Here is a 288358-nt window from a genome sequence, read left to right on the forward strand (position 1 = left end):
TTTTGTAATTAGTTCTGATTAATCATGATGAATGAGCCTTAGCAGTTTGAATGCCATGTTTGATAAGTACTGTCTTACCAGCATGACGTATTACCTCACCAGGGCATTTCCATTTCCTATGACCATCCCTACTACATATCCTGAATTGATCTCTGTCTCAGATGGTCATATATGATGCCTCAGTGCACACTGAATTTTCTTTGAAACTTCAGCCTTAATGAAAGCCTGTCTCCCTGCATGTAAAGCATTCAAATGTACAAAAAAAATTGGAACTAATTGTAGTTTTTTTTCTAGCACAGAAGGACTATCATACAGAACAGAAGGAAATTTGGGATTTCACCCTTTGACTAATTGATAGAGACCCTAACCCTCCAACGATCTGGAGTGAATTCTTTGCATGAACCTCCCATGCCAGGGTGTTGGCAACTGGCAGTCTGGTTGATCAGAAGATATTGCACAACATTTCATTGATCGCCACATGATTCTTTTCACAAAGTCTACTGCTGAAAGAAATTTCATTTGTGGCATTCATGACCATGATGTTCATATTTTCACACATTTCTCTGAACTTGTCATTGGCAAATTCCCCTCCATTATCAATCAGAAACTTCGCTGGTGTTCCAAGTATGGTACCTAGCCATTTCGCCATGATTTTATCAATAATAACGCATTTGCCCTTACTAAGTATATTACGACCGAGGCAGGAGGAGTGCACTGTTTATTTAAGTCCCACTTCTCCACAGATCACACATATATCTAAATTTTCCCACCTATTGATATAGTCAATCATATAGTCTATTTTTCTTGAATAAAACACACCAACCAGGTTTCTTTACTATACGACAAAATTATCAGTTTATTATAAACCAAGCCCTAACCAATAGTGAAGTAAAACATACACACAAATTGAAATATTAAAGCCCTTCATTTATCCTAGCCCTCACACACTCACACATACATACACACCAATTAATCGGGAAAAAATAAAAAGGATTTTTGTTTACAGCTGTGACAAAGAAATAGAAGGAATAATAAAAAAAAACTTAGGCTGAGAAGAAGGTATGGAAAGATGTCCTTTCTTTTGGTTATGCATCCCAAATGCATGTCAATGGCTGTTACTGGGATCATCCCAGAACAATTAGTCAAAGGGTGAAATCCCAAATTGCCTTCTGTTCTGTATGATAGTCCTTCTGTGCTAGAAAAAAACTACAATTAGTTCCAATTTTTTTTGTACATTTGAATGCTTTACATGCAGTTCTTTTTAGGTGATGTTGATGATCAGTTTTGGTAGGCTTTCCAAGATATTCAGGGACAGAGGCTCCAAATAGGTCTTACAGCAGGAATGCAGCAACAGAGGTTTCAGTTCCCACACATATGATGCAAAGGTTCCTTCAAACATTCAAGGTTTCTTCAAATACAGGAAGGAACAGGAAACTGACACACTGGAAATGCAGGGTTTTTTCCAAGAAAGATAAACTGGGTCTTCTTCTGTTGCAGACAAAACACCAACTGGCTTTTTTAACAGTTGAAATTGAAACTGAAAACATTCCCGAAGTCAAGTCTCCGGACGTCCAGAAATCTTGGCCTGTCAATCCTTTGTCACCATCTCTCCAAGTCAAAAACAACCCCTGCTGGGTTATTTGAAAACAGGTGCCTTCCAATAACTGTTCCCAGTTCAAACTCAGTTCAAACCTTCTGGTGACCTTTTTTAAAGAAAAAACACCCAAAGTACCAGCATCTGTGGAATCCTTTTCAGTTTTAAAACACAAATTCTCAAAATTTAACAAAAAAAGGAAACAATCATAACAAGTATTGGATTGTGGGGGGTTTCAAGCGGTGGATTGTGGGGGATCTCAAAGGCACCCTGGAGCATTGCCACCCCCCAGTCTACTGCCAGGTGCCACCTCCAGGCAGCTTCCATGCTCCCAATGCTGCAGCAAAATAGCATGCCAGCCAGCAGTGCAAAATTACACGTTTTTGTACCTGCCCCCACATAGAACGAAAATCTTGCCCTTGCATTGACCCTCACTACATAGTGAATCAAGATAACATTTTAACCAATTTGTCCCACATACTATTGCAGTACAAGCACTATCAAGTACTGCACAGTTAAAGGAGTCTGCGACTAACACATTCATCACATGACTAAAACTGCTTGTGACCAGTATACCTTGCTCAGATTCAACATTATTTTCATCCTCTTTCTCAGAGTTCTCTTCATCATGTATTATTTCAAGAATCCTACCTCTTTGCTTTGGGCAATTCACCATATAATAATACATTGAGTCACAACTGAAGGACCTATTTACTGTTTCTTTTGCATTCCTGGGATTCATTCATCTGTTATTGCTGTTCCAATTTTGTCCTCTGCTGTAATAGCCAGATCTACTAAAGGTGTTTTCACCCTCATTCCGCTTGTTTTTAACCCCTTCCATTGTAATGACACCTGCATCCAGTATCTGGGCTATTTCAAAATCTGTAATCATTGAATCTTTTATTCTCTGTGTCATAACAGAATGCATCATTTATTTCAGGAAAGCTGAAGGAAATATTTCCCCATTAATTTTTTAAGGTAACAGACATCTGGTCTAGCAAGGTCTCCTTTGAGCCAGTTGCCTGTCCATATGAGACATCTTAGTGCAATCCAGTAATTTAAACATTAGTACCGATCTAAAGATTCCCAACTTGAATTTTATCAATGTTTTATGCAACCTGTTAAAGTCCATGATGTACACTTCAGTGGAATAAGCATCTGTTTTCTGAAATCTTTCAAATTCTGACCTTGCTTCTTAGGCATTTAACAGATCATCTTGCTTGTAAATTTCATCCAAGAACTATAATAGAAGGTCCAAACCTTCATTACTATCCAAATGACAGCCATCCAGCTCACAAAATACATTACTTCTGATTTTATTTCTTCCGAGAAGTGACAACGCCAAGGCCATACCTTGTTTCCTCTTTGGAAGGGACATAACCCGTGCCCACATATCCAATTCATTCTTCCATTTGTCATTTGTTTAGACTCTGAGAATATCAGAAGGTAATCATACCCTGATAATTAACACTTGCTTTCTGCCATTTTCTACAATGGCCACTAGGATTCTAGTTTTTTTCTCTGAAAATCTTTTTCTTAGTTTCCAGCCTTCACCTCTAGGCAACCATCCTCTGCAATCATGTTATAATCTGGAAAGCCAGATGGTGAAGGATAGAACTAGAGCCAATATTTATACATGTTTATCAGCATTTATTTATAGGGATACACATTGCCAGCATGCACCTCCTCATCCAATAACCATAGTCTGCTTCTTTTTATAGGGGCACAAGTGACTCTCCATATGTATGCTTTGCACGACCGCTTGTTGCACTGCATGGTCCCTTTAAGATTGACGTGTGGTGGCACATGCACACATCTTAAAGGGAACATTGCTTGTGCACAGCCTGTTTGTTCCCTGTGCAGCACATTCCCAATTACCATGCAGCTTCACACCTGTGCAGCTTAGAAGGAACATTGTGCAATACTCCGGGTATGGTCTCACCAGATCTTTGTACAATTGTAGCAAGACTTCCTTACTCTTATATTCCAATCCCCTTGCAATAAAGGCCAACCATTTGTCTTCCAATTGCTTGCCATATCTGCATGTTACTTTCCATGTTTCATGTACAAGGGTAATCAAATCCTTCTGAACACCAACATTCAACAGTTCATTATCATTTAAAAAATCTCAATTTTTCTAATCTTCCTATCAAAGTAAATGACCTCACATTTCCCCAAATTATAATCTACATAACTCCTTTGTGTGCACTCCCTTAACCTGTTTACATCTCCTGTCAGACTTTTGAGGGGAATTTTAGGTTTTTGCCTCACCAGGAACTGGAAGGGCTAGGAAATCTGGAAGCCTTGGTCTCCCCACACACTATGGATTTTTAACTCCACACCTTACATCTGATTTTACTGACAGGTTCCCCACCTGCTAGTCACCCTGATTGACAGGTTTGACTTCCAGTTGGGCAGGGAACGCTGGAGAAGAGGCTGCAGGACCAGATAGTCCAATCTCTGATCCCGGGAGAGGGTGGAATCAATTCCTAACCCCAGGAGAGGGAGGGAGGTAGGTGTGCTCTGATTCCTGACCCTGGGGAGGGGGGTGGTTGTGGTCCGATCCTGGCTCTCAGGATGGGGGCGGGGATGTCCGATTCCTAGTGCGAGGAGGGGGTGGTCTGGTCCCTGATGCTGTGTAGGGTGAGGTGTGGCCCGATCTATGATCTCTGTCCCCATGGGGTGGGACATTGGTGCTGGGGGGCAGAGTAGCTTGAACCATGACCCTGTGGGGGCTTGTGATCTGATCCTTGACTCCTGTGGACTGGGGGTGGTCTGATCCCTGACCATAGAGGGGTGAGGTGGGGGTGTCCGATCTCTGACCCTGGGAGGGGGAATGGGGGGGGTTTGATCCCTGTGATCCCTTAAACCTAGTGGTGGTGTGGTCCGATCCTTGAACCCAGGGTGGGGGTGTGGTCTGATCTCTGAGCCCAGTGGGTTCCAATTGCTCGGTGGGGCTGTGTTGTTGTATGGAGGGGTTTTGTTCTGACGGTTGTGGGGGAAGCTTGAAGGGCCGAGAGCAAAGCAGGTTGAAATCCGAGACTTGCAGCCTCGAACCTGCGTCCTGGGAGTGGGTTGGCTGCTCATCCCTTATCCTACCTAAGTAAAAGTCAGAGATCGCAGGTAGCAGTTGGCTTCCTGACAGGCGTCATTTGGCCATGTAATCCCCACCTCCCCCCTCCCGTCCACAAGCCACAACCAATCCAATCCACTCCTGTGTGAGAAATCCCCCCTTTGTGTCCTCACAGCTTTTATTCCCACCTAGCTTTGTACCACTGCTAACCCAAAAATGATTCTATTATTTCTACTCTCTGTTTTCTGTCCTTTAACTAATCCTCAAACCATGCTAATATGGTATCCCCAATCCTATGAGCTCTTATCTTGCGTCACCTCATCAAATACATTTTGAATACCCAAATATGCTTCATCCACTAGCTCCCTTTATCTGCCCTGCTGGCTACGTCCTCAAAAATAGATTTGTCAAACAGGATTTCCATTTCATAAAATCATGCTGACTCTGCCTAATCATATTATGATTTTTTTAAGTACACTGAGAGTGCATGACACTGATTTCCTGAAATGGCATCCCTTACATTGCAAAAAATTCACCAAAAATAAAGAACTTTCAAACCTACTTATCCCAGATCATCAAAAATACAGTTCTATTTTCTTGATTAATCAGAGTGACTGAGATGCTGATGGATTGTCCTTGAGGTCTTGTTTTTAACACTGAAATTTGGGAATTGGATGTGGCCCAAGTTTCTTCACTTTTTATCTGGGACACAGGACAGAATCTCTGATGGGATCACAGTGTCTCCCGTCTGCAAGTCTAACCACCGGTACTGCCTGTCTGCATGTCTGCAGTGCAGTAAGTGTGGCGGCCACACAGGAAGGACAGGGCTGTAATGGATGGCACTGAGATCTTGGTTCTCTCCGAGGCTTTGTGTAGTTCAAAAAAAGAAATTATTTATCATCGGTTTTATATCTTTGAATGGAGCAGGTTGCAAATTAAACCCTCCCTCAAGTTTACATGAAGAATGATGAAGCATCAGCTGTTCCCAATCCCTATTATTCAGCCAAGCCATTTCCTCATTTAGTCTTCAGGGAGAAGTGACAAGTGAAAATGTAACACATCAGTCACTCTAGTTCAAGTGTAAATTGAAGCATTATGGCGCATCAGAAATTCTGCTGTAACTGGGCCATTAACCATCTGTAGGTCTTTATTAACTTCTCTATTTTTTTCCACTTGCCCCCTTTTCTCCTGAAGCTGATTCCCTGCCAGGGTGGGTGTAGTTCCAAGTATACTGAACACCTTCTGGTACCCTCACCAAGCATCCTTTCTTGCTGTGTGAACCAAGACAGTAAGTGTTAGCAGCTTCTTCGTCCATTTAGGGAATCACATTCAAGGCCCATCTTGCCCTCACCCAACCTACACACAAAGATATGCACTCTCTAGCATATGTCAGTGATCAGTGATCAAAGGCAGGGAGCAGGGTGAATTTTTCATTCATTCAATTGATATCCCCAGCAGAGAGAAAAGCTAATTCAATACCCACCGTCAATCAAAATAAAATCACTGAAATATTAGTAAGTTTCAATAGGTACCCTCTTGTGTTGCTTGTCTAGAAACACACTGTCTGCACTAGATGATACCATATATTGGACTCATTTAATCCTGTGAATTAGACGAATTTTAAGGGTCATGGCAGGTGGGGACTGATTTCATTGATCACCTGGTGAAGGAACCTAACAGACTGGATAATTTGTATCTATTAAATCGCTCCATTAAAACCGAAATATACCCTGCTAGGCGATCAACTCAGAGAAAATATTTTTACAAATGTGGCTGTAAGGGAGATGGGTTTGAAGAGAGAATTTTGGAGGCACTTAATTAGCCACTCAAAATATTTTAATCAGTTCTATTTACTCCCAGTGTATCAGGAGATTGCTCCAAACTGAAATCTCCATCTCTACCCCGGCCTCAGGTTATCTGTTGCTGAAACCCTCATCCATATCTTTGTTACCTCTAGGCTTCACTATTCCAATGTTCCCTTGGCTGGCCATTCATTTTGCACCTACATAAACTTTAGCCTATTCAAAACTCTGCTCTCTGTATTCTAACTTGCTCCAAGTCCCATTCACCCGTTATCCCTGTCCTCTCTGATCTACATTGGCTACCAGTCTGTCAGTGCCTCAATTTCAAAATTCTCCTCCTTGTTTTCAAATTCCTCCATTGTCTCACCTCTCACTTGTTCTGAAACCTCCTCCAGCCCTACAACCCTCTGAGATCTCTGCGCTTTTCCAATTCTGGCCTCTTGCGCATCCCAATTTTTATCATTCCACCATTGGCAACAATGCCTTCAGTTGCCTAAGCCCCAAGGTAAGGAATTCCCTCCTTAAACCTTTCTGCCTCTCTACCTCTCCCTCCTCCTTTAAGATATTCCTTTAAATCTATGCTTTGACCAAGCTTTTGGTCACCTGCCCTTAACCAGGATTGATTTTCTGGGGTCTTGTTGGCCTTGTCCCAATCTTCAGTCAGCGTCAGTATTATTAGACTGTTTTTCTCCAAAAACAAGGATAGGTCAGCGTATTCCTTCTTTATATCGCTCCAATATTTATTATCTACACTGCTAGCACTGGGCACATTGATGAGGAAGTTATTTAGTGTTCCTCAAGAAGTTGTAAAGTTCATGTCGGGTGGTGAGCCATGCCATTTTGCCAGCGGCGTGAAAGGTGGCAGATGGCCTGCCTCCCTAGAGTCCCATTTGAGCCACTTAATTGGCCAACTAAGGGCCTCTTCCCATCTCCATTGTGTTCAGTGGTGGGGGTGTCTCCACCACATGGAGAAACTGCCAGGTAAACCCTGTCGGCCTTCCAGCATGTTCCGGGGGGGCGGTGGTGGCAGCTTATTTTTGTACATTCTTTGGTCCAAGAAAGGGCCCCCTGGTAGCAATGGCCTCCCCTTGGCATTGGCGCCACCTGCCCTCAACGACCACCCACCTGACTGGCCACGGCACCCCCGACCCTACTTACCTTACTTAGAGGGCGCATGTCCATTAATGTGTCCTCATTCTCCAGCTGCAGCCCCAAGAGTGGGCACTGGTCACAGTGCTCCTGGTCGCACTGCTAACGCTGCTGAGCTACCATCCCTCTGATTGGGCCAGCAGCTCTTGGGTTGGGCTGTCAACCTTAATTGGACAGCAGCCCCAGAGGCAGACGCTTAATTGGTTGCTGCCCATAAAATGCGGCCCCAGGACTCGCTGCCCGCTGAAGTTGGCTCGCCCTCCGTTTTTGGCCCCAACAACAGCACCCCGCCTCTTCGGAGAAATCCAGCCTATGATCCTATCTCAGAAAGTAATCAGGACGGGTGAAAAAAACCTAGAAGCTGAGCGTATCCTCTGACAGACATTAGAAAAAGAATCTGAGGTTGCACCAAGCAGGGAATTCAAGTAAAAACTTCAGTCCCTAGAGGCTAAGAGACAACAGGAGAAGAAGTGGTGAAAGAAAGCATGTGAAGTTAGAAGAGATGTCAGACGGAAGAGGTAGATTCCTTGCTTGTTTGAAAAACATTATTTAAGCTATTAAAGACAATTATTGACATTTGATTTTCAGGGGGGCTCCCAACATGTTTAGAAATTCTGTTTTTCAGGTAAACCTGTACAATTTATGATTGGCATGTAAATCTCAATCATTTTCTCCACTGTACTCTCACCTGATGCTGCTTCTCCGAGAGAAAATAGTTACAACTCTTCTAATCAGTGTTATTCCCTGAAATATCTGGACAGCAAGGAGCCTACTCAGTTCATCAACAGATTAGATTACATTTTAAATCCACACCTCAGAGAAGGCCGATAGTCACCTTGAAAAATGGTGCTGTATGTTAATTTCATTGTCTGTACCTTTTGTAAATGACTAAATTAGTGCAGGTAGGCATTGCAGAAAATCATCTCTGTTGGAAATTTCCGGTCCTCTTTTTATTTCAAAAGGTTCAAGAATTGGCTTTCCAGGCACCCCCTCCTAGAAAAAAGTATGGGTGTGTGGCTAATCGATGAGAACAAAACCAGCCCGAGCTCTGCTGCCTCCGTGCTTCAATAGTCTACTAGAACTCACTGCCTGGACTTACTCATAATAATGGTCACCTGGTAGCCTGGTGCCCATGCAGATATTCGCCTGTATGAGTCATTGTCTTCCGGCGATAACGGCAAGGAACTATATTGGTGAGGAAAAAATATTTTGGGAGGTTATTTTTTTCTCCCTATTTTTCCTTCTTTATCCTTTTTCAATAAACTTCAGATATTCTCTGACACACCCCATTCTCCGGCCTAGGAATTTCTCACATGACATCAGCATTCTGTATATTTCTCAATTTTCTCCAATTGAATGAGAGTAATCTCCCACCTGCCCTGCCACACATGGTACCCCACAACCCAGAGGCCAACAGATCAGCAGCTCCCAGTTCTATATCAATACCATTCAGTTACTCTGAGGCGTGTGTGTGTGTGTGTGACTGTCATTGTGTGATTCAGTTTCGCATGCAGTGAGAAAGCACCTGTTCTGCTCATCCCATCCCAGCTAATCTCTGAGATTCAGAACTTATTGGCCAAACTAAGTCCGGTCCCTGCGCTAACAACATGCCATTCAGGGCTGCAGTTTTTGAAGGTTCAGAAAACAATCTTATAGTAAATATGGAAAGATTTTGCTGCCTGATAGCTGGGAGCAGCTAGTTTGTTGCCCTCTGGGTTGTGGGGAATGATGTATGGCAGGGCTGGCGGGAGATTACTCTCATTCAATTGGGGGACATTCAGCATCAGAAATATAAAGAATACTGATGTCATGCGAGAAACCGAGTGCACACTCAGCCAGCTGATATCCAGGCCTTAAAAATATCCTTTGCTTATAAATTGACTTGCAGGGCCACTACAAGCTCTGCAACGGCTGGTGCTGTAATAAATGAGCATAGGATTAAGGATAGGGCTATAACAGAGTAGCGCCATTTTGTGCTCTGCACTTAGTCATAGAGTCATAAAGTTATACAGCACAGAAACAGGCCCTTCGGCCCATCATGTCTGTGCCGGCCATACAGCACCCAACTATTCTAATCCCATATTTCTGCACTTGGCCCATAGCCTTGTATGATATGGCATTTCAAGTGCTCATTTAAATACTTCTTAAATGTTATGAGGGTTCCTGCCTCCACCACCTCTTCAGGCAGTGCGTTCCAGGTTCCAACCATCCTCTGGGTGAAAGTATTTTTCCTCAAATCTCCCCAAACCTCCTGCCCCTTACCCTAAATCTATGCCCCCTCGTTCTTGACCTCTCTGCTAAGTGAAAAAGTTTCTTCCTATCTAAGCTATCAATGCCCGTCATAATCTTGTACACCTCAATCAGGTCCCCCCTCAGCCTTCTCTGCTCCAAGGAAAATAACCCTAGCCTTTTCAGTCTCTCTTCATAGCTGAAATGCTCCAGCCCAGGCAACATCCTGGTGAATCTCCTCTGCACCCTCTCCAGTGCAATCACATCCTTCCTATAGTGTGGTGACCAGAACTGTATACAGTACTCCAGCTGTGGCCTAACTAATGTTTTATATAGCTCCATCATAACCTCCCTGCTCTTATATTCTACGCCTCGGCTAATAAAGGCATGTATCCCATATGCCTTCCTAATCACCTTATCTACCTGTGCTGCTACCTTCAGTGATCTATGAACAAGTACACCAAGGTCCTTCTGACGTTCTGTACTTCCTAGGTTCCCTTGCTTTGTTAGTCCCCCCAAAATGCATTACCTCACACTTTTCAGGATTAAATTCCATTTGTCCCTGCTCCGCCCATCTTACCAGCCCATCTATATCTCCCTGTAATCTAAGGATTTCCTCCTCACTATTTAAAGCACCACCAATTTTCATGTCATCTGCAAACTTACTGATCATACTTCCTATATTCATGTCTAAATAATTAATGTACATTACAAACAGCAAGGGTCCCAGCACCGATCCCTGTGGTACACCATTGGTCACAGGCTTCTAATCGCAAAAAAAGCCCTCGACTATTACCCTCCGCCTCCTGCCACTAAGCCAATTTTGGATCCAATTTGCCAAATTGCCCTGTATCCCATGGGCTCTTACCTTCTTAACCAATCTCCCATGCGGGACCTTATCAAAAGCCTTACTGAAGTCCATGTAGACTACATCAACTGCTTTACCCTCAGCGAAACGTCTAGTCACCTCCTCGAAAAATTCAGTTAGACACGATCTGCTGCTGACAAAGCCATGCTGACTATCCCTGATAATCCCTGCCTCTCCAAGTGGAGATTAATCCTATCCCTCAGAATTTTTTCCAATATTTTCCCAACCACTGATGTTAGACTCTCCGGCCTGTAATTACCTGGTTTATCCCTGCTACCTTTCTTGAATAATGGTACCACATTCGCTGTCCTCCAGTCCTCTGCTATCTCCTCCCTTGCCTCACATAACACCCTGGGGTACATCTCATCTGGGCCTGATGATTTATCCACTTTTAAGCTCACTAAAACAGCTAATAATTCCTCCCTTTCAATGCTAATATGTTCAAATATATCATAATCCCCCTCCCTGATCTCTACACCTACATCGTCCTTCTCCATAGTGAACACAGATGAAAAGTAATTATTTAAAACCTCACCTATGTCCTCCGGCTCCACACAAAGATTGCCACGTTGGTCCCTAATGGGTCCTACTCTTTCCCTGGTTATCCTCTTACCCTTAATGTACTTATAAAATGCCTTGGAATTTTCCTTTATCTTGCCTGCCAGTGTTTTTTCATGTCCCCTCTTCGCTCTTCTAATTACTTTTTTAAGTGCCACCCTACACTTTCTATACTCCTCTAGTGCCTGCGCTGTTTTCAGCGCTTGGGATCTGCCGTAAGCCTCCTTTTTTTTCCTGATCCAATCCTCTATATCCCTTGACATCCAGGGTTCCCTGGGCCTGTTAGTCCTACCCTGCACCTTAACGGGTACATGTTGGCTCTGAACTCTCACAATTTCCTCTTTGAATGACTCCCACTGGTCTGATGTAGACTTTCCTACAAGTAGCTGCTCCCAGTCCACTTTGGCCAGATTCTGTTTTATCAAATTGAAATTGGCCTTCCCCCAATTCAATACTTTTATTTCTGGTCCATCTTGTGTTGTCAGCAGAGCCTCACATTTTTGCCTATGATGTAATGGGATCTGTTTGGACTATTAGGATATAATATTACAACAATTATCAGAATGCTACAATGGATTCCTTCTTGTAATTATCATACCATCATCAGAAATAGAAGCAGGAGTAGACTATTCGGGCCCCCCGAGCCCGCTCCGCCATTCAATAAGATCATGGCTGATCTGATTGTGGCCTTAACTCCACTTTCCTGGATGCTCCCCCAACCCCACCGCACGCACCCCCCCCAATAACCCTTGACTCCCTTGTAGATCAAAAATCTGACTAACTCAGCCTTGAATATAGTCAATCACTCAGCATCCACTGTTCTCTGGGGAAGAGAATTGCGAAGATTAATGACAATCTGAGAGAAGAAATTCCTCCTCATTTCCGTCTTAAATGGCTGACCCCTTATTTTGAAACAGTGCCCCCTAGTTCTAGTTTCCTCCATGAGGAGAAACATCTTCTCAGCATCTATCCTGTCAAGCCCCCTCAGAATCTTATATGTTTCAATAAGATCACCTCTCATTCTTCTAAACTCCAATGAGTATCGGCCCAACCTGATCAAACTTTCCCTATAAGACAACCCCTTCATCCCAGGAATCAGCCTAGTGAACCTTCTCTGAACCTCTTCCAATGCATGTATGTCCCTCCTTAAGAATGGAGACCAAAACTGTCTAGAGTACTCTAGGTGCAGTCTCATCAATGCCCTGTACTATTATAGCAAGACTTCCCTACTTCTATACTCCATCCCCTTTGCAATAAATGCCAACATTCTATTTGCCTTCCTAATTACTTGCTGTACCTGCATGCTAACTTTTTGTGATTCATGTACAAGGACACTCAGATCCTTCTGGATGGTAGCATTCTGCTGTCTCTCTCCATTTAAATAATATTCTGCTTTTCTATTCTTCCTGCCAAAGTGGATAACCTCACATGTTCCCACATTATACTCCACGTGCCAAAGTTGTGCCCATTCACTTATCCTATCTATATCTCAGTGCAGTGATTTTGTGTCCTCCTCACAACTTGCTTTCGTACCTATCTTTGTATTGTCTGCAAATTTGACAATATAGTCAGTCCCTTTTTCCAAGTCATTAAAATAGATTGTAAATAGTTGAGGCCCCAACACTGATCCCTGTGGCACTCCACTAGTTATAGTTTACTGACCTGAAAATGTCCCATTTATCCTGACTCAGTTAGCCAATCCTCTATTCATGCTAATATATTACCCCCAACACCATGAGCTCTTATCTTTTGTAGTAACCTTTTATGTGGCACCTTATTGAACACCTTTTGGAAATCAAATACACTAATCAACTGGTTCCCCTTTATCCAGCCTGTTTGTTCCATCCTCAGAGAACTTTAATAAATTTGTCAAACATGATTTCCCTTTCATAAAACCATGTTGACTCTGTCTGATAGCATTATGATTTTCTAAATGTCCTGCGACTACTTCCTGAATAATGGATTCCAGCAATTTCCCAATGACAGACCCTTGTAAATTGATTATTTCATTTGTGACTGAAGTGATACTGTGTACATTTTTTTAAGAATCTTTTGTAACTGTCTCTCTGCTTATCTCCCACGCTCATATTGTTTATCTCTCTTCTCTGTCTTCTTGCTTGTCTTTCATTCTTTCTGTCACATTCTCTTTTTATCTCCATATGCCTCTCACACACATTTCTATTTCACTCTGTTAATTAGAATTTAACGGAATGAACCTGGGGCGGGTTCTACAAAGGTCCCACATGGGCCCAAAGGCAAAACTGTATGCCATTCTTGCAGGTTTCTAATGCTCTCCCTTTCCTTCTGTTTCCCACAGAGACCAGCTCCAGTACATACGCTGAGGTGTATAGAGGAAGGTTATCAACCTGTAACTGCAAGGTGATTGTCTCTTCACCTCAATGTGCTGCTCATCAGTTCGAAGTACCAGTGAGTGGAGTGAGTTGAATGTACAGTAATTGGCTGGTGTGTTGAGCATGTTTTGAGGAAATGGCAAGTGAAAGTGAGAGTTGTTGCAGGAGTCCTAGTGAATGAAGACGTAGTTGAGATACTGGATAGGCTAAAAATTGATAAAGAGGAGGTATTAGAAAGGCTGGTTGTACTTAAAGTTGTTAAGTCACCAGGACCTGATGGGATGCATCTGAGGATACTGAGGGAAGTAAGGGTGGAAATTGAGGAGGTGCCAGCCATAATCTTCCAATTCTTCTTAGGTGCTGCCAGAGGGCTGGAGAATTGCAAATGTTACATCTTTGTTCAAAAAAGGGTGTAAAGATAAGCCTAGCAACTACAGTTTAACCTCGGTGGTCGGAAAGCTTTTAGAAATGATAATCTGGGACAAAATTAACAGTCACATGGACAAGTGTGGATTAATTAAGGAAAGCCAGCTTGGATTTGTTAAAGGCAAATCCTGTTTAATCAACTTGATTGAGTTTTTTTGATGAAGTAACAGAGAATAGTTGATGAGGGTAATGCAGTTAATGTGGTCTGTATGGACTTCCAAAAGGCATTTGCTAAAGTGCCACATAATAGGCTTGCCAGCAAAGTTGAAGCCCATGGAATAAAAGGGATAGTGACAGCATGGATACCATGTTGGCTGAGTGACAGGAAACAAATAATAGTGTTGAACGATTGTTTTCTTGGACTGGAGGAAGGTATACCATGGGTTCCCCAGAGCTCAGTACTAGGACCACTGCTTTTCTTGATATATATTGTTGACTTAGAATTGGGTGTACAGGGCACAATTTCAAAATTTGCAGATGACACAAAACTTGGAAGTATTGTGAGCTGTGAAGTCAATAGTGATAGACTTCAAAAGGACATAGACAGGCTGCTGGAATGCAGAGAAGTGTAAAGGATATATTTTGGTAGGATCTGGAGTGCACTGCCTGAGAACGTGGTGGATGCAGATTCAATCGTGGCTTGTAAAAGGTAATTGGATAAGCACCAGAAGGGAAAAGAAATGCAGGGCTATGAGGAAAGGGCGGGAAATGGGACTTGATAAATTGCTCTTACAGAGAGCAGGCACGGACCTTATGGGCTGAATGAACCATAGAACCATCAAAATGTTATGGCACAGAAGGAAGCCACTTAGCCCGTTGTGTCTGCGCTGGCCGAAAAATCTAGCCATCCAATCTAATGCCACCTTCCAGCAGCTGGTCCATAGTATTGCACTTCAGGTGCATGTCCAGGTACCTTTTAAATGAGTTGAGGGTTTCTGCCTCCACCACCTTTCCTGGCAGTGAATTCCAGACATGCACCACCCTCTGGGGGGAAAGATTTTCCTCATGTCACCTCTAATCCTTCTACCAATAGCCTTAAATCTGTGCCCCCTGGTAACTGACCTCTCTGCCAGAGGAAACAGGTCCTTCCTGGCCCCTTTCTGTGCTGTAACCATTCTATGATTCTATGATTATACATATATAAAAATAAAGAGATTGTAAATCCTCAACCCCAACCTCAAATCCAGGACACAAGTTGGATAGAGAGCCCCCAATAGAGGTACAACTCCTGGCAAGACTGGGAAACTGCAGGCTCCTGCCTCAAATGTGCTTGGTTGGAAATTATGTTTGTGGAGGTGGAACCAGGGGAAGGTTTTCCTTTGCCAGGAATTTACTCTGCCTCGGCCTCCCTACAGCACAATGTCTTAGTTGTCGTGATGCACCTGGTGGACAGGTCTATCAAGGCGCTGAAGTGAGGCCCACCAGGGGCTGGAAGACCCCAGAAATAGGTATTCCTGTCCCAAAAAAGAATTTTAAGGTTGAATTTCCATGGTGGGCTATCCTGTTCCTTCAATGTAATTTTGGCACATTGCCACGGAATCCTGGCATAAACTTATTTCAGTTTATTTTATCTGTGTTCTAAGATCCATACTGAGAAACTAAAAGTTTCAACAAGAAACCTTATTGTATTAATTTAACACTCTCTGTAACCTGTGAGATGCCTGGTGGAACTCAATGGGTTGTTCTCAAATCATGGCTGGAGGCTTTTACTGTAGCAAAACCATTTATCAGAAAAGTATAGCACAGCAGTTATAAAGTCAACAGATTACAAAATACTGCACTCACTGATTACTGCAACAATTCTCATTAATGTTATGAATGCACTGAATAATTGGTACATTTCAGAGCAATTACAGAGCTTCAAGTAGACACTTCATAACTCAGCATCTATTCCACTCATTTATGATACTTTGTACAATTGAATATTTTACGAGTGATCCTCAGGCCTGCTCCAGCCAAGGTGAAATGCTAGAAACTGGCAGTCATATTGGCTGCATGGTAACTTCACATTGCAGCAGATGCTGAGTTTGATGAAGCTCATGTTTTTGCAGCCCTTTGATGGATCATTATTAATCTTTTTGAAAAGCTGACAACCACAACGATGACCTGGTAACGTGATCATGACTCTAAATATGTGATGGGATTGTGTAAAATTAATTTACTGAGTGCAACGCCCCTTTAAGAGCTGCCCTAACTATCTGATTACTTTTCCCCATTCTGAGTCCAGTTATGAAGAGCATTTATCCCCAGGGCTACTTTATCACAACTTGCAGTCAATCAAAAAAAAAGGTTGCTGACTTCCACATATATTTGGGTTGTGGGACTCCTTACCTTCATCTATCTTTTCTTCCTCCCAAAGTCTACAAACTTTTAAAACCCAAGCTTGGTGTCACCCAATTGTACATTTTGTCCTACTCTTTCCAACCTCGCTGGTGTACTGCACTATGGACCCTGGCCCTCCAATCAGGCTTCTGAATTGAAAAGTCATGAAAGAGAGTATAATGCATGCTACTAGTGTCATGGGTTTGGGCTGCAGCTGGGAGGTGTTGCTCAGATATATTTGTTCAGCCCGTCTGTGTTTTGCAAAAGGAATTTTTTTTAACATCAATCATTACAAAGTCCACTGAAACCATGTCCAAATTAGTGCAGTAACATGCTGTAAAACATTAACAAGCATCGCTGCATCCACAATTCTGTATACTCTGAATACTTGATCTCATCCAGCAAGAGCTGCAGAAGAAAACCCAGATACTGCCCCATAGAATGGAATGGGAACCATCCAAAGTACTTTTCCTGTATCTTCCTTCCATTTATGGTCGCTGGTAATGAGCCTACTTTGAGAAAAGATGTTTAGATAAAGACTGAGTGACCACATTTACTCAGTACCCTCTGTGAGGAAGGAGAAATCTTCTTTTCCAAACACTTCAGTCATAATAATAAGCATGAGTGCGAATGCTTAACATGTTCATTGGTAATTCCTCTTCCTGCTATTTTAGTCCCGATATTAACGTGTTTAGTTTAAAGGCAAAGTGCATTCAATTTCTAACAGGAAGGACAATAGAAGCAATAAAATGGGAATATCATCACTCCAAATTACCCTGCGATTCCCACACCATCCTGGCATGGACATAAATTGCCTTTCCTTCATCATTGCTAGTTCAATATCCTGGAATTCTCTACCTAACACCATTGTGGGAGAATTATCACGACAAGGACTGCAATAATTCAAGAATATCTACCACCACCTTCTCAGGAAAATTTCCTTTTGTAAATTATGTATAGGCTACAACCTAATCCCATTACAATGGCAACACTCACTTTCATGCTAGAGATGGGTAATAAATGGGGCCTTGCCAGTGTTTCTTACATCCCACGACCAAACAATAAAAATAATCTATTAACCCAAAATGTAATTTCTAGTTTCCATTGTAAAATCTTTGTGCTCCAAACTTCAAAGTTGGTAGGGTGATGGCTATGCCAGTGAATCTGTTATATTCGTGTCAATTGCGCAGCTGTGGGTGTGATGAGGACCTGCATGACACTATCTCAATTTCAGTATTTAAAGGGTCGATCCAAAGATGAAATTTGGAGGAGTTAGAAATTTGCACAAAGAAAGGTGTTAAAATGGATGGTCAAGAGCTGCCTGTGGATTTAATGACACCTTGCGTGATCTGCTGCTGGAGCCAGTCAGGAATAGGACAGAGATACTCTTCTCCAGCAATTGAAGGAAGAAACCTGCTGCTACCACAAACAAGGCATGGCTGGAGGTGATCCAAGAGGTCAGCAGCAGGAGCATTGTGCCATGCTTCTGAAATCGCTTTAATGATTTAACCAGATCAGGTAAGGTGAGTACAATTGAACATTCACCTACATCCTGCTGTATGCATCACCCTAACCCCTCACACCACCTTCATAATAACATAAGAGCATAGGAAATAGGAGCAGGAGTAGACCTGCTCTGCCATTCAATATGACATTGGCTGATCTTCTGCCTCAACTCCACTTTCACTGCTCCCTATATCCCTTGATTCCATTAGAGACCAAAAATTTATCTCAGCCTTGAATATATTCAATGATGGAGCATTCACTCTGGAGTAGAGAATTCCAAAGATTCACAACCCTCTGCGTGAAGCAATTTCTCCTCATCCCAGATCTAAATGATTGATCCCTTGTCCTGAGACTGTGCCCCTGTGCTTCAGATTCTCCAGCCAGAGGAAACAACCTTTCAATGTCTACCCTGTCAAGCTCTTTCAGAATTTTATTTTTATTTAGAGATACAGCACTGAAACAGGCCCTTCAGCCCACTGAGTCTGTGCCGACCATTAACCACCCATTTATAGTAATCCTACACTAATCCCATGTTCTTACCACATCCTCACCTGTCCCTATATTCCCCTACCACCTACCTATACTAGGGGCAATTTATAATGGCCAAGAATCTTGTATGTTTCAATGACATTACCCCTCAGTCTTCTAAATTCCAGAGAGTATAGCCCTATTTTACTCAGCCTCTCATCAGAGGACAACTCTCTCTTCCAGGAACCAATCTAGTGAACCTACGCTCTACAGCCTCCAAGGCAAGTATATCCTTCCTTAGATATGAAGACTAAAACTGCACAGTGTACTCCAGGTGTGGTATCACCAAAGTCCTGTGCAATTGTAGCAAGACTCCCTCATTCTTATATTCCAATCCCTTTGCAATAAAGGCCAACATGCCACTTGCCTTCTTAATTGTTTGTTGTACCTGTATGCTAACTTTGCGTGTTCCTTGTATGAATACACTCAACTCTCTCTGAACATCAACATTTAAAATTTTCACACCTTTAAAAAATTATTCTCAGCCTACGCCATCACACCCCACCTGACACCCACTGACTTTGCACGCCCACCCATCCGTCTCTTTCCATGCACCACCTCACATCCCTATCTTTCCATCCACTGCTGCCATTCACCCTAATCCTTATGCGATTTCATGCTTCTCCCTGATAATTACCCTTACCAAATGCAACGATCAGGTCAGTGCATGCCATTACACTCACTCATAGGTCTATTCTTTCCTTCTTTGCAGCAGGAGAGCACAGAGCAGTAGGAAGAGGGAGAAAACTGAAGGTGGTCCTCTGCAGATCTCACTGCTAACAATTGCAGAGGAGGAGGCACTATTTTGGCACCCCTGCCTTCGGAGATGGGGAGATGGGAACCTCCCAGCTACCTGGTGATACAATGGCCAGAATTTTACCGGGCTTGTAAGTGCAGAGTAGGAGTTGGGGGGTGGGGGTGGGGGCTGAAAAATTAGGTCAGGAAGTTCGACATCATGACATCACTTCCGAATTTTAAGAGCAGCAGGAAAGATGGAGGGCAGACTTCTGAATTCGATGGTGGCGGGACATCAATTGAGGGAGTTAACAAAGCAATTAGCTTGAATTTAAAGGCAATTGACTGGAATTTATGATGCATTTTGTATCTAGTGAATGGCACACAGGATTCCCGAGCCTTCAGAACCCCGACCGGTTAAAGGTGGCGGCAAGGAGGCGAGTCTTCAGTGCTGCCTCTGCCAGCCAGCCATACTGAAAGGCACTGTGTGTTGGAAGGGGAAGAGTGTGAAATGGAAACCATTGACGGACAGCAGCAGATGGCCTTTGAAAGTGCCTTTCCGAGGGTTGGGGGGGTGCATTCTGCAAGGGACACAGAGGGGCAGTGACACTTGCTCCAAAGGAAGTAGCAAGGGGAAGGTTTTGGGGGAAGTGGACTACAAAGAAAGCGCAAGAGAAGGAGAGAGACCACTGGGCATGGGACTGATCCTAAATTTTGTGGATCTCATTGAGGAAGAGGAGCAGTGCAGAGAGAGGGAGGACCAAGCACTGGCAGGGCCACAGCAGGTATGGCTAGAGCAGGAAGAGGGCCAGCCTCTGGATGGGCATGCCAGAAAAGTGCACAAAGGGACACGCCAACAACCTCCTGTGCGAAGAAGGGCCTATCCCAGGGATAGGGTCTACATGTACAGGACTCAACTATCTGCTGATGTCTGAGCGGCAGTGTCAGTGCAGACTGAGGCTTTCCAGGGAAGCAGTTACTGTAGTGTAAGGGTTTGAAAGGGTTAATGTCTGGGATAGTGTGAGTAACACCTCCCACTATGATGATGAAAGAGATCACATGAAAGAGAGACCTGAAGGAGAAGAAGCAGCATGGCATCAGAGGAGTTAGACATAGTTAAGTGAAGTTGTATATAGTTCTTTAATATGTAATAAACTAGCTATTGTTGAAACTTACTGAAGACTTTGTAATCTCTCCTAGCTATACTAACCAAACATATAACATAGTGAACAGTGGCGGATCTTGCCATGCAACATCCAGAAAATTTTGAAAAAAAAGGTTGGAAAGTCAGACCTGAAAAATTGACACCAAAACTGCAGAAGTTGAGAAGAGGCTGTGAGGAGCTCCAGAGCTGTTAGTGGATGAAGTGGAGGCACAAGAGTCAGTGAGTCAACTTGCAGAGGCATTCAGGCTGCACCACAGAGGCGTGGTGGTCTTGAGAATAAACCCCGGTCCAACGATCACAGGCTTCAAGTTGGAGAAACAGGTAACGCTCGAGAATCTGATAAGCCACCCTTAAAAAGGCTAGAAAATTGTTTTAATGGCGTACTAGGCAGGCAGCACCGGGAAAACCAAATCTCTAGCACGGGCGGATTCCAGGTCATGCTATGGCTGCCTCACGGTTGCCATGTGCAAAGAAATAAAAGTGGTTGCAAATATTTGATACTCCAGGGGAAGGGAGTGAAGAGATTATTGAAATAATGCTGCAAAGCTGTGGTCAAGAAATAAATATCTAGTCCAGCAGATAGAATTCCCAGGGAAAGTCAGTGCAAGGCTGAGCAGTGCCAGAACACTTCCAATACTGGTGGACGGGAGCTGTCCACCGACTGAAAAGTCAGTGGTGATCCCGCCTCCGCAGGGCTTTGGTATTACAGTCCCCTGGCCCTTAATTGGTCTTCGGAAGGACTTGCACCTCATTGAGGCAGGAAGTCCCGCCTAATGGAGCTGCTGGCCAATCAGCGGGCTGGCAGCCCTTAGTCCCAGCAGCGCCATCGGGAGCCAAAGCCACTGCTGGGACTGCAACCCAGCTTCCGTATGAAGAGGAAGGATGGCTCTGGAAAAAGGTACGTTTTGGGGACCTCGCCAGGGATGATCATTTGGGCCCAGTCAAGGCAAAGTGGGATCGATTGGGAGTGTGGGGGAGCATGTTGGGCATTGGGGGTGGTTGGGGCAAAGGGAGCGGCCCTCCAGATCAGGTACAGGGTGCCTGATCAGGAGGGCCCCCAACCCCCAGGCCATCAGAAAGCCACCTACTTTTGTCAGGCGGATTTTCTCAGGCCTCGGCTGCCCGCTTGCCAACTGTAAAATCCCTGTGGCCACTTAAGGGCCTTGATTGGCCTGGGGCAGGCGGGCCATTTCCCGCCGCTGACACCCCATGTAAAAAGGCGGCAGAGGCGGGAGTGGGTTGGGAAGGGCCCCCCTAGCCTCCCACTCCATTTTACGCCCCCACCCCCATCCCCGCCGTCACCAGCCCGCTTTTTGCGGGGGGCGTAAAATTCCGGCCATTGGGTCAGGAAACCTCCAATGGCCATACAGTTCTTTAAGCACATGACTGTAAAGAAGCACCAGAAAATAAGGTACACTTGAGAGGGAAAGTGCAAGATGCCATGAAACTCTGCCAATGCTGTGACGCCAAATAGACCCATAGGTGCGAACAGTGTCCTGCAAACATAGCAGAATGCTTTCACTGCAAGAAAGTTGGCCATTTTGGGAAGATGTGCCAAAGTAAAACCTTTACTTTCACAGGTTCTATAGCAAAAGCCTTCACCCATAGAGCTATTAATAAAGTTGAACAATCTCTATCAGAACAGAAATCAGAAAACTTCATTGGTGAGATTAATGACCCTAATCATATATTCTGGAATGCATATATGTCAACGGCCATATCACCAACTTTAAACTAGACACTGGACCATGTGTAACAGTTTTATCAGACAACGAACTGTGGTTATCAACGCATTGCCTTCAACCAATAGAAACTCAGTTACACAGTCCAGGATAGATTGAACTGAAAGTCAAGGGAAGGCTACAGGCAACACTCCAGTACAAGGGAAAGCAGGTATTGGAAACACTGCATGTTCTACAGAATCAAGAATTTTCTCTTTTAAGTAGAAGAGTTTGTATAGACCTTAATCTTATCAGGAAAGTAGAAGATGTTAAGCAGCAAGTATCCAGGAGTGACTTCCACAATGTCTTTCCGAAATTTTTTACTGGTCTCAGAAGACTTAAGACTGAATATAGTATTACTTTGCAGAAAGATGCTAGACATGTAAGTCTTTTCACGTCAAGGAAGATACCACACTCACTAATGAAACAAGTCTAACTTCAGCTAGAAGAGATGACCAGGAGAGAAGTCATTTCTCCTGTCATTAAGCCTACAGGGTGGTGCTCTGGAATGGTTCCAGTTCCGAAACCTAATGGTACTCTTTGCATTTGTGTAGACTTAACTCAACTTAATAAGGCTGTGGCAAGAGAAATGCATCTGAGGTCCCCATTAGACAAAAGTTTGGCAAAGTTATCCAAAAGGTTCACAAAGCTGGACACAAATAGTGGCTTTTGGCAAGTCCCGTTGGATGAGAAGTCAAGGTTATTGACAACCTTCATTACTCCATTCGGAAGACTTTGTTTTAATCGTTTACCATTTGGTATGACATCAGCACCAGAAATATTCCAAATGACTACGTCGGACATTCTACAGGGCCTTAAAGGAGTTATATGTTTTATGGACGGCATCTTGGTCCATGGTGAATCTGTCGAAGAACATGACCTGAGGGTTAGAGCAGTTTTGAATCGTCTACAAGAAGGCGGCCTGACACTTAATGAGAAGCGTGAATTCTAGAAAACGTCTATTCATTTCCTAGGCGTATTATTGGTAGACGGGTATAATGGCAGACCCGCAAAAGACGAGAACCATTAGTGAATTCCCAATTCCTTCTTCTTTCCAAGATCCTCAACGATTCCTTGGAATGGTTAATCAGTTGGCAAAATTTCTGCCCAATCTAGCACAAGTTACTGAACCCTTAAGACAACTATTAAGAAAAGCTCAAGCATGGTTTTGAAATTCACATCAGAGCAGGCATCTCAAAGGATCAAGGAAATGCTGATTTCACCAGATATCTTTGCACATTATAACCCCTCACTACCAACTACATTTGCAGCAGAGGCTTCACCTACAGGAATAGGGGCAGTCCTTTTCCAAAAATAGCCAGATGGATGTCACAGACTGATTTATTATATGTCTTGAGCATTGTCTGAGACTGAGACGAGGTGTGCTTCCATAGAGAAAAAAGCTCTCGCAGTCACGTGGGTTTGCGAAAAGTTCTCAGATTATATAATTAGCTTAAAGATCATCATAGGGACATACCACAAACCCCTAGTTTCCTTATTTGATGAAAAGGAACTCATTAGAATGCTTCTGAGAATCCAGAGATTCTGGTGGAGGCTAATGAGAGTCACCTATGAAATGGTATCTGTACAGGGCAAGCTGCAAACAACAGCAGATACATTGTCCAGAGTTAATGTTGACCATCCTATACAACAGGATGTTAACTTAATTAGTGAGATTGAGTCATATTCTCAGTTCCCTGCATCACATCCGTCAATATTACACACAAGGTTGGCTGCAGCAGTGTCCCAGTGTTATGGTGATGAAAATCTTCTTTGAGTACAGAAAGCACTTTACTATTGTGGATGATTTGCTGGCATATGATGAGAGACTGGTGATTCCAGTCTCACTCTGGGCAGACAACTTGGAAAAAAATACAGCAGGGCCACATGGGTATCACAAAATGCAGAGCATGGAAACCCCTTATCTTGACCCAATTTCCAATCAGACCGTGGGAGCATCTGGGGATGGATCTATTCATGTTTAATGGGAAATCCTACCTGATTGTCATCGATCATATTTGTACACAATGACTACTGAGACAGTCATTCGAGCATTTAGAGAGAACTTTGCAACACATGGCATACCTGACCAGACTGTTTTTGATAATGGCTCACAATATGCAAATGACTACTTCACGCACTTCGTGGAAAACTATGGATTTGTGCATCAACAAGTTCCCCTAGATATCCTCAATTTAATGGTGAAGCTGAATGAGGAGTCAGAACAATCAGAATGTAGATTTTTAAATAGCACTCCTGAACTACAGATCTACTCCATTGCTATGAGGATTAGCACGACCAGAATTGTTGATGGGAAGGAAGCTTCCTACCCAAAAAAATGACTTCCAGAGCTACAAGTCCAGGATTATCAGAGTGTTCAAGAAAGAGAAAAGTCTTATTGAAAACAGCAAGCTTATAACTATAACAGGAGATATCATATCAGGAACTTACCAAAGTAGATGGAAGGAGAAAAGGTATGGATATGAGACCAAGGCAGAGAAGGAGTAATTGTCCAGAGAGATGAGAATCAACAGAGATCTTATTTAGTACATATTTCAGAAGGTACTATAAGAAGAAACAGGAGAAATCTTATTTCTATTTGTCAAAGATGTCAATCAATCATGCATTTGGACGAACCAGATGTTGAAGCTGAAATTCAGAAAACACCAGATATTACAAACTTCAATGAAGGCCGTCCAAGTCAAGAAGCAAGAGTTCAGAGGAAAACTAGTGATTTTCTGAGTCTGACAACAACACGATCAGGGAGAGTTGTGAAGCCTCCTGACAGATTGAATCTGTGATGTCACTTGTGGGGAGATGGGGTTATATGTAAAAGTAAAAATGAATGTCTAAAAATATGTATGGACAAAGACTTGGGGGGAGATGGTGTAAGGGTTTGAAAGGGTTAATGTCTGGGACAGTGTGAGTAATACCTCCCACTAGGATGATGTAAAGGATCACATGAGAGAGAGACTTGAAGGAGAAGAAGCAGCATGGCATCAGAGGAGTTAGACATTGTTAAGTGAAGTTGTATATAGTTCTTTAATATGTAATAAACTAGTTATTGTTAAAACTTAGCAAATACTCAGTAATCTCTCCTAGCTATACAAACCAAACATAAAACAGTCACTGATTTATGTGTCACGCTGCAGGACGAGCTGAGACCCATGGGGTTTTGTGGACACCCAATGCCAGCATCCCTGACGATCACCGTGGCTTTCAACTTCCACACCTCTGCTCTTTCCAGGGATCCAGTTGGAAAAAGTGTGAGATTTCCCAGGCTGCAGCCCATTGCTGCATCAAGGAGGTGACCGATGCCCTATTCAAAAGGACCGTCAACTATGCGCGCCACCGAACTGACCCTAACATTCAGGCAGTGAGGTCCATTGGGTTCAGGGCCATTGCTGGATTCCCCTAGGTGCATGGGGTCATCAACTGCACGCATGTGGCTATCAGGGCTCCCACAGACCAGCCAGTGGCCTTCACCATCAGGAAGGGCTTCCATTCCATCAATGTACAACTGCTCTGCAACCAGCGAAAGCGTATTCTTCAGATGTGTGCCCGCTTCCTGACAAGCATACATGATGGCTACATACTCAGGCAGTCCCAGGTGCCACAGCTTTTCCGGTCTTCTCTGCAGGGATGGATTCTCGGAGATAAGGGTTATCCATTGAAGACATGGATACTCACGCCTGTGAGGAACCCTCAGACTGCAGAGGGACAACACCTGCCACGGGTTCACCTGAGCGACCACTGAGCAGGCCACTGGACTGTTGAAAATGAGATTCAGGCGGTTAGACCCATCCAGTGGAGCCTTGCAGTATGCTCCAGCGAGGGTCTTGCCTATTGTGGTGGTCTGCCTTGCTCTGCACAATCTAGCACTGCTGAGTGGGGGGAGGCCTTGCATAATGAGACAGCGTTGATTGTCACTCCTCATCCAATGAGGAGGATGTGGAGGAGACTGCTGAGTAGGCAGCATAGGATGAGGAACCCCTTGTACCAGAAGCAAGAGGAAATGAGGAGCACACAAAGGGAGGCTCGGGACGATCTCATACATACCTGTTTCTTGTGACCGTGATGCTCTTTCACTATCAATGTAATAAAGACTTACCTCAATGTGGACCTGCTGTCGCCTTCTTCATCTCGCACTGCATCTCTCAGCACCCAGGTCCACAGTGGCACTGTCAAAGCTGAGGAGCTGACCAAACGCTGTCTACCACAACACTAACCGCCATTGAGGGAGAAAGGATGTAGAAGACATCTGACAAGGCAGCAAGAAATGCAGAGATGACTAAGTCTTGCATTTATTAATTGGTAGTACAGAATAAAGCCTTAACATGTGCAATGTCTAAACAACCGTGAATCCCAAGTGCATCTAGGTGCTCTTCTTAACGTGCTTACATGTGCTCTTATGAGGTGCGATCCCTGTGCTGGCAGCTGAGGTGGAGGCAGGCTGCAGATTGGGCTACCCCATGGCCTGGGATGACATTGGTGGCCAACCTCTGTCTGCCTGAGGCCTGGAGGGTCCTGGCATGCTGAGGGGCTCCTGCACAGGTGCAGGAACCTCCTCTGTCATCGCGGCTACACGGGGCACTGGGGTCACTGCCAAAGGGGCGCTGGAGCCACTGTCTGCACTTGGAGGGACCTGAGAGGAGCCCTCAGATGCAGAAGGCAGCCTCTCATCCTCCCTTGCAAGGCACTCGTTCCTCCCAGCTCACCTAAGAAGGTAGGGCACCTGGTGGAGACTCCAGGCTCCTCGATCCCTCTTGCTTTGCCACTGCTACATAGAGCTCACGGACAAGGCAATGGTATGCAGGTCTGTGGGCACCCCTGACATCCACTGACACGTCTGCTGCATCTGGCTGTCCATAAGGATTATTAATCTCTCGATGGAAGAAGCCATGCCTGCATGTGCTTGAGCCATAGCAGCACTCATGGCCTAGCAGGACTCTGCCATCACCTGCGCATGGGTGCACACAGCTTCTAGAAGCTCCGCCAGATGTTTCCTTACCACTCACTGTAGCTCCAGCAGATGCCATGTTGCTGATGACTCAAGAGGCACGTCATAAGCCTGGGGCTCAGCATAGGCCTGGCCTCCCACATTCCTCCAAGTGTGAGTGGCCTTGGCTGTCACAGCCTCCGTCAGCTGCTCGAGCACATCTGTGCTGTGCTCACCAGCTTGTGACCCTAGATCTAATCGCAAATGCATACCCACTGACATGGGAATATCTGCCCTGCTGAAGGGCATGGTTCACTAATGTGATGGTTCACCCTCTGAGGATCCCTCCTCCTGAGAGGTAGATGGATGGCCCCTGCTCTCTGCAGTTGACGCTGTTCAGAAATACCGTGACCTGCAGGAGAGCACACAAATATTTAGGGGTTAAGGTCTTTACATCTTGTCATTCCAATGATGCCTGATGTGGAACCCCATGTGTGTAGTGGTAGCGACATGGACGCTATGCCTCATGCATCACCCAGATGCACCGTTTTGGCCCTGCACCCGTTCATGCACTCTCTTGGGTTGGCACTCCTGTTTTGCCATCAGCAATCGCAGGGCTGCCCTGCGACCCAGCCAGTTCCAGTGCCTCCTTCTCTGCCGGAGTCAGAACATCGATATCTAGGAGGCCCCCACCAGTCTTGGCCTGTTCTTTATTCTTGTGTGCCTACTTCTCCTGCAAGCAGAAGGTTTAACACAGTTAGCTTCCCCACTAAGACTAACACAACAATTATGCTGGTGGCAGCCCTTTGGCCCATGATGGAGTCTCATGAAGGTCTCCTCCATACGTCCGCTCTGCAGGGACGTGGCAGGGGTCAGAAAGACAAATGACTGCCTCTTGCTTACATACTGCCATGCATCTGAAAGGATATGCTGCTGCCTGGCTGGGTGGTCACTCCCTCCCCATCTAGCACACCATCTCATACAAGCCCCAAAGAGGAGAACAGTATGGAAAACTCACCCTGGCCGAGCGAAGGAGGTCATTGACCAATTTGTGGCACTGCACTTGGGGTGCTCCCATGGCTGCTGACCTCCTCTGCAATCTCCATCCAGGCTTGCTTGGTCAGGTGGGCCGGTCTCTTGTTGCCATTCTTGGGGAAGAGGATCTCCTGCCCTGCCATTGCAGCCTGGCGGAGCACCTGCAGGGAGGCATTGCTAAAATGTGGGCCCACCCACTGTCTTCCCTCTGCCATAGTGGCAGCAGGCTCCTGGCCAGCTTTTAGGGTTTTGTGTCCTGTTGCAGGGCTCTTCACTTTGATGGAGGGCTCTTCAACAATGCTGCTGAGGCAATTGCTAACAGCAAGGCAACACTGCATGCAGGGCTGGTAGCCCTTTCGAAATGGTGCCAGCACCTGCCTTTGAGTCAGTTGACAGTGTCATTGGCACCTTGGTGCCCACCCCCGCTCGTTAATTGAACAGGTCTGCACCTCCAGGTAGTTATTTAGCTGGCTGCCATGTGACCACTTCTGCTGCTGCCACGGGACCTGTGACTTTCAAACAAAATCAGCCCAATTAAAATCAGTGACCTCACATGTCATACAACACTCAGTCATGTTAACTTCATTTCAATAGCAAGTAAAATATGATAATTTTCCTAATGATAAGTTGTCACATTCTTACCTTGCCAGTAATAATCCACATCTTTTACTATGACAAAGCCTTCAGGCATGCAGCTGGAGTCTGTGGACCTCGCATACAACGATTCCTCAGAGGAGCTGATTCTTTCTGAGCATGCGCCATCACACGACTCATGATGACCATGAGCCAGGGCAGATACTCGCACTTAAATAGGATCAAGTGGACAAATAGTTGGGTTTTCACCGGGCGATTCAAATTTTGCAAGTGAACAAGAGCAGATGGTGGAGATAGGGAAAGCAGTGGAGAGTCTGCATTGGACAGTGCTGACCTCTCCAAACTCTGCTCAACTGCTGTGCCCTGGGGCTGTCGATGAAAAGGAGAACCATTGAGGAGCAGCAAACAATGTGCGATGTACTGACAGACCTTCCAAGAACATTGATTGCAGAGAGAATGGAGGAGCCCACCTCAAACAAGAGTGGGTTGATGTCACAGGACATTGAGATGATGTGTTGTTGCATGGACAGAGTGACCAATTGAGTGTCAAGGAAGCTCAGCCTCTTGCTTATAGACCCTGTGTCACTAGTAGTGCCTCCTGCAAGATTCACACCTCTGCTGCTGCCCTCGCTACTGCTCCGCGCTATGCTGCAGTCCTCTCTGCTGTTGCCCTCTCTGCTGCTCCACACTCTGCATCTCTGTGCTCTGCTGCTGCCCTCTCTGTGTCTCAGTGCTCTGCTGCTGCCCTCTCTGTGTCTCCTTGCTCTGCTGCTGCCCTCTCTGTGTCTCCTTGCTCTGCTGCTGCACTCTCTACAGCTCCTCTCTGCTGCCGCCCTCTCTACTGCTCCACACTCTACTGGTGCTCTCTCTGCTGTCTCTGCATCGCTGTGCTGGTGATGCTTCTGGCCATATTTCTCCTCATCTGAGGTCCAATCTAAGGCAGCGAAGATGACACCCATCCTGATATAATTCAGAAAACCTCTGAAATGTAGAAAGTCAGCTCTCGGGTAAAGTACTGTGAATAAACCCTTTCCTACTAGTAGGTGAGGAAGCAGCTGTGACTGCTGAGTAGTTGTTGCAGTATTTCTATGAGTTTTAATCAATCCCCTCAATTGCCATTCTGCTCTCAATTTGCCTTCACTAGTGAGTTTCAAGAAGCCTGGAAAACCCGGGTATGTGCCATTAAATTTAAAAGTGTGTTGAAATATCGCTCCAGTTGATTAATTAGCATATGTTAATAGGCATCCCACCTCTTCTGAGGGGCTTGCATGCAAACTGCCTCGAGCGCCTCAGTTAAATGTGGAAGTTGGTGGGTTGGAGATGGCTTCCTGATGCACTGACATTTTTGCCACTTTTAACCGACACCTAAACCCACGTGTTTTTCCAGATTAAAATCCACCGCTCCCCACCCCCCGCCACCAACTCCAGACACCTGAGTGAAATTCCCAATTAATGTCAACCTAATGCTACAGACCTAGATTAACAACAGCTAAATGCATTTTGCATATGAACCTCGCATCTGAGAGAGATTTTCATTCTATGAGGGCAGGTTGGTTTTAAGCTCAGCATCCAGACGAGAAATGGTAGTATTTTACTCTCTGTGACACCCAAATGCACAGATTTAATGGCCCTGATATTTACACGGAGGTGGGGAGGTTGCAGGAAGGCTGTTTAGCTGTCAGGAAACCCAGAAAAACTGATTTCCCTCAGATCCTGCTGAATTTAATGGCAGGACCTGATCGTCACTTTTGGAATCCATTTCCTGGCCGCAACAAACCAGATTGAGAGGCTGTCTGGCTATGAGGTGGGTAGACTTATGGCACCAGGTTGTTGCAGTGACAAGGAGAGAGCAATCGTGTGTTGGGTTGGTGGTGGGTTGGGTTGGGGGTGGTGGTGGGGGGCACAGAAATTGCAGGTCAGGTAGCACATTGATGGTGAGGAGCAAAACAGTGTGGAGGTGCATGGAGGTGATCGCAGACCAGGGAGGACATTGGGAGTGCACCAGATTGTGGGGAAGAGTAGGAGGGTGGGGTAGCAAGGGTCCAATTGCTTGGGAAATTAACAAGGTAGCTTGGTGGACCAGGGAGAAGCAGTCCTGACTCTCTTGGCCCACAAGTAGTATTCTAAAGGCACTTATTGTCCCATCCAGCAGTCGTAATCTCCCTACAACCATGGGATTTCCTGAGCCTTGGGCAACCTGGCCAGCCAAAGTTAAAGCTGGAAGATAGATAAAATCTTAGGCATGCAGTTTCATTAAAATTTCTAACTGAGCTATCTGCCTCCTGAGCATGGGTTGTTTGAGCATCCTCCCCCCCAACTCCAAGCCCATCCTGCCTCCATTAAAACTGGAGCTGGGTGGGTTCAAGGTGGGTTGGGTTCAGGTTTGAAATATTTTACATGTTAACTTCCCACCTGACCCAAACTCACCCATTTAATTCAAATTAGATTCACATTAATTTCAGAAGCCTGGTATTCCACATCAAAGTAATGCTATAAGCATTTGTTTAAAAATATCAAGAATTAAAGGCCATAGTGGAAGATATTGATGTGAATGAAGAGAGTAGAAGAAAAGGCATGGTAAATCTTGAAGTGGTTATTAGGTGATGCCAGGTATGCCAACTGGTTATTTGGGCAGTGTTGTCTCATGGACTCAGACTGGCTATAGTGTCCCAGTCTCCAGTTTCTCCTTTCATTCCCATTGCTGCACAATGCTCTTAGCCCTGTCGCAGTAGTTGCTATGACTACTCTGGTTGATTGCTTGCCTTGAATATGGCAGTGCTACCTCATTCTCAGTGGAAGTGAGTGTTTTATATGATTTTCTAATAAAGAGGAAGCAGTGGGAAATATATATTATTCCTGGAAGTATTTTAGTAATTCATGCTGTGTTATATGTAATAACAAGTCACAAAGACTGCGGTCCAGACAGGCCTACAAGTCATGGGATTTGGTTAACATTGTAACCACGCTCATGATTTATGATGTCATCTGAATCCATCCATTGTGCGATTGAATTTGAACTCATTCACGGTCATCTACTGCTTTATATCAGCAGTAAATCACTTTCATGTTTGATCCACACATAACAATTAAAGAAAGATTCAGGCTTCACCAACTGAAAGCTCTTCCAACATTCTGACACTAATTTGTTTTTATCATTTTATCTACAGCATGGAAGAGTTTTGAAACACTGAGCAGGGAACAGATACATATCACCATGGAAGGGACATTTGCACACTTTTGGCACTGGATGTGAGCCTTTTAACTCTTTCATCACCTTCTCTTCTCTTTGGCCTCCTTGTCTCGAGAGACAATGGGTAAGCGCCTGGAGGTGGTCAGTGGTTTGTGAAACAGCGCCTGGAGTGGCTATAAAGGCCAATTCTAGAGTGACAGACTCTTCCACAGGTGCTGCAGATAACATTGGTTGTCGGGGCTGTTACACAGTTGGCTCTTCCCTTGCGCTTCTGTTTCATCACCACTGCCGACTATATTTGTTTGCGTGGTTTTGGAAGCCCAGGGGATGCCAATGAGTATGTTTGTTTGACAACCCACTTCTAGGTTTGATGCCGAAAACTTCACCAATGATTGAATTTTCTCAGATCCATGATATGACCCCATCAGTCTTTAAGTCAGAGCTTTTGATTGTTGCAAAAGTAGCTTTCATGATTGGTTTTCTGTTGATTAAAGCATGCTTTACCTAAGCTTGTTCCCATTTTCCCAACAGTTCAGCAGATCCAAGAGAAAGAAGAAACAAAGATTAAAAACATAATTACAGGTGGGGTGGATTGTAAAATTAAATAAAAGAAATAGGACAGGTGGCGAATGGGAAAGAGAGAGAATTGAGAAAAATTGAGTGAGCAGAATTAACATTTTTTTCTTTACTTAAAATTAAGTTTTGAATGTATAATTTAGTTGCATAGGGTTAGAGCCACTTTTCAGATAATTGAGTTCTTACAGGGTACAGACTGACAGTTGTATCATCCATGTGACCATAATAACTACCATCTGAAAATGTTACCACAAAACTGGAGTTATACTGCAAAATATGTACGGACCTGAATATGCACCGGTGCAGGGAACCTAATCATTGATGAGGGGAATTTACGATCGGTGGACAGGTGAAGTTCCCGACTGGCAGCATGTATTTGGAGAATGGCATCCATTATCACTCCTGCAGCACCCCGCTGGGATCCCTCTGCCATGGTTCACTTGGAGTTCACAGAATCACAAGAATCATAGAATTGTTACAGCACAGGAGGCCATTCAGCCCACCGTGTCTACACCGACTCTCCGAGTGAGCAATTCACTTAGTGCCATTCCCCTGCCTTCTCCCCATAATTCTGCACATTCTTCCTTTTCAGGTAGCTATCTAATTCCCTTTTGAATGCTTCGATTGAACCTGCCTCCACCACACTCTGTCGCAGTGTATTCCAGATCCCAACCACTCGCTGTATGAAAATGTTTTTCCTTATGTCGCCATTGCATCTTTTGCCAATTACCCTAAATCTGTGCTCTCTTGTTCTTGATCCTTTCACGAGTGGGAACAGTTTCTCCTGATCCACTCTCCAGACTCTCATGATTTTGAATAGCTCTATCAAATCTCCTCTCAGCCTTCTCTTCTCCAAGGAAAACAGTCCCAACTTCTCCAATCTATTTTCGTAAATGGAGTTCCTTATCCCCGGAACCATTCTTGTGAATCTTCTCCGCACTCTCTCCAATGCCTTCACATCATTCCTCAAATTCAGCACCCAGAACTACACGCAAAACTCCAGCTGAGGCCGAACTAGTGTCTTATACAAGTTCAACATAACCTCCTTGCTTTTGTACTCTATGTCCCTATTAATGAAGCCTAGGATATTGTATGCTTTATTGACCGCATTCTCAACCTGTCCTGCCACCTTCAATGACTTATGCACATATACATTCCGGTCCCTCTGTTCCTGCACCCCCTTTAGACTTGTACCCTTTATTTTATATTGCCTCTCCATTTTCTTCCTACCAAAATGAATCATAGAGTCATAGAGAGATACAGCACTGAAACAGGCCTTTTGGCCCACCGAATCTACTCTGACCAACAACCATCCATTTATGCTAATCCTACATTAATCCCATATTCCCTACCAAATCCCCACCATTCTCCTACCACCTACCTACACTAGGGGCAATTTACAATGGCCAATTTATCTATCAACCTGCAAGTCTTTGGCTGTGGGAGGAAACCGGAGCACCCGGCAGAAACCCACGTGGTCACAGGGAGAACTTGCAAACTCCGCACAGGCAGTACCCAGAACCGAACCCGGGTCGCTGGAGCTGTGAGGCTGCGGTGCTAACCACTGTGCCTCAAAGTTCACAATGCTTCTAAGTTTCATATCATCTGCAAATTTTGAAATTGAGCCCCGTACACCAAGGTCTAAGTCTTTAATATATATCATGAAGAGCAAGGATCCCAACACTGACACCTGGGGAACTCCACTACTTACCTTCCTCTAGCCTGAAAAACATCCATTAGCCACCACTCTCTGTTTCCTGTCACTCAGCCAGTTTCATATCCATGTTGTTACTGTCTCTTTTATTCCATGAGCTATAACTTTGCTCACAAGTCTGTTGTGTGGCACTGTGTCAAATGCCTTTTGGAAGTCCATGTGCATCATATCAACAGCATTGCCCTCATCAACCCTCTGTAGACCCAGTAAAAATACATACAGTAAAAACATAAGAACTTAGTGGAAACAAAGGGCTAGTTACACATAATTACACAATGTGTCGAAACATAGGGGAGTTGGGTAGAAAGGGGAACAGCAACGATGGTAGCAGACTCAGTGTCCTTGCACATACGAGATAAAGGTGTCACTATGGACACGAGATACGATTAGACTCACAGTAGACAATGGGAAACTGTGAAGAAATGAACCAGGTTCTCACCTGGAATAAGGAATTATCATTATGTCATTATACCAAATCCCTGTGAGTAAGTAAGATGGGAGGGTCTTGGAAACAAGATTTAACCCCTGACTGAAACTGGGGAAGGCACGAGAACCCCGGGGAAGAACACTCGAGAAGATACATTGAGCCAATGGTTCAGAGAACAGAAGAGCAGCCGCAAGTCTGAGACTGATCACCTCGTGCCTTGACGGGTAGTATACTGTGCAAGTAGTGAGAGCTAGTATTTGATAACTTAGTGTGTGAATAAAATATTGATATACCTTTCACCAATCAGCTTGTATGGATTCTTTAAGAGTAAGTGCAGATTAAGCACAACACCTCTCAGTTACCCCTTCAAAAAACTCCAGCAAGTTAGTTATACACAATTTTCCCTTAACAAATCCATGCAGGCTTTCCTTAATTAACCAGCATTTGTCCATGTGATGTCATGAGTTTCTTTGTGTTATCTTAAGCAACACAATGAGGTACATGGATTCCAGGTCCTTGAAGACCTTTAGAACATTCATGAACAGCTAAACTAGTATGTTCACTACAGAGCGAACTATATCCAAAACCTTTATCCATGCAGTTGCTATGCAGAGTGACTATGGCTTCTAGTCACATGACTACATCCTGGTACTTAGCTCATTAACATGGTGAATTTCTTAAAGAGACATCACTCTTAAAGCGATCATACAACATCCCCTTTCTTTCCAAAGATAAGTCTCGTACGCTACAAGTAAAAATACATAAAATTGGACAACATCGAAATTATTTATGCAGGGATAGAGATTATGAAATTTATGAACGCAGAAGCTTAAAAGTCCATATATCACTCCAGTGGTTTGACAACTCTTCCAGATCTTGCTTTGGTATAACATTCTGGGGATGTGGATTTCACCCTTGGTTGTTTTTGGTTTGCAGACATGTTGTCAATGTGTTGGTTGTTGTCCTGTTATTGCATCACTGCATGTCAGTCATGCACCATCTTCATTCTCCCTTGTTTTTCGAGCAGTGTCTGCTGCATCTCGGAGTTTTTGTATCTAAGCTGTTTCTGTTTTTCCTGAGGTCTCTCCCTCTCTGCATTCAGTTTCTGTTGCTCTGCTTTCAGACTGCTAAGATACTCTGTTTCTTTTCTCAGGATGACCATTTTTGAGGCCTTGTCATTCTTGGAAAGTTCCAGCACCTCATCTCGAACAGCCAACAGACAATGCTTCAACTCATTCCTCCTCTGCCTCTCCAGGACATTGTGTGTCCTTTGTCTCTCCTCAGCCTCTGCATTTGAAGGCCTGGAGCTCAAAGTCGAGGACTTGTGGGGGGAGGAGTACTTGTCCTCATGGAGGTACCTGTCCATTCTGGCTTGATTTGGTGCTGGCAATTCTCTAGAGAGCAGAGGTGAGAGCATGGCATAGCTATGGTGCTGCTGGATTTCCAGACTGCACCATTTGATGCTGGCCAGAGTCTGATAGTGGGTTCCGGTCCTTGGAGATTTTCCTTGGCAATGCTCCCCACTGCCAGCCTTTGCTTTTCAATGGTTACAACCTCAATCTCTTCTTCTCAGTCGGTGGAGCGTGAAGGCACACTACCTGTTGACAAAGAACTTTCACCATCTGAATTTGGATCTTTATTCCCTTGGTGTGATATCTCTGAGAAGGGGCTAATACTCTCCAAACGAGAACCACTGAGATCCTGGAAGGACTGTGACTCAATCTCAGACATCAGGGGGCTGGACTCAGGGAGTGCTTCTTCTCTGAGGTGCAGTACGGCATTACCTTTGAAATCTCCTATGGCGTCGAACCTGTCCGGGTACATTTGTTGTAAGTCCTGGACTGACTCCATGCGGATACCCCTTGTTGCTTCTGCTGTAATGGGTACCTTGGTGATCTCGTGGATAATCACGATGTTCAGGTCCTTACACACTGGTAGTCTTGCCACTGCTGGTCTGCTCGTGTCTACCAGGTAAAATATTTGTGGATTCCATGCCGACTTGCCACAGCTGCATTGCATTGTTAGTGTGCCACTGCAATGGATGGGTGACCCATTGTATGCAGTTAACTTTGCAGTTGCCGGTTGTATCATTAATTTCCAATGACCCTGGTACATATCCTTCAGGATACAGATTGGTAGGATATTTGCACTAGCTCCTGTGTCGATCTTAGTCCTGAGTGTGTGTTTGCCAACTGTCTTTGGGCATATGGTGTTAATAGTAGTGAAAGCTTCCAGTTGTTTGACTTCATTAACACAATGTGTCAGATTCACAATGTGAAATGCCTGCTCATCTTCTGGCTGAGAATTGCTCCACTCTGAGGCTTGTCTCAGGTCTATTTCACAGTGGACTTCGTGTATCAGCTTGCATTTATGCAAGTCTCTGGAGCTCTCCTTGCTGCTATTGTCATGTTGCTGCACCTGCCTTCTGTTTGTTTGTGTCCTATTTTGACTTCTGGCTGCCTCTTTGGAGCCAAATTTCTTGCATAGGCAGGCCCAGTGTCCTTTTGAACCACATGCCTTGCACAGATCTTGAAATACAGGATAACTTTGCAGTGAGTGGGACAAACTGCACTTACCATACAACATGCTTGCATTTTGTGACCTGGTTACAGTGCCGATACTGTCGGCTGCAACTAGTGCTTGCAGATGCTGTTGTCCAGCTACAATGGCTTTGTATTTCCTGCCATCTTCCTGCAGTGCATCAATGCTGTGACCTTCCTTTTTCCCCAAGAGGTCTTTTTGAAACACTTCAATAGGTGTTGAGACAACCAGCTCTATTATTCCCTCCGATAGCTCAGTTTCTGAAAAAGCACATTCATTGCCCTTCTACTGATGAACTGATCTATTTATTCTTGTGGCTGTTGGCTGTAGGACATCAATTCCAGGTGATGAATACTAAAATTCGCTCTTACCCGAAGCTGATCTTCTAGCACTTTCCATATCTTTGCAGGATCTTTCTGGTCCTCTTCAGAGAAGCCAGAGGTATTGATTCAGTATAATCCCTTATTTCCAACTGCTATCAGTAGTTTCAAACCCTGCTTCTCTGGTTCTGTAACTGCTTAGTATATGAAGCATAACTGCAGGCTTTGTTTAAAAAGGTTGAACTCAGTTAGGATATCAATGGCTTTCCAGTTCATGCTGGGGAATTTGATACCATGCTTCTGCTGTTCTTTTTCTTTCTGCTCTGTATTTATCTTTGTTCAGCTCCGTGTGTGCTTTCAGTACTGTACTTATTATGGTTTTTCTATTTATGGCTTAAAACTTGTTTTATTAACTCTGCGCTGTTACCTCTTTAAGAAATTCTTTTTCCCAGACTACATGCTTTAATGGAATGTAAAAGGTGCTTGACAGTGTTCTCTGTTTTTTCTCTTTCAGCATTTTGCTAATAGGTTTGCACAGCAGTTCAATAGGCAGTTCAAGGGTTTTCTCCTTTGCCTTTTTTGCTAGATTTTATTTATCTACTTCACACTTGATTGGTTTCATAATTTTTTCAGCTTGACTGCTTTAATGGAGACTCTGCATTGTTCAGGGGTTTTCCGTGCTTTTCTTTCACATCGAACTTTTTTTTTAGTTTGCGCGCTTTTCAGGGCTTTCCCCTTTTTTTCTCTCACTCACATGGAGCCTTTAGAAAATGAATTTTTAAAAAACTCTTTAAAGGCTTTTCTTTTAACCGGGATTTATCGATCGTCGCCACAATGACTCACCCGATCACTTGCTTTTCAGCGACACTTTCGTTCTATAGAGCTTTGTCAGCCTTCTAAGGTGTGTAGCTTTCTTTCACTCTTTTCAGGTACTTGTTTCAAAGTGTCTTCACTTGTTTGCTGTTTTACCCGTGGTGATCAAGCTTATATCTTTGCTTTTCACCACCGCTGCCACCATATTCACGAGTTTCTTTGCATTACCTTAAGTAACACAATAAGGTGCGTGAATTCCAGTTCCTTGAAGATCTCTAGAAGGTATATTAACAGCTAAACTAGTACATAGAATGCAGAGCAAACTATATACAGAACCTTTGTCCAGGGTGTTGCTACATCCTGGTACTTAGCTCATTGGCAGAATGAATTCGTAAGGGAAATCACTCTTAAAGTGATCACACAGCATGTGATTATTAATTTTGTCCCGAATTATTGTTTCTATACGTTTCCCCACCACCGAAGTTAAACTGACTGGCCTGTAGTTGCTGGGCTTATTTTTACATCCTTTTTGAACAAACGTGCAACATTTGCAATTCTCCAGTCCTCTGGCACCACCCCTGATTCTAAGGAAGACTGGAAAAGTATGGCCAATGCCTCCACAATTTCCACTGCCACTTGCCTCAGTATGCTTGGATGCATCTCATACAGTCTTGGTGCTTTATCAGCTTTAAGTATAGACAGCCTATCTAATACCTCCTCCTTATCAATTTTAAATCCTTCTAGTGTATTAAGTTTGTATTATTTGAGGCACGTTTCAAAGGCAAAGTTAAAGGGAGCTTTAAAAGAAGGAAAGAAGGAAGAACATTGGGAGAATTCCCCTGCTCTTCTTCAAAATTGTGTCATGGGTTCTTTTACATCCACCGGAGAGGGCAGATGGGGCATCAGTTTAACATCTCATCCAAAAGGCGGATCTGCACCTAACCCTGGAGTCCTTCTTGCAGAATGTGGGACAAAAAGTTTCCCACTCCCCAGCGCTGACATACTTTATCTTGATGAGTACAAGAAGAAAATTAGAAAATAAACAAACAATTGCAGCACTCCCTCTTCCCTGGCAGTGTGGCCAATTTTAAATATAGGTGGAGCAGAGATCTGCTCCTCTAAGCCTGCGACAGTAACTAATACAGCAGACTATGTGGCATAGCTGTCAATCCAGTTACTTTGCAGTTTGCAGTAATTGAGCTGAGCTGGGCCAACTATGTAAAATAACACGTTTCAAACCTTCTGATAAAATCACACTATATTGAGAATTAGAAATTAAATGTTAAAAAAGTTGCACTCTTCCTTTTAATTTCTATTCCTTTTTCTGAGACGGCAGAACAGTGGCTAATGTACAGTTATTTCTTCGATTTAGTATTACCTGCAATTTAAGAAAAAAATGTCATTTAACATTCCGTTCCAATTTTATTTTTACTTCCTTAAAGGCTCTAGCTGAGGATCACTTAGGGCAATACAGTGTATGCACCCTTTTCCAACTTAGATTGATTAATTAACTTAGTACAGACCACATATTAAGCCTGGGATGTTCCTTGCCTGTATGACTCAGTTATACACTGGATAGTAATTAATTAAATCTCAAATGAATGCACCTTTGTAAATTGATGTTTCAGGGACTTATAAGTATTGCAATACTATCCCATGTGAAGGCTGATGGACATCAAAGGTCTGTTGGCACCAGAGGAATTACAGAATAATTTTTTTTCAACTGTACATGGAAACCTGACTACCAGCATTGGATAGCAGGAAATCATGTTCGTGCAGCCATGATCTTCTGTCTAATGGGAATTCCCCAACATGTGCTTCTGATGGGTCAGGTTCTCCATTAGGAGTATGCATGCAGAGATATAATATTGCATGTCCACGATGATTTTTTATTAAGACATATGTTTAATATTCTTTTCCTGCAATATTATCTTCCTGACTCCTGAATAGACTAACTCTTGCCAGAGTGCAATCCCTCAGGTACCAGAGGACCTTGGATAATGCTAACCAAGTGTCTGTTGCTCATATACAAACCTTGGCTGTTCCATCTTATATGGGGTGAGGCCAAAATATTAACTACATTCTCATATTACTTCCATGCATGCGAGCATTACACTTATATTCACTGAGAGAATCCTGGCTGATTTCTCAAAACAATTTATGGAGTAACATAACATCACCGTTTAGTAACAGAAGGCTGTTGACAGTCTTCAAAGCTTTTAATTGCTTGCAACCATTTAAAAGGAAAACAACCTCAAGAAGAGATTGCTTTTACTGTGCTAATGAAATTATATAAATGAATTACTGTTATCAACCAGATACTGCAGGAGTGTTATGTGTATTATATTTAAGTCCAAGAATGATTCCCAAATAAAGTACCCCTGTCGGAACCATGTTTACAACTCTCTACATAATGAATATTGCCAATTCATAAACACAGCAGATGGTTAGAAGAGAAATTCTTGCAATGCTGCAATGATAACCTTCTGTGTCTGTTGGTTTCAAGTGTGCTACTGAAATGAATATGGGCATTCTGACCCCACTCCTACTAGAGGTGAGTCATTGAACAAAACTGCTTGCAACATGGTGAAAATTAGTTTTGGACTGACAACCAGACTCAAAGAGAGCAATAGATTATTAGAATGAGGAAATTACTCTTATGTTATCAAACTGCCTCCTTTCAAAAGTCTGTGTCTAATTTACACTTCAATAGGCTTTACTCATTCTATATATCAGAACGAGGAGCAGGAGTAGGTCATTTGGCCCTTGGAACTGCTCTGCCATTCAGTATGGCCATGTCTGATCATCTACCTCAATTCTGCATGATCCATATAGCCCTTAATTCCTTTAGTATCCAAAAAACTATTGACCTCTGTCTTGAATGTATTCAACGTCTAAGCATCCTCAGCTCTCTGGCCCAGAGAATTCCAGAGATTCACAATCCTTCGAGTGAAGGATGTTCTCCCCATTGCAGTCCTAAATGGCCAACCCATTATTCTTTTTTTTTTAACCAGTTCTGAGATATGAGCAGTGCTGGCAAGGCTAGCATTTATTGCCCATCCGAAATTGCCCTTGAGAAGGTGGCGGTGAGCTGCCTTCTTGAATTGCTGCAGTCCATGTGGTATAGGTTAACCTACAGTGCTGTTGGGAAGGAAGTTCCAGGTTTTTGACCCAGAGGCAATGAAGGAACAGTGATGTAGTTCCAAGTCAGGATGGTGTGTGGCTTGGAAGGGAATTTGCAGGTGGTGGTGTTCCCATGCATCTGATGCCCTTGTCTTTCTAGGTGGTAAAGGTCGTGGGTTTGGAATGTGTTGTTGAAGGAGCCTTGGTGAGTTGCTGCAGTGCATCTTGTAGATGGTACACACTGCTGCCACAGTGCATCAGTGGTGGAGGGAGTGAATATTTAAGGTCGTGGAAGGGGTGCCAATCAAGCGGGCTGCTTTGTCCTGGATGGTGTTGATCTCCTTGAGTGTTGTTGGAGCTGCACTCATCCAGGAAAGTGGAGAGTATTCCATCACATTCTTGACTTTGGGGAGCTGGTGGCGTAGTGGTAATGTCACTGAACTAGTAATCCAGAGGCCCAGACCAATGCCCTGGGGACACAGCAGCTGATGGAATTTGAATTCAATAAGTTGAATTAACTAATAAAGAAAAATTGGAATTGAAAGCTAGATTCAGTAATAGTGCCATGAAACTATAATCGATTGTCGTAAAAACCCATCTGGTTCACTAACGTCCTTTAGGGTAGGAAATCTGTCATCCTTACCTGGTCTGGCCTACATGTGACTCCAGAACCACAGCAATGGGTTTGTCTCTTTACTGACCTCTGAAATGGCCAAGCAAGCCATTCACCTCTCAAGGACAAGTAAGGATGGACAACAAATGCTGGCCTTGCCAGCAATGCCCACATCCCATGAAAGAATTTTAAAAAAACTTGTGCCTTCTAGATGGTGGACAGACTTTGGGGAGTCAGGAGATGAGTTACTCGCCAGACAATTCCCACCCTCTGACCTGTTCTTGTAGCCACAGTATTTATATAGATGGCCCAGTTAAGTTTCTGGCCAATAGTAACCACCACCCCCCCACCCCGTCCCTCCCCCAGTATGTTGATGGTGGGGAATGCAGCGATGGTAATATCAAGGGAAGATAGTTAGGTTCTCTCTGGTTGGAGATGGTCATTGTCTGGCACTTGAGTGCTGCAAATGTTGCTGGCCACTTGTCAACTCAAGCTGAATGTTGTTCAGGTCTTGCTTCATGCAGGCAAGGGCTGCTTCAATACCTGAAGAGTCGCGAATGATACTGAACATTGTGCAAACAACAACAAACATCCCTACATCTTCCCTTATGATGGCGGGAAGGTCATGATGAAGCAGCAGAAGATGGTTCGGTCAAGGGCACTACCCTGAGGAACTCCTGCAGTGATGTTTTGGGGCTGAGATGATTGAGCTCCAACAACCACAGACATTTTCCTTTGTGCTAGGTATGATTCAACCAGTGGAAAGGTTTCACCTTGATTCCCATTGTCATCACTTTTCCTAAGACCCCTTGATGCCATATTCGTTCAAATGCTACCTTTGATGTCAAGGGCAGTCACTCTCACCTCACCTCTGGTGTTCAGCTCTTTCGTCCATGTTTAGACCAAAGCTGTAATGAGGTCAGGAGTTCAGTGGCCCTCGCGGAGCCCAAAATCAGCATCGGTGCTGACAAGTGCCGCTTGATAGCACTGTCGACGACACCTTCATCACTTTGCTGATGATTGAGAGTAGAAAGCTGGTGTGGTAATTGGCTGGATTGAGATTTGTCCTACTTTTTGCGGACAGGACATACTTGCGCAATTTTCCACATTGTTGGGTAGATGCCAGTGTTGTAGCTCCACTGGAACAGCTTGGCTAGGAGCGTGGCTAGTTCTGCAGCACAAGCCTGCAGTACTACAGCTAGGATTTTGTCAGGGCCCATAGCCTTTGCTGTATTCAGTGCTTTCAGCCATTTCTTGATATCACATGGAGTGAATCAAATTGGCTGAAGACTGGCGTCTGTGATGGTGGGGACCTCAGGAAGAGGCCGAGATGTTTGCGAATGTTTCAGCCTTGTCTCTTGCACTGATGTGTTGGACTCTCCCACCCTTGAGGATGGGGATATTTGTGGAGCCTCCTCCTCCTGTTAGCTTTTTAATTATCCACCGCCATTCACAACTGAATGTGGCAGGACTGCGGAGTTTTGATTTGATCCGTTAGATGTGGGATTCCTTAGCTCTGTCTATCACATGCTGTTTCCACCGTTTAGCATGAATATAGTCCTGTGTTGCAGCTTCACCAGGTTGGGACCTCATTTTTAGGTATGCCTGGTGCTGCTCCTAGCATGCTGTCCTGCACTCCTCATTGAACCAGAGTTGATCCCCTGGCTTGATGGTAATCGTAGAGTGAAGGATAGGCTAGGCCCTGGGTTTGCAAATTGTGGTTGAATACAATTCTGCTGATACTGATGGCCAAAAGTGTCTCATGGCTGCCCACTTTTGAGCTGATAGATTTCTTCTGAATCTATCCCATTAAGCACAGCAGTAGTGCCACACAACACGTGAAAATGGGACTTTGTCTCCACAGTAACTCTTACAAATGCTGTCATGGATAGATGCATCTGTGACAGGTAGATTGATGAAGACACGGTCAAGTAAGTTTTCCCTCTTGTTGGTTCTCTCACCACCTGCCGCAAGCCCAGTCTGGTAGATATATCTTTTAGTACTCAGCCAATTCAGTCAGTAGTGGTGTTACCAGCCACTTTTGGTGATGGACATTGAAGTCTCCACCCAGAGTACATACTGTGCCCTTGCCACCCTCAGTGCTTCATCTAAGTGGTGTTCAGAAAGGACGAATACTGATTTATTCGCTGAGGTAGGGCAGTAGGTGGTAATCAGCAGGTGGCTTCCTTGCCCATATTTGACCTGATGCCACGAGACGACATGGGGTCAGAAGTCAATGGACTGGATTTTATTTTGCCGCCCCTGTAATTGGCGGCGGCCGTAATAGATGGCGGCCTGCATGCGGGAGGGTTTTACTCGGTGGCGCCGCTGCAATATTACACGCAATGGACCGCCCCCCCCCCCCCCCCTTGACAGGGAGGGGGTGGGCAATCCGCCCTCGGCAATGGCGTCTGGTGCGACTGCACAGGCACTGGCGCCATTTTTAAAGGGCTTCCAGCCCTTACATTTAACTTGCTTTAAAATTAATTAAAAACAATTAAATAAATGTTTCTAGCCCCTCTCCCCCCCAATAACCTTACATTTCATGCCTTGCCCTCTTCCCACCCAAAATACTTACCTTGTCTACCTGACCTTACCACCCCAAAAGTTCAGAAACTTTTAACTTTACCCCTTTCCATGACCCCCGAGATCAATCAGGTAAGTTTTACCCTGCTCCCCCCTTCCCACACTGATACACTAACCTCCTCCCCCCTCCCCACCAGTGTTCTGCCTTACAACACTGGTCGTAGAGCTGACGGCGCGGGAGTGCTGACCACTGACAACAATATCAGAGCGGGAAGGCCGGCAGGACCAGGTAATAAATTAATTCCTTAATTAACATTAATTAACATATTTAAATGAGGCTCCCATCGCCGAGCAACGGGGGAGCTGCCACGAGGCCTTGATGCCACCAGCAATATGGAGCCGGGCCTTCATGATGTCGAGGCCCATGACGGGCCTTTCCTGGAGCCATTCTCTGCCACCCCCACCTCCGTGCCATGACCCCCAACATCAGGGGTCATGGGTAAAATTCAGCCCAATATTGAGGATTCCCAGGGACACTCCCTCCTCCGTATTTCAGTGTGCTGCCACCTCTGGTGGGTCTGCCTGTAAGGTATGATTCCATAAGTATGACTAGGCTGTTGCTTGACTAGTGTGTGGGACAGCTCTCCCAATTTTGGTACAAGTCCCCAGATGTTAGTGAGGACGGTCAACTGGGCAGGGTGTGCCTTTGTCGTTTCTGGTGCTTAGCTCGATGCTGGGTGCTCTATCCAGTTTTATTCTTTTTCAACCTTTCTGTAGAGATTTGATGCAACTGAGTGGCAGTTAAGAGTCAACCACATAGTCTAAGACCATGACCCCTAGTTCTATACTTCCCAGCATCTGTTCTATCAAGGCCCTTAAGAATGTTATATTATCTCTTTGCAATAAAATCTTATATACCATTTGCTTTCCTAATTTCTTGCTGTACCTGCATGTTAACTCTCTAAGATTAATGTACAAGGGCACCCAGGATCTTCCAAATACCAACATTTCCCAATCTCACCATTTAAAAATTTTTTAGCTTTTTTATTTTCCCTTCCAAAGTGGATCACTTCCCACTTCCCACATTATATTCCGTCGGCATGTTTTTGCCCAATCACTTAACCTGTCTATATCCCTCTGAAGCCTCTTTGCACCCTCCCTACATCTTACTTTCCCACCTAATCTTGCATCATCAGAAATTTTGATTAGATTACACTTGGTCCACTCATCCAGGTCATTGATATAAATTGTAAATAGCTGAGACCCAAGCGCTATTCCTTGCAGGACTCCACTAGTTACAGCCTGCCAATCTGAAAATGACCTATTTATTCCTACTTTCTGTTTTCTGATTGAATTCTCAATCCATGTTAATATATTACCCCCAATCCCATTAGCCCTAATTTTGTGTAATAACCTCTTGGGTGTCACCTTATTGAATGTTTTTTAAAAAATCTAAATACACTACATCCACTGGTTCCCCCTAATCTACGCAACCAGTTACAACCTCAAAATACTCTTATTTGACAAATGTGATTTCCCCTTTATTTTATTTATTGATACAGCACTGAAACAGGCACTTTGGCCCACCAAGTCTGTACCAACCATCAACCACCCATTTATACTAATTCTACACTAATCCCATATTCCTACCACATCCCCACCTGTCCCTATATTCTCCTACCGCCTACCTATACTCAGGGCAATTTATAATGGCCAATTTACCTATCAACTTGCAAGTCTTTTGGTGGTGGGAGGAAACCAGAGTACCTGGCGAAAACCCATGCAGACACAGGGAGAACTTGCAAACTCCACACATGCAGTACCCAGAATTGAACCTGGGTCCTTGGAGCTGTGAGGCTGCAGTGCTAACCACTGTGCCACTGTGCCGCCCATAAATCCAAGTTGACTCTGCCTAACATGTTATGATTTTCAAAGTGCTTTTTTACCACGTTCCTAATAATAGATTCTAGCATTTTCCTTACTATTAATGTCAGGCTAACTGGTCCAGAATCATAAATGGTTACAGCACAGTAGGAGTATTTGGCCCTTTTTTATTCTTTCATGGGATGTGGGCATCCCTAATTGCCCTTGATAACTGAATGACTTCCTAGGCCATTTCAAAGGGAACAAAGAACAGTACAGCACAGGAACAGGCCATTCGGCCCGCCAAGCCTGCGCCGATCTTGATGCCTGTCTAAACTAAAACCTTCTGCACTTCCGGGGACCTTATCCCTCTGTTCCCATCCTATTCATGTATTTGTCAAGCTGTCTCTTAAACGTCGCTATGGTACCTGCTTCCACCACCTCCCCCGGCAACAAGTTCCAGGCACTGATCACTCTCTCTGTAAAGAACTTGCCTCGCACATCCCCTCTAAACTTTTCCCCTCGCACCTTAAACCTATGTCCCCTAGTAACTGACTCTTCCACCCTGGGAAAAAGCTTCTGACTATCCACTCTGTTCATGCCACTCATAATTTTGTAAACCTCTATCATGTCACCCCTCCACCTCTGTCGTTCCAGTGAAAACAATCCGAGTTTATCCAACCTCTCCTCATAGCTAATGCCCTCCAGACCAGGCAACATCCTGGTAAACCTCTTCTGTACCCTCTCCAAAGCCTCCACGTCCTTCCGGTAGTGTGGCGACCAGAATTGCACACAATATTCTAAGTGTGGCCTAACTAAAGTTCTGTACAGCTGCAGCATGACTTGCCAATTTTTATATTCTATGCCCCGACCGATGAAAGCAAGCATGCCGTATGCCTTCTTGACTACCTTATCCACCTGCGTTGCCACTTTCAGTGACCTGTGGAAGTTAAGAGACAACCACATTGCTGTGAGTCTGGAGTCATATGTAGGCCAGACCAGGTAAGGAAGTCAGATTTCCTTCCCTAAAGGGCATTAGTGAACCAGATGGGTTTTTATCACAATCAATGACAGTTTCATGGCACCATTACTGAGACTAGCTTTCAATTCCATACTTTTATTAATTAATTAATTTTTTATTAATTATTTGAAATCAAATTTGAACCGTGTTCCCCAGGGCATTATCCTGAGCCTCTTGATTATTAGTTCTTTGACATTACCACTATGCCACCGTCTCCCCCATTGAGTCCATCTCAGCTCTCTGTAGGAGCAATTTAGCTAGTCCCACTCCCCTGCCCTTTCCCTGCAGCCCAGCAGATTTTTTTTCTCTTCAGATGCTTATCGGATTCCCTTTTGAAAGTCACTATTGAATCTATCTCCAACATCCTTTCAAGTTTCCAGACCCTAACCACCACTACATAAAAAGTTTTTCCTCATGTCGCCTGTGATTCTTTTGCCAATCACCTTAAATCTGTGCCCTCTAGTTTTTGACCCTTCTGTCAACGGAAACAATTTCTTTCTATCCACTCCGTCTAGTGCCCTCATGATTTGAACGCCTGTATCAAATCTCCTCTTAACCTTTTCTTCTCTCAGGAGAACAATCCCAGCTTCTCCAAACTATCCACTTAGCTGAAGTCCCTCATCCCTGGAACCATTCTTAGAAAGCTTTACTGCACCGTCTCTAAAAACGTCACATCCTTCCTGAAGTGCAGTGCCCAGAATTGGACATAATACCCCAGTTGAGGCTGATGCTGTGTTCTAAAAAGTTTCATCATAAATTCCTTGCTTTTGTACTCTATAGCTTTATTTATAAAGCCCAGGATCACATATGCCTTTTTAACCACTTTCTCAACCTACCCTGCCACATTCAATGATTTGTGCACATATACCCCAGGTCACTCTGTTCCTGCCTCTCTTTATAATTGGATCCTCTAATTTATATTGCCTATCCTTGTTCTTCCTACCAAAATATATCACTTCACACTTCTCTGTATTAAATTGCATCTGCCATGTGTCCGCCCTATCCACCCACTTGTCTATGTCCCCTTGAAGTCCTCCTCATAGTTCACAATACTTCCAAGTTTTGTATCATCTGCAAATTTTGACATTTTGCCTGTGCACCCAAATATAAGTCATTAACAAATATCTAGAAAAGCAGTGGTCCCAGTAGCGATCCCAGGGGAACCTAATTGTATACCTTCCTTCAGTCTGAAAAACAACTGCTCATCACTATCTCTGTTTCCTGTAACTCAGCCAACTTCGTATCCATGCTGCCACTGTCGTTCCCTGTTTTCTCTCATTCTCCTTTATTGAATAGTGGGTTTATGTTTACTCCATTCCAATCAACCGGGACCGTCTAGATTTTAGGGTATTCTGGAAGATCAAAACCAATGCATCCACTGTTTGTGTAGCTACCTCTTTTAAAACCCTAGGATGCAAGCCACCAGCTCAAGGGCATTTGTTGACATTTAGTTCTATTAATTTCTCCAGTACTATTTCTTTACTAATAATAATATCATTAAGTTCCTCATTTCCACAAGACCCTTGGTTCCCCACTATTTCTGGAATTTTTTTTGTGTCTTCTACCATGAAGACAGATATAAAATATTTGTCTAATACCTCTGGTGTTTCCTTATTCCTCATTATAGTTTTTCCTGTCTCTGCTTGTGAGGGACCCACATTTCCTTCATTTGATCTCTTTTTACATACCTTTAGAAACTTTTACTGTTATTATGTCTTGCCAGTTTTCTCTCATATTCTATTTTATCTCTATCATTTCTTGGTTATCCTTCGCTGAATTCTGACATCCTCCCAATCTTTAGGGATGGGAAATTATCCCTGTAATCTTTAGTTCACTAGTCTCGCAGACACTGCTTTGAGTTGAATAACCTGCTGACATCTAAATGATTCACATTTTTCATCATCTTATAGACCTGGGTTATGTCTCCTCTCTTAATCTTTCTTTCTCCAAAGAATAAATGCAACTCAAGGTGAGCTAAAATTTTCAAGGTTATGAAACAAATCGAGAAAGTTGTGCTGACAAATTGCTAATGTGAACAATTCAGGTGTCAATTAAAAATAGGAAGCTGGAAAGAATAAGTCAATCTAGAACCAAGGATGCAAAATAGGGAAAACCCAAATGGTGAAAGATAGAAAGGAGTTGTGGATTAGAGAAGACTATGAATAGATTTAATATCTTCTTTAATCGGGAGAAGGAGAGTCTGGACAAATGGTGGGAAAGGGAGAGTGACCAAAAAGCTTGTAGAGAAAGAAAGGTTTTGAAAAGGCTTTTAAAAGTGGAAATAGAAGTGGAGAGCTGGAGGAATTTCGGAAAGAAAAAGCAGATTGGGATGGGGTGGGGTGGCTGTGATCTCCAAAAACAGGACAGGTGTTTTTGGGCTTCAAGCTCCATCCCTAAATCCTTATGTTCTTAAATCTTTCACCACTATAACTACCAAAACCTTGCCCCTCCTTTCTGAACCCGTAGCAGGCTTAAAAATGGATAAGTCCCCAGGCCCAGATGAGATGTATCCCAGTCTGTTATGTGAGGCAAGGGAGGAGATAGCAGGGGCTCTGACACAAATTTTCAAATCCTCTCTGGCCACAGGAGAGGTATCAGAGGACCGGAGCACAGGGAATGTGGTACCTTTATTCAAGAAGGGTAGCAGGGATAAACCAGGTAATTACAGGCCGGTGAGTCTAACATCAGTGGTTAGGAAACAATTGGAAAAAATTCTGAGGGACAGGATTAATCTCCACTTGGAGAGGCAGGGATAGTCAGCATGGCTTTGTCAGGGGGAGATCGTGTCGAATTAACTTGATTGAATTTTTCGAGGAGGTGACTAGATGTGTAGATGAGGGTAAAGCAATTGATGTAGTCTACATGGACTTTAGTAAGGCTTTTGATAAGGTCCCACATGGGAGATTGGTTAAGAAGGTAAGAGCTCATGGGATCCAGGACAATTTGGCAAATTGGACCCAAAATTGGCTTAGTGGCAGGAGGCAGAGGGTGATGGTCGAGGGTTGTTTCTGCGAGTGGAAGCCTGTGACCAGTAGTGTACTGCAGGGATCGGTGCTGGGACCCTTGCTGTTTGCAGTGTACATCAATGATTTAGACATGAATATAGGAGGTATGATCAATAAGTTCGGAGATGACCCGAATATTGGTGGTGTCGTAAATAGTGAGGAGGAAAGCCTTAGATTGCAGGACAATATAGATGGGCTGGTAAAATGGGCGGAGCAGTGGCAAATGGAATTTAATCCTGAGAAGTGTGAGGTAATGCATTTCGGGGGGCTAAAAAGGCAAGGGAATATACAAAAGATGGTAGGACACTAGGAAGTACAGAAGGTCAGAGGGACCTTGGTGTACTTGTCCATAGATCACTGAAGGCAGCAGCATAGGTAGATAAGGTGGCTAGGAAGGCATATGGGACACTTGCCTTTATTAGCCGAGGCATAGAATATAAGAACAGGGAGGTTATGATGGAGCTGTACAAAATGCTAGTTAGGCCACAGCTGGAGTACTGTGTACAGTTCTGCTCCCCACACTATAGGAAGGATGTGATTGCACTGGAGAGGGTGCAGAGGAGATTTGCCTGGATGTTGCCTGGGCTGAAGATTCTTAGCTATGAAGAGAGACTGAAAAAGCTAGTGTTGTTTTCCTTAGAGCTGAGAAGGCTGAGGGGGGACATGATTGGGGTATACAAAATTATGAGGGGCATTGATAGATTAGATAGGAAGAAACTTTTTCCCTTAGCGGAAGGGTCAATAACCAGGGGGCATAGATTTAAGGTAAGTGGCAGGAGGTTTAGAGGGGATTTGAGGAAAATAATTTTCACCCAGAGGGTGGTTGGAATCTGGAACGCACTACCTGAAGGGGTGGTAGAGGCAGGAACCATCACAACATTTAAGAAGTATTTAGATGACCTCTTGAAACGCCATGGCATTCAAGGCTATGGGCCAAGTGCTGGAAAATGGGATTAGATTAGATAGGTGCTTGATGATCGGCTTTGTTTTTAAATTGTGCCATGGGAACTTTAACATCTTCCTAAACCATCTGTACAAGCAGTCTCAGTTTAATGTCCAAGTCAGTTAGCCAATATGTCATTACATGTGTAACTTTATCTTATGATTTATGAATATTCAAGTATGCTATATCTATGTATTTGGATCAGGGTGACTAGTGTGAAAACTAATGTGCCAAACTGATGCAACGGAAGGTTTTCTCCTGTAGTTGGACTTCAAATATGTTGAAGATTCAGAGTCAAGAGAGCTACCTTCTGTCTCTAATGGTCATTGAATTAAAGAATTCAATGCTCATACTGGTGGCAAAAGTTGAACAATTTTTCGGTACCTCAGCACAGATATGATTGTATGCCTTGATATCGTTTAACTTGAAGAAAGGCTTCCCTTCAGAAACAAATTTGTAATCTCGCTGGCACTTCAGAGATATTAATATTTGTACAACAGTAAAATGTTGGTGTTATATATTATGTTAATTTAGGTTCAGTTGGTGGAATGAATAATTGAATGGTCTAAGGCTCATATATCAAAACAGAGCTTACTCGTATACTGCTCATAAAAATCTTTATCACAGCGTAAAATATCTGGCATAAGAGATGTTTTGTTTTCTAGCCATTTATGCTCATTAAAATGGGGAATGAGAGTTCTGGAAATAGGGAATTTTACCCCTTTGATTGTATAAAAATTATGAATGATTCAGTGCAGAGATTCTCCTTTGCTACAACCAGTATAAAACTCACCTCTGGGGCTGGATTTTAACAAGCCCATGACACCATGATCTGTGGCGAGGGGGCCTGAAGATGGCTCCGGATGAGGTCCACCACGGACCTCGACACTGGCAAGGCCTGGCCCGATCCTCCCGGCGGCAGCGAGGGTCCGTGGTGGACCCCCCGCTGCTGGGCAACAGGACTACAATTTAAATATGCAAATCAATAAAATTAATAAATTTAAATACACACCTGAGATCTTGAGGGCCCGCCGCAATCTTTGGCATGGCAGCCGGCACACCCACACTTTCAGAACCCTGTCTTGGGAAACGAGGCGCCACACTGGTGGGGAGGGGGGAGGAGGTAAGTTTGTCAGCGCATGGGGTGGGTGCGGGGGCAGGTCAAATACACGTAATGGGTGTAGGAGATGGTGGGAAAGGTTGAACCTTAAACTTTGTGCAGTTTGTGGGGGGGAAGGTCAGATATAAAAGGTAAATGTTTTGAGAGGGGGTAAAGGGCAAATAGTTATTATAATTGTTATTGGCAGGTTGGGAAAGGGGCATAAGAAATGTATTTATTTAGTTTGGGGGATCTTTCTTTAAATATTTAAATATGCTGGCAGGACTAGCTGCCCTTTAAGATCACGGTGGCTCTTTGGTGTGCGGCCTGCACGGCAGGCTGCCATTTTTTGAGCTTGCCACTGGCGGGCTCTTAAAATCCAGCCCCATCTAGCCACGTTCCCAGCATCTCCACCACATCACACCCCACCTCCCCACCCCCCCACCCCCCCCCCCCCGCCCCATCTTAACTTGCCTGAATTCAGGCATTGGGAAGGCGACCTGACTCAGAGAAGTGGGGTCCTAAATGAAATGAAATGGAAACGTGACATCCTAATGGCATGATCTGGCATGCAATCTAACCTCCATGCACCAAAAATCTAAGCTTCCCATTCACTAAAAATTTAATGTCCTGGACTCTAAAAATCACTAAGTAGTTCCTGGCCTCTCTACTGATTTCATCTACTACCTGGGCCTGATTCACCACTAACTACTCACTTTGCTGCTTTTTGATGACATCTCTTATGCTACTGTTGTTGGAATCATCTCCTTTGCTATTGTTGTTTCCAGTTCACATTCTGCCAAGTACTGTGTCTCATACCACATTGCACTCTGGTCACACAAGTTACATACAGCACACATCTGCCCGATCATATGAATCACACACAAAATGGTATGTTTCACTTATGGTATGTTTCATTTGCAATCTAGAACTGCCCTGTGCTGTGACTCGCATGCAGTATCGAGCTCCCATATACTATGACTCACAAACATTAATAGAGCTCCCTATCCTGTGCCTCACAAAGCTCTCCTATGTTATAAACTGAAAAACAAAACTTACATGTAGAATGAAACAGATGCACTAGGAGAACAAGGTTATTGGATTTAACCTGAAGTTTCATCAAAGCTAATAGGCATTTCAAGGAGTCTCATAGGGGCTGAAGTACAGACTGAAATTGCTTTAAATGAATGCAGAACGTGTAGTATAACTGGAGTATAACACATATGAGAAAATATAATATACCTTGAGGTTCAGAAGATGGTAATAAACCACTAAAAGTTCACTTTAACTGGTAATTGCATCTTCAGAAACTCTTAACATATTTTGTTACATACTCCAAACTGTCTCTTATCCTGCATTTCATATCTTTTTCACAGTAAATAATACATTTTTCTTGTACCAGTGAACCATTGGTGGCATTGTGGACATGTGGAATGCTAGTTTCATTTGTTGTCATTTTGCTGCCATTCTAATTGTTGTGCAACATGAGCCAAATATTTCATTTGGAAATAGTGCAATCAGTGAATCATGAGAATGTACGTGGTGGTAGCTCTGTTAATTGGCTGATACTGCACAGTTATATAGAGGTGGCTAAAAATAAAGGAAAAGAATAATGAGCTGCGTGTTATTAACTTTTATGTGAATTGTTATGTCTATTTAACTCTAAATATATATAAAGTCAGTGGGGATCTAATAGAACTGATTTTTGCTGGATTTCCTTACCTCTACTGCCTCATTGGTGTCACAAATTGAGCTTTGTTATGGACAGGAGAGAGATGATCGGGACGGGGCCCCATTTTCACCTCTCATCTGACTGAAGGCAGCATGTTTTAAAAAAGTGTTTTAGCTCCTGAATGCTTTAATTGTCAGTAACAGACAAATGACAGGCATTCTCATAGGTTTTAAAAGAAAGATAAATGTTTATTGTTCAACACCGAATATACACAACTACACCCACTCTCACACTCAGACAGATACACATACACACGCACTCAAGAAAAGGTTGTCATTATAAAGGCAGCATGCATTTAGCTCTTATGATTTCAAGAGTTCTCTGTTACACTTGCTTTTCCCCAGGGTGAAGACTTGAAATGATGCAGGCCTATAATTCTTTTTTGTTCACTGAAGAAAAGGTCTGGATGTTTAGGAGGACGGATTTGGTGTTATTTTATGTTTGCAGTAGCAGATTTCTCTTGTTATACTCCAGTCAAGGTTCAATGGCGAAGCCCTAGAACAGTTCCTCAGGTGGAGTCTCTGCCGACATGTGGCTTAAATATCTGGTGATCTTAGGCAGGGTCTTTTCCCTTCGTAGGTATAGATGCCCCTGTCTGCACAGAATACGCCTTATAAAAGCCCCTTATCAGGAACCTTGTGCTGGATTTTGTTCTGGAGGCGGGGCTCCCAGGGCCAGGCCAAAAAGGCGGGGAGAACCCTGCATCTTCCTTGCTTCCTCCACCCACAGTCCCCCCCACTCCCCACCCCCCCACCCCGCCCCGGAGCGATCCTCCGCTCTTTTTTTGTCAAAGTTTTAGGAGGCGGGATCCCAGTTCCTTTAAAGACTTTAAAGGGATGGGGATCCCGCCTCCAAGAGCAGCCGGCCAATCGCCACTGCCAGTACTGCAGAGGCATCAGACCCAGGCCCAGCGCTGGAACCCCGAAGATGAGGTAGGTGAGGCGGACTCGCCAGGACCAGTCCGGAAGGGCCTCACAAGGGGATATGGTAGGTTGGTCTTGCAGTCCAGGGGAAGGGGCATTCTGGGGAGTGAAATGGTTACTGGTGGGGGTCCTCTGTGGGCAACAAATTGCCCACGAAGGAGGGACACCCAAGCCCGCAGGGAGGGCGCATCGTATTACAAGGGTGTCCTCCCCGTGCAGTGGAGACACCCCCCCCCCCACCCCCCCGCTGCTGATAGGATCCCAGTGTCAGTTGGAAGAGTCCATTAATTGGCTAATAGGCTACTTAAGGGCCTCAATTTGCCTCTGGGCAGCAAGGCCATCATTGGCCTATCCTGCCTCCAGGGAGATTGCTGGGCGACAGGGAGGCGACAGAGCATCCATTCTGCCGCCTCCCCCGCCACCCGCCACGATTATCCATGCCCTCCCCCATCTCCGATCCCACCTGGGTGGGGGGGGGGGGGGTGGGGGCTGTAAAATCCCGGCCTTAGTTTCTGTCATGTGACCAGAGCATTTCTTTCCATAATAATATAGAAGCAAATTACTGCAGATACTGGAAATCTGAAATAAAACCAAAAAGTGCTCGAAATACTCAGCAGGTCAGTAGCATGTGTGAAGAAAGAAGCAGAGTTAACATTTCAGGTTAGTGACCTTTCATCAGAACATCTCTTTCCATTGTCCTCATAAATAGTTTCTGACGGTTAGGCCATTGTCAGAAAATGGAGTCCAGATATCACTCATCCACATACCATCTTGATAAAATTGAGCTTTACACACCCATTTTCTAGATTTCAAGTTTGAAATCAAAGAGTCTGCAACAGTACTGTGAACTAATTTTCAAAAATTAGTTGTAGAAATATAGCCATTGCCACAGGAAGGGTTGTTTGCATTTTAATGACTTCTCAAAGATATGTCTGGAAAGGTCATCTGCATTTTAATGACTTCACCAAGATTTGTCCAGACATGAAAATTAGCTCGTGGTTCTTACATTTCCATGTGCATTGGCAGGAAAGAAAAGGTCACCTGATTATCTCAATTCCATTTTGTTTTACAGGAAGGTGTCCATTTTGGGCTTATACTTCATAAGTTCATATTTATAGTTCATTAATTCATATTGCGTGAGCGTGACAGGTGCAAACTAAGAAGATGAAAATCTGCCCCATATCATATCCTCACCATAAGTTTCCAGCCTCCTTCCCTATCACACTCTTGCCTGTCTCTCCATTTTACCAATGTTACTATGATCAGTATCCCTCTGAACTTTCCTCTTTTTCTTCTTAGCTGCAAATATGCAATGGGCCTTTCTCTGCCCTAAAATCTCATTTGAAATCAAGATTCATTGCAGAGTCTCCCACCTGTGACTCTTTCTTTCTCACCTGCCAAAAATCCCTTGGTCTTTCCTTCTCCTACACTTTTCAGGTGTGGTATCATTAAATCAGGACTTTCCACATTACCTCACCTTTTGTGGTCTGTTGAACCATAGGCCTTGATCCTTTGCCTCCGAGTCTCAGTAAAAGGAAACAAAATCTCACACAGTGAGAAAAGGAATGAGAAGTCACAATCCCAGGGGAGTGATGGTTACTAACGGCTAGACACATTTCCAAACCTCAGCAGAACACCAAATGCATCTCAACTGATCGATGCCAATGCTGTCACCTTCCAGGCAACACTTGTTTTGTTGATGGAGCTGCCATGGGATTAGCATTTATTTTATTCAAACCCTATAAAAATGTCATGCCCAGTCTGAGTACTTCACTAATAACTTGTTTCATTCCTGATATGTTAGTTGGATGCCCCTTTAGATAATGGGTTCATAGGTCAGGAAAAAGTGATGCAGACAATCGGTAGAATGCCGTTCTGCATTAATGAGCGATGTAGTGCGCACTCAATATTTCAGCCAGGCAGTTTTAGAAGCACCAGAATAAATAAATATCCTGGACATTGGCTGGCCTTCTTGTCATAATGAAAATATGATAAAGAATTCGGAAGATTAACCCTTTCAGGGACTAATACAAATATGAATGCTCCTTAGTGCAGTAGCAGAGGAAGATAACATTTCCTTATATTCTGTAATAAAATTCAGTTGTTATTACTGAAAGAGGTTAGGCTGCAATAACTGTATCTCAGATCTGCAATATATTAACTGACCTAAACACTAGTAAAGGGACTACTGTGCTGACTAGTGGATGTGTTGAGACTGCAAGATGAACTGGGACTGTGTGGCACCTGTTTTTATCTTTTGGCATCAGGTTTTGATCCAGTCTCCTCTCTCATTGTTACCTACAAGGATCCAACTTGAAATAACTGAAAAAAGAAAAATCTTGTATGCTGGAAGCCTGCAATATTAACAGAAAATGCCAAAAGGGAACATTGCATCTTCAGTCAGCAACTGGAAGAGGAAAATGTCTGGTAAAGGGTCTTTTTTAAAATGACAACTTTCTTTAGATTTTTTTATTTGTTCATGGGATCTGGGCATCTCTGGCAAGAACAGCATCTATTCCCCATCCGTAATTTCCCTTGAAAAGGTGATGGTGAGCCACTTTCTTGAACTATTGCAGTCCATGTGGCGTAGGTACACCCACAACGCTGTTAGGGAAGAAGTTCCAGGGTTTTGACCCAGTGATGGTGAAGGAACAGTAATATATTTTCCAGTCAGAATGGTGTGTGACTCAGAGGGAACTTGCAGGTGGTGGTGTTCCCATGCGTCTGCTGCCCTTGTCTTTCTAGGTGGTAGAGGTTGCAGGGTTGAAAGGTGCTGTGGAAGGAGCCTTGGCAAGTTGCTGCAGTGCATCTTGTAGATGTTACACACTACAGCCATGGTGCACCAGTGGTAGAGGGAGTCAATTTTTATGGTGCTGGATGGGGTGCCGATCAAGCAGGCTGCTTTGTCCTGGATGGTGTCAGGTTTCTTGAGTGTTGTTGGAATTGAACTCATCCACTCTTCCAGGCAAGTGAACAGTATTCTATCATACACCCGATTTGTGCCTTGTAGATGGTGGACAGGATTTGGGGAACCAAAAGGTGAGTTACTCACCACAGAATTCTCAGCCTCTGTCCTGCTTTTGTAGCCACAACATTTACATGGCAGGTCCAGGTAAGTTACTGGTCAATTGTGGCCCCCAAGATGTTGATGGTGAGGGTTCAGCAATGATAATGCTGTTCAATGTCAAGGGGAGGTGGCTAGATTCTCTCTTGTTGGAGATGGTCATTGCCTGGTACTTGTGTGACACGAATGTTACTTGCCATTTATCAGAGCAAGACTGAATGTTGTTCAGGTCTTGCTGCACATGGGCACAGACTACTTCAGTTCTGAAGAGTTGCAAATGGAACTGAACATGGTGCAATCACAGGTGAACATCCCTACTTCAGACCATATGATAGAGGGAAGGTAATTGATGAAGCAGCTGAAGATGGTTGCGCCTAGTACACTGCCCTGAGGAACTCCTGTAGCGACATCTGGGGGCTGAGATGATTGGCCTCCAACAAACACAATCATCTTCCTTTGACTCCATCCAGTGGTGGAGATGGTGATTTCCCAGCTACATATTTCCAACTTTGTATGTTGTTGTTTATTTATTTAAAGATATAGCACTGAAACAGGCCCTTCGGCCCACCGAGTCTGTGCCGACCAACAACCACCCATTTATACTAATCCTACAGTAATCCCATATTTGTGAAATAACTTTGAGCAGTCTCACAGTAATCTAGCTTTGAGAAACGAAAATGATGGTTGCTAAAGGCAATGGAAATATAGCCCAGGTGCAATATGATTCCACTTCTGACATTGAGATTAAGACACAGAGCTGGGAGTACTGCCGTACTGAGGGAGTGCTGCTCCCTTTGGATGAAGCAACATCTGCCTGTTGATGTGGACATTAAAGATTCCAGTGTCCTGCTCAACATACCTCTCTCAGCCAACATTACCAATAATAGAATTTTGACAATTTCCAGTTTCCTGGTCCCAACCGCCTCCTCTTCACTATGGACGTCCAATCGCTCTACACCTCCATCCCCCACCAGGATGGTTTGAGGGCTCTCCGCTTCTTCCTGGAACAGAGGCCCAACCAGTCCCCATCCACCACCACCCTCCTCCGCCTGGCTGAACTTGTTCTCACATTGAACAACTTCTCCTTCAACTCCACGCACTTCCTTCAAGTAAAAGGTGTCGCTATGGGTACCCGCATGGGTCCTAGTTATGCCTGTCTTTTTGTGGGATATGTCGAGCATTCTTTGTTCCAGTCCTACTCAGGCCCCCTCCCCCAACTCTTTTTCCGGTACATTGATGACTGTATCGGTGCCGTTTCCTGCTCCCGCCCCGAACTGGAAAACTTTATCAACTTTGCTTCCAATTTCCACCCTTCTCTCACCTTTACATGGTCCATCTCTGACACTTCCCTTCCCTTCCTCGACTTCTCTGTCTCCATCTCTGGGGATAGGCTGTCTACCAATATCCATTATAAGCCCACTGACTCCCACAGCTACCTCGACTACACTTCTTCACACCCTACCTCCTGTAAGGACTCCATTCCATTCTCCCAGTTTCTCCGTCTCCGACGCATCTGCTCTGATGATGCTACCTTCCATGACGGTGCTTCTGATATGACCTCCTTTTTCCTCAACCGAGGATTTCCCCCCACTGTGGTTGACAGGGCCCTCAACCATGTCCGGCCCATTCGCTGCACCTCTACCCTCACCCCGTCCCCTCCCTCCCAGAACCATGACAGGGTTCCCCTTGTCCTCACTTTTCACCCCATCAGCCTCCATATCCAAAGGATCATCCTCCGCCATTTCCGCCACCTCCAGCGTGATGCCACTATCAGTCGCATCTTCCCCTCCCTTCCCCTGTCAGCATTCCGAAGGGATCGTTCCCTCCGCGACACCCTGGTCCACTCCTCCATTACCCCCACCACCTCATCCCCGTTCCATGGCACCTTCCCCTGCAATCGCAGGAGGTGTAATACCTGCCCATTTACCTCCTCTCTCCTCACTATCCCAGGCCCCAAACACTCCTTTCAGGTGAAGCAGCGATTTACTTGTACTTCTTTCAATGTAGTATACTGTATTCACTGCTCACAGTGTGGTCTCCTCTACATTGGGGACACCAAGCGCAGACTGGGTGACCGCTTTGCGGAACATCTCCGCTCAGTCTGCAAGCAGGTCCCTGAGCTTCCGGTTGCTTGCCATTTCAACACTCCCCCCTGCTCTCATGTTCACATCTCTGTCCTGGGATTGCTGCAGTGTTCCAGTGAACATCAACGTAAGCTCGAGGAACAGCATCTCATCTACCGATTAGGCACACTACAGCCTGCCGGACTGAACATTGAGTTCAATAATTTCAGAGCATGACAGCCCCCCATTTTACTTTCATTTTTAGTTATTTTTTCTTCCTTTTTTTTTACATTCTTTTTTACATTTTTTACCATTTTTGTTTGCATTTATTTCATTTCATCTTAGTTTGTTCAGTTTGCATACCCACTGTTTTTTTTTCAGGTTTGCACTTGCTGCTGTTCAATATTCAGTGTATTAACACCTAATCTGTACTAATGCTTTGTCTTTCAACACACCATTAACATATTGTTTGCCTTTGCTCCGTGACATTTTGGTCAGCTATGTGGCCTGGTCCAATCTAGACCTCCTCTTGCCCCACCCCGACCTCACTTGCTTATAACCTGTGACTTTTCTAATATTTGTCAGTTCCGAAGAAGGGTCACTGACCCGAAACGTTAACTCTGCTTCTCTTTTCACAGATGCTGCCAGACCTGCTGAGTGGTTCCAGCATTCCTTGTTTTTATTTCAGATTTCCAGCATCCGCAGTATTTTGCTTTTACCAATAATAGAAATGGCTTTTCTAAATTCTTTTTGTTGAGCGTAGTCTGTTCATTTGAATGCACGGTACCTTTAATTGTTTTTGTGTGGCCGCATATCTTTCAGGGGACAACTTGTGAGTGGACTGCGTGGTACCTTCTGGGTTGCTGCGTGGCTGTGCATGTAGGCAGCTTACAGGGAACATGTTTAACCAGTCTCATTGCTTGGTGTTCGCCAAATGGCTGTTGTGTTGGCTCATATGACAGCAGTCACTACACTTGAGAGTATTGTATGTGAAGCTTTTTGAGAGGCACAATAAGGCACTTTACAAAATACAAAGCAGCTTTTCCCACAATGAGGGAGGAAGAAATAAATGATGAATGTTTTAATCACTTTTATTTTACATGAGGAGAGGGAGCTTTATTCTGCATCTAACTGTGCTATAGTTGATCTGGGAGTGTGTGATGCAAACACTGTATGCCTGAAATGGAAAGTATTGCAATCCCCAGAACCATCATTCCTCAACATAATGAGCACATAATTCACATATAAAAGTCAACCTTACGCCATGTGAAATTTTTGATAATGATGAAGAGTCCCTAAATGCCTTTAACATCCATTTTACAGTAGGTTAGTTATTTTCATATACCTCAACTAGACCAATTTGAATCACCTTTTAAGTTTTTTCATTGAACTGACCAAACTTTATATGATTTCTCCAATGATACATATTCAGCGTCATATGGTACAACTGTCTGGACATAGGTGACACTAGTCATTGATCATTGACAGGGCCTAGAATGATACTTGCGTGGCCCTCAGGGTCTTAGGGCAATGGCTCAGAGGATTTACTGGACTGTGGCAATGCAGCTGTAGCACACCTCATTGTGAAGATCTGCTGGCCGTCCAGTACACTTTAGTCACAGTTCAAATGGGAATATGCTGCAAGGGCCAATTCTAATCTAAAGGTGACTCCCCAGTCAAGAAAAGCCGACTAAGAGAAAAAACACTACTCTTGTTCTTGCATTTCAGTGAAGGTTTCCTCCATTTCAAAGAAAATTCCTGGAAGGTAAATATCCTAATCCTCATATATCGTACTCTGCATACAAGAGACTTCATTTTTGTAGAAAACCATTCATAGGAACATAGGAGCAGGAGTAGGCCATTCAGCCCATCCAGCCTGCCCCGCCATTCAATATGATCATGGTTGATCATCCACTTCAATGCCTTTTTCCCACACTATCCTGATATGCCCTGCTGTGAATTCTACATTTTTAACTTGTGCAGCAGTGAGTTGTCTTCAAACACCTCAGGCCTGCAACCAACGAGAATTTGACTTCTGAAAGAATTCAGCAGGTTTACCGTGTACCCCAAAACCCTACCTCACTTGAAAACCACTTACCCCTTTTCCTCTCCATCTGTCTCTTCGTGTGAGTGCGCGTGCATGCGCGAGTGAATGCGTGAGTGCATGCGGTTGTGACAATTTCGGAATAAGTCATATTGCTCAATAAATAATAAATTTTCTGTCTTAAACTTAGAAGTAAACCTGTCACTGTTTATTTGACAAATAAAATACAAAGGGGTTAAACCCTAATAGCAAGAAACACTTGCTGTGGTCAGGTGGGTGTTGAACAGTGGAACCACCCACAGCCCTCACCATGTGGCTGTAACAAAATGAAAGGTCCTATTGGGTCTTTAATGCTCTGTGTATCTCTTAAGGGCAAAAAATCTTTGACCCTTTTTCTATTTCCAACAGTTACTGAGTCTTCACCCTATCTCGTACTCATTTTAGTAGTCACCAATCAAATCCTATAACACTCTTAATTTCAAGTGGCCTTCTCTATGTGAATTTGTCTCTGTGATCCATTAGTATTACCTTACTCTATGATCAATTTGTTATTCTTGCAATAAAGAGTAGGGATTTCAGAACCTTCTTCAACCATCATATCTGGGTCTTGTTAAATTTCACCTTTTTGCTCATGGGGATCATTGGTATTTAGAAATCTGTCAATCTCTGCTTTAAACATACTCAATGACTGAGCCTCCATAGCCCTCTGGGGTATAGAATTCCAAAGATTCACAATCCTCTGTGTAAAGAAATTTCTCCTCATCTCTGTCCTAAGTGGCTTCCCTCTTTTTTGAAATTGTGTCCCCTGGTTCTAGACTCCCTAACCACAGTGTGGCACAGTGGTGCAGTGGTTAGCACTGCAGCCTCACAGCTCCAGTGACCTGGGTTCAATTCTGGGTACTGCCTGTGTGGAGTTTGCAAGTTCTCCCTGTGTCTGTGTGGGTTTCCTTTGGGTGCTCTGGTTTCCTCCCACAGCCAAAAGACTTGCAGGTTGATAGGTAAATTGGCCATTACAAATTGCCCTTAGTATAGGTAGGTGGTAGGGGAATATAGGGACAGGTGAGGATGTGGTAGGAATATGGGATTAGTGTAGGATTAGTATAGATGGGTGGTTAATGGTTGGCACAGACTCAGTGGGCCGAAGGGCCTGTTTCAGTGCTGTATCTCTAAATCTAAAAATCTAAAACCAGGGGAAGCATCTACCCTGTCTATTCTTTTAAATAGTTTGCAGGTTTCAATGAGATCACTTCTCATTCTTCAAAACTCTAGAGAATACAGGCCCAGTTTCCCCAATCTCTCTTCATAGAGAGTCCTGCCATCCCCGGAACAAGTCTGGTGAATCTTGGTTGCACTTCCTCTATGGCAATAATAATTTCCTAATGTAAGGGGACCAAAACTGCACACAGTACTCCAGGTGTGGTCTCACCAAGGTTCTATACAATTGAAGCAAGACTGCACTACTCCTGTACTCAAATCCTGTTGCGATAAAGGCTAACATGCCATTAGCCTTCCTAATTGCTTGCTGCACCTGCACATTAGCTTTCAGTGACTTATTGACAAGGACACCCGGGTCCTTTTGTACATCTACACTTTCTAATCTTTTACCATTTAGGAAATACTCTGCACATCTATTCCTCTACCAAAGTGGATACCTCACATTTTTCCACATTATATTGCATCTGCCATGTTCTTGCCCACTCACTAAGTCTGTCCAAATCCCCTTGAAGTCACTTTGCATCTTCCTCACAACACACCTAGCTTTGCGTCATCCGCGAACTTAGAAATACTACATTTGGTCCCCAAATCCAAATCATTGATATATATTGTGAACAGCTGGAGCCTAAGCACTGATCCCTGTGGTACCCACTAGTCGCAGCCTGTCAACGTGAGAATGACCTGTTTATTCCTACTCTCTGCCTGTTAACCAATCCTTAATCCATGCTAGTATATCACCTCCTATCCCATGTGCTTTAATTTTGCTAACCAATCTCCTGTGCGGGATTTTATCAAAAGCCTTCTGAAAATCCAAGTATACCACGTCCACTGACTCCCCTTTATCAATTGTTAGTAACATCCTCAAAAAACTCCAACAGGTTCGTCAAACATGATTTCCCATTCATAAATCCATGTTGACTATGCCCAATTAGATCATTATTATCCAAATGTCCATTTATCACATCCTTTAGAATAGATTCTAGCATTTTCCCAATGACTGATGTAAGACTAACAGGTCTGTAATTCCCTGTTTTCTCTCTCTCTCGCTTCTTAAATAGTGGGATGACATTCCAATCTGCAGGCAGCATTCCAGAATCTATAGAATTTTGGAAGATGATCACTAATGCATCCACTATCTCCATAGCTACCTGGGATGTAGAATATCAGGTCCTGGGGACCTATCAACCTTCAGCCCCATTAATTTCTCCAATATAACCTTCTTACGAATACTAATTGCCTTCAATTCCTCATTTCCTCTAATCCCTTGGATCTCTAATTCTGGGAGATTTCTTGTATATTCCTCAGTGAAGAGGGACGCAAAGTAATCATTTTGCTTCTCTGCTATTTCTCTATTCCCCATTTAAAATTCTCCTGACTCTGCCTGTAATGGACCCATACTTGTCTTAGCCAAATGTTTACTTTTTACGTATCTGTAGAAGCTTTTACAGGCCGTTTTTATATTTTTTGCTATCTTACGTTGATATTCGATTCTCCCTTTCTTTATCAGTTTCTTGGTCCTCCTTTGCTGTATTCTAAAATCCTCCCAACCCTCAGGTTTACTATTTCTGGCAACTTTATAGGCCTTTTCTTTCAATCTTAAACAATCCTTAACTTCCTTTGTTATTCACGGTTGACTGCCTTTACTATTGGGGTTTTTGTGCCTTGAAGTAATGTATAGTTGCAGTAAACTATATAATATTTCTTTAAAGACTATCCATTGCCTATGTACTGTCATACCTTTTAATGTATTTTCCCAATCCACCTCAGCTACTTTGCCCCTTGTATATTCAACGATGATGCTGTCTTTTGCTTACATTGTCTTCAAAATCACACATCACCTGCAGATGACACCAAAGGGTTGCTTGGCTCCTCTTGGCTCTTCTTCATAAATCCATAAATAAATGGCTTAAAATTTGTTTTTCATGAAGGCAGTGCTGCTTTAAAGAAACTATTTACTGAGAGAGGGATTCTACATTCCTCTAATATTCCAATAACTCATTCGTATATACAGGAACACATTCAACCTTGGGGACAAGGAGTTACTGTTCTGATTTGTAAAAAAACAAAATGAACATGTGGACACAGCCCAACCACTGCACCATAACATCAGTAGGAGTGGATTGGAAGAGCCTGAAATTCGGCCAGGACATGGGCATGCCGAGATATGCCCCCATCCTTACACAGAATTATCTAGAATCTACAGCACAGAAACAGCCGATTTGACCTGTCAGATCTGTGCCATATGTTTCTGCTCCACACGAGCCTCCTGCCATCCTTCTTTATCTAACCCAAATACTATAACCTTCTGGGGAAGGAAGAGGGGAAAAATCAGGCAGGACTGTTTCTCCTTATTGCTGGTTCCTCTTTAAAAATGTCTGTACTTGTATATGTGGACATTGAGAAAATGTAAGGTCAAGCTTGATTGAAAATTGATGAGGCTCATATATGAAGAATGGCCATTTGCACCATAGGGCTGCTGTCATCCAGCAAGGTCAGGCACTTGGGGAAAATAATGTTTCAGTAGCAGTGAGTTAATAAGAAGGTAATGCCGTTACTTGAGCCCTAGCCTACAGGGGACATGAACCCATGTCTGTCTTGCTAATGTTACAACCAGATGAGAAAGAGGTCTAAGGTTCCCTTTCAGCCTTCATCTGGTCTTACCGTAACAGGGTTTAATTTTAAACACACTATGTTTTTAGCTCCCCCTTGGTGAATCCTTCTATTCCTTTCTCCCTCCTGTTTATCCAGCTTCCAATTATAAGGCAAAGAAACCAGCACAAACAGGCTTTCTTAGGTTTAAAGAAGAAAGATTGACATTTATTAAACTTAAACTCTAATTTGGTTGACGCCTATGGATTCACGACGCACCCACGCTAGCTTGCGTAAGCGATATGCACATGCAAATAGAGACAGAAAAGGGCAGAAGATATAAAGTGGAAAAGTTTGAGGCAATATCTGAAGACTTGTTGTTATGGTTCTTTGAACTCACTGTAGAGTCGATTGTAGGTAGCTCTTGCTTTTCATTGGGGCCCAGTATTCTTCTTAAACCTTGTTCACTGTAGGAGACTTTTCTCTCTTGGGATTCATGTGTCTTCAATGGGTTTTTGGGATTCTGTGAGAAAGAGATAGGAGCAGACAGACAAACAGGAAGTCTTCTTCAGTCCAGGAGCATTCAGCTTTCTGCCAGTTCAAACACTGTCTCTACAATTTAAAACTCCCCAAGCTGGCCAGCAGGGTGGTCACTGGTTTGACCAGGTCTGTTCTGTGTATTGTATTGGAGCAGGGGATAGCTCCTTTGTTTCCAAACACTGTCTGCTAATCTGCAAATTGTCTTTCCAGCCAGCGGTCTGGCAACCCCTTGTAACAGGCCTTCTCTTCTTCCCAGCAACCATTTAAATTTAATGTCCATGTTGTGAAATTAATATGCCTTATTCTTGGCAGGTATGGGTCTGCATGACACTACAGATTCACAAGCTGGGAGCCAGGCATATCTGGAATGAATATGGAACAAGAAAATATAAGACCACAAGACATAATCGATATCACCAGGAGCTCCAAGCTATGTAGATAAACAAAATATTCAACAGGAGTAACAACATACAGCTGGAGCCCAGCATTACTCCATATCAGTGTGCATCTGTGTATAAATCCTCATTTCCATGTGAATATTGACCTTCAACCATGGAGATAATTTTAGATCTTGTCGTAAGCCCATGGGATTTGGTGCATTTAACCTGAAATAAGCTTCCATTATTTGTAGCTCCTTCAATCTTCTAAACTCATTTTCAGCCAATAAACTTGAATACTGTGTTGGAATTTTGAATTCCCAAGCTATTGATGTTGGATCCATATCATGTACCCTGAACTTTACAACCTCTTCCCACATTTACTCAAAGTCCACATATATAAGCACAGTCATTTTTAAAAGAGGAACCAGCAATCAGGAGAAACAGTCTTGTCTGATTCTCTCCCTTTTCCTTCCCCAGAAATACAGAGCGCAATTCTGAAAAGTATGGAATGAGAAAATTGCCTTAATGGGCTAATGTAGTGCCTAAAGAAGTGCCATGACCTCATCAGGGCAGGAAAGGTGAGTGGCTTCCCCATTTCAGTGGGAAACCCCTCATTCAGACTTCAGCCTTCTGCACAGCGCTCCTCAGAAAAACACATCTGGCTGCTCCACCCATTCCTCTCTCTCAAGGCATCTCCTTATATCCCCATCTGAACAGCCATCACTGACACCCACCCTCATCTTATTGCCATCTCACAACCATCCCTCACAGTTATCCTCCACAAATCTTGTTCTTTCATCCTGTCATCACAGTCCATTTCTCATACACATAACTCTGCTTTCTCTGCTTGCAGGAGGAGAGTGCGGAACTTCAGGGAGAGACAGAGAACTGGGGCTGATTCTTCCGTAATTGCCACCTCGAGCGCTGAAAAAAGTGAGACACTCGGGGCTGGATTTTATGCCTGCACCCCCCACCCCCACCCCGGCTGAGATAGATTCAGAGGCGGTGGTGCTCATAGAATTGCAACGAGCAGCGGGGGCGGAGGGCCCATCACCTCCCCATCACAGTGCAATTTTGTCAGGGGCAGGATAGGCTGAAGTCGGTCTTCCCACCCAGAGACCAACTGAGGCCCTTAGGTGGCCTATTAACAGCCACAAGGGCCTCTTCCTGCTGCCGCTGGGATTTAACCTGTGCAGGGGCAAACTCTGAGGTAGGGGTGGGGGGGGGGGGGGGGGTGCCTCTGTGACACGGGGAGATCACCTAGTAAAAAAAGGTGACCTCCCTGCAGGCTTGGGGATTCCGTCATCCATGGGCAATCTGTGGCCCATGGAGAGCGCCCACCAGATAAACCTGCACCTCCCTGAAACCCCCCTCCTCCTGCACTAAACACCCACAAACCCCACTTGCTGGGGCCTGACGGTCCGACCCCAGCGACCCTGCCTCACTTTCCTTGGGTCCAGGCTCAAGCGTAGGGCCTGGGTCCAAGGCCTCTTGCAGTACCACCACTCCTGATGGTGTTGCCGATAGTGCTGAGCTGCTGGCCCTGTGATTGTCTGGCAGCTCTTGGAGTTGGGATCCTCGTCTTTCAAGGGAGGGGGAGCCTGGCTGTTAATAGAATCACTCTGGGGGGCTCCAGCTGGCTAAGGCGGGATTTCTCCCACCTTTTCGGATCGGTGCCGGGAGCCCCGTCATGGGTGCATAATGCAGCCCTAGAAATCAACAACTCATCGGAGTACATGGCCATTGGAGATGGAGAGGTGGGGGTCTCCAAGATACCTGATGTCAGAATTAGGTATCACACAGCCACATGGCACACAACAATAACTCATGTTGATATGCTGCCATCTGTAACTGAAATATGATCATCTGCACAATGATGACTTTGAACCCTTTCCCCTTGGCAGTTCTAATTCATGTTATTCACTTCGCACAGGCTCTTCACGTTTGACGCTAGACATGTTGCAGCAAGAGGCCAGGGAGTTCTCACACACTCTGAGGAAGCACTGTCACACAACTCATGTACTTGCTCCATCAGCGGGGCCTCCAGGGCAGGTAGCTGGGTTGTCAATTGAGGTGGCAATTACATGCGAGCCACACATCACAAGTGAGTGGAAGCAGGTAATAGAGACAGGTACAGCAGTGGAGAATCCCTGTCAAAGGCACAGGATCCCCCAAGCTCTGTTCAGCTGGATGCAGATGCTGCACCTTGGGGATCAATATCCAAGAGGACTATTCTAGAGTAGCGGTAGAAGATATTTGAGGTTCTGTCAGCCTTTCCAGTGAGCACCCTTGGAGAGAGATTGCAGGAGTTTGCCTCTAACATGAATGCCATGATGTCCCAGGCCTTTGCACTTTTGCCCACCTCTATGGAAAGAGCAGCTGAGTGCATGCTGGCCCTCACCAATGACCTGAAAACTCAGTCTGCCAGTTCAAATAGGATGGAGGAAAGCCTCACCTTGGCCATTCAGGGCCTCACTGCAGCAAAGTACTCTCCACCTCTTGGTTAGCAAGGAAGCGCAGGTGGGCCATGAGAGGAAAGATGCAGAAAGACAGATGAAAGTGGGGTCTCTGCACAAGCATTCCCACTCCTTCCCCTTTGAGCCCCCACCCAGTAAGAGTTCCATATGCTGACTTCTGTCTCAATAGCAGAGTTTGCCACTGTACATGTGCAGTTGGGGCAGCCTTTGGCAGGGCCTACAAAAGCTCCAAAACTGAGAGGACATTGGCCACAAGCATCTCAGCAGTCAGAGCAGGGAACGAACAACCTGCCTCTGGTTTTGCTGAAGCCCGAGGTGTAGCACCACATAGAAGTAATAGGAAAAGGAAAAGAAAGACTTTGTAGCTTCCGTAGGGAAATCACTTGGGTGTTTAAAAGTGTGTTAATATGTCAATTCATTGTAAATTTTTATGCTCTATAAACTTTATTTCAAGTTTCCATTGTCCAGTCATCTCCATGATTGCCTCTTGCCTGTCAGATGGACATCGACTTTGAGATAAATGTCAAGAGTAGAAGACGACTGATGGGTCTCAGTGAAACGAAAGGATTATTGACTGCGGGAATGCTATGTGTTGTTGGTGGAGGGAGTCATAGAGTCATAAAGTCGTACAGCATAGAAACAGGCCCTTCGGCCCACTGCGTCCATGCCGACCATAATGCCTATCTATACTAATCCCACCTGTCTGCATTAATTCCAGGGGGGCAGTAGGTTCAGCATTGGTGTGCCATATGGTTTCACAACCTCAAGTTAGCTGAATTATGCCTGTATGTCCATCTCTGGCATCTCCAGCAGCTAGGTGTGCAACTTCAGGGATCCTGGCCACATCAGGCTCCTCCTCCTTCTCCTCATGTTGTTCCTTCTCTTCCTCCTCCCTCTCTGTTGAAGATACAAAGCTGGTGTCACCTTCCTCTGTGTTCATCTCGTCTGCCCTGTGGTGTGGCAGGTAGCTGAGGGAAAGGAGCAGCTGCCCTGATTCGGTACTTAAAGACTTTCCATTCTGCCAATTTAACAGCCCTGTCAATTCCTACTGTGCTCTCCTTGTTGACCCTGGTGAGTTTCAGATAGTCCAGGAAACCTGTGTACTGGCAGTTAAAGCCAGAATACAGGGTTAAATCTTCAGACAATTGCCTTTCTACATGCAAGAATCACTGACTCGTCTCATGCACGGGGGTTTCCTACATGCCTTGAAACATGCACCGGTTAAATGTGGAAGTCAGCGTATTCATATTGGGTTCCCGACATGCCGACATTTTTTCCTTCTTTAACCCCTGGAACGTACCTACACCCGCCCCCATTTGCGGGTTAAAATTCCCCCTAGAGAGTTGGTAAAACATGGAATGTTTTGCCACAGGGAATGATTGAGGCAGAGACCATTTTATCTTTAACAGGAAAGTGCATAAATATCTGAAACAGAAATAGTGCATGGCTATGGTGAGCCAGTAAAACAGTGGCCTCTGTCTGTGAGGTAAATCTCTGTGGCTCTATGGAAAAGTGTTATGAACGAGGCTGGAGGAGTGCACTGTCTTTCTCTAGTTCCACATCTCCACAGGTCACAGCATATATTTAAATGTTTTACCCAGTTACCAATACAACCAATTATATACTTTATCTATTTTAGTTTCAGAATAAAATCCACCATTCAGGTACCTTTAATAAACAGCAGAATTATTAATTTATTATGAAACAAGACTTATTAAATAAAGATACAAAGCTTATTAACACACAGGTTGAAACATAAAAGTTCCCTTCTAAATTAACCCAACAGATACACGCACCAGTTAGAGAAAAAATAAAGATGTTTCCTCTGCAGAGATTTCTTTAGAAAAAAGACAAAAAATATACTTTGGCAAAATACTTGTTAATTTTTGAAGGAAAAAGGATAAGATGTGGAATTTTCCCAAATGGTTCTTTTTTCTGACATCCAAATATGTTTAGACGGTGTCACTGGCATCTTTTTGAAGCAATTCTTTTCAGAGGACATCGGGGGTTAGTTTGGCAGGCTTTTCAGGAGAATCACTGCATCAGGGGTTTCAGCTATCACACTGGATTCTCAAGGTTTCTCAAAGAGGTGGAAAAAGGATGAGCTGGTGGCTTCTCTCTTAGCATGCCTATCTCCAACTGACTCAAAATAATATCCAATAATGAAACCAACTCTTGACCACCATAAATCTTGACATGTCACTTCTCGGTAAACAACTCCCATAGTTATCAAGGTTCTTGCTGTTTACTTAGCTTAAGACATGTGACTTCCAGTAAGGGTTTATTTTTAAACAAAGTCCCAAGACCTTCCAGTGACCTTTCCTTAGAAAAAAAAAAACAAGTCTCCCATCTATGGAATCTCTCAGTCTTGCAAATGAATCAATTTCCACAATTTTTAAACATGAGTCCTCAAAAAATATTTTAAAATGGAAGCACTTTCATAACAAAAGCCCAATCCTTCCACGTTGTATACAACCTACTCTTTCATGGACTCTACCAGACCCGTTTAATCCCAGTTTTGCAAAACTTTCTTCCACCCAGCACACCCTCCCCCCCCATCCCATAGGTAAATCAAGGAGAACTCCAGCATATCCATCTGACCTTACAACCTACGTTAGTCATACCTGAATGGTTGCTTTCATTGGCCTAATATTCACTGGGTGCAAGAAGCTCAGGTACCACTCAACATTGCAGCAGCCCATTATAAACCCATTTCTAATCAAATATTTTCCCAGTTCTTTTTCAGAGATGTTATGGGATGCAACACTGGTGACTTTAGCTGGAAGCATACATCACATATCCTTAATTCTTGAGAGATATCCTTGTGTTCAGCATTTATAGTTCAAGTTATATAACCTGCTTACTTTGATAAGAGCAAAATACTGCAGATGCTGAAACTCTGAGAACAGAAAGTGCCGGAAATACTCAGCAGGTCTGGCAGCATCTGTGGAGAGAGAAAAAGAAAGATCTGTGACCTTTCATCAGAACTTAATCAAATTAAGATTTTTTGAGACTGAGGAGACTGGATACATTTCAAAATTACCAATGGTTTGATAAAGTGAATGGGGAAAAACTGCTTCCATTGATCAGTGAAAAGGTAACACTGACGAAATAAACACCATAACATCACAGTCTGTACTGTGCAAGTTGCTCTCAGCTGGGGAACACTTTAGTGCTGTTAGTTGCAGCATACTTGTGCCGTGATGTGCTTCATGACGAAGAAACCCATAGACTCTCATTGGATGGGCTCACCCAAATTGCCAGTTGGTGAGGTACCTGAGGGTTGCCAACAATGTTGCAGCTGTACCTTAGCAACAGTCAGTGCCTTCAACAGGCAAGATAAGCAACTGTGATACGATAGATTGGCACCGTAATGTACATTCTCGAAAAGCAGTTGGGTGTAGGTTGGTCAGTGCAGATTGTCAGTGAAAGGCTGGGTGTCATTGAGTGGAGGCCAGGAATTCCCTGGAAGATGAGTATTTTGTACTCTGTGGTAGCGCAATAATAAAGTGGGAATGTGTATATTTTTAGGTGTACAATGATTTTATGTGGAATGATAGCACTCTATAAAGACATTTGTTAAATCATTCCTCAGCATAAAGTGCCATTGAGCATATTAAAGTAGCCAACAGAAATACAAATTAGTTGCATCTGTAATATGCCCCTCAAATGCCTGTAACTCTCCTAAGTATAATTCAACTAACCTAAACGTTGGAATGAGATCATTAAAGGAAAGACATAAATATCAAAGTGGTGGGTAGAACGGAAAAGTGCAGATGCAGAATCAATCTGGGTTGGAGTTATTAACAAGAATTGCAACAAAGTAGTAATTGACAACTGGAATTAATCGGCATCTGAAAGTGACCAGATTAAAGAGAGAGGGAGAGAGTTGATATAAAATCATAATGTGATAATCCTGAAGGATATCAATGGTTCACAGAAAGTGGTCACAGGGACAACCCAGAAGGGAGAGGTGAATTTACAAGCAATTTCTTAGATGTAGTTACTAACTAATTCCCAAGATAACAGAGAACCAGAATAAATGTAACATTAGATTTAATGTTTGTGGGTACATTGTGAGGACGTACTCCAGGAGCATGGCATTGCCAGATGAAAGCTCAAGTAAATGAGAAGCCTACAACCTTGTAGATTGGAATCCTAACCCTTGCTCTTGTCCACTGAAGTCCCACTCCAGCAGCAAAGTCTTGTTGCATTTGCCTCTCAAACTGATCAGTGATCTGAAAATGGATGAACATTTGGGATCTAACGTCCATGTGCCATTTTTGGTTCTTTTTCAACCTTTATTTAGATTTGTTTGGTCTTTAATATCACTCTATTGAGTGAAGCCCAAGTCTCTGTGTCTTCAAGAGTGTTTTCACAAGCACTATTATCCGGGTGAAATATTTGGTAACATGTTGAGGACAACAAACACAAATCTCCGGTTTGTTATTTTTAAGCCAATGGACTCCATCGTGACTCTTTGATAAGTGGTAGAACATCACATCATGCCTTGTTCTAGCTTTAAACTACTAATTACATTTATTAATTAACCAAGTCGCCATATAACAGTAAAAATATCATCATCCTACTCTACAAAAGGTAAGATAATGAAAGGTTACAAATCTACATGCTAACTAGTTTCTCTATTAAAACCTGTTACATACACCCTTCCGTCCTTCTTGTCTTCTGAGCTGTGGGAACTAATTAAAATCTACCCACCTCTCAATGAAGATTTCAGTTTATTTGATTCAGGTCTATTCAAAGGAGGAGAATATATTAACAAATGTTGGATGTTCTGTAAGAATATAAGTTGAGGCTGCATGGGTCTTTGATTAAAGGGGACAACTATCACCTCATAACAAGACAAAGCTGCTGCATATTGGCTACAACTATTGTAGAATTAGATTTGGTATTAGGTTAGGGGGTGAGACCAAAAATAACATCCCACATTTTTAGCATCCACTAAAATAGCTCCAAAGAGGAATTAGAGAGAAGAGGGAAAAGAAGCAACATGGGGATAAAGGGAAGGAACCTTTAGGGATGAGTGACCATAATATGATAGAATTTTGCATGATGTTTGAATGGGTAGTTTGAGTGGGGTAGTTTAATCTGAAGCCAGGGTGTTAAATTTGAACAAAGGAAATTATGAAAGTATGAGGGGCAAATTGGCTGAGGTGGATTGGGAAAATACATGAAAAGGTATGACAGTATATAGGCAACGGATAGTCTTTAAAGAAATATTACATAATTTACAGCAACTATACATTCCTTCAACGGACAAAAACCCCAGAAGTAAAGGCAGTCAACTGTGAATAGCAAAGTAAGTTAAGTGTTGTATAAGATTCAAAGAAAAGGCCTATAAAGTTGGCAGAAATAGTATTGAGGATTGGGAGGATTCTAGAATACAGCAAAGGAGGACAAAGACATTGATAAAGAAGGGGAGAATGTATGAATGTAAGCTAGCAAAAAACATAAAACAGATTTTAAAAGCTTCTATATGTATGTAAAAAGGAAACTTTTTGCAAAGACAAATGTGGGTCCATTACAGGAAGAATCAGGAGAATTTATAAAAGCAAAACAAAAAAGGTGCTGGAAATACTCGGCAGCATCTGTGGAGAGAGAAGCAAAGTTAACGATTCAGGTCAGTGACCTTCCATCAGAACTAGTAAAGGTTAGAAAATAATTAGGTTTTAAGCAAGTGAAGGGGAGAGGAGTAGGGGAGAGAGCAAAGGGGAAGGTGTTTGATAGGGCAGAGGGAGATTAAATAACAAAGCTGGCCTGTGACAAAGGCAAAGCGTGTGTTAATGCTTGTGGTGAAAAACAAAGCATTGGTCCAGAGAGAGGTTTAATGTTGGAATAATGAGCAGCGACATGACTACATGAAAGACAGGCACATGGTTAAAAAATAAAATATTAAAAAAAGGCCAGTCATGCTCTGAAATTATTGAACTCTATGTTCAGACTGCAAGGCTGGAGAGTGCCTAATCGAAAGATCAGGTGCTGCTCCTTGAGCTGGCGTTGATGTTCACAGGAACACTGCAACAGGCCAAAGACAGAAATATTGGCATGAAAGCAGGGGGGTGTGTTGAAATGGCAAGCGACCAGAAGCTCGGGGGCATGCTTTTGGACTGAGTGGAAATGTTCCGCAAAGCGGTCACCCAATCTGCGTTTGGTCTCCCCAATGTAGAGGAGACCACATTGTGAGCAGTGAATACAGTATACTACATTGAAAGAAGTACAAGTAAATCGCTGCTTCACCTGAAAGGAGTGTTTGGGGCCTTGGATAGTGAGGGGACAGGAGGTAAAAGGGCAAGTATTACAGCTCCAGAGATTGCATGGGAAGGTGCCGTGGGAAGGCGATGAGGTGTCGGGGGTAATGGAGGAGTGGACCATCCCTTCGGAATGATAGGGGAGGGGAGGGGAAGATGCGTTTTGTAGTGGCATCACGCTGGACATGGCAGAAATGATGGAGGATGATCCTCTAGATGTGGAGGCTGGTGGGGTGGTATGTGAAGACAAGGGGAACTCTGTCACGGTTCTGGGAGGGAGAGGAAGGTGTGAGGGCAAAAGTGCGGGAAATGGGTCGGACACGGTTGAGGGCCCTGTCAACCACATTGAGAGGGAATCCTCGGTTGAGGAAAAAGGAAGACATATCAGAGTTCTCATTAACACATGCCTTGCCTTTATCACAGGACAGCTATCTTATTTAAGCTCCCTCTGCCCTATCAAGCACCTTCCCCTTTGTTCTCTCCCCCAATCCTTCCCCTTCACTTGCCTAAAACTTAATTCCATTCTAACCTTTGCCATTTCTGATGAAAGGTCACAGACCTGAAATGTTAACTTTGCTTCTCTCTCCACAGATGCTGCCAAACCTGCTGAGTATTTCCAGCACTTTTTTGTTTTGTTTCAGGAGAATTTTAAATGGGGAATAGAGAAATGGCAGAGAAGCTAAATGATTACTTTGTGTCTGTCTTCACTGAGGAAGATACAAGAAATCTCCCAGAATTAGAGATCCAAGGGATTTGAAGAATGAGCAATTGAAGGAAATTAGTATTAGTAAGAAGGTTGTATTGGAGAAATTGATGGGGCTGAAGGTTGATAAGTCCCCAGGACCTGATAGTCAACATCCCAGAGTGTTGAAAGAGGTAGCGATGGAGGTAGTGGATGCATTGGTGATCATCTTCCAAAATTCTATAGGTTCAGGAATGGTTCCTGCAGATTGGAAGGTAGCAAATGTCACCCCACTATTTAGGAAATGAGGGAGAGAGAAAACAGGGAATTATGGACCTGTTAGCCTTACATTAGTTGTTGGGAAAATGTTAGAATCTATTCCAAAAGGATGTGATAAATGGACACATGGATAATAATAGTCATAGAGTCATAGAGTTATACGGCATAGACACCATGAGCCGAAGGGCCTGTTTCAAGAAACAGGCCCTTCGGCCCATCGTGTCTGTGCCAGCCATCAAGCACCTAACTATTCTAGTCCCATTTTCCTGTAGCTTTGTATGCTCTGGCGTTTCAAGTGATCATCTAAATACTTCTTAAATGTTGTGAGGGTTCCTGCCTCTATCACCACTTCAATCAGTGTATTCCAGATTCCAACCACCCTCTGGGTGAAAACATTTTTCCTCAAATCCCCTCTAAACCTCCTGCCCCTTACCTTAAATCTATGCCTCCTGGTTATTGACCCCTCTGCTAAGGGAAAAAGTCTTTTCCTGGCTAACCTATCAATGCCCCTCATAATTTTGTTAACCTCAATCATGTCCCCCCTCATCCTTCTGGTTCTAAAGAAAACAACCCTAGCCTTTTTAGTCTCTCTTCATAGCTAAAATGCTCCAGCCCAGACAACATCCTGGTGAATCTCCTCTGCACCTTCTCCAGTGCAATCACATCCTCCCTATAGTGTGCTGCCCAGAACTGTACACAGTACTCCAGCTGTGGCCTAACCAGCCTTTTATACAGCTATGTGTATACAGCTATGTTATAACGATCTGATTGACCAAAGTCAACATGGATTTATGAATGGGAAATCATGTTTGATGAACCTGTTAGAATTTTTTGAGGATGTTACCAACAGAATTGATAAAGGGGAGTTGGGGACAGTGGTATACTTGGCTTTTCAGAAGGCTTTTGATAAAGTCCCCCACAGGAGATTGGTTAGCAAAAGTAAAACACATGGGATGGGAGGTAATATACAGGCATGGATTAAGGATTACTTAACAGGCAGAAAGCAGAGAATAGGAATAAACGGGTCATTCTCACGTTGGCAGGCTGTGACTAGTGGGGTACCACAGGGATCAGTGCTTGGGCCCCAGCTATTCACAATATATATCAATGATTTGGATGTGGGGACCAAATGTAGTATTTGCAAGTTTGCAGATGACACAAAGCTTGGTGGGAAAGTATGTTGTGAGGAAGATGCAAAGCGGCTTCAAGGGGATTTGGACAGGCTTAGTGAGGTGGCATGAATGTGGCAGATGGAATATAATGTGGAAAAATGCGAGGTTATCCACTTTGGTAGGAGGAACAAACGTGCAGATTATTTTGTAAATGGTAAGAGATTAGAAAGTGTAGATGTGTAAAGGAACCTGGGTGTCCTTGTCACTAAGTCACTAAAAGTTAACATGCTGGTGCAGCAAGCAATTAAGAAGGCTAATGGTATGTTATCGCAAGAGGATTTGAGTACAGGAGTAGTGAAGTCTTTCTTCAATTGTATAGAACCTTGGTTAGACCACACTTGGAGTACTGTGTGCAGTTTTGGTTCCCTTACCTTTGGAAGGATGTTATTGCCATAGAGGGAGTGCAACGAAGGTTCACCAGACTTGTTCCCGGGATGGTGGGACTGTCCTATGAAGAGAGATTGGGGAAACTGGGCCTGTAGTCTCTAGAGTTTTGAACAATGAGATGTGATCTAATTGAAACCTACAAAATACTTAAAGAGATAGACAGGGTAGATGCAGGTAAGACGTTTTCCCTTGTTGGGGAGTCTAGAACCAGGGGACACAATTTCAAAATAAGGGGGAAGCCACTTATGACAGAAATGAGGAGAAATATCTTTACTCAGAGGGTTGTGAATCTTTGGAATTCTATACCCCAGAGGGCTATGGAGGCTCAGTCATTGAGTATGTTTAAAACAGAGATTGACAGATTTCTAAATACCAATGATCCCCATGAGCAAAAAGGAGAAATTTAACGAGACCCAGATACGATGGTCGAAGAAGGTTCTGAAATCCCTACTCTTTATTGCAAGAATAACAAATTGATCATAGAGTAAGGTAATACTAATGGATCACAGAGACAAATTCACATAGAGAAGGCCACTTGAAATAAAGAGTGTTATAGGATTTGATTGGTGACTACTAAAATGAGTACTAGATAGGGTGAAGACTCAGTAACTGTTGGAAATAGAAAAAGGAAGAGTCAAAGATTTTTTGCCCTTAAGAGATACACAGAGCGTTAAAGACCCAATAGGACCTTTCATTTTGTTACAGCCACATGGTGAGGGCTGTGGGTGGTTCCACTGTTCAACACCCACCTGACCACAGCAAGTGTTTCTTGCTATTAGGGTTTAACCCCTTTGTATTTTATTTGTCAAATAAACAGCGACAGGTTTACTTCTAAGTTTAAGACAGAAAATTTATTATTTATTGAGCAATATGACTTATTCCGAAATTGTCACAACCGCATGCACTCACGCATTCACACGCACACACACACACTCACACACACGAAGAGACAGATGGAGAGGAAAACCGGTAAGTGGTTTTCAAGTGAGGTAGGGTTTTGGGGTACACGGTAAACCTGTTGAATTCTTTCAGAAGTCAAATTCTCGTTGGTTGCAGGCCTGAGGTGTTTGAAGACAATTCACTGCTGCACAAGTTAAAAATGTAGAATTCACAGCAGGGCACCTTCACTTCTGGCTTGCTGGATTTCCTTCCAGCTCTTAGCTGAACAAGCTTTTTTTAAATTTTTGGTGATGCTTCTTTCTGGGTCCCTCTTTCTCTCCCTGCCTCAAGGGCTGCCTTTTTAAGGTAAAAAGTTTGTCACATCTGATTCTGGTAGGAGATGCTTTGGTTCATTGTTGCACTTCTCATAAGCATGACATGTTAAGATGGTGACAAATGGTGTTTCAGGAAGGGACAAGTGTGTTAAATGAATTTGTCACTGTGGAGAAATGTTCTCAAGTACTCAGTGTAATGACAACATTGTATATTGTTTGGCTGAGCAAGCTGGTTAGCACACCCTTGAGTTCCCCAAAAGCCTGACTCTAGAGATTGTCGAGGCTGCTTCCAAGTGACTGATGTGTCACAGCACCCTCAGCGGATCCCGCGGAGTATCTGCCTAGTGAGATCTCCTCCCAACACTCGGCAGACGAATCCCGTGAACATAACAAAGGCATTTGGTTTCAGAGTAAAAACCCGAAGTTATCATATTCTTCAAACAGCAGTCTTTTATTTATCAGTTCATTAATTTTGTGCCTATTAAAGTAATGAGCAGAAATGATTCTTAATTTAAAACATTTAGAAAGAGCCTACTTATTAATGTTTTAGACCTAATTCTGTTTACCAATTAATGGAGTGTGGTTCACTACCTTCTGATAGATATGTGCTTTGTGCTGTTGTGTAGCTGTCATATTTTACACAGGCCCTGAAATTATGCTGCAGGCTGCTAGTGTACACATGCTTAATTAGTTTGTCTGACCTCTCTGCTATATTAGTGGTTGCATTCCTTCACTGAAAAATAAATGGGTTAATACTATTATATTCCATGTAGTAGTTTGACTGAACTGGTTTATCTGACTTCTACCTCTGTGTTCATTTCACTCCATGCTAACTCTCCAGTTCCTATTTAAGAAACAGATCAGAAATCTGTTTGCCCTCACATGTGAATCACTTACAGATTCTAGAATCTTCTCTTCCCTCGGCCCGAGTGCGTCTCAGTTTGCTGTGTTTCACATTCTTTTGTGTATCCACATAGCCTGTCTTTTACCAGTTGAAACACATGAAAGTAATTTTATCTGCAAAAATATTGACCTTTCCATTCAGAATGGTGCAGTTATGTTCGGGTAATGTTGATGGAGTTGATGCACATGTTGGATTAAAAAGCACTGCTGGAGAATTCATCAGCTCAGACTTGTGCTGCATTTATTTAATCAGTAAGGGGACACATTAATTTTGATTTTAAAATTCCATAAACAATTGAACCACAAAGATCACACAGATAGATACATACAAATAAGGGAGGTCATTTGACCTATTGAGCTTATCCTTCCAGAGAAACCTACAATTCTCTCCCATTAAGCACTTCAACCTAAGGCTGTTAGTAGAGATAAAACCAGGTCCCACTGTGATTCATAGCACTGGTGGTGTAAAAGGTTTGAACTATTGGAACACTGGGGTATACTTTCTGATCTGTAAAACACTGTGACACATCTTCCTAACATGGGGAATGTTATCTGGATTGAGGGGAGGGGTTGTATCCATGGAGGGGTCAGAAGGCATGGCTTGAATAGTGGAGACATCAGGGAAAATGGACACTCTGGGGTTTACTTGAGTACAGTTGGAAATGAGGGAGTGTGATTATGGAGAGCTTTCCCTCAGGAGATTAAACAGAATTGGAAGAATTCATGATTATAGAGTAGATTGGTCTGTGGAAACCACATAACTTTCTCTTGTTCCATGTTGCCTAGTTTCTCATAATGTGCCCAAAATTACTGTCAAAATTTGGTTTAAAATAAAGATGGAGGGAGAAGCAATCATTGTCTTCTCTGGGCAAAAGAAAGGTCATGAGGGTCAAGTATGAAGTGGCTGCTGTCAAATTTTCCAGTTGCTTTTAAAATGGATGCTGTTTATTTGTAGTATAGGAATAAAAGACTTCAGGAAAGGGATGTAGAGATAATGGGTTTGTTTTAGAGAATGATCGGACAGCCAGTGCTTGGAGTGATTTCAGTTAGGTATTAAATCTTGTGTGATCGACATGAGAAATAAAGAAAATTTGGAGTATCATGTTCAAAGCAACGGAGACTTTCTGTGTTTATGTAGCTCAGTACCGCACAGGGTAGCATATTTACCAACTGAGTCATGATGGGGCAGAGAGGTGGGGAAATCAGCAATTTGCATTCTTTCTGTGTAGAATCATAGAATGGTTACAGCACAGAAGGAGGCCATTCAGCCCATCGTGCCTAAGCCAGCTGCCTGAAAGAGCAACTCATCTAGTCCCACTCCCCCGCCTTTTCCCCTTAGCCCTGCAAATTCTTGTCTTCAGATAATTGTCCAGTTCTCTTCTGAAAGCCATGATTGAATCTGTCTCCACCACAGTCTCAGGCCGTGCATTCTAGATCCGGGCCACTCGCTGCATAAAAAGTTTTCCTCATGTCGCCTTTGTCAATCACCTTAAAATGTGCCCTTTGGTTTTCGATTCTTCTGCCAACAGGAATGGTTTCTCCCTATCTACTCTGTCCAGATCTCTCATGATTTTGAACACCTCTATCAAATCTCCTCTCAACCTTCTCTTCTCCAAGGGGAACAGCTCCAGATTCTCCAATCTATCCATGTAACTGAAGTTCCTCATCCCTGGAACCATTCTTGTAAATCTTTTCTGCACCCTCTCTAATGTCTTCACATCCTTCCTAAAGTGTGGTGCCCAGAAATGAACTCAATTCTCCAGTTGAAGCCGAGCCAGTGTTTTATACAGGTTTATCATGACTTCCTTCCTCTCTAGGACATTCAAATTATCTAAAATAATAGTATCCCGTTCCAGGGGTAATAGAATACCAAACAAACATATTGTGAGACAGATTTTAAAAGGATTGGCGTTCCTGGCAGCTCAGTGGCAAAGAGTTGCTGCTCTGTGTGGTCCTGAGTCAGGCAGGTCAGAGGGTCCTATGTTCAATTCCTGGTCTGTGTGAATTAATTGAACCCACCCAGAGCAGTCCTTGGGATGCTACAATTAGCTTAGTACCTCCTCACTAGGAAGGGGATGGAATCAGCTAGGGGTACCTACCCAGATCACTGTCAAGTGACTGTTGCTGGGAATTGTGTGCGCAGGTGTGTTTGCACACGGGTGTGTGTATGTGTGTCATATGAAGGGAGGGTTGGGCTTGACTGTGGTGTCCTATGCTGGAATAGTTTACCAACATTCCTTACATTGTCCCACACATGAAAAGTGACTGTCTGGTTGACCGAAACCATAGCCCAGTCTTCTGGAGAGGTGGCGAAAGAAAAGGATTAGAAACTAGCTACACACATGACTGAGACCTTGTCGGCAGTAATTCTAGTGATGTGGGTTCAGTGAAATCGCCATTCATTGTTGTGTTTATCTGTGGATGTTTCTCATTTGCAGTAATCACTGGCCACTGGATCTTTTTCACACTTCAAATCTCAAACCTCTGATTAGGGCTGACATGTCTGATTGTGTTCTGGAACAATCCCCAGTAATTTGTTACTCACTGTAATAGGGCCAAGATTGTGCTTATTAATCATCTCAATTTTCTTTAATCAAAACAAAATGTTTTCTCTTAACTGTCATTAGCCACACTGCCTGATTCTGCTACCCACATGCTGTAATGTGGTGATCAGTGCACAGATGAGGTTGTCATCCGCACAATGCACACGTCACATTTAATAATGCTTCACTCCGACCTTTCTTTGTCTCTTTCCCCCTGTCTTTGCCAAAGTGGCTGTTTCATACTGCCTGTTTCTCTTTACACAATCATTTTCTCTTTTGTTGTTTATTTGTTTCTCTTTTGCTTGTCTTTTTTTGCTCTGTCTCAAGCCTTTATCTCTTACTCCTATTTCATTAACTTTATGTTTTAATCTTTCTCTCACTTCTTTCTCTTTTCCTCCTCCCTTTTCCATTCTTCTTTCGATTAGTTCTCTCCCTCTGTCTCTCTCTATCATTTTTTCTTTTCTATCCCTACTTTGTCTCTTTCCTCTCTTCTTTCCATGTCTTTCCTTCTTTCTCTGATTTTGTCGACCCTTCTCTCTCTCTCGTAGATTAAAAGTATTTTGTACACTGGCATCTACTCTTAGCCCATTCAGGTCTGACTCACGACAGATTAATATTTATCACAAAGTTCCATGCTGTTATTTTATAAATCAGTTTGAAGAATTATTCCTTGGTAACAGTTAATGAGCTGGTTTGTGAAACACAATGTATTTTTCTGTGAACAACCTGCTGGGCTATTACTAGGGTAGAGTGAAGCAGACATGATGCTTTCATAGCATTTAAAACAGGTACACAGAGTAAGAATATAAGCCAGTAGGCAAAGCCAGAGTTCACTTGGCCAGTCTAACAGTCAGGATTACATGTTATCTCCAATGGTCAGGGTTCATGTGCTTATTCTGCCAGTCAAAGTTGGGCCCCAAAATTGCTATCAAAATATGTGAGGCGAATGACACTCACCATTAAGTGTCAAAGAAAGGAAGTCTTGCATTTATATAACGCCTTTCACGACCACCAGACGTCTCAAAGTGTTTGCAGCTGAGGAAGTACTTTTGAATTGTCGGCATTGTTGTAATGCAGGAAATACAGCAGTCAATTTGCCCCGGACAAGATCTCACACAGCAATATGATAATGATCAGATAATCTGTTTTAGTGATGTTTATTGAGGGAGAAATGTTAACCTGGACACCAGGGATAACTTCCCTGCAAAATTGGGATCTTTTCATCCACCTCAGAGGGAGGTAGGGGCTTAATAATGACACCTCTGCAGTACTGCACTGAATGTCAGCTTTAGATTTTTGTGCTGAAGTCCTGGAGTGGGGCTTGAATACAGAATCTTCTGGCTCAGAGATGAGGGTGCTACCAACTGAGCCACAGCAACTTCAGAGGCATGTGTAAAGACCAAAATTAAAAGTTGCTGTCCAAATCGGCACTCCTCCATTAGCCTTGCGAAAATGACATCGTTGTCTGGTTCCCCATTCAAATGCATTAAGCAGTTTGAAGTTCCTGTACTTACAAGGTGGATATGAGTTTAACTCACCATAGAAAGTTAAATCAAGTAATTTCAAGTCTAAGTACTCTTTTAACAACGAGTTGCTTATTAATTACTGCCAGTCAGTCTCTCTGGCACTGAAAATTAACTGTTACAAGTGTGGAGTCTCATTCCTTCAAGTATTAATTGTTGGAGATTTCAAAGACATCTGTCTGTCTTTTTATCTCTCTCTCTCTCTCTCTCAATTCAATCTTCCTTTCCCTTTTTAATTTTTTTTCTACACTAGATTTGACATTGAATTTACCCACTCTAATTCACCCTCCTTTTCAATCCTTACACTGTTAATTTCACAATCCTTCAAGCTGATTGGTTAAGGAGACACACAGTTGCTTGCCGTTTTCGCTCAGGTTTCAGGTGCTCTGTCGAGGGCACCACGCTGTTTCTATTTCCTACTTCTAGCAACTTGCTGTGCAAAATAACATCAACATTAAATGGGCAAGAGCGTGTCAAACTAACAGCTACTTTGTCAGTTGGGGTCACGTGTCCTCTAATACAGTCAGGATTCATATCTTCTCTCCTGAGGTCAGGGTTCATGTGTTCTCTCCTGAGGGACAGGGGTCACGTGTTCTCTGAGGCAGTTAAAGTTCATACACTCTCTCCCGAGGTCAGGGTTCACATGTTCTCTCGAGGTCTCGATTTGCATGTACTCTGAGACAGTCAGGGTTCTCTCCTGATGGTTAGGGCTCATTTCTTTCTTCCCGAAGGTCAGGGTTCATATGTTATTTCTGATGGCCACATTCGCGGGCAGTTTGGAGATTACCATTGGGGTGGAGTGTGTTGGCCAATCATGGCACGGGGAATAGGGAGGCCACAATCAGCCGAAGGGTGACCAAAGATTAGCTTGAGGGGCTGGGGGTAGCACTTCTGCCCCTGCTGGTTGGTGATGCATTCCCTAATTTTAAATGTTTACACTTCTTGTTCCTCTCCCACCCATCGTGGGGAATTGTTATTGAACCACTTGTATCTGATGGGAAATAGTTCATGCACCTCTAGCTTTCAATCCCTCTCTCTCTCTCTCTTCCTCTACCCTGCAGTCTTTCTTGCCATTCCCTATGTTATGGGTACTAATAGCTAGTGCTCATGTGAACCTAACTTCCCAAGTTACGCTGTCGTTCCTCCTTTCTGTATCCTCACTGGAATTGAAGTTGTGACCATCTGCTACCCTAACTCATTCTTTCCCGGATCTGAAAATGTCCCTCAATCTTCCCCTCCTCCAATAATCTGCAGCCTCTTAAACCCGAGTGTGTTGTTACCCGAAGACTATTTCTTGATTCAGGCTGTCTTTTCTTCTTTTATCAACCTAGATGTTTTCCTGCACTGTGGAGCTTGGTTCTTCACAGCACATCCTCAAAAGGAAACAATGGGGGAGAAACTGGGCTCTGTAGCAGCCACAAAAATGGGGTCCATGATGTGCGCACATACTTCCGATGGGAAATGCGCCCACCACCATCTTAGTAAAGAGGTTTACGTGTTTGTACCTAACTACTGTGGGCAGCATGCAGAGCAGACAGATTATGACGTCGATCAGTGTGCAATGCCAGCGCTCCCATTTTCGAACATTCTCCAGCTTATGCCCTCTCTTAACCTCACACAGCTGAACACAAAATTAAACAACATGAAGGACACCCCCAACCAGCGCTACTTAAAGGGATCATGAAGTACTTGCAAGTTTCAGGATTATTTCTTCTGGATGCTGGTGCAATTGCACATATATTTGGAGGTTTTCTATACTTGGCTAAAGTTTGAATAGTCTACCGGTGGTGGTCTTGTTGTTGCTGAAGTATTTCGATGTTCTCTTAAAAGCTTGTGCTGAAACAAGTTGCTTCCAGATGTTAGTGGCCAGGTAGGCCTTCCTCTTGGAATTGAGCATGAGTGGGAGAATGAGGAGAGGCAATGCAGGGCAGGACAAGCTGCTAGAAGATAGATGAAGATGGGGAGAAGGCCTCTCAACAGGAGGTCATATCCTATGAGGGCCATTAGGGAGCAATTCTCTCACCTCCTCGATCTCTGAAAAGACCAAGGCTTGAGAGATCTGCTTTAAAAAAGAGGTTGTGACTGAAATCTGCCAACTGCTGCAGTCACAACTGCAACCTGAAATTAGACCAAGGATAGCTTTGCCTGTGGCTGTCAAGGTGACCATGGTTTTTAACTGTTATGCCTCTGACTCCTTCCAGGCTTCTGCTGAAGATATAAGTAACTTCACACGCTTTGACAACTGAACCTGCACCATCCTTTCCCCCCCCACCCCACCCCACCCCACCCAGGCTGGCTCTGCACACTTGTACCTGGTGTTGCACCATGTGCAGATGCCTCCTCTAGCCTGGGCTCTAAAAAATGCACAGTGTTGGTCTCTGAGTTGGTGGCTGTAGTGTAAGATTGAGTGACAGTGTTTCCTTGTCTTCACTGTCTTCTTTCGCTTCCTCCTCTGACTGGGAAGTTGTCAATTCTTGGGTATCTAAAATGAAAAGGGGATAATATGTTTGGGTGGTGTAGCTGTCAGTGTGTGAATGTTGTGAGTTGTGGGTGTGAGGTTTGCAATAGTGTTAAATGTGTGAGGGTGAGGTAAAGCCTATGAATTTTCGGGTTGAGTACTGATCGATAGACATTGTTGGTAGTGGGTCTAGGCTGGATCTGAATACCAGTCCAATTTGATTTGTTTCATCAAGGTCTGAAATCTGATTGTTTTAGAAAGAAAGTCGAATGGCAGGTACAGGAATGGATTTAAAGCATAGAAACAGTTAATCTCAGTGCACAGTGAGAAATGATGCCAACTAATGCAGTTCAATGGAACAGTTTAACGCAATATCAAGTTAATTGGTTGATCAGCTAACACGCTGCCAGATTTAATTCAGATAGGCGACACATTGCATCTGTCAGTGTCAATTACACACAGGCACAGAACTATGTTGCAACAGCAGTGAGCCTACATTAGAGTGTAAGTAGCATTTGTATTCTGAAAGGCAAAAGTCTGTGTTAGCTCAGTTTTCTCTAATATTACTGCATCATTCAGAAAATTCATGCCTAATATAAGTTGACAGATCTTAGAAGATATGCTGATATAAAATAAGGAATTCAAGCATAACTTCTTTACCCAGGGAATGGTTAGAATGTGGAACTCTCTATCATATGAGTAGATTAATAGTATAGATGCAACTAAAGGGAAACTAGATAAGTACATGAAGGAGAAAGGAATAGAAGGATACGCTGATGTGGTTAGATGAATTAGGGTGGGAGGGGACCTGCGTGGAACATAAACACTGGAATGGACTAGTTGGGCAGAATGGGCTGAATCTGTGTAGTAAATACTATGTATAAGCACAGAGAATTATCTTATGTAATATGCAATGCATGATCCTACTATTAAAGAGGAGCTGTGTGTAACTGGCCTGTCCCTTTAAGGTTACATGGATTAATTGTGATAGATGAGGACATTGTCGGATCAGTTACAGGCTAATTGCAGATCCGAGATTGGATAGATGGTATTCCCTGTTACTAGGGATGCTTCTCTCTAGACCACAGGTGTTTATAAACTTCCAGCTGCTTTTCAAGATCTGAAGGAAGCACCAAGAAATGATTGGCTCTCCCCTTTCTTTCACACTGTTCTTCAAAGACGTTTGTACATGATCAATGTGTGGCACCTGAAGTGTGACACATCAGAATCAATTTTCAAAACAAATGAAAAAAAACATGGGAATCTTGCCTGAAGCTGATGAGCCAAGCACCCTGTCAGTGTCACAAACTCAGAAAACCAGCCCTATTAATTAATACTGCTTTGTCTTTTTTCTTTGATGCGTTTTGATTTTAACTTTTGTTTTCTCTTTTCATATTTTATGTTTTCACTTTGGATCTTACTTATTTATGAGCAAATCATTGATCATGGTAGGTCTGAAGATATGTTTGCACTCTGCTGGAGGCTTGTGTATCCATGATGCAGAAGGCAGAGTTGCACAATTCCCAGGGCATAGGGTCAGGCTTTTTATTAATATGAACATTGTTCACAAGTTGCAAATTAATACACTGAGGCACTAATTTCATTATTAATTTTAGTGGGCAACTATATATTTATAAAGTGCAATGAAGCTTTTGGATTCAGTCAGTAATTAAATTATTAACTGTTGTCGGTAACAAATTCTTACCACAGTCAGTAACTAACAATTATTAAGCTGAGTCAGTAACTTAGAACATAAGAAACATGAGCAGGAGTAGGCCATACAGCCCCTTAAGCCTGCTTCGCTATTCAAAAAGATCGTGGTTGATCGTCTGCCTCAACTCGATTTTCCCCATATCCCTCAATTCCCTTCACGTCCAAAGATTTACCAATATCAGGCTTGAATATACTCAATGACTGAGTATCTACAGTTTTTTGGGGTAGAGAGTTAACAAGAGTCACAAGCAAGGAATATGTCCTCATCTCAGTCCACAATGGTCTGAAACTCCGCCCCCTAGTTCTAGACTCTCCCCTCAGGAGAAACAACTTCTCAGCATCTGTCAAGCCTTTTAATAATCTTATATGTTTCAATGACATTGCTTCAACTTAATTATAAAATCTCTCAGTGTTGCACGGTGAAATAACTAAGGTATGTTTAATCTTAGCACTCATCACCTGTGCCTTAATACTCAGTAACTTTTTTCTTTCCAAAAATATACTTTATTCATAAAAGTTGTAAAAGTACATTACATAACAGTTCAAATTTAACATTACATTAAGTGTAATACAGATCAGTTTCTTTCAATACAGTACATGAAGTGTCTCACTACACTTGCTATTATGGGTTATATTTAAAATGTACATTTACATTTTGTGTCAAAGATTCTCTGGTGCATACAGCCCGAGAGGTTTTACATGGTTGCCAGTCCCTCAGTGTACTATGGCGGGAAGGCCTTAGATAGTGGCCTTTCCGCATTGAGCCTTTGCGGCAGCTGCCCCAAGATTTAGTGTGTCTCTCAGCACATGGTCTTGAACCTTGGAATGTGCCAGTCTGCAACACTCAGTCACGATAGCTCTTGGCAGTGGAAGTCATTAATTTTCAGTAATATTCTTATTATCCATTTGTCATGGCCTTTAATAATGATTTTTTTTTAGTTAAATTATCAGTGCTTCTTGATCCATATGTCCATTTTACTAACTCGGCCTATATGATTTATATATTTTTAATTGCTGTATTCTCAATAGATTATGCGGAAAGTGATGGCAACATGTACAGAACATCTTGAAAAGTATGGAGCCCCATTTAACCCAGTTTTGTATTCTAAAAGTTGTAATCTATAGAGTATCCCTGATGTAGTCTGGGATTTATAGTCCCCTAACTGGTTGAGCCCCTTCACTTTGATATTTACACAGAGGCACAGATATATTGTGGCCTAAAATGTCGGTCAACAATTGCAGTTCTGAGAATGGAACACAGCGAAAGTCTGTGGTATGTGAGAGAAGCAAGGCTCATGTGGAGAAAGGAAGGTTGTTGGAAGATATGATGACTGTGGGGGGGTTTTTCAGAAATGTTGTTTCTTTAAATGATGGTTATTATGACACAAATGTTATTTTAACGATGTGCATATTGGGTGAGTAGGGAATCAACACAGCCATGCCAAGAAACTTTGACAAGGATATAATTTGTTTTGTGAATGGGAATTTTTTGAAAGATAGTGACATGCTCTGTTTTTGTGTGCGCCGCGTGTGCGTTTGCTTTTTTGCTTCTTTGGTTTTCAGTAAATATAAGATTTAAGCCAATGCTGCATGTCCTATGGATACATTGGGCACTTTCCCATACTCAGTAGATCTATGCAAGATGCAGAAGATTTAATTATACAGACCGATTTTGTATATAAGCACCAATCTTACTTGCGCCTCAACTGACATCTGTCTTCAAAATAAAGCCTGTTATGTTAATGCCTTCTTTAACAATAAGGTACCAAATAATCTTGAGTTGAAAGGTAATCAGTAAGTGGGTTCTTTATTATTAAGTAACAGGTTAATAAGAGAACTCTATAATACAAGTGTGACGAGATGACTAACACAACTCCAACTGAGCTATCACATGTTGGCTGATGTCACATCCTGTAATGATGTGTGAAGTACTCAGACTGTTAAAGTGGTATCACAACATCCCCCTTTCCTAAAATGGAAATACATAACAAATAAACTTTTTACATGATGAAAGAAAACAGTTTTGAACAATATTTATATATGCACTGACTTTCAAGTACTTCAGTCAAATGTCTCTATAACATACAGGTGGTCTACTGACTCGAGCTGATCTTGTCACTGTGTAGCTTGGTTGAGAACTAGACTTGTCAACTTTTATCTCTCGTCCTGTCTGTGTGTTCTGACAGTCATCCTGCGCTTGAGCATTAGATTTGTCACTTTTCTTCGCTATGTTCTGTGGGTTGGAATGTGAACGTGTTCTTGAAGCAATAGGGTTGTCAGGCACAATGTTGTTAGCTAGTTCCCTCAGCTGACATCAGTTTCTCCTTAGTACTGCTCAATTAGGGGTGGTAACTTCATACAATCATGGTTCAGTGCAGATTTTGGACACCTCCATGGGAAACCACATTCTCTCCTGCAGATAGATCACTCTGAAATTCTGTCCAACATATAAAGGTGGAAGATCCACACCTGCGTGTTTGTTGTGTACAGCTTTCATCTTCTCCTGATTCACAATCAGTCTGTCCTGTATTGACGAAGATTTCATGAAATGATGACTTGGTAGAGTCATCTTAATTTGTGTTCCAAACATAATTTCCGCAGACACTGGTAATCCTGTACCAATTGGTGTTGCCCTTAAGTGTAACATGGCTATCTGCAGAACTTGCTTAGTTTCTCAGCCTTCACAATTAGTGATTTGACTGTGCATACCATTCTTTCAGCTAGGCCATTTGACCTGGGGTAATGGTGAAGATGTGACATGGTTCACTGCCCATTTCTTATACATATCTTCAAATGGTTTGGCGATATATTGCGGTCCATTGTACGATACTATCTCCTCCGGAGAACCAAATAAGCTGAATATTGTGCTGATAGTGTGAGCAGCTGATTGGCTCAATGTGTCCTTCAATTGCTGGATTATTGGGAATTTGGAGAAATAAATGGTTAGCGAAAGATAGCCATCACCTTTGAAAGAGAAGAGGTCAGTGGTGACCCATGTCCAAGGATGTGATGGAGCTTTGTGAGTGAGAAGTGGCTCTTTATGTTGGCTTGGTTGATGCTTTTCGCATGCATCACATGACCATATTTCTCGCTTGATGTCATTGTTAATGCCCAGCTAGTAGATGGTTTCACGCGCATGTCTTCTGGACTTCTCAACACCCATATGACCTAGGTGCAGCTGTGAAAGAATGTCAAGGTGAAGTGATTGTGAAATTAACACCTGTCTTCGCTTGAAGATCACGCCGCTAGAAACCCTCAAATCATCTTGGTATGGCGAAAAGATTCTACGTTCTGCAGGAACTTCTTGTATCATGTCAGACCATCCTTTGACAATGATTTGCCATAGCTCCATTGAGACTGGGTCTCGAGAAGTTTCTTCCTATAGTTCGTTACGCTTCCTTTGTCGGAACTGCATCAAATCTATCTGGTATACATCTTCCTGTTCTATGTCGACTTCGTCAACCTGGATGTCTAATGGAATGTCTTCACACTTTCTGGGATTGGTTACTCTGCTAATCATGTCTGAGGTCACCATCAGATTCCCAAGCTTATAGCTGACCTCGCCTCATATCCTTGCACTTTTATCAATGATAATTGTAGACGGTGGCACACTGGTGAGTGGTTTCTGCCGTATCATAGCCAGTAGTTTATGATCCATCACGCCTATGAAATACTTCCCAAAGCTAAGTGTGAAACTTGGTGATTCCAAATATCAGAGCTAATGTTTCCCTTTCTATGTTGGAATAACTTGCCTTTATAGGTGACAAGCTCTTCAATCCAAAAGCAATTGGACGACCCTCTTGCAGTAAGCTTGCTCCAAGACCTTTCAATGAAGCATCTACATCAGGAATAGTATCCTTATTTGTGTCATAATACTGTCAACATGCCTCTGTTGACAGTGATTGCTTCAGCAAATCAAATGCATGCTGCTGGTCCTCATGCCACAGATAAGTTATATCTTTTTAAAGGAGTTCCTGTAGAGATGAGGACTTCTTGGATTGGTTAATTGGAGGATTGGTTAACAGGCAGAAAGCAGAGAGTAGGAATAAACGGGTCATGCTCGCGTTGGCAGGCTGTGACTAGTGGGGTACCGCAGGGATCAGTGCTTGGGCTCCAAGTTGTTCACAAAAATATCAATGATTTGGATGTGGGGACCAAATGTAATATTTCCAAGTTTGCAGATGACTCAAAACTAGGTGGGAATGTGTGTTGTGAAGAAGATGCAAAGCGGCTTCAAGGGGTTTTAGACAGACTTAATGAGTGGGCATAAATGTGGCAGATGGAATATAATGTGGAAAAAATGTGAGGTTGTCGACTTTGATAGGAGGAATAGATGTGCAGAGTATTTCTTAAATAGTAAGAGATTAGATAGTGTAGATGTACAAAGGGACCTGGGTGTCCTTGTCAATAAGTCACTGAAAGCTAACATGAAGGTGCAGCAAGCAATTAGGAAGGCTAATAGTATGCTAGCCTGTATCACAAGAAGATTTGAGTGTAGGAGCAGTGAAGCCTTGCTTCAATTGTATAGAACCTTGGCTAGACCACACTTGGAGTACTGTGTGCAGTTTTGGTCCCCTTACCTTAGGAAGGATGTAATTGCCATCGAGGGAGTGCAACGAAGTTTCACCAGACTTGTTCCCAGGATGGTGGGACTGTCCAATGAAGAGAGATTGGGGAAATTGGGCCTGTATTCTCTAGAGTTTCAAAGAATGAGAAGTGATCTCATTGAAACCTACAAAATACTTAAAGGGATAGACAGGGTAGATGCAAATAAGATGTTTCCCCTGGTTGGGCAGTCTAGAACCTAGGGACACAATTTCAAAATAAGGGGGAAGCCACTTAGGATAGAGATGAGGAGAAATTTCTTTACTCAAAGGGTTGTAACTCTTTGGAATTCTCTACCCCAGAGAGTTGTGGAAGCTCAGTCATTGAGTATGTTTAAAGCAGAGACTGACAGATTTCTAAATACAAATGGCGTAAGGGGATATGGGGATAATGTGGGAAAAAGGCATTGAAGTGAATGATCAGCCATGATCATATTGAATGGCGGGGCAGGCTCGATGGGCTGAATGGCCGACTCCTGCTCCTATATTCCTTTGTTCTCTGCAAAATTTGAGATATAGGGAGCTTGGAAATTTAATAGACCAAGGCATCTCTGTGCGTTATGGACTTGGCACGAACTGGATAGCCTCTACTTTGCCCGGATCCGATTTTATGCCTGCATCTGCGTAAATGGAACCAAAATAAATTGATGTGATTCGTGTTCATGGCACACTTTTTGCTGGCCTGGATTCTATAGGCCCACTGCCGAAATAGGTGGCGGGGGGAAAAAATGGTGGCCTGCACACTCAGGATGCATGATGTGGAGCTGCCGCAATTCCAAACACAGTGGCTCATTAGCATGGCTGGGTAGGCCGTCCCACCAACCCCCAACCTCCCGATGATGTCGAGGGGGCAGGTGAGCTGTCCCCAGCAACGGCATCCGGCGCCACTGTGGTGCCATTTTTAAAGGGCTTAGAGCCCTAAATGACAAGTGAAATTTTTAAAGAGCCAGTTATTTTACAGTTAATAAAAATGAATAAAAACATTTTTCCATGCCTTCTCCCACCATCCCTCCCCCATGGCATTACACAAAATTCCTGCCTTTTCCCCCGCAACCCCCAGAATGCCCACACTGAATATCTTACTCGCACCCACCCCCCCAACAAAGTTCAGAACCTTTGTCCTTGACCCCTTCCCATCACCCCCTCAACCAATCAGGTATGTTTGACCACACCCAACCTCCCCCACCACACTGAGAAGATTACCTCCTGCCCCCTCCCCATAGGTGTCACACCTCATTTCTCCGGACAGGGATTCGAAGTCATGGTAGTGCCCGCTGCGAGAATGAAGATCTGTGCAGCAAATCAGGAGGTGACGGGACCTTCATTAATTTAGGTAGGTTAATTTATTTACAAATGGAAATCGTGGTCCTGTTGCCGAGCGGTGGGGGCCGGGGGTGGGGTGGTGATGGTGGTGGGGGATGCCGCCACAAGGCCTCTCCTCCTCCATTGAGGACGGGCTGGGCCCTGCCAGCGTCAGGATCAGTGGCTGGTCTCATCCATAGCAATGCCCCCCGCCACCGTTCCTGACATCGAGGGCTCTATAAAATTCAGCCCATTGTAATAGCTAAGTACAATTGGTGTATGCATGAACACTTGCACTGTTTGCCTATTCATAAAGGACAAAAATTATTTGATATACCATACTTAGGAGAAGTTGAATTTTAAGAAACCTACTGGATCAGAAGAAAAATGTTTGACTTGGAAGTCACATAAAATATGATTGTAATAAAAGTCCAAAATATTTTACATTCCTCATTTACTATACACAGTTCATCAGAAAATATTGGCCAAAATAATGGCGAGTTCAATGGTGCTCACTGTTATTAATGTGTAAATCATCCAGCAACTTGTGGTGAGGGACAGCTGCCATGTAAATTGCGAATTGCTACAAGTTGCCGAATGATTCAGCCACTCCGTCATCAGCATCGCAAAAATAGCAGCTTTCCCTTAACCTCCTCGTGAATTTTATTAAATACCTCCCATTTCACATTAATTACTTATTATCCTTAAACTTAAGAATTACTGCTCAACAGCGTAAGTACCTTTTTAATGAGGAGATTTATGTTCCCACAATTCCAATGAACATCTCCAGCCCAGAAAGGGAACAATTTCAACAGTGGAGACTCATTCTCGAGTGAATGTGCGAGGCCCTCACTTACCAGATGTCTGGGGCAGTGGCAGTCAGCGGCAGACCTGCGAGGAACTGGGACCAAGCGGAGCTATATAAATTAAAGAGCGGGGCTCAAGGTCCTCACTTAACAGACGTCCGGGGCGGCAGCAGTCAGCGAGGGGCTCTCTGGCTGTGTTGGCGCTTGCTCTGTTTGATAGGTGGGAGAAAGAAAACTACCAGTGACATCACGGGAAATCTGTGGGTTGATTGGTCAGTGGGAGGCAGCTGTTGTTGCCTGTAGATAGCTTAGATAGAGCACAGTAAAAAAAAGGTAATTTTTTAATATAAAGCCCGAGCATAGCTACCTGTAATTTATTAGTGAATACTAGCTGGAATAGTGCTGTTTGCACAGAGTGAGGCTGAGAGTTGTGTCGGGGAGATTTCGTTTGCTGCGGGGGGAGGTGCTCTTTGGTCTCTTTCTTTTCTGCCTTTTCAGCCTCCACAGTGCAGGGGATAAAGCTGATTGCAAATAACTGGTAAGTTATTACATTTATTGCACTAGCAATAATTGATTGTAAAATTAAGTAATGACAGGACAGCTCGGCCAAGTGGAATGTGCTTCCTGTGGTATGTGGGAAGTCGTGGATGCACCATGTGTCCTTGACAAACACATCTGCAGGAAGTGCCTCTGGCTGCAGAAGCTTGAGCTTTGGGTTTCAGAGCTCGAGCGGAGGCTGGAATCACTGTGGCGCATCCGCGAGGTGGAGGAGTATGTGGATATGCACGTTTCAGGAGGTCGTCAACATGGTGCGTAAGAGAGCACAGGCAGAGGGGACTGGATAGCTTCCAGACAGACAAGAAGGTCAGTGCAGGTAGTGCAGGAGTCCCTGAAGGGCATCCCACTTTCTAACTGGTATTCAGTTCTGAGTACCGATGGGAAGGAGAGTTCCTCTGTCGAGTGCAGTGAGAGTCATGATTGGAACATCATGGGTGATTCAGCTGTGCATGGAGGAAGGAAAAAGGACAAGAGAGCAATAGTGGTAGGGACTCTATGGTTACAGGAACTGATAGGCGTTTTTGTGGTCACAGACGTGATTCCAGGATGGTATGTTGCCTCCCTGGAGCAAGGGTCATGGATATCACCGAGCGGCTACAGAACATTCTGGAGGGCGAGGGTGCACAGCCATAGGCCGCGGAGCACATTGGTACAAACGATATGGCAAGTAAGAGGGATAGGGTCCTGCAGGCTGAGTTTAGGGAGTTAGGAAAGAGATTGGCAAGCAGGACCACAAGGGTAGTAATCTCTGGATTACTCCCAAGGCCACGTGCTAGTGAGTATAGTAATAGGAAAATACACCAGATGAATGCATGGCTGGAGAGATGGTGCAGGAGGGAGGGCTTCAGGTTTCTGGGGCATTGGGACCGGTTCTGGGGAAGGTGGGACTTGTACAAGCTGGACAGTCTGCACCTGAACAGGACTAGGACAAATATCCTTGCAGGAAGGTTTGCTAGTGCTGTTGGGGATGGTTTAAACTAGATTGGCAGGGGGATGGGAACCTGAGTGTAGTCTTAGATATGACAATTTCAGGGCAGGGAACAGGACACAGAAAACTGGCAAAATTAGCAAGTGACTCTGAAAGGCAGAAAAAGCAAAGGTTAAAAAGTGTGCAACACAGTAATTTGGCAGTGTTAAAGGGTATTTATTTAAATGCAAGGAGTATAGTAAATAAATGAATTGAGGGCACAGATAGACACATGGCAACATGATATCGTTGCTATAACGGAAACTTAGCTTAAAGAGGGGTAAGAATGTCAGCTCAACATCCCTGAATATACAGGTTTCAGGCATGATAGAGAGGGAGATAAAAAAGGAGGGGGTGTAGCATTATTAGTTAAGGAATCAAGAACAGCTTTGAGGAGGAATGATATGCTAAATGAATCATCAAACGAGGCCATATGGGTGGAGCTCAGAAATAAAAAAGGGGCAGCCACACTACTAGGAGTGTACTATAGACCCCCAAATAGTGAGAGAGAGATAGAAGAACAAATATGTAGGCAAATTTCTGAGTGCAAAAACTTTAGGACAATAATAGTTGGGGATTTCAACTACCCCAATATCAACTGGGATACAAACAGTGTGAAGGGCACAGACAAAATTCTTGAACTACGTTCAAGAGAACTTTTTTAGCCAGCACGTAATAAACCCAACGAGAGGGGGCGCAATTGTAGATTTAGTCTTCGGTAATGAAGTTGGGCAAGTGGGTGAAGTAACAGTGGGTGATCATTTTGGAGATAGTGACCATAATACAGTGAGTTTTAGCATAATCATGGAAAAGGACAAAGATAAAACAGAAGCAAAGGTTTTAAATTGGGGGAAGGCAAATTTTATGAAACTGAGAGGTGACCTGGCGAAAGTGGACTGGATACAGCTACTTGAAGGAAAATCAGTGGCAAACCAGTGGGAGACATTCAAGAGTGAGATACTACAGGCACAGTGTAGGCATGTCTCCACAAAGATTAAGGGTGGTACTGCCAAATCTAGAGCCCCCTGGTTATCTAAAAGCTTGAAGAGTAAGTTAAAGCAAAAAAGGAAGCTTATGATGGTCACAAATATCTTAATACTTTAGTAAGCCTTGATGAGTACAGAAGGTGCAGGGGTGAAGTATAAAGGAAATTAGAAAAGCAAAGAGAGGACATGAAAAATTATTGGCAGGTAAAATCAAGGAAAACCCGAAGATGTTCTACCAGTACATTAAGTGCAAGAGGATAACTAAGGAAAAGGTATGGCCGATCAGAGATGTACAGGGGAACTTATGCGTGGATGCAGAAGATGTGAGCAGGGTTCTTAATGAGTTTTTTGTCTTTGTCTTCACAAAGGAGAGGGTTGATGCAGACATTGTAGTTAAAGAGGAGGTGTGTGAAATATTGGATTCGATAAGCATATTGAGAGAGGAAATGTTTGAGGGTCTGACATCCCTGAAAGTGGATTAATCAACAGGACCAGATGGATTGCATTCCAGGTTGTTAAAGGAAGCCAAGGAGGAAACAGCGGATGCGCTGAGGATCATCTTCAAATCCTCACTAGGTGCAAGCGAGGTACCAGGTGATTGGAGTCTGCGAATGTTGTACAATTGTATAAAAAGGGTTCGAGGGATAAGCCAGGTAATTATAGGCCAGTCACTCTGACCTCAGTGCTGGGTAAATTGTTAGTTTATCCTGTCCCTCAGAATAAATTCTGTCACTTAGAAAGGCATGGATTAATCAGGGATAGTCAGCCTGGATTTGTTAGGGGAAGGTCATGTCTTACTAACTTGATTGAGTTTTTTGAGGAAGTGACTAGGAGGATTGGCGAGGGTATTGAAGTGGATGTGGTTTACATGGATTTTAGTAAGGGATTTGACAAGGTCCCGCATGGCAGATTTGTCAATAAAATGAAAGCCCATGGGATACAGGGGAATGTGGCAGGTTGGATCCAGAATTGGCTCAGTGACAGGAAACAAAGGGTAGTAGTCGACAGATGTTTTTGTGACTGGAAAATGGTTTCCAGTGGTGTTCCACAGGGCTCAGTGTTGGGTCCCTTGCTGTTTGTGGTATAGATTAATGATTTGGACTTAAATGTGAGAGGCATAATTGGGAAATTTGCTGATGACACAAAAATTGGCCGTGTAGTTAATAGTGAGGAGGAAAGCTGTGGACTCCAGAATTATATCAATGTTTTGGCAGAGTGGGCAGAAAAGTGGCAAATGGAATTCAATCCAGAGAAGTGTGAGGTATTGCATTTGAGGAGGGCAAATAAAGCGAGGGAATATACAATAAACAAGAGGATATTGAGAGGGGTAGAAGAAGTGAGAGACCTTGGAGTGCATATCCACAGGTCCCAGAAGATTGCAGCACAGGTGGATAGAGTGAAGAAGGCATATGGATTGCTTTCCCTTATTGGCTGAGGTATAGAGTACAAAAGCAGGGATGTGATGCTGGAGCTGTATAGAGTGTTGGTTAGGCCACAGCTGGAGTATTGCATACAGTTCTGGTCACCACATTACAGGAAGGACATCATTGCTCTGGAGAGAGTACAGAGGAGATTTACAAGAATGTTGCCAGAGCTTGAAAGTTGCAGCTATGAGGAAAGATTGGATAGGCTAGGGTTGTTTTCCTTAGAACAGATGAGGCCAAGGGGTGACTTGATTGAGGTGTACAAAATTATGAGGGGCAAAGATAAAGTGAACAGGAAGGACCTGTTTCCCCTGGTGGGGAGGTCAGTTACCAGGGGGCACAGATTTAAGGTGATTGGTAGAAGGATTAGAGGAGACAGGAGGGGAAACGTTTTCACCCAGAGGATGGTGGGTGTCTGGAATTTGCTGCCAGGAATGCTGTTGGAGGCAGAGACTCGCAATTCTTTTCAAGGGTACCTGGACATGTACCTGAAGTGCTATAACCTGCTGGGCTATGGACCAGGTGCTGGAAAGTGGGATTAGTTTGGGCGGATAGTTTATTCGGCTGGTGCAGACACGATGAGCTGAATGGCCTCCTTCTGTGCTGTACTTTCTCTATGGCTCTATTCCTAATGGTAACAAATTGTTTGAGAATTTAACATTTAACATTTATCTTATTTTTCCTTTCTGCCTTTTTCTCTCTTAATCAAGTCGTTCTTTCCCTCTCTTTATTTCTAAAATGGGAACAGTAGCATAGTGGTTATGTTACTGAACTAGTAATCCACAGGCCTAAACTAATGATCCAGAGACATGAGTTCAAATCCCACCATGGCAGCTGGGGAATTTAAATTCAATTAATTAAATAAATGTGGAATAAAAAGCTAGTATCAGTAATAATATCCATGTAATTTCTGGATCATAAAAACCCATTTGGTTCACTAATGTTCTGTGTCATCCTTACCTGATGTGTCCTGCATCTGACTCCAGTCCCACAGTAATGGAGTTGGCACGTAACTGCCCTCTGAAATGCCCCAGCAAGTCAGGTGGTTGTATTCAAGAAGGCAGTTCACCACCACCTTCTCAAGACCATTTAGGGATGAATATAAATACTGGCATTACCAATGATGCATCCTGTGAATGAATAAAAACAACTCCCTCTGTACATTCAACCAATATTGTTTCCTTATTTCCTCCTCAATCCTTAAATCTCATTGGTTAAGGAAATAGACTGTTGGTCGCATCATTCACCAATGACCCAGATGCCTTGTTGCTCTGGCAGTACCATTATCAACTTGCACTTCAAGAAATCTACAAGGCAAAAAACTTTCAAGATGAAGCATGAAGGAAAAAATCTAATGACTGGAACATACCATGAGATGCTCTGCTCTAGCAAAATCTGGGTCAATAAGTCATTCCTTCAGTGACACATGATATAGTAGTTATTTTCATACTACTCATTACGAGGAGGTGTTGATTAGTGGCACTGACAATCTGTTTCCTCCTCACACTTTTCGTGATCTGTAATGCATGATGACAATTTGGAGTCCCGAGGTTAACTGTTACTATAAGTATAAGTGTACGAATGGACAACATGGTTGTTTCCCTGATTCCTTTTCTAATCCCTTCTCTAATCTCTTCTCTCACTATCTGGTAAAGCACAGGATTGGAGATTATTCCAATAAATATAGACATAGATAATCAAGTAGTCTACAGGCGACTGCTCTTGCAGTCCTGCTGGGTCTGTGGGATTGTTATTTGTGAAATGCAGCTGTCTAGATTTGAGCTCCATATATTGTACTATTAGACTGATATACTGTAGTATTGATTTGATGCTTTTGGAAGAAGCTCAAGAATGTTCTTTTTTATACTATTCTCCTCCCTGAGATAAACAAATTGGAGAAAGAGTCAATGACAACAGCAATTGTATATGGCCCTATTGAAAGGAGTGGGCTTTATGCCGGACAGTCTTTTCATATTCCTTACTGTCTTACAATTATAAAACCTTCTTGTCTTCTCCACCAACCCTTCACAACAGTTGGCTACTTTCCTCCCTCACCACCTTTGTTCAACCATGTGTATTATTGTCTGACCATTTATTCATCAGTCTAATTATTCCTCCCAAGATAAGCATTCGTCACTGGTATTTCATCTGATGCGACTATGGTAGTGCCTGAGTGGATAAACAAAACAGAGTTTGTGGTTTGGTTACTTTTTTTCCCCCAGTGAGACAGTGGTTGTTGACTGTCACAAGTGCCACACTTTGTTCTATATATGTAACGTAAGGGTACAATTTTGCTGATCTGATCCCAGCGGTGAGCCTCAATTGAATAGAGTACAGATTGGAGAATTGATGCTACAGTTTCTAGTCCTGTCTCCGAGTGCACTTCATTCAAACAAGGCTCCCCACTGGGAGTATGGGATCAATGAATTTATCACAGAAAGTGAAAGGCAATTCAGTTAAGTGGGATTATTCCAACTAAAGACACTGATGACTTTACTAAAACTATTAAACAAAAGCACTTTGAGATGTTTCAATGTAATAAGCCAATTATCATTTTATTATCATAAAGGTGAAATGGAAGGCCATCTGACTCCAAGATGTGTAGCTGCCTTGGTACAACTGCTGGTGGTGCTGATCCTGCTGATGTTAGTATTGGTAATACTGAGCTGAGCACTGATTTGGTGAACAATCACTGCCCATAACTGTGAAGACATGTGGGTTACCTGACCCTTCCTGATCCTCACGAGTTCAAACATGAAGAATTCCAAGACCTGATCAGTTAAGTGATCTTTGTTCTCCTGTTGGAGGGTTTCATCCTACTGAAGCTGCTACTGCCTTCCCCAGCCATTTCAGATTTAGTGCATATTATTCTGCAAGCCCAAGTCTCAAGTTACATGATGAAAGCACATGATCAAAGGTTCAAGGCTACATGTTGCTATGTCGACATGGTCACAATTTTTAGGTTGCAAATCGACACATGGCTCTGGTTGTTGATGTGATGTTCTCGGAACTGAGGTAAGATTAAGCTGAGTTTAGTAAAAGATATATGAGACTGCATGCTGTTGAAAACAATGGGATTCTTCTTTATTCTTTTACTTTCACTTTCCAGCCCCTCTGCTGACACGTGTGTGTGTGTATGATAGCCTGAAGTGGACAAAATGCACAATGCAATTTTCAAAACACTAAACCCTCCCCTTCTTAGCAAGTGAGAGACATAGCATATTTCAATGGTTTGTTTCCAAAAGGGTTAACAATAAACTTAAAACTTAAGTAACTATGTTACGAAGTAAAGTATTTAAGTATGGTGCACATTTTCTCTCATGAGTAGGATTTCGTCTGACATCAGGTGTAATCTCATTTGACTCCTGTTCTTTATCTGAGATGTCAATATTGGAATCGGATTCAATGCTTACAAGTGGTGTTTTCAGTGCTTTGAAGAACGGCGCGTTTCTTGTGATGATTTGTGAACCCCACCTAGCAGTGATCATTGATCCTTTTGTGTTGGTCACAGCAAATGGTTGGATGTCATAAGGGGTTGTTTGTTTTCCAACATGACCATCATGTTGCAGCAGTACTTTATCTCCTGGCTTTAGTGACATAGCTTTAAACTGCATGCTTCACTCTGCATTTACTTTCATTTGATCCTTCTGGATGGTTTGCTAGGTGGATTGTTGAACAAGGTCACTTGTGGTCTGTGATCAGTTGTTACTTTAAACGCACTTCCATACAAATAGAGATGAAAGTGTAAGATACCCCATGTAATTGAAAGCACTTTTTTCTCTGTTTGTGAATAACATTGCTCCACAGGGGCCAGTGATCTGCTTGCCATCACAATGATTGATGGTTTACCTATCTTGCCTTTCTGTACGAGAACTGCACCTAAGCCAACCTTGCTTGTATCCACGACTAGCTGGATGGTTTTCTCAGGGTTGAAATAGGCATTTGTGCAACTTGCTGACAAATGTCTTTTGATCTGCTGTACTGCCTGTTTGTGCGATTTAGTCCATTCCCATTTGGTGGCCTCTTTTGTCAGAGGGGGCACATAGCGTAGCGAGATCAGGATGTGCAAAGATGAGTGAAGCTGGAGGTTTTCCGGTAGTCAAGTGAGGAGCCGTTCTGTAATTATGAAGAAAGTGATATAACTCTTGCTTCCATGACTTGCTCTCAGCTGTAGCTATATGTATTACCTTTTTCAAGGTGGTATAAATCTTTCGAATTCTTCAATAGCTCTTAGCCAAAAGGGTGTGATTTTTCGATGAGTAAACCCTAGGTCGTTGCAAATTTACTGAACACATCACCATTGAATGGGGTTCCATTGTCACTTCTTACCATTTACTCATTATCAAAAAGGAGGAGGTGTTGGGTGTCTTGCAAAGCATTATGGTAGATAAGTCCCCAGGGTCTGATGGGATCTACCCCAAAATACTGAGGGAGGCAAGGGAAGAAATTGCTGGGGCCTTGACAGAAATCTTTGCATCCTCATTGGATACAGGTGAGGTCCCAGAGGACTGGAGAATAGCTAATGTTGTTCCTTTGTCTAAGAAGGGTAGCAAGGATAATCCAGGAAATTATAGGCCGGTGAGCCTTATGTCAGTGGTTGGGAAATTATTAGAGAGGATTCTTCGGGACAGGATTTACTCCCATTTGGAAACAAATAGACTTATTAGTGAGAGGCAGCATGGTTTTGTGAAGGGGAGGTCATGTCTCACTAATTTGATTGAGTTTTTTGAGGAAGTGACAAAGATGATTGATGAAGGAAGGGCAGTGGATGTTATCTATATGGACTTCAGTAAAGCCTTTGACAAGGTCCCTCATGGCAGACTGATACAAAAGGTGAAGTCACATGGGATCAGAGGGGAGCTGGCAAGATGGATACAGAACTGGCTCGGTCATAGAAGACAGAGGGTATCAGTGGAAGGGTGCTTTTCTGAATGGAGGGATATGACTAGTGGTGTTCCGCAGGGATGAGTGCTGGGACCTTTGCTGTTTGTAGTATATATAAATGATTTGGAGGAAAATGTAGCTGGTCTGATTAGTAAGTTTGCGGACGACACAAAGGTTGGTGGAGTTGCGGACAGTGATGAGGATTGTCAGAGGATACAGCAGGATATAGATCGGTTGGAGACTTGGGCGGAGAAATGGCAGATGGAGTTTAATTCGGACAAATGTGAGGTAATGCATTTTGGAAGGTCTAATGCAGGTGGGAAGTATGCAGTAAATGGCAGAACCCTCAGGAGTATTGACAGGCAGAGAGATCTGGGCGTACAGGTCCACAGGTCACTGAAAGTGGCAACACAGGTGGATAAGGTAGTCAAGAAGGCATACGGCATGCTTGCCTTCATTGGTCGGGGCATAGAGTATAAAAATAGGCAAGTCCTGCTGCAGCTGTACAGAACTTTAGTTAGGCCACACTTAGAATATTGCATGCAATTCTGGTCGCCACACTACCAGAAGGACGTGGAGGCTTTGGAGAGGATACAGAAGAGGTTTACCAGGATGTTGCCTGGTCTGGAGGGCATTAGCTATGAGCTATGAGGAGAGGTTGGATAAACTCGGATTGTTTTCACTGGAACGACAGAGGTGGAGGGGCAACATGATAGAGGTTTACAAAGTTATGAGCGGCATGGACAGAGTGGATAGTCAGAAGCTTTTTCCCAGGGTGGAAGAGTCAGTTACTGGGGGACATAGGTTTAAGGTGAGAGGGGCAAAGTTTAGAGGGGATGTGCGAGGCAAGTTCTTTACACAGAGGGTGGTGAGTGCCTGGAACTTGTTGCCGGGGGAGGTGTCGGAAGCAGGTACCATAGAGATGTTTAAGAGGCATCTTGACAAATACATGAATAGGGTGGGAATAGCGGGATACGGACCCCGGAAGTGCAGAAGGTTTTAGTTTAGGCAGGCATCAAGATCGGCGCAGACTTGGAGGGCCGAATGGCCTGTTCCTGTGCTGTACTGTTCTTTGTTCTTTGTTCTTTGAGGGATTCCAAACAGGGTGAGGATCTGGTCAAGCTTTGGGATGAATCCTTTTATTGAAGTTGACATAACTAATTGCATGATCGAGGATCTCCTGCAGTTGTCAGTGACCAGTGGGCAAATCTGTGAAGTCAATGCCAACATCCATCCATGGTCCTGGAGGTAGTTTGAACATCTTGAGAGGATCATGAAGATTTGACATTGTGGTTGCTTGACATGGCAAACACTGATTGATTTTGTGCTCCAGCATGCGGTTAATTCCTGGGAACCATACATTTTCCCAAAGGAGTGGTTTGGTTTTGACAATTCCCTGGTGTCCTTCATGTGCTTTATCAACAACACATTCCCTCAATGAGTGTGGAATGACAATACAGTTGTTGTGTAATACGAGATCAGATGTAGTTCTAATGGTTAGCTCATTTTGAATGCCGTGAGGACCTTGTAGTGTACTACGACCGGGTGAGAAAGGTGTCTCGGGGTCTTTTGCTGTCTTCACCTGGTCTTATTGTAATAGGGTTTTATTTTTAAACACATCTTCATGAATCCTTATTCACAGCTTTCCAATTATAAGGCAAAGAAATGAGCATAAACAGGTTTTCTTCAGTTTAAAGGAGAAAAGCGAAATTTATTAAACCGTAAACTTAAACTCTAGTACGGTTAACGCCTACGGCTATACAAAGCGCCCACACTAGCATGCGATACACACATGCAGATAGGGACAGAAAAGTAGGAGGAGAGGAAAATATAGTAGGGAGGGCTTTGAGGCAGTATCAGAAGAATATCTTGTTTACTGTGCTTTGAGCTCACTTGATTATAGGTAGTTTTGCTGTTCCTTGGGCCCAGTGTTCTTCTTAAACCTTGTTCCTGTAGGAGACTTTTCTCTCTCTGATGTTCACATGTTTTCACAAGATTTCCGATGCTGGTGTGAGTGAGATGAGAGAAGACAGGAGAGAGATGTTCTCAAGCCAGGAGCTTTCGGAGTTCAAATCCTCAGTTGGAAGTTCAAATTCAATATCTCCAACAGTCAGTCAATCATGTGACAAAAACTGGCCTGACCACTTCTGTGTATTGGGGAAGCAATGACCGGGTCCCCATTGTTCCAACACTGTCGGTTACTATGCAAATGTCTTCCCAGTCCGGGGTTTGCAATTTTAAGTTTTAATGTTCATGTGGCAAAACCATGCGTGAAATCAATCTTGGCAGGTGGGGGTGGTTTGCCTGACAAGTGTGTGAGCGATTTCGTTTGTAGACACTCTCTCGCTCTTATCTTCCCAGTTTTGTGATTCCATAGCCTTTATATGTAGTGGCAAAACCTGATCTTCTTTTGTTGCTGCTTTGATGTCAGCTAGTTTTAGCAACTTTGGCACTGCATTTATGCTTACGTAGTTAAGATGTTGTTCGGCAGCCTTTTCCTCATGACTAGTAAGACTGACTGTCAGCAATGAATGTCGTGAAAGATAGTCTGCTGGGTTGAGCTTGCCTGGCTGATACTCAACATGGAACTCGTACTCTTGGAGTTTGATTATCCAATGTTCTATTATTTATTTGTTTTCTGGGATGTGATCGTCACTGACTAGGCCAGCATTTATTGCCCATCCCTAATTGCCCTTGAACTGGGTGACTTGCTAGGCCATTTCAGAGGGCATGTGAGAGTCAGCCACATTGCTGTGGGTCTGGAGTCACATGTAGGCCAGACCAGGTAAGGACAGCAGATTTCCTTCCCTAAAGGATATTAGTGAACCAGATGGGTTTTTACAACAATCAGGAATGAAGTGACTGTAGTATGTGATCAGTCCTAGCAGACTCCGGATGTCTTGCACGTTTGTAGGACCTTCAGCATTTGCAATGGCTTCAACTTTCCATGAATCTGGTTAGACCCTTTTGCCACTGAACACATGAACGAAGAATTCAATTTTTTTTTCATTGAACAAGTACTTGTCTTTGTTCAAGGTGAGGTTACATTCTTTGAGACGTTGTAGGCGTGCATGTAAGCGTGTGTCGAGTTCACTTTCAGTGCGATTGTAGATGAGAAAGTCATCACTGATGTTAAGCGTGCCTTCAAGTCCTTGAAGTGCAGATTGAATCAAATGCTGAAATACCTCAGCTGCTGAACTGACTCCAAAGTTGAGCTTCTTGTATCGATAAAGTCCGATGTGAGTAGAGAATACAGTAAGATATCTTGATTCTTCTGTAAGCTCGATTCGATGGCAGCCTGCATCGAGGTTAGGTTCAGTGAAGTATTTAGCATCATTCACTTGTTCTATGATATCATCGATTGTCGATGTCAAGTGTCTTTCTTGTTGTGTGGCTCAGTTTGATGATCGCATACCAACACAGATTCGAATCTGGTTCTCACTCTTGGGTTTCTTGACAACTTGTATGGTTGAGACCGAAGGGGTCGGCTCATTCCCAACTTCCTTTGCTATCTGCTTCCTGACATGAAATGGCATTTGTCGCCGTTGATGCACAACTGGGGGCACATTAGGGTCTACAAGCAGCTTGCATATAATACCTTTCAGTTTGCCATTATCATTGAAGCAATCAGCATGCAGAATAGATAAATTCCAATGAAAACGAAAAATTCCAAGGGGAGGACCTACCATCCGTGATTAACTAAAAAAGCTAAAGATAGCCTCAAAATTAAGGAAAATGCATATAATTGTGCAAAGATGGATGGTAGGTCAGAAGATAGGACAGAATATAAAAAACAGCAAAGAATGACTGAAAGATTAACAAGTAGGGAAAAATTAGAGTCTGGGAACAAGCTGGCCATAAATATAAAAACAGATCATAAGAGTTTCTATAGATATTTAAGAAAGAAAAGAGTTAACAAAGTGAGTGTTGGTCCTATAGAAAGTGAGTCTGGGGAATTAATAATGGAAAATAGGGAGATGGCAGATGAATTGAACAGATATTTTGCATTGGCCTTCACTATCGAGGATACAAATAACATTGCAGAAATAGCTGTAAATCAGGAAATGGAAGGGAGGGAGGAACTCAAGAAAATTACAATCACCAGGGAAGTGGTACTGAGAAAATTGTTGGAGCTGTGGGCTGACAAATTTTCGGGTCCTGATGGACTTCATCCTTGAGACTTAAAAGAAGTGGCTAGTGAGAAATTTGATGCGTTGGTTTTAATTTTCCAAAATTCCCTAGATTCGGGGAAGGTTCCATTAGATTGGATAATAGTGAATGTAACTCCTTTATTCAAAAAGGGAGGGGGACAGAAAGTAGGAAAACTACAAGCCAGTTAGCTTAACATCTGTCTTAGGGAAAATATTTGAAGATATTATTAAAGATGTATAGCAGGGGACTTAGAAAAATTCAAGGTAAAAAGGCAAAGGTTTTGTGAAACAGAAATCATGTTTAACCAATTTATTGGAGTTCTTTGAAGAAGTAACATGTGCTGTGGATAAAGGGGAACCAGTGGATGTACTGTACTTAGATTTCCAGAAGGCATTTGATAAGGTGCCACATAAAAAGTTATTGCAGAAAATAAAACTGCATTTTGTAGGGCGTAACATTTTGGCATGGATAGAAGATTGGCTAGCTAACAGGAAACAGAGAATAGGCATAAATAGGTCATTTTCTGGTTGGCAAGATGTAACAAGTGGTGTGCCACAAGGATCAGTTCTGGGGCCTCAACTTTTTACAATTTATATAAATGACTTAGTTGAAGGGACTGAAGGTATGGTTGCTAAATTTGCTGATGATACAAAGATAGGTAGGAAAATAAGTTGTGAAGATGACATAAGAAGACTACAAAGGGATATTCTGAGGGGTCTTGTCAAGGTGGATGTGGAAAGGATGCTTCCTCTTGTGGGAGAATCTAGAACCAAGGGTCACTGTTTAAAAATAAGGGGTCGCCCATTTAAGACAGAGATAGGGAGAGATATTTTTTCTCTCAGAGGGTTGTGAGTCTTTGGAACTCTCTTCCTCAAAAGCCACTGGAAGCGGGGTCTTTGAATATCTTTAAGGCAGAGGTAGATAGATTTTTGTTAAGCAAGGGGGTGAAAGGTTCTCGGGGGTCGGTGGGAATGTGGAGTTGAGGTTACAATCAGATCAGCTATGATCTTGTTGAATGGCAGAGCAGGCTCAAAGGGCCGAGTGGCCTACTGCCGCTCCTAATTCATGTGTTCATATACAGTTTGAAAACGTTATTGTTATGCGCAGTAATCACATATGTGACTGCAATCAAGTGCAGATCTGTTGCTATGTGTGGAAACTGATAAGTGTGTCACTTTCTCCAGATATGACATAGAATAGAGCATTCTTTCCAGTGTCTTTGAATGAGACTGGCATTTCAAATGTTTGACAATCTTTAGCAGTTGATCACTGCTGTAAGGGAAAATGTTTGTGTCCTCTGGTTTGCATGCAATATGGGTCAATTGTCTCGTTTGCTTCTTGCTTACTGTCTTGGAAGATAATAGTTTCCTATATTGTTTTTTTCTTGGGCATGAAGTGGGTTGTCAGTGCATTTTTGCTGAGTCGTAGTCATTTTGCTCAGATGTCAGTGTCTCAAAGATATCTTCCAATTCTTTACCTCCATAGTAGAGAAATAAGACCTTTTTTCTTTTGTCATCTTTGACTGTGAAACCTGCCATCATGCCTTCAAAATGTCATAACCCTTTTAGCAACGTGGGAATACAGATGATGGCTCCAAATACACATCAAATGTTTGTAAATTAGGAATAGACAACACCATATTGATCAGCAATGCAGAGGAAACTTCTCTGCAATGATCCGAGATTTTTTTTGATTGGATGATTATTTTGGAGAGATCAGCCTGTGTGTACACACTGTACAAGCTTCCTGTGTGTGTCTTACACTGTCTCCAACTTAAAATCCTGTCTTCAGAAAGCAGGCAAAAACCTTCCAAAAGTTTTTTACCTGAAAGCAGTGTTTCCTGTTATTCACCATCCATTTTCTTTGTTCTCGGGACTAAAATAAGATTCAGCCACGCTTAGTAAAAGATATGAGACTGCATGCTGTTGAAAACAGTGGATTCTTCTTTATTCTTTTGTTGATTCCTCCAGATGACTGTCCAAAAATTTGCTATGTATTTTTCCATGTGCACCCTTGCATGAGGCCACAATCTCCACATAGACACATGAAGATCATCTCTACATATCTTCATGTAAGTTAATTATGCCTGTTGACAGCACCTCATTTCCCATCCAGGAGCTGACATTGTTAAGCCTTCCTGATTCCAGCTTGAGAACTGTTCATTAATAGCTGTTTTGAGGCTGTGCAAAGGTTGATCTACAAAGCCGCACATTCTTTTTCCTTTCTTGATTTAGAATTTTCAATTTGTAATCTCAAAATTGCCGTGTGGTTAGTATTATGTATGTGATATTTCTTTTCCAATTTTCTGTCCTCCTCACAGTGTTCAGAACAAAGTTGCAGTTGTCACTCTGCTCCCAGCAACTGGTAATCTCTGGACAGTTCCAGAGAGATGAGCCACCCTCCAGTATCTCAGGTGAGCCCAGGTGATGAATGTTGGCAGTTTATTTGGCCATCAGCGTCACCATTTGACATTTCCATACTTTCTGGGGTAGGACAGTGAGAAGGCTTAGTGAATACTATCAGGAGCAGGAAATCTTACTGATTTTTTTTTGCTTTTCTCAACCTGGAAACATTAAAGGGCAATTGTTGTTTCTCCAGTACTGCACTGAAGATGGTGAGGGTAAAGAAGACAGTGTTTTCACTTCTGAGCAGCATTCAGAGACCACTCAATGCTGCCCAGAGCCCACCCTGTCAACTGCTATCCAGAGCCACTCCCACTGCTATTCAGAACACCCGCCTCCGTCTGCTATCCAGAGCCCACTCCATGTTATCCAGACCCTCACGACTGCTATCAATGGGCCTCTGCTGGGAAAGCAGGACCAGGTTCATGGTGCCCCTGCAGTTCAATAGTCTAGCAACACTCATGACCAAAGTCATGCCAGATTTCAATGCTGCTTCATTTTAAAACAGACCATTCCTGTATTCATATTAATCACCAGAATACGTTAATAAATACACATGCAAAATAAAAGAAAGTAGCAACTAAACCTCTGGAATGGCAATAAATACTGTAGATAATTTGAGTGACAGGGCTGCCTGAAAGTCCTTATTATGTGACGTGAATTGGCAAATGTGACGAGGAATGGTTTATCTTTATGGATTTGATAATCAACCATAGTTTAAAAGCTTCTTCACACAACAATGTTTCTTTCCTGCCCTTATTTGTATGTTTTAATGGAATGCTTTCAGTCGCTGTCATTTCAATTTATTTGCCAGTTTCAAAATCTGCGTCTAACATCAAGGCTGGTAATGGAGAGGTGACGAGTAGGATTGGGAAGTGCTGCAGTAATGATTCTGTTTGATAGCACAAATTACAATTTACATTCATGAACTGGTGCAATTGTGTGACTGCATTGTCATAATACACATGTCTTTGCCTGGGGGATCTCTACATGCATGTGCCACTGCAATCACCTAATGGAAACGACCTCCCCTCTGGCCTCCAACTCTGCCCATCAGAATCGTACCTTTTTCGATTTATTTATACTTTGGCATGATCATTCCTTCTCTAAACCTTCCAACCTTGTCCACTTAAGCCGCAAAAACTCTGCTGTACACTGTTTCCTCTCTGGCCTGACTTTTACGAGCACGCCGTGCTCCGCGGCAGCGCACTGTGAAGGCCCAGAAGCGCCGCCGCAGAGCCCCTGTGATATTATGCATGGGGGCTCTTTAAATGGAGGGGGTGGAGCAGCTGCCCCCAATGACATAGAGCGGGCGGTCACCACGTCCCCGGCAACAGCGCCCAGCATCACCCCGCAGATGCCGGCATCATTTGTAAAGGGCTTGAAGCCCTTCAGGAGACATTTACATTTTTAAAGTGACACGGTTTCAAGGCAATTAAAATAAAATTTTATTAAAACTTCAAATCCCCTCTACCAACCCCCCAATGCATAAATAATTAGTTTTATGCTCTATCTCCCCCAAAAAAGTGAGTTTTCACTCACGACCTTCCCACCGAACTTTATTCCCTTTGACCCTAAACACCTACCCATCATCCCCACAGCCAATAGGATTGTTTTTTCCACTCCCGCCCCCACTAATTTTATTCCTCCTCCCTCCCCACCAGCGTCTCACCTCGGAACTCCATATGGAGTTTCGAAGGCGAGTGAGTTGAGGCCAGCGGCCATAAAATCAACGTGGGAGGGCCATCAGCAACAGGTAAGTTCATTTGCATGTTAAGCGCGCTCATTTCAATATTTTAATGAAGGCCCCAATGTCAAGCGGCAGGGGGGCCGCACCGAGGCCTCGCTGCCACCACTAATATCCGGTTGCGCCGTCTTGGCATCGTGGGTCATGGCGGGTCACTCCCGCAAGCATTTTACGGGCCTTCCTGCCACGATCCACGACGCCGAGGGGCTGGTAAAATCCAGCCCTATGTGTTGAAGTCAAGACACATTGCACTGTTTCCCAATCCATTTTTCCTAACTGTGGAACTCCTGAACTCCCACAGTCTTTCCTTACTCCTGAAATCAACAAACTTTCAAATTCTAGCATGGCATTGTCTTTTTTTTAATAGGATATAGTCATCCAAGTCAAAGTCCTTTTATAGGTTTAATTACATAACCTAAGGTAATACTATAAGATATTTTATCTACTTTTAGTTAACCAGTGTGTATGCAACAATATCACATAAAGTAGTGTTCATAAGGTAAACCCTTTCATTATATATGTGCAATACCATCGGTTTCTTGTTTGATGCTCTCTATCTGGGAATATATGCCCTTCCCTCCTTAACAACTAGCTTCTTTTAATCATTCACAGGATGCGGGCATCACTGGCAATGCCAGCATTTGTTGCATATCCCTAATTGCCCTTGAGAAGGGGTGATAAGTTGCCTTTTTGAACCCCTGCAGTGCATGAGTTTTCCATAGCAGTTTGGTACAACTGAGTGGCTTCCTTGGCCATTTCAAAGGATAGTTAATAGTAGGTCTGGAGTCACATATAGGCCATATTGGGAGAGGTTGGCAGATTTCCTTCTCGAAAGGACATTAGTGAACCAGATGGGTTTTTACACAACCCAGTCGTTTCATGGTCACCTATCCTTTTACATCTAACTGCTATTACCTGATCTCTTCTGTTATTTAACATTTTTGTGGTACTCTGTTTTATCAACTTTGGCCCTTTACCTAGGTCTCAATAATTAAAAAGATAAGCCATTGCCTTTGTTCCCTTGACCCACCGATTCTATCCCTTTCTCTCAGGACTGGCTAACTCTGAGTCAGACTGCCATTAACCTTTTATTAGACCTTGAGCTGTGCTTCCAGTGCTATAATCTCTCCATCACTAAAACCACCTATGCCCCCCTCCATAACATCACCTGTCTCCACCTCTACCTCATCCGAAAAGCTGGGGTTGTTCTCCTTGGAGTAAAGAAAATTGTGGGCAGATTTGATAGATGTCTGGACGATGGTGTTCCCCAAGGGTCAGTGCGAGATTCTTTTTGTTTCTTCAAAATTTGCCGATGATACCAAACTTGGAGGTGTGGCAAACAGTGAGGATGATACGAACTGCCTGCAATAGGACATAGCTAGGCTAGCAGAATGCGCAGACAAGTAGCAGATGGAATTTAATACTGACAAGTGTGAGGTGATACATGTCGGCAGAAGGGATAGACAAATAAAAGCTGCTCCTATTAGCTGATCATACAAGGACTAGGGGACACAGATTTAAGGTTTTGGGCAAGAGATGCACGGGGTATGTTAGGAAGAACTTTTTTTTAAGCAGTGAGTGGTAATGACCTAGAACTCGCTGCCTACGAGGGTGATGGAAACAGAAACAATCAATGATTTCAAAATGAAGTTAGATGGACACTTAAGGAAAATAAGCTTGCAAGGCAATGGGATAGAGCGGGTGAATGTAGAGCAATCCAGTCAGTCCCAGAGATTTGGCATGGACTCGATGGGCTGAATGGTCTCTTTCTCTGCTGTAATGACTATGATCTGCTGCTAAAACCCTGCCTTTGTTATCTCCAAATGACAATTCCAATGCTCTCCTGGCTAGCTTCCCATCTTCCACCCTCCATAACTTGAGCTCAGCCAAATCTCTGCTGCCCATATTTTATCTCGCACTAAGTCCTGTTCAATGTGTACTCGCTAACCTATCATGGCTCCCGATCCAAGCAACTCCTTGATTTTAAAATTTGTACCCTTGTGTTCAAATCCCTTCTTAGCCTTGCACCAACCTTTCTCTAAACTCTGTCAGCCCTACAATGCTCTAAAAACTCTGAATGCCTCCAATTCTGGCTGCTTGTGCATTCCCTATTTCCTTTGCTCCACCATTTGTGACCATGACTTCAGCCATCACAGCTGTAAGCTCTGGAATTCACTTCTTAAATCTCTCCTCTTTTGAGATGCCCCTTAAAGCCTACCTCTTTGACCAAGCTTTCGGTCATTTGTCCTTATGTCTCCTTTGACTTGGTGTTTTACTATATTAAATGTGCTGCATAAATGCAAACTGTTATGATAATTCCTTCACAGATCTTACTTGCAACTTGTCCAAATGCGAGATTGTTTTGAGAACAAATTAAAGACACATTTCCATCAGATGATCAAAAGATCCAAGAGTTATTTGAGGACCTGTCATCTTAATCATTACCAAGACACAGGAGGAGATGGTAGAAATGCCCTGTCTGTCCTGGAAAGAGATGTGGAGAGAAGTTTGCTGAGAAAAGCACTTTCGATTGAAAGTAAAAGTACACTTGTAAATGTAAGATATCAATTAGCACAATTAAGGGACACTAGTTATTTGGATCACTGCATAACATAGCACAGGAAATTTTACATGTAGTATTTACATAGAATTACATAAAATATACAGCACAGAAATAGGCAATTATACTCCAGACAGATCTCCTCCCATTTCATCTGCCTCATAGCATACCTTTCTGTTCCTTTTTCCTCTCAGGTGCTCATCTAGTTTCCTTTTGAAAGCATCCAAGCATTATTTGTGCTATTCAATCTCCCGTGGCACTGCACAAGGTGAGTCAAAATGAAGTGCAGCTTCCAACTGAAGATGGAGGATGGGAAATAGATAAATGCAAACCAAGAGAGGACTGAAATGTTGAAGGAGAGAAGAATGTGGTGGGAGGAAAGGGAAAAAAAAGTGTGATAGGAGAACATGGGGAATCATGGAGGGGGATTAGAGACTGGGGGTGGTACAAGGGTAAAAGCAGCATTAGAGATTGGAGAACAGAGTGGGGGAAGTAAAGGTAGAGCAGGATTGTAAGTCAGGGAGCTGGTACTGATCCCTCACCCGGTAGACCTGATTTTAACCCATTAAAAACTCACCCACTTGCAGAGTTAAAAATCAGGCCCTATACGAATGATTTTGTACCTCTTTGATGTCAGCTGCACAGTGGCACACTGGTTAGCACCGCAGCCTCACAGCTCCAGCGACCCGGGTTCAATTCTGGGTACTGCCTGTGTGGAGTTTGCAAGTTCTCCCTGTGTCTGCGTGGGTTTCCTCCGGGTGCTCCGGTTTCCTCCCACAGCCAAAAGACTTGCAGGTTGATAGGTGAATTGGCCATTATAAATTGCCACTAGTATAGGTAGGTAGTAGGGGAATGTAGGGACAGGTGAGGATGTGGTAGGAATATGGGATTAGTGTAGGATTAGTATAAATGGGTGGCTAATGGTCTGCACAGACTCGATGGGCCGAAGGGCCTGTTTCAGTGATGTATCTCTAAATCTAAATCCATTCAATGCCATAGTACCACCAGTGGTGGGAGACCTTCAACTGCAGGCTAAAGATTAAAAGGAGTTCAGTACAAGTACCTTGAAGGACATTCATCAAAATATCAGGGGTTGGGATGATCTTCTCTGGATATTTAGGTGCTAAAGTACCTCCAAGTACCCTCTATAAAAACAAAGGTGACCGCAGTGACTGCAACAACTACCGTGGAATCTCCCTGCTCAGCATAGTGGGGAAAGTCTTTGCTCGAGTCGCGCTGAACAGGCTCCAGAAGCTGGCCGAGCGCGTCTACCCTGAGGCACAGTGTGGCTTTCGTGCAGAGAGATCGACCATTGACATGCTGTTCTCCCTTCGTCAGATACAGGAGAAATGCCGTGAACAACAGATGCCCCTCTACATTGCTTTCATTGATCTCACCAAAGCCTTTGACCTCGTCGGCAGACGTGGTCTCTTCAGACTACTAGAAAAGATTGGATGCCCACCAAAGCTACTAAGTATCATCACCTCATTCCATGACAATATGAGAGGCACAATTCAACATGGTGGCTCCTCATCAGACCCCTTTCCTATCCTGAGTGGCGTGAAACAGGGCTGTGTTCTCGCACCCACACTTTTTGGGATTTTCTTCTCCCTGCTGCTTTCACATGCGTTCAAGTCCTCTGAAGAAGGAATTTTCCTCCACACAAGATCAGGGGGCAGGTTGTTCAACCTTGCCCATCTAAGAGCGAAGTCCAAAGTACGGAAAGTCCTCATCAGGGAACTGCTCTTTGCTGACAATGCTGCTTTAACATCTCACACTGAAGAGTGCCTGCAGAGTCTCATTGACAGGTTTGCGGCTGCCTGCAATGAATTTGGCCTAACCATCAGCCTCAAGAAAACGAACATCATGGGGCAGGATGTCAGAAATGCTCCATCCATCAATATCGGTGACCACGCTCTGGAAGTGGTTCAAGAGTTCACCTACCTAGGCTCAACTATCACCAGTAACCTGTCTCTAGATGCAGAAATCAACAAGCGCATGGGTAAGGCTTCCACTGCTATGTCCAGACTGGCCAAGAGAGTGTGGGAAAATGGCGCACTGACACGGAACACAAAAGTCCGAGTGTATCAGGCCTGTGTCCTCAGTACCTTGCTCTATGGCAGCGAGGCCTGGACAACGTATGCCAGCCAAGAGCGACGTCTCAATTCATTCCATCTTCGCTGCCTCCGGAGAATACTTGGCATCAGGTGGCAGGACTGTATCTCCAACACAGAAGTCCTCGAGGCGGCCAACATCCCCAGCTTGTACACACTACTGAGCCAGCGGCGCTTGAGATGGCTTGGCCATGTGAGCCGCATGGAAGATGGCAGGATCCCCAAAGACACATTGTACAGCGAGCTCGCCACTGGTATCAGACCCACCAGCCGTCCACGTCTCCGCTTTAAAGACGTCTGCAAACGCGACATGAAATCCTGTGACATTGATCACAAGTCATGGGAGTCAGTTGCCAGTGTTCGGCAGAGCTGGCGGGCAGCCATAAAGACAGGGCTAAAATGTGGCGAGTCGAAGAGACTTAGTAGTTGGCAGGAAAAAAGACAGAGGCGCAAGGGGAGAGCCAACTGTACAACAGCCCCGACAAACAACTTTCTCTGCAGCACCTGTGGAAGAGCCTGTCACTCCAGAATTGGCCTTTATAGCCACTTCAGGCACTGCTTCACAAACCACTGACCACCTCCAGGCGCGTATCCATTGTCTCTCGAGATAAGGAGGCCCAAAAGAAGGTGTGGTTTTCAGCTGCAATGCTGCTTTATCCCACCTTTTGCACAAACACCACCATTGAAAGAGTTGAAGTGCACACTACAAAATAGTCACCATTCAGAGTCTCATTAAGGGTCTGATTGACAATGAAATTGCCTACTAGCACTCATTAAAGAGGCTGCACAGCATTTTAGCAGTTAGCTCTTCAATTAATGACATTAAACAGCTCCCAGCTGAACAGAAATAACTTTGCTTGAGTATTTCAAGCACTACTTAAAGCTATGCTCAGCTTTCACTATTCAATTGCTGCTGAAGGTTTGAAGATGGCTCTTAAAACACTCCAGGTGACTTTCTAGGACATTTCAAGACTTCACCAGCACTTTTATTAACATTTATTCTCACAATCCTGAGGATTTCACCTAAAGAGAATAAATGCTGTTCAACTCTATTTTATAGGAGTCACCAGGAGAAAAAGGAGTGCTTGGTCTTTGACAATTTGCAAGGGATCCCTCTTTGCAGCAGAAATGGGAAAAGATGAGACTAGGCAGAACACCAGTTGCTGTAGAAGAGAGAAACACAAGAGTGAGGTGGATTCCTTCTTCCCTGCAGGTACAGGGCATTCCTCATCACCTCCAGTGCATTCCTGAAACACTGCAGGCTATTCCTTGACCCACCCACAGTATATTAGCCAACCCATTCCCAACCTTCAGTGGAAGTGGAGGCCAAATATATACTGCTCCAGGAAAAATTGTTTCTGATTAGCACTTAAAGTGCTAAATCTGCGGGTGTCTGTTTTAGCATCACTCGGCAAGTTTAAGTCTCGATAATGATCAATTAGCCCCCAATTTGTGATAAAAGCAGACTTTCAAACAGTTGTGTTTTATTAGCATGCAGCCAATTTGTGCCTGTTTTCACCCTTTCTCCAAAATAACCCCCAGGGTATTTTGTGACAGAAAAGGTCTGACAGCACAGTGCCACTAAAAGGCACCACAGGGTAATTAGAGAAATATGGGCATTTTTAAAAGGAGAATTCCCATTGCAATTGCTACACATTTTATTAATTTTTATGGTGTAGGCGATACTAGCAAGGTCTCGTTTATTGCCCATCTCCTGAGGGGATTAAGAGTCAAGTTCATATAAGTCTGATCCCAGCCAAGCTCATGTGCTAGTGCACATGGGGAGTTAAGACCAAGGATAGTTTTTAGGTTAAACATGATTAGAGGGCAGGAAACAACTCTGCAAGATCCACAGGTGTAACTCAGTCCCCATTTTAAAGTCATACAGCAAAGAATTAAGATTAGTCCCAATTTCGGGCGTGGAGATCGCAAGGTGTGATTACCCCCACCCTGCCTCGGTCCCACTAAGGCAGACAGCATGCAAACTTTGCGTTACCTGCTCATCAATGTGATTGTAGCATGCAGTCCACTGTGAAATGTGCTGCTGGCTGGATGTTCAGAAAGGTGGCTCAGGAGCATCCATGGTTAGCACGATGTGCAGCTAGTCTGCACCCCTTAAAGGCAGATTGCCACTCTTAAAGGGGAGGTGCACAGCAGCTGCCAGACAGTCTCAGGAAGGCTTTGCAAGAGGGAAGAAGAGTGCAAATTGAGCAACAGGCCAGGGAGAGGGCTCTCAGGTGCTCTGATGGAGTGCTGGAGGCCTTATTGCAAGAGGTCGAGAGGAGGAGGGAGAAGATGTTTCCACAGGGCGAACACCCTCTGAAGGAAATGGAAGCAGGTAGCCACGGAAGTCAATTCCTAGAATCTGGCCCCGAGGACCTGGGTGCAGTGCTTGGAAAAGTTCAAAAACCTCACACAAGTGGACTAAGGTCAGTGAATACGTTTTCACATGACATCTTCTACCTACTTCTCACACTGCTCAATGCACCATCACTCACCCATCAGCAATCAGGACTCATTCCTAACATTCAGATGCTCCACCTCATCCTCACACACTTACCAATGCTGCCAGCCTCACACCCACCTCTCACAGCTTCCAAGTACTTCCAGCTATTCGGCTATGGCAGGCACATCACCCAAACACATTCACTGATATTCTTTCCTCTCTTTTGCAGGACAAGGTCATACATAACTACAGGAAGCTGCAGGGAACCAGTGTGAGACAGGCATACCTATGTCTCCTGAGACAAGACTCTGCATTATAGGATCAGCAGTCACTGAGGCCATTGCATTCGGCCTCACTGAGAAATGCAAGGTGACAGTATCTTCCTTCCTTATGCACCTTTGCGATAGGTTGCGGAGGATGCAGCAGCAGACTACAACAACCTTGCAGAAATACTCTGGCGAGTACTGGAGGGCTCTCCCCAAGTGGTCCAGGCAGTGGACCTGTTGTTTCAAAACATCGATGGTTTGTTCCATGACATGCCTCGTGATAGCATGGTTCTCATTGTAGGCGCACAGTCCAAACATCGTTGGGTGACAGAGGAGGGTCATGAGCCAGGTGTAGTGCAGGTAGCCATTGTTGCCAAACATCCAGTTCATCATGGTGGCCAAAGATGGTGGGTACAGTTGACATGTGCAGGATGAAAGCATGTGGCTGCTGCCAGGATAGTGGGCATTCACCGACAGGATGTTCTGTGCATGGTCACTCACCAATTGCAGGTTCAAGGAGCGGAAGCTCTTGCAGTTATGGTACATCTCTCTATTAATGTGTAGCCCACAGAGCCATGTGCGTACAGTTGATGACTCCCTGCACCATTGGGAATACCACTAACTTGGCAAAGCCACATGCTCCTGCCTCTCTCTGAAAAGAGAGAAGATTGTGAAGCCCCTTTTCCATATGTACAGGGTCTCTGTCACCTCCCTGATGCAGCGGTGCATGGGGAACTGTGAGATGTTGGCAATGCCACCCACTCCCACCTGGAAGGCATAGAGATTGAGGGCCTTGGTGACCTTCACGGCCACTGGAAGTGCTGTGCTGTCCCTGCTGTGCGAGCTGTAGGTCCAGGTGGAGGAGGTGGCATAGGTCAGTGACCACATCCTTGGTGAAATGTCGTCACCTCAGACACTGCCTGAGATGGAGATAGCAGTGTTCTCTGAAGACCCTTGGTAGGTACAGACTTCTATTGAGAGCCCTACCCCTCCTTCATCTGCACACAGCTTCCCCTCTCCTCTACTTGTGCTCCATGTCCCTGCTGTGTTGAAGCCCAAGAGGGACTGCAACTATAGCCCACGTCACTGCAAACAGGCCTTCTCCTGACAGGTGTTGCATCTCCTCTAACCTCCTTGTCAAAGTCCAGCATCTTTCCCTTGTAAATCCAAAATATTTACCAAACATCTCCAATAAGACTCAGTACAGAACATCCATTCATTCTGCAGCAGCAAAAGAAAGCCAAAAGCACCTCGCCTGGAGGTTCAATGGTGATTCCTTTTAAATAGCACCAATGGGAGTTCCCTTATGCAGCTGAGCGAATGATCAGCTGGGAGTGATAGAGAGGGCATTAACAGGACCTGCAAGGTCAAAAATGGCAGTTTGTGCAGCAAATCAGTGTTTGACATGGTGATCTACCCACTCGACATGCTTTCAGTGCACATATTATCGCCCATACATTCATGGTACACCACGTGTGCTGTGCCAGTAGTAGCTGGAAGCAGCCAGAGTGGTCTGGCCAATATTTTTGGAGTTCCAAACTTCCGTACCAGCGCTACGGAACCAAATTTCATAACCATACACTCAGTCCTTATTTTTAAGTAATAGTTTGATTATTTTTAATTGTTAAGTAGAAAAAGTTAGAGCAATTGGCAGAGTTAGTTGAAGCAATGGGTAATTGAGGCTCTACAGTGTCACCAGTGGTGGGAGGGTGCGACAACAGCGTGACAAGTTTACACTTTCTTTTTCACTAACTACTGCTGCCACTGGAAAGTCTGGTTTGCAAAGTTTGCGCATGCACAGAGAAGGCAGTGACATCATCAAAATACGCCCAACAGCCAATTGGTCAGTATCAGCTCCAAAACCCATCTGCACCACTTGCAATGACATCATCATGTTCTAACACTTGCATGGTAGCGTCATCACATTCTGATGCTTGTGTGCTGACGTTGCCATCCACTCAACCAACAGCCGACTTTTGAAACCACCAGATAGCTATAGGCTCCAGCAGGAGATTTTAAACACGATTTGTAATTGTTTTAGAGGTGCGTAATTATGATATTCTGATTTGATATTTTGATAGTAGTAGAATTTTTAGTGCATGGTATATTATCTGTGAGAGGTTCCATGGCTCTGGGGCTGGGGTGCTCCTTTTCTGTGGATCTGATTCTATGTCCATCCATTGCAATGTTTCACCTCTGTCCTCTCCAACCATTGTTCTGTCTAAGTTCTTCTGTCTCTAATAATGGGTGTATTTTAGCCATGTTTAGTATTTAAATGTTACTTTCACCAAACGTGAGCTGAAGCTCACTGCTGCCCATCCCCTGACCGTGTGCTCCTGGATTATCAGCTTTACCTGCCTACAATATATGTCATTGGCCAGGAACTGTTATTCCTGCACTATAGTCCATTTCTCTTTCACTGCTACAAAATTCCTTCTATGTCTTCCATCTCATGTTTCCCATGGGATCCATTTGCAGCCCTTCTGAGCTGCTAATGTCTATGATGACTATGCCATTTGATTCAGCAAAGCAATTCCTTGGTATCTTCACAACTCGGAGTTCGACAGTTATGACGATTTCAACAGTAAACTGGAGACGTCTCACAGGTAATGTGATCTTCAGGCACATGCTTGAAGTGCCTAGGGATGTTTTACTATGTTAAAGGTGCTGTTTAAATGTGAGTTGTTGTTGTTGTTATAGGCAACAGGCAATCTATTTAAGAAAGTCAGCACCCACACCCTTGAGAAGGAGAACAAGAAACAGAGGATCCAAATTCCCAGCCACTTCAAGTATACCTTAATGAACATGTGCTGTGTCCACTATTGGCAGCTATAGATCCGTTCCACTGGGGTGAGACTAATTCAGATGTGGGTGCTGCAATTGGTACATTTCCAGTAGTGTTGTGTGTCATCCCTGTATACTGTGCTTTCATTTGAGAAAACATTTGTTGACTGTCAGAATTAATGGGACAAGAATGGATAGCTCCGGAAATCTGGCATGATCACGTTGCCTCCTCCACCTCCTGAGGTCGTCGCCAGATCTGTTGTGGCAAGGATGGTGCTCTCATGATTTCCAGATTGTGGAGAATGTAGCACGGCACCCGAAATCGGAACACACATACCACAGAATGCTGGAGGGCTCTTCCACACTGGCTGAGGCCGCAGAACCTTTGCTTCAGCACCCAATTGCTGTTCAATGATGTTTCTTGTGGTAGCATGGGTCTCTTCATATGAGTGCTAGCAATGAGTGGCTGGGTTGTGGAGGAAAACATGTAAAATGGATAGCCATTGTTGTCCAGCATCCATTCTCTGGTTTAATGCTGTGACCAAAAGATTACTGAAACAGCCGGGTGACTCAGGGTGAAGGCATCATGCTGCTGCCATGATAATAGGCATATACCAGCATGATGAGCTGGGCAAAGACACACACCAGCTGCTCACTGAGCTAAGGTAAGCTCACCATGCCACGTGTATGCAGTCCCTCTCCTGGCATTCCACTTCTGTCACCTTCCAGATGCAACAATCGACAGTGAACCATGTCAACGGTGGCACTGGCGGGGGTTTCCTCATGCAGCTGAATGCATGTTCAGCTCTGTGTGTTTACAAGAGGGTGGTAACTCGATCACTGATATCTGAAGAGGCAGCACTGGCATCACAACAGTGTTGGGCTCTGCTGACATTATGTGCCTACTCTGCATATTTGCAAGCCAAGCTTTAAACCCGTGCTCCTGGCTGGAGGTGGGTGGAAATGGTACGACCAACACTTTGCTTCGAAACTAGCATCCATGCGCCTGAAAGTGGAGTTGAGGCTACAGTCAGATCAGCCATGATCTTATCAAATGGCGGAGCAGGCTCAAGGGGCCGAATGGCCTAATCCTGCTCCTAGTTCTTGTGTAGGTACTGCCGTTAATGAATTTTGCATCCTTTATGTGTTGAGTTGGACATACAATGATGGGATCGCAGGCGCCTCATGTCTTGATATTAAGCATGACTCCAGAGTGCTAACACCATGGCCAGCTCTGGTAGAGCCAAGCAGGGAACCTTAAAGCATGAGAGGAATGGAGAGAAGTGGCTGGCCGTGAATCGTGAGTAGAGCAGTGAGGAGTGGTCAAGTGCTTCATGACCTGAGCTGATCCAGGGCAAGATTATGAACAATAGCTAATAGAGGACATAGGCATGAAAAGGTTCAGAGCTTGCCTTGAAGTTAGAGCTGAGATATAACAATAATAAATATGGGTTGAACAAACAGGGAAATAAAGGAACTAATAACAAAAAGACGGGACAGCGTAACTGGTCGGGAGGTAGAACAGTTTAATAGGACCACCAAATGTTAAATTGATTTCAGTTATGTAATGAAATAAATAAAGCAGGGGTATGTATGAAAGGCAGTGCAGGTGGTGTGCCGCCACTGCAGCATATGGAGGTTTGTCATGCTGTTACCTTTTATACTAAAGGCACTGGTGGGAATTTTGTGCTGGCGGCGGGGGTCACAACGTCAGGGGAAACTGACACCGATATCCCTGCGTTGCCTCTTTTAAGGCAGGCCTGCCAAATCTAGTGCCAATCAAGCACTTAAGTGGACAGTAGCGGGCCTTCCATAGGATTTAGGACCCCATCACTGGAAGTCCTGCCCTTGGAGAGCTGGTGGGGTATTCTACAGGCCTCCAAATAGTGACAGTGACAGAGAGGAGCAAATCTGCAGTGAAGTCACAGAGATGTGTAAAAACTATACAGTGATGATATTAGGAGACTTTAATTACCCAAACATCGATTGGGATAGTATTAGAGTAAAGAGTAAGAAGGGGGAACAATTTCAGAAATGTGTTCAGGGGAACTTCCTTGACCAGTATGTTCTCGTCCAACTAGGAAGGAAGCAGGAATCATGACTAGATCTAGTGCTGGGGAATGAGGTGGGCCAAGTGAACCAAGTGTCTGTGGAGGAACACTTGGTTAAGAGTCATCATCGTATCATAAGGTTTAGACTAGTAATGGAGAAGAGCAAGGAACAATCTGAAGCAGAACATCTAAATTGGAAGAGGGCTAATTTCCATAGAATGAGGGGGGATCTAGCCAGGGTAAAATGGAACCAAAGACCAACGGGAAAATCTGTAACGGAACAATGCATGATCTTTAAGGAGGAGATGCTTGACATTGCATTTTGACAGAAGGGATGGGGAGAGGCCATATAGACTTAATGGCACCATTGTTAAGAGTGTGCGGGGTCAGAGAGACCTGGGGCTGCATGTGCATAGATCGTTGAAGGTGTCAGGACATATTGAGAGAGTGGTCAGCAAAGCATATGGGATCTTGGGCTTCATGAATAGAGGTATTGAGTACAAAAGCAGTGAAGTTATGCTGAACCTTTATATAGCTTTGGTTAGGCCACAACTAGAGTACTAGGGTTTTTCATGTTTGTGCTTTTGGCTAGGACTGTTCATTATTCTGTCATTTGGGCGGCACGGTGGCGCAGTGGTTAGCACTGCAGCCTCACAGCTCCAGGGTCCCGGGTTCGATTCTGGGTACTGCCTGTGTGGAGTTTGCAAGTTCTCCCTGTGTCTGCGTGGGTTTTCTCCGGGTGCTCCGGTTTCCTCCCACAAGCCAAAAGACTTGCAGGTTGATAGGTTAATTGGCCATTATAAATTGTCACTAGTATAGGTAGGTGGTAGGGAAATATAGGGACAGGTGGGGATGTTTGGTAGGAATATGGGATTAGTGTAGGATTAGTATAAATGGGTGGTTGATGGTCGGCACAGACTCGGTGGGCCGAAGGGCCTGTTTCAGTGCTGTATCTCTACTCTAATCTAATCTAACACTCTCTATGTACTCATGCTTTGTCTTTCAGCACACCATTGGCACACTCTCTTTGCCTTTGCCCCATGATCTCCTTGTCAGTTAATCTCTCTGGCCTTCTGTCCTATCACACAAGTTCCCTTTTGTTCTCTTCCCCCCCCATCCCCGCTTTACTTGCTTAAAACCTATTACATTTTTAACCTTTGCCAGTTCTGATGAAAGGTCACAGACCTGAAATGTTAACTCTGCTTCTCTCTGCACAGATGCTGCCAGAAATGTTGAGTATTTCCAACACTTCCTGTTTTTATTTCAGATTTCCAGCATCTGCAGTATTTTGCTTTTATACTAGAGTTTTGATTCTAGTTTTGGTCACTACACTTTAGGAAGTATGTAAGGTTCCTTGAGAGGGTGCAGAGGCGATTTACTAGAATGGTTCCAGGGATGAGAGATTTTAGTTACAAGGTTAGGTTGGAGAAGTTGGGGTTGTTCTCCTTGGAGCAACGGAGATTGTGGGGAGATTTGATAAAGGTGTACAAGATTATAAGAAGTTTGGACAAGGTAGACAAAGAAAAACTGTTCCCATTAGCTGATGGTACAAGGACTTGGGGCCACCGGTTGAAGGTTTTGGGCAAGAGATGCAGGGATCACAGAATAACAGAATCACAGAATAATAGAGTAGAAGAGGCCCTTCGGCCTATCGAGTCTGCACCGATGCATTAAAGACACCTGACCTGTCTACCTAATCCCATTTGCCAGCACTTGGCCCATAGCCTTGAATGTTATGACGTGCCAAGTGCTTATCCAGGTACTTTTTGAAGGATGTGAGGCAACCTGCCTCTACCACCCTCCCAGGCAGTGCATTCCAGATCGTCACCACCCTCTGGGTAAAAAAGTTCTTCCTCAAATCCCCCTTAAACCTCCCGCCCCTCACCTTAAACTTGTGTCCCCTCGTGACTGACCCTTCAACTAAGGGGAACAGCTGCTCCCTATCTACCCTGTCCATGCCCCTCATAATCTTGTACACCTCGATCAGGTCACCCCTCAGTTTTCTCTGCTCCAGCGAAAACAACCCAAGCCTATCCAACCTTTCTTCATAGCTTAAATGTTCCATCCCAGGCAACATCCTGGTGAATCACCTCTGCACTCCCGCCAGTGCAATCACATCCTTCCGATAATGTGCCGACCAGAATTGCACACAGTACTCCAGCTGTGGCCTTACCAAAGTTCTATACAACTCCAACATGACCTCCCTGCTTTTGTAATCTATGCCTCGATTGATAAAGGCAAGTGTCCCATATGCTTTTTTCACCACCCTATTAACCTGCCCTTCTGCCTTCAGAGATCTATGGACAAACACGCCAAGGTCCCTTTGTTCCTCGGAACTTCCCAGTGTCAGGCCATTCATTGAATACTTCCGTGTCACATTACTCCTTCCAAAGTGTATCACCCCACACTTTTCAGGGTTAAATTCCATCTGCCACTTTTCTGCCCATTTGACCATCCCGTCTATATCTTCTTGTAACCCAAGACACTCAACCTCACTGTTAACCACTCGGCCAATCTTTGTGTCATCCGCGAACTTACTAATCCAACCCCCCACATAGTCATCTGTGTCGTTTATGTAAATGACAAATAAAAGGGAACCCAGCACAGATCCCTGTGGTACACCACTGGACACTGGCTTTCAGTCACTAAAACAGCCGTCTGTCATCACTCTGTGTCTCCTACAGCTAAGCCAATTGTGAATCCACCTTATCAAGTTACCCTGTATCCCATGTGCATTTGCTTTCTTGAGAAGTCTCCCATGTGGGACCTTGTCAAAGGCTTTGCTGAAATCCATGTAAACTACATCACCTGCACTACCCTCATCTACACACCTGGTCACATGCTCAAAAATTTCAATCAAATTTGTTAGGCATGCCCTCCCTCTGACAAAGCTATGCTGACTATTCCTAATCAAATTTTGCCTCTCCAAGTGGAGATAGATTCTCTCCTCTAGTTTCCCTACCACTGACATGAGACTCACTGGTCTGTAGTTCCCTGGCTTATCTCTACAACATTGTGATGATGTGAGGAAGAACATTTTTACGCAGAGAGTGGTAATGACTTGGAACTCACTCCCTATGAAGGTAGTGGAAGTAGAGACAATCAATGATTTCAAAAGGAAATTGGATGGGAACGAGGGAAATAAACTCTGGGCTACAGGAATAGTGCGGGGGAATGGGACTGACTGGATTGCTTCATGGAGATCCAGCATTGACTCGATGGGTCAAATGGCCGCCTTTTGTGCTGTAAATGATTCTGTGACTTTATGACTCTAAGGTTCCTTGATGCCACAATCAGTCAATGACGCCTTGATTTCCAGGGCAATCACTTTTACCTCACCTCTGGGATTCAGCTGTTTTGTCCATATTAGGACCAAGGCTGGAATCCAGTCTAGAGCCAAGTGGCCCTAGTGGAACCCAAGCTTTGCATCGGTGAGCAGGTTGTTGCTGAGTAAGTGCAGCTTGATAGCATTGTTGATGACACCTTCCATCAATTTGCTTATGATTGAGAATAGAATGATGGGGCAGTAATTGGCTGGACTTAATTTGTCCTGCTTTTTGTAGACAGGGCATACCTGTGCAATTTTCCACATTGTTGGGTAGATGCCAGTGTTGTAGCTGCACTGGAACATCTTGGCTAAGGGTACTTCTAGTTCTGCAGCACAAGTCTTCAGTCTTTGCTGGAGCTACAAAACTCTGTGGATGTTGGACAAAAGCATCTCAGCAGCCAGTGCAGGGATCGGAGGAGCCTGCCTCTAACCTCTGCTGAAGGCACAGCGGTTGCACCATGTAGAGGTGCTAGGAAGAGGAAAAGTAAAGAGTTGAACAAGGGTGTGAACATAGATGTGTTACACAATGTTAGGTTGGAAAGTTCATGTTTCATTTTTGAGATCCAGCAAATGCCTCTGTCGGAGACCTAGAAGGATCCAGAGGCAAAGAAGTTGAGGGCAGTAGTGACTTTGACAACCAGTGACGACCAGATCCGCTTGGCAGCAGGTTTTGTTCCAGCAGGCTGCAAACACCTGCCACCACCTGATGTGAGACTGTGAGCCTCCTGGCACTGGTGTTCCAACATGTTGAGGAAGCTTATCCTCTGCCTGTGTACCCTGTGTGGCTGGCATGGTCTCCTGTGAGCTGCACCTCTTTGCTCATTGCCTCTTTCCTGTGGAGCTGCAGGTCTTTGAGGAACAGGCTGTTAGTGCTTGTGCTCGTGCTGCTGCTGGTTATCTTGATCCTCATCTGAGATCCAAAAGTAACACAGTATAAGTGGCGCCCATGCTGATCTGAGATCGAGATCAGACATACACACCTCCGAAGTTGTCAAAGTAACCTCTCAACACTAAGCCTTTCAAACAAGCAGGCATGAAAGTAGCTGTGAGGTGTCAGCATTTACTGGCATATTTCCCAGGCATGTCTTCAGCCCCCTCAATTGCCATTGTATTCTCAGCTTGCTTTCACTGGCGAGGCCCAGGAACTCCGGGAAACCTGTGAACCCACAGTTACATTACAGAAGCCTTGTTAATATCACTGTAATTGAGTGATTAGCACACTGAAAGTGACAACCTGCCTCTCCCGAGGGGGTTGCTTGCAGGCAGCCTAACGTGCTGCAATTAAACGCAGAAGTTGGCGGGTTGGAGCCAGTCTCCCGATGCACTGTACATTTTCCTGGTTTTAACCCACACTAAGACCCCTGCGCTCCTGCATGTTAATTTCTGCTCATAATCAGCAGCACTTAAACATTAAATATGCAAATATTTAATAGGTTTAATTGATAAAATAAATGAGGTTAAAAGGTAGTTCACTTATGTCATATTAAGTCAGCATTATTTGCTTGCTGATCATAAACTTGCAGTTGAGATCAATGACTGAGATTGATATAAATTGATGAGATTGATTTAGGATCAGACTCCTTAGATAGTAGTACAGTTAAGAGTATCAGATAACCAATTTATTGAATAGATTAAAATCATTATCCTTGTTTCCAGAATTTATATGACCTCGTCCTTATGATCCAAGCACAGTCTAATCCTCACATAGATTCACCCCCTCCCAGCACAGTCGAATCCGCTCATATACTCACCTCGTTCCAGCACAGTCGAATCTGCTCATATACTCACCTTGTTCCAGCACAGTCGAATCTGCTCAGATACTCACCTTGTTCCAGCACAGTCGAATCCGCTCATATACTCACCTTGTTCCAGCACAGTCGAATCCTCTCATATACTCACCTCGTTCCAGCACAGTCGAATCCTCTCATATACTCACCTCGTTCCAGCACAGTCGAATCCGCTCATATACTCACCTTGTTCCAGCACAGTCGAATCCTCTCATATACTCACCTCGTTCCAGCACAGTCGAATCCGCTCATATACTCACCGTGTTCCAGCACAGTCGAATCCTCTCATATACTCACCTCGTTCCAGCACAGTCGAATCTGCTCATATACTCACCTCGTTAAGGCACAGTCGAATCTGCTCATATACTCACCTCGTTCCAGCACAGTCGAATCCTCTCATATACTCACCTCGTTCCAGCACAGTCGAATCTGCTCATATACTCACCTTGTTCCAGCACAGTCGAATCCGCTCATATATTCACCTTGTTCCAGCACAGTCGAATCCTCTCATATACTCACCTCATTCCAGCACAGTCGAATCCGCTCATATACTCACCTTGTTCCAGCACAGTCGAATCCGCTCATATACTCACCTTGTTCCAGCACAGTTGAATCTGCTCATATACTCACCTCGTTCCAGCACAGTTGAATCCTCTCATATACTCACCTCGTTCCAGCACAGTCGAATCCGCTCATATACTCACCTTGTTCCAGCACAGTCGAATCTGCTCAGATACTCACCTTGTTCCAGCACAGTTGAATCTGCTCATATACTCACCTCGTTCCAGCACAGTCGAATCCTCTCATATACTCACCTTGTTCCAGCACAGTCGAATCCTCTCATATACTCACCTTGTTCCAGCACAGTTGAATCTGCTCATATACTCACCTCGTTCCAGCACAGTCGAATCTGCTCATATACTCACCTCGTTCCAGCACAGTCGAATCCTCTCATATACTCACCTCGTTCCAGCACAGTCGAATCTGCTCATATATTCACCTCGTTCCAGCACAGTCGAATCCTCTCATATACTCACCTTGTTCCAGCACAGTCGAATCCTCTCATATACTCACCTCGTTCCAGCACAGTCGAATCCTCTCATATACTCACCTCGTTCCAGCACAGTCGAATCCTCTCATATACTCACCTTGTTCCAGCACAGTCGAATCCTCTCATATACTCACCTCGTTCTAGCACAGTCGAATCTGCTCATATACTCACCTCATTCCAGCACAGTCGAATCCTCTCATATACTCACCTTGTTCCAGCACAGTCGAATCCTCTCATATACTCACCTTGTTCCAGCACAGTTGAATCTGCTCATATACTCACCTCGTTCCAGCACAGTCGAATCTGCTCATATACTCACCTCGTTCCAGCACAGTCGAATCCTCTCATATACTCACCTCGTTCCAGCACAGTCGAATCCTCTCATATACTCACCTCGTTCCAGCACAGTCGAGTCCTCTCATATACTCACCTTGTTCCAGCACAGTCGAATCCTCTCATATACTCACCTCGTTCTAGCACAGTCGAATCCTCTCATATACTCACCTCGTTCTAGCACAGTCGAATCTGCTCATATACTCACCTCATTCCAGCACAGTCGAATCCTCTCATATACTCACCTCGTTCCAGCACAGGCTAACTCCATCATGGACTAATTTCTATCCATGACAATCTACCTGTAAGAATTTGGCTGTTGCCTTATTTTATATTGATACTTAAATTATAGTAAACCAAGAAGTAACGTGTCCGTATACTTACCAATAGCCCGCCTGCTTAATAAAACCCTGAACGACTTGAGTTTAACTCCAGTATCTTCAGTTCCATGGCCACTAGAACACACTAATCATCACACCTTTGCTATAATGCATCCACTTTTGTTATTTTTGTTCCATGCGATAAGGGCATTGCTGGCAAGGAGCATTTATTGCCCATCCCTAACTGCCTTTGAGAAGATGGTGGTGAGATATATTCTTGAATCACTACAGTCCTTGTGGTGTAAGTGCACAGTGCTGTTAGGGTGGGAGTCCCAGGATTTTAACACAGCGACAAAGAAGGACTGGTGGTATATTTCCAAGTCAGGATGGTGCATGATTTGGAGAGGAACTTACAGGTGGTGGTGTTTCCTGTTGCTGTTGATCTTCCAGGCGATAGCGGTCACAGGTTTGAAGAAGCCTTGGCGAGTTGCTGCAGTGCATTTGTAGATTGTACACATTGTAGCCTTGTGACACTGGACGTGATGTAACCATAGTACTATGTGCTATTCTTTTAGATCTGGAAGATAGCAGAAACCAGTTTTGTCTATTACTGCAAAACAGACAGTAGGCCTCATCTCTCATCTCTTCAAGATTTCTCTGTTCATAACTTTTCCACTACTGTCTCCATAGTTACCCAACTTAACTATTTTAAACTTATATACCCTTGAAACCATGTGATACAATTTCCATCGAAGAATCTATTGTCTAAACCTAATTCTGCAGGAATGCAATTACTTGTACACCGGCTGTCTTATCTTGCTTAGCTCAGACTGATGTTTTTGATGCATGCCAGACGTACTCTCATTCTGTCTCTCTCTCTCTAACATATGATGCTTTCTGCTCATGTCAACTTATCTAAAGTTGACTGAGTTAAGATGACGTTTAAGAGAACATAACATGATAGTCAGGGTTCAAAGGAATTGCATCGAGGCAAAGCTGAATACTCTTAGCGTCAAACAAGCGTAAGGAAGCTCTTGTCTGTGTGATGTGTGAGATCATTAACATTCAGAGAACAGACAGATGTTTTGGAGATTTGCTTGGAAAGTAGATAAATGTACAAGAGAATGGTCTCATCAAGCCATTTAAATTGGCAATCAAAGAACTGCTAAAATCATACAGCAGACTGATGGCCAAAGATGCCAGCAAACCTCAGGCTGATCTCGATTGTGTTCTTCAAATCAACTCATGGTTTAAGCAGCCCAAAAGATGGATGAGGTGAAATATTCATCAGCTGATTAAAAATCAAAAGTCTGAGGAACCCAAAAAGGAAGAGTTTTCTGTTTTTTTGAGCACTGAGAAACGGAGGCAAAAGGCCACTGCTCAAAGTGTAGGACTGCACCAGGTTTGACCAAAAAAGCTCAGTAGATCAAGGAGTTAAGAGACACCAAGTTTGGGGCTTTTAAAGGTTTGTACCTAGTAGAGGAAAGGAAAGACAGAGAGATGAGGTATTCCTTACTTCTGAAGTCTAGAGAAGGAATGTCTGAGGAGGAGATAGGGAGAGTAAATTTAACCAAACCAGTCCAGCGGGAAACTGACAGGGTTCAATTAATTGTTCATTTTACACCCTGTCTAATTTTAGTTTCCACAATGGAAAGTTAAAAGGTGCAGAATGTAAATCCAGCAGCTGATCCAGTCCCTTCAGTTTATCACCAGGTGGGTAAGTTAAACTACTCCTCCCACCACCACCCTCCCCCACCCCCCCATCCTTCTCCCCACACCCCCCCCCCCCCCATGCCCCCCAAACTGCTGCAAAGTATCTTAATTTCAACTATGAGTAAACAGAGAGGAGATAGAATGTGTCGGGAAGATTTAGCAAGACTACAACTGGAAAAGTCTGAGGAGGAATGAGCATGGAAGTATTTATAAATGAAAAGGGAAAATAATTATTAGAGAGAGAAGTTGGAGATTGGAGTTGAGGGATGGAAAACTGGATAGAATGAGAGTAAAATTTACTACTTGTTAATTATGAAGTTGTCTGGTCAAATATAAAAGAGAAAGACTGCAAGAACTGAATTTAGATTTTGGGCTGAATTGCATCACTCTTTATTCCTACACCAAGTTTAACGACATCATTACTTACAATATTTGGGCATTGTAGCAAAGCTGCTGGGGTGCTGGAGCTCTTTGCCAGAACAGTATGGTAAATGTTTGCAGAAGTTATGTTCAGAGACCACCTGGAGCACAGAATTCAACTCTAGTCACCATGCCATACACATATATACAAATTGGAAGAGGTGCAGAGGAGAGCAACAAGACCACACCAGTAGATCACTGTCTATCCTTCAGGAGGTAAATGGGCAGAGCACCCATTTCCCATATGCAGAAAAGACTACCTTTTCCTATTCCTCACTTGTTTGATGAGTACCTCCATAGCTGCATTGTAGAATCAGGGTTCTCTGGTCAACTTTATGCTGTCTCCAGCTCAGTACATAAACTCTACTAACAAACTCCACTTTAAGGATTGCAGGCTACCTTTGAGTGGTCGAAGGCCCACAGAATCTCCTGGCTTTCCAAATGACTGCAGTACAATTGGGGTTGGTAGTTCATCTGTTATATTTAAGCTAGTACCTCTTATCCATGGTGCAGTTCACTTGTACCAGTTGCTGGTTATAATGTTTATATTCCAAAGGTTACAGCAAAGCTCATAGTTTCACGAGCAATTTCCAGATCATTTTTTCTCTTTGATTTATTATTTGATAAAATCCTTAACACTTACACTGCTAGCATCAGCAATGAACTTAGTACCATTTCCTGCGCAGTCCACTGTTTAACATTTCGGGGTAAGTTTTATGGCTAAAGGTTCTTGGTGTAGACTTCTACCTCATGGGAACACCTATTGGGAATTTAGGCATGGAGGCCATCACACCAGGTGTGATCTTCTGTTGCAAAGGATGGACAGCATGTGCTGACCTCCCAGACATGATTCCTAGTGTGTATCATCCATTACAGATAGTCCTGTGCTAGAAGTACTGTTAAATCATAAATTTTACCCCTTCACCTCGCACAATGAGGCTCAAAAATCCTTATTCCAATCCCTTTGAGAAGCAGTCAATTCACACATCAACATTTTTGTTGGGAAAGCGATCCAAGTACTCATTGCTCTGTGCAGAGAAAAACTCTTCCAGACTCTAGACCTAAATAAAAACAAGAAATGCTGGAAATACTCAGCAGGTCTGGCAGCATCTGTGGAGAGAGAAGCAGAGTTAACGTTTCAGGTCAGTGACCCATCATCAGAACTGACAAATATTAGAAATGTAAAAGATTTTAAGCAAGTAAAGCAGGCGGGGGATGGCGGGGGTGGTGGATGGATAACAAAAGAGAAGGTGTTGATGGGACTAGGTCACAGAGAATAACTGACCAGAAGGTCATGGAACAAAGGCAAATGATATGTTAATGGTGTGGTGAAAGGCAAAGCATTAGTACAGAGAGGGTGTTAATAGACTGTACAGCACAAAGCACTCCAAGCACAACATTTAAAAAAATTTTAAAAAACAGAAACAGTGGGTAGGCACAGAAGAAACAAACTAAACACAGTAAAAAAACTAAAATAAAATAACCAAATAAAAAATTAAAAAATAACTAAATATAAAAAGGGGGGGCCCATGATGCTCTGAAATTATTGAATTCAATGTTCAGTCGCCGCGGCAGTAGTGTGCCTAATCGGTAAATAAGATGCTGTTCCTTGAGCTGGCGTTGATATTTGCTGGAACACTGCAGCAATTCCAGGACAGAGATGTGAGCATGAGAGCAGGGGTGGGGGGGCGGGCGGGGGGGGGGGGGGATGGCGGGTTGTTGGTGGTGGTGGTGGTGGTGCTGAAACGGCCAGCAACTGGAAGCTCAGGGTCATGCTTATGGACTGAGTGGACAAATTGGTCACCCAATCTGCGTTTGGTGTCCCGAATGTAGAGGAGATCACATTGTGAGCAGCAAATACAGTATACTACATTGAAAGAAGTACAAGTAAATCACTGCTTCACCTGAAAGTAGTGTTTGGGGCCTGGGATAGTGAGGAGAGAGGAGGTAAAAGGGCAGGTATTACACCTCCTGCGAATGCAGGGGAAGGTGCCGTGGCAAGGGGACGAGGTGGTGGGGGGTAATGGAAGAGTGGACGAGGGTGTCGCGGAGGAAACGATCCCTTTGGAATGCCGACGGGAAGGGAGGGGAAGATATGTTTGGTAGTGGCATCATGCTGGATGTGGCAGAAGTGGTGGAGGATGATCCTTTGGATCTGGAGGCTGATGGGGTGGAAAGTGAGGACAAGGGGAACCCTGTTGTGGTTCTGGGAGGGAGGGGAAGGGGTGAGGGTAGATTGCGGGAAATGGGCTGGACACGGTTGAGGGCCCTGTCAACCACAGTGAGGGGGAATCCTCGGTTGAGGAAAAAGGAAGACATATCGGAAGCGCTGTCATGGAAGGTAGCATCATCAGAGAAAATACGTCGGAGACAGAGAAACTGGGAGAATAGAATGGAGTCCTTACAGGAGGTAGGGTGTGAAGAAGTGTAGTTGAGGTAGCTGTGGGAGTCGGTGGACTTATAATGAATATTAGTAGACAGCCTATCCCCGGAGATGGAGACAGAGAAGTCGAGGAAGGGAAGGGAAGTCGGAGATGGACCATGTGAAGGTAAGAGAAGGGTGGAAATTAGAAGCAAAGTTGATAAAGTTTTCTAGTTCTGGGCGGGAGCAGGAAACAGCATCGATACAGTCATCAATGTACCGGAAAAAGAGTTGGGGGAGGGGGCCTGAGTAGGACTGGAACAAGGAATGTTCGACATACCTCACAAAAAGACAGGCATAACTAGGACCCAGGCGGGTACCCATAGCAACACCTTTTACTTGGAGGAAGTGAGTGGAGTTGAAGGAGAAGTTGTTCAATATGAGAACAAGTTCAGCCAGGTGGAGGAGGGTGGTAGTGGATGGGGACTGGTTGGGCCTCTGTTCAAGAAAGAAGCGGAGAGCCCTCAAACTGTCCTGGTGGGGGATGGAGGTGTAGAAAGATTGGACGTCCATCGTGAAGAGCAAGCGGTTAGGGCCAGGAAACTGGAAATTGTCAAAATGATGTAGCGCATCAGGAGAGTCACGGATGTAGGTGGGAAGAGACTGGACCAGCGGAGAAAAGATAGAGTCAAGACAGGAAGAAATAAGTTCAGTGGGGCAGGAACAGGCTGAAACAATGTTCTGCCGGGACAGTCCTGTTTATGGATTTTAGGAAGGAGGTAGAAGTGGGCTGTCCAGGGTTGTGGGACTATGAGGTTGGAAGCTATAGAGGGAAGATCTCCAGAGGAGATGAGATCAGTGACAGTTCTGTGGACAGTAGCTTGATGTTCGGTGGTGGGGTCATGGTCCAGGGGGAAGTAGGAAGAAGTGTCAGAGAGTTGGCGCTGAGCCTCTGCAAGGTAGAGGTTGGTACGCCATACAACAACAGCACCACCCTTGTCTGCAGGTTTGATGACAATGTCGGGGTTAGACTAGAGAGAACGGAGTGTGGCAAGTTCAGAAGGGGGTAGGTTAGAGTGAGTGAGGGGCGCAGAGAAATTGATGTCTCACCGACAGTTTTCAATGAAAAGATCAAGAGCGGGTAAGAGACCAGAGGGAGGGGTCCAGGTAGAGGGGGAATGCTGGAGGCGGGTGAATGGGTCTGCTGGTTGGGGGGAGGGCTCCTGGTCAAAGAAGTGAGCACGGAGGTGAAGGCGACGGAAGAAGAGCACAACGTCATGCCGAGCATGAAATTCATTGAGGTGGGGGCGTAAGGGGATAAAATTGAGTCCTTTGCTGAGTACAGAACATTCAGCGTCAGAGAGGGGAAGGTCAGAGGGTATGTTGAACACATGGCAAGGGGTCAGCTCAGAAGGGGTGGGGTCAGAGGGAAGTGAATGGGAAGAAGAATCTGGAAGGGCATTAGTCCCCATCAGCTGCTGGAGCTTGCATTCCTTAACACCTGAAAGGAAGAAAAAAGTTTTTTGTTAACGTGTCACATAAGACGAAGGATGAAATGAAACTGCGGAGTAGAACAGCTTGGAGATAAGGTGAGGCAGTGCTTCTGGAGAGACAGTCCAGTGGGTACATGTGTGTCCAGACCTAAATACCCTGTTTGCCTCTACATTAACAGCATTTCAAAGACCTGGATCATGTAACCTCTCCTCAATATTTTCTCCAAATAAAACTATGTGTTTACATTTCTCTTTCAGCTGTTTTTTGTTTTCTCCATTTTGTCCATGAACTTCCTTTTGCTTCAATGATTACCTTTTACTTTTCTGCATCTGTTGTTCACTCTCGGTCCTCACTGCCCGATACACCAATATGACAAGCAATGCAAAAACACATTGCAACCGAATGGATGCCACAGATTGAAGGAAATCTACCTACTGGAGTAAAATACAAGAATCCTTCCTAGAGAGAGATTGCAATTGTCTGGCCTATTATTTTGATTGCACTGTGCCTTGTGACATGCTGTGTGTTATTCTTTGTACATTCCTCAGTTGAAGTAATTTTAGTTTTACTTTCAGCTGTCATTAAGTGCTTTTCTTCTATTGAATTTATAATATATTACTTAGAAAACATAGTGAATAAATGGCTGCAATTCAATTTAAGGGCTCAGAAAATAACCATAAAACATTAGAGCATCATTCAGCTACTTTATCACTCTGTGAACCCCTTGATTAAGTGACAGCATTTTATTCTTTGAATTGTATTCCCTTGCCAGGTTGGCTTTTAATTATTTTTTAAATTTGAAGCCTTGTGATTTACTGCTCATTCAGAAAGTCGAGCAGACTATTGACTTAGTCAGAAGAAAGAACTTTGGATGCTGGAAAACCGAAAAGTATTAAATGCTGCAACTGCACCGCAGGTCAGCCAGCATCCGTACAGAAGAAAAGACAAATACCGCAGGCGCAACCTGACAGCACAGTTCCTGAAATAAAAACAGAAAGTGCTGGAAATGGTCAGCAGGTCTGGCAGCATTTGTGGAGAGACAAACAGAGTTAACTTTTCAGGTCTGTGACCTTTCATCCGAACTGTTCTGTTTTTATTTCAAATTTCCAGCATCTGCAGTATTTTGCTTTTATTTTAGCACAGTGCCAGAAGCTGCAAAACCTGTCTTTTCTCTTTACAGCTGCCACCTATCCTGTTGTGGCCAATATTCCGGATGTGTGTTCCCAGTCGAGAGATTTGCCCACTGGGAACAGGCGTTAGGAGATTAAGGGTGCACCCCACAACTTTCCATCTGTTTTCCCTCTGCAGGTGTCGACTGACTAGTCAGGGATGATTTTACAATTTTGTACTCCCGAGGGAGTCACGGCCAATGGGTGTGAGTAATAGGAAGTTACGGGTATGCTCCAGGCTGTGTATTTCTAGCATGTTCTGTGATCATTCAAGGATGTGTTTGATTCCAGCTTTTCCTTACTGAGGTGACAGATTAGGGAATAAAGCAGCTCATTCAGATTTAGTCCACTGAAACATCGGGGTAGCATGCCAAGTCGATTAATGGTCCGTTAGCATAAGTGCATCTTTAATAGAAGATTTTTACAATCTTCTCCTGCTGCAGAGCTTTATTATTTTATTCTTCACTCACTTGGCTGCAATACAGAGGATTTAATCCCCGATACATCAACAGCACAAACACGGACACCTCAAGCATGCAGACTGTAGCTACAAGTGACTGTGAGAAAAGCCACTTCTCTCCATTTGGAGAAAAATCAGCTGGTGCTCCCACACCAGAACATTATCTGTTAGCCCACTGATGAAAAGATGTTTGAGAGAACAGGGAATTGATTTGCCTGTGATGCCTTCCAACATCAGATATACTTACTGGGCATGCTGGATTGATTGGCACCCATAGTTCAAAACAATTGTTTCAGAGAGAAGAGAGCAGACATTGGAGGCAAAAAAAAGGAAATAGCCTATTTAAGCATTGCCTTGCCACCAAATTGCCAGCCAGATGGCATGAACCTATAATTAGACTTGCAATTCAATTTTCCATTTAGTTCAATTAAAATAACAGCTTAGAAATTCAAATTGATGAATTTGTATGATAACCTCTATTCATTATCATAACGGAGGTGATAGTCCAGTTAAAGTAAACAAATTAATGCCAGCATTTAAAATATGGACAGAGGATTGTTACACGAAAATACTGTCCTGGAGTTCCCTCTCTATTGCGCTGGTTTTATCAGCGGAATTCACCTGAAATTGGCCAAACAGGTGCAAAAGATCAAGTAATTTCAAACACAAAGTATGTCCAGCAGAAAGCAACTTTCCACAATCTTTTGCACTGCTTTAAAAACATTGCACTGGAAGAGACCCCACTCACAAATCTGTCCACACCTCCAGATTGAGTTAATCACTGTGATGAGTTTCTGCTAATTGCACCAATTTGCAGGCTTTGAGGAGCCTCTTAAAATTAGGCCTTTTATTCAGGTACAAGGACACTAATAGGCACTTTTTAAAAGCTTTTTAATCGTAAAAGCAATTTACTAAGAAACTGACTACTGTCCACCAATCTATCTAGTAAATGGTTCTGTATTTTTAAAGTCATTTACAGTTATTTAAAATTGGGTTACTCACAAGACTGGACACTGATTAAAAGTGCAGTTTTTGGGGATAAACCTGTTTTCACCTTATCAGATTGCGCCAAGTTGCCACTCTTAAATATAGATTTAATGGAAAATTTCTTTTAAAAAAACTGCATTCCAAAATGCTGCCCAATCACATTGGTTCATGAGTGATTTTACATTCAGCGATATGCAAATGAGTTTGAGTGGAAATTTTAGGGGAAAAACCCTACTCAACGGCTAGCATAATCTTGGAAGCAATTTGCGCCCAGATTGCCAATTGAGCCCAAAGCTGAAACTTATGGCCATTAAGTGTCTGTTGACAAATATTGCCAATAGCTATTCCAAGGCATAAATCACTGATACTTTTTTTATATTTAGGCAACACATGAAAAAAAAGATGCAGTTAAATTTAAGAAATAACAAGGCTAGTTTGCCTGAACTTTGTTCCCCACCGCACCCCAGGTAACACTTATTTCCTGGGCAATAAGGCTCTCCCCCTTTTTATTTCCCCTGCTTTTTCAGGACCTAGTCCTAGGGAAGAGGCAAAGCCTTCACAAGTAGGTGCAGGCCCAACATGGCAAGTCAGGAAGATGCATTCCCAGCTTTCTGCCTCAATTTCCATACATAGTAACCCAGGGGTACTTGGATCCAGAGTTGCCCTCGGAAGCCAACAATGGTGAATTGGAGGAGCAGTTAAAGACCTTTTTAGGTTGACTCTCTGGAAGCTGAAGCCACAAGGCCTTCTGACTGTTGCTGTCAAATAGTAGGTGAAAGATCCAAGCTCAGTGGTCAGACTGTAGCTTCAGGAGTCCCACGGGTACCTGCGATTTTCTGATAGGTAGCACACTGTATGCGAGAGCTGGCCCTCAGGCAGATTTTGCCTTGATTGCACAGACCTCAGATGGTTCTGATATTTTTGGATGCTAATGGAATTGAGGGATATGGGAATAGGGCAGGATGGTGGATTTGAGGTAGAAGAACAACCACGATGCTACTGAATGGCACAGCAGTCTTGAGGGGCTGCATGGCCTACTCCCAATCCTATTTCTTATGCTTCTTATTATCAAACCAGAGTGCAAATGTGGCTCACGTAATACAGTAGCTCCCAACGGCCCCACCCCTTCTGGCACAGAGCCTGGGTCAACACCACATGCATTGAGAGAAAATACTGAATGTGACATATCGGGTTATGACTGTTATCTGAAAGGGGGATATGTTTCCAGCTCTGTTAGTAACCTCATGTTCCATTGTTCAATAAGTATGTATGTTTGCTAACTTAGGAACAGTCTTACTTTGAAGAAAAAAAATTGTGAATATAATAGTGAATTTAATTCATGACAAATTGAATCGCAGATTGTGTCGGACAGTGTTTATGACTGCAGGACTGTAGTGCAGCACTGTCAGGACAGCTGGCTAGTTATCAATCAGCTCTTTATGGACATGCTAATCTGACAAGAGCATTGTAAAGTTAGATACATAATTGATGTCCCAACCATTTGAACGTGGCCACTTCCCTCTGTGTCTCTCTTGACACCCTCAGCTCTTCCAGACCAGCCCAGACAGTGGAAGCTTTGTTTAAGCACCCCAATAATCTGCCCCATCACATTCTATCTGGCAGCACAGCTCTCGTTAAATGCATGTGCTGCCCACATGTGCTTGAGTTGCGACAAAGCCAAGGAGTCAGCAGATAATCCTTGTTGCCTCGCAGCCATCTGTTTTCTTGTTGTAGCTCAAATGTAGATGGGACAGGATGAAGGCATCATGACCTCTGCCTGGATACCAGGGTATTGACCTGCATGCTGCACAGAGTACGAAGGCAAGCTGGAAATTGTGGAAGTGGAATTCCTTCTGGTTGCAGTACATCTCCGAATTGTCCTGTATCACCCACAAAACAATGGGTGTGCAGTTGATGGTGCCCTGCACCATGGGAAACCTGCTATCCTGGTGAAACCATGTGCTCATTCTACCTGGTTCTCTCTTGAAAGAGAGAATGAAATGTATTCATCTCCCTTTACATACAGAGCCACAATGACCTCCCTTATACCACTTTGAATGGTGAACTGCAAGATGTTAGAGATGTCCTCTACTCCAGCCTGGAAGGAACCCATTGCATAAAAAGTCATGGCCATGTTCTCCTTCACAGTCACTGGCAATGCTGTCCTCGCCCTGCTCTGAGGTTGTTGTTCTGCCTGCAACAGGTAGCAGAATTCACTGAGCGCCTCCTTAGTGCAGTGGACATGTCACACACACTATTCCTCACTGATGTTGAGGTAGAAGAATTGTTCTCTGAAGTCCCTGGATAGGCCTTCTGCTAAGAGCCATTCACCCCCTCCTCCTCTTTCCTCTTCAAGAAGCTTGTCCTCTTCTGTGCTGTCTCTGCTCACCATCCCTGTCCTGCTGCAGGCCAAGGGGGATAGAAACTACAGCACCCATGTCTAGAAGCAACAGGCCTGAGCAGAAGCCTTGGAGAAAGCAAAAAGCCCTTTAGCACCTATCACACCACGCCTGGAGATTGCAGCAACTTAAAATAAGAGAACAAATCATCAAACAGTTTTAAAAACTCAGAAAGAGCCAACAGGAGTCAATCAGCAACTAATCTGAAAGTAGTTGATGATTCCTTTAAATATTGCTAGTGGGAGGCCCTTCTTGCTGCTGAACAGAGCATCTGTTGGAGCATGACACCAGTGGTGTCAAATCAATCTTACATGCTGGTTGATGTCACAATCTGATGATTCTGCATACGTCCAGTGGATACTCCAAGCACTCACACTAAAACCCTCTCCAATGGTGTCAGGCATGGGCTGCACCAGAAGTGTGTGTGTGTGGCATGGACGGTATTTTGGTACCAAAAAAATCACCTGTACAGCTGGAATTACAGTGCCACCCAACCAAATTTTGTGGCCACTATATAAAGACGAGTCGTTTGTTGTTGACGATTATAAGGTGCCTAGTAGAGGTCGGGAGCGGGGGTGGTTCATGAGACTGAAGAATATGATGGTATCTGGGGGAAAGTAACACAGGCAGAGGAATCTGCAAAAGGCTCATGAGTGGGTTTGAGTCTGACCTCCCTCTTCTAATCTCCCTCTTCATCATCCTCCTCCTTGTCTTCTTCATCCTAGTTCACAAGGAGGTAGTTGTATCTCTATTCTTCATCCTCCTAAGCATCATTAGCTTCCTCCTCCTATCAGCTCTTATCAAAATCACCAATGCTTTGGGCTTTTACTACAAATATTAGCACTCCCTTTGCCTTTTATTCCATGTCATCTCTGTCATTTAACCACTCCTGCTTTCCCCCATCACACACCTTCCCTTTTGTTCTTTTTTCTCCCTCCCCCCCTTCACTTGCTCAAAGCCCATTACATTTCTAACCTTTACCAGTTCTGATGAAAAGTCACAGACTTGAAATATTAACTGTGTTTCTCTCTCCACAGATGCTGCCAGACTGCTGAGTGTTTCCAGCATTTATTGTTGTTTCACCAATGACATCCTATGTGACTGTGACAAAGGTAAACATTCCCTCCTCGTCTGTCTTGACCTGTTTGCATGACCATACCATCCTCCTCCAACACCTCTCCACTGTCATCCTAGTGTCCTAGGCCCAACCATCTGCAGCTGCTTCATCAATGACCTTCCTTCAATCATAAGGTCAGAAGTGGGGATGTTCGCTGATGATTGCACAATGTTCAGCACCATTCGTGACTCCTCAGATACTGAAGCAGTCCGTGTAGAAATGCAGCAAGACCTGGACAACATCCAGGCTTGGGCTGATAAATGGCAAGTAACATTCGTGCCACACAAGTGCCAGGCAATGACCATCTCCAACAAGAGAGAATCTAACCATCTCCCCTTGACATTCAATGGCATTACCATCGCTGAATCCCCCACTATCAACATCCTAGGGACTACTATTGACCAGAAACTGAACTGGAGTGGCCATATAAATACTGTGGCTACAAGAGCAGGTCAGAGGCCAGGAATCCTGAGGCGAATAACTCACCTCCTGACTCCCCAAAGCCTGTCCACCATCTACAAGGCACAAGTCAGGAGTGTGATGGAATACTCTCCACTTGCCTGGATGTGTGCAGCTCCAACAAAACTCAAGAAGCTTGACACCATCCAGGACAAAGCAGCCCGCTTGATTGGCACTCCAACTACAAACATTCACTCCCTCCACCACCGACGCACAGTGGCAGCAGTGTGTACCATCTACAAGATGCACTACAGCAATGCGCCAAGGCTCCTTAGACAGCACCTTCCAAACCCGTGACCTCTACCAACTAGAAGCACAAGGGCAGCAAATGCATGGGAACACCACCACCTGCAAATTTCCCTCCAAGTCACGCACCATCCTGACTTGGAACTGTATCACCGTTCCTTCACTGTCACTGGGTTGAAATCCTGGAACTCCCTTCCTAAAAGCACTGTGGGGTACCTACCCCAAATGGACTGCAGTGGTTCAAGAAGGCAGCTCACCAGCACCTTCTATAGGGCAATTAGGGATGGGCAATAAATGCTGGCCTGGCCAGCGATGCCCACCTTCCATGAATGAATAAAAAAAAATGTTTTAAATCCTGCTGAATGGGACTGCTCTCACCTGGTTCCATTCTTTTATATCTAATCGTAGCCAGACAATCGCCTGCAATGCCTTCTCCTCTTGCTTCTGCACAGTTACCTTTTATGTCCCTCACGTATCTATCCTTGGTCTCCTCTTATTTCTCATCTACGTGTTGCCCCTCGGTGACATCATCCAAAAGCACAACATTAGTTTTCACATGTATGCTGACGACACTCAGCTCTACCTCATCACCAATTCTTTGGACTCCTGCACTGTTGCTAAATTATCAGACTGCTTATCTAACATCCAGAACTGGTTGAACAGAAATGTCCTCCAATTAAATATTGGGAAGAATGAAGCCATTGTTTTCGGTCCCTGTTCCAAACTCTGTTCCCTAGCTACCGATTCCATCCCTCTCCCTGGCAACAGTCTGAGATTAAGCCAGTCTGTTTACAACCTTGGTGTCACATTTGACCCAGAAATGAACTTCCAACCATATGTTCATGCCATCACTGAAACCACCTATATCCACCTCTGTAACATCGCCCAACTTTGCCCCTGTCTCAGCTCACCTCACTTGCTGCTGAAACCCTCATTCATGCCTTCATTACCTCTACACTTGACTATTCCAACGCTCTCTGGCTAGCCTCCCACATTCTACTCTCCGTAAACTTAAAGTCATCCAAAGCTCTTCTGCTTGTGTCTTAACTCACACCAAGTTCCGTTCCCCTATCTGTGTTCGCTGACCTACATTGGCTCCCGGTCAAGCAATATCCTGATATTTAAAATTCTCATCCTTGTTTTCAAATTCCTCTGTAGCCTTGCACTTCCCAATATCTGTTATCTCTTCCAGCCCTACAATCCTCCAAGATATCTGCAATCCTCTAATTCTGGCCTCTTGTGCATTCCTGATTTTAATCGTTCCATCATGTGTAGTCACGCCTTCAGTTGCCTAGGCCCCAAGCTCTGGAATATCCTCCCTACATTTCTCCCCTCTTTACCTTGCTTTCCTCCTTGAAGATGCTCCTTAAAACCTATCTCTTTTACCAAGCTTTTGGATATCTGAACTAATATCTCCTTTTCCGGTTCAGTGTCACACTTTGTCATAGTTTGTTTTTAATGCTCCTGTGAAGTGCCTTGGGACTTTTTTATTATGTTAAAGGTACTATGTAAATATAAGTAGTTGTTGTTGTTTGTTGTTGTCATCCTGTGCCGCCCATTGCTATGATAGATCTACAGGAAAGGAGGGCAGAAGCTAAAGATGAGTTAGAGAAAGGGGGTAGGAGGTTGTGTCTGTGTTGTGCTTCAAATGGACGCCAGGCTGATCATGTAGGCTGGAGGCACCAACCTTGCTATCTCCTACAATAGCCAGAGTGCCTTTCCAGGATCTCCATAGCCTTCTCTTCAGATAGGATGATTAATGTTGGAGATGGATCTACAGTGTCCTGCATTTTGTGGGTGTTTTATGCCAACTTCAGCAGGAAGAGTGAGTAAACACAAGGTTCTGCACTTATACACCTCCGAACATCATTTCTTTTTTAATTTGTTCTTGGGATGTGACCATCATTGGCAAATCCAGCATTTGTTTGCCAGCCTTTATTGTCCTCAAACAGGTGGTGATGAGCCCCCTTCCTGAACCACTGCAATCCATGTGGGTATACCCACAGTACTGTTAGGAAGGGAGTTCCAGGTTTTTGACCAAGTGACAGTGAATGAACGGCGATATAGTTCCAAGTCAGGATGGTGTGTGGCTTGGAGGGGAGCTTGCAGGTGGTAGTGTACCCAAGCATCTGCTGTCCTTGTCCTTCTAGGTGGTAGAGGTCATGGGTTTGGAAGATGCCATCAAAGGAGGCTTGGCGAGTTACTGCAGTGCATCTTGTGTATGGTACACACTGTGGCCCCATGTGCCAGTTGTGGAGGGAGTGAATGTGAATGCTGGATGGAGTGCCGATCAAGTGGGCTGCTTTGTCCTGGATGGTGTCGAGCTTCTTGAGTGTTGTTGGAGTTGCGTTAATCCAGGGAAATGGAGAGTATTCCATCACTCTCCTGACTTGTGCCTTGTAGATGTTGGACAGGCTTTAGGGAGTCAGCAGATGAGTTACTCGTCACAGGATTCCTAGCCTCTGACCTGCTCTTGTAGACACAATATTTATATGGCTGATTCAGTTCAGTTTCGGGTCAATGATAACCCCCCAGGATGTTGATAGTGTGGGATTCAGCGATCATAATGCCATTGAACATCAAAGGAAGATGGTTAGATTCTCTCTTGTTGGAGATGGTCATTGCCTGGCACTTGTGTGACTCATATGTTTCTTACCACTTATCAGCAAAAGCCTGAAAGTTGTCCAGGTCTTGCTGCATGTGAACACGGATTGCTTCAGTTTCTGAGGAGTTGTAAATGATACTAAATACTGTGCAATCATCAGCGAACATTTCCACTTCTCTTATTATGGAACATCATTGGTGAAGCAGCTGAAGATGATTGAGCCTAGGACACTACCCTGAGAAACTCCTGCAGTGATGTCCCGGGACTGAGATGATTGACCTCCAACAACCACAACTATCTTCCTTTTTGCTAAGTATGACTCCAAGCAGTGGAGAGTTTTCACCCTGATTCCGTTTGACTTCAATTTTGCTGGAGCTCCTTGATGCCACACTGTCAAATGCTGGCTTGATGTCAAGGGCAGTCACTCTCATTTCACTTCTGGAACTCAGCTCTTTTATCCATGTTTGGACTAAAGCTGTCATGAGGTCAGGAGCCAAGTGCTCTGGCAGAACCCAAACTGAGCATTGGTGAGCAGGTTATTGCTGAGTAAGTGCCACTTGATAGTACTGTCGATAACACCTTCCATCACTTTGCTGATGATTACGAATAGACTGATGGGCAGTAATTGGTCAGATTTGATTTGTCCTGCTTTTTGTGGACAGGACATACCTGGGCAATGTTCCACTTGGTTGGGTAGATGCCAGTGTTGTAGCTATACTGGTATAGCTTTGCAACGGGCGCAGCTAGTTCTGGAGCACAAGTCTTCAGTACCAAAGCTGGGATGTTGTCAGGGCCCATAGCCTTTGCTGTATCCAGTGCCTTCAGCTGTTTCTTGATATCACATGGAATGAATCGAATTGGCTGAAGACTGGTTATGGGATCGCTTTGCTCTGTCGAGTGTATACTTCCGCTGTTAGCATGCATGTGGTCCTGTGTTGTAGCTTCACCAGGTTGGCACCTCATTTTTAGGTATGCCTGGTGCTGCTCCTGGCATGCCCTCCTGCACTTTTCATTGAACTGGGGTTGGTCTCCTGGCTTGATGATAATGGTAGAATGGGGGATATGCCGAGCCATGAGATTACAAATTGTAGTTGAATACAATTTTGCTGATGCTGATGGCCCACAGCGCCTCATGGGTGACCAGTTTTGAGCTGCTAGATCTGTTTGAATCTATCCCGTTTAGCACAAAGATAGTTCCACACAACACGATGGAGCGTAACCTCAGTGTGAAGACAGGAATTCACCCCACAAGAACTGTGCGGTCACTCCTACCAATACTGACAGATGCATCTGCAACAGGTAGATTGGTGAGGATGAGGTCAAATAGGTTTTTCCCTCTTCTAATGAATGGTCACAGACCTGAAACATTAATTCTGCTTCTCTCTCCACAAATAATGCAAGACCAGCTGAGTATTTCCAGCACTTTCTGTTTTTATTTCACATTTCCAGCATCTGCAGTATTTTGCTTTTATTATTCCCTCTTGTTGGTTCTCTCACCACCCGTCACAAGCCCAGTCTGGCAGATATATCCTTCAGGACTCAGCCAGCTTGGTCTGTAGTGGTTCTACCAGGCAGTCTTGGTGATGGACATTGAAATCCCCCACCTAGAGTACTGTTGCAGAGAGGGGCCTGGGACTAGCTGACCAAGAATTGGAGAAGGATAAACAATAAGGTGGATAGAAGTCGTTTGTAATGTCACCTGAATAGAGGTGAGACAGAGGATACCCAACCCAACGGTTAGCACCGCAGCCTCACAGCTCCAGGGACCCGGGTTCGATTCTGGGTACTGCCTGTGTGGAGTTTGCAAGTTCTCCCTGTGTCTGCGTGGGTTTTCTCCGGGTGCTCCGGTTTCCTCCCACAAACCAAAAGACTTGCAGGTTAATAGGTAAATTGGCCATTATAAATTGTCACTAGTATAGGTAGGTGGTAGGGAAATATAGGGATAGGTGGGGATGTTTGTTGGGAATATGGGATTAGTGTAGGATTAGGATAAAAAATGGGTGGTTGATGTTCGGCACAGACTCGGTGGGCCGAAGGGCCTGTTTCAGTGCTGTATCTCTAATCTAATCTAATCTCATCTTGGGATTCTTGACAAAGATAGACCTACAAGGTACAGACTCAAGTTCTGTGATCAAGTCAGAGAGTTTATACAAAATCAATAATTAACAACAGCAACAACAATACAGTAACACTCCGCACCGGTTCTTGCTTCTGAGCTCACTGGGGCACTGACTTCTCTCGTTCTTCTCTTGCTGTGTTCTGTTGACCATAGTCTATCTTCTCCTCCTAAGTGTGCCAATGATGCCCTGTAACCCCCTTCCTTTTATCCTTCTTGGGGGTGTTAGGATATTTCCATTTTAGGTTATGAATTGTTCCAAGTATCCTAATTGGTCCAGGTTGACATCATTGTTATACCCTAGTTAGTTAATGGTTCAATCTACACACTTTACAGATGTTTCCTGTTTCTTTCTATTTTAGCAATGATCCTAAAAGCCACATTCTTGCTGATACCAACCATTTTTGCAATTCTGCAGTTTCACAATTATCTCATCTCACCCCCTGCAAGGAGTGCTGAGATCTTCAACCCATCGCTCCCATTGTTCTTAGGTACAGGTTTAAACAGAGTATAGCCTTGAAAAACCATTTCATAATAAAGCAAGCATTAACTCAAACGGACGTCAATATATTAATGTACATATCATATAATTAGTCCTATTCGTTTAGGTGTGCTTATTTTTCACAAACATAAAATATGTCATGGTCCATAGCCCCCACAATGTGGACCCCTCTCCAGCAGCATGACTTCCCCTTTTATTGTAGCAACGTGCAGCTTTCCACACACATATATCTCAACATGACATTTTGACATATTTCAGTGAAGATGACATCATGCTTTGCAATCCAGCCTTGACATTACAGGCTACAATTTATACTACCACTGCCGAAATTGATGGCGGGCAAGGGCTGGCACACATCGTGGAGCCGCCATGATCCTAAGTGCAGCAGCTCATTTAAATAGCCAGGGCGGATCGCCCCGCCCACCCCCCGATGATGTGGAAGGGGTGGGCTGTCCGTCCCTGGCAATGGCGTTAGCTGCCTGTGTGCAGGTACTGACGCCATTTTTAAAGGTCTTTGAGCCCTACTGTTCAATTTAGATATTTAAAGAAACACTTAATAAAAAAATTAAATACATTTATTTGCCCCCTTGCACCCACAATAACCATAAAATTAATTACTTGCCTTCTTCCCCCCCAAAATACTTACCTTGATCCCTGACTTCCCCCCCCCCCCACAAAGTGCATAAACTTTAACCTAAAACCCTTCCCACCATCCCCTACACCAATGATGTTTATTTGACCCTATTACCCCCCCATCCTCCCCACCGCTACACCGCACTGAGAAACTTACCTCCTCCCCACTCCCAACCAGTGTTTCGCCTCGTTTCCCTGGAGGGGAATCAGAAGGCGTGGAGTGTCGGCCAGCGGCACGAAGATCGCACTGGGACAGATGGTGGGAGTGTAAGTGTAACTAATTCATTAATTTTAATTTATTTAAATATTTAAATGGCAATCCTGTCGCAGAGCAACGGGGGTCCGCCATGAGGCCTCGCCGCTGCCGTCAATATCGGGCTGGGCCCTCCCGATGTCGGGGTGCGGGGCGGCCCCTCTCCCCAGAAGCATTTTCTGCCCACCCCACCACGACCCCCGATGTCAGGGGGTCTGTAAAATTCAGCCCTACATTTAGCCTTACAGAAAAAGTATTACAAAGTTATTCGTAAAAGTAAGCCATGTAGATGCTCTAAGCCTTACACGATCATTTGCTTAATTTAAGGCATTACAACCAATGGTTGATATTCTTTTTTCCAATTTTCTTCCCTCCTTTTCTGAAGGTGCAGCCCCCTGGAGAGGTACAGGCTCCACAGATACCTGAACGACTTGAATACCTCATTCAAGCACCCATCCTTCAGGTATGATCCCAGATAATGGTACACCAAGGACTGTGTCAGAGTCCTCATATGACGTACACACGCATGTACACTTTCCAGCAGAGGTGAACAGATAGCAATTCCAAATGGAAACACTCATTGATTATTTTTACTTCCTTCAATCTGGAGACCCTGAGGGCAATTGTAGCATCTTGACTAAGCTCAGTTATCTCAGCACAGACTAGGGATTATACCTTGAGGCTTCTGGATACTGGTAATTCATCAATAAGGAATTGAGGCTACAATGCGGCACCTGTTTTTTTGTGACTCATATCTACTGCGGATGTTGATAGGTGACACATGGTGCTGGAAGTTTACAGGAAAATGTTTCAAGCACAGTCTAAAGGGATGACATACAGCAGAGTGCGAACAAAGGCTACAGCACTTTGTCAGCTACAGGTGCCTGTCATTAATTACAGACTGCAGGGTCAAGGATCCTTTTAAAAAATAAATGTCACAACTGACAAGATGGAGGATGGTAAAAACCAGCAGATGTGTATCAGGACCACCTGAGACTTAGCAATTTTCAGTCAGCCCTGGGCTGCAGGCACAGGACCCACAAGATTATATACAATGAATGAAAAGCAGTCACCAGGGAAAATAGCTACTGATAGCAGGGGGCACAGGGTAGAGAAAGCAATTGCCATTAACATTTTTCAAAGTCTCACCCTGCAAAATCGATTTTTTTTTTATGTTGCTCTTTTGTTGCAAGTGTGGAGAGTGCGGAAAAAATTTTGCAGTCAGCAGCGGGGCAGTTGAGGGCTGTGGTATGAGGTTTAAAGGAGTGAATGGCATCAATAGCAATAGCTTATCTCTGAATGTACTGCAGGTCTCAAGTAAAGGATGTTTTAGCGAGTCTTGAAATGAAACAATTAAAATGTCAAGGAAAACCATCCAGGAGTAGGTACTTCTGATTGCTATCCTTTGACCTCCACTGAAAGGTGGGTGGGTGTGTGTGTGTGTGTGAGAGTGTGTGCGTGCCATTGTGTGTGCGTGCACACATGTGTTTGTGTGCTTGTGCATGCATGCGCACATATGTGTTTGTGTGGCAGTATGCATGCACATGTGCACATAAATGTGTGTGTGCATGAGCATGTGGTATGGGTGCCCTTGTGTGTGTGCATGCCCTTGTGTTTGTGTGCACAATTGTGCATGTGTTTGCGCACATATGTCTATGTGTGTGTTTGCACATACGTTTGTGTGTGCGTATGCATGTTTACGTCAGTCAGGTGAGAGGACAGGATCAAGCTCTGATATGATGCCTTCCATTATCAAATAACCTGTTGACACTCACTATCAATTTATAGCCACGAAATCTGATCTTGGGTACTTATAACTGCTAATATCTGCGTGCAAATGGCAAAAGACAGCGGTGAAAGGAACGGGAGAAAATTGTAGGAGAACCAGTGTTTGGAAGAGAAGCAACACAAAGGCAGCACAGCCTGGCATTGTTTGGGTACACTAGGACCTCTGAGGTTTCAGTGCCGCACTGTAGCTTGAATCCCAATTAACTATCTAATAGTCAACACAAAACCTCACCCTCCAAATTCAGACTCTGACTGAACTGGCGCGTGAAATTCAAACGGAAAATGCTGGCAATACAACGAGAGCCCAAACCAGGGTCTGAACGTGAAAATGGCAGTTTTACATTTTGGGCATGGGCCCTTTCTCAAGACAATAGCCCGGAGTTTGTGATCAGCAGCGAAGCAGAGGCACCGCTGCTAACCATGAAGTCTCACTGAGAGATCTGTCTGGCGAGAATTTCACTTCTATTTGCCATGTAGTGATACGGCAACTGATTGCAGTGTCCTTTAGTGGGGAACTCCCTGGGGGGAATTTTATGCTGGCGGCGCGGGTCTTGACATCGGGGGAAGCCAACGCCAAGATCCCCGCGTTGCCTCTTTTACGGAATGCCCGCTGGATTTAGTGCCCATCAGGCACTTAACTGGACAACAGCGGGCCTTCCATAGGATTTAGGACCCCACCGCAGGAAGTCCTGGTCTTGAAGAGCTGCTGGTCAATCAGAGGCTGGCAACTGCAGTGTCACCGTGGAGGCAGTGGCTGCTGCTGTAGCTACAGTGACCAGACACTGAGGAGTGGTGCTGGAACTAGGCTCAAAGTAGATCAGGGTGGGAGGTGTCTCATGAGATGGGGGTCCCGGGGCTGGGGGGGGAAGGGGGTTGTTAGCAAGGGCAGGGGAGTGGTCCTCAGAGGGCCCACCACTTCATGATGATGAGTCCCTCATTCGGGCACTAAGTGCCTTTGAACGAGGCCCTGCCCCACCCTGGAGTTGGGATGCTGTCCGCATGGTTTTTTGTGCAGTGCTTGCTGTGCAACACCAGGGCCGCCTGCTGCCAGGGTTGTTGCGGTTGTGGTGGGAAGAGGCCATTAATCGGGTGTTAATTTCCCAGTTAAGGGCCTCGATTGGTGGTAGGGTGGGAAAGCCATTCACAGGCCATCCCGCCCCGGACTAAATTTCGGCTGAGGCGGGATGGTGATGGGAACATTCTGACTTTATTTCTCATTGCCTGCATTTCTTTATACTACACAGAGTGACCCACCATAGTCTGAGATAAATGGATTGACTGAGGAACAGTAGATCAATTATTGAGTAATTATAGCTTGTTGCTCTCCAGTCTCTTCCTTACTGAGTTTGTTAAGGCCATTCCTGCTCTGTGGAGATCAAATTGACTCTCTTTTCACAGGGACTGCTGGTCCCTGAAGTACCAGAGCTCTAAAAGGAGCTCTCTGTCGCCCCTTTCTTTTTAAGTTTCATATTCGGGCTTCCTATTATGCAAACAAAGAGGGAACCTGTTCTTAGTGACACATGGAAGAGAAATGGGGCATCAGTAGGTTGTGTTTGTGTTTTCAGATAAAAATGGGATAAAGTAACCTTTTAAAATTAAAGAGGGTGAAATACCGGGGATTCTCCCATTCTGAGGGATTTTCCTATTCTGCAGGATTTCCCGTTCTGTAGGAGTCAGTCACTCTGCAGATTATCTCTACATGGATTCTCCAGTTCTTCAGGGATTCTCCCACTCTGCAGGATTCTCCCAGTTTTTGGGATTATACCGTTGTGCTCTCTGGGATTCTCCTGTTCTGTGCTGCGGGGTTCTCCCATTTTGCGGGATTCTCCCATTCTATGTGATTGACCTAGTTTGCAGTGATTCTCCTGTTCTGTGGAATTCTCCCATTCTGCAGGATCCTCCCATTCTGTTCTGCTGGATTCTCCCGCGTGTCGGCAATGTGTCCATACAGGGACACCAGTGTCCATAGTAAAATTTTTGAAGTCTGTGGTAATTTAAGTATCTTGCTCCAAGCCTTTAAACATGTTTTAAAATAACCTAGCGGTTACATTATCTTAAAAATGGGTTCTCCAAAAAACAGCCCGTGGGCTAGAAAGTTTTCCATCCACCCTCCAATCCTTTGTGACTGACAGCAGGCTGCCTGTGGCTTGGCTTTGATTGACAGTTCTCCTATTAAAGTGTATGTCAGGTGGAAGAGGTAGGCTGGACCTGCGTCTGATGGACGGCATATGATTGCTCAGCATCAAAGACTGACAGCGGGCTGCCCAGACAGGGTGAGCGCTGTTTGACGGTTCACATCGCAGGCGCACTGGAATCGGCTGCCCCTGCTGTTCTCATGCAGTTCAGGGAGTGAGCAGGAATGGCTGCTGTGGGGGAGAGGGAGAGAGAGACTTAGGGGAGAGCAGGATATGGGCCAGCACAAAGCCAGAGGCGTAGGGCAAAGTGGCGCGACACTAAGGAAGAACACAACAGAGTCAGGCAGCCCTTTAAACCAGCACCAGCCTGGGAAGCAGAGGGAGGGAGAGAGAGAGAGGGGGGAGAGAGATAGGCACATAGAGGGGATAGAGGAACATGGGCGGAGAGAGAGATGGAACCAGAGAGGGGAGAGAGAGGGATACAGAAAGGGGTGGGAAAGAGAAGGACACAGAGAGCGGAGAGAGAGGAGGAGAGAGGGGGGGAGAGGGATGGACACAGAAAGGGAGAAATTGAGAGAGAAGGGAGAGAAAGAGATCAAGATCATTCCTGACAGATGGACATCTATCCGAATTCTATGCATTGCCACATCAAGTGTGCAGGCAGACATTGACCACTTGTGCAAGCAAAAACAATGCCAGGTAAATAGGGAGAAATGTGTTTTAAATCAGATTGTGTCTTTATATATAGACAAACCTTATGTACAGATTAATTGCCCCCATTTTCATGGCTGAGTCAATAATTTTGCCAAATGTCCGAGGTGCAACATGTTGGTGCCTATCCCTGGATTATCTTGTTCTTGTTCTGTGGGATTCTCCCATTCTGCGGGATACTCCTAAAATATGATATAGTGGCAATGATGGAAACATGGCATTAAAATGGTGAGGACTGGACACTTAATATTTAAGGATACAAAATGTTCAGAAAAGATAGGGAACAAAAAAAGGGAGGTGGGGTGGCAGTACTGATTAGGGAAGACATTGTAGAGTTGGAAAGAGAGGATGTCCTTGAAGGGGATAAAGACAGAATCCATTTGGTTAGAGTTGAGAAGCAAAAAGGGTATGATCACGTCACTGGGGTAATTCTATATCCCTGCAAATAGCGAGAGAGAGAGAGAGGGGAAAATCTGCAGGGAAATCACAGAGATGTCTGAGAACTATAGAGTGATGATGTTGGAGAACTTTAATTACCCAAATATCGATTTGAGATAATGTTGGGGTAAAGGATAGGAGCTGGAGGAATTTCTCAAATGTGTTCAGGAAAACTTCTTTGATCAGTATGTTCTCAGTCCAACTATGAAGGAGGCATTGCTGGATCTGGTGCTGGAGAATGAGGCAGGACAAGTAGACCAAGTGTCTGTGGGCGAGCACTTGGGTAAGACTGATCATCATATCATAAGGTTTAGACTAGTAATGGAGCAAGGAACAATCCATAGTAGAACTTCTAAATCGGAAGAGGGCTCATTTCAATGGGATGAGAGGGAATCTAGCCAGGATAAAATGGAACCAAAGTTTGACAGGAAAAACTGTAATGGAGCAATGGGTGATCTTTAAGGAAGAGGTGTTTCAGGCTAAGTTCATTCCAACAAGGGCGAAAGGTAAAGGAACCAAAGTCAGGGCTCCTTGGATGACAAGGGAGATAGAGAATATGATGAAACAAAAAAAGAGGGTGTATGATACATGCCAGGTGAATTCTTCAAGCAGGATTCAGGCCAAATACAATAAGTTGAGAGGTGAAGTGAAGATGAAATACAACTGACACAGAGAGAATATGAGAATAGAATGGCAGTTACCATAAAAGGGAACTCAAAAATCTTCCACCAGCATGTAAATAGTAAACGGATAGCAAGAGATGGAGTGGGGTCTGTCATGCTGACGCAAGGAGAAATTATGAACCTATGAAACAAAATGGAGTTGAGATGTCAGGTGACCTTATGCTGTACTGCAAATAAACATGGAAACTGCAAGATCCTTGAGCTGATCTTCATTTCTGGACAAGTCTTAGAGAAGACATTGAAATGCAAGTAACCCATTCTGTGATAACGGGTACTTCTCTCCAACAAATTTGGTCAGCAATTGCACTGCAGACTTAGTAACTCCAAATTCAAAAGCAGGAGAATGGGTGTGAAAAACTCCACTTTATCAAGATGGAATGAGAATGAGTGACACCCCAGACCCCATTGTCCAACAATGGCCTCATCATCAGACACCATTTATGAGAACAATGAGAGAGAAACCATGGTCATATGACTGAAACCAGGCTCCTGATAAGGAGTTTTCATAAGAGACATTCTGTGCAGACAAAGGAGATCCATCTTTGCCATCGAAGAGACAGGACCCCGCCTAAGATTACCAGCTTTGAGCTACATGTAGGTAACAAATGGAGTTTGGCCTTGAACTCCATATGTGAGATATCGTACCAGGGTTCTCGCCATTGAACTGTGACTGAGAGATAACCAAAGAAATCTGTAGCAACGCATTCGTACTCCTGAGCCTAACAAGCTTTTTTCAAAGTGAACCATAAAAGGAAAAAAACAGTCCTGTACTGTTTCAAGTCTTAGCCCTGGGGAAAAAGCAAGGTTTACAGTGAACTCTTTTTTAAAAACATCAGACCTAAATGCTTGTTATCTGTTAATCTCTATCCTTTCTTGTGTGTGTGTGAATCTGTATGCTGTGAGAGTGGATGAAGTTGTGTATAATTTCGGGTATCGTATAATAAACATATATTTTCTTTTAAACTTATGAGAAAACCTGTCATTTGTCTGTTTAAAGACTATTAAAATGCTCAGGGGTTAAAACACTTTTTCTAAAAATGCTGTCTTTAGTCAGTTGAGAGGTGAAAAAGGGAAACCACCTCTATTATTTTCCACTTGTCTGTAACAGGCCCATTAGGGACAAACAAGATTATATATGCTTAGAGGCACAGAGCAAGGATATAAAACTGAATGAGTACTTTGTATTGGTGTTTACTAAGGAAGAGAATGCTGACAAAATATCAGTAGAAGTGGAGATGGTAGAGGTAATGGATGGGATGAAAATTGATAGGAAGGCTGTACTGGAAAGGCTGGCTATGCTAAGCGTGGATAAGTCACCTGCTTGGTATGGCTTTCATTCCAGGTTGCTAGTGGAAGTGGGAGTGGAAGGGCTTGCCATATTCCAATCTTCCCTAGATAAGGGGGAGGTACCAGAGGATTGGAGAGTCGTAAATGTGACACCTTATTCAAGAAAGGGTGCAAGGACATTCCTAATAATTAACTACAGGCCAGTCAGTTTAACATTTGTGGTGGATAAGGTTTTAAAAACAATTATCAGGGGAAAAAAATCAACAGGCACTTGGAGAGGTTTGAGTTAATTAAAGAGAGCCAGCACAGATTTGTAAAAGGCAGATCATGCTTGACTAATCTAATTGATTTTTTTGATGAAGTAACAGAAGGTTGATGAAGGGGAAGCAATGGGTGTTGTCTATTTGGATTTTAAGAAAGCCTTTGACGAAGTACCATGTAAAAGACTGGTTGACAAAATTGAAACTCATGGAATAGGAGGGTTAGTGTCAGCTTGGATAAAAAATTGGCTTAAGGACAGAAAATAGCAAGCCACGGTAGATGGTTATTTTTCAGACTGGAAGATGGTAGGCAATGGTGCTCTCCAAGGTTCAGGGCTAGGACAACTGCTTTTTTGATATATAGAAATGACTTTGATATTGGAAAACAGAGCAGAATTTCAAAATTTGTCTGATACCAAATTTGAAGGAGTGGCAGACAGTGAGGATGATACCAATCAACTGCAGCAGGATACAGATAGGCTAGCAGATTAGGCAGACAAGTGTCAGATGGAATTTAATGCAGAGAAATGTGAGATGATGCATTTTGGCAAAAGGGACAGGGAGAGGCAATGTAGACTAAATGGTACAGTTCTAAAGAGTGCACAGGGACAGAAGACCTAGGGGTTCATGTGTACAGATCTTTGAAAGTGGCAGGACATATTGAGAGAGTGGTTAGCAAAGCATATGGGATCTTGGGATTCATAAATAGAGGTATTGAGTACAAAAGCAGGGAAGTTATGCTGAATCTTTATAAAGCTCTGGTTTGGCCACAACTAGAGTATTGCTCCCAGTCACCACACTTTAGAAAGGATGTCAGGGTCCTTGAGAGGGTGCAAAGGAGATTTACCAGAACAAAGTGATTGATGACAACGCTACGTCATCAGAATGCGCCGCGGTGCGCACGTGCGCACACGGTCTCGGGGCCTCTGCGCATGCGCTGCGGTCCGGATTGCCAGGACCAGTTTGCGCATGCGCAGACTACGTCATCGCGTAACGTCATCTTCCTCGGGGAACACGCCAGGTTGGCCTTTGCGCATGCGCAAACTGGTCCTGGCAATCTGGACCGCAGCGCATGCGCAGATGACCGGAACCCATGTGCGCATGTGCGTCAATCTTCCGAAAGCTTCAGCGCGAGTTTTTGAAAATGGAAGGAGGAGATGTTTCGTCGGGCATTTTATCTCAATTATTTAGTCATTTTGGACATTTGCTTCATTTTTATTAGACAGAGGAGATTGTTCCATGGTAAGTTGCTCTGAAAATACATTTCAAGGGAGGGAAGGGAGGGGAGGGGAGGGGAGGGGAGGGGAGGGAAGGGGACGGAAGGGAGGGGGAGGGGAGGGGAGGGGAGGGGAGGGAAGGGGACGGAAGGGAGGGGAAGGGAAGGGGAGGGGAGGGCAAGGAGGGGAGGGGGGGGAAGGGAGGGAAGGGAGGAGAGGAGGGGGAGGGGGGGAAGGGAGGGAAGGGAGGAGAGGGAGGGGAAGGGAGGGGAGGGAGGGGAGGGAGGAGGGGAGGGGGGAAGGGAGGAGGGGAGGGGAAGGGAGGAGGGGAGGGGGGAAGGGAGGGACGGGGAGGGGGGGGAAGGGAGGAGGGGAGGGGAGGGAGGGAGGGACGGGGGGGGGGGGGTGGGAAGGGAGGGAGGGACTGGGGGGGGAAGGGAGGTCGGGACTGGGGGGGAAGGAGGGAAAGGGGAGGGGAGGGAGGGAAAAGGGAGGAGGGGAGGAAGGGAGGAGGGGGGGGAGGGAGGGAGGGATGGGGGGTGGGAAGGGAGGGAGGGACTGGCAGGGAAGGGAGGTCGGGACTGGGGGGAAGGAGGGAAGGGAAGGGAGGGAGGGGGGAAAGGAAGGAGGAGGGGGAAAGGAGGGAAGGGAGGGACGGTGGGGGGAAGGGAGGGTCGGGAGGGAGGGAGCAGCGGGGCGGAAGGGGAGTGCCTTTTTCTGTGCATGCGCCATAAACACAAGGACTGGCTGATGAGATGGAGCCAATTAATTTGCCCAACAATTGCCCGAAGCTCCTCGGATGGAGGTGGCCACGCGCTGGACATCAGTCACGTGCCACAATCCATGGATCCTGAGCGTTTCACCGCCTGGCCTAATGTTCTGATGGACCATACATACGCCTGCCTGTTCAAAGCTCCACTTCCCCCACCTGCGGTACCCTCTCCTTGCTGTTCAGTTTACACAGTCACCTGTTCCTGCACCCATCCAAGCAGTGCACGTGGACAAACAGCCACGTTTCCCCATCCGCCCTTGAAACAACCATGCAGAGCCTTGTGAGACTCCGCAATTGCCAGCTGCTGCCTGTCAAGCAGAGAAGGCGTCCAAAGGGGTCAAGAACTTGGGGAATATTCAGCAAGAAGAGACTGAACACTAAAAGAAACAAGCATGCGTGTCCAGTGGTAGCACAAATGTGAATGCTCTTGCTGCGTACACAACTGGTGAGGTGGGAGTGCAGCCACACCATTCTCCATCCTCAGTGTTGCTTTAAGGCAAAGGTAGATAAGAGTGAAAGAAATGGAAGATGATGCTGATAGTAGTAGGCAAGGATTAAATTGGAATGGATGGGAAGACGCACGAGTAGCATAACCACTAGCAGGGAACAGCTGGGCTAAATGGCCTGCTTTATGTTCATAGTCCAAAAGAAATGTGCTTCTTTTCCAGCACCCTCACATCATTCATGTTTTCCCTGAGAGCAGCATTGAACCATCACGAGATAGGGGCAGTTACGTCATCCTGACTCCTACAGCTGAGGTGGGTACTAAGTGATTCATTGGCCTATACTGCAGAGCATAAAGCATGCGCAGCAGTAATTTCATTGGAGGGAGGGAAGCTCTGACACTGATGTTCTTCCATTATTTCCTTCGTGTAAAATGTGCCCTTGAGAAAACAATCCTTGACACTTGAGGACGGCATTCCAGCAAAGGAGGCAGTGCAGGAGATGACGCAAGGATGTGCTGATTCCTGCATCTGAGGTGGGTAATAAGTGCTTCATTGGCGACGTTATCAATTGGTGCCTTCACTGCAGAACTTAAAAAGGTGTGCACAACAGTAATTTCAGTGGATGGAGGGAGGCAAGCTCTGACTCTGATTTGCTTTTCTTCTTTTCATGTAAAACATGCCGTCGAGGAAACAATCCTCGAGACTTACGGTCAGCATTCAAGCAACGAAGGCAACTGGATCATGCTGCGGAGCTCATCACGATGTGGAAAGGAACATTGCAATTTATGGATGAATTGGGAGTGCACATTGGGATGCGCTTGGGGAACATTCACAAGAATAGACTGAGCTCAGACTCTTGTGACTTTGCCTTCTTCACGTGGACAATACAGTAGTGGAAATAGAGAGCCAAGCGTTTATTCACCACAAGGCTCTCCAGGAACAATCTCTTTAGCTGTGCATAGCAGAGACTCGGCCTGTCTGTCTAACGGGAATGCTGGACACAACACTCATGTATCCATGCACAACAGTCCTCGGATACTTAATGAACTTAATACAACTTTTCAATAATTAAACCCAGATTGTTGAGGTTTTGTTTTGCATGCTATTCCCCGACTTTGCAACTGCACTTCAGATATTCAACTATGGTGGAGGTAGGGGGGTAAAGGAGGGGTGGAGATAGGGGGGTAAAGGGGGGGTGGGGTGAAGAGCGGGAGGGGTGGGGAGAGCGGGAGGGGTGGGGAGAGGGAGCATGCAAAATGCAGGGACCAGACAGTTGCAATGCCTGAAGTACTGTGGAGAAGGGAGAAAGCAACTGGATGGGCATCCGCAGCTGGAGGGAACGGCTGAATGGAGAAGGCCGGAAGCGAGAGGCCGTAGAGAGCCACGGGGAGCGAGCGTGCGAAGACCTTGGTGTCACCGGGTCCAGGGACTGGCCAGTAAGTCTTTTGCTGTTGTGTTTTATGGCGCTTGCACAGAAAAAAGGCACTCCTCTTCCGCTGCTCCCCCCCCCACTCTCTCCCCTTCTCCCCCCCCCCACTCTCTCCCCTTCTCCCCCCCCACTCTCTCCCCTTCTCCCCCCACTCTCTCCCCTTCTCCCCCCCACTCCCTCCCCCCCACTCTCTCCCCTTCCTCCCTCTCTCTCCCCTCCTCCCCTCTCCCCCTCCCCCCACTCTCTCCCCTTCTCCCCCCACTCTCTCCCCTTCCTACCTCCCTCCCCTCCTCCCTCTCCCCCCCCAGTTCCCCCCAGCTCTCCCCCCTCTTTCTCCCCCTCCCTCTCCCTCTTTCTCCCCACTCCCTCTTTCTCCCCCCCTTTTCCCCCCTCCCTCTCCTCTTTCTCCCCCCCTCCCTCTTTCTCCCCTCCCTCTTTCTCCCCCCTCCCTCTTTCTCCCCCCCTCCCTCTCCCTCTTTCTCCCCCCCTCCCTCTCCCTCTTTCTCCCCCCTCCCTCTCCCTCTTTCTCCCCCCCTCCCTCTCCCTCTTTCTCCCCCCTCCCTCTCCCTCTCCCTCTTTCTCCCCCCCCTCCCTCTCCCTCTTTCTCCCCCCTCCCTCTCCCTCTTTCTCACCCCTCCCTCTTTCTCCCCCCTCCCTCTTTCTCCCCCCCTCCCTCTTTCTCCCCCCTCCCTCTCCCTCTTTCTCCCCCCCACCTCTCCCTCTTTCTCCCCCCCTCCCTCTCCCTCTCCCTCTTTCTCCCCCCCTCCTCTCCCTCTTCTCCCCCCTCCCTCTTTCTCCCCCCCCTCTCCCTCTTTCTCCCCCCCTCTCCCTCTTTCTCCCCCCTCCCCTCCCTCTTTCTCCCCCCTCCCTCTCACCTCTTTCTCCCCCTCCCTCTCCCTCTTTCTCCCCCCCCTCTCCCTCTTTCTCCCCCCTCCCTCCCTCTCCCTCTTTCTCCCCCACCCCACACACCCACCCCCCCCCCCCCCGGCACCGCTACCGCTGGTCTCCCCGCGCTGCTCTCCCCGGCCCGCTCCACTCTCTCACTCCGGCCACTGTATTCTACCACATGTTTGTTAGGTTTCATCTCTGTGATTTTTTGAGCAGCGCCATCTTTAGTCCTGGCAGCTGCTACAGTCGCAGGCTGTGACGTTTTCGTGGCACATGCTGTATCTGCGCATGTGCCAAAACAGCGCCACCTACGATCGCGTTGTCAACAGTTGCGGTCTTACCAGAATGGTTCCAGGGATAAGGATTTTTAGCTAAAGGTTGGAGAAGCTGAGGTTGTTCTCCTTAAAGCAAAGGCGATTGAGGGAGATTTAATAGATGTGTGCAAGATTATGACAGGTTTGGACAAGGTAGACAAAGAAAAGATGTTCCCATTAGCTGATGGTACAAGGACTAAGGGACACAGACTTGAGGTTTTGGGCAAGAGATGCAGGGGGAATGTGGAGGAAGAAACTTTTTTACGCAGGAGTTGGTAATGACTAGAACTTCCCTGCCCATGAAGGTGGTGGAAGTGGAAATGACCAATAATTTCAAAAGAAATAAACTTGCAGGGCTATGGGGATAGAGCGGGAGAATGGAATTAATTGGATTGCTCTACAGAGACATGATTGGGTCAATTAGCTGCCTCCTATGCCATTATGACTCTCTGACTCTGTGTTCTGTTCTGCGGGATTGTCCCATTCTGCAGGATTTCCCGTGCTGTGGGAATTCACCCATTCATCCACTATAACTGGTGGAAAAGCCATGGAAAACATCAAATATGTAGTAAACGGTGTTAATGTTGATTTTTTTTGGGGGGTGGGGGAGGGCTCCTGCAGCTGTTAATATTTATTTTTCAACACAGTATCTATAAAAACAGATGATCTGGTTGTTATCATATTACCATTTGTGGGACCGTGCTGTGCACAAATTGTCTACTGCATTTCCTACATTACAACAGCGATTCTATTTCAAAAGTACGTCATTGGTTGTGAAGCACATTGGGACATAAGGTCGTGAAGTGTGCTATATAAATGCAATTCTTTCTTCCACCAAAGTTATGGTGGTCGAATGGGAGAATGTCCACTGAAATTCACTCCCGAGCGTAATAGTTAATTGTAGCACCTGACACTTTGAAACTATCTTTGTGCTGGATCTTAGTACCTGTCATGCAGGCCCCCACCTGCCAAGAATGAGGCACATTAATTTCACCACATGGCCATTACATTTCAAATTGTTGTTGGGAAGAAGAGAAGGCCTGTGACAAGGGGTTGCCAGGCCCTTGGCTGGAAAGACATTTTTTGCATATTAACAGACAGTGTTTGGGAACAAAGGAACTATCCCCTGCTCCAATACAATTCACCAACAAACCTGGTCAAACCAGTTAATCACATGACTAACCTGCTTGGCAGTCTGGGTTTTTGTTTTCCAAATTGTACAGTTTTGAACTGAGAGCCGGGAGAAAGCTGTTTGCTCCTGGATTGAGAAGACCTCTCCTGGCTGGCTTGCCACAGCCTCTCCTGTCTGCTCCCATCTCTTTCTCACAGAACTCCAAAAACCCACTGGTGACACATGAACCTCAAGAGAGAAAAGCCTCCTACAGTGAACAAGGTTTAAAAAGAATACTGGGCCCCAACGAAAAGCAAGAACTACCTACAAAAGGACTCTACAGTGAGCTCGAAGAACTGTAACAAACTCTTCAGATATTGCCTCAAACCTTTCCACTTTATTTCTTCTGCTGTTTTCTGTCTCTATCTGCATGTGTGTATCGCGTATGCATGCTAGCGTGGGCATGTCGTGTATCCATAGGCGTCAACCGAATTAGTGTTTAAGTTTTAATAAATTTCTTTCTTCTTTAAACCTAAGAAAACCTGTTTGTGCTGGTTTCTTTACCTTATAATTGGAAAGCGGTGAACAAGGATTCACCAACGGGGGAGGGGGGGCGCTAAAAACACTGTGTGTTTAAAAATAAAACCCTGTTATAATAAGACCAGGTGAAGGCTGAAAGGGAACCCTCGACCTATTTCCTCACCTGGTTGTAACAGTACCACATACACCAGCTGCTAATTACCTCATATTGATTTCTTCCTGTCTCTCTTTTTTCTCATTGTTTTTTGCTTTTCCACCTTGAAGGGGCTGAAGGGGTAGGTTCCATGGCTGTTGATTGCCTGTTTGCATGCTGCTTTGGTGAATTGAACGTGAGGTAGCCTCAATCCTGCCCTCATCTGACATTCACAAACAGGTGGGTCCTAAATGGTGATCAGGAGTGGGAACGCTACCTGATTTTTTTTTCTTTTGGTCGTCTTAGCCTTGGGGAGCTGAGGTCAGCTGTAATAATCGTACAACCATCATCTGAATCAGCTCAGATCAGAAATTGAATCTGGAACCTTTTGCTCTGTCTGGCTATGTCACAAGCTGCCTTTAATTTATTTTTCTTTTATATACCCAAAACAGCGCTGTTTGTAGCACAGAGTCAGGGCTACCAACATTACATCAAATGAGGCTAAATAAAGGTCATAACTGGCAGCGTTCCTTAAAGGGCATTGAAATCCCAATTGTATAACTTGCCTTTATGATACGCAGAGAGTGAGTGAAATCGGCTGAGTGCTGTTAACGCCTGCTCAAAGCACTGCTCACATTGAATATGACTCTACCTCAATGGTTTCCAACTGCTTTGACAGATGTGCAGCTTCACGGCCAACTAGCCTTCTTCAGCCAGCCAGAAAACCATCTGGCCTACCTGACTTCAATCAAAGCTGCTTTCCACATATAGTGTTGAACTGAGAAAATGGACATCTAGTAGGCATCACAGCAAGACATGGTAAAGTTTCAGAGCAGCTGTTAACTTTCGAGAGGGGATGAGCTTTAATTTAGAGCTGCAGTTACAGGGGCATTGAAGAACTGGATAGCTTTGCCAGCTGCAGGACTGAAGAACAGCTGGTATATGTCTGATCCAATTAATGGACACTTTACTGATGGACAGAAAGACACCGGTGTAGAAGTGAATGTAACACCTTATGTGAATATCACAGAGACAAATGGGGGCTGTGATAAGGACAGATGTGCAATAAACTTGAGAAACTTACTACAATACAGAATACGCACAATCACTACTTCAAACAACGGCTGGGATTTTATCCGGGCGACGAAGGTCACGACCTCCAGCAAAAGTGCCACAGAGGACCCCACGTCACCTGTTCTGTGGGAGACCTGCCGAATCAAGTGTCAATTAGGCACTTAACTGGACAGCAGCAGACCTTCCACAGGATTAAGGACCCCGGCGACGGAAATCCTGTCCTCTGACAGCTGCCAACAATCAGAGGCCGGCAGCTCTTCCACTGAGCAGTGTCACTGCGGAGGCAGTGGCTGCTGCCATAGGAGCACCCACCCGAGGCCAAGAGCAGCACTGGAATCAGGCCACAGTTAAGTAAGGACGGGAGGGGTCTCACGGGGTGGGAGTCGTGGGGGAGGGAGGTGTAGGGGAGTTGGCCATAAGGGCAGTGGTGTGGGGTGGCTCTTAGCGGGCCCTCTCCCCTTCCTGATGCCAGGTGCCTTTTAATGAGGGTACACTGCCCCCTCCGCCTGCCCGCACCCACCCCCACCATTCTCAAAGGCCCAAAGGCCATTCTCAGGCCTCCCCGCCCTGGACTTAATTACACCAGAGGTGGGAAGGTGGCAGAGATCCCCCACCACCATTTCACTCAATTATCTGCTCTACCCATCTCCAAACCCACCATGGGAAACAGCATAAAATTCCCCCCAACATGTCTGATCTGTCTTCATCAGGGTATGTACAATTCTTCCCTCTCATATCCCTGGATTCATCCTTGCCATCTCTAAAATGACCTCATTTAGCCAAAAGGGCAGAGCCAATGGCAGTCACAAACATTTGTACTCCATTGCTGTTCTCTATCAGTAGTGGGAAGTGGGCACTGGAGTATAAGGGATTAATCTAGCCAACATTCCTCACTCAACTAACATTAATAAACATAATCACTCATTTATGGGATCTTGCTGTGCAAAAAATGGCTGCCAAATTTCCCGACAAAGTAACAATGACTGCACTTCAAAAGTAATCCACTGGTTGCTTTGGCACATCTTAAAGACCCTGCACAAAAATGTGTATTTTTCTTTCTCAATTGATTTTTTTACAGTTAATATGGCTGCTGAATTTGAGGGTTCAGTACAAGTATTATTTCTCACATATTTAACACCTCTCCAGAAATTCATAAGAACCTACCATTAGGAATAGGAGCAGGAGTAGACTATACAGTCTGTCGATCCTGCTCCGTCATTCAATATAATCATGGCTGATCTTCAGCTTCAACTTCACTTTCTCGTCCGCTCCCCATATCCCTTGATTCCCTGAGAGACCAAAAATCTGCCAATCTGTTTGCAGATTGTTCTGCAGTGCAGTTCCATGAAGTAACAAGTATTGCAGGTTAAATGTTTGCTCAGTTTGTTAAGCACCTGTGAAAAGCCTATTTAACCTCCTGCTCCATATGTTGCAGGCCTTTGGATTGGTCCCATTTTATGTATTCTCTATGTATTGGTGAAGCACTCAAGCACAGCACAGAACAGAACAGCCAATAGGTTGCCATGGGAGATTTGTCCCACACATGCTACAATATGGGCGGGGGGTACTCCGCAAACTTTTAATTGATGCTGCTTCTGGCTGAGGAAGAACAGGAGAGAATATTACAAGCAAGAAGAGACCAGACTGTACCTTTACATTGAGTTGCTGAAGACTCCAACTGAACAGTTGTTAAGTGATGTCACTTCTTGCAATCAGCCCCCCAGGACTATAACTGTGGTAATGAATGTGACAAACCCACAGATCTCTCTTATGCCTTTGGCTCCTCTGAGACAGCTACGTTGGATATAGCAGGTACAAATCAATATGCCATTTATCATTAAATCAGCAAGGTCATAAATGCCCTCTGTCAACACCACAACACATTTATACAGTTTAGGAAGAACTGTCAGCAGCAACACGAGGCATGTTCAATCTTATGGATGCAGTAGTTTTCCCAGAGCTCAATGCACGTAGACCCTCACATGGCCATCCAAGCATCAGAATACTATGCAAAGCCACGCTGCAATAGACTAATTCTATTCCATGAGAACAGTTGTAAGGCAATCATCATTTCATATTAGAGAGAGCCTAACCACCACGCCTTAACATTCAATGGCAGTACCATCACCAAGACCTCACTATCAATATCACAGTGTTCAGCTCCATTCGCAATTCCTTACATAATGAAGCAATTTGTATGTGCATGCAGCAAGATCTGAACTGCATCCAGGCTTGAGTTGGTAATTGGTAACATCATCAATTCATATTTATATAGCACCTTTAACATAGTAAAACATCCCAAGGTACTTCACAGTAACGTTATCAAACAAGGTTTGGCACTGAGCCGCATAAGGAGATATTAAGGGAGATGACCCAAAGCTGTGACAAATAGGTAGGTGTTAACAAGCATCTTAAAGGAGGAAAGAAAGGTGGAGAGGTTTGGGGAAGGAATTTCAGAGTTTAGGGCCTTGGCAGCTGAAGGCACGACTGCCAATGGTGGGCAATTAAAATCAGGATGCGCAAAAGGTTAGAATTGGAAGAGCCCAGAGATATTGGGAGGGTTGTAGGGCTTGAGAAGGGTACAGAGGTAAGGAAGGGAGAGGCTATGGAGGGACTTGAAAACATGAATGAGAATCTTGAAATTGAGGTGATGCCAAACTGGTAAACAATGCAGGTCAGCGAGCACAGGGGTGATGCTTGAAGAGGACCTATTGTGAGTTAAGATACAGGCAGCAGAGTTTTGAATAGGCTCAAGTTTATGGAGGGTGCAACAGGAAGCTGGCTGGGAGAGAATTCAAATAGGAATGTGTTTCCAAATTAACAGTGGCGTGCTACATAAGTCAATAGGTTTAAATCAGAACTTCTAAGAAGAGCAGCAACAGATAGATGTGAAAATCAATGAGGATGTGCAAAAGGCAGCCTCAGGAGAAAAAGAACTTGCCTTTATATAGCACCTTTCATGACTTCAGGATGTCCCAAAGTGCTTTACAACCAATGAAATATATTTGGTGTGTAGTCACTGTTGTAATATAAGAAACATGGCAGCAAAATTGTGCTCAGCAAGCTCCCACAAATTCAATCAAAAGGGCAAAATATCAAGCTCCCACAATGAGATATTGACCAATTTTTTTTTGTGATATTAGTTGAAGGACAAGTATTGGCCAGAACACTGAAGAAACTTTGCTGCTCGTCCTTGAAATAATGTTATGAAATCTTTTACATCCACATGAGAGGGAACATAGGGCCGCATTTCAATGTCTTATCAGCAGCACTCTCGGTATTGCACTGGAATGTCAACCTAGATTTTGTGCTTAAGTCTCTGGAGTGGGAGTTGAATTCACAACCCTCTGACTCATTAGTGGGAGTGCTACCACTGAGCCATGCCTGACACAACTTGGTGTCTACATGGGTCCAGGGGTTGAGAAGGAAGAGGGCATGGAGAACTAGTGGTCGGAAGAGAGTGATACCAGGGATTTGGCTCGAAGGCAGCAAGGAGACTGCTGAAATAAATAAAGTCTTGGGCTTTTGACAGTAACATACAGCTGCCATCCTCTTGTTATGTTCCTGCCTTAGGGGAATCACTTAGATGAAGCATCAGACCAGTTAACCGTGCACAAAAGACAGCCACTGTTAGAAAGAGGAAGCGGTGTGGTGGAAAGAATTAGGCTGGCAGTCACTATTAGAAATGTGTGCAATAAATTTGTTGACTGCAGATTATACTTTGTGCAAAGCCCTTTTGATGTTACTGGAGTTGAGGTTTTTGTAGTAGATTGAATAATGGTGGGAGCTGATGTGGATGGATTCAAAGTAGGTTTTCCAGCGATGTTTCTCTTGGCGAAAAAGTTCAAGAGGTCAGCGTTGAGCTTAGCAGTTGTACTGTACAATGTTGTCAAAAGGTTTCCAGCATGCGATTTAACGACTGTTTTTGCCAGTAGCTGCCTGACTTCCAGTAGGTTTGGCTTCATCTTCCTCACCCTGTGCTTCCTCCAGGTGAATTCCACTGTGAAATGTTAGTTTGTGGTGCACACACAGAATACAGTGATTACAGCTACCTACCTTGGTTTATATTGTAGGACCTCCCAGAAACAATCTAGTTAATGCAGTCTGTGCTTCAGAATGCTAATACTCGCTAGCTTCAATATATCTCCACCTTGTTATCGCTCAATGGAACCCACAGGGGTGTCGATGTCAAAAGTGAGCAGCTCACCTCCCTACCAGCCTGCACTTCAATCCTTTCCCTTCAAATGAGGGTGGGATGGTGGATTGTCTGATGTTGAAGGCATTGTGCACCCACTTGGACCTTTTTGATCGCATGCTAGCCAGACACTACTGGGAATAGCACCTTTTCCAATTCATATAATGCCTTCATCGGATGCCATCAATCATACCCTGCACACTGGGAAAGCCAATGAGTTGGTAGAAACATTCTTTGTACCCTCTGGCATCCACACTGTACTGACTTGTGCAAGATGTGTGTCTTGTGACCACATGTAACATATTTGAACTCCCTTTAGACTATCCAATAGTTTGAAGCTGACACCATATTGGAAACTATTATGAATTTATTTAAGCAATAAGTAAAGATTAATAAATAATAGCATTTAAGCAGCAGTTTACAAGGAACAATTAAGAATTACTTTATTCCATTGATCCTTGGAGAGAAGGCATGGTCCATTTCTCATACGATCTATTCAGTTATGTGTCTACCCATGTCTGGTGTCCTCCTTGGCCCTTCCAACCTGGCAATGGCCCAAACCCACTAGGATGCACTCCAAAAACTGGAACTGCAGAGAAATCCATCCAATCAGAGGTATAGCAAATTCTATGTTCAAGCACGAGCCTTGGGCCTGCCTTACATGTTTTTAGCCTTAACACAAGCTTTTTCTGTGCTTGCTTTCTGTTTTCATGGTTGATGACACAACCCAGAACCTTGAGGGCAAACAAAAGTTCCAGTTGTAGATAATACGTAGATTTTAACATACTTTTCCCCAAATATAACAGATGAGAAATAAATCTAAAGTAATAAACCTATAGACCAGGCAACCTTAGTATTTAATATTAATATTAACATTTCAATTGAGCAAAGCTTAATGCTGGAAAATAGTAAAAGGGAATATCATTTGATTATATTTCAACAAGCTACAAAAGTTCATGCATTCTTAATGACATAGAAAGAGGCAGGAGATAAGGCTGTTGACAACTTTAAGTACTTACTCTTGTTCTTTTTCCCTCTCTTCCAACAATAGTAATTAGTTTTTGCCATAACAAGGGTATTTGTGATACTGCACCAGCTACTAGCTAGCAAACAGTCCAAAGCAGTGTACTTTTGCTTTAGTAGCTTTAGAGAAAAGTTTAGGATCATTTAACCCTTGCAGTGCCTTGTTCCTCACAATACCCTCATAAGCCCATATTCTTACACCCCGTCTGCCCCAACCTTCCAATGGTTTAGAAATTTGAGTGTGATGGTGATCTCAGGACTATGGTTTCAGGTCTTCTCAACAGTCTCTGATGATCTCTCTGGCATTGTTGCAATATATGTATGTATGGATTTAAATACCCACTCAGCAGCATCCCTATGAATTGGTGCTCTCCTCTTCTGGTGCTGCCTTACTATCCTGCATCCAAAACAGCTCCCTGTTCAACCACCTGCTCCTGCAGATAGCACAAGTACAGAAGGATTCCAGAGGGGATTGTTATGAGATAGATTTGAAATTTGCCCTCACTGGCACAACACCTTGCAGATGACTTTCAATACAACAAAACAATGACATCTCCTTAATTAAACTTCTTGTACCCTGGATTGTTTGCTGACTTAGGTCTCACAGCGTTAAATAAGTTCTTGGTGCCAGCATCCCTTTAATGTGTGGGCAGCTAGTGACCTGTGACAGGGTAGGAAATCCGAAGTTATAAAAATGACAAAACTGATTGGTTTGAGTACCTGTGATTTCTACAGATGCAGCACTGCAGGGAATTCTCAGATAAGGACAGAAGTTGTGTAGGCTGTTCAATGGGTGTGGAGTCCAGTTATCTGCACCTCCCATTCAGGCATTCCTGCGGCTCCATACCACTTCCCACACCTGCCACACCACCCTCCGGACCATCCACACCCCCTCCCCCCCCCCCAATCCCCCACCACTACCAAGAATTAACCTTCTCTAACAGCAGTGGCTGATGAGAAATAAATCCCTGAGCCCTGGGGAACTCCTCTGGTCATGGTCAGACAATTGAAAGCAGGGATATGCCAGCGATTGCCATCAGACTTACATCTGCTGTGCTTTCAGCCATTTCAGCTCCAGCAACCATTCTAAATTTCACTGCTCACCTTGATTTCCCTCCCTCCTACAGAGAAACCCCAGTCTGGAATGAGATCCTTGCAAAAACCCAACCTGAATAGTAATTGGGCCCAACATCAAGGAAACATATAATCACATGCCAGCAGAAATCCTGCCCTCTGGTATTGGGAAAATCCAGGTCTTCTTGTCCTGCCTGCAGATCTTTCTCCAGTTAGTTAGAATGCTGTCTGTCCCTTATAGAAATTACCATCATAGACAAGAATTATTGGAGGGATTTCAGCCATGGGAAGGACCTGCACTATTTCATATCTGTTTTACATCAAGACATTATTAATTCTCCAGTTTTCCCTGTGCTCTCTGCAGCAAACAAACTAATGAGACAAATCTCCTGATCATTATTGCCTCTGGCTGCACTCTATTGTTGAACCACCAAGGCCCTGGGGGTTGTGCCAGGATTGGGCCTCTCAGTGCCCTCAAGCACTCATCCTGCAATGTTTACAGGGTCAGTGGAAGGGCAGCTCATAAGAATGGGGTAGGCATCTCTCCATGGCTCTCAAATGTTCTGGCACCTGCCTGCCCATAGTTGGGAGGGTGGGGGGGAAGTGTCCCAAAATCCCCTTGACCCCAGCCACGGTCCTAGCAGCCTGCTGAGCAAGGAGACCAATTTGGTGAAAAAAAATTACAGCAGCCTTCAGAGTTGAAGGCCTATTTAAAATATATTTTTAAAATTGTTCAGGTGTCCAGGTCTGAACCCAACATTGGGGCCCATAGCAGCTCTATGCAGGCTGGTATGCCTCCACTCACTCAGTGTACCAGCCACCTCTTACTACATTGGGTTCCCTTCCAACCTCAAGAGTCCCTGACACTGGCTCCCAACACACCTCAACCCCCGACCTCAACTCACCCCCAAACCAAGGGCTGCCAGGGAAATTCCTGGAAACAGAGGAATCAAATTACTCTCACTTTTTATTTGGAATGCAAGGGTGTTTTATTTAAGTATGCTGCCCCTTTAAATTATTTTGTGTGGCTCTGCACGCATGGTAACTTAAAGGAGATGACTTGTTCGTGGCCTGTGCAGGGATTTTCAGGTTTGGAGTCACAATAGGAGACCAGTGGATCCCCACAAAATTTCAAACCCTCCAAAAAAAAAGCAACTTTTCACTACCTCCCACCTCCCTGTCACCAAACTAATCCAATGCCTATCTTGGTTTTAAGCTGATTTCTTTACAGAATTGCATTACATTTTAGTTTAAATTTTACAACATATTATTTTACAGAGTCGATCTGGGATTTATTTTTCAGTCGGTAACATGCACATCTGAACACTTCATGCATGTATTATGGATCCCTTTGTGCATTACTGTTAGTCAAGCATAAACCTGTTTATCTTCAATAGCATTCATCTAAAAATAATGCAGAGAGGAATCTAGTAGGAGCATATTGAGAATTATGTTCTGAGTTTGGTCAATTTTAATATACTTCCGCTTCTGGAACCTTTCTTTGTAATCTGAGACACTTGAGGGGAGAGTTGCTAATCCCAGCATTGACAGGAGTTTCTTTAACCTCCCTTCAAGAATCTCTGCTTGGCGTAGATCTGCTTGATGTAATTATCCATTGATTGACTTGTCATTTGAACTGTAGGTTGAGGGATTGAAATCCTTTTTGTCTGCTAGACTATAATTATGTGCTACACTTACACATGTGCATTCTGCGTTGTGATAGCATTTTAACAAGGCTCAAGCCTTGCTCTCCAAAACTGTAAGACATTGTTCAAGCATTTGTGCACTTGGAGGGGAAGCTGATGAAGACACCCGGAAGCTGGTTGCAAGCATTTCCAAAGTGCCTTTATAGAAAATTAATCAATTATGAAAAGATGGACCATTTTTGGGACTGCTCTCTGATGACCTTTTGAGCTCACAATCTTTTCTCCTCACTGAGAGTGTCTTCTGATGACTAGAACATTCTTGTTCGGAAATGCTGGGCAAATTACAATTATATAATTGTCATTGTTAGTGTAGGTGTCTGAACAGCTAATAGCAACTCCACAACCACTCCTGTTGGTTTTAATGTGACAGATTAGAGAGCTGGCAGTGTTTGTGTGGGAAGGCAGTGAGAATGTTGCAGAGGAAACAGGAAGATGCTTAACGGACAGAACTAACAGCACAAGGGTTGGATATGAGGGACTGTTCTGCCTGGTCCAATTAGAATCAATTGTGACAACAGCAAACAGCCACATGTAAACCAGCATTCAACGTGAGAACCAATGGTTTTTGAGGTTTCCTTTCCTTTCCCAGTTTTATTAAACGTCTGGCACCACACTTAATTCAATTATTTTTGTGGAAATGTTATACGTAATGAGTTCACTTAATGTGTTTTCAGTTGACAATGTTACTCTTGACAGTTCTAATTGTGTATTTCAACCTTAATAGCCATCAAATATGGAATATAAGCTGGAATACAATAACCGCAAGGTTCTGTTTTGGGGCCACTGCTGTTTGTCATTTTTATAAACGACCTGGATGAGGGTGTAGAAGGGTGGGTTAGTAAATTTGCGGATGACACGAAGGTCGGTGGAGTTGTGGATAGTGTCGAAGGGTGTTGTAGGGTACAGAGGGACATAGATAGGCTGCAGAGCTGGGCTGAGAGATGGCAAATGGAGTTTAATGCGGAGAAGTGTGAGGTGATTCACTTTGGAAGGAGTAACAGCAATGCAGAGTACTGGGCTAATGGGAAGATTCTTGGTAGAGTAGATGAGCAGATGTATCCAGGTACATAAATCCCTGAAAGTTGCTACCCAGGTTAATAGGGCTGTTAAGAAGGCATATGGTGTGTTAGCCTTTATTAGTAGGGGGATCGAGTTTCGGAGCCACGAGGTCATGATGCAGCTGTACAAAACTCTGGTGAGGCCGCACCTGGAGTATTGCGTGCAGTTCTGGTCACCGCATTATAGGAAGGATGTCGAAGCTTTGGAAAGGGTGCAGAGGAGATTTACTAGGATGTTGCCTGGTATGGAAGGAAGGTCTTACGAGGAAAGGCTGAGGGACTTGGGGTTGTTTTCGTTAGAGAGAAGGAGGAGGACAGGTGACTTAATAGAGACATACAAGATAATCAGAGGGTTAGATAGGGTGGATAGTGAGAGTCTTTTTCCTCGGATGAGGATGGCAAACACGAGGGGACATAGCTTTAAGTTGAGGGGTGAAAGATATAGGACAGATGTCAGAGGTAGTTTCTTTACGCAGAGAGTAGTAGGGGCGTGGAACGCCCTGCCTGCAACAGTAGTAGACTCGCCAACTTTAAGGGCATTTAAGTGGTCATTGGATAGACATATGGATGTAAATGGAATAGTGTAGGTCAGATGATCGGCGCAACATCGAGGGCCGAAGGGCCTGTACTGCGCTGTAATATTCTAATTCTAATTCTAACCCCCACCATCCCCACAAACACATCTACACACACACACACACATTGGGGGGAATTTTATGGAGGCGACAGGGGTCTTGGTGGCTGGCTGGAGAGCCAGCAAGAGACCCACGTTGCCTTCTTTGGGGAAGGCCCACCATATGTTGAGTCAGTCAGGCACTTGAGAGGCCAGCAGCTCTTTTGCTTGGCAGTGCCACTGGGGAGGTGGTGGCTGCTGCTGGAATGACACCCACGGGAGGACCAGGATCGCGAAGTGACCCAGGCCAGAGATAAGTGATGATGGGAGGGATTTCAAGGGGTGGGGGTCATGGGGAGGCTGGTGTAGGGAGGTCGGCAGCAAGGGCAGGGGGTTGGCTCTCAACGGGCTCTCCCTCCTTCTCAATGCTGGGTCCCTTGATCAGAAACTGAGTGCCTTTGAACAAGGTACCCCCCCCCATCCCCGCCCTCCAGGAGATCACAAGCAACCCCAACATGGGTTTGCATGTCGTGCTACCTGCGTGGTGACAGACCTGCCCCACCGCTGGGTTAATGCCAGTGACAGCGGGAAGAGGGCCTTAACTGAGCATTAATTGTCCTTAAGGGTCTCAATTGGTGGTGCAGCGGGAAGGCTGTCCATGGACCTACCTGCCACGGACTTAATCGGGATGGAGGAGGAAAGCTGGCGGGGTCCCCACCCACCACCATCCCACCCAATTAAATGCCTTCCCTACCGCCATGGGGAAAGCATAAAATATCACCCATAATCACTGACATTCACATACACAAACAAGCACTCACACACATACACACATGCACTCACATATACACACAAAAAAACTCACATACACTCACATGCACTTATACACACACTCACATACAAACACACAAACTCACATACAGATACATATGCACTAACATACATGCATACATAGATACAGTAAACACACACACACATATATGCACACATATACCTGCAACATAAAAGTTAATGGTGATAAGACTGGAACATTTTACTGTCATCTGTCCTCCAACCCCAATTATTCTAATACCACTAAAATAGACATTTCTGTTTTTTCCATCGCCCAGCTGAGGACACAGAGATGGCCGAGGTTAATGCAATTCTCTGCTGATGGAAATGTCAATTCACTTTCAGAGTTGATTACCACCTACTGCCCTACCTCAGCTGATGAATCAGTACTCCTCCGCATTGAACACAACTTGGAAGAAGGACTGAGGCCAGCAAGGGCACAAAGTGTACTCTGGATGGTGGACTTCAATGTCCATCGCCAAGAATGGCTCAGTAGCACCTCTACTCACTGAGCAGGCCGAGTCCTAAAGGACATATCTGCCAGAACAGGCTTGCGGCAGCTAACAATAGAACCAACAAGAGGGAAAAACCTACTTAAGCTCATCCTCACAAGTCTACCTGTTCAAGATGCATCTATCCATGACAGCATTGGTAGGAGTGACTTCTGCACAGTGCATGTGGAGATGAAGTCCCATCTTCACACTGAGGGCACCCTGCATCATGTTGTGTGGCACGACCACCATGCTAAATGGGACAGATCTAGCAGCTCAAAATTGGGCATCCATGAGGCACTGTGGGCAGCAGCAGATTTGTATTCAATCACAATCTGTAAACTCATGGCCTAGCATATCCTCCTCTCTACCATTACCATCCAGCCGGGGGACCAACCCTGGTTTAATGAGGAGTGCAGGACAGCTGCCAGGAGTAACACCCACTAAACCTAAAAATGAGGTGCCAACCTGGTGAAGCTACAACACAGGACTATATTCATGCTAAACAGCAGAAGCAGCATGCAATAGACAGAGCAAAGCGATCCCACAATCAACGGATCAGATCAAAGCTCTGCAGTTCATGTCCAGTCGCGAATGGTGGTGGACAATTAAACAACAAACTGGAGGAGGAGACTCCAAAAACATCCCCATCCTTAATGATGGAGGAGCCCAGCATATTTGAAAAAGACCAGGCTGAAGCATTTACAACCATCCTCAGTCAGAAGTGCCGAGTGGGTGATCCATCCTGGCCTCCTGCTGAGGCCCCTGCCATCACAGATGCCAGTCTTCATAAAATACAGTTCACTGCACATGATATCAAGAAACAGCTGAAGTCACTGACTGCAACAAAGGCTATGAGCCCTGACAACATACCACTATAGTACTGAAGACTTGTACTCCCTTCGCCAAGCTGTTCCAGTTCAGCTACGAAACAGGCATCTCCCTGACAATGTGGTAAATTGCCCAGGTATGTCGTGTCTACAAAAAGCAGGACAATTCCAATCCAGCCAATTACCGCTCCATCAGTCTACTCTCAATCATCAGCAAAGAAATGGACAATGTCGTTGACAGTGCTATCAAGCGACACTTACTCAGCAACAACCTGCTCACTGATACTCAGTTTGGGTTCCGCCAGGGCCATTCAGCTTAAGACCTCATTACAGCCTTGACCAAACATGGACAAGAGCTGAGTTCCTGAGGTGAGAGTGACTGCCCTTGACATCAAGGCAGCATTTGACCGAGTGTGGTATCAAAGAGCCCTAGCAAAATTGAAGTCAATGGGAATCAGGGGGAAAACTCTCTATTGGTTGGAGTCATACCTAGCACAAAGGAAAATGGTTGTGGTTGCTGGAGGCCAATCATCTCAGCTCCAGGAGATCACTGCAGCAGTTCCTCAGGGTAGTGTCCTAGGCCCAACCATCTTCAGCTGCTTCATCAATGGCCTTCCGTATGCACAGTGGCAGCAGTGTGTACAATCTACAAGATGCACTGCAGCAACTCACCGTGCCTCCTTCGACAGCACCTTCCAAACTCGCCACCTCTTCCACTTAGAAGGACAAGGACAGCAGATGCATGGGAACACCACCACCTGCAAGTTCCCATCCAAGCCACACACCATCATGACTTGGAACTATATCATCGTTCCTTCACTGTCATTGTTTCAAAATCCTGGAGCTTCCTCCCTAACAGCACTGTGTGTGTACCTACACCCCAAGGACTGCAGCAGTTCAAGAAGGCAGCGCACCACCAGCTTCTCTAGGGCAGGTAGGGATGGACAACAATTGCTGGGTTTGCCACCAATGCCCACATCCCAAGAATGAATTTTTAAAAAGTTGTCCATAATATGAGGTGTCATTTGCTGTGAAGATCTTGCCTTCAGGGAGAGGCAACCTGTCATAGGCCTCATTCACCCCGTTTCCAGGGACCCCATTTGGAGGAGGACAGCAGCATGGAGGGAGGGAGGCAGGGGCACAGCAGCAACTTAGATGCCCACAGGATGGCCAGCCTTGGGAACAGGACGCCGGAGAAGGAAGCGGAGGGGCATAGTAACAGCCTCCTGCATGCAGAAGCAGCTACCCTCCAGAGTGGATCTCCCAGTCGAAGGTTCAACTACCTGCAGATGTCCAAGTGGCAGTGTCTTCAAAGACTCCGCCTCTCCAGGGAGGCCATCACTGATCTGTGTGCCATGATGCAGGATGAGCTGAGCCCTGTGGCATTTGGGGGACACCTGATGCCAGGGTCATTGAAGGTCTCCTTGGCTTTGAACTTGTATGTCACTGGAACATTCCAGGGATTCACTGGAGATATGTGTGGAATCTGGCAGTCTGCAGTGCATCGGTGCATCAAGGAGGTCACTAGTGCCCTGTTCAGGAGGGCTGGTGATTATATGCTCTTCTGCACTGATCCAAACAGTCAAGCTGAGATAGTTACAGGGTTCGGGGCCAATCGCTGGATTCCCTCATGAGCAGCGTGTCATTGACTGTAGGCATGTGGTCATCAAGGTACTCGCAGAGCAGCCTGCTGCCTTCAGAAAAAAGAAAGAGTTTCCACTCGCTCAATGCGTATCTGGTCTGCGACCACTGCAAACAGATCCTACAGGTGTGTGTATGATTCCCAGAAAGCAGCCGCAATGCCTACATCCATCAGCAGTCCCAGGTGCCACAGCTTCCCACTCCCTTCCCCGCCCAGGCACCTTCAGGGATGGTTACTAGAAGACAAGGGTTACCCACTGAGGACATGGCTTCAGCTGCCTGTGAGGATCTCACACATGGATGCGGAGGAGAGGTACAACATTTGCCACACGTCAACCCGAGCAACCATCGAGCAAGCTATTGGTCTACTCAAGATGAGATTCAGGTGCCTAGATTGATCCAATAGAGCCCGTCAGCGTGCCTCAGTGAGGGTCTTGCATATCGTGGTGGTCTGCTGTGCATTGCACAACCTGGCACTACAGAGGGGGGAGGTGTTGACCAAAGATATTATGGAGTGAGATGCATCCTCCAATGATGAGGATGGGCCAGATGAAGGGCCCCCAGGGACAACAGGAAAGGTGCCAAGAGATGCGCACGAGGGAGGCACAAGACGCCCTTATACATTCACGTTTCATTTGATCCTTACCACCTTCTGGAACCACAGCAATAAAGCCATATCTTTAAGCAGCCCTGTTGTCGCCTCCTTCCTTTTGCACTGCAGCACCCAGATGCACATCTCACAGTGACAAGGCCGATGCATTGGGTGCTCGGGGCTTGGTCCCCTGCTTCTAGCCCTTGGGAGGAAGGGTTTAAATGAAGTCCCAAAAGGCATCACAATAGGAAGGAAATGTATTGAGAGAACATCATTTCTTTATTCTGCGTGACGCCAAACGCTACTCTATCCATTTGAAATGTACATTCACCCGTAAATCCCTAAGTGCATCTAGGTGCTCTTCTTAAATCTTTTTCAGGTGGTGCTCCCTTTGCGCTGTCAGCTGTGGTAGAAGCAGGTTGCTGACCTTGCTGCTCCCTGGCTTGGGATGACCTTGGCGGCTGTCCTCTGGCTACCTGAGGCTTGGAGGGTCCAGAATACTAAGGGCCTCCTGCACAGGTGCAGGACCCTCCTCCTCTATTGTGGGGGATGACAGAGGCACTGGCACGACTGGCAGAGGGGCTGAAGAGCTGCTGTCACACCAGGAGCACCTTGAGAGAAGCCCCCAGACGCGGGAGTCATTCCCTCCTCCTCTCTTGCAGGGCACACTTTTACCTCCCTGTTGACCTGAGAGGGACGAAGACCTGGAAGAGAGTCCAGGTGCCATATTCCCCTCTCGCCTCGCCACTGCTGCATCGAGCTCATGGACAAGACAAGGGTATGATGGTCTTCACTCATCTCCGGCAGCCACTGAGTGGTCTGCTGGATCGGCTCTCCATGAGAGTTGCCAATCTCTTGATGCAGGAAGCCAGATGCGGACCAGTCAGCCACATGGCAGCATCCAAGGCCTGGATAGACTCCTTCATTGTCTGTGCTAGCCTCTGGCATCTCTGCCAAATGTTGCTGACCTCTCACTGCATCTGTAGCATTTCCTGTGTTGCTGGTGACACCAGAAGCACGTCAACCGCCTGGGGTTCATGATGGGCTGAGCCTCCAATAGTCCTACGACTGTCAGTGGCCTCGGCTGTCACAGCCTCCGTCAGCTGCTGGTACGCGTCTGTGATGTGCTCACCAGGTTGTGTGCCCAAATCTAAACACACACGGATACCCACCAATGTGATAGTATTTGTGCTGGTGGAGGGTGCGGGGGAATGATGTGATGGTGCACCCTCTGAGGCTTCCTCCTCCTCCTCAGAGGCAGCTGGTAGTACCCCAGGCTCTTCAGCTCTTTGTTCTTGTTGATGAGCATGGCCTGCATGAGAGAACGGATAGATTGAAGGGTCATGGATTTCCCATCACAACATTCTAACTGCTCCTACTGTGGAACTCCACATATCCAGTGGTGGACACATAAGCACCATGACTCGTTTGTGCCACATACACCCTTATGCCCCAGGAGATTGGCATTAACTCTCCGGGGTGGGCGCCCCACCTTGCCATCTGCTATGAAGTGACCACCTTGCTGCCCAGCGAGTGCCATTGCCTCCTCTCTCATTAGGCTTAAGACATGCAAATAAGTCACACGACCACCTGTCTTGGCCGTGCCTTTTGGTTGTGTGCTGTCCTCTCCTGCAGACACAAAGAGGTACAATGACACAAGCACTACAGCTATGCTAGTTGTAGCCCAGCAGCCTATGGTGGGGAACACAAATGCCTCCTGCATGTGGCCACTCTCGAGGGACTTTGTGGGGGAATGAAATGACAGACAGGCACCTCTCACCATGATGTAGCGATGCCTCAGCATTTCCTGCTGCCTTACCACATTGCCCATAGCCAGATGGTAACTCCCTGTCCACCAAATGCACCCTCTTGCTCTGCCACATGCAAGGCCCAAAGGGCAGAAAGTTCATGGAGCACTCACCACAGCAGGCCAGATCAGGTCATCAACACACTTCCGGCACTGGATCCAAGTCCTGGGGGTGACTCCACGGCTGCTGACCTCCTCCGCTATTGCCATCCAGGCTTACTTGATCGGGCAGGCCGGTCTCCTCCTCCCGTCACTGGGGGAGAGAACCATCCCCCAGCTCACCCTGGTTTTCTCTTGCAGCTTGGAGAGGAGCCTGGAGGGAGGCATCGCTAACCTGTAGGGCCACCCGGGGTCTTCCTTCTGCCATTCTGTCTGCAGTTTCCCATTCAGCTCCTTGGCAGCAGTCAGGCAGAGGCTCTTTCAGAGCAGGCCGCAGTGAATGCACGACTGACAGACCTTTAAATTTGGCCTCCGCACCTGCCGCAGCGTCACCTGATGCTGCCTTCACTGTCTCTGCTCCTGCCTCTGACCTCCCACTGGACCACCCTCGCATCTCCTGACTCTTAATTGACTAGCCACCACTTGATCGTATGCAGCTGGCCACTCATTGCCCCAACAGAAGGCACACCTGCTTCCAGTCCTGATGTCAGGGACTGCAGCCTCTGATAAAAATTCAGCCGTGTGTGAGAGAGCATGTGTGAATGTTTGTGTGAGTTCAAGAGCGCGTGTGTGAATGTGAATGCGAGCGCGAGAGCATGTGTGAATGTGCGTGCGAGGGCAAGTGTGTGTGTGAAAGTGTGTGTGAATGTATGCCTGTGTGTGAATGTGTGTGAGCATGAGAGTGTGTGTGCGAATGTGTGTGTGTGTGAGAGTATGTGTGTGAAAGTATGTGTGAATGTGTGTGTGTATGTGAATGTGTGTGAGCGTGAGAGTGTGTGTGAAAGTGTATGTGTGTATGAGAGTGTGTGAATGTTTGTGTGTGTGTGTGTGTGTGTGTGTGTGTGTGTGTGTGTGTGTGTGTGTGTGTGTGTGTGTGTGTGTGTGAAAACAATGCATTTCAAATAGAAAAGCCACCTGAAACAGATGTGGAACAGTGGTAAACTGGGACAGTACAGAGTGTCACAAGGGATGTTGAAAACCCTGGGCTGTCCATGTGGAATACATCAGGCCACAAACACTCGCATGAAGATGCCCGAGGCATGTGTTGCCATTGATGTCAAGGCCATCAGTTATGTTGATGTGACACAGCATATCTTCACTTAAGGCAGAGCTGACGAGCATTAATGCAAGTTACTAACAAAATCACTGTGAGTTCTGCATTGTGAAAGGTTATGTGCTCAGGTAGAACTAACAGGACTACTGAAATTTGCTAAACCAGCTTCCGTTCACCCTGCTATTAAAACGGCCTGAATCAAATTTTATTTTTCCTTACAATACCCTGTAGCTTACAATGGCCTTGTAAAGAATAGCTGAGCAATAGGTGTATTTGTAGATCTATGGAAACTATTCATTCTGATCTGAGCAAAGGATTTGGCTATTGCCGCTGAAAGATCAAACTTGCATTTATATAGCACCTTTCACAATGTCAGGGCATCCCAGCACAAACTTCATGTACTCCCTCTTATCATGCAGGGATACAGGGCAATCAATGTGCACTCAGCAAGGTCCCACAGACAGCAATGAGATGAATCATCAGATAATCTATTGTGGTAATGTTGTTTGAGGAGTACCAGAAGAACCTCTCTGCTGAAATAGGGCCTTGGGAGCAGGTAAAGTCAACTGAAAGGGCAGTCAGAGCCTCAGTTTAATGTCTCATCGAAAAGATGGCACTTCCCTCACTGCTATATTAAACTGTCAGCTTAGATTATGTGCTCAGGCCCTTGAATGTGGCTCGAACCCTCAACCTTCTGAGTCCGAGGCAAGAGTGCTGCCCTGACCTATCCCAACACTACTTACTTCATTTCTGCATCACACTAATTTCTTCCATCTAAAGTTGGAATTAAAGCCCCTCAGGGAGCTGGCAGACTTCTGGTGATGAACAGAGCAGGAGAGATTGGTTAAAGACAGAGTCTTTTAGCATGGCTATTACACCGATGACACATAATTCATGAGGAGAACAGCACCAAGGAGGTCCAAGAGGTTTAAGCTCAAAGGAGGTGGATTTACAGGGCTTGCTACTACTCAATGCAGTGCAAGTACCAATAACATTATCAGCAACCTGGATCTTTGCAAGGAATGAAGTGAGCAGCAGGACATTGCTATGCACAATGTTGTTGTAATGACAGTGCATGCGCGTTTTACAATTGACCACATGTATGTTTCAGTGACACTCTGAATCCGGTCACAGTGAAAGTTCTCACCACAGAGTGAATGTATGTAATTAGCAAAGCACACACCAGGAGTCATGTCACCTTTGCAAGCTTCAACATTCACCAGGCAACGTATGACCTCCCATCCTTTAACATATGTGATATCCTGCTTATAACAGGTAAAATACATTTTTTACAATCTTTTTTTGCATTTATTTCATTTCATCTTAGTTTGTTCAGTTTGCTTACCCACTGTTTTTTTCAGGTTGTTTTTCTTCAGGTTTGCACTTGCTGCTGTTCAATATTCAGTATATTCACACCTAATCTGTACGAATGCTTTGTCTTTCAACACACCATTAACATATTGTTTGCCTTTGCTCCGTGACCTTTTGGTCAGCTATGTGGCCTGGTCCAATCTGCACCTTCTCCTTTGTTATCTCTTGCCCAACCCCCACCTCACTTGTTTATAATCTGTGACTTTTCTAATATTTGTCAGTTCCGAAGAAGGGTCACTGACCCGAAACGTTAACTCTGCTTCTCTTTCCACAGATGCTGCCAGACCTGCTGAGTGATTCCAGCATTTCTTGTTTTTGTTTCAGATTTCCAGCATCCGCAGTATTTTGCTTTTATTTTAGTGTTTAATTCACTGCCACTTCTCTTCCAGGAATGCCTACCTTGAAGAAGTTCTGCGCTTCTCTCCGACGGGATTTTCGTTTGTCTCTTTTACCTTGTTCACCTTCATTGCTTTCTATTTCCCTCCTGGTGTTTGATAAGGTATCTACCAAAACTCGTTTTCACAGCCACATCGCCTTCCTCAGTGACTGTCTCCGGCTCCGACTGATTCCACATGGATTCCAACTGCAGTTTCACCCATCATGCTTTGAAACCACCCAGGATCACAGGTATCTCCGAGAAATACAACGTTCCTCAGACTGCTACTCTCGCCGCATCCTGAGATCCACACTCAGTGCTATGCGCCGCCAGATGCACACACTGGACCTCTCTCTCCAGCAGCACCGTCTTACCTTATCTCAAATCTGTTCTACTCCGCAGTTTCATCTCATCTTACGTCTCATCCGACGCATTAACAAAAAACTTTTTTTCTTCCTTTCAGGTGTTAAGGAACGCAAGCTCCAGCAGCTGATGGGGACTAATGCCCCTCCAGATCCTCCTTCCGCTTCACTTCCCTCTGATCCCACCCCTTCTGATCTGACCCCTTGCCGTGTATTCACTATACCCTCTGACCTCCCCCTCTCTGATGCTGAGCGTTCTGTACTCAGCAAAGGTCTCAGTTTTATCCCCTTACGCCCCCACCTCAATGAATTTCGCGCTCGGCATGACGTTGAGCTCTTCTTCCGTCGCCTCCGCCTCCGGGCTCACTTCTTCGACCAGGAGTCCTCCCCCCGACCAGCAGACCCATTCACCCGCCTCCAGCATTCTCCCTCTACCTGGACCCCTCCCCCTGGCCTCTGACCCGCTCTTGATCTCTTCATTGAAAACTGTCGGCGAGACATTGGTCGTCTCAATTTCTCTGCCCCCCTCACTCAGTCTAACCTGTCCCCCTCTGAACTTGAGGCACTCCGTTCTCTCAGGTCTAACCCCGACATGGTCATCAAACCTGCAGACAAGGGTGGTGCAGTTGTTGTATGGCGTACCGACCTCTACCTTGCAGAAGCTCAACGCCAACTCACAGACACCTCTTCCTACCTCCCTCTGGACCATGACCCCACCACCGAACATCAAGCCACCATCCAAAGGACTGTCACTGACCTCATCTCCTCTGGAGCTCTTCCCTCTACAGCTTCCAACCTCATAGTCCCGCAACCCCGGACAGCACGCTTCTACCTCCTTCCCAAAATCCACAAACGGGACTGTCCCGGCAGACCCATTGTGTCAGCCTGCTCCTGCCCCACTGAACTTATTTCTTCCTATCTAGACTCTATCTTTTCTCCGCTGGTCCAGTCTCTTCCCACCTACATCCGTGACTCTTCTGACGCCCTACGTCATTTTGACAATTTCCAGTTTCCTGGTCCCAACCGCCTCCTCTTCACTATGGACGTCCAATCGCTCTACACCTCCATCCCCCACCAGGATGGTTTGAGGGCTCTCCGCTTCTTCCTGGAACAGAGGCCCAACCAGTCCCCATCCACCAACACCCTCCTCCGCCTGGCTGAACTTGTTCTCACATTGAACAACTTCTCCTTCAACTCCATGCATTTCCTTCAAGTAAAAGGTGTCGCTATGGGTACCCGCATGGGTCCTAGTTATGCCTGTCTTTTTGTGGGATATATCGAGCATTCTTTGTTCCAGTCCTACTCAGGCCCCCTCCCCCAACTCCTTTTCTGGTACATTGATGACTGTATCAGTGCCGTTTCCTGCTCCCGCCCCGAACTAGAAAACTTTATCAACTTTGCTTCCAATTTCCACCCTTCTCTCACCTTTACATGGTCCATCTCTGACACTTCCCTTCCCTTCCTCGACTTCTCTGTCTCCATCTCTGGGGATAGGCTGTCTACCAATATCCATTATAAGCCCACTGACTCCCACAGCTACCTCGACTACACTTCTTCACACCCTACCTCCTGTAAGGACTCCATTCCATTCTCCCAGTTTCTCCGTCTCCAATGCATCTGCTCTGATGATGCTACCTTCCATGACGGTGCTACTGATATGACCTCCTTTTTCCTCAACCGAGGATTTCCCCCCACTGTGGTTGACAGGGCCCTCAACCGTGTCCGACCCATTCCCCGCACCTCTACCCTCACCCCTTCCCCTCCCTCCCAGAACCGTGACAGAGTTCCCCTGGTCCTCACTTTTCATCCCACCAGCCTCCATATCCAAAGGATCATCCTCCGCCATTTTCGCCACCTCCAGCGTGATGCCACTACCAGTCGCATCTTCCCCTCCCTTCCCCTGTCAGCATTCCGAAGGGATCGTTCCCTCCGCGACACCCTGGTCCACTCCTCCATTACCCCCACCACCTCGTCCCCGTCCCAGGGCACCTTCCCTTGCAATCGCAGGAGGTGTAATACCTGCCCTTTTACCTCCTCTCTCCTCACTATCCCAGGCCCCAAACACTCCTTTCAGGTGAAGCAGCGATTTACTTGTACTTCTTTCAATGTAGTATACTGTATTCGCTGCTCACAGTGTGGTCTCCTCTACATTGGGGAGACCAAGCGCAGACTGGGTGACCGCTTTGCGGAACATCTCCGATCAGTCCGCAAGCAGGACCCTGAGCTTCCGGTTGCTTGCCATTTCAACACTCCCCCCTGCTCTCATGCTCACATCTCTGTCCTGGGATTGCTGCAGTGTTCCAGTGAACATCAACGCAAGCTCGAGGAACAGCATCTCATCTACCGATTAGGCACACTACAGCCTGCTGGACTGAACATTGAGTTCAATAATTTCAGAGCATGACAGCCCCCCACTTTACTTTCATTTTTAGTCATTTTTAGTTATTTTTTCTTCCTTTTTTTTACATTCCTTTTTACATGTTTTACAATCTTTTTTTGCATTTATTTCATTTCATCTTAGTTTGTTCAGTTTGCTTACCCACTGTTTTTTTCAGGTTGTTTTTCTTCAGGTTTGCACTTGCTGCTGTTCAATATTCAGTATATTCACACCTAATCTGTACTAATGCTTTGTCTTTCAACACACCATTAACATATTGTTTGCCTTTGCTCCGTGACCTTTTGGTCAGCTATGTGGCCTGGTCCAATCTGCACCTTCTCCTTTGTTATCTCTTGCCCTACCCCCACCTCACTTGTTTATAATCTGTGACTTTTCTAATATTTGTCAGTTCCGAAGAAGGGTCACTGACCCGAAACGTTAACTCTGCTTCTCTTTCCACAGATGCTGCCAGACCTGCTGAGTGAATCCAGCATTTCTTGTTTTTGTTTCAGATTTCCAGCATCCGCAGTATTTTGCTTTTAAAGTACATTATCTGTTGTGTTGCACTACCATTTTAAACATGGGTGGTACATGTTGAAAGCCCTTTCCTTCTGTAAAGAAGAGAACAATATGCAGAACTTGATGTGTCATTTTGCACAGAAAATTAAAAGTTTTCTCAACTGCTCCTAAGGAGGTCTGCCTTTCGTACGTAGCTTTTCGTAATAACTCTGAAATCTGCTCATTACCTCTCCAACACAACATTGAGTTCAATAATTTCAGATTCCAACAGCTGATTCCTGCTGTTCATCATTGGCAATCCCTCGTGTTGAGGACGATTCTTCCTTGCGGATGGCTGGTTGGAAATGAGATATCACTGTTGGCTGTGGGTTTGCAAATGGCTTATGAGCCCTATCAGTTGTCGGCTAATGGAGGTGGTAGTGGATTGTTGGCTTGAGCAGCTTCCCTCTCTTTCCACCTCTCTCGTCATTTTCTCTCAGTGGCAGCTGTTGTTCATTGGAAGGTCTTGACACTGTTTTTGATGATTGATCACCATTTTGGTCACGATTGGGTATCTGCTTCCCATGTGTTGATGTTAATAGAACAGACCTTCATGGAGGCTTTGAGAGCGTCTTTGAAATGTTTCCTTTGACTCCCTTGTGAACGGGCTCCCTCGCTTAGCTCTGAGTGGAGCAACTGTTTCGACAGCCTTGAGTTGGGCATTCTGATGACATGCCCCATCCATTTCAGTTGATGTGGGATTATCATGGCCTCTATACTTGGCATGTCTGTGTCTTGGACAATGCTCATGTTTGTTCTTTTGTCTTCCCACTTGATTTGCAATATCCTTCTTAGACAGTGTTGATGATGTTGTTTTAGGGCATTGATATGACAGCTATAAGTGGGCCAAGCTTCAGCACCATAGAGAAGTGTATCCGATAGACTTTGAGTTTAGTGTCAGGTCTGATATCACAATTTTTGAAAACTCTAGTACGTATTTTATCATAGGCTTCGCTGGCACTTCGGATTCAGTGGTATACCTCTTCATCAACGTTAGCTTTTTGGGATAGATAGCTTCCAAGATATGGGATGTGAGGGACACTTTCCAACATAAATCAAAGCAAAATACTGCAGATGCTGGAAATCTGAAATAAAAATAAAAAGTGCTGGAAATACTCAGTCGGTCAGGCAGCGGAGAGAGAAGCAGAGTTAACATTTCAGGTCTGTGACCTTTCATTAGAACTGGCAAAAGTTAGAAAAGAATTAGGTTTTAAGCAAGTGAAGTGTGGGGGGTGGGGGTGTGGGGGTGGGGGGGGGTGAGGGTTGGTGAGGAAGAGAACAAAAGGGAAGGTGTGTAATGGGGCAGAGGGCAGGAGAGATTAAATAACACATCTGTCATGGGACAAAGGCAAAGAGTGTTTTAATGCTTATGGTGAAAGACAAAGCCAAAGTCCAGAGAGAGGGTGAATGGCAGAATAATGAGCAGCTCTATCTACATGAAAAACAGGAATTTTTCTATTTTTTTATTATTTTATTTTATTTTTTAACCATGTGCCATTCACATGGCAAAGACCAATCCTTGTTTCCCACCCCCCCTCCCCCCCACTGATCAGACCGCCTGAGATCTGATTTCTCCCCATCCTGGGGTCAGGAATCAGGCCTCTCCCACCCTGCAACACTCCCACCAGCAGCTGCAGGCTCCTTACCTGCGGCCTGCTCTTGAGTGGTCCCTGCCTGACTGGAAACCAAGGCTATTTGAAAAAATGTTGCACACTGCGGAGTCAAAACCCACTTCTGGGTTTCCCGACTGAAACTCTGCCTCTGCCCTTCTTACCAAACCCACCCCCGTCAATATATGGTCAAAGTTACAGCACAAGGAACAGTAGCATGAAAATCAATGAGAGATTTGAGACAGACTTGCCTGATGGCTTAGCTAATTAAGTCAATGAGTAGCCAATACACGCAAACCAGTATGGTGTCAGGTTTGATCCTTGGTCTCTGCTGAATTAGCAGATCTTAGCTGTGGTGGTGGAAGGAGCTCTGTAATTGACCTCAGCACACAGCTGGAATACTGTGTACAGTTCTAGTCACCACACGATAGGAAGGATGTGATTGCACTGGAGAGGGTGCAGAGGAGATTCACCAGGATGTTGCCTGGGCTGGAGCATTTCAGCTATGAAGAGAGACTGGATAGGCTAGGGTTGTTTTCCTTAGAGCGGAGAAGGCTGAGTGGGGACCTGATTGAGGTATACAAAATTATGAGGGGCATTGATAGGGCAGATAGGAAGAAACTTTTTCCCTTAGTGGAGGGATTAATAACCAGGGAGCATACATTTAAGGTAAGGGGCAGGAGGTTTAGAGGGGATTTGAGGAAAAAATGCTTTCACCCAGAGGGTGGTTGGAATCTGGAACACACTACCTGAAGAGGTGGTAGAGGCAGGAACCCTCACATCATTTAAGAAGTATTTAGATGAGCACTTGAAATGCCATAGCATACAAGGCTATGGGTCAAGTGCTCTAAAATGGGATTAGAATAGATAGGTGCTTGATGGCCAGCACAGACACGATGGGCCGAAGGGCCTCTTTCTGTCCTGTATGACTCCATGTCTCTATGACCTTAGGATTGGAAAATTGGTCAGTCTTCCCATTCCTGATCAGTCTACAGTGACTCTCTGCTGGGGTAAGCATGCCTGTAGGGGGAGGAGGGGCCATTTGATGGAAAGCAGTGGAAGAATATAAAATAAGACTAACCCTAATGAGAAATTTTAAGCCCATTCTCATGGCCAAACTAGAGAAAAACATGGAACTGTGGAGATCTAAATAACAATGAGTTATTTGGGACCTTATGGCTGGACAGTTTAGTTTGTGGTTTAAATCAATGTTGTCCAATAGAAATTGCTGACTAGCTACATTTTAGTCATATGCGCTACTTTTAGTAGAAAATGTTTTAATACAGGTTAAATATACTTCACATGTGTACTTTTGCTTAACAAACATCTACCTCAATGAATTTATAAACTCACAATGTTCAAAAAACACTTGCACACTTTATTCATTTTACCAACAAATGCACCAAAAATGTTAAAGTTCACATGCCATGTGAATATTAGTGTTGAGATTACATGCCCAATGATGGTGCCTATTACTCATTTTTTGTTTACTAATCAGAAATGCAGCATCTGGATTCCCACTTAGCCACATGTGGCTAGTGGTTAATTTATCTGGTTTAGAAGCTCATTTCTCCATCCAGATTCTGCAATGATGTTTAGAGTTAGCCTTGGCTTTGTGTATTTTGGGCTGAGGTGTTAAAATATGTTTTGAAAAGGAGACTATGCTACAATGGAAAGGATAGGATAAACGTGCAATGCAAACCCAGTGTACAAATATACCTTGTGTTGATTGAATGAGTAGCAGCTCAGGGGAGAATTCCTGGGAATGGGTTCAATTGTTGTTACCTTCTTTCTAAAGATGATTGTATTGAGACTGGAGCTCTTGGCAAACCAAATTCATGGCTCTGTGGAGGTCTGCAGTGTGAAATTGAGTCAGCCAGAAGGTCTCAGCTTCAGTTCCTAGTCTGTGCTAAGGTAATTAACCTCTGCAGTAGGCATCACAGTTGGGGCCTTGAGCCAGCAAGAGACAAAGAAAATCAGCCTGGATGCCTGGGGGTGGTTGCTATGCAGTGACTAAAAGTGCATGTGTGCTGGGGGGCAGATGAAGACAGTATTGGGTTCTTCTGTGATGTTCATGAGAGTTGAATAGCTAACATTCACTTTCTAAGTTTGTACTTGAAGATAGGCCAACTGGTCAGAGGTAGCAAAAAGTAAGCAGTGCCTCAAACAGCATCCCAGGAAAAGATAGTGCCTTCAGGAGAAGAAGGGAAAATATTGACAGAAAGTTAAGTTCATGTATATTATATGGAGGGATGGATTAAACTGTGGAGAAATGATTCAGGCTTGTTAAATCACATTGTATAAGCTGCTGTGTGACAGGTCGAACTCTCCTGGCTCCACTGTTTATGTTGTGTCCATTAATTGAGCTGACATCTCCATCTTTAATAAATCCTGCAGATCCTTCGTAAAGTACATCTAGTATTGGGATAAGTTTGACAACTTGATCTTTCCCCAGAGCTCACTAGTAGCAACTGTTACTCTGTTAATCACAATTTCCTGTCTCTTTGTCTCTCTTATTCACAAACTTCTGATCACACAATTAATGTAAACCTTATCAGTTTGATGGCACTTATTTGCAAAGATATACTTACCCTCGCTGACAAGTTACATGCTCAAAGGGTCAGCTTGCGATCAATATTTCACCCTGACCTCAGATGCAAAGCTTACACCCATTGAACCAATGAAAGGTTTAACTCAGCAACAACAATGACAAGATTCCGAATGGAAAATCTAACATGTCGGCTGCACAGCAATACCTTGGGTGGATGAATAGTACCATTGGAATCTAAGAATCTTTGTGGGCAGGTCAGGGTCATTAACCACAACAAGACAATCCCTCTTTTGTGCATCAACCAAATGCCTGCTCAGCATATCCTTCAATTACTTCTGCCTCCACAAGCACATCGTGTTGTTTTGAACTCATTAATATTGCCTGTCTCAAACTTCTTCCCTGGTATTCTATTCCTTAACTCGATTAGCCTTTGTGTAAAAAGGTTCTGCCTGACTTCCTTTCTTAATCTTATTTTACAGATTTTAATCTTGCATGCCACTCACCTTATTAAAAAAAGCATGGGCCAGAAATTACTGTTGGCAATAATAGAGGCTGGAGACTTATCGCAGCCAACCCTCCTTTGGCTGATATTTTAAAGGAGATGTTAAGCCTTCATTCGATGTTATCGATGACAGTAATTTCTGCCTTGCGACCAAAAAGTGCCTTTTATCATCAGTTTAGCAGATATTTAATGAAACCTCACGATCAACCTTTACCAAGTGTTAACAAAAAGTATGAAGAAAATGACGAACGCATGTATTTTCTACTTTAATCTCCTTATGGCTGATGCTGCAACTGGGTGCTCCCAGTGAGGAGTGACACTAGCAGGGAGCACAGATTGGAAAATTACAGAGCTACAGTTGGATGGAATATCATGCGCTCTGGTCCTGTGATTTTCTATCCTGTGTTCCTTGCCGAGAGGACCCACTTGCAGAATTGGCACTGTTCTGTATAAACATTCCCCAATCCCCAAAAGGATATAAACAAAAAGTGCTGGAATCACTCAGCAGGTCTGGCAGCATCTGTGGAAAGAGAAGCAGAGTTAATGTTTCGGGTCAGTGACCCTTCTTCGGTTCCGAAGAAGGGTCACTGACCCGAAACGTTAACTCTGCTTCTCTTTCCACAGATGCTGCCAGACCTGCTGAGTGATTCCAGCATTTCTTGTTTTTGTTTCAGATTTCCAGCATCCGCAGTATTTTGCTTTTATAAACAAAAAGTGTCTGATTGAGACAATATGGAGCATCCTCGCAGAATTTCCAACAAGAATGTGAGGAGCTCCATAAAACGTGTGGCACACAGGAGGTGAAAGTATAGCTGGAGCCACACAGACTTGCTTTGGCACTAGTTAACGACATTGCTTCTTTGAAGCAAATAAAAATTGTATTCTGGGGTCATTCTCATTCTTCATGTCAAATAACAGGCTGGGGCCCTTTTCACTGGAAAAGAGAAGACTGACGGGTGACCTGATAGAGGTCTTCATCATTATGAAAGGGTTTGAGGGAGTTTAATGAACATAGATGCATTTAAGGGGAGGCTAGATATGCACATGAGGGTGAAAAGAATAGAAGGATATGTTGATGAGACTATATGAAGAAGGGTGGGTGGAAACTCATGTGGCCTGTTTCTGTGCTGCAAATACTTTGTAATATTTTGCAATCGTATTAATGTACTCAGAGGCATTTTCCCATATGTTCCCCTGCCTTTTCACTTCAGGGATTGCAGCTCATAAAGTAATGGACTTGAAATTAGACATGGGCAGGGAGACAAAACAGGCAATATCGCATAAAGGCGAATATCGGATGTGTCATACAATGGGCGACAGGTGCGATTCTGCCTGCTTTGCATCCCTGCCCACATCCAATTTCACCCTGGTGCCTCAATACTCCCAATCACAATGACCATGGATGGAAATCCAAAGGCTGCCTAAGACTCAGACTCAAGCACCTTAACTGTGTGAGTAACACCAGTCCATAACTAAACTGCCCGATAAATCTATTAAATTGTGACTTTCTGTCTTGGGGAAGTGGGGGTGAGGAGAGAAACTTGCATGCCTAAAATAGCTACAGAGATTAGAATCTTGATGGCACATGGTGGGACAGCAGTGATTTCCAAGGTTAAAGAGAAACCAGCAACTCAAAAAAGACTGTGGCCCTGGCAGAAGCTGTATGTGTGATAAAAGTGACGGAGCAGGGTGATGGAACGCGATTGACAGAGCACGATTGACAGAGCAAAACCGAACCATTGACACTCTCAACCATCCAAAGAGATTTAAAAAACAATTTGTTTTGTGTTTGAGATGTTGCTTTTAAAGTTCTGCCTTGGAGCACTTCCCCGGGCTGCAATTTGTACCACCTTACTTAAATTGGTGATTTTTCACTGACAGCACAATACTAAATGATGCATCATTCCAAAGGTTTCATTTTAAATCTTCTTAAAATTTTATAGTAATTTGGCTGATCCGTGGAATCCAAGTTTATTAAATGAATTTTGCAATTTGTTTAAGTTCTCTAATCCTTTACAGCAATTTCCTCACTGGTTAGAGCATAGGCCTAATGAAGTGAATCCAAATAAATATTAAACAAAATCCACTAAAGCCCAGGAGGTGCTCAATGGCTGCTATGTGCTGCATACATTATGTGTGGGTTTGGATTTAGACAGCACAGATCCCAGAGGGTTAAAGAAACTCCTCTTACTCTGTAAGAAGTTGAAACACGAATTGAATAAATGCAGTGATCAGTAAGTGTGACCGAGCTATTCCCCTGTTCTCTGACCAACCAAGTGGTTTTGCTTCATATTCATACATGAATGTGGTAGCTGTTTAGGATCCTGCTGTCTGAGTATCTGACTACAGTCCCCGTGCTTACACCATCCTCGTTTATCCTGGACACCTACCTTTATCAGGCAAATGGCCCAGACCATTTACCATTACTTTGGGCATCAATTACAAAGGCACTGCTTAAACTGTATTAAATGGACCAGCTACTTTGGGCAGTTCAATCAGCTGTTTGGGGACACCTTCCATCCACTCTTGTCCACTGCTGTTCACCCTGCAGCATTTGTTTTAATGTATCTGACTCACCCACTTATATGTTAATTTCTGAAAGACAATTACAAGCAAAGCAGGCAGGAGTTTTACAACCTGCTGGGGCAAGAGTGGGTGCGAGCGTGATTTAATGATTGTGTTCTCGGTGCTCGGCAGTGGGTCCCACCGCCTCCGGAACGCGAAGCCATTTTTAATGGGATACAGGGAGGGATGGAACAGAAACCCCACACGCTTCCAATTAATTGCCCGTTGAGCTCATTGAAGAGCTATGAGGGCTATGGAAAGGGCTGATTAAAACAATGCAGAGGCCCAAAATTAAGCTCACCTACTTCAAATGTGCTTCAGAGTAGTCATTGCTGGAGCTGTAGCACTTGCTTTTCTCTGTGGTGAGTGGCAGGAATGCAGAGAGGAATGTGAGGCCACTGGCATCACAGGGGCAGCTGGGGTTGGCAGGAGAAGAACTTGTGAATGCACAATCCCCAGCTGAAGGAATATGGGAACAGGCTACTCTGACATTGGACAGAACAGCTAGGATGACCTGCAGCAGATGCAACCTCCTGGACAGCAGGAGATCAGGGGGGCACAGCGGGGGACTGCAAGAGGAAGAAGGTGCTCCCAAGACATTGGGTTTACTGCCCAAGAGTCAGCTACTGCAAATGACAGAGCACCAGTGCAGTCGGCAGCTCATCACGCCATCAGGCAGGTCATGGATGCCATACTCAGGAGGGCGGGGGATTACATCCACTTTGACACAGATGGGCCAGCGCAGGCACAAAGGGCATTGGGTTTAATCTCCATTGCTGCATTCCACCAAATGTAGGGCAGCATCGACTGCACCCATGTGGTCATCATGGCACCCAGTGACTGGCCAGGGAGATCCATCACCAAGAAGAGTTTCCACGCCCCTCAAGGCCCAACTGATCTGCGATCACAACAAGAGCTTCCTCCATGTGTGCACTCACTTTCTTGGCAGCTGCCATGACTCCTTCATCCTCTGCCAGTCCAGGCTGCTTTGGATCTTCACTCCATCCCCCAAAGTGTGTAGGTGGATCATAGGAGACAACGGAAATCCCTTGAAAAGATGACTACTGATCCCTTACAGAAGACCCAGACAGAGGCACAAAGGTGATACAATCAATGCCACCTGCTCAGAAGGCCAACCATTGAACAGGCCATCGAGCTTCTGAAGAAGTGATTCTGGTGCCTTGACCGGTTGGGTGGTGTCCTCAATATCCTCCTGCAAGGGTCTCTGTCATTGTGGTGGGCTGCTGCGCTCCTCATAACATGGCCTTCCAGAGAGGTGTGAATCTTGAGGACAGTGAGGCCTTAGAAGGAGACAGCTCATCGGGGGAGGAGCAGGAGGTAAGAGAGGAGGCAGAAGAGGAGGTGGAGGGACATAACACTGAACAGGGAGGTACCCCTGCTGCACAACAAGGTGACCTCCTCCTACCACCCGCCAGGAAGAGGATCTCCCTCCTCTCCCTCACTGCCTTCAACATTAGATGTAGGTTGGTTGATGAAGCGCTGGTCTGCCCTTCCCCTTGTGCCAGACCTCCAGCTCCCCTGTGAAATCTCACTTCCCTCTGGTGCTGTGGAAGGTTTAGGCATAAGACACAGATCTCTCACTCAGAACAACCACCAGTGTCAATGATGTCTGTCATGGGGTGTCTGCTGGTGCCCCACACTTCATCTGACCCCCTTCCATTCCTGGCCCCACTGGCTCTAAGTGGACAGAAAACCCGTCTGTATGCCAATTAAGGGCTTACTCATTTGAAAATCTGAACCTGAGTCAGTTTCCCAATTGACGCGGATTTCTGACTCAAAACCAGACCAGGCTCCAGTTCCCAGCCTCTGCAACGAAAATCGAGCCCAGGAGCAGTTGTTCAGGAACTTTGAATTGACCAGGGCAGTTCACTGGGCTTTCCTGTCTTAAAAAACATTATTCAAGACTCCAATGGATTTATCATTCATAACAAATAGCAGGAAAGTCACAGCAGGACAAAGATAACCGTTGTACATGGTGGGAACCACATATCCACCTGAGCAGAAGGAAGTATGGAAAGTAAAAAAGGCCATTTGTGCTATCAGATCTGCTCCTTCCACCAAGTAGTATGGGGGAAATTGTAACAATTCCACTGCATAATGTCATGCTCCAAATGTACATGGTAGAACTTTAGTAGGAAGCTCAGACGTTTGCGGCAGGAATGCAGATGGTGAAAATTTACCTTACCTTTTTATAGCTGATTCTATCCCACCCACTTGATCTCCCTAGAAAAGACTGCATTCTTCTACCCTCACTTTCAGAGATGCCACCTGGTTGGTCAGATACACTGAAATGGAAAGCTTCAAGGCTGGAAGAAACCAACACCTTGAATTTCCATGGGGGTCCTCCCAGTCGACTACCGTAACTTCCCTGAAAGATTGGTGGAACCCCTAAAGAAACAGCATAAACGGTCATTGACACATCTCTTCAATGTACCACCAATCTTCTACCACAATAACAGAGGTAATTTAGGAGAACCCTGTGGAATTTGAAGGCCCAGGGGTCCATCTGGCCCATCTTTCTGCTGCCCCAGTAGTTGGGATCAATGGCATGATTCTCCTCAAGATCATTATCTAATTTGATTTAAGCTCCCTTGTTTAGCTGATGGCCACAGCAGCACACAATCCATTGTTTTCCATGAACTCCTGTCTATTCTCAGTACTATAACATGCAATCCCATTTCAACCCATATGTCTGTCTAGATATTGGTGGGGTTAATTAACAGTACATTAACTGCCTTTGTTTGGTGTCTGTTCTGCACAATGAATGCTTCATTGCAGAAACGAAAAATCTTCTTATCCCTATTAGTGAGAAAGATCAGAATTGTCCATGGTACACGCTGTGCCTCAGAGCTTACCTTGAGTAATTAAACCCTATGGATTCAGAAGGTCCAAGGTCAAATTCTGGTGTGTGTTGAGCTGAAGGTCTCAGCTGGGTTGGTGGCTGGATTATTATTAAAATTTCCATTTCCCTACTCTCCCACCCTTCAGCATGTGCTAGAGGATTGGAAGACAAACATCCCCCACCAAACCGCTGCAATTGTTATGTCTCGAGAGAGGGCATCATTTAAACTTCAAATAATCTGATTCGATATCATTCTTGGACTTCTGACAATATTGATTCAAACAGAAGCTAAAGTGAGAATTTTAATTGTATCTTTGCCTCTTGTTCTCCAGTAATAAAATGAGTTGCTGCATGTTTAATATTCAATATTTTTTAACTAACTTCCCTATAGATTTAAGTTTCTTCAATAAAATTAATAACTGGTTGGAAATAATTTTGCTGATTGTCACTTATAGACAAAGCATGTGCGATGAATAGACTTGCAATGAACATTTATAATAACAAGCACACATTGATGGATACATGTACAAAGAGCTTATACAAAATGATTGTGTGTGCAAGAATGTGTATACAATGAATGCGTGCATAGCAAATACTAATATATTGAATGTGTGGTTAAATATTTTAGATTTAATGAATGGGTGTATAAGCAGCACATGTAATAAATATGTTCATAGTGAATGTATGTATATGAACATGCATATACCAAACGATGCTGGAATCAATAGCAAATAGTAGGTGTCTCCCAACCACCACACCCCACACCAAGTTTAATTATCAAGTCGTTCAAAGGACTTGTATATAGCATGTTAATAGATACCATGTTAATTGTCTATCAATTGGGTGTTCATTACATTCAGCTGGTGAAAATTAATTGGGACACACCTGTAATCATATATATTTAGAAGGAGCAGCCTGACTCTGTGGTTATTGGTGGAGGTGTGCAACTTGCAATGTGTATATTTGTGAATAAAAGCTTGTAAGTATATAAAGACTAGGTTCCAGTTCTATTTGTCTCAGATAGCCAGGCAATGCTGTAACATACCAGAGGGCCAATTTTTACTCAGGGCAAGAATTGGAGGCTGAAAAGGGCAATGAAACCTACCCCTGATTGTGAGGTTTGGGAGCCTTTACCTTCCTGACCACATTTAGATGCCCTGACTCCTACTCCTATCTGAATCTAGTGGGAATGATGTCAGGTTCAGTGGGCAGGTGTCAAAATTGCTGTGGGTCAGATCACTGCTGAAAACCCACGGAAATAGTCTGCAGTAAGGTAAGTGAAGAATATGAGTGGGTTGACAAGTCTGTGATTAGGCCAGAGAGGTGAAAGGTATCCTTATGCAGCATAACTGCACATCGTTGGCCACAAGGAGCCTTTAGTTTTTTTTTTAAAGAGCTTACTGGGACCTGGACCTGGATCCTTGCTGCTGCCACTGCCAGCTTTTTCCCAGTGAGCAGGAGACCACATGGGCTGTAATTGGAAATATGGTTAAAATGGTGTGCCCTCTCCAGTGATATCATCAGGTTGCAACACTTTGTTAGGCTCCCAATCCTTTTGGGTGGGTGGGGCTTTCCCAAGCCTGAAGTCATGTAAGTAAAAGTAGTGCAGGGCAGGAACATGTATATAGTGGCTCTCTCCATTTTCAAGATCTGAGTTTCAGAACCACTGAACTACTTTTGAACTGTAGTCATTGTTTAGTGGATAACTACAGCAACCAATATGTGCACAGCAAGGTCCTGCACTGAGATAGATGACCAATTTATCTGTTTTTTATTAAGGGATTTATGTTGGCCACAGCACAAGGAGAAATCACCTGATGTTCTTTGAGTAGTGTCTTAGCATCTCTTATACCCATGAACAGGCACATGGGCTCTTGTTTTAACATCTCATCCAATAGATAGCATATCCAACCCTGCAGTACTCCCGCAGTACTGCACTTATTGGGCAGAATTTTAGATTTGCGTCTGAGAGTGGCATGAGTTTGCTGGTATGTTCCCGTCTCTGAGCTATTTTTGTTCCAGCTGAAGTGGGGTGGGTGGGTGTGGGGTTGACACTACCCACCTGTAAGTAACAGGTAACCTATTGGGCCAATTAAATGGTCTTTTATTCTTTCATGGGATGTGAACCTCTATGGCTAGGCCAGCATTTGTTGCCCATTTCTAATTGTCCTAATAAGGCCACTTAGCAGAAGTTGACTGGAATTTTCAGTTGGTTTGTGTGTGCCCCCCCCCCCCACTGGCTGAAATATGGCCAGGCAATGGAGGAAGCCTCCCAGTGACAGACTAGGGGTGGGTGGGGGGAGGGGATGGTTCCAGCACTCCATATTGGTAGTGATCCTCCCCCCACACCCATCATAGTCGTCGGGCCACAGCTGTTGCCACTGGCCATTCAGTGGAGTGGTTGCCCCTCCATCATGATGGCCTTCTAGCTGTGGCCTTTTGTCATGCTAAGTCCCTACCTGCCAAGATTGAGGCACATTAATTTTGTCATGAACATTGATTTTAAACTGTTACTGGAGTGAAGAAAGGACTTGTTGAACAGATCAACCATGGCTGGAAAAGACATTTGCATATTAACAGACAGTGATTGGAAGGACAAAGGACCATCCCTCGACACATTCAACCCACAATGAACCTTGATCACCAAGTATTGTGTGTAAGTGGAGCATTCCAGAGATTGCTAAGGTGATACAATCCAAGATGTGGTCAAACCAGTAGTCACATGACTAACCTGCTTGGCAACCTGTTTTTCTGAATTGTACAAACAGTTTGAACTCAGTGTGTTTGCTCCTGAACCTGTGAAAATCTCTCCTGTCTGCTCCCATCTCTTTCTCATAAGCCTGAGTCCATTGAAGACACATGAACCCCAAGAGAGAAAAGTTTCCTACAGTGAACAAGGTTTAAGAAGAATACTGGGCCCCAACGAAAAGCAAGAACTACCTAAAATCAAGGACTCTACAGTGAGCTCGAAGAACCGTAACAAAAACTCTTCAGGTATTGCCTCAAACTTTTCCACTTTATTTTTCTTCTGCTCTTTTCTATCTCTATTTGCAAGTGTGTATTGTGTATGCATGCTAGCATGGACACGTCATGTATCCATCGGCACCAACCAAATTAGAGTTTAAGTTCAAGTTTAATAAGTTTCAACTTTTCTTCTTTAAACCTAAGAAAACCTGTTTGTGCTGGTTTCTTAGCCTTATAATCGGAAGGTGGTGAACAAGGATTCACCAAGGGGGAGCTAAAAATTAAACCCTATTATGTGAAGGCTGAAAGGGAATCCCTAGACCTCTTTCTCACCTGGTCATTACACCTTTATAAATTGAAATTTTCTTACCTTTTCTTCAGAGGGCACTTCTGTCGTGAGTCTCTCTCTCTCTTTCTCTCTCTCTCTCTTTCTCTCTCTCTCTCTTTCTCTCTCTCTCTCTTTCTCTCTCTCTCTCTCTCCTTTTCTCTCTCTCTCTCTCCTCTCTCTCTCTCTCTCTCTCCTCTCTCTCTCTCTCTCTCTCTCCTCTCTCTCTCTCTCTCTCTCCTCCTCTCTCTCTCTCTCTCTCCTCTCTCTCTCTCTCTCTCTCTCACTCTCTCTCTCTCTCTCTCCCTCTCTCTCTCTCTCTCTCCTTCTCTCTCTCTCTCTCTCCTTCTCTCTCTCTCTCTCTCCTTCTCTCTCTCTCTCTCTCCTTCTCTCTCTCTCTCTCTCCTTCTCTCTCTCTCTCTCTTCCTTCTCCTCTCTCTCTCTCTCTCTTCTCACTCGGTCATCTCTCTCTCTCGCCTTCTCTCTCTCTCTCTCTCCTTCTCTCTCTCTCTCTCTCCTTCTCTCTCTCTCTCTCTCCTTCTCTCTCTCTCTCTCTCCTTCTCTCTCTCTCTCTCTCCTTCTCCTCTCTCTCTCTCTCTCTCCTTCTCTCTCTTTCTCTCTCTCTTCTCCTTCTCTCTCTTCTCTCTCTCTCTCCTCTCTCTCTTTCCCTCTCTCTCCTTCTCTCTCCTTCTCTCTCTCTCTCTCCTCTCTCTCTCTCTCCTTCTCTCTCTCTCTCTCCTTCTCTCTCTCTTCCTTCTCTCTCTCTCTCTCCTTCTCTCCTTCTCTCTCTTTCTCTCCTCTCTCTCCTTCTCTCTCTTCTCTCTCTCTCTCCTCTCTCTCTTTCCCTCTCTCTCTCTCTTCCTTCTCTCTCTCTCTCTCCTTCTCTCTCTCTCTCTCCTTCTCTCTCTCTCTCTCCTTCTCTCTCTCTCTCTCCTTCTCTCTCTCTCTCTCTCCTTCTCTCTCTCTCTCTCCTTCTCTCTCTCTCTCTCCTTCTCTCTCTCTCTCTCCTTCTCTCTCTCTCTCTCCTTCTCTCTCTCTCTCTCCTTCTCTCTCTCTCTCTCTCTCCTTCTCTCTCTCTCTCTCTCTCCTTCTCTCTCTCTCTCTCTCTCTCCTTCTCTCTCTCTCTCTCTCTCCTTCTCTCTCTCTCTCTCTCTCCTTCTCTCTCTCTCTCTCTCTCCTTCTCTCTCTCTCTCTCTCTCCTTCTCTCTCTCTCTCTCTCTCCTTCTCTCTCTCTCTCTCTCTCCTTCTCTCTCTCTCTCTCTCTCCTTCTCTCTCTCTCTCTCTCTCCTTCTCTCTCTCTCTCTCTCTCCTTCTCTCTCTCTCATCGGCAGCTCCCACTTGGACAGTGGAGCTCCTATTGGTCCTCCAGCCCCTGGAGCCCATCTGCCTGCCATCCTTAATTGGACAGCAAGTATGCACCCAGGCCACTAATTGGCCATCCTACAAAGAATGAGCAGGCACCTGATGCCGACGCGATGTGAGGTCAGGACCCAGACATTATCCCGGTTGGGGTCCTGACCCCAGAACAAAAATTCAGCCCATTATGTACTCAATCCTGAAGTAGGGCTAGAGTCCAAAGCCTCCTAGCTCAGAGATGAGTGGTACCACTGATCCAAGCTAGCACTTGATATATATGTATAGAATATCATGTAAATCTTGGATTGAGATATTGGAATCTATTCCACTTCATTTTTTTAATGTGCATAATAATCCATGTATAGGAACAATGACAGGCTGGAACCTAATGAAAGATTGAAATGTTTTATATGTACATTACTGGATAACTGGGATATGCCTCCAATTATTTCTCACTTCCTATTGGCATTTCATTCAGTATTTCCCAACCTGAAGATACCCCTCCTCACTTATTTATCAGTCCATTAAAATGAAGTCAGAATCAGAAACCTTCAGAGATAACAATTTATTTTGTCGGTCTTTGTCATTGCCTTTGAAGATCAGTGTTGTAATCCTGGACGTAGGATCAACCTCCTCAGTCCTCATTCAAATGATCAGTCTTCAGAATGAAAGTGCAATATTTCCAATGGGATGAGTAGAGAGTGAGTCCAGAGTGGTTTATTGACTCAATTCTATGAGCAATTGCATGAGGAGGAGGGGTCTATAAGATCAAGGGTTAGAAACTTGTTTACAATCCAACAGAAAAAAACATGAAGAAACATAATGGGCGGCACAGTGGCGCAGTGATTAGCACCGCAGTCTCTCAGCTCCAGCGACCTGGGTTCAATTCTGGGTACTGCCTGTGTGGAGTTTGCAAGTTCTCCCTGTGTCTGCGTGGGTTTTCTCCGGGTACTCTGGTTTCCTCCCACCACCAAAGACTTGCAGGTTGATAGGTAAATTGGCCATTATAAATTGCCCCTAGTATAGGTAGGTGGTAGGGGAATATAGGGACAGGTGGGGATGTGGTAGGAATATGGGATTAGTGTAGGATTAGTATAAATGGGTGGTTGATGGTCGGCACAGACTCGGTGGGCCGAAGGGCCTGTTTCAGTGCTGTATCTCTAAATAAAAAAATAAAATAAATTGAGGGAACCCAATTCAGCTACCGATCACTATCAACTTGAAGAGATGGCATTGAGAATTTGTCACTGGCTGGAACGTGGTTGCTTTTATCTAAAACATTCTGCTGTCAAGTAATGCGCTAAAATCCTATAGAAGAGTGAGACACCAGTAATGGACTAGACAGCAGATAGATCTAGTGGACAAGAAGCATAGAATGTACTGCTTGGAGAATCTCTTTGAAGAAATTGAGCAGATTCTCAGATCCCAGACATTGGGGGGGAATTTGGAAAAAGCCAAGTAAGACTCTTGAGGTAATGGATGGTATGCAGATGCTGTTAATAGAACAAAGAATGTTGCCAATTTTCAGAAGGAGTCATGTTTTTCTCATGATCAAAACCAACATCTTTTATGATCTTGCCTAAAGATGAATGACACTGGCTTTGAAGTAATCTTTGATATACTTTCACTAAGCTCTACATCTTCATGGCGCTAAATATCTTCCTTGGAAGGCTCGTCAAAAAGGATTTTGGACAAAGGGGCTCTTCATACCTCTAACCTAGTCTAGGTGCCAATTAATAGGAACCAGTTATGATTCTCAGATTTTAAATCAATGTCAAATCCCATGCTCATGGAAAGGTAGAGGAGTCAATTTTCAGCACTGAATTATTAGAATGAGGTCAAGTTAGAAGCCAATATTTTCCAAATGGATTGCACTATTTAACTGAACAATTGGCAGGACGCAGAGGAATAGATATCCAGACTGGACTTATTTATATGAAGAAGCACACAAGTACATGTAAATCAAGTGATAAAGTCATTAAGCAGGCAATAAGGGCCCTACTTTTTGATACATTATTGCCAGACAACCATTGCAAGGCACTAAATGCACACAGATAAATTATCAGCACACTTTATTCTGCTCTTTCCTATTAATAGATTTTGGCTCTAACTCCTCTCCCAAGGATGAATTGATTAAAAAGAATACAAAATTAATATTTTTTAATTAAAATATGTTAAATGTAGTAATTTTGGGACATGCCTACAAACATTAAGTACTTAGGAAACAAAATAACAATGAAGCTGAGAATAAGAAGATAATACTAGGGGGTAAAACGATAATCACTATAATAACTGCTAAATATATTGGCGGCCATGCCTTCAGCTGCCGAGGAACTAAGCTCTGGAAATCCCTCCCTAAACCTCTCTGCCTCTCCATCTTGAAGATTCACCTTAAAGCCTACATATTTGACCAAGCTTTTTGTCATTTGTCCTAATATCTCCTTATGTGGCTCGATGCCAAATTCTTTTTGATAATGATGAGAGATTATCTTAAAGAGACATGTAACACAAGTTAAGTTGAATTAGTGTCTATACATAAGGGGGAAATAACCTGGTAAGTACAAGACACCTTACATTTCAGTAACACCTGTCATGCAGAGATATCTCAAAGTGCCTTATAAGCTACGAACAGAGAATGGACACTAAGCAAGAAGGAGAAGGGAGGGGAGCAAAATCAAGGCCAAAGTATTTCCATCATCCGGCTTTTGATAAAAAGGAAAGAAGTGAACAGGGAGCTTCAGAGGGCAGGAGTATAGTGGTAGAATAGTCGGTTACCAAAGGTGGAGTGGAGACTGAGAAACTGGAGGAGTGGAAGATGCGTGCAAGCTGATATGGCTGGAGGAGATCATTGAGATAAGTGAGGCCATGGAGCAATTTTAAGGCTAGGATAAGGATCTTATCAATTCAGTTGACCCACAGGGAGCCAGTACATCGCTACAAGGATAAGGTTGAATATTGCTGGAGTTTTCTGGAGAAACTGTGTTCTTAATGAATACTTTGCATCTGTCTTTACCAAGGAAGAAAATGCGGTCCAAGTCAGTGTAAGAGGAGGTAGTTGAGATACTGGATGGCCTAAAAATTGAGGAATTATTAGTCACCAGGACTGGAAGAGTTGCCTCCAACGATACTGAGGGACGTAAGGGAGGAAATTGCAGAGGCACTGGCCATAATCTTCCAATCCTTCTAGAAATATCGTCATGGTGCCAGAAGACTGGAGAATTGCAAATGTCATTCCAAAAAGGGTGTAAGGATAAGCACTGCAACTATAGGCCAGTAAGTTTAACCTCGGTGGTGGAAAAGTTTTTAGAAATGATAATACGGGACAACATTAACAGTCACTTGGACGAATGTGGATTAATTAAGGAAAGCCAGCACAGATTTGTTAAAGGCAAATCGTGTTTAACTAACTTGAGTTTTTTGTAGTAACAGAGGGTTGATGAGGGTAATGCTGCTGATGTGGTGCACATGGACTTCCAAAAGGTATTTGATGAAGTACATAACAGGCTTGCCAGCAAAGTTAGAGCTCATGGAATAAAAGGGACAGTAGCAGCATGAAAGCAAAATTGGCTGAATGACAGGAAACAGGGTAGTTGTGAACAGTTGTTTTTTGGACTAGAGGAAGATATATAGTGGTCATTCCCAGGGGTTGATGTTAGGACCCCTGCTTTTCTTGATATATATTAATGACCTAGACTTTGGTGTACAGGACACAATTTCAATATTTGCAGATGACAGCAAATCTGGAAATATTGTGAACTGTGAGGAGGATAGTGATAAATATCAAGAGGACATAGACAGGTCGGTAGAATGGGCAGGCAAGTGGCCGATGAAATTTAATGTAGAGAAGTGTGAATTGATTCATTTTGGTAGGAAGAACAAGGAGAGCGTACAATTCTAAAGGGGGTGCAGGAGCTGAGGGACCTGGGGGTATATGTGCACAAATCATTGAAGGCGGTGGCACAGGTTGAGAAAGCAGTTAATAAAGCATGCAAGGTCCTGGGGGTTCATAAATAGGGGCATGGAGTACAAAAACAAGGAGGTTATGATAAACCTGTGTAAAACACTGGTTTGGCCTCAACTGGAGTATTGTGTCCAGTCTGGGCACCACACGTTAGGATTCATGATAATGGTTCTAGGGATGAGGAACTTCAGTTACATGGATAGATTGGAGAAGCTGGGGCTGTTCTTCTTGGAGAAGAGAAGATTAAGAGGAGATTTGATAGAAGTGTTCAAAATCATGAGGGGTCTGGACAGAGTAGCTGGGGAGAAACTGTTCCCATTGGCCAAAGGATCCAGAACCAGAGGGCACAGATTTAATGTGATTGGTAATAGAAGCAACAGCAACATGAGGAAAAACCATTTTACGCAGTGTTACGACCAGGTGAGAAAGGTGTTGAGGGGTCCCTTTTAGACTTCACTTGGTCTTATTGTAACAGGGTTTTGTTTTAAACACACTGTGCTTTGAGCTCCCCTCTTGGTGAATCCTTGTTCACCGCTTTCCAATAATAAGGCAAAGAAATGAGCATAAACAGGCTTTCACAGGTTTAAAGAAGAAAAGTGAAATTTATTAAACCTTAAACTTAAACTCTAATTTAGTTGAGGCCTACAGATACATGCCACACCCCACAATATGCACATGAAAATGGAGACAGAAAAGAGCAGAAGATAAATAAAGGAAAAAAGTTTGAGGCAATCTCTGAAAAGGGGTTTTACTGTGCTTTGAGCTCACCGTAGTCCTTGATTGTTGATAGTCGCTTTTCATTGGTGCCCAGTATTCTCCCAAAACCTTGTTCACTGTAAGAGACTTTTCTCTATTGGGGTTCAGTTTCGTGAGCAAGAGATGCGAGCAGACAGGAAAGAGATCTTTTCAGTCCAGGACCAAACCGCTTTCTGAGTTTCAAACACTCTGTGGCAAGTTCAAATTCAAACAGCCAGTTAGGCATGTGACTAAACTGGTCTGACCAGGTCTTCTGTGTATTGGAGAAGCAAGGACCTTTGTTCCAACACTGTCTGCTAGTATGCAAAAAAAAGTCTTTCCGGTGAGGGGCCTGGCAATTCCTTGTGATAGGCCCTCTTTTCTTTTCAGCACCAATTTTAAGTTTTAATGTTCGTGTGGCAAAATAATGTGTGCCTCATTCTTGGCAGGTGGGGGCCTGCGTGACAGCAGCGAGTGGTGAGGATCTGGAATGCACTAAGAGTGTGGTGGAGACAGATTCAATTGAGGCCTGGAAAAGAGAACTGGATAATTATCTGAAGAGAAAAAATGTCCAGGGCTACGGGAGAAAGGCGGGGGAGTGAGGCTAGGTGAGATGTTCTTAGAGAGCTGACATGGACACAAAGGGCTGAATGGCCTCCCTCTGTATTGTAACCATTTTCTGATTCTATGATAAGAAGGTGCAGGCTATCAAGGAGAGTGACAGAGAAATGAAGCTTTGAAGTAATAAAGTTATAGGTCAAGATTTGGGCAGCAGAAGGTGGCAGCAGGTAATGCTGTTGGAGGTGAAAGAAAGCAGTTTTGGTAATTGATCTGGTGGGGGAGAGAACAGAGCCCTGGTCAAGCAGTATCAATGGTGTACAACTCAGTCCCTCAGCCATCTTGAAACCTGCTGCTGTGTCAGCCAGTGCACAGCTCACTTTCAGGGAAGTGAGTGTGAGGAACCCTATGCTGCTCCATGAAAATTATGTTTTGTCAACACTTGAGTGCTAAACCTGAAGGTGTCACTTTTAGCATCTCCAGGCAAGTCCAAATTATGATAATCAACAATTAGGACCTAAAATCGTTTGCTAAATCCGACTTTCAAATAGGCATGTCTTAAGCTACAGAACCCATTCTCCCTTTTACCAAAAAAGCCCTCTTAGTGTCCAAGTTAAACTGGAGGACAGGCTTGCATTTATATAGCACCTTTCACAATCTCAGCACGTCCCGAAGTGCTTTACAGCCAATGAAGTAGTTTTGAAGTGCAGACAATGTTGTAATGTAGCAAATGCAGCAGTTATTTGTGCACAGCAAGCTACCAAAAACAGTAATGTGATAATGACCCAATACTGTTTTAGTGATGTTGGTTGAGGGATAAACATTGGCTGGGAAAATTCCGTGCTCTTCTTCACAATAGTGCCATGGGATCTTTTATGGTCACCTAAGAAGGCAGACAGGACCTTGGTTTAACATCTCATTCAAAAGACAATACATCCAACAATGCAGAATTGCATTGGTGTGTCAGCATAGATTACAGGCAAGAGTACTACCGAGTGAGGTACTGTTAACATGGACAGAGTGCTATGGAGGAAGATCATAGGATATGGTTTGTTGTGGAGAAGTGGAGCTTGTATCATTACTGTTCTCCAGGGCAAGGTTGGAATAGTATGAGGATTTGAATGTAGAAAGAACAATGTTAAAGTTTGGAGTGGTCAGACCATATCTGATGTGCAAATAGAAAATGCTGGAAATACTCAACAGGTCAGGCAGCATCTCTGGAGAGAGAAACAGCTAACGTTTCAGGTCTGTGATTTTTCGTCAGTTCAGACTTGTTGCGTATTGCCAGCATTTTCTGTTTATATTTCATATTTCCCGCAGCTGCAGTATTTTGCCATTCACAAACCATTTTTGGTGATGGTCAATGAGGCTGGTCACCTGCAAATTGCATTTAGGCTTACAGCCTGTAGGCCACAGAAGTGACTGTCATACTGGGGCTACAGTGAGAGGCAATTTGTGATCTAATGGAAATGTGGGTGTCAAAGGAGATGGCAAGACAGTTGCAGAGGAGATTGGCTGAGACTTTGATATCATTGTAGATGGTAGTAGGTCAAGTGAGGTAAGTGTCAGGTAGTGAAGAAGCTGCCAGCAGAAGAGCAGGAAATACAGGGATTTTGAGATGAGTAGCCTGTAATATCTAAAGGAGAATGTAGCACTGTGGATAAGCAGCATGAAAGCTAAGTATTTATTAGGGAATGTGACATAGCTCCATGGCTCAGCTTGCCAGCACTGAGTTGCATTCTGCTCAGAATTCTGGTTAAAGATTGAAATAATTTATTCAAAATCAGATGATATCCAAAGTATTGGTGTTAAGACAAGAGGCTGAGCAGACAGTGCAAGCTGCATAATTGACCAACTGTTTGAAGTGCTTCTAAGCAGTGCTGAACAGATCTCCAAGGGGCTAATAAGCTAATTAGTTTAACTGAAAGAAATCCAGCATATCCAACAGTGGTTTTGCCAACCTTGGATTTAAGCCTTAAGTTATTTATGTAGCACCTTTAACTTCATAAATTGTCCCAAGTTCACTGGAGCATTATCACCAAACATTTAACACCACGTCCCATAAAGAGATACCAAGAAAGGTGACCAAAAGCTTGTCTTAAAGAAAAGAGGTAGAGCAGTTTAGGGAGGGAATTCCTAGAGTTCAGGGCCCAGGCAGCTGAAGGCATGGCTGCCAGTGGTGGAGCAGTGGAAATCAGATGCACACGAGCCCAGAATTGCAGGAGTGCAGAGATCTTGGACGGCTGGAAGAGATTACAGAGATAGGGAGGGTTGAGGCCATGAAAGGATTCAAACATGATGATCAGAATTTTAAATTTGAAGAATCACTAAAAGCAGATTCCACTGTGTAAAATTAATAATGATCATGTTAGTTGGACCTTGTCGGAATTGTGATTCATGGAATTACCTTTCTCTGATAGTACTTGTCACTCTTAATATTGACTCCTGGAGTTAGCTGCCTCTTCAAGTTCTTACCATTCATTGCACTGGTCCCTTGACTCCTCTGGCCCTTACCTTCCTCTGATGTATGTTACTAGCCCCTGGAGCTGCCTTCCCTTTTAATGTTTCAGATTACATATTGTATACAAATCAACACATCCACCATTGTCAGAAATATTATCATATAATTTCAATGGAACTATATATTTTTTTAAAAATGTTTATTTTTAAAATATGTTCGTTATTTGAGTGAGTTAAGCAGATAAGGAAGCACTAATTTTCAGGTAAACAGTCTGATGCCTTGCTTTTTTTAAACACAATGTCCCAGATTATGCGGTCAGCAGAAAAGCAGTGGCGTTCACTACTGACTGCACAAACAGATACAACCTTACCTGGTTTGTAGGCTTCAACGAGAACTTCCACGTCTTGCAGCAGCATGGTCCAACGTCGAGAGCATCAGCGAGGCCTGGCAGCGTGGCACATTGCCAGTGAAGCCATGCCCCCTCATGATGTCATGAGCTAAAGATACGCCCGTTTGAGGTCAGTCTTCAGCTCAATGGCAGGTGAGTGTTTTATTATGATTTTAAATACTGTCAAACACTTTGAACACTTAAAAAAAATTTTTTTTTGCTTTTAAATACTCTTATTTCACTCCACTAAGTGGACATATCAGAGGATGTTCTGCATATTCTACACAGACAGAAGGACTAATGAGGAAGTGCTGGAAATGCCTGGAGAAAAGAGGAAATTAGTACCTAACATCCAGGAGAGAAAGATACAATATTTCAGAAACATCGTTAGTGTTGTGTGATTGCCTTTAAGAGTGATGTCCATTCAAGATCTTTGTATGCTAATGAGCTGAGTATCAGGATGCAGTCATGTGATTACTAGCTAGAGTCACTCTGTAACTGTAACACCAAGAGGCAAGTTCTGTTAATAGTTAGCTCTGTACTGTATATATTAGCTGTTGAATAAACCTGTTTGAAATCTTCAACACCCTGGACTCCATGCATCTCATTTATGTTGCATCAGACAACATAAAAAGCTTCTCATTACAATTAGATAAGAAGGTAGACAGACAATTATTGGAAGGAAAGATTGACGGAAAACATAGGAGAGGGAAGCAGAGAAGAACATGGATGATGGTTATAGTGGGCTGGATGCAGTTGACCTATGTAAAATGTGTAAGGACAGCACAGGGCAGACCGAGATGGAGATCCATGGCAGTCAACCTTGGAAGAAGATGACACCAACGGATGAACAAACACTTTTATAAACATTTAAACACTTTTTTAAACACAAACTTTGAAAAATTCTTATAAACTTTTGAATACTTTTAAACAAGTTAAGTACTTTAAAAATGTTTTAAAATAAAAGAGGAAAAATGCAGTCAAAACACAAATTGCCACAGGGACCTCTTCAGAATCTTGCAACACTGTATTTCTTCAGTTATATTTGCAGATAAATTCTATTTTTGTACCTAAAAAAAATTCTTACAGTAGGTCCAATTATTTAACCTATTGGATAAACTGGATATTAAAAATTTATAAAATGATGATTTTCCAATTAATTGTTTCCCAGCCTCAGAGGAATGTAGTTTATTTTTCAAACTTTGCTTTAGATTTTTACTATTCATAAAGGTTCTGGTGGCACATATTTTAATCTGATTAAAATTTCCCTTTTTCATTGAAGTGTAGCACTGAATAAAATTCTGCAAAACACACCATAGTACCCTTACGTAGTTGTGTCCAGTGGAAACATTCAGCTTAAAATGGCTAGCTTCCTCTGGTTGAGTATAATCAAAATGAAAATAAAGAGGAGGCACTGTACCTGATAGTATCAGCCCTAAAAAAAAAACCCATGAAAATTAGTGTAACTCCTGGGCGATCAGCCTTAATTGCCAAACCGGCCTGGCAGGACCATCAGTGTGCACTCCTCCAGAGCCCATTGAAGCACACCACTACTTCTTGTTTTTGCCGCAAGTGTGACTGCCAGAATTTGTGGTGCTGTTGCGGCCCTCAATAGCAGCGAACGTCTCAGAATTTGCAGCCATTAGGACCACAAAATCCAAGCTAATGCTACATATTCCAGTCTGTATTACTTTGATACTCGTGTCCTTGGCTACATTTACACTGAGTCCACATATTAGCTGAACTAGCGCTGCTATTGCAGGCTGTTGTACCATATATGGGAACAGAAGTAGGCCATTCAGCCCCTCAACCCTGTTCCGCCATTCAATTGCATCATGGCTGATCTGTATCTTAACTACATCTACTTGCCTTTGCTCCATAATCTTTAACACCCTTCCCCAACAAAAATCACAAGCCCAGTCTGTCCAACCTTTCCTCATAAGACAACCCATTCATTCCCGGTATCAATCTAGTAAACCTCCTCTGAACTACCTCTAACACATTTACATCCTTCCTTAAATAGAGACCAAAACTGCACACAGTATCCGAGATGTGGTCTCACCAATGCCCTGTATCACTCAAGCATAACATCCTTACATTTATTTTCAATTCCTCTCGGGATAAAGGATAGCATTCCATTAGCCTTCTTTATGACTTGCTGTACCTACATTTAACTTATTGTGGCTCAGCCCCTGCGGGACTCCACTCATCACATCCTGCCACTCAGAAAATGACCCATTTATGCTTGTCTGTTTTCTGCCAGCCAGCCAATCTTCTGTCCATGCTAATATGTTACCCACTACACCATGAGCTCCTACTTTGCGCAATAACCTTTTATGTGGCACCTTGTCAAATGCCTTCTGGAAATCCAAGTACAGTACATCAACGGGCTCCCCTTTATCCATGGCACATGTTACTCCTTCAAAGAGCTCCAATAAATTGGTTAAACATGATTTCTCTTTCACAAAGCTATGCTGACTATTCCCGATTACTTTGAGTTTTTCTAAGTGCCCAGCTATAACCTCCTTAATGATCAATTCTAACACCTTCCCCACGACAGACGTCAAGCTAACTGACCTATAGTTACCTGTTTTCTGTCTCCCCCACTTCTTGAATAGAGGGGTTATATTTGTTACTTTCTAGTCCGATGGAACCTTTCCAGAATCTAATGAATTTAGAAAAATTAACACCAACGCATCTACTACCTCATTAGCCACCTCTTTTAAGACCCTAGAGTGAATTCCATCAGGACCTGGGGACTTGCCAGCCCGCAGTTCCATCAGTTTGGTCAGTACTGCATCTCTGGTGATCGTGATTTCACCAAGTTCCTCTCTTCCTTCCACCTCTTGATTTACAGCTATTACTGGAATGTTTTTGTATTCTCTATAGTGAAGACAGAGCAAAATATTTGTTCATTTCTTCCGCCATTTCCTTATTGTCTCCTATTCACTCCCCATTCTCATTCCCTAGAGGACCAACACTCGCTTTACTTGCTCTTTTCCGTTTTAAATACCTGTAGAATCTCTTGCTATCTGTTTTTACATTTCTAGCTAGCTTCCTCTCATACTGTAATTTCTTTCTCCTGATTAACCTTTTAGTCATTCTCTGTTGTTCTTTGTATTCTGACCAATCATCTGACCTGCCACTCATCTTTGCACAATTATATTCTTTTTCCTTAAGTTTGATGCTTTCCTTAACTTCTTTAGTTAACCACGGATGGTGGGTCCTCCCCTTAGAATTTTTCTTTACAGTAGGAATATACTTCTTCCGGGAATTCTGAAATATTCCCTTTAATGTCTGCCTTGCTTTTCTATTGATCTATCTCCTAGCTTAGTAACCCAGTTCGCTTCAGCTTGCTCAGCTTTCATGCCCACAAAGTAACCTTATTTAAATTTAAAATACTATTCTTAGACCCACTTCTCTCTTTTAAACTGGATGTAAAATTCAATCATATTGTGGTCTCTGCTAACTGGAGGTAGCCAACTAAAGTTCAAAATTTAACTCGTGAAAATGTGAAGGCAGACATTGCAGAATAACTTTTCTTTTTTTACTCTGAGGTCATTAATTAATCCTGTCACATTACACAATACCAAATCTAATATAACCTGCTCTCTGGTTGGTTCCAGAACGTGCTGCTCTCGGAAACTATCTCAAAAGCATTCTATGAACTCCTCATCCAGGCTACTATTGCCAATCTGATTTTTCCAGTTTATATGTAGATTAAAATAACCCATGATTATTGCCATCTCTTTTATCACAAGCACCCAATATTTCTTCTTGTATACTTTGTCCTACATTGTGGTTACTGTTGAGGGGCCTGTATACCACTCCCACTAGTGACTTCTTTCCCCCACTATTCCTCATCTCCACCCAAACTGATCCTACATCCTGATCTCCTGAACCAAAGTCATCTCCAACTATTGCACCAATGCTATCCTTGGTAAACAGTGCTACCCCTCCACCTTTACCTAGCTCCCTAGTCTTGTTGAATGTCATATACCCCTTAATATTCAAGACCCAATCCTTGTCGTCCTGCAGCTACGTCGCAGTAATGGTTATCAGATCTTATTTATTTGCTTCAAGGTGCGCTATCAGTTCGTCTACTTTGTTATGAATGCTATATGCTTTCAGATACAGAGCCTTTAGTTTGTCTCTTTGTTATCTTTGTAACATCCAGTCATGATGGTAGTGTGTGCAAGCTGTAAGATGTGGATGTGAGGCTTGCAGCAGTGTTAAGTGTGTGAGGGCGAGGTAATGCTAAGAATGTTAAGTATGAGTCATAATTGATTGAGATTTTTGGTAGGTGAGTGATGGGCGTGTGGTGCCTTGAGTGAGTGTGAGGCTAGTGGTACAGTTGGTAGGATATGAAATTTGAACTTCTTGCGGCACTGCGTCCAGGTGCTCGAGGTTTGACTCCTGGCATTGACCACCATAGCTATCTGCTTCCACTGTCTAGAGAGCATTCTGGCCCCCTGCAAATACAGAAAATCCTTTCCAGCTCCTGCTCCAAGATCTCCAGTGCAACATCCAAAAACCTTGGAGCCGGTGCTTTCTCATGTTGTGCCACTGTTCAATGTTTCACAGGTCAGATTTATTTCCTGCACGACTGCTTGGACCTGCTCCAGCCTCAACGCCCCTCCCCTTTAAGCAGTGCAGGCTAGCTTTACATGGTGTTAGCCACTCACAACATTGACCCCCTGCTGACATGCTCAGCTAATCAACAGCATGATTAGTGCTGGCTGGATGCAGAAATCATTGAAATGAGCTGGCAGCATAGAGTTGTCAGTTTATCATTCATTGTGATCCTCACGCCCAGCTTTGAGGGTTATCCAATTTATCCCCCTATCCCTAACTACTGTATCAATTCTTTTAATCATCTTAAATTGAAATTTAACTATGGGGCAGTAACATTTATTTAACTAGAAAATGAATCCGAAAAGCCAGTGTTCAAATAATGATACAGAAAAATATTTTCAAGTATTTTTGGTATACAGCATGTGTAATATACAATGTGACACCGCACCTGAAGGGTTAAAAATATTAATTCTGTTGACAGGATTGATCTAGTCACCTAAAGCACAATTTGAGCTGTTGGTATCAAATAAATCAGACTGAATGCTCAGCTCCCTGCTGAATACTGACTGAGTTTGAAAGAGATTTCTCCCTTTTCACTTTCCTATATCTCCCAAGGGAGGACCAGGTATCTGCCAATAGGACTGTTACCCTAAGAATGACCAGCAGAAGGGAGAGGAAGAGTGAGGGAGAGAGAAGAAAGAAAGAGAGACGGTAGAAAGAAAGATGTCCGAGCAGAGAGAGAGAAAACTGACAAGCAGGAGAGAGAGAATTGGCAGTGGGAAGAGAAAGGAACAGCAGTGAGAGACTGATAGAGGAGAGTGAAATTGAGGGAGAAGAAGAAAGATGAAAGGGGAGTGAAATGGCAGAACAGAAAGAGACAGAGATGAATGGAACATGGAATTGAAAGTCAAAGAGCAAGTAAACAAAGCCAGGGTCAAGAGAAAGAGAGAAGCAAAGAGAGAGTGAACACAAGCAATATATGACATTTATATCTGGTATTTTTCTGTACCAATAAACATAAGTGAGAGCAGTGAAAAATGTGGGAGTAGTTTCACTGTACAGTTTTGTTCTTGGTCTGTACTCTCTGTAAATATTAAGGAAAAGATACAGGAAGAAATGTCTGGAACGGACTGTGATGTGGGATTGCTGAGATACAAATATTAACACAAAGGAGTGATATTTTACTTCCTTCTGGCGTTAACAGCTTCACAATGGTGGCATCAGTAGCCTTAATGTCCTGTTAACACCAGTGATATAGTCAGCTCCAGTTTAAAAGGGGCCATCTGCTAGGTGTCTAATGCGACTGCCTGATTCGGGTCATAGGCCCCTTTCAATGTGAAAATCAGGGTCATGTGATGTAATTAGGACCCCCCCCCCCCCCCCCCATTGCCATTTTAGGCATGAACTGTCAAAGCCTGCGCATTGCACACTTTGACTAGTTCCACAGGCAATGGAAGGGAAGTGGCCTGCCAAAGAAAGATGATGAATTATTTTTGTGGGCCCTGGTTGAGATCCTTACCTATCTCAGTCTTCTTGTTCTCCTAGAATCCACAGGCTTTTAAAACATGAATTTGGCATTGCCTAACGCCATAGGGGAATTATACCCTGTGTTCCTTCTTGAAGTCGGGTGGGAAAGTGACAGAGAATGAGGGAAAATGTAAATAGTGAAGCCTACCATGGCCTCACTTCCCCAGCTAAGATTTCCTGCCCTTGCCAGGACTACTGCTTGTACATTTGGAGAATTGGGGACAAGTCCCTGGTGATTTCCTGGCCACTCCACATCATCATTTTCTAGGGACTACTGCCACCTTTCACAGAGGCCTAAGGTTCCGAATGGCATGAAAGGGCCTCTTCTCCCTCGAAGCGTGACCCAGTTCTTCAATGCCTTAGGGCTTGGTCAAGGCCTCCAGTGGAAGCCTTGCTGCAATTTTTGGTGTACCTGTGCCCCTTTTCCTGCCAATGCTGCAGTATAGTGCCAGGATTCTTCACCCTTGCACTGGCAGGTTCCCTCTTGATTGTGGAGAATACAGAATAAAATGGAACCCAGAAAAATAGGGCAGGGTTGAGGTGGGTACCTATCTTAACTCTCTCATACTCTGTTAATTATGTGAGGTTGTGAGCACTGTAGTATTGGGCCCTTCACCTAGGATTCTCAATTTAAAAAAAAAATATCCAAACCCAATATTCTTTTGGAGAAGTGAGTATTAGAGGAGTTTGGTAATTTATTCAGCTGTCTTGACTAAGTTTGACATACTGCTTCACAAACAAAGGGAAAATGCCTGATATTTGATGATGGAAAAGCTATATGTTTGAAGCACTACAGGAATTCGAGAGACAGATTTGTTGTAGAGTAATCAGATAGATCACCAGGAGCACAGCCACTGAGATAAGTAAATGAAAGCAACTGCTGCAGAGATACAATGGAGCATCATTCAGAGTTCTGATAGCTGTTTGATCTCGGGCCTCACAGCCGCCTGAAAAGGTCACTCGTTAACATAGAAATAAAAGGAAGTCATCAAATTTTAGGCTCCCAACTCAAAGTGTGGCAAATTTCAAGATTGACTGATATTCATTGTGAGAAGAATTTGAGTAGTTTTCATCCAGACAGCTGGTCAGATTGATCCATGGCGACAGAACGATCCATTTTATTGAAGAAAGGGGAGGGAAAAGAAGGCAAGGGGAGAGGAAGAGCAAGGCACAGCTGATTTCTTCTTTTTTAGCAAGTTCAGTGAAACTTGGGTGCTTGCTGCACTGGATTTACAGAAAGCTACTTAATTATTTAAATTAGGTCCTATGTTGATTGTAGGACCCCTGTCAGCTACTGGTCCCAGACACAGATGGGCCTAGACAGAGATCTTTTAAGGGATTGCTGGAGGCTGCTCCTGCATTGGTAAAGTTCACTTCCTTTTCAGATTTTCATGGGAGCTAGGAGGCACATGAATGCTCCTCGAGGCCCCACAAAAATCTTCTGGAGCTGAGGCTGACCGCTCAGTGCCAGCCCTTTCATTATCTCCAACCCTTCCCCATCTCCAACTTTCAGCTGAGTTCTGTTGAAGAGCCATCGGATTCCTCTCCTCTCCCCCATTCCAGTGGTGGGCTGCCAGTGTGCATTCACCAAGTATTGACAGCTCGCCCAAAATATAGAAATAATGCCTGACCATGAAAATGGGTTGGGCCTTTCGCTGCAGCCATCAGGCAGGCAAAATGGACACCTTAACCACTTTGCACACCTTTTGGGGAAATTGCCCAACCATGTCTAGCATGCAATTCCAGTTTATCAGATTTCAAGAGTCATCAAAGTGTGTGTCAAAGATCAAAAAATAGAATAAATTAATAAATCTGGCACAGGAGCCAGAATATCCGTAATATCTGAGTGACTTCACAAATCGTACTGAGAAAAAGAAAGGCAGGTTTATAACATTAAACTTCGAGAAACCAAATCAGACTTCAGCAAGTGTTTAGTTAACAATATTAAGACTTCCTGTCCCTACCACTAACATTGATAAAACAGATTAACTGGCAATTATCACATTGCTGTTTATGGGACATTGTTGTGTGAAAATTGACTGTCATGTTTTGTATGTCAGAACAGTGATTACACTTCAAAAAGGTACATCCTGAGTTTGTGGAAGGTGGTATATATATTTTATTTAGAGATACAGCACCGAAACAGGCCCTTCGGCCCACCGAGTCTGTGCCGACCAACAACCCTACAGTAATCCCATATTCCCTCCCTACACTAGGGGCAATTTACAACAGCCAATTTACCTATCACCTGCAAGTCTTTGGCTGTGGGAGGAAACCGGAGCACCCGGCGAAAACCCACGCAGACACAGGAAGAACTTGCAAACTCCGCACAGGCAGTACCCAGAATCGAACCTAGGTCCCTGGAGCTGTGAGGCTGCAGTGCTAACCACTGCGCCACTGTGCCGCCCTTTTTTTTCCTTATTGTAATAAAACGTCACGATTATAGTAAACTGATACATTCTGAATTACCTGATGTAGCATGATCCTTATAAAACAGTGTGTCATCCAATTTCCAATGGAACACCACCATAATCCACAAGTATATATAAAGAAATCTTGCATCTCATGTATCTCCATCATATTCCAGAAGTCACAATCTAGAGATCACTCTTTAATGTACCAAAGGTCTGACAAATAAAGACGTTAATGCAACCACTCTTACTGATCTGCAACCAGTACCTGGCAAAACACAAACTTCGCTTGCCAGCAACATTTAACTTCAAACTGACCTCAGGATTTGCACCAATTTGGTTTTGTTACCTTAAAAGGTCAGGTCAACTTAAATATAGCTCTGCCGCAAATAAAGGGTTTCTTGCTTGTAATTTACTCCCCATATCAGTGCTGTTCACAACATTGAATGCCAGATGTCATGGATTTATTAATCGTACAATAATTAAACATACATTTCACAGCAGTGCTTACAACAAAACCTTGAAAGTTTTAGCCAGAGAATTCAAACGCATTATGATTCCTCGATTAGTATTCAGATTATAGAGTCATAGAGAGATACAGAGAGTCATAGAGAGATACAGCACCAAAACAGGCCCTTTGGCCCAACAAGTCCATGCTGACCATCAACCATCCATTTATACTAATCCGACATTAATCCCATTTTTTCCCCCTCACATCCCCACCTTCCCTCAATTCTCCTACCACCTACCTACACTGGGGCAATTTTTACAATGGCCAATTTACCTTTCAACCCACAAGTCTTTGGCATGTGGGAGGAAACCGGAGCACCTGGAGGAAACCCATGCAGTTACGGGGAGAACTTGCAAACTCCACACTGGCAGCACCCAGAACCGAACCTGGGTCACTGGAGCTCTGAGGCTGTGGTGCTAGCCACTGCGCCACTGTGCCGCCCCTTAATTGGATCTTAATTGGACCTTAATTGGATTCTAAAGTATCTGTTCCAACACTCATTTTTTATATCATTTTCTCACCCCCTTCTATATTTTCTAGTATGTATCATTTGATGCTGATTTGATCATGTACTGTTGCTGCAGATCTGCAACACCCTTTATGTGATTCACACTTCCTAACTTTCCAGGCTAGATGCTGTGGTCTTTCTCAGGCAGGTGCTCATCTGAAGTAAGGCTTCAAGACCTTCCTTTCTAATGAATGAATAAAGGGAGCTTTTCTGCCTGCCCTGTGTCTGTGCTGAATCCTTTCTTCATCATATCTCCAATTAACTTTTCTCATTGAGCAGGTTGTGACAACTTTAGAATAGCTGCATACTTCGATCCGTTATAAGATATTAAAATTTAACAAAAAAACATTCCCTACTTAACAAAGGCAAAAGCTTTTAGTGGGCTTTACCTCATTACTACTACATAACATTACAACAATATAAAGAACAACCATTAGCAGTATGACATTAACACACTTCAAATCAGTTTGATTAACACTTTCCACCCATTAGCAGCTGAATAATACATTGTACATTGCACGGTATAACACTTGTTGTAAAACAATGTGTGAGCCAGGAGCAGTGAACAATACAGTACCACAGGAATTTTTTTTTTACAGATACATCACTGAAACAGGCCCTTCGGCCCACCGAGTCTGTGCTGACCATCAACCACCCATTTATACTATTCCTACATGAATCCCATATTCCTACCACATCCTCACCTTCCCTCAATTCCCCTACTGCCTACCTATACTAGGGGCAATTTACAATAGTCAATTTACCTATCAACCTGCAAGTCTTTGGCTGTGGGAGGAAACCGGAGCATCCGGCGAAAACCCACGCGATGACAGGGAGAACTTGCAAACTCCGCACAGGCAGTACCCAGAATCAAACCCGGGTCGCTGGAGCTGTGGTGCAAACCACTGCGCCGCTGTGCCGCCTGTAGGATAGCATGTTAAAATGTACATGATGCATTTATTTTATCTGCAGGAATTTTTTTTTTAAAGCAAAAATTGATGAGTTGTTGCCTGACTCAGAAAAAGAATGTCGAAAGGCACCTTTGGCTATGTTGGGGAATAATTAGCACTGGTTTCTTTGAGCAGAATTGTTGTAATAGCCACACGAAGTGTCATACCAGCGACATAGTGATGATATCTGTGGGTGGCAATATGCACAGCAAAGTCAGATGTGGGGGAGGAATAAGCCCACATTTTAATATATGGATAGAATAATCATACTGTGTGGTTAGAAATGACCTTTGGTGGAATGACAATGTTCTTTTAAAGTAAGCAACATAAAAATTACATTTATCAGAAGCTGACGATAGTAATTTCAGGTGTAAGACAGTTAGCACTAATTCACACATTGAAGTTTAATAGTTTTTGGCCTTGACATGTGCCATGTTTGCAACCTTGTAACTCGTAGCACATGAGGTATAATGAGCACAATGTTTTGTCTGCTGGGCCAGAGAGGTAGTCCTTGATACCTACAATTAGCTTTGTACTTTCCACAGTTGAGAGCTGAACAAGTCTCGTATCATCTCTTTTCACTGTATAATGCTGCGATGGTCTTTGTCTGGCTATGGCAGCTCAGGAGGCCAAGGCCTTTGGGCTACCCTTCCCCTTGTGCAGACCTACATTTGGCAGATAGATATAGCACTTTGAAAATCAGTTGGTGTTTCACTCCCTATGGCGGCTGTGATTTATAGATATGCCTGTGGGTACTTCAGTCCCTGTGTTCTTGTGATTTATGGCAGGCAACAAGCTGGGTAAGACTGCTCCAAAGCAATTTTACTGATCTGTATTTTCGGATGAAGTGCTCAAAGGAGAAGGAGGAACCTCTGTCAAGGTAAAAGCCTCTCTTTAACATTGTTACCTCTTTTTATTCATTCATGGGATGTGGGCATCACTGGCAAGCCCAACATTTATTGCCCATCTCGAATTGCCCCTGAGAAGATGGTGGTCAGCTACCTTCTTTAGCAAAACTGGCTTGATAGGCCATTTCAGAATCAACCACATTGTTGTGGGTCGGGAGCAACATACCCTTAATTTTTTTTTGTAAGGAGTGGGTGACTTGTTTAAGTGCAAGGGCCATTTAAATTTTTTTGTGTGTCCAGGCATGTATGGTAACTTAAAGGGACCAACTTGTACACGGGAACTTACATGTTGCTGTGGTGTTTGGAGCAATGTTCCCTCTAAGCTGCATGAATACACTGCCGTGCAGCAATTGGGAACGTGCCTCACAGGGAACAAACAGGCCGCTTGCAAGCAATAAAATAAAAGCAAAATACTGCGGATGCTGGAAATCTGAAATAAAAACAAGAAATGCTGGAAATACTCAGCAGGTCTGGCAGCATCTGTGGAGAGAGAAGCAGAGTTAACGTTTCGGGTCAGTGACCCTTCTTCGGAACTGGCAAATATTAGGAATATTCGGATCTTGCAAGCAATGTTCCCTTTAAGACGCGTGCATGCATAGTCAGGCATCATTCATAAAGTGGCTATGCAATTCAACAAGCTGGCCCAGCACAGCAAACAGAAGTTAGAGGAAATATTGGTTTGGAGTCATATATTGGCCAGACTGGGTAAGGTCAGCAGATTTCCTTCCCGAAAGGACAGTAGTGAACCAGATGGATTTTTACATCAAATCAGTAGTTTCATGATCACCATTACTGGTAGTAGCTTTTTTATTCCAGAATTATTCAATTAATTTAATTTAAATTTCCCAGCTGCAGTGGTGGGACTTAACCTTATGTCCTGAGATTATTAGTACAGGCCTCTAACTTATAAGTCCATTAACATAACCACTACACTACTAAACCACAACAACATCCACACATGCAGAAATCTGATTTTGGGCCAGGGAACTAAGGTTCATAGAAGGACACTTCCACCATGACAGCTATTTTCTTGGATGTCTCTAAATTGATGCTATTAAATCAACCAGGCAGTACCGTTCTGCATATACATAATGACTGCAAGCTGGTATGGGAGGGTTAACTCAAAATTAATTCAACCAGACAGTCAGAATAGCACAAGAACAGATCTTATCTCTTTCCTAATTTGAGATCAAACGATGAAGTGCAGTGAATGTAACTGATGTCACAGCCAAGCATGAGCACCCAAATAATGCGAGAGATACAGCAACAACAACAACTTAAATTTATATAGCATCATTACCATAAGAAAATGTCCCAAGGTGCTTCACAGGAGCATTGTGAAACAAAATATGACAGAGCGATGTAAGGAGATATTGGGCTGAATTTTACGCCCCCCAACACCCAACATGCACCCCCAACCCCGTCCCCCCAGTCGAACCCTTTACCTCACCGAAGCCTGACTGATCACCCCCGGTGAGGCCCAAAAACTTACCTTTTCCTGGGGCTGTCCTTTATCTTCCTTCTGATGGCTGGGTTGCAGTCCCAGCAGTGGCTACTGCTCCCAGTGGTGCTGCTGGGACAGAGAACTGACGTCCTGCTGATTGGCTGGCAGCTCCATTAGGTGGGACCTCCTTCCTTAATGAGGTGGAAGTCCCACCTCAGGCCAATTAAAGGCCTGGGGACCTTAAAATGTGAGCCAGATCCCCAGGCCAGGAGGAGGTGGGTTTGCCACCGACTTTTCATTTGGTGGACGGCTCCCATCCGCCGAGGGTAAAATTCAGCTGACTAGGTCAGATGACCAAAAACTTGGTCAAAGGTTTTAAGGAGTGTCTTAAAGGAGGAAAGCAAGGTAGAGAGATGGAGAGGTGTAGGGAGGGTATTCCAGAGCTTAGGGCCTAAGCAATTGAAGGTGTGGCCACCAATGGTCGAATGTTTAAAATCGGGGGTGCGCAAGAGGCCAGAATTAGATGAGGGCAAATATCTTTAAGGGTTGTGGGGCTGGAGGAGATTACAGAGATAGGGAGAGGGGAGGCGAGGCCATGGACAGATTTGACCGCGAGCCAATGTAGGTCAGTGAGCACAGGGGTGATAGGTAAACGGGACTTGGCGCAAGTTAAGACATGGGCAAAGTTTTGGATGACGTTAAGTTTACAGACGGTAGAATGTGGGAGATCAGCCAGGTCTCTTTTGGAAGAATGAAGTCTAAAGGTAACAAAGACATGAATGAGGGTGGAGTTATGGAGGTGGAAATAGGTGGTGCAGATATGTGGTCGGAAGCTAATCTCGGGGCCAAATCTGACACCAAGGTTGTGGACTGCCTGGTTCAGGCTCAGACACTTAGCAAGGGGAGGCATGGAATTGGTGGCTAAGAAATGGAGTTTGAGGCAGGGACCGAAGACAAGGACCTCTGACTTACTAATGTTTAGTTGGAGGAAATTTCTGCTCATCCAGTGCTGGATATTGGATAAGCAGTCTGACAGTTTGGAGACACTGGAGGGGTCATGGGAGCTGGTGGTGAAATAGTGGTAGTGGTGATGTAGAGCTGGGTGTCATTAGCATACATCTGGAAACTGAAGCTATATTTTCAGATGATGTCACCAAGAGGCAGCATATCGATGAGAAATAGGAGGGAGCCAAGGATAGATCTTGGGGGACACCAGAGGTAATGATGTAGGAGCAGAAAAAGAAGCCATTGCAGGTGATGCTCTGGCTATGATTGGATAGATAAGAATGGAACCAGGCGAGTGCAGTCCCATCCAGCCGGACAAAAGCGGAGAGGCTTTGGAGGAGGATGGTGTGACCAGCTGTGTGAAAGGCAGCACACAGTTCGAGAAGTACGTGGTGGGATATTTTACCTTTGTCACAGCTACATAGGATGTTATTTGGGACTTTGTTAAGAGCTGTTTTGGTACTGAGGCAGGGTGGAAACCTGATTGGAGATCATTTAGAATAGAATTATTTATGTAAATAGATGCAGACTCTGATGGCAGCATAAATAGCTGCCTCTTGGTGGTTTGTGGAGTGAGTATTTGAAGTTTCTCTCCCAAATCCATCACCCTCTTGTGTATAAAAGAAACTTACTCTTATCAACCGAGCCAGGGTCATATTAGCTGAAGAAATTTTAGGTACAGGAAAATGCTGTAAGAAGTAACAAACCTTCTTTCGAGGTTAATCACTCATATTCACCTTCTCATCATATCTCTGTATCCCTTCACAAACACATTCTGTTGCCTCTTGGTCCATTTTACTGTCCATTTCAATGTTTCTTCTTGGGAACAGGCTACAATTTTATTACCCTTAGTAAGAAAACATTCTGCCTGATTTCCTTCTTACTCCAAATTTCCTCATTCTTAAATTATGTTTCTTGGGATTTAAACTCTTCACAATGAGGAAGAATTTTCTTGGATTGATTTTTTTTCATTATTTTTACATGAAGGTTTCTACATGTGTACCTGTTAACTTTATGACCTCATTTTCAGGAATGTCCAAGGTGAGGAGTTGGAGAGTGGTCTTTATTCCCTGCCGTCCTGATCCCCTTTACCTGAATTACAATTAATTTTGTGTTACTTTTCCCAGTGCATATTTCATTCTAACACTTAAAATCAGGCACCCGGGTAATGAATTGAGTCAAGCAGAGACAATTTCCTTTGAGAACCAACTGAGTTACAATTAACAAGCTCAAAGCATCTAACTTGAATTAGGATCATAACAACCAGCAGTAAAGAGTGACATTTGGTGATCTTTGCAAGAAAAGAGACGAAGGAGAAGCTGAGTGCTCAGACTTACTGTCAGGCAGCATTAGTTTTAGACAAACCTGACCCTCTCACTACTTTACGCTATTCTTTCAGACAAGTGATGCAAATGCACAGATATTAGGTCAAGACTTTCAAAGGAGGACAAAGCATTTGAATTCTCTAATGATCCTTATCCAATGCTGTGACAGAATGGATTGACAGTGAACAATGCTAAGAGCCAAAAACCTGCCAAGTAATTAACCTGACAAGCACTGCATGAAAAAAACTAATTAGGTGCATAGATCAAGGACACCAAATGCTCTCATCTCCAGTCTCCATATTGCTCAAAGTTTCAGCTAACTCACTGAGTGCAACTTACACTGCACAGTAAGCCTATTGGCCAATTAACTGAAAATTAAACTCTTTGTTTATAGGTCAAATCTCCAATGAGACATTTTATTTTATTTTAAGCGCAACCATCACTTTGTGGCCACACAGTTTGCATCTCAGAGAAGCCTGATGCTTGGGTTTGTTTTCTACAGACCCATGAAGTTTAATTCAGTTCAATTTGGGGCAATAGGTGATATAGCATAGTGCCTTCTTCATATCTATTTGCTTGCACGACATCCAGCTTTACCTCACCACCATCTCTTTCGTCCTCTCCACTGCCTCGGATTTGTCATGATGCTTGTCCAATATCCAGTCTTGGATGAGCAAAGATTTCCTCCAGCTAAATATTGGGAAGACCAAAGCCATTGTCTTTTGTCACCACAATAAACTCTGTTGCCTATCCACCAACTCCACCCCCCTCCACGGCTACTCTCTGAGGACGAACCAGACTATTTGCAACTTTGGGCATCCTATTTGATTTATTTAAATATTTAAAGAAATAACTCAAAGGGTTCAACAAAAGTACATTCCGTTCAAAAACAAAAACTCGTCAAGAAAGATCCATCCGTGGCTCACTCAAGAAGTTAAGGAGAGTATTAGACTAAAAGAACAAGCTTACAATGTTCTTTTTAATTCATTCATGGGATATGGGTGTCGCTGGCTAGGCCAGCATTTATTGCCCATCCCTAATTGCCCTTGAGAAGGTGCTGGTGAGCTGCCTTCTTGAACCGCTGCAGCCCATATTGGTTAGATACACCCACAGTGCTGTTAGGATGGGAGTTCCAGGATTTTGACCCAGTGACAGTGAAGGAACAGCGATAAAGTTCCAAGTCAAGGTGGTGTGTGGCTTGGAGGGGAATTTGCAGGTGGTGGTGTTCCCATGCATTTGCTCCCTTGTCCTTCTAGGTGGAAGAAGGGTTTGGAATGTGCTGTCTAAGGAGTTGATGCATTGCAGCAGTGCATCTTGTAAATGGTACACACTGCTACCACTGTGCATCGGTGGTGGAGGGAGTGAATGTTGTGGATGGGGTGCCAATCAAGCGGGCTGCTTTGTCCTGGATGGTGTTGAGCTTCTTGAGTGTTGTTGGATCTGCACCCATCCAGGCAAGTGGAGAGTATTCCATCACACTCCTGGCTTATGCCTTGTAGATGGTGGACAGGCTTTGGGCAGTCAGGAGCTGAGTTACCCACCACAGGATTCCTAGCCTTTGACCTGCTCTTGTAGCCATGGTATTTATATGGCTACTCCAGTTCAGTTTCTGGTTAATGGTAACCCTCAGGATGTTGATAGAGGGGGATTCAGCGATGGTAATGCTGTTGAATGTCAAGGGGAGATGGTTAGATTCTCTCTTGTTGGAGATGGTCATTGCGTGGCACTTGTGAGGTGCTAATGTTACTTGCCACTTATCAGCACAAGCCTGAATACTGTCCAGGTCTTGCTGCATTTCTACACGGACTGCTTCAGTATCTGAGGAGTCACGAATGGTGCTGAACATTGTGCAATCATCAGCGAACATCCCCACTTCTGACCTTATGATTGAAGGAAGGTCATTGATGAAGCACTAAAGATGGTTGGGCCTAGGACACTACCCTAAGGAACTCCTGCAGTGATGTCCTGGAGCTCAGATGACTGACCTCCAACAACCACAACCATCTTCCTTTGCTCTAGGTATGACTCCAACCAGCGAAGAGTTTTCCCCCTGATTCCTATTGACTCCAGTTTTGCTCGGGCTCCTTGATGCCATACTCGGTCAAATGCTGCCTTGATGTTAAGAGCATTCACTCTCACCCCACCTCTTGAGTTCAGCACTTTTCTCCATGTTTGAACCAAGGCTGTAATGAGATCAGGAGCTGAGTGGCCCTGGCAGAACCCAAACTGAATGTCACTGAGCAGGTTATTACTAGCAAGTGCTGCTTGACACTATCACTTTACTGATAATTGAGAGTAAACTGATGGGGCAGTAATTGGCTGGGTTGGACTTGTCCTGCTTTTTGAGTACAGGACATACCTGGGCAATTTTTCACATTGTCGGGTAGTGTTGTAGCTGTACTGGAACAGCTTGGCTAGGGGTGCAGCAAGTTCTGGAGCACATGTCTTCAGTACCATTGCCAGAATGGTGTCAGGGCTCATAGCCTTTGCAGTATCCAGTGCCTTCAGTTGTTTCTTGATACCACGTGGAGTGAATTGATTTGGCTGAAGTCTGGCATCTGTGATGCTGGGGTCTTCAGGAGGAGGCCGAGATGGGTCATCAACTCGACACTTCTGGCTGAAGATTGTTGCAAATGCTTCAGCCTTATCATTTGCACTTATGTGCTGGGCTCCCCCATCATTACAATGTTGCAAAAAATAGTAGCAAGTCTGAGGATTGAGGCAAAGAGCCACCAAAAAGTTGATACAAAGGGAAAAAATAGAATGAGAGTAAACTAGCCAGCAACATAAAAACAGATTGTAAGAGCTTTAATAAGTACAGAAAAAGGAAGAGAACAGCTAAAGTAAATGTTGGTCCCTTAGAGGCAGAGACAGGAGAAATCATCATTGGGAATGAGGAAATGGCAGAGGCATTGAACAAATATTTTGTGTCAGTCTTCACAGTAGAAAACATAAGTTCCATACCAGAAATCGGCAGTAACCTACGGGCTAAAAAGAGTGAGGAAATTAAGGATATTGATATCAGCCGAGAAAAAGTATTGGATAAACTTGAGGGACTAAAATCCGACAAGTCCCTGGGACCAGATGGCCTACATACTAGGGTTCTAAAAGAGAGAGCTGCAGATATAGTGGATGCGCTAGCTATGATTTTCCAGAATTCCTTAGATTCAGGAATGGTTCCATCAGATTGGAAGTTGGCAAATGTTACACCGCTTTTCAAGAAAGGAGGTAGAGAGAAAACAGGGAACTACAGGCCAGTTAGCCTAACATCAGTGGTTCGGAAGATGCTGGAAACTATTATTAAGGAAGTCTTAACAGTGCACTTGGAAAAGCATAGTATGATTAGAGCAAGTCAGCATGGTTTTACTAAAGGGAAATCCTGTTTGACAAATTTATTAGAATTTTTTGGGGATGTAACTAGTAGGGTAGATAAAGGGGAACCAGTAGATGTAGTATACCTGGATTTCCAAAAGGCATTCGATAAGGTGCCACATAAAAGATTAACAGGCAAGATAAGGGCTCATGGTGTTGGGGATAATATATTAGCATGGATAAAGGATTGGTTAACAGACAGGAAGCAGAGAGTGGGCATAAATGGGGCATTCTCAAGTTCGTAGGCAGTGAATAGTGGGGTGCCGCAAGGATCAGTGCTGGGGCTTCAGCTATTTACACTCTATATTAATGACTTGGATGAAGACACAGAGAGTAATATATCTAAGTTTGCTAATGATAAAAAACTTGGTGGAAAGGTAAGCTGCGGGGAGGACATAGAGAGGCTGCGAAGAGATTTGGACAGGTGAAGTGAATAGGTAACACAATTGCAAATGGACTATAATGTAGGGAAGTGTGAAGTTGTTCACTTGGGTTTTTAGAAATAGAAAAATAGAATATTTTTTGATAGGTGTGAAACTGTTGAGTGTTGATATTAAGAGAGACTTGGGGATACATGTACAAGGAACGCAAAAAGTTAACATGCAGGTGCAGCAGGCTATTAGGAAGGCAAATGGCATGTTGATCTTTATTGCAAGAGGATTGGAGTACAGGAATAAAGAAGTCTTACTAAAATTGTACAGGGCTTTGTTGAGACCACACCTGGAATACTGTGTGCAGTTTTGGTCTCCACATTTAAGAAAGGATATACTTGCGCTGGAGGTGGTGCAGCGAACATTTATTAAATTGGTCCCTGGAATGAGGGGGTTGTCCTATGATGAGAGGATGAGTAAATTGCACCTATATTCTCTGGAGTTTAGAAGAATGAGAGGCGATCTAATTGAGACATACAAGATTCTGAAAGGCCTTGATAGAGTAGAAGCTGAGAAATTGTTTCCACCGGTCAGGGAATCTGGTACGCGGGGGCACAGTCTCAGGATAAGGGGCCAATCATTCAGGACTGAGATGAGGAGAAATTACTTGTGACTTACTTGTGAATCTTTGGAATTCTCTTCCCTAGAGGGTTGTGGATGCTCCATCTTTGAATACATTTAAGGCTGGGATGGATAGATTTTTGGTCTCGCAGGGATTCAAAGGATATGGCGAACGGGCAAGAAAGTGGAATTGAGGCATGTTGCACCGCTAGCCACTTCCAGCGCAGCCCGCTCAGTGCACCCTCTTGAGAAGAATGCCCGCGCAGGCGTCCCCAGAATCTGCTGGAAGTCTGTGTCGGAGTGCATCCTGACATCACATCGGCTGGTACAATGCCAGGATACCTAATGTGGACCATGCAGGCCCAGGTCACAAATTCACACATCACCCTGCAAAGAACTAACACTAAGTTGCAAGGTGGGCCTTGCTCCAGCATTCCTTAAAAGGTCAGGCACCCAAATTGTAGGTAAGGTAATTTTTAAGATTTTCTGCTATTGCAATGTGTCTGGAAGTACTGTCTTTGAAAGTGTTGTGGTAAGTGCCTGCATTTGCCAGAGATCGTTGCTGTATCCTCATAGGGAGAGCAGAGGAGTTGGTGACCTGTTTAGACAAAGGCTGCCACACGTATGGTGGATGTAGTTGCAGTGCCTCTGGGTCTACTGCACAACAGGGAGATACAGCAGAGGCTGTGGAGATGGAAAGCTCTGTGTGATGCCTGCAGCCAATTTGGAGCCAGACTCCTACTTGCTCCTTGACAATGATAGGAGGCTGATGGCAGGCCAGCCAATGCACCCAGCATCTCGGTGTGCATGCCCATCAATGCTCTCCTATATGCCACCCCATCGAGGTCCTCACCTGAGTCCTCTGCAGCAGAACTCATCTGCCACTTTATCCTTCCAGTGAGCTGGCACACAAACTATCCTTTTCCCTGGCCTAGCTGTAGCTGACTTATGCCTGGATGACTCATCACGTGCAGATTGCAACTCTATACTTGCCTCCAAATTACATGTGGTGTCAGTATCTGAACCGGTAGCTACATGTGTCAGATCAAGGGACGGGGCTTCTTCACTAGTGCTGTACTGTTGCTCTCCTTCCTCTTTTTTTTTTATTCATTCATGGGATGTGGGCGTCGCTGGCCAGGCCAGCATTTATTGCCCATCCCTAATTGCCCTTGAGAAGGTGGTGGTGAGCTGCCTTCTTGAACCGCTGAAGTCCATGTGGGGTAGCTACACCTACAGTGCTGTTAGGAAGGGAGTTCCAGAATTTTGACCCAGCGACAGTGAAGGAACGGTGATATAGTTCCAAGTCAGGATGGTGTGTGACTTGGAGGGGAATTTGCACTGCTGTAGCTAAGGTTGGTGTGAGGGAAGGGGAATGAGATGGGAAGCAAGAGGTCCAAACACAGCTCGCACATCATGCCAGAAAGCACGATGAGGGCGAGCTAGGAGTTGAGAAAAGGCATAAGGCAGGAACATGCCATCATCCTCAATGTTATCAGCAAGCCACATGCCATGGGGTCCATCGCAGTGGCCCGATGATGCTGAGAGCCATCTCCTCTGTTGGGCTCAGGAGATGCAGGCGTCCTTGTCCCATGTTGGTACCGCTGTGCTTCCTTATATTCTGTTCTAAGTTGTCCTGCAAGAAAGAGGACAGAATGTGATTGTGTAGCACTGTGTTTGGGTGATGTACCTGCCACAACTGAATAGCTGCAGGTATGTGATGGCAGCAAGAGATGAGTGTGGGACTGACAACGTTGTCAGGTGTGTGAGGGTGAGGTGGAGTATCTGTATATTAAGCCTGAATCCTGAGTGCCAGGGAGTGCTGCTGGGTGAGTGATGGTGTGGTGCATTGAGCTGCGTGAGAGGTTAGTGGTGTGGTGCGTAGACGTCTTGTGGCAGCACTGCCAGGTTTTTGGGATCCAGAATCCCAGAGTTGTCTATCATGGCCACCTGCTCCCAATCCCTTATGAGGGTAATCCTTGAGTGTCTCCTGGCCTCCCATGGAAACATGATGCCTCTCCTTCTGCCCACCTTAACCGCGAATGCATCCAGCACTGCATCTGTCAACCTGGAACTCTTTCTCTGCCCTGCTGTTCCATTATCCATGTTTTAAATTTCAGCAACATTATTCAATGGAGCTTCCTTTTAAGAGGGACAGACTGCCTTTAAGAAGAGCAGGCTGAGGACACCACTTGCTCGCAACAGAATGCTGATGGGCTCTCTGCTGAACAGAGGCAGCAGTGCATAGAGGAAGCCCATAGTGAAGAAGAGGCTCGGCCTGTCACTACAATCAGGTAATGAGGTGGGAGCACCAAATTTGCGTGTTTCTCACCTCAAATAGAATTGGTGCAGGAAGGTGGATCCCCCCATGCCCAAAAAAACAGAGCAGACAAATTTTTAGCCCTATGTCTACAATGATCAAATAAAGAAATAAAAATACAATATGGTTAAATACTGCCAGAGGCTTATTTATTGCTATTTCTTTATTAAAAGTCTTGTATCGGTGCATACTTCTTCCCTCCTGTTTGACAAGATATCCACACCTCAATTGTTAGTTTGTCTGTTCTCGTTACAGTTGCTGCCTGAACCACTGAGTGTTCCAAGAATTTTCTGTTTCGATTTCTATATTTAACTGTTGTAGACACCCAGCTAGGAAGACGCTGCTTAATAAAAAATATATCTGTGTGCGTGCTTTCCAGCATGAGTCCAGCAACTTCAGATGTCACATTTCAAAGTGTTTAAAAAGGGGAAAAAAACCAATCATGCCCTGCTGGTTTTTCTAACCTTGGTAACCTTTTGGCTTCCTGGGACACCAACTGGATACAGATATATGCAACCACCAGAATTACTATTGCGGACACCACTGGCGTACTGTACCAAACTTTAAGGTGCCTGGAAGAATCTGGGGATGTTCTGCGATACAGCCCAGTGAGAGTTTCTAGGATTGCTGCTGTATGTTTCACTGAGCACAACTTTAGTCTGCAAAGAGGCATCACGCTGGAGGCTGTGGGAGGGGATGTTGCTGCAACGTGAATAGTCAGTGGAAAGGAGCATGGAAAGAATCATAGAATCATAGAAAGTTTAAGACACAGAAGGAGGCCACTTGGCCCATCGTGTCTGCACCTGCTGAAAAACGATCCACCCATTCTAATCCTACCTTCCAGCATTTGGTCCATAGCCCAGCCGATTAGAGTACTTGAGGTGCATATCCAGACTCCTTTCGAATGAGTTGAGGGTTTCTGCCTCAACTACCCTTTCAGGCAGTGAGTTCCAGACCCCCATCACCCTCTGGGTGAAAAAGCTTTTCCTCATCTCCCCTCTAATTTTTCTACCAATCACTTTAAATCTATGCCCCTTAGTCACTGACCTCTCAGCTAAGGTAAATAGATCCTTCACCTCCATTCTATCCAGGCCCCTGAAAATTTTGTATATTTCAATCAAATCTCCCCTCAGTCTTCTCTGTTCCAAGGAGAACAACCCCAGCCTATCCAATCTTTCCTCATAGTTGCATTTTTCCGGTCCTGGCAATATCCTCATAAATCTCCTCTGTACCCCCTCTAGTGCAATTACATCCTTTCTGTACTGAGGTGACCAGAACTGCACATAGTACTGAAGTTGTGGCCTAACCAATGAATTATATAGTTCAAGCATAATCCCCCTGCTGTTATATTTTATACCTCGGCTAATATATGCCTTCTTAACCACTTTATCGACCTGACCTGCTACCTTTAGGGATCTGTGGACATTCACTCCAAGGTCCCTCACTTCCTCTACACTTCTCAGTATTTTCCCATTAATCGTGTATTCCTTTGCCTTGTTTGACTCCTCAAATACATCACCTCACACTTCTCTGGGTTGAATTCCATTTGCCGCTTTTCTGCCCATCTGACCAGACCATCAATATCTTCCTGCAGCCTACAGCTATCCTCCTCGCTATCTACCACATGGCCAATCTTTGTGTCATCTGCAAACTTCTTGATCATGTCCCCTACATTTATGTTCAAATCATTAATATATAGCACAAAAAGCAGGGGACCCACTACTGAGCCCTGCGGAACACCACTGGAAACAGCCATCTAGTCACCAAAACACCCATCAACAATTACACTTTGTTTCCTGCCACTGAGCGAATTTTGTATCCACCTTGCTGCATTTCCCTGGATCCCATGAGATTTTATTTTATTAATCAGTCTCCCATGTGGGACCTTGTCAAAGCCTTGCTAAAATCCATGGAGACCACATCAACTGCATCTATCTTCCTTGTTACTTCTTCAAAAAATTTGATGAAGTTGGTCAAATGAGATCTTCCTTTAACAAATCCATGCTGACTATCCTTGATTAACCTGTGCCTTTCTAAGTGACAGTTTATCCTGTCTCTCAGAATAAATTCCAATATTTTGCCCACTACTGAGGTTAGACTGACAGGCCTGTAATTATTCAGTCTATCCCTCGCTCCCTTTTTAAACAGAGGTACAACGTTAGCAGTTCTCCAATCCTCCGGCACCACACCTGTATCCAGTGAGGACTGGAAAAATGACGGTCAGACCTTCTGCTATTTCCTCTCTTGCTTCTTTTAACAGCCTGGGGTACATTTCATCTGGTCCTGGTGATTTATCAACTTTCAAGGATACTGATCCCATTAATACTTCCTCTCTCCCTATGTTTATCACATCTAATACTTCACACTCCTCCTCCTTAACTACAATATCTGCATTGTCCCCCTCTTTTGTGAAGACAGACACAAAGTATTCATAAAGAACCATTAAGAACATCTTCCACCCTTACACATAGGTTACCTTTCGGTCTTTTATGGGCCCTACTCTCTCCTTAGTTATCCTCTTACTCTTAATGTATTGATAAAACATCTTTGTGTTCACTTTGATTTTTCTTGCCAATATTCTTTCATGCCCTTTCTTTGCTTTCCTAATTTCCTTTTTGATTTCACCCCTCCACTTCCTATACTCCTCTCGGCTTTTTGTGGTATTGAGTTCTCGGTGTTGGACATAAGCTTTCCTTTTCTGCCTTATTTTATTCTGTAAGCTCCTTGACATCCATGGGGCTCTAGATTTGGCCGTCTCACCTTTTTTCTTTGTGGGAACATGTTTACTCTGAATTCCTTGAATCTCCCCTTTGAATGCCTCCCACTGCTCTGACACTGATTTACCTTCAAGTAGCTGTTTCCAGTCCACTTTCGCTAAATCACTCCTCAGTTTAGTAAAATTGGGCTTGCCCCAATTGAGAACACTAACTCCGGTTCTATCTCTGTCCCTTTCCATAATTATGTTAAAATGGACTGAATTATGATCACTACTGCCAAAATGCTCTCCCACTGCCATGCCTTCCACCTGCCTATCTTACATTCCTATAACTAAGTCTAAAACTGCACCCTCTCTTGTTGGACTTGCTACATACTGGTCAAAAAAGTTCTCCTCAATGTACCTCAAGAATTCTGCTCCCTCAATTCCTTTCACACTAAAACTATCCCAGTTAATATTGGAGTAGTTAAAATCCCCTACTATTACTGCCCTATTACTTTTGCACTTCTCAGAGATTTGCCTACATATCTGCTATTCTATCTCCCTCTGACTCTTTGGGGGTCCATCATACACTCCCAGCAGTGTGATTGCCCCATTTTTGTTCCTTAACTCAATCTATGTGTCCTCATTTGATGAAACTTCCAACATATCATTCCTCCTCACAGCTGTAATAGTTTCCTTGACCAAAATTGCCACTCCCCCTCTTTTTTTATCCCCCTCCCTATCGCGTCTGAAAACAATTGGCAATTTTGTGGAGTTCTTATAGGGGAGACCATCATTCTTGGCGACATCTTGCCCACGTCTTCTGCATTCAGCCACATTTATTTTCCTTTCAACATAACTCATAGATCTGCAATACATGTCATTTGATATAAACAGCTCTCAAGCCTTGCCAAATAATCTGCACAAACAATCTGCTGTATTGCAACTAAGATTTTGATCTTCAAACTTGGTGCGCATGTATTTGCACATTGAATTCTTCCCCATGGTGACAGTGAGTGGAATATAACCTATTCGCCCTAATATTGTGCGTCATTTGTTTTGTGACTGCTGCTGTGTGTCAAAAGGCACCTTTAGAATTGAGCTGACCTTCAGTTTGTGATTACTGAGTCCTGCGATGGACTTAGAAACATATAATGTTCCAACACAGAAACAGGCCATTCAGTTCATCAAGTCTGCGCTGGTGTTTTTCTCCACATGAATCATTTAGTCTAATTCCATTCTCCTGCACATCCTTATAACCTTTTATTATCCCTCTTTTTCAAGCACAACTTAATTCTATTTTCAAAGTGTTGATGTGCACTTTGGCACTTGTGCAGGGATCAATGGGCCTTGACAGAACAGTCCAGATATTTTCCTGTCCTGGAAGACAGTATGACTAACTTTATCCATTCCAGCATGCTCCTGCTACTGCACGCTGCTTCACCATGACCAATGACCAGTATGACACAAGACCTAAATACACCAGTGAGATCAGTGAAGTCTTGCCTCATGGCTTTTGTTAACTGACCCTCAAACCTGCTGAAATTTGAAGAGACAGTCCACTCTACTCTGGGACCTCTAGCCTCTACATTAGCTGTTTAAACATCTGTGGGAAAAGTCCCAACTATCAGTTGGACATCTGACATGGTGGGCACCATTACAAATGTCCTGGAAATGGCCACACACTCTGAGGTGGACTACAGCACTGCAAAGCTGCCCAAGATGGTACTGAACATGTGGATAAAAAGAAAGACTTGCGTTTATGTAACTCTTTTCACAACCTCAGAACACCCCAGAGTACTTTACAATCAAATGAAGTACTTTTTGAAGCATAGTTACTGTTGTAATGTAGGAAATGCAGTAGCCAATTTGTGCACAGCAAGCTCCCACAAACTGCAATGTGATAATGATTGGATCATCTGTTTTTTAGTGATGTTGGTTGAAGGGTAAATATTAACTGGGAGAACTCCCCTTATCTTCTTCAAAAGAGTGCCATGGCATCTCTTGCATCCACTTGATGGGCCAGAGAGGTGGGTTAGTCCTCTCAAGCCATTATCAGCAACACATTGAAAAGCATGACTTTGAATTCTCTCGTCAAGGCTTGATGCTCAAAATGTATCCTCAGAAAAACAGGACCAGTGAAATCCATATCATTATCTCTTATGCTGAGGCACAGCATAAGCTTGGCCTTCCAGGCAGCAAATTCCTCCTCCTCCTCTTTCTCCTTTGATGCCACCACCGGATTTTCTTGTTCCCTCAGGCAGTGTATCTAAGCCAGTAAAATCCCCTCTGGCTCAAGATTTAAGTTGTCCTATATGTATCTGAGCCAAGTGTTGCCAGCCCTCCAGGATTGTTCTGGAGCGTCCATGAATTGAAGATTATTCTCCTGGACACAACCACGAACAACCCAGGACAAAAAAAAAAATCATAGGGTGCGTTAAAAAACATTGTATTTTTTAAATTTTCATTGAATTCTTCAGTTTATTAGTTATAAAGATATTGGAGATGAGGGAAAAAGCTGTTTTTCTGGACAGGGTGGTTGGAGAAAAGAAAGACTATTTATGTAGCACCTTTCATGACCTCAGGATGTCCCACAGTGCTTTACAGCCAATTTTTGAAGTGTAGTCACTGTTGTCATGTCGGAAACACAGCAGCCAATTTGCACACAGCAAGCTCCCACAAACAACAATCTGACACTGACCAGATAATCTTTCTTTTGTGATGTCCATCAAGGCAAGAGTATTGTCCAGGATTGGGCATAACTTCCCTGCTCTTCTTCCAAATAGTGCTGTGGGATCTTTTACATCACCTTCGGGAACAGATGGGACCTCTGTTTAACATCTCATCCAAAGGGCAACACCTCTGACCATTCAGCATTACCTCAGTCTTGCACTGGAGTGCCAGCCTAGATTTCTGTGTTCAAGTCTTTGGAATGGGACTTGAACTCATAAACTTCTGATTTGAAAAACAGGCATGTTATCTACTGAGCTATGGTTTACATCTAGACTAGAAGTTATGAGATGAAACCTCCAGGAGTACCCTCGAAGAGTTAACATTCCTAATCTAAGCTAATGTTTGGGAGGAAAAGAATGAGTGACACAAGGTCAGATATGCTGGGGTTTGGCTTCTCTTCCTCAGGAAAATCTAGAGGAAGAAGAGGTGAAGACAGGTTACAGTGAAGACAGGTTACAGTGAAGACAGGTTACAGTGAAGCCTGGGTGAGCAGATTTAGATTTGAAGGAGTAACATGATGCAGGGCATCACAATGGGCTTTCCTAAAACAGAGAGGCACAGTCGGATGAGAAGCAGAAGTTTCTCACAACCCCGAGTGGATCCTGCTCTCCTACTTCCAGCACTTTCAGGGAAATCCCTCACCAGGATTTTCAGAGATTCTCCCTCATATGGGGTAAGTTCTCACTGGAAAAGGATGGTTGAGAGGTGGTAGGGTTGCTGTTTTTAGGATTCTAACGGAATTATGTACTGTGGACCATGACGAGCTAGTTCACCTTCTCCATAATAGTAAAACTACAGGACACTGCCTGCAACGTGAAGGGGGTAAATTCAAAACCCTGCAGAAACAATGGGCTGAATTTTCCCAGACCTGTGGTGACATGCTGGGAAGTGGGAGGAATCAGAATATTGAGACGAAAGGCAATGGAACGGAAGCCCAACATCTATACATTGGAACCGGATAATCCGAAGGGCGGTCGGCATGGCAGGAGGACCTCACACTCAAATGTGGCGGGAAGGTAATTAAACTTGTTAAACAGGCAATTAACTGCAATTTTACTGGGGTTTTAAAATTTTACAAAGGGTGCACAGGCAGCATGGGGCTTCAGAGTCTTACCGGGTTCAATGAGGCGGTGAGTTAGCGGGTGGTGAGTGCTGGCTCCAGATGGCAGCCATCATAAATGATAGCGTGGCTTGGCAGAGAGGATGGAACAGTGTGGGCATTGGCAGTATCATTCAGAAGCAGGGACAAAGTTGTCAGCACATGGGGGGCATACCACTAGAATACCATCGCGGAAGAGGCACTTGTGCAAATAAAGCAGCGGGTGGGTGAGAGGCCCTAGAAACTGAGTGCAGGATGTTCACCTTGTTGCCCCGTGGCATTGGATGACCATGGCAGTTGTCCTCTGGCTGCACGAGGCCTGGAGGGCCCCGGCATATCAAGGGGCTCCTACACAAGGCGCCTCTTCCGTAATCACGGCTAAGTGAGGCGCTGGTGTTACTGACAGAGGAGCTAAGGAGCTGATATCTATGCTGGGAGCACCCTGAGAGGAGCCCCCAGATGCTGCAGGCAGCTGCTCCTTTTCCTTTCAGGGCGCACGTACCTCCCTGCTCACCTAAAGAGTCAGGGATCTGGCAATGAATTCAGGCGGCATGCACCCACCACCCCCCACCAACCTCACCCAGCTATTGCTGCACAAAGCTCATGGAGTTGGCAATGGCATGCAGGTCCACATGCATCTCTGGCATCCACCGAGTGGTTTGTTGGATTTGGTGTCGCCAATCTCTCAATAGAGGAAGCCAAGGCACGTCAGAAACATGGCAGCATTCATGTCGTGGATGAACTCCTCCATGCCAGGGTGCACATACCCTCTGGAAGCTCCGCCAGATGTTCCTGCATCTCACACTGCAGCTCCAGCATCTGCCGCCTTGCTGACGAATCCAGAGACATGTCGTCAGCCTGGGGCTCAGCATTGCTGTGGCCTCCCACAGTCCTCCAAGTGTCAGTGGCCTAGGCTGACACAGCTTCCGTCCACTGCTCGGGTGCTTCTGTGCTGTGATTACCAGTTTGTGACCCTAAATCTAATCGCGGCAGAGGCCCACCAATGTATCTATGCTGGTAGAGTGTGTGGGGAGAATGATGTGTCGACAGTCCTTCAGAGGTCCGCTCCTCCTCCTCGTAGGTGGATGGCTGTCCCCCGGTCACTGGAGCTATCTGCTCTTGTCTTTAATCTGTGTGAGAGAGAGGATTAAATAGATGCTTATGCATGTTCCATCACATCCTTCAGACTACTCCTAGTGTGGAGTTCCAAGTAACCAGTGGTGGACACATGAGCATTCTGCCTGGTGTTCGCCAGAGGTTTACTTGTGCCCAGCCATAAGCCCACTCACTCTCACATATCTCAAATCATGTCTCACCATCGACAATGGAACAACTCCCCCTCACCCTGCCCTCTGTGGCCTTCAAGCTCCAGAGGCGCCTCCTCCTCCATACACAACAGATGACCAGATAAGGGCCGCCATCGCCAGTATTGGCCCTTTCGAATAGTGTGCTCCTTCTCCTGCAAGCACATAAATGCCCATTGTTAGTCGCCTGACAAAGCCAAGCATAACACCTATGCTGGTGGCAGTCTGATTGCCCATGATGGCGCCACAGGAATGCCTCCTGCATGCGGCCACTCAGAATCGGCAGCACAGGAGTCAACTCTAACAGTCCAGGAACCTTCACAGAGAGGCTGCCATGCCTCTGACAGGCAATGCTGCCGCCTGGCCATTGGCACTGATGGGGTTGGAATTCTCTTTCTACCAATCTCACACGTTCACGGCCTAGTCACATATAAGGCTGTAAGGAAAGCAATGTGTGGTACACTCACCATGGCAGATTGTCTGAGGTCATTAACCCACTTGCAGTATTGTAGCCTGGTTCGAGGGACGACCCCACGGCTACTGACCTCCTCTGCGCTCTCCATCCACGCTTGCTTGGTCCGGTGGGCTGGTCTCCTCTTCCCATCCTGGGGAAGAGGACCTTTCTTGTTGACCCAGCAGCCTGGAGGAGAACCTGCAGCGAGGCATCGCTAAACTGTGGGGCCACCCCGGATCTTCCTTTTACCATTCCTCCAAAGAACCTTCTTCCTCAGGGCTTCAACAGATTCTGCTTTAGTGGAAGAAGCAATTTGAGAGAGTGCTGGCAGCCCTTTAAATATGGCGCCAGCACTTCCAGTGGCGTGACCACACACTGCCACTGCTGCCTGAGTGGACAGCTCCTCCACCTCCCGGCAATTAATTAATTGGCCACCACTGAATCACATGCTTGGGCATGCCCCCCGCCCGAGTAGCAGTGGCTCCCACGCACGGTCCTGGTGGCAGGGCCTTGGGCCTTGTCGCAAAATTCAGCCTAATATTGCAGTGAATCACCCTGTGGAGATGGTGGAAGCAATTAGTTTTGATGTATTCACATGCAAATAAGATTGATATCTTTCAGAAAGTAACATTTATGTGATGCAGTATATGAGCAAGCTGAATATGGTAAGTGTAGCATACTTGGGAGGGAAAAGGTGACTTTCGATCTGTGGTTCCCAAAGCTCTCCACCACTCGGATTTTCCTCATGTCAAATTTGGGTTTTTTGTAAAATAATTGGTAGAGATTGGCTGCAGTGATTAATCAACAACTCCATTATCATTATATCAGGATACCAGGATAGTAAGCAGTGAATTATATGGACCTTGGTCTTTTTTCATTCTAGCAATTCCTTTATTGTTGTGGAAGAAATGCAAATTTGCAGAGCTGCCACCTCAAGCTCCTCTTACTTCCACTTAGCTTTAGTGAGTACAAAATGTGGTAATACCCAATGGCAGCATGCAGCTCATAATAGTTCTGATGACAGGTACATTATATGGGAGGCTTCTCATGCACTAAATGTATGTAAAGACGTGAGTGAAGGATCAGTTCCGGCTGAATGACGGGGTGTAAAAGGCACTCTGCTGCCTAAAAGACATTCATGGTAAGCATTTAAAGTACTTTTAAGTGAGTATGAATTGAGGTCATTGTAAGTGGGTTGTACAGTACCTACAGGGAAAAGCTGGGGGTGTGTGGTTTCTTACTTTGTCTAACCTAATATGGTAATTAACTTCTTCTACACTGTTCCCATATTTGTAGAATTGACAGTGATACATGTGGTAACTGCTTCTGATTCTCTCTGTGAACTTTCCTTATAGCCTGTGTCTGTGCCATGGACGGCCCTCATTCATTCTTTTACTTCTTCCATCAAGTCCCATCATAAAATCTGGCTGCTCCAGTTCTGCTTACAGACACAGTAATATCCTTTCATATTGGAGGCAACACTTTGTTTGCTCCTTTAAGAAGTTGGAGTAGTTATAAACAGGAGTGCCATCTCCATAATAAACATAGAGTCTCATTGTCACTATAAACATCATGGGATTGGATAACTCTCAAAAAACAATGGTGGGGATTGCAAGGATTGAGAAATAAACAGAGCGAACGCCAAATGGAGAAATAAATATTGTAAATCAGAGTTGAAGTAGAGACGGAAAGAGAAATGAGGAGAAGCTAAGAAAGTAAATAGCTTAACAAAGTGAAAGAAAAATGACAAAGAAAAAGTAAGAAAAAAGTTAAAAGAGAACAAGCAGTAGCAAAGGATATTGTAACCCAGTTGAGTTGGGGAATTGTGGTTTGGTCCTTAAGAAGTTACAAGGAAATGTTAGGGTAGATGTGTGAAATGTACAAACATTCTTGAGCTGTGCAGTATTGAAGCAGCATAATCATCATGATCGGGAACAATGGAACTGCTTTCATAGGAACATAGAAATTGCTAGATGAAAAAAGACTAAGATCAATTCGCCGACTATCCTGGTGATGGCATGATGAAACTAACAGGAGTGAGGATGGCGAGACTGGAACAAAAATGCTGCCAAGATAGATAAAGTTTTTAAAACTTCTTGGAATAACTTATAAATCACACACTGACAGGCTTCTTCTGACATGAATTAGCAGCCCCAAATTACTGCGGGGAGATTAATTCGCATTAACAGCTTGAATCGAGCAATTTTATGATGCACAATTTATTTTCATTCCTCATGGCTAGGTGGCAATGTTTTGAGTTACATTGAGATGAATGGTGGAGTGACGCAAATCGTTCAGCAGTTTGTGGAGAATCAGAACTCATGGTGTATCACTTCCTTACAACAAATTGCTGGATATTTCACAAACTAATAATGATGAATGCCGTGAACTCGCCATTAATTTTCCAGCAATTTTTGAGCCAATAAATCTGGGCAGTTGCCTATACTCTATGAGCACAAGTTGCAGCATTACCTTGGGTGCTTATGAAGCATTGGGCTTCTTTCCTGATATTATTTCTAATGTATCCTTAGGAATAAAGGAAATAACACTTATATTAATATTTTTTGCAATTTTTCTGACACCTGGCTCTATGAGAACTAATTTTGAGCCACGTTGGTCACAGAATAACTTATTTTTGTATTGCTGGTGCAATGCCGAAAGAAATAAAAAGAATGACAAGTGGAGGAAGTGATAGATGATCCTAGGGACAATTAAAAGCATCTGTATAAAAATATGCTGCCCTCTGGTATGCAAAAATACAGGAAGAGATCTCTGTGACTTTTCTTCTGAAGGCAAATGCTTTCTGTTTGATGCTAGTCTCCAGAGAAGGGACCTTGGATGAAATTAGCAGCCGCTCCAGGTAAGATACATCTGGCAGCTAATAATAACAGCCAGGTCTTATCCCACCTAGTCATTTATGAAGAAGGCTGAGGTTGGCTGCAGATTGAGGATGATGGAAGCTGATCAGCATTATCGTTCTTCATTGGTTATTCCAGAGAATTCCCACCCTCCCCACCCCCACCCCTGACAGCTATCAGTGATGTAAATTACAAGCAAAGGCCCTTGAAAATATTGGCTGTTCAATAACCTATGGCATGTCTGAAAATGCAGGGGAAACTTAGAATCAGTGAAGTAACATAAAGCAGTGAGTGAAGCAAGACGTTGATAAAAATAAAATATCATTCAATCAGAAATCGACAAAAAAATCTTTGTGTGAAGGTGTGCACTGAATGTTCCTTATGAAGACTACAGGTATAGAACACATTTTTTCTGGCGATTAACATCGGTATTCTTTTTATTTCAGGGACTCATTGTCAGCATGAAGCACTCCCAGGTCAGTCTAGAATGGTTAAATGCAGAATAAAATTCCTCTACTCTAACAATGTAATTCAATCTCCAACCTCACTGCAGCATCTCCCACTGCACTGATGTGCAGAGTTCCTGCTTTTTTTTCCCAAATCCAAAAGTAATTGGGAAAGGAGCATTTGGCAGGACAAATCCATCAACCTGTGTATAGCAAGTTCTAGTTGTCAAGTGCTGGGCTTGGTGTTAAAGAGATTAATATGCAGATTAGCTTTGATTCACTTTCCAGAATAATGCTCTGTGAAGAGAGATGATATATAATGCCACTGCCACATGTGGGCACTATTGCTAGGAATGCACAGAGAAGTTGGCAAATAGAAGTTTGATGCATGATTCAATCCTCTTCTCTTAAGGAGATAAATGAATCTCAGTGTACAAGTGCTGGTCGCAGCGTCTCCCACCATCTCATAACCAAAGACTGAAGCAAACATTCTTCACTGATCTCCTTCTATAGAATTGCACCTGGTGACTAGTCAGTTATCTAAATTATGGGGAGTAGTTCACTGAGATCCTCATCCCCAATCCGTGTACCAAGACAGAAACACACTGCCAAACATCTAGAAATTAAAGGACAAACTAAAACAAGGGGCTATTGAAACCGATTCAATTCCAACATTTAGCAGGGAGTTCAATAAACATTTAAGAATAAAAAATAAATATAGTAAGGTGGGAGTGGAGCAGAGCTGACAGTGGCACAACCACAATGGGCCAAAATGGTCCCTTTCTGTGCTTAAATTCTGTGATTCTATAACAACAGCAAGCTGGCTGCAAACAACCACTGTCGGCTTTAGAGGGGCAGCTGCCTATAAAGGGTCAGGCAAGGAGTTGCACACTAATCAGCTCCTGTGTACTACAGGATTTCAAATAACCAGGAAAATCTTACACCTTGGCCCCAAGAAACTCTGAGAAAACTTGGAATTTCTTTTGTGAGTGTGATGTGGGAACCTGGGGTCTCTGAGTTCACATATGACCCAGACAACCTGGTTTAAATCATTTTGTCATGCAATGCAAGAAACTCATGAAATAGTACTAACCGGCTGGCTAAAAGCAACCACAGTTGAAAATGCTACTCGTGTACCCATACTGGAAGTCTCCGTGGATTTCAGTTCATTCAAAAATCTACTGCTCATATTTTAGCAGTCACTAAATCCAGCTCACCCATCACTCCTATTTTCACTGAACTGCATTGGCTCCTGGTGCTCCCAGTGCTTTTAACTTGAAACTCTCATCCTCGTTTTTAAATTCCCTCATAGACTCATCCCAAGTCCAACCTCATAATGCTCCAAAAACTGTCCGTACTTCTGACTCTGTTTCTCTTGTGCATCCTCTTCCTTGGCCCCACCTTTGGTGACCATGCCTTCAGTCCTCTAAACCCTGCCCTCTGGAATTCCCTCTCTAAACCCTCTGCCTCTCCATTCCCTCCTTTCCTTTAACATCTCCCTTAAAATTCATCTCTTTGACTAAACCTTTGGTCACACCTCATAATATTTCCTTATTTGGCATAATCTTTGACTGATTATATCTCTGTGAAGTGCCTTGAGACAGTTTCCGCATTAACAGCACTATATAGATGCACATTTTTGTTGTCTAGCATATTTTTTGATTTTCCGCACCAGCCATCTCGTGGCCTTTCTAAGTAATAGTCCCAATCAGTGAGGCTAGAAAACAAGTGATGGTTCACTATTTTGATAGTAGGCAACAGTGGAGCCTGATCCTGACCAAATGTGCCTTGAGACACACACACACACACACACGCTTTCCAACTAGGAGCAACAAAGTGCATTAGAATCTGAAAAAGGTCATCAATGTGAAATGCTAACTTTGTTTCTTGCTCCACAGCTGCTGCCAGACCTGCTGAGTGTTTCCAGAGTGTTTCTGATGCCATTCTGCAACTTCTTTTGAATGGAAACTAAAGTTGCAAATTATCCTATCAGCTAGAGCATGGCTACCCAACTCGAACCCAACGGGACCCGACGACGTGTGTCGAGTCGGGCTGGGTCGGGCACAGTGACAGCCAGGACGTCAAGGCGGGAAACACTCCGCGCTTGTGTGCAGTGAGTGATTCCATCCAAGGTAGAGCGCAACCACTTCAATAAAGTTGATTATATTCCGGTTGTCGGGTCGGGTCGGGCGCGGGAAAAATGAAAGGACCCGGGCCAGGTCGGGCTCAGATCAGATGTGGTTCTGTCGGGCTTGGATCGGTTTCATTTGCAGACCCGAGCAGGCTTTTACCATCAGTTAACTGGTTTTGCTAATGGCAGGACCGGCAAGATCAGACTGTTTCCAAGATTGATGTACTATTCTCCTGGGCGAATGGTAATTCCCTCTTGCTGGTTGCAGTTTTGCTTTTCATTTAGTGTATGAGTGTGTTGGTGGTTGGTGAGAGAAAAATTGTCCACAGAAGGAGTGGTATGGTGGAGCTCCAAGTTATCATGCCATGGTTTGGTTCGCAATGCATCTGCACTCAGTTCCTCACATGCTATGTCTTCATGAGAACTCCAAGTTCCTCCTGACACCAATCCCACCCCTCCCCACCCACCCTGGTTTAGCTATAGAACAATATTAGTAGAAACCGGGGAGCATATCTGTTGATAGCGTGCAAAGAAAAGGAATACATTCAGCACATTTATCGGATGCTGTTCAATAATTCAAGCTATTTACAATGTTGTGTTTTCTGCTGTGTCCTAAACAGCTGAGGTTGAATACAGCTCTAATCCAATGAAGGATCAAATACATCATCCCTGGGTTAAAGTACTACCCACCATAATCATCTTTTCACCTTTCACTGCTGATCCTCAGTTCTCCCTGTAGCAGAGATTCATTTTGCTTTGTTTTCTCTGTTTTTAATAGGATCTATTAAAACACAGCTTTTAAGTTGTCCACTGTAATCACAAGCACATCAAATGAAGTGGAATACATCTGGCAGCCAAACCAATTAAAAGCCTGTGTAACATGGACGACTAACACTTATATGCCACCTGGGTCTTGTTATCTTTCATTTTTCCAGGTCCGTGGAGGGCAATTGCCCATAATTGTATGCTCTAGTAGGTAGTAAAGCAAAATAGAATGGAATTATATCTAATCAAAACAACCTGATGTGTTTATAACACAAATGTTGCCTGAAAAACAATATTCATTTAACATATGTAACAAATTTCATCTCTTGTTCCTTCCAAGCTTCAGATATACCATCCTACATGGTTCTCCATTCCATCCCCCCCACCCTCCCCACAACTCCTTCAATGCATTGAAATCAAGGACCGAAGTTTAACTCAGCCTGCTTGGTGTAAGCAGAGTGGTGATGGCTGAAAATGGCATTGGATCACGGTTTACGTTGGTGCTGTGACTGCTATCCTGGAAGGGATATTGTGATGGGCAGCCGGATATTGTTTGTGGCAGAAGGACTTTTTTTTTTTTTGCTTTTACTGATATATATTAATGACCTAGACCTTGGTGTACACGACACATTTCAAAGTTTGCAGATGAAACTTGGAAGCATTGTGAACTGTGAGGAGGATACTGTAGAAATTCAAAAGGACATAGACAAGTTGGTGGAATGGGCAGACAAGTGGCAGATGAAGTTAATGCTGAGAAATTTGAAGTGATTTATTTTGGTAGGAAGAATAAGGAGAGACAATATAATATAAAGGGTACAATTCTAAAGGGAATGCAGGAGAAGAGGGACCTAGGTGTATATGTGCTTAAGTCATTGAAGGTGACAGGACATGTTGAGAGAGCGGTTAATAAAGCATACAGTATCCTGGGATTTATTAATAGGGGCATAGATTATAAAAGCAAGGAAGTTATGTTGTTCTTGTATAAGACAGTGGTTCGGCTTCAGCTGGAATATTGCATCCGGTTCTGGGCACCGCACTTTCAGAAAGACGTGAGGGCATTGGAGAAAGTACAGAGAAAATTCATGAGAATGGTTTCAGGAATGAGGAACTTCAGTTATGAAGATAGATTAGAGAAGTTAGGACTGTTTTCCTTGGAGAAGAGAAGGCTGAGAGGTGATTTGATGAAGGTATTCAAAATCATGAGGGGTCTGGACAGAGTAGATAGAGACAAACTGTTCCCACCCGTGAAAGGATCGAGAACGAGAGAGCACAGATTTAAAGTATTTGGTAAGAGAAGCAAAAGTGACATGAGGAAAATCTTTTTCATGCAGCAAGTGGTAAAGGTCTGGAATGCGCTGCCTGAGAACGTGGTGGAGGCAGGTTCAACTGAAGCATTCAAAAGGGAATTAGACAGTTATATGAAAAGGAAGAATGTGCAGGGTTACGGGAGAAGGCAGGGGAATGGAACTGAGGAAATTGCTCTTTCAGAGAGCCAGTCTGGGCATGTTGGGCTGAATGGCCTCCTTCTGCACTGTACCGATTCTGTGATTTTAACATGCAAATCAGAGTCCTGAACATACATCGGACCCTGTTTGGAATTTTGAGGGACAAACGGGCAGGCCCCCGATTTAATTTTTAATTTTGGGCCAGGAGAAACAGATGTTCTTCTCTGGACTCCACAAGAATACTGTGGGTTACTGTCGACCCTACTTGAGTCTTATCCCTAACCCCTACACCGCAGTGATTAGTTCTTACCCAAACCTACCTGCTTGCTGGTTGGCTTGGCATCCAAGCTGACTGGAGTTGCTCCACTGTTGCAGATTACCCGTTTGGGATGTTCAGCTGGCCAGAGCCATGCTAATGAGGACTAGGCCTCAGTTGGGCTCAGGTCTGTCCACTGGCCCATTGGAGTGAGTAGTCAGTGTTGTGGGACGACCTTAAGAAGGGACCACCTTAAGAAAGGACCACCTTAAGAGCTGCAAGTGAAGGGCACCGGAGGAAGTGATGTCATGACACACGTGACCAGGGAGTTGTGGGTGTAGCCCGACAGAGTGAGATGTGTTTAGATGTGCTTGTGCAGTAACTGTTTGCATATATATGTTCCAGATAAGCTATAATCAAAATCTATATTGCTTGTAGTCCTGTGAATCTTACAATAAGTTCACATACCACAGGGAACAGTAATATTACATAGTGGCAACACTTGGAATATATTTTTTCTGAAGACCACCAAATATTACATTGTTATAAAGTTTGTTTATTTTTTCTGAAGAATACACTAACAAAAGAACAAGAAACAGCCGATTATCCATCTGGAATGGCTGAAGATCTGGCAGGACAGCAATTAGCAGGTGACCCCACAACTCTACAGCAAGCTAGGCTGCAGACAAGACCCCAGGTGGTGTTGAAATGCTGTGAGTACAGCAGGCAATTTGCAAGGAGATCGGAGTTTTCACCTAATCTGGCAGTGGGTTGAAAAGTTTGAAAAGCAGTAGCTGAAGCCATTACAGTTTTAGTTTCCCATTTTATTTTGCTTCATGGGTGGGGACCTAAGCCAAAAAGAAAGGGAAGAGCTCAAAAGCACCACTGGAGGCCCACAGCACAGTGAGAAAGCCTGGTTGTGGCAGCTGCTGGTACTGCAAGCTGCAGCTGGTGGCGCAAAAAATATCTCCGTTTAAAATACAATCTAGTCTCACCCTTAAAGGGGCAGGCCTGTAAAAAACAAATCTGTCTAACTAAGAAAAACAGCAGTGTGCCTGTGGAAAAAAAACCTGTAAAAAGTCCTATATTTGTTAAAAAGAAGGATCATTAAAACAATAGCTTTCAGATATCCTGTAATAGATTGGAAAATGTCGGACATAGTGTCTGAATTTAAACTGTTGCAACAATGAATAGAACTGTGTTTCCCGGATCAAGAAGTGAGTGAACCAGAGAAACAAGCTATCAAAATTAAGATTGCACTGGTCAATGAGGGCCTGCAATGGATCAACACAATCAGGATTGTCAGTTGAGGATCAGAAGGACCCTAGCCAGCTATGGACATTCCTGGAGCAGCAACTCAAGGTGAAGGTAAATTTCCACAAACATAGGCTTCAGCTTATGACCTGCTAGCAAAGATAGGATGAGTCCATTGACCAGTTTGTTGCAAGGTGCCGAGAGAAAGCTCTCAATATTGTGACTTCGCAGATATCGAACTGTCAAAATGCATTATAGAGCTAGTAACCTCATCTACCCCACTAGAGCCTTTCAAAAAGACCTGCTAGAAAAGAAGAAAGGGCACATCAGAGATGCACTACTCAATGAAGGAAGGAAATTTGAAGCCATCAAGGCTGGGCGCCAACAGTTACAAGTATTGGGGGCGGCTACGACAATTGGTATGGTAACCAAGGCTCAGAAGCCTGCTAAGCCTTGTGACAAATGGGGCCTGACTCACCCAATTCGCAGTTGTCTGGCGTACCAGGACCAGTGCAAAGCTTGTGGCATGCAAGGGCATTGGGCAAGGCAGTACAGAAGCCCGAGCTCAGATACTGCACACAGGAATGGTGGCAGATCACATGCAGAGAGAACGTCTGCAAGACAGGATGGCAAATGCAACAAGAGGTATGCCAACACACAGCAAAAGCCCAAGTGGTACATCAGGTCAGCAGAGAGAAGATTGCCAGGAGGACACGGATGAAGAGTGCACTCATGCGAACAGCGAGCAAGCATTTCACATAGTTAATTTGGATCAACAAGTCAATGCTATTATGCAATCTGAGGCATTTGTCATAATTGGTATTATATGTCTGAAAAAGAGTGACAAGCGTAAGCTCAGAGTAAAAATCGATACAAGAGCAAATGCAAACATTCTACCCATCCGTTTACTGAAGGACATGTATTTAGACGAATGGGAATCTACAGTACAACTCACCATGGCTGGGCTGACTGCCTACAATGATTATCGAATCAAGTGCATTGCAACAATAACCTTACAGTGCAGCAATGAGAACTCCAAATGGAGCTATCACATATGTTTGATATTATAGACACAACTGGGCAGCTGTCGCAGGACTTCCAGTATGCCAAGATTTACAGATTGTCACAATACATGAAGTCAGTAATGCACCGAAGACGGTAGAAAATATCCAGGTTAAATGTATTGAGTTGGTCCATGTAAAGGATGACACAAAGACTGAGAGTCTGACACAAAGAGGCGATATGACCAAGAGTCTCTCCTCGGGCTTCAGTTCATTGCAGCAAGTACCCGGAGGCCAAAGGGATTGCCGATAATTAATGAAGTTGCCAATCATCATTTTTCTATGTTTTTCTAAACAAGGGAAGATGAAGACGTCATATGACAGGCAAGCAGGACCAGAATTAGCTTGATTGCGATTAGGACAGAAGGTCAGAGTCCTCGATCACCTGTTAGGAACGTGGTATTCTGCAGAGGTTGCAAGGATATGTGACCAGCCCATATCGTATGAGGTCCAGAGACCTAATGGTGCGATTCTCAGATGGAACCAAAGTCAACTCAGAGCTGTATGACAACACTATATGTGACAACTCGGTGGCATCACAGACCCATTCAAAGACAAACTTTGAAGATGAATGTACAGAGGCTATGAGCACAGCAGAAGAACATGCTAACCAGAGTTCTGAGTCACGAGAGTCTCAGAGGAGCCATCAAGACGAGCCTAGCTCTGGGAAAAGGTTTATGATAACAAGATCAGGACAAATTAGCAAGCCTCCTCTGTGCTTTAGAGCATGTTAAACTTACATGCCTCTACGTAACATTTTGTTTTAATCATATATAGTTAGTCTGAACTGCAACATCATTGTATATTGTACATATGATTTTATCTTTGGAAAAAAGGGGAATGTTGTAGGACAACCTTAAGAAGGGACCACCTTAAGAGAAGACCACCTTAGGAGCTGCAAGTGAAAGCCACCTGAGGAAGTGATGTTGTGACACACATGACCAGGGAGTTGCGGGTGTAGCCTTACAGACTGAGATGTGTTTAGATGTGCTTGTGAAGTAACTGTTTGTGAATATAATATATAAATATCTATGTTCCAGTTAAGTTATAATAAAAAAACACTTTTTCTTTGGATATTACTTGTAGTCCTTTGAATTTTACAATAGTTTACATACCAAAGGGACAAGTAATATTACAGTCAGCACTAATTACCAACCCAAAGATCAAAATCTACCCCAAGACTTATACCATCTCATAGTCTTTCCTAAAACCGCAACAATGTGGATCTCGCTACCTCCATCAGTGTTTGCTTTTTTCAGCAACCTACATTTATAAACCAAACTTGGCAATGATCTAACGATGCATCTGATTTACTTTGTTCTGTCTTGTACTATTTTGAACTTTACTGCTGTGCTGCACTATGACCACTAAAAATAAATCCTTATTACTCAGCTGTTGTTATCTTTCTTTAACAATAAAAACAATAATACCAATTATAAAACAGGAAATTCTAAAAATAATGACATCTGGAAGAGAAAATGAATGCTTTGTGGGAGCATTCATCAACATTTGTAGAATCAGGCTGCAGAAGAACTGAGTGAAACAAAGTGGGAAGGGAGAACAGGAAGGATGTTGCTCAGTAAAAAACAAAAGTTGCAAAATTTGGCTCCATAGCACCAGTAGTTTCGGCACTACCATTGCTAGTTTGGAAGCAAAATGGAATCCATGCTGCTTCCGCCCACTTCTAGCATGGCCTACATTAAGGGCCATTTTGGTAAAGGTGTTAGCATGGGCGTTACAAGTGTACGCTGGAAATACGCAGAGTAGGCAGGTCATGACATTAGTCAACGTCTAACACTGATTTGACTTCACTGCTCTTGTTAACACCCTCTCTTAAACATGCACAACTGAATATGCACTCAACAGCATCAGGCACCCCCTTCACAAATGCTATTTAAATGTATCATCATTCAACTTGCAGGTTAGTATCTTTCGATTGGCTCTGCTTGTGTTTGTGGAAGTGCTGGCTATTTGGAAAAGTTGTCTAAAGTTGGTGATGACAGCAGGGAATGGTGCTGCTGGTAGGAAAGGCATTGGTTGCTACTGCAAGAAATTTAGGTACACCACTTGCTCCCAGTCTTGGGTGCCATAGTAGCAGATCACCTTTGGGCTGCAGCAGGAGAGGGAGATGGTGCAGAGGCAACAAAGAAGAGAAGCTGCTCGCAGAAGGAAGAGAGGGAGGACGAACAAGGAAGGGCTGTCAGCAAGAGGCCTTATCCATCTAGGGTGTTCCAGGAGCACTTTTCCTACCTCCACCTAAGCCTATGTTCAACATATGTGATTCACAAAGTAGGTGGTCTCAGAACTCCACCACCTCATGGAACCAGTCATGCAGCCTCAGAGCTACATGAGCACAATGCTGCCAATGGCCATGAAGGTGACCGTGATCCTCAACTTCCAGCGTTGACACCCTTTCAGACTGGAACAGGAGACATAGCTAACACCTCACAGTTCGTCTCCTATTGTTGCATCCCGGAGGTAAAAGAGGCACTGCATGCCAGTAGACTGGACTTTATTGTTTTCTTTCTGATCAGAGAGAAGCAGGCAGAGCGTGCTTATGGCTTTACCAGAATAGTAGGCCTCCCCATGGGGCAGGGTGCCATTGACTGCACACATGTCTTTGTGGGTACCGCTCAGATGTACTGTAACCACAAATATTACCCTGTGCTCAACTGTTGGAGCATAGCAGTCACAATGCATTCTCCCTCTAGTGTTTCTCCCTCTAAGCCTTCAGCCTCCCACACCACTGGCTGGACAGGCAGCAGGTCTTGGGCATCTGAAATAATAAAGGCAAAAGGGCAGGATTGGGGTGAGAGAATGTGGGAGAAAGCAAGAGTTTCATGGTTACCCCATCTGCAGCTTGTAAATCTTAACTGAATCTGGGATGAGGGTGAAGTGGGACATGAGAAGGTGGATGAGGCAGGAACATACTGTCATCCTCCATGGTTTCAGCCCCATCATCATGGGAGCGATGAAGAGAAGTGGCGATCAAGGGCGGGATCTAGGTATTAAAGATATCAAGGGATATGGGGATAGTGTGGGAAAATGGCATTGAGGTAGAAGATCAGCCATGATCTAATTGAATGGTGGACCAGGCTTGAGGGACCTAATGGCCTACTCCTGCTCCTATTTCCTATGTTCCAACACTGGCTACTGCTTCAGTGATGGCTCCTCCAAATATTTCCAGCACAGTCTCCTCCATGGGGGTGAGCACATGCAGCCATCCTGCCCCCTACCAGTCAACTGCTACTGCCATGTTGACTCGCAAGAGAGAGAAAACTGTGTCAGTGAGTGTAGAACTTTGTGTTTGGGTGATGTGCCTGCAACAGTTGAATAGCTGGCATTGTGTGTAAGCTGGGAGACATGGGTGTGTGGCTTGTAGCAGTGATAAATGTGTGAGGGTGAGATGAGGCTATGAATGTGAGGTATGAGTCAATGTTGATAGAAATTGTTGGTAGCAGAGTGATGGGGGTATGATGATTTGAACAGTGTGTGAGGCTAGTGGTGCAGCTGGTAGGATATAGCATTTGAACATACATTCACTGACCTTGACCACTCGTGTGAGGTTATGGAACTTCTTTTGGCACTGCATTCAAGTCCTCGATGTTTGACTGCTGACATTGTCCGCAATGACTACCTGCTCCCATTGCCTTCTCAGTACCTGTCTGGAGGGCCTCCTGGCCCCCTGAGAGAAGAGAATCTCTCTCCTCCTCTGCACCTCCTACACCAAACCTTCCAGCGTGGCTTTGGATAACCTTGGAGCATGTGCTCTGGCCTATTGCACTATTTCTGTATATTCTTGAAGCCCCTCAGCTCTTCTGTAACAGGTTCCAGACCCTGCTACAACTGGAATGCACCTTGCCTTTCAAAGGTGCAGTCTGGCTTTAAGTAGTGCAGACTAGCTTTAAGTGGCGCTAGTTTCGCTCAAACATGGGCCCCCTACTGAGGTGTGCAGTCACCGCACAGCATATTTAGCGCTGGGCTGCACGCCACAATCATTAGAATTACCAGGCAGCACCAAGTTTGTGTGCTGCTGCATCACTTCGAACAGGCATGGGGTAATCGCCCATCGCAATCCCTGTGAATGGTTTTTAGGGCTTTCCAATTTAGCCCCCAAAGAATTTTAGACGACATAACATTAAGTGCACTTAATATTCTCAATAGCTGGAGCTCAGAAGCTTCAGAGGCACGTGGTTGCCTTTATTTGTTTGCAGTGAAGGATTTCTGTGGCCTTGAAGGATGACAGATCATCGTTAGCTATTTAGCATTTGAAATAGCATGGGACACTGTCAATCCTCAGACAATTGATTAGGAGCATGGGACTGTCTCTGCAGGAATATGTGCCATAGATTGCTTTTAGATTGCTATTAAGCAAACAGCACAACTTAAAAGATTCACTAAGTTAGAGAAGTCTGGCACATGCTTAATTTTTACATCTGAGTCAGAGAGATGAACATATTAAAAAAAATTGCAGATGCTGGAAATCTGAAATAAAAACAGAAATACTGGAGATACTCAGGTCTGGCAGCATCTGTATATGAACATGTTATTCTGTTTTGATGGTACATAGTTTAAAGCTTTTTTCCCTGCAAGATCAATTCTGTTCATGCTTCTCAAATATTTTGCAAAATTGGGCCTAAGCAAAGCTCATAACTAATGTAGAGTTGGAAGTTAGTTGCTTGCTTTCAAAAAGGCATGTTGGATATCATAAAATTCTACCTATTGTTTTCCTGGAGGGGTCACTTTGACAGTATTTGTGAAGTAAGAATTAACTCATCAAGTTGGACATCTTCCATTGGATGATGTTATAAATTTGGGTGCGCCGTGGTTACCTTCTCAGGTTCAATAGCGTCAATTACTCCCATAAGCAATCTTATTTTTTATGGAAATTGACTCACATTGCCCTGTACATTATTCTATGAAAGCATAACCAGGGGTGGAACAATATTACCCCTCGTACTTCTTCAATCTCACAGAAGGTGCATTGAGCAAAAGGTTGGTGAGGTGAGGTTTGATATGATGAAAAAGAACTTTAATTTATACAGAGCCTTTTACAATCACACAATGTCCCAAAATGCTTTGTAGCTAATGAAGTACTTCTGATGTTTAGTCACTTTTGGAAATGCAGCAATCAATTTGCACACAGCAAGCTCCCACAAACAGCAATGTGAAAATACCCAGATAATCTGTATTTTTGTTAATGATGTCAGTTTGAAAGATAAATATAGTCCAGGACCCAAGGGAGAAATCCTCTGCTCTTTGACAACCAACTGAGTAGGCAAGTGGGTCTTACTTAACATGTCATCCTCAAGACAGCATTGCTGCCACTGTGGAGCTCCTTCAGTCCTGCACTGATGTGTCAGCTGAGAATATGTGCTTACCTCTGTAGAGGGGCTTGAACCCACAACCTTCTGATTCAGAAGTACATGCACTACCATTGGACGAAGGCTGACACCTTTAGTTATGGCACTGTTTTATTTCATAACAAGTGAACACACAAAGGTATAGTTATGATCAGATTACTTAGTTGAAACAGTACAACTTATCTTTACATAGCAATACAAAGTAAAGAATGACATGCTTCCCTACATCAGTGGATCATTTTACTTGACTCAACCAAGATGTCTTCTATTCCTCAGTATTTCTAACCTCTTTCTCTTATCGAATGCACACACAACTATTTTTTAAACAAAGCCTCACCATCCTCACAGTCCTCTATTGAAAAGCCTGACTCCTATGCTAGACTTTAGTCAAACTGACTACCTCTGCACCCACCCAAGAGTGGAATCCACCAGTTTAACGTGGCCATCAACCCTGCTAAGTGGAAATGAATAGAGTTAGTGTAGTTGTAATGAGTGTGAACAATCACTAAAATATTCATCCATTTTTCATTATATTAAGCACACTGCTTTAGACATCCTGTTTAAACACTAATTCATATCTCCAAACTCTGCTGTCCTGTGAACTTAACCCCTTGAGAGCTAATTTTAGCTCAGTAGAAGCATTTATAACATATTTATATTACACCAAAGGACCTCATCAATGCCTAGTCAGAAATCCTAAAATATGACAGGTGTTTAGGGCTCTGTAATCCCTGGATATTTCTTCAGTAAAGCCAAATACTCATTGTGGAACTTAGTCATACAGACCAAAAATGTTAACAAATTGGATCACAAACCTGTATTGAGACAGTTATCTCAGCAGAGGTGGCGATAAGGAAGCACCAGTTGCAACTATAATGCAGGGAAGGAAGAGGTAAAAGCAATTAGGGTTCCCACTCCTGATTACTTTTGACTCTGTTAGTAAATGTATGGTTTTGAACACTGGATGAGGGCATGATCAAGTTGATCTGTGATAGTCCCTCACCAATATGGTATCCAGCACGATTCACAGCAGAAGTATCCGTGTGTCCCATGGATGCCATTTTGGACCACTAAAGCCACTCATAGTACCAAAAAATGCCCGCTACATACCTGAAATTTACATCTGAGTGTAAAAAATAGCGCTTTGGCCTGCACAATAAACAACTGCTGTGAGTATGCAAAGCAGGCTGATCTCAAAGGTAATTAACTTGTATTTGACATCAGCACTGCCATTTTAGAGCTAAATGCTTTTGCTAATGCCCTCTCTTAATCACGCATGGCTAAACATGCATTCAACAGCAGGAAGGACCACATTTCCAGTACTGTTTGAAGGGATCATCAAGTTGTGATGCTGTGCAACCTGTGCAGTTTTGGCCAAGAAAAATGCAACATTACCCTAGCCTGAGTCTTCCAAATACCCCAATGACCTCCAACTGGAATCGCATGAATATTTCTAAAAATTCACTGTGGTAGCCACGATGGACAACAATTTGATGAACTACAGTCCAATCCTTATCCACGGGCCTCTGAGGAAGTCTCCAATAATACTCAGTGACCTTTTCAGCCTCTGCCTCAGAACATACCATCTGAGACAAGTTTCTCAATTCAGGGTCTACCTGTTGGACCACAAAGAGGATCTGCTAAATAATTCACCATTGTTAGCCTTGGAGTTTTTACCACCAACATCCCCATCCAAATCCTTGAAAAAAGTTTCAGCCAACCAAGCACCCGAATTGTCCTCCATATAAAACTGAATCCATCTCATCATGTTTAACACTATGAGCTTGGGATCTCTTCACAAAACAATCTGGGAATATTCTGGGAAATTATTCCTGTAAAACCTCAATTTCAGCAACCTCAACTGGCTTTTCTGAAGCTATTGGAAACACTACCACCTTATCCCCAGCAAAGTTGTTTCCTAGGAGAAAATTTACCCTAATGGGCAAACTAGGAATGACACTGACAGTGGCAGGACCAGTGACCAAGTCACATTTTACATTAACCCTATATAAAGGAACAGATAAATAGGCTCTATCTATCCGTTGGATTAACACATTCACATTCAGCAAATTACTGGTAAAATATTAATGTCACCTGCCAACGTCAGTGACTGTGCCGCCCCTGTATCTCTAAGAATAATAACTGGCTTGCCTGCCTCACCAGACAACTGTGGAGATACTTAACCCTTAAACAGAAAACTTCTATCGACTTCTACACACTGTCAGTGAACGTGGGAGTAACTACCTGCTTATCGTGACCATTATCCATTAAGACAGTATTTCCTGAGAAAACACCCTTTGACTGTACAAAAGTTTTTCCACTTCAAACACTCAGCCTTCACATGTCCTTTCTTATGACAGAAATAGCAAACATTTCCTCCTGGCTTTGTCTTTTACTAACCTGAGGAGTGTCTGTCTCTTTACCTTTGCCATCTTTCTCAATAGAACCAGATCTTTTTCCCTTATCAACCTTCTTATCTCTCCAACTTCTCTGAAAATTTCCAAACTGGGACCTGTAACTATTGCTTTGTGGGTCAATTTATAATCATTTGCCATTATTGTAGCAACCCTTATTTTACCAACTTTATATTCTTCCAGGTGGGACCTTATTCCAGAAGGGACACTATTTTTGTATTCTTTCATCAGAATTACTTCCCTAAGGCTCTCAAACTCTTGCACAATTTTTATCGATCTATACCAACTATCAAATGTCATTTCCTTTTCTGTAGCAAATTCTTTATATGTCTGGCCCTCTTTCTTTTTTAAATTCCTAAATTTTTGTCTGTAGGCCTCTCGTGCCAACTCATAGACATTGAGAATAGCAGTCTTTACTCTGTCATAGTTTCATGAGTGTTCATCTGAAAGAGATGAATACACCTCCAAAGCTTTCTCCAGTAAAACACTCTGTAGGAGTATTGTCCAAGATGATTTAGACTATTCTAGATTCATGGTAATTTTCTCAAATGACACAAAATACTGTTCTACTCCCCCATCACTAAATTTAGGTACCAAGCGTATATTCTTTGCCAAATCAAAATTACAAGGAGTTTGCTCTGGGTCATCCTCATCTTTCGCCTTCAATTCACACCCAGCAGCTTCTGATCCTTTCCTTTTTCAATTTGATGTCTAATTCATAATTATGCATATTTTATTTTATTTTTTGTCCTTTCTTTTCCTTTTCCCTTTCTCTTTTGAATTCAAGTTTTCTCATTTCAAATTGTCTTTCTCTTTCTTTTTCTTTTTCTTGTATTTCCAATCTCAGCTTCTCGAAATCAGTTTTTGCGGGTTCTATTTGAACACATGAAGTAACATTCTTTTCTTTCTCCAGCTTCAGGCAAGGAAATAATTCTTGGATTATCTCCACTTTCCTAGCCCCTGGTTTTACACTAGCCACCACATGTGCTAATATCACAACCAAATCGACCCTTCTCAACAGCTACAATATACTGAGAGTCAAATCTTCTCTCTTAACAAATCATTGTACATTGATGGTATTCATCTTGATTTCCCACTGGACCCAGCCAAAGTAAATGTGTAATCTTGTTTGTTTAAACTGTGGAAAATTCCAGTGAACCCATTTTACAGTCTAAGCTTGGAACTGATCCTGGACGAGCCCCCAATTTTGTTATAATCCCCGTGGAGACCACCAATAAACAAAAAGAATCAAATCTACCAAATGACTCCAATTTAGGAAACAAAAACCAAACAGACAAGATTTCACTTTTATAAATTTTACTTTAACATTCAAACCAAATCCAACATAAATTAAACATGAATTAATGGTTAAATCACAGTCAATACATATCTTAAAGGTTAAACTCTAACAATCAGATTCCACAAAAGTAGTCCTTACTAGTCCCCTAAGCAGGCTTATCAGCAAGGTGATGTTGCACAGTCTCATAGTACAAGAAAATCAGGATCTTCTTCAAGTAGTTTTTCAAGTTCTGCCCTCCAGGATGCGAGATGGAAGTAATGAGGTCCCTTCAATAGTCAGCGATTGAATCTTCCCTTTAACGGTTTGGTCTTGTCACCCCTTGAACCACATCGGTCTTCACACGACTGTCCTTATGGTGTGGCTCTGCTGTTAACTTTCCAGTTACCGAAGACAATGGTAGCAACTTGTGTCTTCCAAGGGTCAGCGACCAGAAAACAGGTTCCAAATTAAAGAGCCTGTCCTTTTCAAATCAACAGCTCCCAGCTTTTTCCAGTTCAGCAGTCCTGGGAGAATCCTTTAAAAACAACAACACCCAGCTCTGCAGCTGGCTTCTTGTGAAAACCACACAGCCTATTTTTCTGTCTTAACATTGTCAAGTTTTCTTGAAACTGAAACTAAAAACTTCCAGTCACATGACCTAGGTAACAATCAAGCAGTTTGGTTCAATCACAGGACTGTTTGTTTGTCAAACCTGGGTGTGACTTCCAACCTGGAAACTCCCAGCCCCAAATCAGGGACCGTCTTATAAACACAAACATAAGCTGTACAGTATCACACCAGTGCACAACACACATACACTGCCTCACAAAATGTGATAGAGCAAACTGTTGGCATGCTGAAACACTTTCTCTGCTTAGACTGCTGTGGAGGAGCCCTGCCATACTCGGCAGAGTGGGTATCAAGATGCATGTAGTCTGCTGCATAGTGCATAACGTCGCCATCATGAGGACATAACCCTTGCCACCAGCTATACAGCAATCACCTGAGGAGCAGCAGGAGGAGCAGGTGGGGGAGGAGGATGCAGAGGATGAGAAAGATAAGAGGAAGCGAGGAGGCAACCTAGGCTCAACATACTGCAATACCAGTGAACACAATCCCAATTCCCCATTTACCAACAGTCCCACACCTTTCCTTTCCTGTCACTGATCATCAAAACATCCACTTGGCCACAATGCAAAAATAAAAACCACTACAAAATAATCATCCAAACCAAATGTATAAATGAAGTCATGCCATATTAGATAAAAGTGTCAACTAATCACCCTTGTGCTTGTCTTCTGTGTACTGTGCCTGTCCTAGTGCTGCTTCAAAGTGCTGCCCCCATTACTGTAGCATGGCAGATGGAAGGCTGCTGACTTTCAGTGGAGGAGATTGCCGATGGCCTTGCAGGACAACCTCGAACAGCTGTGGGCCTAGAAGACCTGGCTGCCATCTTGACAGGGACAGCAGCAATCAGGGCTGACTGATAGGTGGAGTGGCAGGGGTGAGAGAGAACTGTCACTTCCGCAGGACAATACCTCAGCAATCCTAGTAATTTGTTGGAGGTTAGATTGCTGGATGATGTAAGATCCTGAAAGCCCTTGTTAAGACCAGGTGAGAAAGGTGTCTAGGAGTCCCTCTCAGCCTTCACCTGGTCTTTAAAGTAAACTTGTACCTTAATTCCCCGAATAAGGCATGGGATGAGAAGTGTTGTTGAGGATTCAACACTCTTAGAGTTTGCTTCAGAACCTTGTATTTTTATACTGTTTCTAAGGTGTCATATGACTTTTGCCTTAGATGTGACCTTCCTGTGTTCCTTTTAAAATCCATATCTTTAATTTAATGTTTTACTGGAATTTGAAGTTGTGAGCTTTTATCTGGTCAAAATGTTTATAATTGTGTTTACTTTGACCTCTCTCGTTCCTCTGAATACATTCCATTTATTGTTAATTGCCCTTTCCATGGTACCCACAGCAACTTCTGGAGCTGGCCTGTCTGAACAACAACCCCATAAACCAATTAAATTTACTGCTACCCCCCTACTGACAGGACATTGCAATGTGTGTGTTTATCTTCCATGCCCCTGACAACAGAGATTCTATTCTAACAGAGACCGTGAAGTATTTAACTCGACCACCTTAAAGGGAAACTTCAGTGAGCTCTGAAAACTAACCATTTATTCAATCTTTAACTCTAAAGGCATAATACACTAACTATTTCCAAATTCTACTTGATCAAGCCTATTATACCCATATTCCATCGCAGCATATGCATGCTAGCGTGGGCACGTCGTGTTGGGGTCCCTCTCAGCCTTCACCTGGTCTTACCATAATAGGGTTTAATTTTTAAAACACCAGGTTTTTACCTCCCCCTTGATGAATCCTTGTTCACCGCTTTCCAATAATAAGGCAAAGAAACCAGCACAAACAGGTTTTCTTAGGTTTAAAGAAGAAAAGTTGAAATTTATTAAACTTGATCTTAAACTCTAATTTGGTTGACGTCTACAGGTACACGATGTGCTCACAGTAGCATGTAAAAAAGCCCTGTTTATGGCCTGTTCAAAAAACCCTGGAGCTGCCAGTTAGTCATGTGACCAGCTGGTCTAACCACTCCTGGATTGTATCACCTTAGCAATCTCTGGAATGCTCCTCTTACATGCAATCCTTGGAGATCAAGGTCCATTGTGGGTTAAATGTGTCAGGGAATGGTCCTTTCTCCTTCCAGGCACTGTGTGTTAATTTGCAAATGTCTTTTCCAGCTAGGGCTGATCTGTTTAACAAGTCATTTTCTCGCTCCAGCAATAGTTTAAAATCAATGTTCATGACAAAATTAATGTGCCTCATTCTTGGCAGGTGGGGGTCTAGCATGACATCCTTTAACCACCAGTATCCGCAGCCATGATGGCAGCAGTCTGAGCTTCCACAACAGCAAGTCAAGTTTGCATGGCAGACATCTGATTCTCTGCTGCAGCACCCAGACAATGGGTGGCTTCTGCCTGTACTGCAATGGAAGCTGCGACATTGACTATCAGACGCTGTATCACGCTTGGGTACACAACTGTTCTCATGGAGTTGGCCACCACTTGTACACCGGAAAGGTTGGAATGGATGGGCTCCTAACTCTGAAAAAGCCCTGTGCAAAGTTGGTGCTGGGCTCCTTGACAGTGAATGCAGGTTTTCCAGCAGGCTTCCCAATGCATCAAATATTTCATTACGCATATAAATCAGCTTTCTCCTGTAACCTACCTCATCGAAATACTCATCTGAGTCCTCTGTAGCTGAACTTGTATACGACATCGCCCTTCGGGGAGCTGTCACCTATGCTAGCCTTTCCCCTTGCCCTGGCAGCAGGCTATTCGTGCCTGGTGACTTATCACATGAAGATCCCACCTCTAAGCTTTCCACTTAAGTACGCGTAGTGTCAGTATTTGAGCTGGTGGCTGCCAGCATGAGAGCGAGTGACAGTGTTTCTTCTTCACCACTGTCTTCTTACTGTTCCACTTCCTACTCTTCCACTTCTGCCTCGCCAGGTTGCAGTCCTTGGGTGTCTGAAAGGAAATAGACACAAGTATAGGGCTATGGTGAGGGTGGTGGGGGAAAGCAGGAGGTGCATGCTGAAACCATCTACAGCTTGTAAATCAAAATAGAGTGTGGGAGGAGGGGGAAAAGGGATGAGGATACTGTCACCTTCGTTGATTTCAGCTTCAGCCATGGCCTCAGCATGGCCTCTCCAATGAATGAGAGCACCATGTCCTCTATGGGATAAGGGCAGGAAGTTATGTCTGTCACCTGGCAGTTAGCACCTGCTGCCTCCAGATGTGCTCCACCTTTCTGGCAAGAGAAAGGGAAGTGTTTCATTGAGTGTGGTGCAATCTGTTTGGATGAAGTAGCTGTCATGGTTGAATAACTGGCAGTGCATGCAAGCTGTGAGATGTGGGTGTGAGGCTTGCAGCAGTGCTGTGTGTGCGAGTTAGGTGAAGTTATGAATTTTGAGTATGAGTCCTGATTGATAGATATTGCATAGGAGAGTGATGGGGGTGTGGTGCATTGTGTAGTATCTGAGGCTATTGTGTTGTTGGTTGGATATTACATTTGAAGATCCATTCACTGACCTTGACCACTCATGAAAGTCATTGAACTTCTTGCGGCACTACATCCGGGTCCTCCAGCTTGACTCCTGGTGTTGGCCATTATGATTATCTGCTTCCATTGCCTTCTGAGAGTTTGTGTGGAGGGCCTCCTGGCCACTTGTGGATAGAGCACATCTCTCCTCCTCTGCGCCTCTTCAACCAAGGCCTCCATTGCAGCATTGGAAAATCTTGGAGCCCGCATTCTCTCATGGTGAGCAATTTTTGTGTCTTTCCCAGGTGTTATGTCTTGTGGTTCCTAGAGCTCCGAAATAATCAGACTTTTAACACAGTGCTTGCATCTCTTAGATTTTACACATCTCTGCACATGTAGCAGAATGATACAATAACTGTAGTTCAGTAGTGATTGATGTGGTATTATGGAGATACGTGCAGACATATGCATGAAGAATATAGATCCTAAATCATTTTGGGATAATATAACACTGTAATACTAGGTCTGAATCTGGTGTACCTTCAGCACCTGCTGCAGCCACAATACACTTTCCCCTTCAATGGATGCAGGCTAGCTTTGACTGGCGTTAGCCTCTCACAATTCTACGCCCCCGCTGAGGCTTGCAGCTATTCAATAGAGTGATTAGCACTGGCTGCATGCTGCAATCATGGTAATGAGCAGGCAGCAAAAAGTTGCATCAGAAGCAATGATACATCACGATCCCTGCACCCTTTCTTGGGCTATATTGAATTTCGCGGCCACTGTCTAGGCTGACACAGGAAGTAAGATGACTTGGATAAGATACTGGCTGGCAGCTGTGAAATGTACTCTAGTAGGCATCACTCTCTTTGGGTGAAAAGGGAAGAAAATTGGTGGGACTAAGAAGAAGAACCAAACAATAAAGGAGATGGAATAAGTAAGAAGCAGTGGGCACAATAAGTAGTAAGTTATAATTATATAAGTTATATCTATCAGTTACTACATTTTCTTTGTGTGTAAATCTAAATATTATTTATATGTGAATTGGTGCTGTACCTCTACCTTATGCCAATAATATATTCTGCTTTTGTTGGATGTTGGGAGAATTGGATAGCATAGCAGGTGCAACATTTTTATCTCTCTATCTCGGTAACCTCCTCTAGCTCTACAACCCTTTGAGAACTCTGAATTTCTTTCATTCTGGCCTCTTGCACCGCCCCGATTTCCTTCACCTCCACCATTGGTTGTCATGTCTTCAGTTTCTAGGCCCGAAGCTCTGGAAATCCCTCCTTAAGACATTCGGCCTTTCTACCTCTCCTCCTTTAAGACGCTCTGTAAAAACTACATCTTTGACCAAGCTTTTGTTCACCTGACCAAATATCTCCTTTTGTGTCTCGGTGTTTGATAACACTCTTGTGAAATGCCTTGAGATGCTTTGCTACGTTAATGGTGCTGTATAAATGCAAATTATTGTTGTTGAAGTTCAAAGCTTGAATCTGTTTCAGAATGATGAAAGGGAAATCTGCTCTTTCTGAAGGCAGCATGAGCCCAAATTCATGTCTCACTTACCCCACAGCAAAGACTCCAGCCGTGGCCCTCACTTTGATGGTAGAGTTGCAAAGCAAATGAGACAGCATGACTGTCTCCTGCAGCATAGCAATCACCTCAAGAAATAGCTTTCCTTATACTGCCAGAGGCAGTAAAGCCAGGCAGCAATTGGGCAGCTGCACCAGTAACAGTAGCCATCAGTGCCTCTTCTCTTTTCTTACTGTGTGTGGAGAAGCATTCAGTCTGGCCATGCAGACCTAACAAAGCAGTTTTCACATTGCTGGCCTGTTTTCCATTTTTGAATTTTTACCTTAGATACTAGACTATGATTTTCAGGTAAATATATGTTTAGGATACCTCAGGTCCTGTAACAGAATAAAAGTTTAACCCGTCTCCCTTTCCCTGCCTCTGTTCTTGCTTAAAACATGTTACATCTGTAATATTTTCTAGTTCTGAGGAAAGGTTACAGATAACTGTATTTCCCTTTCCACACATGCTGCCTGGCTTCCTAAGCATTTCCATTATTTTCTGTTTACATTATAAAAGTTTACAGCATATAGTCAGTTGTATGTTGCTTTGCATCAGCATGGCTCAACTGGTAATTGTTTGGATAAACGCCTTAGTGTACTTTGGCTTGCTGTATACATGTGGTGGCATCACCACATACATCAGGTGGCAGGACTATATCTCCAACACAGAAGTCCTTGAAGCGGCCAACATACCCAGCTTATACACACTACTGAGTCAGCGGCGCTTGAGATGGCTTGGCCATGTGAGCCGCATGGAAGATGGCAGGATCCCCAAAGACACATTGTACAGCGAGCTCGCCACTGGTATCCACCGGCCGTCCATGTCTCCGTTATAAAGACGTCTGCAAACGCGACATGAAATCGTGTGACATTGATCACAAGTCGTGGGAGTCAGTTGCCAGCATTCGCCAGAGCTGGCGGGCAGCCATAAAGACAGGGCTAAATTGTGGCGAGTCGAAGAGACTTAGTAGTTGGCAGGAAAAAAGACAGAGGCGCAAGGGGAGAGCCAACTGTGCAACAGCCCCAACAAACAAATTTCTCTGCAGCACCTGTGGAAGAGCCTGTCACTCCAGAATTGGCCTTTATAGCCACTCCAGGCGCTGCTTCACAAACCACTGACCACCTCCAGGCGCGTATCCATTGTCTCTCGAGATAAGGAGGCCCAAAAAAAAAAAATAAAAAAATACATCTGACCTCTAAGATTGTGATATGTAAGTAAAAAGCTTTTGGCAGTAGCCATTTTATGCAACACATGGTGTCAAAAATAAGTAGCTGGGATTTGAAAGGATTTTGATAGCTGCAATATAGCCAGCAGATATGCAAAACATCAGAGAATAACTAGACCCCGTGCAGTTCCAGTAGGGTAAGTTTTAGTTTAAAACAAACTCCTGTCTGCAACTTTGTGCAGGACATCGACAGCTGGGTAAGTCATTATGACTTTGAATTTTCCAGTGTCTTCTCCTATTGGCATGAAGGGAGGTTTGAGAGGGAAATGGCAATTTTTTCAGTCTCATTGGCAGAATTATGAGATTTCCACAGAGTTGGACAAGAAACCCGAACAGATAAAAAAATCAACTCTGTTATAATTGATGGGGAAGGAATGTTACAAGCTGTATTGCACCCTAGATCTCATTGAGGAGAAGAAAAGCAAAATTTGGATGATTTTGGAGCGCTTGAAGTCCCACTTTGAACCCTCTACTAATGTTATTTCTGAACACTATGGCTTGGATTTTACATGTCCGCCGCTGAGACAATGATGTGGAGGGGGCAGCGGTCCCCAGCAACAGCGTCCAGAGCCATTGCGCAGGCGCCAATGCCATTTTTAAAGGGCTTCAAGTCCCTACATTTAATTTGAATTTCTAAAGTTACATGCATTATAAATTTAATTTACAAAAATTTAATAAAAGTTTCAAGCCCCTCTCCCACCCCTGCAATGACCACACAATTCATTCCTTGCCCTCTCCTCCCCAAAATACTTACCTTGTGCACATGACCATCCCACCCCGCCAAAGGTTCACAAACTTCAATCTTTACCCATTCCCACCACCCCCTAGACCAATGAAATTAGTTTGAACCCACTCCCCCTCCTCCCGCACTGAGAAATTTACCTGTTCCCCCCTCCCTACCAGTGTTCCGCCTTACATCACTGGTCGGAGATCCAAAAGCATGGGAACGCCGGCCCCCGACCATAATATCAGAGCGGGATGGCTGGCGGGAGCAGGCAAGTCATTAATTTGCTAATTTACATTAATTAACATATTTAAATGGGGCTCCCATCGCCGAGCAGCAATATGGGGCCAGGCCTTCCCAGCATCGAGGCCCGTGGCGCGCCTCTCCTGGAGGCATTTTTCGGTCCCCCACTCCCTCCGCCATGACCCCCAATATTGGGGAGTCGGTAAAATTCTGCCCAATGTGTTTAACTCTAGAGCTCAGGAAGAGAGGCAGTCCAAGTTTTCCAAGCACAAGACAATGACGAAAAGCAAGGACAACTCTCAGGAGGGCCAGCAGAAGGATCAAGGGCCGAGTTCTGGATGTAAATACTGTGGAGGGCACCACAAGAAGGCAAAGGAAGCATGTCCAGCATGGGGAAAGCAGTGCTCTAACTGCAAGAAGCTGAACCACTTTTCACACAAGTGTTCTGCTAGAAAGAAGAAAAGCAAGCCTGTAAAGATGATTGATGGTGAGATGTCAGACGATGATTCTGATGAATCACTCTACACTCTAGAACATGTTGGTGCCGTCAAGTCTCGAGGTAGAAAATGGTTTGTGACTGTTGGAATGATAACTGCAGGAGGAGAGCATCAAGCTGATGTGAGCTGTCAGATAGACACTGGTTCTACGTACGACATCATGAAATTTGCAGACTTGTGTGAAATTGCTCAAGGTGGTGACTCGAATATGAAACCATCAAAGGTAAAGTTGAGGCTGTATGATGGAACGATGCTCACTGCAAAAGGTCAAACTAAGCTGAGAGTCCAATGAAACAGGAAGAAAGAAGAACTTCATTCCAGATGGTGGTCACTGAGCAAACTCCCCTCATCTCAGCTGAAACAAGTCAAAAGCTTCGACTGGTAACACTCCATGTACCAGAAGAGATTTGCAGTGTTTCGCATGACACCAAACCAGTGACTGCTGGACGGATCCTGACAGATCACAAAGATGTTTTCACAAGTCTTGGATGACTTCTTGGTGAATATCACCTCAAAGTAGACGAGAGTGTGAGGCCAACTCAACATCTTCTGAGGAGAATTCCAGCTGCCCTCAAGTCTAGCCTGAAGGACAAGATAGAGGTGCTTGATAAGATGGGAGCAATCAAGAAAACGACAACTCCTACAGACTGGATTAGCAGCATGGTAGTGAAAAAACCTGGAAAGTTGAGAGTATGTTTAGATCTAAAGGACCTCAGTTAAGCTTTTAAGAGATCTCACTACCCTACACCAATCATTGAAGAGATTCTGCCTCCATTTGCCAAGTCAAAGGTCTTTATTACCCTAAGATGCTAAGGATAGATACTGGCAAGTGAAGTTTGATGGAAGCAGCAGCTTTCTGACTGCTTTCTGGATGCCATTTAGGAGGTACAGATGTTTGCGCATGCTGTTTGCTATTTCCACTGCTCCGGAAGAATACCAATACAGACAGCATGAGATAGTCAATGGTTTACCAGGGGTCAAAGCGATTATGGATGATCTTCTATTCTATGGATGCAGAGACGCAATCGCAGACCATGCTCGGAGTCTAGTGTGCCTGCTAGAAAGAGCTTGCCAGATGAACCTGAAGCTGAACAAAAAAGATTTGCTGTTGAAGATGATTGAAGTCAAGCACAAAGGACATGTACTGACAGCTGAAGGATTTCGCCCCGATCCTGATGAGGTGTGAGCTGTAGCAGAGATGCAGCAACCAACAGATGTGAAGGCAGTTTAACAATTTATTGGATTTGTGAACCACCCAGCCAAATTCTTGCCAAATCTGTCATCAGAGTGTGAACCTCTAGCAAGCTCACTGCAAAGGATGTTCAGTAGTAGTGGGACACAGAACAAGAAGCAGGTTTCACTTGCATCAAACAATTAGTGATGACAATGTCAGAGCTGAGATACAATAATGTCTACAAGCAAGTCATCCCGCAGCATGATGGTGGTGAAACAAGCAAGGACAACCATTTGCATTTACATCCAGAGCATTAACGCAAACTGAATGATGTAATGCACAGATTGAGAAAGAGTGTCTGGCTATTGTTTTTGCTTGTGAGCATTTGAACCAGTATATGTTTGGAAGAGAGTAAGTGATGGTAGAATCTGACCACAAGTCACTTCAAAGCATCTTTCTCAAGCCCCTTCTATCTGTTCCAAAGTGTTTGCAAAGGATGTTACTTAGTTTGCAGAAATATCACTTGGAAGTGAAGTACAAGTAAAGGAAGCAGATGTACACCACCGACATGTTGCTGAGACCTGCACACCCTTTGAAGGAAGTTGATGATGCTAGTACAGAGTGTGAAATCTTCCAGATTCAACAAGAGGCATGAAACACTCTGGAACTCATCAACCCAGCACAGACATTGAGTCTGACAGACAAGAGTCTTGCTCAGATCAAGTAAACTACGTGACAATGTGCAACTCTTCAAGTGCTACAGGAAGTTGTGATGAAAGGATAGTCTGAAACCATCAAGGACACACCTATTGCTGTAAGACAGTATTGGCCAGACAGAGTTGAAGTGACTGCCCAAGATGATGTCTTGTACAAAGGGACAAGGGTCATTATGCCGAAAGAGATGAGAAAAGAGAAGCTGAAGCACATTCACACAAGCCATCAAGGGATAGAGTCTAGACTGAGGAAGGCAAGAAAAGTGCTCTTCTGGGTAAACATGAGCAATGAGATCAAGGACCACATCAGTCAGTACAGAGCTTGAAATGAACAGCAAGTTGAGCAAGCTAAAGAGCCCCTCATGACTCATGATATCCCAGATAGACCACAGATGAAGCTTGGGTTAGGCCTTTTCACTCTGACTGGAACTAATTGTCTCGTCATAGTTTACTCCTACTCAGACTACTGGGAGTTGGACCAGCTGATGTCAATGACTACCAGTGAGATGATAGAACACTTGAAAGCACACTTCAGTCATCATGGCATTGCTGACATTGTGATTAGCAACAATAGCCTCAGTTCACAAGTGAAAAATTCAGATGCTTCATGAACGATTGGGAAATTCAGCACCACACATCATCTTCACACTATCCTTAGTCAAATGGAAAGGCTGAGGCAGTGGTGAAAATTACCAAAAGGATTATATAAAAAATCCACTAGATCCAGCACAGATGTGTGCAAGGCAATCTTAGAGTGGAGAAACACACCTATTGAAGTCATAGGAACTCATCCAGTCCAGTGACTGATGCCATGTTGCACCCAGATGACACTTTCAACAGCTAAGAAACTACTGAAACCAGAAGTATTATCAGGTGTGAGGGACAAGAAAGTGACAGAAAGTCAAATTTCACTTTGATAAAACTGCCAAATCATTGACAGAGCTGAGAGTTGGAGAACCGGCCAGAGTGCAAACATTCAATTCACTCAAGAAAAATGACCCACTTGGCAACTTGGGACTTGTATGAAGAAGTTCTCACCTCTCATATCATATAGGATGAAGATGAATTATCAAATCTATTGTCACAACTGCAGACAACTACGCTCAACAGGAAAAGCTGTTCCTTCACAGCAAACGGCTGATGAGACAGATCTGAGTTCACGACTGAACAAGGAATTGAATGACCATCAGACTCAGAGGTCAACTGCACTGCAACAAGCGCAATAGATGAGCAGCAACAATCCCTCAGCAGCAAGACTCACCAGAGCAACAACATTCCCCAGAAAAGCAACACCAGCAACATCACCCAAGAAACAGCAGACACCAGATGAATAGTCAACAACAACTTGCATGCATACCATAAAATGACCTGAACCCTTGAAGATTATGTGTGAAATGTATGTGTCGGTTCAGACAAATTTGAAAGGACAAGAAAGAACAGGTGTTTTTACGAAAAGGGAGATTTTTGGATAAATGCCTTTGTACACTTTGGCTTGCTGTACACATGTGACCTCTGACATCATATGTATATAAAGGCTTTTGGCAGTAACCATTTTATACATTACATGGAACAGAAATATTCTCACCTCTGAGTTTGAAGGTTGTGAGTTTAATTCCTATTCCATTGAATGAGACAATTTTTGCTTCAACTTACATCTCTCTTAACAATCCCCTCTCTACCTCCAATTTCATTTCCCATTCAAACTCACCAGGCTGCCAATCCTCATTCACAGCAGCCCCCTACCACCACCACCCCCAGCCCCTCCCTGCCTGCAGTTTCTCCTCAGAGTTCATTATTTCCATTTTTCATTATTTCCCCTCCTGACTGTATTTCCCTTCTACAGCACTCCTATCTTCCCCAGTAGTTGGCATCCTCCTCCCACAATGCCTGGCTGTCCTCTGCCTCAATACCTTACCACCATTGATCTGAAATCCCTTTCATCAGTACTCTTTTCTCCCCCCACCAAAAGCTGAATTTTCCAGTCATTGACAATCCCATTCCTGACACTGAGGATTTCCAAACAGTAATGCAAGTCTGCTCTCCTACCCCACATCTTGCCTCCCATTCCCCTCCTCTTTCTCTCCTTTCTATTAGTTTTAATAAGTATGTTTGCTTACCTGCAACAGGTATTGAAATCAATTGGAGAGACTCTTTGGTAATGTTGTCACAGACCTCGGATTTAAAAAAGTGCACCTTTAAGGAAGGGAAGATTCTAGAAATCTGGAGACACAGTGTACCACAGCTGCATTTTGGTTACCCTGAGCAACAGCAGGTCACATGGTATGATGTGTCCATTTTGACTGTGTGAAGCTAGCAGAAACCGGCTGGAAGCGGTTTGTTCTGAGAGACTTTTCCAGCGAGGCACTCTGAAGAAAGAAGCTGTTTTATTCTCTCTCAAGAAAAATTCTACAAAGCTACAAGCTAAGTTCATTCCCTGAGTAAGGAAGAAAAGCTTTTCTTTTTCAACAACCTATTTGTACTGCTGTGTTCACTGTTGAAAGAACTGTTTAATGCTACTGCAGCTGAACTGTTTGGCTAACAAGAACAATCTTCATCAAATACAGATAAAGACTTCAAGTGAACTTTGATTATCTTCACCTTAGATGACTTCATCCACCGGGAACGTAAAACACAAAGACTTTCTCATTTTTATTTATTCTTAACAGGTAGCTAATCATAAAATCTACCTTTTTTAACACACCCATTAATTGTTATTTTTAAATGTATGTCCAAGAATGCGGGAGTCAGATTAAATTAGGAAGTTATAAAGTATTTAGACAGAGGGATATCTTAATTGTGTTTAAGATTTAGTTATCTAAAGATACCTGGTTTGGGCTGTTTAGTTCTGGGGATACTAGAGTGTTTAATTTGGCTGTTTTTCCGATTTTGGTAAAAATTAATAAATATGCTGCGACCTGTGGTGTGACAGGACTGAATTAACAGTGTGTTGCTCCTGCCGCGGTTGTAACATATTTAATTGGGGGCTCATCCGGGATCAGAATCAGATTAACTGGGGGGGAGTGGGGCTCGTGTTTAGAATCATATGAATTTTTGTCTCCAGGATAACAAAAAAATTGGGGTCTTGCATCTGGCATCATATTATTCATTCTCATGTCTGGGATCATATTAATTGGAAACTTGATTGTTATGATCCAAATCTAACATCAATTACATAAAATAAAAGGAACCCAATTTCTTGTATAATAAGGTACAGTCTATACCATTGTAATGGCATTAGTAGTTGCAGCAGAGTTTTTGGGTAAGGAGAATATGACTTGAAAACATTAACAATGAATAAACTAAAAGAATTGATTGCAAAATTGGGGATAGAATTGAAATCAGGTACCAAAAAAGCAGTGATAATTGACCTAATAGCCCAACATCTGGAATTAAAAGAAGAAGAAGATGAGGTTAAAGAAGGTAGTAAGTTAGAGAGTGATGCAGTAAAATTGGCTAGAAACGAAAAACTTGAAACAGAAAAAGAAACAGCAATAGCACTGGAAAAACTTAATCTTCACCAGGAAAAAGAAAAGGCAATAGAATTGGAAAGACTTAGACCTGAATTTCAGAGAGAAAGTGAAAAGGAAGCAAGGGAATTTGAATTAAAAAAGATGGAACTAAGACTCGGTTGACTCCAGGGAATATTCTGGTCGGGAAGAATCTGAATTCAGCTCAACACCCAGCAAAAAGTTGTTTAAATTTATACAAGCTCTTCCTAAGTTTGAGGAAAGGGATGTAGAGGCATTTTTCATATCTTTTGAAATAAATAGCCAAACTGATGAAATGGCCAAAGGAAAGCTGGACACTGTTATGCAAAGCAGGTTGGTAGGCAGATCTCATGAAGTTTATGCCATGCTTCCTGAGAGACTTCTGCAGATTATGAGATGGCAAAAAAGGCCATCTCATAACTCGCTGCGTATGAGTTAGTCCCTGATGCTTACCGACAGAAGTTATGGAACTTACGGAGATTGGCTGGGCAGATGTATGCAGAATTTGACAGGGTGAAACAAATTAATTTTGACCATTGGATAGGGGCATTAAAGATGGAAACCACATATGAGAACCTTCGAGAAATAATTCTCTTAGAAGAGTTTATAAACTCCATTCCTTCAGCAGTGAGAACTCATGCAGATAACCTGAAAGTTTTGAAAGCTGGACAGGCAGCAGAAATTGCTGATGATTTTGAGCTTGTGAATAAGCCAAATTCTTTTGTCCGTCATCCCCATAAACCCGAGAAGGATAGAAAGTGGGAGAGTGAAAGGAAGGCAAGTAGCCAGGGACAAGAAGGAACAGCTGGGAATGTCCTAGGATCGCCTCCTCAGGCCAGAAAGGAAGGTGCTGAGGGTAGAAGTGAGGTTCACAAGCCAAAGTGTTATCATTCCCACAAAATGGGTCATATTCATTCAGAATGCTGGAAATTGCGAGGTAAGCCCATAGGACTTGGGGTACGCAAAGCTAATGCAGAGGAAAAGACACTGCCTGAGAGTATAGCAGACCAGGCTAGAGCTTTAATGACAGCTGTAAAACCAGATACAAAAACCAAAGAAAGTGTACAAATTAAGAATAACTTTAATTATCTTCACCTTAGAACAGTTCATTCACCGGGAACGTAAAACATAAAGACTTTCTCATTTTTATTTATTCTTAAAATATAGGTAATTTTAAAACTACCTTTTTTAAAAAAAACATTAATTGTTATTTTTGAATATGCGCGTGAATGCATAAATTAGATAAATTAGGAAGTTATAAGGACTTTAGACATATCTTAATAGTGTTTTAAGATTTTGTTTTTAATAAATAGTTAATTTGTTGTTGTCTAAAGATACCTGGTTTGGTTTGTTTCATTCTGGGGATACTACAGTGTTTAATTTGGTGGTTTTTCTGATTTTGGTAAAAATTAATAAATATGCTGCAACCTGTGGAGTGACGGGACTGAACTACCGCTCCCACCGCTGTTGTAACAATGTGAATTGGATCTTTCACCTTGGAGCAAATTGTGGTTTATTCTTCTGAATGTTCTGAAATTAAAGATTTTCCTTTCAAACTCTCACCCAGAATCCCTGCACCACACCACCTCCTTCCATGCTTTCAAAAATGTTGTTCTTAACTCTGTCTTCCCTTCTCTAATTCCTGCTTTAACATTTCCCCTCTTTCTCTGCTCTGTGTCCATTCTTCTGTGCAATGTTCTGGGTCATGCTCTCGCTGTGAGCTCTGCAATTGGGATATAAGTTGCTGTGTTAGAATAATCCTTTATACTCCATTACATTTTTGGATCTATCATGACCCAAACACATATAGTACAGTGTGTTTCGATCAAGCAAAATCATTTCAACAAAAGCAAAATACTGCAGATACTGGAAATCTAAAATAGAAACAGAAAATGCTGGGAACACTCAGCAGGTCTGACAGCATCTGTGGAGAGAGAAATAGAGTTAATGTTTCAGGTTGTGGGCCCTTCATTAGAACTGGCCAAAGGCCAATGACCTGAAATGTTAACTCTCTTTCTCTCTCCACAGAAAACATTTCAAGCTGTGCTCAACAGCTCAAGTTTCTTTTGCTGCATTTGTACATTTTTAATAAGTGTTCCATCTGCAGTCTCCTTTCCCTCTAGCATCTATTATTTATTGATGTGTGTTTCATGTGGTAGAAATTCATAGTCAAGAAGGGCTTTAAAAAACAGTTTCTCCATCTCTGTTAGTTTTCAGCTGAAGGATTCGATAACGTATTTTGCGAATTTCTTTGCCAAGAACCCCGTCACACAGTTATTTTGTCTGGCAGGATTAGATTCCTAGTATTGTGGATGGGATTTTGTAACATTCCTTCCTCATTTGACACAAACAGGCATCAACTGCTTGACATGGCCATGTTTCTTACGCAGCCTGGTCAATCATTAGAAATATGACATTTGATTGACTGTTTAAAGGGCCAGTGTGTCCTTGGCTCCTTCCTTTTGCTTATCTACATGCTGTCCCTCGACAACATCATCTGAAGACTTGGGGTCAGCTGTCAAATGTATGTTGACAACACCAAGCTCAACTTCTGCACCATCCCTCTTGACCTTTTCAGAGCAGAAAGAAAGTGCTTAAGTTTTCTTTTTGAAATAAAAAACACATTTGTTTTATTAGCATTAATATCAATATAACAGTACTAATATTACAGTATCTTTGCCACAGATTCCATTCTCCTTCCTGGCTACTGTCTTGGGCTGAACCAGGCTGTTTGCAACTTTGACATCTTATAAGACCCCAAGCTGAGCTTTCGACCCCATATTATCTCAATCACAAAGACCATCAACCTTCACTTTCCATAACATTTGCACAGTTCCACCCCCACCTCACTCCCTCTGTCACTGAAAACCTCATCTGTGCCTTAGTCCCTTCTACACACAATTATTCTAATGTTTTCATGGCTAATCTGCATCATTCACCTCCAAACACATTAGCTCATTCAAAACTGCTGCTTGTATCTTATCCCATACCTCTGTGAAGCACCTTGGGGCATTTCTCTGCATTAAAGGTACTATATAAATGCAAATTGTTGTTACTGTTATGAATATTCTTGATGCACAAAGGTTAATTCACAGTATGGAGGCATAAAACTTGAAAAATGATGTTTGGCTCAGGGCCACAAGAGTTTCTGAGCCAGTTTTGGGGTTAAAGAGGCACTATGTTCAGGAAAAAAACTCTTTTACTTATTTACTTACACTGAAATGTACTTGTGCCTGGCATCTTCATGAGGTTATTGTGAAGAAAATGGCGCACGGCTATTCTGAATCTGTCCTCCCCTGAATGGAAGAGGTTTTAAGAACATAAGATATAAGAGCAGGAGGAGACCATGCTCCGTCATTCAATACGGTTATGACTGATTGTTATGATCAGGTGAGGAGGAGTTGAAAGGCTCCCCGCTCGTCCCTCTCCTTGTTTAACTGTAACAGGGTTTATTTCTTTTAAACAGTGGATATGCTTACCAATTCAGTGAATGTTTAACGCTTTATGCAATATGATTTTAAAAGAACCAATCGGACAGGTTTTCTTGAGTTTAAACAAGGAAGAGGCTAGTTCATTGTACTTAAAACCAAAAACCCAATCTAAGTAAAATAATAAACTATGCTCCAACTTTTATACTCACTCTCATTCTCACTCTCATTCTCACTCTCATTCTCACTCTCACTCGAATCACACACTCTCACACTCACTCAAATCACACACTCACTCGAATCACACACTCTCACTCTCACACGAATCACACACACTCACACACGAATCACACACACAAATAGGTTACAAAGTGAAGAGGAATAGATTGGTTGTTTTAGAGCCCAGAATAATAAAAAAGAATATACCGTCTGTGTAGTCTAATCAGTGTCCGCTGGCTGAACTCATGGTCCTGAAGGTTCTGGCTGGTAGAGGCGGCCAACTGATTCAGGGTTTTCTTGGAGACAGTGATGCAGATGGTTTTCTTCCTGGGGTCTCTGTCTGCAGCAATGATTTGGATGTTTTGCAGCCAGCAGGAAGGTTTTGAAATTGGAGAGACAGACAGACAGACAGACCTACACCTAGGTCCTGCACTGGTCAAACTCAGGTGCTTGTCTGCTGCAGAGAGAAGGAACTGTAAGTTTTCATCCAGATGGAGAGACTGTCATATGATTGTCCAGTGTATTCTCTCTTTTGCAATTTAATTAGATCAGGTCTAAGAATTCCCAATGTCTCAGGGTTCCATTGTTCCAGGATTAGCCTTTCAGTGGCTCATCTCCACCAGTGTTAATGTTCCAAGATTGCTTTGACTTTCTTGTTAATGAAGGTAAGTCAGATGGCTCATTTAAAATTCGCAAGCCATTGTTCTGGTGGGAGATTTTACCAAACCTATGTCTCCACCTCAATGCCATTGGTATATAAGGTATTTAGATGCAATTGCGGTGGCCATTTTAGCTGTTAACAGTGACCCTTTTATCAGTTTTTTGTCTCCTGCTTTCTGTTTAAAGTTTAATTCAGGTTTCCAACCAATGGATTAAAGAAAATCATTATTCGGCATAGCACGTGTTCATGACACTAATGCTCGGCCTCAACTCCATTCTGCCGCCCGCTCCTCAAATCCCTTGATTCCCCTAGAGACCAAAAATCTGTCTCAGCCTTAAATATATTTAATGAGGGAGCATCCACAACCCTTTGGGGTAGAGAATTGCAAAGATTCACAACCCTCATTATCAAAAAGGAGGAGGTGTTGGGTGTCTTGCAAAGCATTAAGGTAGATAAGTCCCCAGCGCCTGATGGGATCTACCCTAGAATACTGAGGGAGGCAAGGGAGGATATTTCTGGGGCCTTGTCAGAAATCCTTGCATCCTCATTGGCTACAGGTGAGGTCCCAGAGGACTGGAGAATAGCCAATGTTGTTCCTTTGTTTAAGAAGGGTGGCAAGGATAATCCAGGAAATTATAGGCCGGTGAGCCTTACGTCAGTGGTAGGGAAACTATTAGAGAGGATTATTCGGGACAGGATTTACTCCCATTTGGAAACAAACGAACTTATTAGCGAGAGACAGCATGGTTTTGTGAAGGGGAGGTCGTGTCTTACTAATTTGATTGAGTTTTTTGAGGAAGTGACGAAGATGATTGATGAAGGAAGGGCAGTGGATGTTATCTATATGGACTTTAGTAAAGCCTTTGACAAGGTCCCGCATGGCAGACTGGTACAAAAGGTGAAGTCACACGGGATCAGAGGTGAGCTGGCAAGATGGATACAGAACTGGCTTGGTCATAGAAGACAGAGGGTATCAGTGGATGGGTGTTTTTCTGAATGGAGGGATGTGACTAGTGGTGTTCCGTAGGGATCAGTGCTGGGACCTTTGCTGTTTGTAGTATGTATAAATGATTTAGAGGAAAATGTAGCTGGTCTGATTAGTAAGTTTGCGGACGACACAAAGGTTGGTGGAGTTGCGGATAATGATGAGGATTGTCAGAGGATACAGCAGGATATAGATCGGTTGGAAACTTGGGCGGAGAAATGGCAGATGGAGTTTAATCCGGACCAATGTGAGGTAATGCATTTTGGAAGGTCTAATGCGGGTGGGAGGTATGCAGTAAATGGCAGAACCCTTAGGAGTATTGGCAGGCAGAGAGATCTGGGTGTACAGGTCCACAGGTCACTGAAAGTGGCAATGCAGGTGGATAAGGTAGTCAAGAAGGCATACGGCATGCTTGCCTTCATCGGTCGGGGCATAGAGTATAAAAATTGGCAAGTCATGTTGCAGCTGTACAGAACTTTTGTTAGGCCACACTTAGAATATTGCGTGCAATTCTGGTCGCCACACTACCAGAAGGACGTGGAGGCTTTGGAGAGGGTACAGAGGAGGTTTACCAGGATGTTGCCTGGTCTGGAGGGCATTAGCTATGAGGCGAGGTAGGAAAAACTCGGATTGTTTTCACTGGAAAGATGGAGGTGGAGGGGCGACATGATAGAGGTTTACAAAGCTATGAGCGGCATGGACAGAGTGGATAGTCAGAAGCTTTTTTCCAGGGTGGAAGAGTCAGTTACCAGGGGACATAGGTTTAAGGTGCAAGGGGCAAAGTTTAGAGGGGATGTGCGAGGCAAGTTTTTTACACAGAGGGTGGTGAGTGCCTGGAACTTGCTGCCAGGGGAGGTGGTGGAAGCAGATACGATAACGACGTTTAAGAGACATCTTGACAAATACATGAATAGGAAGGGAATAGAGGGATATGGGCCCCGGAAGTGCAGAAGGTGTTAGTTTAGGCAGGCATCAAGATTGGCGCAGGCTTGGAGGGCTGAATGGCCTGTTCCTGTGCTGTACTGTTCTTTGTTCTTTGAAGAAGTTTCTCCTTATCTCAGTCCTACACAATTGACCTGTTATTCTGAGACTGTGCCCCTGTATTCTAGATTAAAGGCCTGCTCAAGTCAGGGGAAAAAAACCCGACCTGACAGAACCACATTGGACCCGAGCCCGACCCGGCCTGAATCCCTCCATTTTTTCCTGTGCCCGACCCGACCGGAGCCAAGCCCCACCCAACCACCAGAATGTTCCATTTACCTACTTTGCGACTCCGAACCTGCAGGAAGCTGCAGCATGAACGTGATGACATCATAGAGTTGCTCACTGCGCAGACTCAGAGTTTCTCTCCTTGACGTCCCGGACTCCCAGCTCAGGTAGGTTTTTTACTTTTAACAATTACCAGCAGAGCAAAATGCAATACTTACTTTGTGTGCCCGACCCAGCCCAGGCCTGACCCGACCCGAGCACGAAAGCCGGATCCGGAAGAGCAACCCAATGCCACCCGAACGCAACACATGTCGTTGGGTCCCATTGGGTTCGGGTCGGATAGCCAGCCTTTATTCTAGATTTTCCAGCCGGGGGAAACAACCTCTCAAGGTCTACCCTCTCAAATGTCTTTAGAATCTTGTATGTTTCAATGGGATCACCTCTCATTCTTCTAAACTCCAAAAAGTGTAGATCCAGTTTTCTCAGCCTCACATCATAGGACAACACCCTTTCATCCCAAGAAATAATCTAGCGAACGTTCACTCTACTGCCTCCAATGCAAGTATATCCTTCCTTCAATACGGACACGAAAATTGCACACAATACTCCAAGTGTAATCTCACCAAAGCCCTGTATAATTGTAGCATGACTTCCTTATTTTTGTACTCCAACTCCTTGCAATAAAGGCCAACATGCCATTTTCCTTCCTAATTGCTTGCTGCACCTTCATGCTAACTCTCTGTGCTCTTTGTATGAGTACACCCAAGTTCATCCGAACATCAACATTTAGAAGTTTCACACCTTTTAAAAAATATTCTGCTTTTCTATTCTTACTGCCAAAATGAATAACCTCACACTTCCCACATTATACTCCATCTGCCACCTTGTTGTCCACTCACATAACCTGTCTATATCTCTTTGCAGCCTCTTTGTGTCCTCCTCTCTGCTTACATTCCCAGCTAGCTTTGTATTGTCAGCAAACGTGGATACATTACTCTCGGTCTCTTCATCTAAGTCATTAATATAGATTATAAAGAGGTGAAGCCCTAGCGCTGATCCTGCTGCACTCCACTAGTCACCACCTGCCAACTTCAAAATGCCCTGTTCATCCCTACTCTCTGCTTGCTTTCTGTTAACCAATCCTCTATCCACACTGACATCATACACCCCAACACCATGAGCCCTTATCATGTATATTAACCTTTTATGTGGCACCTTATCAAATGCCTTTTGGAAATTCAAGTATACTACATCTACTGGTTCCTCTTTATCCACCCTGCTAGTTACATCCTCAAAAAACTCTAATAAATTTGTCAAACACAATTTCCCTTTTGTAAAATTAAGTTGACTTTGTCTGATTATGCTTTGATTTTCAAAGTGCATTGTTAAGACTTACTTAATAATAGATTCCAGCATTTTCCAGATGACTGATGCCAGGCTAACTGGCCTGTATTTCCCTGTTTTCTCTCTCCTTGCTTTCTTGAATAGCAGTGTTACATTTTCTAACTTCCAATCTGCTGGGAGCATTCTACAATTTAGGGAATTTTGGAAAATCGCAATCTGCACATCCTCTATCTCTGCAACTATCCCTTTTAGAACCCTTCTACATAGGCCTTCAGGACCTGGGATTTGTCAATTTTAGTTTTTTAAGTTTCTCCAATACTTTTTCTCTTCTGATATTAATTGTCTTAAGTTCCTCAATCTTATTAACCCCGAGGTTACCCTCTATTTCTGGAATGTAATTTGTGTCTTTTACAATGAAGCCATTCACAAATTATTTGTTCAATTTTTCTGACATTTCCTCATTCCCCATGAAAAGTTATCCTGCCCCTGCCTCTAAGGCATCAACATTTACTTTAGGAACTCTCTTTTTTATATACTTGTAAAAGCTTACTAATTTTGTCCTGAATTATCGTTCCTAGAAGCTTCGCCACCACCAAAATTAAACTGACTGGACTGTAGTTGTTAGCCTTACCTTTACACCCTTTTTTGACAAGTAGTGGAATTTTGTGCTGGCAGCAGGGGTCTCAATGTTGGGGGAAACCAACGCCTAGATCTCTGCATTGACTATTGTACGGAAGGCCCGCTGAATTTAGTGCCAATCAGGCACGTAAGTGGACAAAGGCAGGCCTTCCATACGATTTAGGACTGCTGGAAGTCCCGGCCTTGCAGAGCTGCTGGCCAATCATAGACTGGCAGCTACAGCGCCACCATGGAGGCGGTGGCTGCTGCTGTAGCTGCAGCGGCCAGACACCAAGGAGTGGTGCTGGATCCAGGCTCAAGGTAGGTCAGGGCAGGAGGGATCTCGTGGGGTGGGGCTTGCAGGCAGGGCAGAGGGGGCTGGCAGCAAGGGCAGGGGGGTTGACCCTCAGCGGGCACACCCCATCCTTATGCCGGGTTCCTTGTTCAGGCAAGGCGGCCCGCCGCACAGGTAATTGCAGCTGCGATGGGAAGAGGCCCTTAATTAGAGGTTAATTACCCAGGTAAGGGCCTCAATTGGCGGCGGGTGGGAAGGCCATTCACCGGCCTTCCTGCCCTGCACTAACTTTCGGCAGAGGCATATGGTGGCGGGGTCTCCCCTACCCCTCGGCACCATCCCACACTATTTTATGCTCTTCCTGCCTCCAAATCCACCACGGTGGAGAGCATAAAATTTCACCCAAAATGTGAGTTGGAGATCACCTGCTGAATTAGATTAGACAGCAAGCATATACAACCAACACTGGACGAGAATGGTCAATCATTTCTTTCAAGGAAGTAAAGGAAAAATAGTGAGAATGATACATGACTTTACAATGGAGGCCGTGAACCAATTGAAGATGAATCAAAATGGAATCATTTGTGCTGAAGATCTCCCTGATCTATGATCTGAATTGCACCAAGGTTGAGGACCAATCAACAATTAACCCCTTTCTCATCCAGAACTGTAAAGTTGCCAGATGTCAAGGGGCAGATGTCTCAGCAGAAGAAGGTGGAGAGGTGGGGAAAATTAAAGCTCTAAAATTGGCTTTGCGAGGAGAAGGTGCATGATCTGAATTCATCTCCAATGTGCATATATCACACTGGTGTAGTTTTTTTTATTCATTCATGGGATGTGGGTGTCACTGGTTAGGCCAGCATTTATTGTCCATCCCTAATTGCCCTTGAGAAGGTGGTGGTGAGCTGCCTTCTTGAACTGCTGCAGTCCATGTGAGGTAGGTACATCCACAGTGCTGTTAGGAAGGGAGTTCCAGGATTTTGATCCAGCAACAGTGAAGGAACGGCAATATAGTTCCAAGTCAGGATGGTGTGTGACTTGGAGGGCAACTTGGAGGGAAGTTAAGGAGCATTCTTCCAAGGGTTAACTTAAACCTGTGTTTGAGAGCAAGATGAAGAATCAAAAAAGGGATCAAAGATTTTGAAGACAACTCTTTGAGGTGAAGTTTATTGATGCAGTTCTAGCCAATCACAGCATTAAGTTTAATCTCCCTCTGATCTGCTGTCCATTGCAGTTGTGTAGAACACAATTCACACATAATGGCAAACAAGAGAATCTCATTGATAGCTGTTCAATGATACCCAGCCTCCAGGATTAAACCTAATCACTAGCATATCTCATCCTGACTGATGTGAATTTAATGAGCTTGAGATGTCAATTTCTTCAGCAAGATTAGGTAAGGGTTTTGTTGTTTTGCAAGGATGCTTGGCTCCTGATAAATACGTCACCCAGGCATGAGTCTAATCCAAGTATATAATTTCAGTGCACAGCACCAAATCAATTCATTTATAATTCATTAAAGGGGCTATATTGAATTGCACTGCTATCTTAAATTTTGGAAAGGGAGTCTGAACATTGATATTGGCACACTTACCGAGCACCCATTGTCACCCTGTATTATGCTTCTGAATTGCTGGCTACAACCACCGTTAAAGTAGATATTCAATCTCTAGAATCGTACAGCACAAAAGATGGCCATTCACAACATCATGCCAGTGCTGGCTCGTTAAAAGAGCTATCCAATTAGTCACATTACGTTGTTCTTTTTGCCTAGCCCTGAAAATTTCTCCTTTTTGAGTATTAGCCAATTCCCTATTGAAAACTACTATTCAATTTGCTTCCACCACCCTTCCAGGCAGAACATTTCAAATCATTACTTGCTGCATAAAAATAATTTCTCGTCTCCCTTGTTACGACCAGGTGAGAAAGGTGTCCATGGGTCCCTCTCAGCCTTCACTTGGTCTTACTGTAACAGGGTTTTATTTTTAAACACACCGTGTTTTTAGCTCCCCCTTGGTGAATCCTTGTTCACTGCTTTCCAATTATAAGGCAAATAAACCAGCACAAACAGGCTTTATTAGGTTTGAAGAAGAAAGGTTGAAATTTATTAAACTTCAACTCTAATTCGGTTGATGCCTACGGATACACGACGCACCCATGCTAGCATGCATACGCGATATACACGTGCAAACAGAGACAGAGAAGAGCAGAAGAAATAAAGTGGAAAAGTTTGAGGCAATATCTGAAGAGTTTTTGTTACGGTTCTTCAAGCTGACTGTAGAGTCCTTGATTGAAGGTAGATCTTGCTTTTCGTTGGGGCCCAGTATTCTTCTTAAACCTTGTTCACTGTAGGAGACTTTTCTCTCTTGGGGTTCATATGTCTTCAGTGGATTCAGAGACTTGTGAGAAAGAGATGGGAGCAGACAGCAGAGATCTTCTCAGCCCAGGAGCAAACAGTCTTACTGAGTTCCAACTCTCTGTGGCCAGTTCAAAAGAAAACCCTGAAACAGCCAGTTAGTCATGTGACCAGCTGGTCTAACTAGTCCTGGCCCTTATGGATTGTATCTTCCTTGGCAGGCCCTGGAATACGCATCCTCACCTTAGAAGTCTGTTAGTATGTAAAAGCTTTTTTCCAGCCACGGCTGATCTGTTTAACCAGTCATTTGCTCGCTCCAACAACAGTTAAAAATCAATGTTCATGAGAAAATTGATGTGCCTCATTCTTGGCAGATGACACCCTCCTGGGGCTGGATTTTGTCCCCCCCCCCCCCCAGGCGTCAGGTTCCATGGTTGTGGGGAGGGTGTGGAGGGGGCCTGAAAATGGCTCTGGATTAGGCCTGCTACGGACCTCGACACCAGGAGGGCCCGGCCCGATTCTCCTGGTGGCGGCGAGGCTCCGTGCTGGTCCCCCACCACTGGGCAATGGGACCACAATTAAAATATTCAAATGAATAAAATAAACACACTTACATAGACTTAACCGTGATCTGAGGCCTGCCGCAATCTTCGTCCCGGTGGCCGGCTCTCCCGCTCCTTCAGATCCCCATCCGGGGAAATGCAGCGCCATACTGGTGGGGAAGTGGGAGGAGCTGGGCTTGTCAGTGTGGAGGAGGAAGGCTGGATCAAATATATGGAATGGGTGTAGGGGATGGTGGGAAGGGTTGAACCTTAAATGTTGTACAGTTTGGGAATAAGGTCAGATGTAAAAGGCAAGTGTTTTGGGGAGGGGAAGGGCAAATAGTTATTGTAATTGTTATTGGAGGGGGGGTGAGAAAGGGGCGTTTAAATTTTAATTATTTAATTTTGGGGGTGTGACTTTAAAAATTTAAATTGGGCGGCAGGGCTGGCTGCCCTTTAAAAACGGCGCCAGTGCCTGTGTACAGGCAGCTGACACCATTGCCGGGGACAGACAACCCGTGCCCTCCATGAGATTAGTGGGGGTCAGTGGGCCCCGGCTATGTAAATGAGCTGCCACAATCTTAATGGGGTGGGGGGCAGCACTTACAACACTCCAGCTGAGATCAGCTGACCCACCACAGCTCTGTTCTGTGTATTCACACAATCTAGGATTCACTTTGCAGTGGGTTTTCTCAGTTGACTTTCACACAGTGTCAAGCCAAGTGCCCGTGCCTGTGAGACGTGCTGAGGTGGAAATACCGATAACTGCGCGCGAGGTAATATCTGAAATTGAATCACCCGGGTGAAGATCTTGTTACTGTTATCCTGCTAAAAAGCACATAGCTCTCTGCAATTTAATTTCAAATTGTCAACAGTAATATCTTGTGAATTAAAGGCGCAGAGTGGTTGGATTGTGTAAGTGACAGCTCATGAGTGGATAATGTAGGTTATAGTTACCATACCTCCTAATTCATAATATAAGGAAGTAATATGGCAGTTCCTCTCACGCGATTGAATTATATATCCAGGTCTTACACCATAAAATCAACAGGCATTCTTCATCTTTCCGACATGCAAGGAGTGGGGGAGTGGGCGAAGGGGATATTTAACCCACCCCATCCGGAAGGAGCATGAGGGATACGCAATTAGATGAACTGTGCTCAGACTCTCTGACCCATTCCCACTTGATTCCCACCTTCCTGCCACCAGCTTAACTCAACTTTTAGGTGGATGAGGCACCCGCCTGAATCAATATTATATTGTGTCCATAGCAAACTGATGGCACTCTATTGACCTACTGAGTGGGACCACTGCCTTGGGGAACCCCACCAGGTCAAAAGTCTGGACCTCTGCTTCCCTAGGCTCCTCCTCCATTCTATCTAAGAATAGCCCAATCCTCGCCAACCACCAAACCCCCACCCCCCCCACCCCCCGCATCAAGCCGAATTTGTAACTCGTATGATCTCCTGTCCAATAACACTGATAGATGATTGTAAATCAGATGGATGGATCTTTGCATCCAAAGTGCAATATGTGCTCCCATCATGCAAAACTCTGCATCAGGAACACTAACTCAGAAAATTTACCCGAGTCCCAAAATCTATCCATTATTTCCGGCTCTTCCGAAGAAACCTTCAGTTTGCAGATGGATTCCTCAGTGAGAAGGCTTTCTTCTCCCTGGGCCTTTCCAATTAGCCCAGTAATTACTGATGGTGAAATTAGTAAGAGGGAAGTTGTTAAGCACGCACAGAGGATATTTCCCAGCTGCTATTATAGCTCAGGCCTATTTAAAATCACTGGGTTAACGCATGAACTAAAATATTTGATAGAGGAAGATCATGATGAATGTGTGCAGCACTTGTCCACAAATATCATCAACAATGATTTCTAGCCTCATTAATGATCTTCCAGAACTGAAACTCTGTGTCTTTGCTTCTGTGATGCTTTTAATGAAAGTTTTTTTCTATTTCCTTGATCACTGGATTCGAATGTAAAATACTGACAGTACCAAAGGAATATTGCCACTTAACTGAACCAACTGCCTCAGAGCATAAGTTTTGACATATGACAGTTGTTATTAACCATTGAGAAGGGATATGCTATTGTGATACAGGAGAAGCCACTTAATGGAAACACCCTGAGGTGAACAATGCAGGCAACTTATCCAGTTCTGTGTTATCAAGCAAACACAATTGGAAATACATGTACCTAGTGCTATAGACTAATATTAACATGAAAGGAGCACTGCAGGATGCAATTCTCTAATGACTTGATCTCTGAGTTTCCTTAAAAGAATAAAAAAGAAAGAACTCGTTTTTATATTGTGCTTTTCATGACTGCAGGTTATCCCGAGGTGCTTTACAGCCAATGAAGTACCTTTGAAATGCAGTCACTGTTGTAATGTAGGAAATGTAGCAGCCAATTTGTGTACAGCAAGGCCCTGCAAACAGCAAAGAAATAAATGACCAGCCAATCTGTTTTAAGTGCCGGTTAAAGGAAAAGGCTGCATTTGGTGACACTGCAACTGCAGAGCGTTCACTTCCCACAGATGCACAGTTGCAGTGCTTGTGACATCAAAGCCAGTGATGTACGAGGCAGCTGCCTGCATCAAGGATGGCACGAATCATCCTAGAGTCCTCCAAAGCCAGCACAAAGGAGCTCGGAGGACTGAGAGGGGAGGGCACCTATTGAAGGTATGTCTTTGTTGGCATTGCAGATGGCTCGAGGTGGGTGTGCCGAAGCAGAAACCCCAGATCTCAGTCTTACTTCTCTATTCTGTGGATCACTCTGCAGGTTCGTGTTTGCATTAGTTGCTGGTAGACCAAAGAAAAAGTTTGTATTTGGGAACATTTAGTGAAGTGAGGCATGAAAAGCATTACAACAAAATCTTGGTAGGTGAAAATTGACGATGGCGATGGTGGAGGAGGAGCGGTGACAGAGAGGTGCAATGATTTTAACATGCTTCGAAGGTCAGGCCTCTACTTTGGCAGCAGCAATGGAATTGCACTTACCTGAAGAGGTGCTTTGCCTAGAAACTACACAAGGCAGCAGCCCTGCCGATAGA

The sequence above is a fragment of the Heterodontus francisci genome, chromosome 30, assembly GCF_036365525.1.
Source record: "Heterodontus francisci isolate sHetFra1 chromosome 30, sHetFra1.hap1, whole genome shotgun sequence".
Lineage (NCBI taxonomy): Eukaryota > Metazoa > Chordata > Chondrichthyes > Heterodontiformes > Heterodontidae > Heterodontus > Heterodontus francisci.